Consider the following 276,909-nt stretch of genomic DNA (forward strand, 5'->3'; position numbering starts at 1 on the left):
CATGCTGGACTCAATAAAGAAAATGTGGTACATATACACCATAGAATACTATGCTGCCATAATCACGTCCTTTGCAGCAATATGGATACAACTAGAGGCCATTATTCTAAGGTAACTAAAGCAGGAACAGCAAACCAAATATCACATTTTCACTTATAAAAGGGAACTAAACATTTAATACACATGGACACAAAGATGGGAAAAATAGACACTGGGGACTGCTTGAGAAAGGAGGGTAAGAGTGGGGCATGAGTTGGAAGGCTATTAGGTACTATGCTCACTACCTTGGTAATGAGATTATTTATACATCAAGCCTTAGTGGCAGGCAATTTATCCATGTAAGAAACTTGCAAACATACCCCCTGAACCTAAAATAAAATTAGAAAAGAAAAATATAAATAAATAAAAATTTAAAAGTTAAAATAAATTGTTAAAAATTATTAAGCATTTACTATAAGGCACACATTAGAATAATCATTTGCAATGATATATGTATTTAATAGAAATGCAATCCCTTGAATTTAATACACTTTTTCTTTCTGAATTTTTTAAAGGTGATCAAAAAGCATAGGACTTAATACACATGCTAGAAATTTCCATTTTTACTGCTTAAAATTATAAAATTGATTATTTTACGCTATACTAAAAAGATTGTATTTTAAATGTAACCAATTTTCTTTAGTTTATTTAGTACAAAGTATGCTTAAATAAATATAATATGTAACAATTTTTAAGAATCAGCTTTTGTGGTATAGGAGGAGCCCTAATTTGTTACATTTGTCCATTGTTTCTGTATAAATACTCCCACTGTGGCTGATTTCAACTGACCAGCATGATACCGTAAACACATGATTGCAATGAAATATGCACAATTGCTCTTGGGAGCCATTGTCAGTTGGCTCTAGTGCCCCTCCAAGGGAACTCAGTAATCCAAGATATAGCGAAGTTAATTTTGAATATTTTAAATTTAAAATTTTTATTTATTATATTTTTCTTTTCTAATTTATACTAAGGCTTGATGGATAAATAATCTCATCACTAAGGTAGTGAGCATAGTACCTAATAGCCTTCCAACTCATGCCCCACTCTTACCCTCCTTTCTCAAGCAGTCACCAGTGTCTGTTGTTCCCATCTCCCTTACTAAAGAGTGAGTTCAGACCCTTCTTGCTCTCTGGCTTTTTCATGCTCTATTGGCCTTTCAGCTTTTGCCATGGGATAATGCACCAAGAAGACCCTTAGAAGATACAGAACTTCTTCAGCCTTGAACTTCTCAGCCTCCAGAACTTTAATTAATAAATTTCTTTTCTTTATAAATTACCTAGGGATTCCAGCTTTTTGGCTGCAGATCCTCGGAACTGTCAGTCTGTATAATTGCACTGGCAAACTCATTATTATCTGTCTATCTATTTATCTATCTATCTATCTATCTATCTATCTATCTATCTATCTATCTATATCCATTCATTCTATTGGCTATTGGCTCTGTTTTTTCACTGGAGAACCTAATAATAAAATGTTAGTAATATTTATTTTGTTTGAAGGACATTAATCTAAAAGATTAAAATGAAGATGAAATCCAAAGTCCTTACTATGAACTGCAAGGTCCTATACGATTCATCTCCTATCACTCCATTAGCTCTCTGACTTCATCTCTACTCCTTTTCCTCCTGTTGACTACATTCCAGTCACACTGGCTTCTTTGTTGTTCCTTGAACATGCCAGACACACTCCAGCTTCAGGACCTTTGCACTTTTACCAGATATTGACAGATCAGATATCTGATATTCCCCCAGATAACTACAGGAGAAACTCTCTTGACTGCTTCTTCAGGTAATTTTTCAAATGTCCTTTCTTTAGTAAGGCCCTTTCTGACCCATCTATTAATTATTCAAATAGACTAACTGAAAGCCAACTTATTTAAGTGTAATACCCCACCAACACTTTCTATCATTTTCACTGCTTTGGGTTTTTTCTACTTAGCAATTAGTTGTGTCTAATATATTAGAATCATATATATATATATCCTTTATAATATAGTCATACTTATATTCATATATATAATATATAATCATATATATCCTTTATAATATATGATATATAATCGTATATATATCCTTTAGTAGGTGAATGAATTAGTAAACTGTGGTAGATCTAGAAAATAAAATATCATGCAGTGCTCTAAAGAAATGAGCTAATAAATCATGAAAGAACATAGAAAAAACTTAAATGCATATTACTGAATGAAAGAAGACAATCTGAAAAGGTTACATACAGTATGATTCTAACTATATGACATTTGGTCAAGTCAAAACTATGGAGACAGTAAAAAAGTCTGCGGTTGTCAAGAATTAGAGGGAGGAGAGGAACACATAGGCAGAGCACAGAGAATATTTGGGGTAGTAAAAGTATTCTGTATGATGCTACAGTGGGGAAGACATGCCATTATACATTTTTCAAAACCCATAGACTCTACAACACTGTACAATACAGAGATTGAACCCTAATGTGAACTATAGACTCTGGGTGACCCTGTTGTGTCAATATAGGCTCACTGATTGTAACAAGTGTAGTGCTGTGGGGCAGAATGTTTATGCAGGGAGGTTGTGAGTGTGTAGGGGCAGTGAGTACATGGAAACTTTCTGTAATTTCTGTTTAATATTTCTGCAAACCTGAAACTGTTCTATTAAATATAATTTATTAATTATAGAGACCATTGAGAAACTGTCAACAGAGATATCATTCTAATTTCAAATATACTGTTACAAAGATTGTTCTCTATTTTTTCTTTTCATCCTATTTTCTATTCTAACAAATCAAAATTATTTCTAAGCCTCTGGTATAGTCTTTTAGTATATTGATAGTAACATTATAGGTAGAACCATTCAATTCTCTTCAAATTTTCCCATAATTTTTTCACAACTCATCTATGTGGTATATAGCTCAGTAATTTAAACAGAGTAAATATTTATTAAACTACTGATTGATTTTATAAGACACTATATACCTAACATATTCACTAAATTTATTGCTTGAAACTAAATTACAAGTTAATATCCAAGAGTATTCCATATCTTGTGGTGATCTTGCCTTAGGAAGTACACCTTTCAAATATTAAATTTAAAAATAAATGTTTATCATTATAATCATTTATCTAAAGAGTTCCTTATTGTTTTAAAACAAACTCTAAGGAGGGTATTTGTTTACATTTTCTAGGTCTCACTTGTAAAATTTAGTATCACCAACTCCAAATTTGCATTACATGATTTTTAAAGATACTGCTAGTTATAAAATGATATAATGATACAATAATGGAGCATATAATATTCATTTAATTTTAATTAAACAGTTGTGAAATAATGATGTAGTTTAAGGACACTGTACCAAAATTCAGAATTTGTAAATTCCAGAGTCAGTTCTTCCACTTACTAGATTTAAGGTTTTGAGGTACCACTTTCCTTTTCTTTGTTAAAGGTGCCTCCTGTGTGGGTTAAATTAGGTTATTTCTCAGATGTCTCCTAAGGTTAATACTTAATTAATTATTATAGTTTAAGAGTATCAACATTTCTAAATAGTCACCTGCAAACTGTCAAAATATCAACTGCCCAACACAATAATGTGTATTCACTAAGTTTATACAATCCCAAAGTTTTATACAAGGCTTTTTTCTTTTTCTTTTACACCTTTCCAGAATTTACAAAGTCAGCCTGCAACAATGTAAAAACAATACCACAAATGTTTAAAGTGCCTTATAGTTTGCTTCCTTGCTTTATTTGCCTTGCTATGGGTCTCATTTTTCAATCACAGATGAAACCTAAGCCTTCTATTCCTGTTTTACTATCATTATTTGCTAAATGTTACCTTTGAAGATTTTGCTGATTCATTTTGGAAACCCTGAGGAATTAAGAATTAGGGAAATAAAAATATGGTTTATATGAAGATGTTTTCTTTTGTTTTTAAGAACATTTGATCTTTAAAAATCTATAATAATTTTAAATCTATAAACAAAGAGAAATAACTCCTTGACAGTGAAATAAAATGTTTATAGAAAATTTTCTATGTCTAACATGAAATATAACTGAATGGACATAAACAGGGTCTCTTACTCATGTATTTCTTATCAAAAGCCTATAGTTGGCATCCTTATTGGACATAATGTTACTAGACAATAGACTAAAAAATAAAAGGATGTGGACTCTTGTCATAAATAAGACATCATCTAACTGGTTTATGGAGGCATTTTAAAAAGTTTAATAACAATGCTATGAAATCAAAGAAAAAATGAATATTAAGTGCTGAATGAGTATTGTAGATATTGTATAATTTTAGGCATTATGTGGAAAAAGAAACTTTTCAGACGTCTAGGCCTAGGTCCTTTAGAAAGGAAACCAGGAGGTTTAGATGAAATGACGACCTTTTATTTGGGAGGCACAGTCCCAGAAAATTAAGGATGATGAAAAAAATTAAAAAAAAGAACAAGGCATAGAAAGATGAAATGCTGTATACTGTGATATGAAGCATTACTGTACCAGCCCCTTCTTCAAGGCAACCCCTGAAGGGACACTGCAGGTAGCTCACAGGCAGATTCATGCAGCACAAGTAACATTGCTAAAAGGGTCATGAGGTGTATCCTCTTCAGAGGAGTATACAAGCAAGAGAAAAGTTGTGGGATGTATCTCCTATTTCCCAGTGGTCAAGGTACCTCAGAAAACAGCTCTCCTGAGGCTGCTCCACTCATAGGAGTGTATTTCATCCAAGTCTGCAAGAAAGGTTATGAGCCAACTGGGATGGCCTGCCAATCAAAAGAGAGGAAAAAGTATGTCAATAAAGAAAGAAGTTTAAGAATACAACAGGTTTGAAAGATCAGATAAAATTTATGGGCTTCAATTTGGGCTTTAAAAAGGGGTAGAATTTTAATGATTAAAGAGAAGAAAGAATGATCTTGGTAAGAAAAACACTGTAAGTAAAGTCAGAAAGAAAGAAATGTAGAGTGGACCCTTCAACAACACAGAGGTTAGGAGCATGGACTCCCCTCACAGTCAAAAAATCTGAGAATAAGTTTTGACTTCCCCAAAACTTAACTACTTATGGTCTGTTGTTTACCAGAAGCCTTATTTATACCATAAATAGTCTATTAACACATATGTTGTATATTGTATGCTGTTTTCTTACAATGAAGTAAGCTAGAGAAATGAAATTCTTTAAAGAAAACCATAAATAAGACAAAATGTATTTCCTCCTTATTAAGTGGAAGTGGATTGTCACTATTTTCAGTTGAGTGGGCTGAGAAGGAGGAGAAGGAGGGGTTGATCTTGCTGTCTCAGGGGTGGCAGAGGCATAAGGAATATCTGTATATAAGTTGACCTGCATAATATGAGCCTATGGTGTTTGTGAGTGAGCTGTACATGGTTGTAAAAAGACAGGCTAGAGTAGGCAGCTTTTGGATAAAAATATAATTAGGTGGAGGATTTGATAGAAATTTTGGACAGTACTGATTGTTAGAACAAAAACATTTGCTCTTGACTTAGGCCAGGGAGGCATTGCTAATTCCTAAGGAAGCTAGGCATGTGACAAATGTAGGATATTTGGAGTATCAATTTGACCTCAATTGGATGTGACCAGGTTGAGGAATGACAGCATGGTTGCAGAAGAATAATGAAATGTGATGTTTTTAACTACTGTTTATTAAATGTACTTATTGTGATAGTGTGTTAAGCACTTAATGATAACATTATATGTTTTCTCATTTAATCCTATACAATTTAATATGTGAGACAATTTTGTTATTATTCTTTCATAAAGGAAATGAAAATTAAACTTAAAAAATTACGTAACTTGCCCAAGGTCACACAGATAATACTGATCCCATCATTACAGGGGATCAGATAATACTAATCCCATCCTGAATTCAAATCTAGACCTACTATAAGGTTTATATTTTAACTCTGACATTAGTGATCTAAAATTTGTTTTATTGCACATCACTTCCATTTGATAAAATGCAAATATGTATTGCGTTAGGTTTAGATATGACATTTCCATAGTAATAGAATTTCACCATAGTTCCAAATGCTGAGATCAATGTAATTAACCCTCAAAATGAAACTTTCCTGTTCTAATGTGAGATAGTAGACTACCTACTCAGAACATTGTGAATCTGTTTCTGTCAGCATTAGCCCATTACCCACACCGAGCCTAGGAAGAGAAGACAAGGGGTGAATCTAAAGTTGAATTCTGACAAGCCCTTTATGGAATGCCTTGCCCAGTTTCCTACCTACTCCACAGTGGAGAGAAGTGTGGTATTCCTCTTCACCGAAGACAGAGTAAGATGCAGAGATTGATGTGTGTGCTCTGAAATTTCATTGAGGCAAATAAAGAGGTTGTTTCTACAGTGAGTGTTCCCTAGAGTGAGCTGCACTTCCACCTACAGAGGGCCAAATTTATGCTCTCATCTCCATGCATTATCTATGGACACCTGGATGAAAGCAAGCATCCTTGAATAGGATGCATAAACACATTTTCCTGACCTGAAGGAAGTGACCTCAGCAGAGACAGTGTGAAAGTGAACATTGAGTGCAATAGTGGGCTGGGGGGTTCTAAGTGGACAGCTGGCAAAGGCAGCACCACAGAGAGGACCTCAGCTGGAAGCCCAAAGCACAGGGTCTCTTGGGAACTCAGAGAAGGAGGAGGCTTTGGCCATCTGTCACCTCTGATTACATTTGGGCCACCCAGGACTTTTTCTGTCCTTCACTGCTGCTCCTTCACATTCTCCAAACCTGAAGGAGATGGAGTAGCACAAATAGGGTGGAATGAAGGAAAGAGAAGTTGAACCACAATCTGTTCACTGCACTGTCAGTATGCACATTTGAGGCAGCCCCAAGGTGAAGACTGAGAAATGCTTTAAATTAGAAGAACTCCAATATCAGACTGGAGTAGACCTGAAACTATCCAAACCTCTACAACTCATCAAGCTTGTATCCAAATTACTGAGGAGATAGTCGACTGCATATAGTGTTAGGAAATGAGCAGATGTGAAAAAGAATAAAGCTGCTTTCTGCTAGCACTCTGCAGACATAAGTGCTTTTATACAGTAACTAATATGTTTATTTGCTTAAGTTGCAGTTGCTTCTCTAGTGACTTTAATAGCTAAAAACATATTATAAAACAAATCATACACATCTTCAAAGGATAAAATTAAAATTAATAGAAGTTCTAACACTGTACTCCCAACTTTCAAAGTTAACTTCTTGTAATAATCACTGTATAAGACAATGAGTTTGAATTGGGTGGGTGAGTGCAATGAGAGAGAAAGACATGATTGTTCGACACACATGTATGGAAGAAGTGACAGCTGGTTAGAGAAAATAAATTTGATTAGCAAATGGCCAAATCTAGACTAGCAGTAGACTACCACAACATATTATGAGATCTAATCACATGATATTTGATACTTGAATAAATATTAAAAGAAAGCAACATATTTTTAAAAATACATAAAAGTGAATTTTTAGTAAAGTATGTTAATGGAAAGAAGACAAACATTTTACATTCTAGGGCAGATGTCGCCAATCCCCAGGCCACAGACCACTATCCATCCATGGCCTGTTAGGAACCGGGACACACAGAAGGAGGTGAGCCATGAGTGAGTGAGCAAAGCTTCATCTGTGTTTACAGCCACTCCCCATTGCTCGCATTACCACCTAAGCTACATCTTCTGTCAGATCAGTGGCGGCATTAGGTTCTCATAAGACTGTGGACACTATTGTGAACTGTGCATGTGAAGGATCTAGGTTGCACACTCCTTATGAGAATCTGCTGCCTGGTGACCTGAGGCAGAACTGAGGAAGTGATGCCAGTGCTGGGGAGCGCCTGCAAATAGAAGTTAACATTGGCAGAGAGGTTTGACTGCCCAGAGACCATAATAAATCAACTGCCATTAGACTCATACCAAAACCCTATCAGTGAGTGACAAGTGACAATTAAGCTGCCTCTGGTGCAGGCTTTAAGTCAGAATCCGACACTTATTTTAGTCAGCGTGTGGCCCACCCATTATTTTATTTACCATTTTCTCCTGCACCTCTTTACTGCACTGCGCACTTGTCTCAGACACAGCTTTGGTAAGCCCACAAGCTACCCATAGCTAAAATGAGTAAAAAATAAATGTCATTGGAGAGCTTCTTTGAAAAAGGGCAAAGACCCAATGAGGAGACAGCAGAAGACTGTAAGACTGCCAACAACAACAACAAAAAAGTTTCATGTAAAGGAAAATACCAAGAGTTCTACTTAAATTACAGGTTCATTGCAACAGGTGATTCACGTTCTCCAAGTTCACTTTGTATAATATATAGTGACAGGCTATCCAACAAAGCCATGAAAGCTTCAAAACTGCTTTGCCACAAGGAGACCAAGCACCCTGCACTTAAACACAAGCCTTTGGAGTTTTTCAGAAGAGAAAAAAACATGGACACAAAGAACAGAAGCAATTATTGAAGGACACTGCTTCATCCAATGTGTCTGCCCTGACAGCATCATTCTTAGCTGCATTGCTAAAGCTAATAAGTCCTCTACTATTGGTCAAGAGTTGATCCTGCTGCTGCTAAGAACATTTGTTGTGAACTTTTAAAAGAAGCTCCAGGCCGGGCGCGGTGGCTCACGCTTGTAATCCCAGCACTTTGGGAGGCCGAGGCGGGCGGATCACGAGGTCGGGAGATCGAGACCACGGTGAAACCCCGTCTCTACTAAAAATACAAAAAATTAGCCGGGCGTGGTGGCGGGCGCCTGTAGTCCCAGCTACTCAGAGAGGCTGAGGCAGGAGAATGGCGTGAACCCGGGAGGCGGAGCTTGCAGTGAGCCGAGATTGCGCCACTGCACTCCAGCCTGGGCGATAGAGCAAGACTCCGTCTCAAAAAAAAAAAAAAAAGAAGCTCCAGTTTAAAAGGTGGCATATGTTCATATGTTCCTCTTTTGGCTGGCACCATAACTAGACAAATTGATTAAATAGCAGAGGATACTGAGGCACAATTGTTAGAGAGGACTAAGTCACCATGGTACACCATCCAGGTTGGCAAGTCTACCAATGTTTACAAAAGGCAACAATGCTTGTTTTTGTGGGATACCTTTTTCAGAAGGATGTGCATGAGGATATATTATGTGCACTTTTATTGCCAACAAACACCACAGATGAAGAACTGTTCACGTCTTTGAATGATTACACATCAGGAAAACTGAATTGGTCATTTTGTATCGGTATATGCATGGATGGAGTAGTTGCCATGACTGGACGGCTTTCTGGTTTCACTACTCGGGTCAAAGAGGTCACTTCTGAATGTGAATCCACACACTGTGTCATCTATAGAGAAATGCTGGCTAACTGAAAAATGTCACCTGAACTTAACAACGTATGGCAAGATGTGATTTAAATTATCAACCACATTAAAGTACATGCCCTTAACTCATATCTGTTCACACGGTTCTGTGCAGAACACACACACCTATTATACACAGAAGGGAGACAGCTTTCTAAAGGTAGCTCACCAGCCAGAATTTTTCAGTTATGAAAGCCACTTCAGAGATTTCTTTTAGAAAAACAGTCAGCACTGGTAGCACATTTTAGTGACACAAAATAGGCTGCAAAATTTGCTTACTGATGTGACATATTCAACCTGCTCAAAAAACTCAATGTGCCACTTCAGGGGAGAATGACAACTGTGTTCAAGTTGGCAGATAAAGTGGCTGCATGCAAAGCCAAACTGGAATTATGTGGGCAATGAGTGAACATCGGGATTTCTGAAATGTCTCAAACTTTAGCAGAAATTTGGAAAGAGAATGAGCCAGGGTCGTCTTCTTTCTTCCATCTGGTGCGTGATCACCTATCTCAACTTTCAAAAGAATTTGAGCATTACTTTGCAAGCACAAAAGACCCCGGAACGGGAAGGAATGGATCCGCGACCCAGTTATGAATAAGCCAGGTGAATCAACTTTGACCCTGCTAGAAGAGAACCAATTGCTGGAGATCACAAATGATGGTGGCCTTAAAAGTATGTTTAAGACAACTTCAAATCTCTATACTCTCTGGATTAAAGTCAAGGTGGAATGTCCTGAGATTGCCACAAAATGCCTGAAAGGCCTGCTATCATTTCCAGCATCCTATCTTTGTGAAGAAGGGTTTTCAGCAGTGACAGCAACCAAAACGAAATTACAGAATAGACTAGACATAAACAACACACTTCGGGTGACACTATCTCCCATCACCCCCAGATGGGAACTTCTAGTTGTAGCAAAACAAGCTCAAGTCTCCCACTGATTCTATATTATGGTGAGTTGTACAATTTCATTATATATTACAATGTAATAATAATAAAGTGCACAATAAATGTAATGTGCTTGAAACATCCCAAAACCATTTCTCACCAACCTTCGCTCCTTGGAAAAATTCTCTTCTATGAAACCAGTCCCTGGTGCCGATAAGGTTGGGGACTGCTACTCTAGGCTATTTTATTTTCAGTTTTCAGTGATAATTTGTTAAATGCTAGAACCATAGGTAAAATGATGTGGTCTTTATACATACACCTTAATTCATCTGTGCCACATAATTAGTTTTTAGAGTTTCAATTAAAGGAATTGTTTTTATTATTTTATATAATTATTTGAAATATAGGAATTGTTATATTTTGTTTCATTGTGCTGTAGCTAACATGTATGAAAGTGCTATATCAACTTCTGCCATATCTCCTGTTTTCAATCTTTCATATTTTCTAGTAACTTCCCCTAAATGGTACTGAGAGGTGACAACGTGCTAGCAGCCCTGGCTCGCTCTCCGTGCCTGCTCGCCTCAGCATCCACTCAGGCCATGCTCGAGGAGCCCTGCAGCTCACCACTGTGCTGTGGGGGCCCCTCTCTGGGCTGGCTGAGGCCGGAGCCGGCTCCCTCTGCTTGCGGGGAGGTGTGGAGGGAGAGGCACGGGCGGAACCGGGGCTGCGCGCCAGGCTCACGGGCCAGCGTGAGTTCCAGGTGGGCGTGGCTCAGCGGGTCCCGCACTTGGAGCAGCCTGCTGGTGTCGCTGGCCCGGGGCAGTGAGGGGCTTAGTACTCGCCTGGGCAGGGCTTGGGACCTGAAGCCCGCCATGCCTGCCCCGGCCCCCTAAACTCCCCCAAACCACCCCTTTCCCCCACGGTGGGCTCCCACGCCGCCAGAGCCTCTCCAACATGCACCGCCTCCTGCTCCACGGTCCCTGGTCCCAGCGATGCCCAAGGGCTGAGGAGTGCGGGCCGGAGGCATGGGACTGGTGGGCAGCTCTGCCAGACGCCCTGGAGGGCGTGAGATCCATTAGGAGAAGCCAGCTGGGCTCCTAAGTCAGGTGGCGACTTGGAGAACTTTTATGTCTAGCTAAAGGTTTGTAAATGCACCAATCAGCACTTTGTGTCTAGCTCAAGGTTTGTAAATGCACCAATCAGCACCCTGTGACTAGCTCAAGGTTTGTAAACACACCAATCAGTGCTCTGTGTCTAGCTAATCTAGTGGGGACTTGGAGAACTTTTCTGTCTGGCTAAAGGATTGTAAATGCACCAATCAGCACTCTGTGTCTAGCTAAATGATTGTAAATGCACCAATCAGCACCCTGTGACTATCTCAAAGTTTGTAAACACACCAACAGTGCTCTGTGTCTAGCTAATCTAGTGGGGACTTGGAGAACTTTTCTGTCTGGCTAAAGGATTGTAAATGCACCAATCAGCACTCTGTGTCTAGCTAAATGATTGTAAATGCACCAATCAGCACTCTGTCAAAACGGACCAATCAGCTCTCTGTAAAATGGGCCAATCAGCTCTCTGTAAAATGGACCAATCGGCACGATGTGGGTGAGGTCAGGGGAATAAAAGCAACTCCCCAGCCCACAGCACCTGCTGGGGTCACCTTCCACACTGTAGAAGCTTCGTTGTTTTGCTCTTAGCAGTAAATTTTGTTGCTGCTCACTCTTTGGGTCCCTGCTGCCTTTATGAGTTGTAACACTCACTGTGAAGGTCTGTGGCTTTATTCTTGAACTCAGTGAGACCAAGAATCCACAAATTCCGGACACAATGCTATTATCACTAAACCATAATTTGTGTATTTTTTCAAGTTACACACATAGACACACATTCACAGCACTTCCTAGTTACTAAAATGTAATATAGTCTTACAGATGTTTTTTGTATGAATAAATGGATAAGTAAATGTATGAAGAAGGGAAGAAATAAATCTATTTATATTCAACTCTGTAATGAGCTAGTAACCATTTTAATTTGAATTACTTGACTTTCGTTCATGTCCTTCTCTGGTTCAATAAGAAAAGCTGAAGAAGATATGTAATTTCAACTGGTAGTCTCGTTTTTTTTTTGTTTGTTTGTTTTTTTTTTTTCCCGAGACGGAGTCTCTGTTACCCAGGCTGGAGTACAGTGGCGCAATCGCAGCTCACTGCAAGCTCTGTCTCCCAGGTTGAAGTGATTCTCCTGCCTCAGCCTCCCGAGTAGCTGGGACTACAGACATGCACCACTACACCCAGCTAATTTTTTGTATTTTTAATAGAGATGGGGTTTCACCATGTTAGCCAGGATGGTCTTGATCTCCTGACCTTGTGATCCCCATGCCTCGGCCTCCCAAAGTGTTGCTATTACAGGCGTGAGCCACTGTGCCCGGCCCTAAATGGTCGTTCTTTTTGTGGCTCTTTCCTCCATAACTTCTGACCCCAACAACTATCATCTTTTACCCCTTATATTCAATTCTGAGAAAAATAATTTTAAATACTAGTTCCATGTGCAAATATTCCTCTGCATCTCTCTTTCTGCCCTGGGAGCATTGTGTGAAAGTGGAGAATAGTGAGAATTTGATACAGTGATATTTTTTCAACCATTTTTTTTTTTTATTTTTACCCTGGACACATGACTATCTCTATGCTACAACTCTCTTTGTTTGAAGAATTCTCACAGTGCCATGCTCATTTCTTGTTGTTTCCAGATGTAGTATTACCTAGATTACTCTTCTTTCAGCTGCTGTGAGTGTGTGTGTATGAATGTGTGTGTTCATGGGGATTTCCCTGGGGAAGGCGTATGAACAAAGAAAAGAAGGATGGAAGGACACCTAGGAAGCGAAAGGAATATGTGCTGGTTTACAGTTTCCAGGTATACTGCACTATTCCCAAAATTTTGCAAATTAAATTTACTCTGTGATTATGTTTTCCCCAGTTTTCAAAGATATAGGATAAGCTTAATGACCATTGTTTACATTTCTTTTGTTAATGATAAAGGATAGTAATCATAACAACAGTGCGTGTTGCATGTTTCTTATGTGCAAGTCCTCTTCCACGTGCTCTGCAGGCATATTCAGTTCTCACAGGAAACCTCTGGAGGAACTGGTTTTATTATTTGCACCTTACAGAAAAGAAAATAGAGGCAAGGAGCATTAAGAATTGCCCAAGTCATTCAAGAAAGTAAGTAGTGAAGCCAACAAAGAAGCTACAAACTTTTACCCGTGGGACCATGATATTGATGTTCTTAATAGATTTTTCCAGCTACTCAAAAGTTTTTTCACTTAGTCAAAAAGAAGAGGTTCAGAAGAGAAAAGCTATCCAGTGGGAAGAAAGTTGTGTCCTCTTCCACCCTATAGAGCAATCTTTGAGGCATAAGAAAGAGCTCTTCATTGATGTCAAAATAGAACTCTTAGTACATAAAATTCTAAGTTTATGTTTTGAGACTATAAACGTGTAAAATATAGTGCCTATCCTGGATTTAATTTTGTAAACTTGGCTTTTACAAATCGCTTAAAATAAAATGACGAAGGCTTTTTAAGAAACACTGTCCTTGTTTGGTTGAAGTCTGCCACCATGTGGCCACTTTGGAAAATAACATTTTTAGAAGTGACTTCGTAAGAATTTAGATCTAGAAGGATATACAATATGCAAATATTGTATTGTATTATTTCATAATAGCCTAATTTAATCAATGTAGACAGCCTATTTGTGGTAACGGTATTATTACACAAAGCATTTCACATGAGTCATTTATTTTCATTTATTTTTACTACCAGCTTTTGAGGTAGAAATGTAAGATCTCTCAGCCTACAAGTACTATTTTTTAACCTTTCATGAAGTACTGACCTGAACAGGAATCTTTAGATTCTAGGTGGGATTCCAATGTCAACTAGCTGTATCTCTACAACATCATATGACTATGACATGGTACTGAGAGGTGACAGCATGCTGGCATTCCTCACAGCCCTCACTCGCTCTCCGCGCCTCCTCTGCCTGGGCTCCCACTTTGGCGGCACTTGAGGAGCCCTTCAGCCCACCGCTGCACTGTGAGAGCCCCTTTCTGGGCTGGCCAAGGCCGGAGCCGGCTCCCTCAGCTTGCAGGGAGGTGTGGAGAGAGAAGCGCGAGCGGGAACCGGGGCTGCGCGGGTCGCAGCTGGAGTTCCGGGTGGGGGTGGACTTGGCGGGCCCCGCACTCAGAGCAGCCTGCTGGCCAGCCCTGTCGGCCCGGGCAGTGAAGGGCTTAGCACCTGGGCCAGAGGCTGCGGAGGGTGTACTGGGTCTCCCAGCAGTGCCAGCCCACCGGCGCTGCACTCGATTTCTCGCTGGGCCTTAGCTGCCTAACTGCGGGGCAGGGCTTGGGACCTGCAGCCCGCCATACCTGAGCCTCCCACCCGCTCCGTGGGCTCCTGTGTGGCCCGAGCCTCCCCGATGAGCGCCACCCCCTGCTCCACAGCACCCAGTCCCATCGACCACCCAAGGGCTGAGGAGTGCGGGCACACGGTGAGGGACTGGCGGGCAGCTCCACCTGCAGCCCCCGTGCGGGATCCACTGGGTGAAGCCAGCTGGGCTCTTGAGTCTGGTGGGGACGTGGAGAACCTTTATGTCTAGCTCAGGGATTGTAAATACACCAATCAGCACCCTGTGTCTAGCTCAGGGTTTGTGAATGCACCAATTGACACTCTGTATCTAGCTAATCTGGTGGGGACGTGGAGAACTTTTGTGTCTAGCTCAGGGGTTGTAAACGCACCAATCAGCGCCCTGTCAAAACAGACCACTCAGCTCTACCAATCAGCAGGATGTGGGTGGGGCCAGATAAGAGAATAAAAGCAGGCTGCCGGAGCCAGCAGTGGCAACCTGTTAGGGTTCCCTTCCACACTGTGGAAGCTTTGTTCTTTAGCTCTTTGCAATAAATCTTGCTACTGCTCACTCTTTGGGTCCATGCTGCCTTTATGAGCTGTAACACTCACCGCGAAGGTCTGCAGCTTCACTCCTGAAGCCAGTGAGACCACAAACCCACCGGGAGGAACGAACAACTCCAGACGCACCGCCTTAAAACCTGTAACACTCACGTCGAAGGTCCGCAGCAGCTTCACTCCTGAGCCAGCGAGACCACGAACCCGCCAGAAGGAAGAAACTCCGAACACATCTGAACATCAGAAGAAATAAACTCCGGACACACTGCCTTTAAGAACTGTAACACTCACCGCGAGGGTCCGCGGCATCATTCTTGAAGTCAGTGAGACCAAGAACCCGCCAGTTCCGGACACAGTAAGTTTGGATTTTAAGCCCAGTTCAGTCTGCCGCTGCAACTGGACATATTAGTACGTAAACGCGTTTTCCTTGCTTGAAGTTTGTAAGCTATTTTAGTATATCAATTATATTTGTCAAACAACTAAAATCTAAGCTTAACTTTGCACTAAGTTGACATAAAATTAATAGTAGAACTAGTAATGGTATAGTATAGAATTAGTAGTGACAGGCAAATATTCTTGTGATAGTTAATTTTAGGTGTCAACTTGACTGGATTAGATAATTCCTGGAGGGAAGGTATTTCCAGAAGAAATTAGCATGTTAATCTGAGTGGATTAAGTGGCAAAGATCTGCTGTCAATGTGGGCAGACACTATTCAATCAGCTGGGGGCTTGGCTAGAACAAAACCAGAAAAGGCAATTAGGTCTGTCTTTCAAAGAGCTGAGATATAGTCTTCTTCTCCTGTCTTGGACATCAAAACTTTAGGTTCACCAGCCGGGGGATTCTAGGACTTACACCAATATCCACGCCCCCTGCCACCTCCAGATTCTCAGGCTTTCGGTCTTAAACAGAGAGCTCACCATCAGGTTCCTTGGTTCTGAGGCCTTCAGACTTGGACTGAGCCATGATACTAGCATCCCAGGGTCTCCATACCAGGGCTTGTCATGGGACTTCTCAATCCCCATAATTGCACGAGCTAATTCCTTTAATAAAATCCCCCTCATGTATCTATGTCTATACCTGTATCTATTAATACCTCTCTCTATATATGTATCCTATTGATTCTATCTCTTTGGAAAACCCTGGATTGATAGAATTAATATCTTATTAAGAATTGGTGCCTAAGGATTTCAAAATTGTTTTTTCCACATTATGTCAAATGAAACAAAACAAAACAAAAAATAACACCTTTGATATGGTTTGGCTCTGTGTCTCCACTGAAATATAATTTCCAATTGTAATTCTCACCTGTCAGGGGAGAGGTCTGGTGGGAGGTGATTGAATCATGGGGGTGGACATCCCCCTTGCTGGTCTCCTGATAGTGAGTGAGTTCTCACAGGATCTGGTGGTTTAAAAGTGTGTGGTAGTTTCCCTCTCTCTCTCTCTCTCTCCCTCTCTCGTCAATATGTAAGATGTGCCTTGCTTTCCCTTCCGCCATGTGTGTAAGTTTCCTGAGGCCTCTCCAGTCATGTGAACTGTGAATCAATTAGACCTCTTTGTAAATCTCCCAGTCTCAGGTAGTTCTTTATAGCAGTGTGAAAACTGACAAATACAATCTTCTATAAATTTATCAACAAATATGTAATGTATGCCTGTTTGTTTTATAAACTTCCTACTGTAAGGAGGTGAGAAATGATCCCTACGTACTAAAGTACCACTAATTTTATGAAATAGCAGTCTATAACAACACACTTTGATTAAACTTTATTACTATTAAGATTGATATTTTTGGCCAGGAGCAGTGGCTCACGCCTGTAATCCCAGCACTTTGGGAGGCTGAGGCGGTTGGATCACGAGGTCAGGAGATCCAGAACATCCTGGCTAACACGGTGAAACCCCGCCTCTACTCAAAATACAAAAAACTAGCCGGGTGTGGTGGTGGGCGTCTGTAGTCCCAGCTACTCGGGAGGCTGAGGTAGGAGAATGTCGTGAAACCAGGAGGCAGAGCTTGCAGTGAGCCGAGATCGCGCCACTGCACTCCAGCCTGGGCGACAGAGTGAGACTCCATCTCAAAAAAAAAAAAAAGGTTTATATTTTTGATCCCCATCAAGTTTTATAAGATGTGGTTGCCAATTTCTTTTTATTATTATTATTATTGTACTTTAAGTTTTAGGGTACATGTGCACAATGTGCAGGTTTGTTACATATGTATCCATGTGCCATGTTGGTGTGCCATACCCATTAACTCGGCATTTAGCATTAGGTGTATCTCCTAATGCTACCCCACCCCCTCCCCACAACAGTCCCCGGAGTGCGATGTTCCCCTTCCTGTGTCCATGTGTTCTCATTGTTCAATTCCCACCTATGAGTGAGAACATGCAGTGTTTGGTTTTTTGACCTTGCGATAGTTTACTGAGAATGATGATTTCCAGTTTCATCCATGTCCCTACAAAGGACATGAACTCATCATTTTTATGGCTGCATAGTATTCCATGGTGTATATGTGCCACATTTTCTTAATCCATTCTATCATTGTTGGACATTTGGGTTGGTTCCAAGTCTTTGCTATTGTGAATAGTGCTGCAATAGACATACGTGTGCATGTGTCTTTATAGCAGCATGATTTATAATCCTTTGGGAATATATACCCAGTAATGGGATGGCTGGGTCAAATGGTATTTCTAGTTCTAGATCCCTGTCAATAAATTAGGTATTGATGTAATCTCAGCTCACTGCAACCTCCGCCTGCTGGGTTCAAGTAATTCTCCTGCCTCAGCCTCCTGAGTAGCTGGGCTTACAAGCATCCACCACCACGCCCAGCTAATGTTTTATATTTTTAGTAGAGATGGGGTTTCACCATGTTGGCCAGGCTAGTCTCAAACTCCTGACCTCAGGTGTTTCATCCAACTTGGCCTCCCAAAGTGCTGGGATTATAGGCGTGAGCCACCACACCTGGCCATATTATTCACTTTTCATTGCAAAATCATTTCAATTGTCAGAGAATTTAGGTAAAGTATCAGTTAGGGGAAAGCAATTTAGTATTCTACATAATGCTTCTTCTTTTTCATAAAGTTATATAAGAAAGAAAGAATGAACAACCACCATCTTTCACTTCCCCTAAAAATTATAGGTAGAGGAAAGTCCAAAACTTTTAAAATAAGAGTCTAGAGATGTTTTGTGAAATCCTGTCCTAAAAACATTGCTGCAATAACTGTGGACTATATCTGCAAAGCAAAAACAAGGAAACTTTATTACATAATTTTCGCAAGTCAAAACAAAAGTAAATCACCAAATTTGAGCCTGCTCTTCTGATTTTATCTTTCTCTAATATTTTAAAAGTCTATGATATACAGCAATCCCCCCTTATGTGTGATTTTGCTTTCTGTGGCTTCAGTTACCCATGTTCAACTCTGGTTTGAAAATATTAAATAAAAAACTCCAGAAATAAACAATTCATCAGTTTTAAATTGCATGCTTTTCTGAGTAGTGTGATGGAATCTCACACTGTCCTGCTTCATCCCACTCTGTCCAGCCCAGGTCCGGAATCATCCCTTTGTCCAGCATATTCATACTACACTACCCACCTGTTAGTCATTTAGCAGCAATTTTTCACTATCATATATATATATATACACATGGTATACATAGGGTTGGATACTTTCCAAGGTTTCAGACATGCATCAGGAATCTTGGAACTTGCCTCTGTAGATAAGGGGGAAACTACTGTACCCTCAAAGGTTTAAGGTACAGCGCTACATGTGCTGTACTCAGGATTTAAGTCGACTTGGCACTAAAGAGATCCATTACTCGAACTTTTTAAAATTAAAAATATCTATTAATGTTGCATCTCTGCTTCTATTTAATATATACTGCAATCTTCTGTAACTATTTGCAGCCATCTTAGGAAAGAGATCTTGATAGCTGCTTAAAACTGCAGGTAAAGTAGGCTTTAGATAATTTAGGTGTAGAAAATACAACCAGTAATAATGTTCCTTGAATTTTTTCAGTTGACAAATGTTTGTTGAATATTTACTACCAGGTAGGTTTTTTTCTAAGAACACATAGAACTTCAGTGAGTCAAGGGTTCTTACACACATGAAGCTTACATTCTAGAGGATCAGACACTTTATGATCAAGTAAACAAATAACCAGCATAGCTTCAGGTAGTGACTAGTGCACTGAAGAAAATTAAGCAAAATACTCTAATAGTGAGTGACTGTTGGAAGGCAACATTAAATATAGAAATTGGACAAGAAATTTCTGAGAAGGGGACATCTAGCTGGGCTTATATAAGAAAGAATGAGCCATGCAAACACCTGCAAGAAGAGCATTGAACCAAAAAGAATTAGAAAGTGAGGAGGTCCCATAGGGAAATCTAATTTGAATTTTTTTAGAAGGCAGGGTAATGGAATCGAGTAAGTGATAATGACCGAGTTGGCTTAATGTAAAACATTTTTGTTTGCTTTAACAAAAAAAAATGGTGTTTTTTGTTTTTGTTCTGTTTTTGTTTGTTTGTTTGTTTTGTCTTTACTGGTCACTTGGTCAGTTGTTCTAAGAAATTTGGTGCTGAAAAACTGGACTGTAACTTATTAAGGATGATGTAGATCAGTAAATCTCAAAGTGCTTCTCAAAGTATTTCTGAAACTTGAATTTATATAGTATTATGTAAAAAATGAAGTTTCCAGTTCAGTAATTACCAATATTCAAGAGGTGGGTCCAGAATTTTCTTTTTTAAAAAATTTTGGGTCAGGGGGTACATGTGCAGGTTTGATACGTGGATATATTGCATAGTGCTGAGGTTTGGACTTTTATTGAACATAACATCCAAATAGTGTACATAGTACCCAATTGGTAGTTTTTCAACCCTTGCTTATCTCCCTCCCTCCCCTCTTTGGGAGTATCCAGTGTCTATTATTGACATTTTTATGTCTGTATGTAACCATTGTTTAGCTCCTCCATATAAATGAGAACATGAAGTATTTAAATTTCTGTTTCTGCATTAATTCACTTTGGATAATGCCCTCCAGGGGTACCCGTGCTGCTGCAAAGGGCATAATTTTATTCTTTTTGTGACTGCATAGTATTCCATGGTATATAAGTAGCATCTTTTCTTTATCCAGTCCACCATTGATGGACACCTATGTCGATTCCATGTCATTACTATTGTGAATAGTGCTGTGATAAACATATGAGTGCAGGTGTCTTTTTGGTAGAATGACTTATTTTCCTTAGTAATAATCATAGTAATGAGATGGATAGGTCAAATGGTAATTCTGTTTTTAGGTCTTTGGGGAATCTCCAAACTGCTTTCCTCAGGGGCTGAAGCAGTTTACATTCCCCCCAACAATGTATAAGTGTTCCTGTTTCTCCATATCCTTACAAACGTGTTATTTTTTCACTTTTTAATAATAGCCATTCTGACTGATATGAGATGGTATTTCACTGTTGTTTTAATTTGCGTTTCTGTAATGATTAGCGATATTGAGCATATTTTTATATGTTTGTTGGCTGAGTGTATGCCTTTTGAGAAGTGCCTATTTTTGTCATTTGCCTACATTTTAATTTTTTTTTTTTAATTTCAGTTCCTTATAGATTCTGGATAGTTGTCCTTTGTCAGATGCAGAGTTTTCAAATATTTTCTCCCATTCTGTAGGTTGTCTGTTTACTCTGTTGATAGTTTCTTTTGCTGTGCAAAAGCTCTTTAGTGTAATGAGATCCCACTTGTCTATTATTGTTCTTGTTGCCATTGCTTTTGAGGTCTGGAAGAAGGAAGAAAAATCTTCCAAACATTGGCCTAGGCAAATAACTTATGGCTAAGTTTTCTTCTAAGATTTTTGTCTTAAAAGGAAACTTATAACTAAGTTTCTTTCTATGATTTTTATTTTTCTTCTAAGATTATAACTAGGTTTTCTTCTAAGATTTTTATCATTTGAAGTCTTACATTTATGTCTTTGATCCATCTTGAGTTAATTTTTGTATATGGTGACAGGTAAGAGTTCAGTTTCATTCCTCTACAAATGGCTAGCCATCTATCCAAGCACTGTTTATTAAATAGGATGTCCTTTCCTCATTGTTTATTTTTGTTGACTTTGTCAAAGATCAGTTGGCTGTAGGTGTGGAGCATGGTTTCTGGGTTCTCCATTATGCTCCATTGATTATGTGTCTATTTTTATACCAGTACCCTGCTGTTTTGTTTCCTATAGCCTTATAGTATAGTTTGAAGTCAAATAATATTACCTCTAGCTTTGTTCTTTTTGCTCAGGGTTGCTTTGGCTATTTGGGCTCTTATGGTTCCATATGAATTTTTTAATAGTTTTTTTCTAATTCTGTGAAAAATGACATTGGTAATTTCATAAGGATTGTGTTGAATCTGGGAACAATGGACATTCTAATGACATTGATTCTTCCAATCCATGAGCATGGAATGTTTTGCCATTTGTGTTATCTATAATACTTTTCAGCAGTGTTTTATAGTTCTCCTTGAAGAGACCTTTCACTTCCTTGAAGAGACCTTTCACTTCCTTGATTAGATATATTCTTAGGTAGTTTATTATTTTTTTGTGTGGCTATTGTACATAGGATTACATTCTTGATTTTGTTCTCAGCTTGAACATTATTGATGTATAGAAAATGCTACTGATTTTTGTGCATTTGTTTCACATCTTGAAACTTTACTAAAGTCATATATTAGATTTAGGAGTGTGTTGGAGGAATCCTCATGGCTTTCCATGTATAGAAACACATAATCAACAAACAGAGATAATTTGACTTGCTCTTTCCTATTTGGACGCCTTTTGTTTCTTTCTCTTTGCTGATTGCTCTGGATAGGTCATCCATTATTATGTTGAATAGGAGTGTTGAAAGTGAACACCCTTCATATTTCACTTCTTAGGAGGAATTCTTCCAACTTCTGCCCATTTAGCACAATGTTGGCTGTGGGTTTGTCATAGATAGCTCTTATTATTTTGAAGTATGTTCTTTTAATGCCTATATGGTTGAAGGTTTTTAATCACGAAGGAATATTGGATTTGATTACATACTTTTCCTGTGTCTATTGAGATGATCATATGGTTTTTGTTTTTAATTTTGTTTACATGATGAATCACATTTATTGATATGCATATGTTGAACTAACCTTGCATCCCAAGAATAAAGACTGCTTGATTTTGGTGAATTATCTTTTCGATATGCTGCTGGATTTGCTTTGCTAGTATTTTATTGAGGATATTTTCATCTATGCTCATCAGATATATAGGCTTGTAGGTTTTTGTTGTTGTTGTTGTTGTTGTTGTTGTTGTGTCCTTGCCAGATTTGGGTATCAAAGTAATACTGGTTTGTAGAAAGAGTTAGGGAGGAATCCCTACTCCTTGATTTTTTGGAATAGTTTCAGTAGTATTGGTACCAGGTTTTCTTTGTAGGTCTGATAGAATTTGGCTGTGAAGCTCTCTGGTCCAGGGCTTTCTGTGATTGGTAACTTTTTTTATTACTGATTCAATTTTGTAACTTATTGTTGGTCTGTTCAGAGTTTCATTTTCTTTCTGGTTCAATCTTGGGAGGTTGTATGTTTCCAGAAATTTATTCATTTCCTCTAGATTTTCTAATTTGTTTGTATACAGATGTTCACAGTAGTCTCTGAGAATTTTTTATATTTCTGTGTGATCAGTTGTAATGTCACCTTCGTCATTTCTGATTGTGATTGTAACTTCTTTCTTTTTTCTTTGTGAATGCAGCTAATGGTCTATTGATCTTGTTTATCCTTTCAAAGAAACCAACTTTATGTTTCATTGATCCTTTGTTTTTTTTTTCCCAATTTCCTTTAGTTCTGCTCTAATTTTAGTTATTTCTTTTTTTCTGCTAGCTTTGAGTTTCATTTGTCTTGTTTTTGTAGTTTGTTATGTTGTTAGCTTGATATGTTTCTAACTTCTTGATGTAGGCTTTTAGCTCTATAAACTCTCCTCTTAACATTGATTTGGCCATATCCCAATATCCCAAAGGTTTTGGTATGTTGTGTTTTTATTTTCATTTGTTTCAAATTTTTTTGATTTCTGTGTTAATTTTGTTGTTTACCCAAAAGTCATTCAGGAGTGAGTTATTTAGCTTCCATGTATTTGTGTAGTTTTGAGAGTTCCTCTTGGTATTGACTTCTATTTTTATTCCACTCTTATATGACAAGATGATTCGTAAGATTTTTATTTTCTTGAATTTATTGAGACTTGCTTTATGACTGAACGTGTGGTCAGTCTTAGAGTATGTTCCATGTGCAGATGAGAAGAAAGTATTTTCTGTGGTCTTTGGGTGGAGTATTCTGTAGATGTCTATTATGTTCACTTGGTAAAATATCAAATTAAAGTCCAGAATTTCTTTTGAAGTTTTCTGCCTCTGTCTAATGTTGTCGGGGGGTGTTGAAGTCACCCACTATTATTGTATGGCTGTCTGTCTCATCTCTTAAGTCTAGTAGTAATTGTTTTATAAATCTGGGTACTCCAATGTTGGCTGCATGTGTATTTAGGATAATTAAATCTTATTGTTTAATTGAGCTATTTATGCTCAACTTTAATATTGATGTGTGAGGTTTTCATTCACTAATAGTGTTGTTATCTAGTTGCTTTGTAGTCTCAATTGTGTAGTTGCTCTATGAGATCTATGGGCTTTTTACCTATATCATGGGAGTGGGTTAGTCATCTCACAAGTGGGCTGCTGATAAAAGTATAAAGATTAGGCCTCTTTCTCTCTGTCTCAAGCACACATTTCCTCATCATGTGGTGTCATCTGCCATGTTATGATGCATCAAGAAGGCCCTCACCACAAATGTATACCCTCAACTTTGGACTTTCTAGCCTCTAGAACAACTAGCTAAATAAATCTCATTTCATAAATTACCCAGTCTATGGTATTCTATGATAGCAGTAGGAAACAGACTAAGACACTGGTATAAATGCAATTATGGTACAGATATTTTGGAATACAATTTGATAATTTAGTATACAAGCAAACACACTCTTCTAATACAATCCAGCAATCATACTCCCTGAGTTTATACAAAAGAGTTAAAACTTATCTCCACATAAAAACCTGTGCATGGTGTCTGTAACAGCTTTTTTTTCATAATTTCCAAAACTTGGAAGCAACCAATATGTCCTTCAGTAGGTGAATGGATAAGTAAACTGTGGTACATCCAGACAATGGAATATTATTCAATGCTAAAAAGAGATGATCTATTAAGCCATGAAAAGACAACCAGAAAATGGAACATCATTTAATTATAAAAATATATGAGATAATAAGCCATGAAAGAATGCAGAAAAAATTTAAAAACATGTTACTGAGTGACATACCCTGAAAACGTATATACTGTATGACTATGATTCCAACTGTTTGACATTCTAGGAAAAACGAAACTAGAGAGACAGTAAAAAGATTTGTGATTGTCAGGTGTTAAGGGGAAGGGGAGGATGAGTAGGCAGAACATAAAGGAATTTGGGGACAGTGAAACTATTCTTTATGATACTATAATGGTGGATGTATGTCAAAACCCATAGAATATATAACACCAAGAGTGAACCCTACTGTAACCTACACAGTTTGGTGGACAATGGTATGTCAATGTAGATTCATGGGTTGTAACCAATTTACCACTCTGGTGGAGGATATTAATAATGGAGGAGGCTATGCATGTGTGAGGGCAGGGAGTATATGTGAGATCTGTTTCTTTCTGATTTGCTGTGAACCTAAAACTGCTCTAAAAGGTTGTTTATTTAAAAAAAAAAAAAACCTCAAAAAACAACAGATGCTGGCAAAGTTAGGGAGAAATAGGAACACCTTTACACTGTTGGTGGAAATGTAAATTAGTTCAACCATTGTGGAAGACAGTGTGGTGATTAGTCAATGATCTAGAACCAGAAATACCATTTGCTCCAGCAATCCCATTACTGGGTGTATATGCAAAGGAATGTAAATCATTCTGTTATAAAGATACATGCACGTGTATGTTCATTGCAGCACTGTTCACAATAGCAAAGACATGGAATCAACCACAATGCTCATCAATGATAGACTCGATAAATAAAATGTGGTGCATATACACCGTGGAATACTATGCAGCCTTAAAAAGGAATGAGGTCATGTCCTTTGCAGGGACATGGTTGGAGCTGGAAGCTCTTATCCTCAATGAACTAACATAGGAGCAGAAAACCAAACACATCTTCTCATTTATAAGTGACAGCTGAACAATGAGAACGCATGGACAGAGGGAAGGGAACAACACACACTGGGGCTTGTTGGGAGGTGAGGCAGAGGGAGAGCATTAGGAAAATTAGCTAATGCATGCTTGGCTTAATACCTAGGTGATGTGTTGACAGATGTAGCAAACCACTGTGGCACACATTTCCCTGTGTAACAAACCTGCACATCTTGCACATGTACCCCAGAACATTAAAAAAAAAAAGTCAATGACTTGAAAAGCACATTAAAGAGTTAGATGAGTGGCCAGGCATGGTGGCTCATGCCTGTAATCCCAGCACTTTGGGAAGCCTAGGTGGGCAGATCATCTGAGGTCAGGAGTTTGAGACCAGCCTGGCCAACATAGTGAAACCCCAATCTCTAGTAAAAATAGAAAAAAAATTGCTGAGTGTGGTGGTGGGCGCCTATAAACCCAGCTACTTGGGAGGCTGAGGTAGGGGAATCGCTTGAACTCAGGAGGAGGAGCTTGCAGTGAGCGGAGATAGTGCCATTGCACTCCAGCCTGGGCAACAAGAGTGAAACTCTGTCTCACTAAATTTTAAAAATTAAAACAATACAACTGAATTCAAGTGCGAACATTTTTTGATATGAAAATAAAACATTTGTAATAGAAATTTGAGGAACAATTTCAATATTAACTATAAACTAGTTAGTTGATAGGAAATTATTAATATTTTTGGTCTGAAAATATATTTTGGTTATGTATGAGAATGCCCTACATAGACATTTAGGCATTTGCTCTTAATTCAAAGAATTAAAGTTTTAAGATGTTTCCAAGTTATTTGCAACTAAATCAGATAAATTATAACATATTCATAAATGGAAAGCAAATATTTTAAAATATCAAGAATTATTGAATGTCAGTAAGTGAGGAGTAAACAGATATTCATTGTGTGAAATTGTTTATAGTAAGAACTTGGAAAAAAACAAACAATAAGATGAAGCATTAATATGGAACAGTTATTTTTAGTGGTGGAATTTATTTTTACTTTTCAGCACTGTTCATTTTTATAATACTTTTAAATTAGCATTCAATCACTTTAAATTTAGTTTATCTTCATTCAACATATTAGTCATTCAACATTTTAGTACTTTTTCCCTTCTACCATAAATACACAATAAATAATTTGCTTTGAAAAGGTGATGAATCAGTGCTCTCATTTTTTCTCATGCAACTAAGATATGCTTCAGTGATACTAATTTGTAAATCAATATGACAGGAGACTACAGGTAGATCCTAAAATAATTATCCCCTTCAACATGGGTTTCTATTCTTTGGAATGTTAGCTAGATAATGACCCTAAAGACCTTCTAACAAAAATTATGCATTACTTACAGAGATGTTGCCAAAACCTGTTGTTAGAATTAAAAAACAAACATGGAAAAAAATGATTCTAATAATTGTCTGCATAGTTTGACTCTTCAGGCAGACCTTTGTCAGGTCAGCTTTAATTAGACCAGAATCCAGCAGGAAATTACATGATGCACCAGGTTTATCATTGCTTAAGTTGCTGTTGTCATCTTTATTTGAGGCTGTCTTCAGCCAGGCTTTCCCCATAACAAGCCAGCAACAAAAGCATCTTTTAAAATAACTTTTTAAACATTTTGAGGTTGTTTCAGATTTTCAGAAAAATTGTGACACTAGTTCAGATTGTTCAAATGCAGCCTACACCCAGCTTCTGATATTTTTAACATTTACATTACTATGATATATTTGTTGCAATTAATGAAACGATATTGATATATTATCATTAACTGAAGTCCATACTTTATTCAGATTTCCTAAGATTTAATCTAAAGTCCTTTTCTGTTCCAGGATCCCACACAGAATATCATGTTACATTTAGTCATCATCATGTTGCTTTATATTTCTTTGACTGTAACAGTTTATCAGAATTTTCTTATTTTTCATGAGCTTGGCAAAAGTACTGGTGAATTACTTTGCAGAATGTCGCTGGATTTGGAATTGTCTAATGTTGTTCCTATTATTAGAGTGGGGTTATGGGTTTTTTGGCAGAAGACCACCGAGGTCAGGTGTTATTTTATCACATCTTATCAAGAACAAATGCCATCGACATGAGTTTTTGGTTAACTCTTTTGGATTTTTCACATATTCATGTCAATTATAAAGAATGATGATTTCATTTTTTTCTTCCCAATCTGTATATCTTTTATTTCCTTTTCTTATGTTATTAAATAAGCTAGGACTTATGTAATATATTGAATATGAAGTAGGGAGAGAGGACCTTCTGGTTTTGCTCCTGATCTCAGAGACATATCCAGTTTCTTATACTTAAATATGATATAGTCTGTAGGCTTTTTATCTTTATTCTTTATCAAACTGAGGAAGTTCTTCTTCATTAGTTTGCTGGGACTTTTTATCATTAATGGGTGATGCATTCTGTCAATTACTTTATCTGCATCAATTGATAGGAATATATAATTTTCCTTCTTTATCCTGTTGATATGTTGGATTACATTGAGGGATTTTTTTTGTAGATCAAGCATTGCTAGTACTATTTTAGTAGGAATAAGTCTTACTTGGTAATGGTGTATAAATCACATTGTTGGATTTGATTTGATAATATTTTGTTGAGGATTTTTGTGTTTGAGTTTATTAAATATATTGGTTTGGAGCTTTTTCTGCCTTGCAATGTCTTTATCCAGTTTCATGGGTGCCTAACAACTCACAGTGTCAATTAAAATGCTAGTGTGAAATTAAATAACAAAGAGGTGCTCTCTGAATGAAAAATACATTTATTTGGGAGTAGAACATTTCAATGGAAATAACTTCTGCCGTAGTATACTATGTACACATTTAGGTAAGTAAATTGAAACCTTTCCCTTAATCAACAACTATAAAAAAGACTCATATCCCAATTATGTAAAATCGTCTATCACATGCGCCTTTACCATCAACATTTTTTATTCTTTATGGTTATTATTTTTATAATTTCAGCATTTATTTTAGATTCGGGGGTACATATGCAGGTTTGTTATCTTGGTGTGTTGCATGATGTTGAGGTTTAAGGTACAATTGATCCTGTCATCCAGGTAGTGAGCATAGTAACCAGTAGGCAGGTTTTCAATCCTTGCCTGCCCCTGCCCTCTGGTAGTCCTCAGTGTCTATTGTTGCCAACTTCATGTCTACGTGTATTGAATGTTTAGCTCCTACATGTAATTGACAGCATGTGGTATTTGGTTTTCTGTTTCTGTGTTAATTTTCTTAGAAAAATGACCTCCAACTGCATCCATGTTGTTGCAAAGGACATGATTTCATTTTTTGTCATGGGTAGTATTCCATGGTATATATGTACCGCATTTTCCTTATGCAGTCCACTCCTGATGGGCACTTTGGTTGATTCCATGTCTTTACTATTGTGAAAAGTGTTGTGATAAACATACAAGTATATGTGTCTTTTTGGTAGAATTATTTATTTTCCTTTGGATATATTCCCAGTAACGGGATTTCTGGCTCATTTTGCTTTAAGTTATTTGAGAAGTCTCCAAACTGCTTTCCACGATGGCTAAACTAATTTACATTTCCACCAACAGTATATAAGTGTTCCCTTTTCTCGGCAGCCTTGCCGGTATCTGATGTTTTTTGACTTTTTAATAGCCATTCTGACTGGTGTGAGATGGTATCTAGCAGTTTTTTTTGTTTTTTTTTTTGTTTTTTTCTTTGAGACAGAATCTGGCGCTGTTGCCCAGGCTGGAGCGCAGTAGTGCATTTCAGCTCACTGCAACCTCTGCTTCCTGGGTTCAAGTAATTCTTGTGCCTCAGCCTCCCAAGTGGCCGAGATTACAGATATGCACCACCATACCCGGCTAGTGTTTTGTATTTTTAGTAGAGACAGGGTTTCGCCATGTTGGCCTGGCTAGTCTCAAACTTCTGACCTCATGAGATCCACCTGCCTTGGCCTCCTAAAGTGCTGGGATTACAGGCATGAGCCACTGTGCCCAGCCTAGTATCTAGGAGTTTTGATTTGCATTTCTGTAATAATTCACAATGACAAGCGTGTCTTTCATTTGTGTTTTGCCACTTGTATGTCTTCTTTTGAAAAGTATATGTTCATGTATTTTGCCCACTTTTTAATAGGGTTATTTGATTTTTGTTTGTTGAATTGTGTAAGTTCCTTTCATATCCTAGATATTAGACCTTTGTCAGTTTATAGTTTACAAATATTTTCTCCTATTCTGTAGGTTATCTGTTTACTTAGTTGATAGTTTCCTTTGCTGTGCAGAAGCACAGAAGCAGACATGCTTGCAGTGGTATTTTTTTGTGAAAGGCTGCAGTGGCCTCTGTGCAAAGTTAAGATTTTTGCAGAGTCTTTTACAATACTTTTTGTTAATAGGCATATAAGCATAAGAATCTTCTCTTCGTAACCTTTCCTGGCTCTGTCAGGTTTTTAAAAATTCCATGTTGATTCTGAAAATTTTCACACTAGAAGACTCAAATAACTTAGAATAACTGTCATACTCACACTTAATGGTTTATTACAGTAAAAAGGATACAGATTAAAATCAGCAAAGGAAAAACAAGAATGGAGGAAGTCCAGGAGAAACAAGGTAGAAGCTTCCGTGTTTCCTCTCCCAATGAAGTCATGTAGAGAATACTTAATTCTCCCAACGATGATGTTTGATAACACATGAAATTTTGTCAACAAGGTAGTTCACTTGAGCCTTGATGTCCAGGGATTTTATTGGAAGGTGAGATATGTAGGCATGCAGCCCCTGTATGACTACTTAGTCTCCAGCCCCTGAGAGGCCAGTCTTATACAATGTGGCCCTGGACATCAGGCATATAAAAACAAACATTACCATAAATTATAATAGTAGAATAAACCATCTGCCCAAACTCATACAGCATAGCCCAGGACTTCTGCATCCAATCATACTCTTATCAGACAGGCTCAGAAATTATCTCCCAGTATCTGACAACAACCTGTCCTCCTGAAGGCAATCCTTTCTTTGGAATGTGCAAGGTTTGGGCAGTTCTGGCTTGCTGAGCTAACCCTTTACTGAACAGATATTAGGGTAATACTGTTCTCATTGAATATGTTAGTGTTCCTCTGCTTTTATCTTGTAAAAGATACTATGGAGAATTAATATCGTTTCTTTTTAAAATATTTCTTATAATTGACCAATAAAATTGTCTGGCTGTGGTGACTTCTTTTTTTGGAAGAATATCGATTATCAATTTTGTTTCTTTAACAGATATAGGCCTATTCAGATTATTATTTTCCTTTTATAAATTCTAGTACTTTGTGTCTTTCAGGGAGTTGTTCTATTTTATCTAAGTTGTTAAATGCATGGACATAGAGAAGCAAGGTATTATTTAATTATCCTTTAATGTCCACTGGATCAATATTAGTGAACTCTATTTTATTTCTGGTATTGGCAATTTGTGTTCTCCCTTTTTTACTTGTTTATTGTGATTTATCAGTTTTATCTTTTCCAAAATAACAGCTTTTGATTATGTTGATATTCTCTATTGCCTTTCTTTTTTCAATTTTGCTGATTACTGTGCTAAATTATATTATTTATTTCCTTCTACTTTCTTTAGTTATGAGTTGGTTCTCTTTAGTTTCTTAAAGTGGAAACTTAGGTTACCGGTTATAACTTTCTTATTTTCTTTTTTGTTGTTGTGCTCAACTTTTATTTTTTTAATTTTATTTATTTATTTTTTAATTTTTTATTATCATACTTTATGTTCTGGAGTACATGTGCAGAATGTGCAGTTTTGTTACATAGGTATACATGTGCCATGGTGGTTTGCTGCACCCATCAACCCATCACCTACATGATGTTAATGTTATAATATATTGTTTGTTATATAATGTTATATACATTATTCTCTAAGAAGTTATTTTACTGCATCCCACAAATTATGTTTAGCTAAATTTTTATTTCTTTCAAAATGCTTTGAGTTTCTTCTGAGACACTTCTTTTATCTATCTTTTATTTTAAAAGTATTGTTCAATTACCAAATATTTGAAGATTTTCCAGCTATCTTTCTGTTATTGATTTCTAGCTTAATTCCATTGTGGTCAGAAAACAAACTTTGTATAACTTATATTATTTTAAACATGTTAAGGTGTATTTAACAACCAAGAATAAGGTCTATTTTTTGTTCAAAGTGAGCTTGGGAAGAATGTTTTGCAACTGTTGTTGAATAGATTTTGTAAATATCAACTAGAGTAAGTTGAATGTGTTGTTCAAGCAAACTATCCTTAGTGTTATTATGCTTCTCAGATTTATCAATCAGTAAAAGAGGACTATTAAAGTCTCTAATTACAATAGTTTTAGCAACAGTTTGTCTATTGTTCCTTTCAATTTGTCAGTTTTTGTTTAGGATTGTTACATCTTCTTAAAGAATTAATCCCTTTATCATTATATAATGTCTCTCATAATTCTTCCTAATTTTCTTTGTTTTGAAGTCAGCTCCCTCTGAAATTAATGTAGCTGCTCTGTTTTAAAACAATTAGTATCAGCATTGTATACATTTCTCCAGTCTTTTAAACTTTCTGAGTATTTACTATTTTAAGGTTTTCTATTAAAAACACATAATTTTATGTGTTCTCTCTGTCTTTCAACTGGTGCATTTTGATGACACTTGCTTGGAGATTACTGATAAGTTGAATTAATATCTACTATATATAACTTTTAAATAATTCTTGCATGTTGTTTATTCTCTCATTTTTTTTCTGATTTCTCTTGATTTCCTTGGCCATTTTATATGATTTAGTTTTCCCTCCTCTATTAGCATATCAATTATACTACTTTTTAAAATGTTAGTGGGTTCCACAGTGTTTGTAATATAGATTTTAAACTCATGTAAGTCACTTTCAAGTAACTCATTACCACTTCCTGTGTAGTATAGATTTGTTTAATATTCTCAATTCCTTAATGCATCCTTTATGACATTTTCTTTACTCATTTCACATATCCTTATGCTATACTTATCCAATACACTATTACTATTATTACAGCTCTATATCACCATCCATTGAATAAATGAATATATATGTGTGTGTATATATATATGAATCTGAAAAGAAGCCTATATCCAATGTACCTCCAGTACAGAGAGCAAAAGAAAGCACTTAATTCTAAGAGCTCTTTAGTGGAATTAGGATTAGAATTTATCAAGCACAAAACTGGGTTATCAATGATAACAAAATATTGAAATTAAGCAAGATTGTCACAAACTTTAGCAAAATTATTAAAGACATAAAAATTGGCTTTAAATCTGTATAATGTATCATCTCAGTCAACCTTCTTAATAGCATCAATTTAGTGTCTTGAATTATGTAATTGTATGATAAATGTAATCATCAAAAAGCGATTAAAAACTAAGGACAGACTTATCATTTGCGAGAAGTAGTCTACCATGAGGCATTAACCATCATATCTATGAAGCAAAGATGAAGCATGGATTATCAAAGCAAAGATGGTTATTTTAAACCATATTGTTATTATAAAGAAAATCCTTAAAAAAGAAAAAACAAGTCCTAGACCTACTGGGGATAAGAGAGATGGTTTGGTCTATTCCCTTAAAATGTGTGATGTAAACCTGTTACTATCAATCTGCTGATTAAGTAGCAACAGAAACATTTTTATAAAATTAAATTCATTTTTTTTCTTTTTGAGTCAGAGTTTCTCTCTGTGGCCCAGGTTGGAATGCAGTGGCACGATCTCGGCTCACAACTTCTGCCTCCTGGGTTCAAGCGATTCTTCTGCCTCAGCCTCCGCAGTAGCTGGGACTACAGGCATGCGCCACTACGCCCAGCTAACTTTTTTGTATTTTTAGTAGAGACTGGGTTTTGCCATGTTGGCCAGGCTGGTCTCTAACGCTTGATGTCTAGTGATCTGCCAGCCTCGGACTCCTAAAGTGCTGGATGAGCCACGGCGATTCAAACGTAATGTATATATTCCCCAAAGAATCAGGTGATATAACAATAAGTACAGTAGTATTTAATGCCTATAGTAATGTTCAGTGACGTATTTGCTTTTACTAAGAGTATTAACATGACATTAGAATTTCCTGAAGTGAATTATTGAATTTAAGATGATAAAACCTTTATTAGCTGTGACTATCTATACAGGCTTATATTCAACTTTATATGATTTTGCTGTTTTCTTAGCACTTAATTTTATTAATATATTGTCCTGTTTGAATCTACTCCATGGGAATTTATTTAAACTTAGTTTAAAATAAATGCACTATTCATCCTTTCTTTTATATAACCATATTATCGCATTTAACTTTACCTATAAATATATATTTACTTTATATTATTTTTCTTGTTTTCCTCCAAAGTTTGTAGGAAATTACTATTTATCTCAAAATTCTATCTATCCAACTATTCAGTGTTGTTTTTACATGAATACAGTTATGTTTCCTTCCATAAAAATTGAAACTATATTTTCAAAATTTCCTCTCTCTCTCTCTCTATATATATATATGTTTATACACAATTAACAGCATTTAACTTTTATCTAGAACTTTTTCTAATTAAATTAAGATGTGTCTCATACACTGGCAGGCAGCAATCAACTCAGTTAACATGTGAGTTGATTTCTCTCATTTTACAAATGAAGAAAAATTCATTACAAATTTAATCATGGAATACTGAAATTACTTTCATGTAACCTTATAGAGAATAGGAAACAGGGTCAGGTTTAGATCCAAAGACTGTCAGATTCCAAAACTGATCTTTGTTTAATAGCATAAATTAAGAGTCTTAACTACAATAATATCCTATCTGTGATTTCTTATACTATTTTAGTTCAGCATTTTTTCATAAATATTGTCACTTTTTTTTTTCCTGAGATGGATTCTCACTCTGTTGCCCAAGCTGAAGTGCAGTGGCACAATCTCAGCTCACTGCAACCTCTGCCTTCCGGGTCCAAGCAATTCTCCTGCCTCAACCTCCTGAGTAGCTAGGATTACAGGCGGGTGCCACCACGCCTGGCTAGTTTTTTTTTATTTTTAGTAGAAATGGGATTTCACCATGTTGGCCAGGCTGGTCTTGAACTCCTGATCTCGTGATCCACCTGCCTTGGCCTTCCAAAGTACTGGGATGACAGGAGTGAGCCACCGTACCCAGCCATCACTTTTTGTTTGTTTATTCAGAAACATCTCCTTGTACAAACAGCATTTGAACTGAAAACTGTTCTATTTTTCTATGCTTTACTTTGTGTTTACTGTTTACCTGTACATTTCTGTGAGTTCATAAGCAAGGTGGAGAGGAAGGGGTTAATATGTTCTGCCTCTCAGGAATTACTACCCACAACCAAAATCATAGCTTAGTTTCTTCTCAAAACACATGTTTGCCATTTTTAATCACAGACTTGGTGATTAAGAATGGAATGAAAAAGAGACATGACTAAGGAGCAATTCAAATAAACAAAGAATTAAGATGCTGTGATATGTTTACAAAGACTAGAAACATTGCAATATTCCAACTAAGTAGTACAGATAATGCACTCTTTCTTTTAACAAGGGTTATGAGCACCATAAAATATCAAAAAATGTTTAAGTACTACAGAGATCCTCTGCTAGTTTTCCTTTGTCTTCCAGCATATGCTACGTTAAGGTTTTTCTTTATTTCAGTGTGTGTGTGTTCACTATTTCTGACTCAGATGCTTGTCTTTACTAAAGAGAATCTATCTTGTGTTCGAACAGTGTCATGTTAATCAAATCTTGATGAATTATACTTGTCATATAGGACTATTCACTTAGATCACTTTCTATTCAAAAGGAAAATATGCAATGTAATAGAGTCTGATACCAATCACAAAATTTCTCCTTTATTTGAAAGAGAAATGAAAATGGAATAACTGTCTTCACCTATGATTGTATCAGTCAAGATCCAGTTGCAGAAACTATAAGGCAATATAGTTGTTTCAAAAAGGACACTTACTACAGGTAATCAAGTGATTTCTAAATTATTGGAAATGCTATAGAAATAGTAATACCTCACCGTGGGCACTGTGACTTCTGCCATAGTCAGCAAGGTGAAAAAATTGGAGGCCTTCACTGGAATAATTAACTTCACTGACACACCAGAGTAACTGATCCAGGGATGAGGAATTTGCTGTAGCTGCAAATGGTGTGACTGTGGCTTCTCAACACGTGGACAGGCCACTGGCATACCAGGGTGGGCATGCATCCATGGCTCTGTCGGCCAGCAGAGAAACAGCTAACACAATAGGAAGTCAGCCTCCGCAGTATGTTTGTCTGAGAAGTTCTAAGCAGAGGAACATTACATGAAGAAACATGGATGAGAGAGTGTTTCGGAAAAACAAACAAACAAACACCTCTGAAATGCACATTAAAAGAGAGCTGTAAGATTTCAATGGAGGTTGAACGTCAAGGCACAGTGTTGAATATTTTTAAAGTTCTCATTTCTTGTACCATTCAAAATCCTCTTCTGAGCCCCCTGAAATCAACACCATTACATTTCAAATGCTGTTTCAGACTATGGAGTCTAAGTCATCTGTTATTGCTGTTTTTTTCTAATACGTTTTTTAAATTTTAGGCAACTTATAAGGTATGACATTGAGTAAACATTCATTGAATACTATCTGAGTGCCAAGAAACACGCTAGACACAGAAAAAAACAAAATTAATCGTTTATTTTCCTGGCTCCTGTGGTGTTATGTCAATTGTTACAAGGTAAGTACAAATTTAAAAGAAAGAGAGATGTTCACAAAGGAAACCTAATAGATTTAACAACAATGCAGCAATGACCAAAAAAAGAAAAATCTCTGAGACTTCAAATGATTAAAAGGGCAAAGACATGAATAATTTATGAGAAAAAGAAATACAAGTAGCTAATATAAAAAATATAGTAGAAATTCATGTTAAAAGAAGGCACCTCTTTTAGTTCCCTTAAATGGGTCAGGATTTAAGACATTTTACACTTAAATGTGTGTGTCTCTCCTTTTTGCTGAAAAAAGAACCCTGATATACTTCTGTTTCTATTATATATTGGTACATCATTTATGGAAAGCAGCTTAACACTGTGTAATAAGGGTGATTAAATGTTTACATTCTTTTTCAAATTTCTGTAATCTGACTAAATATTATACAAGTTATATCTTTTGTTCACCCCTCTATTCTCTATAATATTAAAGTACTGGACATACATTTACCTTTCAATACATTTTGTTGAATGATTGAATGACGATTATCAAAGCATTACCTATAATAGCAAAATAACCTAGAAAAATCCTGAATGTCAGCATCAAAGGAACAATTACTTTTTGGCTTATTTTTGGGGCAAAATGTTACATAGCCAATAAAAGAATATTTATGTCAAATTATTATAATGACAAGAGAATGCTCATTAAATACTAATACAAAATAGTCTTACAGTAGTCTATGCTTCATTATATCAAGTAAGTTTAAAATTAAAAATTAAAAAAGATAAAATGTTAGCTGTCAGTAAAGGTGATTACAGTTCCTAGATGCAGCTCTTCTGGTAGAACTCTCCTATTGATAATGAAAGTTGTAGTACAAATAGTACTGTATTTTCAAAATTTGTTTATACATTAAAAATCTGGTGAACCTTGACTATTCTCCTTAATACTCCTCTGGCATGATGAATATACATATTGCATATGAGTTAAAGCCATTTATTGTTCTTTTTCTCTTTATATTCTAGCATGAAATGCAATGTCAGGTTTATTTTATGTTTTGAATAGGATATACACAGTCTTTGATCACTACTCTTGTTAGTATATTTTAAGTTTGAGATAAGCAGGATACATATATCTAATAAAGATTTAAATATGACTAACTCGACATATATTTCAACAAAATGTTAGCTTGTCACAAAACAGTTATTGGACTGAGAAGTTTCTCCAAATTATGGTAGGTAATTACTAGTTTGTGGCAAATGCCACAATATTCAGAGACCTAGTCTCACATGTACTATTGCAATTTCCATTCCAGTGGGTTTGCTCACATACTCACATGTACTATATTATGAAGGACTTTAAAGCAAACCCTTCATTTTGTTTCTGCCATAAGTGTGATGTTAAAAAATATGATTCTAGTTTCCATCATGTAGTTTTAGGCTTATTTACATCCACACAGGTTTCACATAATCTTTGGAAATTAAATACTAGTCAGAAAAAATTATGTATATATGAATTATGAAAATTATGTATATATAATGAGTAATGGATAATGCAGGAAGAAAGCTAAGTATGAAATAATGAAATCCAGATAGTTTGTGTCAAAGGCTAGAAAGGATGAATATTTAGGAAAAGAAAAGCTTTTCTCACTACACTGTGTTGCCTTGAGGCAAATATTGCTTGCCTTTCTGCAGATTTCAGCAGCAGCAACTAAGACACCAGTGCCCTCATTAAATAGGTGCAAACTGGCCAGCTGCCCTTAGGCACTGAGTATTCTAGTCCTACTGTCCTCTAAAAAATCCCCAAGGCTGTATATTGCAATTTAGGGAGATTGTCTCCTTCTAATCATGCTTCACTTCCCAGTTTAAAATTCAAGGATACAAATGGGTGTGATTAACAGAAGTTCCTGGTAGGTTTTCCATATGAGGCTTGTTTCCTATGCTCTAAAACGGAGTCAGCCTATGATAATCTGTAGGACAAACTGGCCTTGCTTCTTGTTTTTATAAATAATGTTTTACTGGAACACTGCCATACCCAACCCATTATTTCTGTAGTATCTAAAGCTGCTGTTATAGTACAAGAGCAGGAATCACTAGTGTGACAGGGATTGTCTGGCTCTCAGCACCCAAAATATTTACTATCTTGTGTTTAGAGAAAAAGTTTATTAACCCCTGCTCTAAACTCAGAGACTAACTCCTGGCCTTTGGTCCCTCTTCAACACACATTACCAACAATGTGTAATGAGCTCATGAACCAAAATAACTAAACACATAAAGAAAGCCGTTCTTCAGAGAAAAACAAACTGGATAATACAGGCCATAAGAAGCTAAGCATTTTAACATATGAACAAGAATATACAATTAATAAGTGTGCTAAAGATAAACAAATGATTGCTATCACCAATACAAAATAAAATAAAAATTTCTTTTTGAATAAAGTAGAAATATTAGGCATGAAAAAGTATGAGTTGAAATAAAGAAAACAAAACATTGTTCACTGGTAGTGTACCTAAGGGATGACTTAGTAAGTTGGAGCATCAGATTCTGGAATTTTCCTGAAAGATAGCAAGAAAAGCTAAAGAGACATGGATGACAGATAACGATCAAATAAGATTTCCCAAAGGAGAGAAGAAAATTGAAGATAGGAAAATATTCGAAAAAATAATGAAGATAGCGTTCCTATTCTGGTGATATATCAGGATATTGTTTTACCACTAAAACAACTAAAATTACTGAATTTTAAAGTATTTTCTTAGGAGATCAAATAGCTGACATGATAGCAATTACCATATGATCTAGAGAAAATTGAGAACCCACATAAATGAACTCAATGATGAATTAGTTTCTGCCCTGAGAACATTTACCAAAGTTTACAAATCTGAGCTCTGACTATCAAGGTGTGGTAAGATGTGAAAGCTGAGAGAAAAAGGTCACCTATCTCTGGAGGTATGAAGTCTAATAGGAAATTTTTCTTATTAAAGCTGGAGCCCTCAAACCCCAAGTTCTCCAGTAAGAGTTAACTAGACATATATATATATATATATATACACATACACACACACACACACACACACACACTTTGTCACCCTGCCTTCTGCAAAAGACTGTAAATAAAGTTGCCTTGACACTGATTAGACAAGGGTTGTAGGAGTGGATAAATCTGAGAAGTTTAAGCTATAAAGCAGCTCTCAAAATCATATTACTAGGTAGGTACAGAAAAAACTAAAACAAAACAAAACCTTATGTTGCGAATTATCATATTTTATTGTTTTAATATTCACTTTTTTGAGTCTCATTTTAATATTTCACAAAGTAATATTTAATAGCTGGAAATGTGTACTGATTTGTTAAAGGCTGGAAAGCAGTTGTGACTTAATTACTATTGAATGTACATGAGCGTCGAAGAGGCGGTGTCAGTACGTTAACACACAAACACAGTCAATGATACAGCACTCTTCCTTTCAATAAATGCTGCACCCCTTTCAGATGGATTTTCAATATGAAGATGATCTAAGGGTGCCTTGCCCAGTTTATTTTTCTTATAGTTTCCTTTTCATACATACAGAAAATGACATATAACATCAACTTAGATGAGTGTAAAATAAATTTTTAAATAAAAATTCCAAGAAAAGAGTATTTTGTTATTTATTAAGCAGCATTACTTAGCAATTCATAAAATATTGTTGCTTTTTTATTGTTGGCATCTTTGCTTCAATGAAAACAGTAGTGGTTGCAGATGAGTAGTATCCCACATGCACCTAATAGAAACATAATCAGATTTTCTTTATAGGGGCACACCTACCTTAAGCCTCAAAGAACACCCACAAATAATTTTTCAATTAAAATAAGTAGCTTACATTCAAGCATAACTAATCACACAACAAAAAAATGTATGATCAGCTAAAATTAGTAATAACAATACAAAGCAGAAACAGACCATTAAATATTTCTGATATTGAAATTGTCAGACACAAATATAAAACAACAGTAAAACTATAACATTCTTGAAGAAGTAGAAGATAAGTTTGAATATAACTGCAAAGGGTAGTTATCTATGAAACAACATAGGATCACGTTTATGTATAAGAATTCATTCATTAAATTGAAAATCAAATGGATGAGTTTAAAAGCAGATCAAAACAGCAGAATAAAGAACTTGGGAACTGGAAGACAAGTCAGAAGTTAATCAGAAGTATGTACAGAGAAAACTTAAAAAAAATCAAAGTGACATTCGATACATGGAAGACTAATTTAGACAGAATTTTTTTGCCGTGTGCCATTCTTGTGCACATACATAAAAAGGAAATACAAAGGAAATAGCTTAGTTGGGTATTTTTAATACTACACATAGATAGTTCAATTCATATGAATTTTTTGGCTCAAATCATTACTATCCATATTTATTAGCACAGTTTTTTTTTACATGGTAATTTGGCTTTAACTGTGAATATAATTCTTCTTTCAGAAGAAATCTGACATTTGCCTCGGCCTCCCAAAGTGCTGGGATTACAGGCGTGAGCCACCGCTCCCAGCCCCAAACATAAATATTTAAAAGTGAATGTGTAATACTTTGTGGGACTAGGTTAATGTTGTATTTTGAGGAATATTTATAGCTTTTAAGATACTTACCAGGAAATAAGAAAATAAAATACTGAATTAAATATTTATCACAAGAAATTGGAAAATAGAGCTAGATCAAAGAAATAAAAGAGAGAAATAATGAAAACAGATGAAGAAGACAAAAATAACAAAAACATATGAAGATGACAAAAATCCGATCCACTTGTACTTACCAAACCAGTTTTAGAACCATTCCAAATCAAGGTTGAATTTACATCAGTAACCAAACTTCTGAAATTCAGCCAATCTACAAAAACTGCACTCTACATAAGTTAACCTATCTCTAACCCCTCCTACTTCTGAAAGTTTGCCATCTATTAACTCCATGCTTCCCCAAATCTAAATAAGATGAGTTCTCTGTTTTGCTCAGAAAGACAGTCCTACAAACACAGCTCCCTCTTGTTTAGCAAGCAGTCCATTCGGCTATTTGTTTCAGATACTGTGTAAAGTCTTTTTCCATTTACACTATATATCTGAAAGAGGTTTCTATTCCTTTCCATGTGGGGACAGTTGCAAGGATGTTCAGTTCAGACTTACTGTGATGACAAAGGTTTGGAGGAAAACTGGACGTCTATAACTGTGTAATGGATATTTTGAAATTAATGGTTATACGCATTAAAGTAAACTGCAAAAGTCAGAAACAACAGTTCAGATATACACATAGCGATATGTATAAATCTTAAAAATGTAGTGCTTGGTGAAAAGATAAGAAATAGGATGAGCTATATACACAATGTAATGCAATACAATTTATTTCAAAAATACAAGATAACTACATAATACACATTTTGTAAGAACACATAGAAACAAAAAGATACACATTTCACTCAGAATGTTTGCCTCTGGGGATGAGGTAATGAGAGTGAAGAACAATAAGGAAGTACAGTAGAGTACAGGAAGGTAAAGTGAGCAAAAGAGAGTCCAGTGTAAAATATAGTATAAGGTGAAAATTATGGGGGAAAGTGAGGGGAGAGAAGTGGAAGGGAGGACAGAAGAGTCTAGAGGAGGGAAGGGGAGAGAAGGGTGTAAAGAAGAAGGAATTGGAAGGAAAGAGAAAAAAAGGAGAGGGAGGAGGAAAGGAGAGGAAATGAGGGGAAGAAACGGAGGAAAAGGGAGAGGAAGAGATGGGAGTACAAGGGATGGAAAAGGAAGGGAAGGGAAGAGGAGAAGAAAGGAGAAGAGGGAAGGAAAGCAGGAAGTTGAGAGAATACCCTTTTCTGGAATAATGTTGCTAATGCCTTACGAATTGAGGAATATAATTAGCCTAGCCTTTGTCACCTGGAGTCTAAAACATAACAAAAACATAATTTCATACATTTAAATAATGATGGCAAATATGTATAGATCATAACAAATTGTTACAAAGCTATTTGTTTTAACATATGTTCTAAGGTTCAAATGAGGTATTCTCTGGTTTCTTTTATATTTGGACATAAAAATATGTCCCCCACAGTCTATTAACATCGGGGAATATCTTCCTCTTCGGAAACTTTACTAAAAGCTTTGACTAAACAACACTTTTCACACAAGGCTTTGGTAGAAAAGCACAGATAAACTTAACTTGTTTTTTTTTTTGAAAGGCAATTAATTAAAGAAGATATACAATGAGAAATGATTCTTACATGAACTGTTTAGTAATGTGTTCCATTATAATATCTACCTAGTAATGTATTCCATGGCTTTTTTGCATATTTCATGCATACAATGATCTCTATATGTCTTTACTTTCTTTCATTTACTTTTGGCGAGGGATCCATATTTTTTATCATGCATGATTTACTTTTTGGGAGGGCATCCACATTTTTTAACATGCATGATATTACAGGTTGAAATGCAAAGGAGAAAAATAACAACAAAATACCTTTGTCTTTTACTAAAACCATGCTCTATATCTTACCTTAAATTGTGTACCTATCTATACGTAGATTGTAAATTCATGTATAGGTTTTATCTATAAATGAATATGTTACTTTAAAGTAGTCATCATGGGCAAAGTTTCTACTTGTTAAAATAACCATACTATTGGCTAAATAATTTTCAATAATCCTCTTGAAATTGTCCAAAAATTTTTTATGTACTCTCTCTATATATATATTTTCTGTATTACTTTATTTTGCCATATCTTGTTTTGTAAAACTAAAATGTATACATATTGCACTGATTGAATACTTTCCATCTCACAGAATGAATGATTTTCACCTGTTTTCCAAATTAAATTCACTCATATATAATACAAATGTAATACTATTGACACTAAATCTGAAGATTATCCCACAGGCAAAAAAAAACAAGCAAACCAACAAAAGTCCATGATCTCCTACAACAAGTATCTGAATGATTTCTTTCTGTTTATTTCTCTATAAATACTTGAATAATAGTGCATTAGCAAACAAAATAAAACAAAACAGTAATATTCTCTTAAAATCACACAGTCATGATTTGTAAAAATTTGTAAAAATTTAGTTGCCACTTTAGTTAATCTACAAATATTTTTTGGCTAAATTATACCAAAAATAATGGTGTTAGGATTGTAACTTAAGAAAAATATGATTTTTGAAAAAAAGGCTTAAATGTCTCTAAAAAGTCTAGAGTCTAATGTTTTCAAGTCTTAAAATACATAAATGGTTAAATTTAACTTTTTTGTCTGTTTCCAATTAACTCATTACATTACAGTAGAGGAATATGTAGAAGTTAGCTTTTTAACTTAAACAGAGGAATTGGTGATAGCTTTAGAAATCATGTTTCCATAAATCAGCTTTGAGTTACAGGCTGCCTGCATCATCAAGACTTGAATTTGCTGTCTGTCCTACTACGCTTGATTTTTTTTTTATTTACTCTAAATAAGAAAGGCACTAGGAGATTCGTAAAGATCGTTTTCTTTGCTGCTATCCCTAGGCAAGAAGGAGGAATTAGCCTTGTAATCAGATCCTTTTAGTCTCTGCATTTAATTTTAAGTAAGAAACCAGACTAACGATGTAAGACTGACATAGAACAGCAGAGGGCAGTATTTACTCATGACTGAACCCTCTCTGAGCGCAGAAAAGTTTTACGATTGTGAGGGATCCTTGTGGCAGAAATGTATGACATATGCCCTGTATTTGCATTGTTTAGCTTGAATTCTTATTTTCTAAGTTGGTTCCCTTAAAGGGGAAAAATATCGATCTGATTCCTAGTAACGTTTTTCTTCTTTTAAAGAAACGATGCATGCCACCACAAAAATTAGCTGAAGTGAATAGTGGGTGAGTTGATCTGAGTGCATTAAGTGGCATGTGGGTATTTTTAAAAACTTAAGCTTAAATATTATTTTATTTATTTGTACTTTCTCGTATCTATTTCTCCCAGACTGAAAAGCAAAATAAAACTTTATTAGGATTCCTTTGGCTAAAAAATGTGGAGGTGGAACTACTCCATCAGGGATCAAAATTCCAAACTAACTTTGCAACAGGAAAACATCTTCCTCTTTTCAAAGGGCTGCCATTATTATTGTTGTTGAAACCCTAAGGTTTGGGCTACTGGCACCTGGAGTCCAGTTGGGAAAGAAAACAAAACAAACACTGAGTTCCCCTGGCCTTTCCTATAGGAGGAAGTCCAAAGTGCCCTTGGTACGGAGGCCTCCTACCCCCTAGTCACCTGGAAGGTGGGGGAGAGGGGCAAGTGAGTGAAGATTTAGAGTTTAGCTCGCCCTAGACAGCAGGGAGCCCACTGTGTAGAAAGAGGAGCAAAGGGGAGGATTTGATTTGGATTCTGGGGGATTACATTGTATGGCAGCTCTATCCCTTGCATAAAGAGAGAAGGGGCAGGAAATGGTTAAAGCAAATCTGCACTGTGCATTCCCAGACAGGCTTTGCTTAATCCTTCCTCCCCGCTTTAACAGACCCTCACCCTCCGCCTTTCTTTTATTTCTCTCGACCCCCTTACCCCTGAGTTATTACTAGCATAACAATCTAACGGTCTTCCCCCAGACTCTGCCACTAAAGTTATTTATCTGCAAACCTGACCCCACCCCCATCTATTCTGCGGCAGCCTTTTGCTCTTATTGCTCTGACGCCGGCCAAGATTTGGCCGAAAAGGAAAAAAAAGAAAAAAGAAAAAAAAAATCACCCCCCTTCTTAGCGCCTCCGCCTCGCTGTGCTCCCACACCAGACCGCCTACAGCCCTCCGGGAGGCTGAAGTGATTAGCATCCCGAGAAGCCAGTCGGAGGCCAGGCAAGGCGGAGGGCGCTCGCGGTAGGAGTGCCGGGCGGGGCTGCTTCAGCTCCGGCCCAATGGGGCTGGGGCGAGGGAGGGGCAGAAGGTGACAGGACTGGGAGGTAGGGGGAGTCCGGGCGAACTAAAGTGCGGGGATCAATGAGTGTGGAGCAAAGTTTCTGAGTGCTGCTCCAGCTCGCGGTCTTCCCTCCCCCTCTGTTTGTGTTTCGGCGACGCGCTGTGTGTGTGTGTGTGTGTGTGTGTGTGTGCATGCCTGTGCGGCGGGGAAGGGGCGGGGAGAGTGTGAGGGACCAGGCGGGAGGTGGAGAGGGGCTCGCGGAGCCTTAGCTCCACCGCGGTCCAACCTTCGGCCCCGGCCGGCGAGAGGGAGAGCGCTGACAGGCGCCGTCCGGAGCTGCGGAGGGCGTCACTACAGCCCAGCGCCGACTTCGCCGCTTCCACTGCCAACGGTGAAGGAGAGAGAGGCACCAACCACCCCCCGCCCCAAACAAAAAGCCTTGTGGATTACAAAGTGAAACTGACACGGGACAATAAAAGCAGAGATAGCGAGGGCAGGGGCGAGGCGCGCTAGAGTGGGCTTCTGACTGGGGCCGCCGGAGAACGACTCCCCTGGCATGGTGAGGGGAGGGCGACTCGGGGACCGCACGCTGTTTCTGCCCGACCCCTGCGAGGCCGAGAAGAAAGGGGAAACTGCGTTCGATTTGGATGTACAAATAATGGGTCGCCAGGCGCCCCGGCAGAGGTGAAAAATGCCGAGGAGCCCTGGCTGTTGTTTGTGCCGGACCACGGGCTTGAAGCCGCAACAGGGGCGGCGGCGGCGGCGGCGGCTGCAGGAGGGGAAGGGGCAGAGTTGAGCGCTCCCGGGTACCGGAGCCAGAGCGCGAACGCTAGAGCTTGGAACGCAGTTCCCGAACTGCCTGCGCGCAGACGCCGCCGCCTGGGCCTCAGCGGCCACTGCCGGAGCCCTGTTGGAGGGGCGTTGCAGCCTGGTTTTTGAGGAGTGGGGACTCCAGGAATTCAATCGCCTCCAGCTTTTGGGAAAGGAATTCGATTCTCCCGGTTCCCCACCACCCCTTCCCCGGTGCGCAGTTGTGCTTGGACATTTGTTCCTCCCTCTTCACGTTCTTCGCTGCGGGTAAGTTCTAAAGTTTCTGAAGACCGTTCTTTGCAATGATTCCTCATATACCTTAGATACAGGCAACTTCTCCCAACTCCCATCCACCCGGGTGAAAACGCTCAGACTATCTGGATTCAAAAACAAAGTAAGGGGGGCATATATAAGAGGCTTGAGAAACTTTTCTGGGAACTCAGCTCACAGGAGTGTCCCGCGGAATGCCCTACCGCTTTTCGCCACAGCATCTCTCTTGCACTCCGCGTCCAACTGGCTACCTAGAGCCTCTTGCTGATGCTACTTGCTTTTGCTGGACTGGAGGTTCTTTGAAATAGCAGAGGTCTCAGACCAAACCGTCAGCTGAATCTTTGCTGGTGCTCGTTAATCCCTGTAAATATCATTGCGTTTGCTTCACCCCTTCCTTCTCTTTATCACATCGTTTTAGGGAGCCAGGACCATGGACTTAGCACCAGACAGGGCTACTGGCCGCCCGTGGCTCCCGTTGCACACTCTATCAGTATCTCAGCTCCTTCGAGTGTTTTGGCTACTGTCATTGCTTCCGGGGCAGGCCTGGGTCTACGGGGCCGAGCAGCGCCAGGTGTTCCAAGTGCTGGAAGAGCAACCTCCAGGCACTCTGGTAGGCACCATCCAGACGCGCCCGGGCTTCACCTACAGGCTCAGCGAAAGCCACGCCCTGTTTGCCATAAACAGTAGCACCGGAGCCCTGTACACCACCTCCACCATCGACCGCGAGAGCCTGCCCAGCGACGTGATCAACCTGGTGGTCCTTTCCAGCGCTCCCACCTACCCCACCGAAGTGCGAGTGCTGGTGCGGGACCTCAATGACAACGCCCCCGTTTTCCCGGACCCCTCTATCGTGGTCACTTTCAAGGAAGACAGTAGCAGCGGACGCCAAGTCATCTTAGACACCGCCACCGACTCGGACATCGGCTCAAACGGTGTGGACCACCGCTCCTACCGCATCATCCGTGGCAATGAGGCGGGCCGCTTCCGTCTGGACATCACCCTGAACCCGAGCGGCGAGGGAGCGTTCCTGCATCTGGTGTCCAAGGGCGGGCTGGACCGTGAGGTCACGCCGCAGTACCAGCTCCTGGTTGAGGTGGAGGACAAGGGTGAGCCTAAGCGGCGGGGCTACCTTCAGGTAAACGTGACTGTGCAAGACATTAATGACAACCCCCCGGTTTTTGGCAGTTCTCACTACCAGGCGGGGGTGCCTGAGGACGCGGTTGTGGGCTCCAGTGTCCTCCAGGTGGCGGCGGCGGACGCGGACGAGGGCACCAACGCGGACATCCGCTATCGCCTGCAGGACGAGGGGACCCCCTTCCAAATGGACCCTGAGACGGGAATTATCACGGTGCGGGAGCCCCTGGACTTCGAAGCCCGGCGCCAGTACTCGCTTACGGTGCAGGCGATGGACAGAGGCGTGCCTTCCCTCACTGGGCGCGCCGAAGCGCTGATTCAGCTGCTGGACGTGAATGACAATGACCCGGTAGTGAAGTTCCGCTACTTCCCGGCCACCTCGCGCTACGCCTCGGTAGATGAGAACGCTCAGGTGGGCACCGTGGTGGCTCTGCTCACCGTGACGGACGCAGATTCTCCCGCGGCCAACGGGAACATCTCCGTGCAGATTCTCGGGGGCAATGAGCAGCGCCACTTTGAAGTGCAAAGCAGCAAAGTGCCGAACCTGAGCCTAATCAAGGTGGCCAGCGCCTTGGACCGCGAGCGCATCCCTTCCTACAACCTCACAGTTTCCGTCTCTGATAACTACGGGGCGCCCCCTGGCGCAGCAGTCCAGGCGCGCTCTTCTGTGGCAAGCCTGGTGATTTTTGTTAATGACATCAATGACCATCCTCCTGTCTTTTCACAGCAAGTGTACAGAGTGAACCTGAGCGAGGAGGCGCCTCCGGGAAGCTATGTGAGTGGGATATCTGCCACTGATGGCGACTCTGGTCTCAATGCTAATCTGCGTTACAGCATCGTCTCTGGCAATGGACTGGGATGGTTCCATATCAGTGAACATAGTGGCCTCGTGACCACTGGGTCCTCTGGGGGCCTGGACCGTGAACTTGCTTCCCAGATTGTTCTGAATATAAGTGCCCGGGACCAGGGAGTTCACCCCAAGGTGTCCTATGCCCAGCTTGTAGTAACTCTCCTAGATGTGAATGATGAAAAGCCACTATTTAGCCAGCCAGAAGGGTATGATGTGTCTGTGGTTGAGAATGCCCCAACAGGGACCGAACTGCTGATGCTCAGGGCAACTGACGGGGACCTGGGTGACAACGGAACGGTGCGCTTCTCCTTACAAGAGGCAGAGACTGACCGGAGGTCCTTCCGTCTGGATCCTGTGTCTGGGAGGTTGAGCACTATTTCCTCCTTGGACAGAGAAGAGCAAGCTTTCTACTCCCTGTTGGTTCTGGCCACAGATCTGGGCTCCCCTCCCCAGTCATCGATGGCTCGCATAAATGTGAGTCTTCTGGATATAAATGATAACAGCCCTGTGTTCTACCCGGTCCAATACTTTGCTCATATTAAGGAGAATGAGCCTGGAGGTAGCTACATCACCACTGTGTCTGCCACTGACCCAGACTTGGGTACCAATGGTACTGTCAAATATAGTATATCTGCTGGGGACAGGTCTCGGTTTCAGGTCAATGCTCAGAGTGGGGTTATTTCTACAAGAATGGCCCTAGACAGAGAAGAAAAAACAGCTTATCAGTTGCAAATAGTAGCTACTGATGGTGGCAATTTACAATCTCCCAACCAGGCAATAGTAACCATCACTGTATTGGACACTCAAGACAACCCACCTGTATTCAGTCAGGTTGCCTACAGCTTTGTGGTTTTTGAGAACGTGGTGCTGGGATATCATGTGGGTAGTGTGTCTGCATCCACCATGGATCTCAATTCCAACATCAGTTATCTCATTACTACTGGGGATCAGAAAGGTATGTTTGCTATCAACCAGGTCACTGGGCAGCTTACCACAGCCAATGTGATTGATAGAGAAGAGCAATCCTTTTATCAGCTGAAGGTAGTGGCCAGTGGGGGCACAGTGACTGGAGACACTATGGTTAACATAACAGTTAAGGATTTGAATGACAACTCCCCCCATTTCCTTCAGGCAATAGAGAGTGTAAATGTGGTGGAGAATTGGCAGGCAGGTCACAGCATTTTCCAGGCCAAAGCTGTGGACCCTGATGAAGGTGTCAATGGCATGGTACTCTATAGTCTGAAGCAAAACCCCAAGAACCTGTTTGCTATCAATGAAAAGAATGGCACTATTAGTCTGCTTGGGCCCCTGGATGTTCATGCTGGCTCCTACCAAATAGAGATCTTGGCATCTGATATGGGTGTCCCACAGCTCTCCTCTAGTGTCATCCTAACAGTTTATGTCCATGATGTAAATGACAATTCACCAGTGTTTGACCAACTCTCTTATGAAGTCACCCTTTCTGAGTCAGAACCTGTGAATTCTCGATTCTTTAAAGTACAAGCTTCTGATAAGGATTCAGGAGCAAATGGTGAAATTGCATACACCATTGCTGAAGGAAATACAGGGGATGCTTTTGGCATATTCCCAGATGGTCAATTGTATATAAAAAGTGAACTGGACCGTGAACTTCAAGACAGATATGTTTTAATGGTTGTTGCTTCTGACAGAGCAGTGGAACCCCTTAGTGCTACTGTGAATGTTACTGTAATTTTAGAAGATGTAAATGATAACAGACCTCTTTTTAACAGCACCAATTACACATTTTACTTCGAAGAAGAGCAGAGGGCTGGGTCGTTTGTGGGCAAAGTAAGTGCTGTAGATAAAGACTTTGGGCCAAATGGAGAAGTAAGGTATTCTTTTGAAATGGTGCAGCCAGATTTTGAGTTGCATGCTATCAGTGGGGAAATTACAAATACCCATCAGTTTGACAGGGAGTCTCTTATGAGGCGGAGAGGGACTGCTGTGTTTAGCTTTACAGTCATAGCAACAGATCAGGGGCTCCCTCAGCCTCTCAAGGATCAGGCCACTGTACATGTTTACATGAAGGATATAAATGATAATGCACCCAAATTTTTAAAAGACTTTTACCAAGCTACAATATCAGAGTCAGCAGCCAATCTGACACAAGTGTTAAGAGTATCTGCCTCAGATGTTGATGAAGGTAATAATGGACTTATTCACTATTCTATAATAAAAGGAAATGAAGAAAGACAGTTTGCTATAGACAGTACCTCTGGTCAGGTAGCACTAATTGGCAAATTAGACTATGAAGCAACACCTGCCTATTCCCTTGTAATTCAAGCAGTGGATTCAGGGACAATACCCCTCAATTCAACATGTACTTTAAATATTGATATTTTAGATGAAAATGACAATACCCCTTCTTTCCCTAAATCAACACTCTTTGTTGATGTTTTGGAAAACATGAGAATTGGTGAACTCGTGTCCTCTGTTACTGCAACTGATTCCGATTCAGGTGACAATGCTGATTTATATTACAGTATTACTGGGACTAACAACCACGGAACTTTTAGCATTAGCCCAAACACTGGGAGTATTTTTCTTGCCAAAAAATTGGACTTTGAAACACAGTCTTTGTATAAATTAAATATAACAGCAAAAGACCAAGGAAGACCTCCTCGTTCATCTACAATGTCAGTGGTTATTCATGTGAGGGACTTTAATGACAATCCTCCTAGCTTTCCTCCTGGAGATATTTTCAAGTCTATTGTTGAGAACATTCCCATTGGTACATCTGTCATTTCAGTGACTGCACATGACCCTGATGCAGACATTAATGGACAACTATCCTACACAATCATTCAACAGATGCCAAGAGGCAACCACTTTACCATAGATGAAGTCAAAGGGACTATATATACTAATGCTGAAATAGATCGGGAATTTGCTAATCTCTTTGAGTTAACTGTAAAAGCCAATGATCAAGCTGTGCCAATAGAAACTAGACGGTATGCTTTGAAGAACGTGACCATTTTGGTTACAGACCTCAATGACAATGTCCCAATGTTTATATCACAAAACGCCCTTGCTGCAGACCCATCAGCTGTGATTGGTTCTGTTCTGACAACAATTATGGCTGCTGACCCAGATGAAGGTGCTAATGGAGAAATAGAGTATGAGATCATCAATGGGGACACAGACACCTTCATTGTTGATCGTTATAGTGGAGACCTGAGAGTGGCTTCAGCGTTGGTGCCTTCACAGTTGATCTACAATCTCATAGTTTCAGCAACAGACCTTGGGCCTGAAAGGAGGAAATCAACCACTGAATTGACCATCATTCTTCAGGGCCTTGATGGACCTGTTTTTACTCAACCCAAATATATAACTATTCTGAAGGAAGGAGAACCCATTGGCACAAACGTGATATCAATAGAAGCAGCTAGCCCCAGAGGATCTGAGGCCCCAGTGGAGTATTATATTGTTTCAGTTCGTTGTGAAGAAAAAACTGTTGGACGCCTCTTTACTATTGGACGACATACTGGTATAATTCAGACTGCAGCCATTCTGGACCGGGAGCAAGGAGCATGTCTTTACCTGGTGGATGTTTATGCCATAGAAAAATCAACTGCTTTCCCCAGAACACAGAGAGCAGAGGTAATGATTTTGTAGTCATTTATTATTTGTTGATTTGCTTTTTAGAAAGATCATTCTCTTTATATGTACTCTCTATAATTGTTTATCTTTATTGTTTATTGTTAAATTTATGAACAGAAACACCTAAAAATGTTCTGTCAAAGGCTAACAGAGAGTTACATAAACTTTAGTTTTAATCTTGGTTGCAACTAAACAACAAACTTTCTTTTCACTTCATATTTTACTTTATAGCAATCAAATATAGGCTAAGGAGAAATCTTTAGCCATTTCAGAGTGGAAAAAATCCATATGTCTAAGCTAAATTGCTGAGGTAATATAAATACCACTCAGTAAGGAAGTCTACTAGAAGATGGGCACTTTCAGAATTAAGAAGACCTATTCCAAAATGAAGAGCTTTGGTGGGAATCAGCATTGTACCATAGCTCTTCAGGAAGAGTGGCCATGGAGGATGGGCTGACAGTGTACACCAGGGCAGTATTAACTTTCACATCCTCAGCAGTCTTGGCAGTTTCTTTATAGACAGTGACTAATTTTAATGTGCTGAGCCAAGTTTTGGAAGATTCCTGATTTCATCTGCCTTAACATTTTAGACACTGTCTTCTGACTTAGGATAATCCTTCCTTTTCCCTCTTAAACTAATGCATGCAATGTGCTGTGAATAATCAGAGACTAGGGATTGTTTCTTGACAATACTGAGTTCAATTCCATGGGATAGATACATGTTGTTCTGTATGTTGGTGAGTAAGAAATTAGTGTTTCATAGCATAAGCCAAAAGAATTTCAAGCTCAGCCTTCCCTGGAGTGTATTTTAGGCTACTGCCTCCTTGTATCGTTGATTTGCTTTTTAATTGAACTAGTTTCAATGTTATTTTGATAATCAACTAGAAATGATATAGCTATACTCCAGAAAACTCTTGTTTGCTGTTTCTAAGTTCATTCTTTCCCTCCCCAGGCCCCTCAAAGACATTCTAGTGTCACTCAGCCAAAAACACAAACATCAAATGTGGTTTGTGATACTTGGCAGTGACCCAGACACAACATGCAAGTGAATTGAGGCTCATGTGCTTGTTTTCTTGCTTCTTTTCTTTTCTGGGGGGAGGAGGTGGGGATTTTTTTTATTTTAAATGATAATTTATTATTATTATTATATATTTTTGTATCCTCTGTGATTTTTTTCATAATAGTTGGTTATGTCTATCTATGGATGGGGAAGAATATTTCTGGCTTAAAGGACCATATTAATTAGAGATATAATTCTAAGGGGAATTCAATTTTATCTTTACATACATAGCACTGAAAGGATTTCTAAGCCAAATATCCTCTTTTACATAATTATTTAAAAAATATTTTAATATAGGGCTTGTATGTTGAGCTATTTGGTGTAGCTCAGGCCATGATTTATATGTAATTGAATTTTGATTTGAAGTTATCCATCTTCTAAACCCACAATCCTGTCTCTAACTTTCTTCTGTGGAATTAATACTTACATGAAAATATTTGATTAGTTTGAAAACCAAAATATTGATTGAAGGCATGCAATTAAGTCATTCCAGACTTTAGATGAATTTGTTAAACTGTAAAACAGATTATGTTATTAGATGCTGTTTTTTGGTTCAGTGTAGTACATTTTATTAGAATACTATGGAGAATGAGAATAAATATTCAGTTTTATCATTAGATTTATTGTGTCTTTTTTATTTACCCATTAGCTATGCAAAGATTGGCTTAGCAAGAAAGTATTAAATAGTGCTGCCTCTGCAACAGGCAAGAAGATTAAAAATGTTTATAAGTAATTTTGTTATTAATAGGGGATGATCTGTTTATTACTTTTTATAAGTCAAATAACACCAATATGAAAAGTTATCATCTATATTTACTATATTCCATTCATTTAAAAATCTGGGGAGAATTCAATGTCATGATTTTTTTAATTAAAAAAATTCAACATATCTTCTGTGAACTTAAGTGCTGAAATTGTAAACCCAATTTGAGTTCTCAAGATCCAACCACTTTGAAAATGAAAAGCAAATGTGTTTCTCCAAAGAATATTGAAAGCAGTGGTTGTGAGCTAGAATTTCATATTACTATTGGTTGGATTTTTTAAGTGTATACAATAAAGTGCTTTTTTCCTTCTGCTCAAACAATTAATTTACTGTGATTCTGCAAAAATAAGTTATACATTTCCTCTTATTATCAAAGGTGATTTTTAAATTGTTTGTTTAATTGGACTTTGTCCAGTGCATTTTAAAAAATTATTCATGTACACTGATAAGAGTCTGGGTTGCTTACTCAGGTTTCTGGCAGAGTCATGCTGATCACATTCCATGGGCAGGCAGAGAGTCAGCGGGTAAAAGAGAAACAATTTCATCTGCATTCTTTTCCTAGCTCTGACATTTGGGGTAAGAGGCTAATGACTATGACTCTGATATTGTTCATTCCAAAGATTTGTCCAGTTATACACCTTTACTTATGCTACTTGTTATATCCAAAGATTTGGCATTGGTAGTAATGTCATTGAAAGACTGTGTTTGGGTTTCAGACACAAGATTAATTACCTTTTTATTTTGTCTCTTAATGTTCTCAGAAGAGCTTAGATAGTCTTGATTATGTTAGAATAGGTCATGTAAAGTTTGTGCCATTTTTCTAGCTTCACCAAAAAATAGATATATGTACTTCAGTAAGCATTTATCTTTTAATGTGTATTACATAGGAACATGCAACTTAGGAACTTGGTTGGACCTCATGATGGTCAGGGGCTTTGTTTTATTGGTCTTTGTTATTTCAGACCCTGGCATATTACCTGATGTATAGTAGGTGCTCCATACATGTTTGCTGAATGAGATGGTAGAAGACCTAAGATCAGAACATATGTCTTTATAACTTGGGAATAAATCACCAGAGAAAAGCTGAGGAAATGAAGGGAGTTAATAAATCTGATACTGCTCATTAATTGAACTCAGGTCAGAACATAATAATTATCTCTGCTCTACAAATGAATTGATAACTGTCAGGAAACTCAACAAGGAAAGAGGAATTTAGGTGGGTGTTCTGATATGGAGCTTAGTGTTTAAATGGAAGGAAGCAATCTTATACATTCAGGTAGTCACCAGGCCATAATTCTCAAACTTGCTACACTCAGGACCCCTTTATGCTCTTAAGAATTGTCAAGGACACCCCTGGAGACTTTGTATAAGCGTGTCTTATCTATTGATGTTTACCATTTTTAGCAGTAAAACTGAGGAAATTAAAAATATTTGTTAATTCATTTTAAAACTATATTTTAAACATACAACATTTTTATTTTATTTTTAAAAAGTTTATTTTTCTAACTAAAAATTAAAGAGTGGCATTATTTTATGTCTTTACAAATCTCTTTAATATCTAGCTCGATAGAATACAGCTGGATTCTCAAATCTTCTTGGGCAATATATTGCAATATGTTGTGTTTTTGGCTAAAATATACAAGCAGAATCCATCCTTACACAGATTTTTTGAGTGGGTTAATAGAGAAATTGTTTGCCTACTACACCAGAAGTCCACAGTGGCAGTTTCTTAAGACTTACTTGCAGTGTGGAATATGAAACCCTATCAGCAAACTTTTCATACTCTGTTACATAAAAATACATTTATCTTGCATTCGTAATGAATTTTTTTACCTATTCCTGATTTAGAAATATCAGGCATTGATCATTTCAAAATTATTGGTGTAAATGACAAGGAATTTATCATAAAAGTCTTTAATATATGACTCTCAACCTGTTGGTGATGGTTAGAAGTTTTCCAAATTTGAATTTTTACTCGAAAGCTCAAATTTTACTATTAGTAACATATATTGTTGTTTTCCTGGAAGTGTCAGGCTTCCTTTCTTCATGATAAAAAGAAAAGATTATGCATACTCAAATATTTAAAAAGTAACAGTTGTTCTTTCGAATAAAAATCGTATTCCACAAATCAAGTGGCTAGTTCAGCTTACAATTCAATTACACACGTGCATTTCTTTGAGAAAACCACAATACGTAGGTACAGAGTAATGGGTCTTTGTGCACATATTGCTTTGTGTCACACAGGATATTGAAAAGACATCAAAGTTGAGTCTAGATTTGATAAAATTAATACATTTTCTGTTTTCTCAAGAAAACTTATTTACTTTTTTAAATGAAATTGTTTTGTTTGTTTGTTTTACTGTGAGTATGTGGTGGTGAAGAACACAATTACTGCTAAAGTACTTTGGATCTACTGCTTTGATTTGTGCTAAAGTGCCACCAGTTTTACCCACCATTGCTTTTGCACCTCTAGCATAAATGCCAACAGAGTGAACAAAGGCAGAGGATGGTTTGCATTATCATGTAAACAGTTTTGATTTCCCAGGACTCCTTAAACAGGTCTCTGGTTTGCATGGAGGTCCACGCATACTCCACAGTGAGAGAACCATTGGTGTGGGTAGTGAGATTTTGGCAATTCAGTTAACAACCAGCAAAAAAAGAGCCACTTGAAATAATATATTAAAAGTATGTTTGGAATATTAGGTAAATGGACTATGATTCATTAATGATTACAAATGAGTTTTAGCAATCTGATAATAAATTAATTTATTTTCACAAGAAACTATTAAGATTTCCAAGAGAAATGATTGAGCCATTTGTGAGGTCAGTTTTGGATACAAACGTTAGAAATGATTTTCTTTCACAGGGTTTTGAATCACAGTAGTGCACCTTAGATTAAATGTCTGTATGTCTTGTGTATTGAACTTCACAAGCAGAATACAGGCAAGAGAGCTGGATATATAATAACTGTTATTATTATAAGATTTATTGAATATTGCTATGTTTAGACATAATGATAAGTGCATAGTGGTAAGTGCATTTTTAGGGATTTTATTTAACCCATACAATACTAAGATCATTTGCATTTTATAGCTATGGAAACTGAGTCTCAGATAAGTTAAATAAGTTGCTTAACTTCATATAGATAGAAAACCATATCCAGACTTGAATAACTTCACAATGCATCCTCATAACTACTCTTCTATCAAGCTGGATCAGTCTGTGGTTTTGGTTAAGAGAAAAGCTCTTTGCCCTGTAGCTATGATAATATATGTATGCTTTTTAATAACTTTGTTTTCACTCTCTGATTTGTTGTTTAAAAAGCATTTAAGGCCAGGCAAAGTGGCCTTAAGTGGGAGGCCTTAAACACCTTAAATGGGAGGCCAAGGCAGATGATTCCTTGAGGCCAGGATTTTGAGACCAGCCTGAGCAACATGGTAAAACCCCATCTCTACTAAAAATATAAAAATTTGCTGGGCATGGTGGCGCATGCCTGTAGTCCCAGCTACTTGGGAGGCTGAGATATGAGAACCACTCGAACCCTGGGAGCAGAGGCTGCAGTGAGCTGAGATCATGCCATTGTACTCCAGGCTGGGTGACAGAACTAGACTTTATCTCAAAAAAAAATTCATAAGTATTTTTATGTATTGTGTAAAATAAAGGGAAACAATTTTTGCCTACCACAGCTAAGGCCCTCAGCGGATCAGTTACATCCCTAGGCATCAGTTAGTGGTGGTAGCAAGGAGCCTAAATTGAATTAGGAAGACTTCCAAGGGTTTCTAGAGCAGGGAAGAAGATGAGAATTTGAGAGAAGGGAGCTGAAGGCAAATGGAGAGCAAAGGCAGATGAGGGGCCTCTTCTAACCTACAGCACTATTCACTTTGGAAACAGTCACTGCAGTTTAAGAAGGTGGAGAATTATTTTTGAATTTTTAGGTGATAAATCATCTTCTTTGGAATAATGATGGGGTTGGAGTGGATGGAGTGTGAAGATTATTTTAAATAGGAAAACATTGTACTGCTTCCTATGTGTTTGAAGTCAAGAGTGTTTCTTTAAAAAACAGCCTGGGATAAATTTTTTGATTTTGTTTCTTCCCTATTGGTATGTTTTTAAATGTATTGAACAAAATGCTGTGAATTAAAGGGCTTTATAAATTTTTAAGATGGGTACAAATGTGTATGACAAACAGGATTATTGATGGCTAATTATGTTCATGCTGCATATTTTATATATATCTTTGGGATGCTTGATTTACTCCTGCTGCTAGATTTCTATAGACATAATTCATCTTCCAGTGAATTTACTATTTATTACTTTTTTGTCTTTATTAAAACCCTAATGATTTTAATTCTTTTTTTTAATTCAATTTTGAGGAAACTGCTCTAGGAATAGTTTTGAAAAATAGTTATTTACTTAGAATTTTGTGGAATCAATTTTTCATTGCATTGTCTGCAGCTTGCACTTTGTCATCATTAGAGTGAAAAACTGCCTAAGAACCTCATTAGTTGTGAGGGACTGTTGCATTAGTGACTGTAGCGAACTGCATAGGCCCTGATGTGGGTTCTGTATTTCAAGAATTAATAAATCTAGGCCCAACTCTTTATAAAACCCATAAAAGTAGGTGGTATTCTGAATTAGGCACTCATGAGTGGAAATAGGAAAAGAATAACTGGCAGCTGATATGGGTCAAGATGAATATAAAGTGTCCAGTATAGAATATGGTAAATATTTTCTAATGATTTCAAGCTTTATGTAGTCTGTGACAAAAGTATCCATTTTAATAGTATGTTGACTGAGAAGGAGAGTATAGGGAATGCAGACAGGTGAAAATATTCTATTAAACAAACGTTCTGTATAAAATACACACATGTAATTATATATTAACACGTATGCCCCCATTGTACAAAGACTGTTGGCTTTTCTTTGCTCTTAATATCCTGAGACAAAATTGGACAATTAAGTCATGAAGAGGAAACAATCTAATTGGCAGATAATTTATATGTGGTAATTAAAAAGTGATTATAGGACCACAATCTTCTTCAGTTTCCTGACGTGTATGCATTTTTAAGAAACAATCAGTGAGTAAAAACCAAAGAATGTTAAGGCTTTGAAGAAGTGTTGAAAGACATTTAGAAACATGCTTTGCTACTGGCAGGTGGGAGCAAATGACATTTTTGGTGATTGTTACAGATTATTTGACATTTCTCTAAGGCTTTTTATCATTCATAGATTCTAACATATATAAAGCGCTTATGTTATTGTTAGACACTGGTAAACAGTCTTGCCAGGTGCTGTCTTGCCTTTGCAATGGTTCCGGAGGTAGATACAACATATCATCATTTGACAAATGAGAATACTGAGGCTTATGGAGGTTGCTTATGGAGTTGGTTTATGGTGGAAGCAGGATTTAAACCCAGCAGTCTGCCTCTGAAGTCTGTGCATTTAGTTCCAACACAGCACTAACTAATGCTACTTATAAGAATGATAATTTCTATACATTTGTAGACGTAATTCTCACCATGTAAAAAGTTGTTTTCATATTTCTGTACTTTTTCATGTTAATGATTGAAAAAATGTAAGATAAAATGAAATTTTGGTGATGAACCAGTAGTAGGATTACTTTAGGTCCCTATCAATCTTTGTTTAGGTCCCTATTAACCTTTATAATCTTTATTAACCTATAATCTGTTATTTCTTCATTTCGCTTTCTAAAACCCAAGGCAGGAATATATTTCCATTCTTTCAGTTGCTTATTTATTTTCTTCCCTTTTCAGCAAAACTTTTTGAAAGAGTTGCCTGTACCTGCATTTTTTCTTCTCATAATCTATTAAATCTACTCCCATCAGACTTGGCCCCTGCCACTCCAGTGAAATTGCTCTTACTGAGGCCACTATGATGGACACATTGCTAGATCCAATGGCCTTTCTCAATGCTCATTGTAGCTAATCTAAAGAATATTTGACCTAGTGGATTTTACTTCCGTTAAATGCTTTATTCAGTTGGCTTCCAAGTCATCATATTCTGTGACTTTTTACCCCTTTTTATTTCTTGGACCAATCACTTCTCAGCCTCCTTCGCAAGCATCTCACCATGTCCTCAAACTCTAAGTGTCGGAACATCCTTCAAACCAGTTCTTGTAGTTTTTTCTCGTTTTACTCTGTGCTCGTTCCCTTGAGGATCTCAATCTCATAGCATTAAATGACATATATACAGATGACTCCAAAATTTTATCTCCAGCCCATATGTCTTTTCTGAACCCTATATTCGTATAACCAATCACTTATTCATTGATTAGCTTCCTAATATTTTAAATTAACATTTTTAAATCTGAGCTGCTGATATTCTCCCCAATAAAAACATATTTCATCTGCACCCATCTTCTTTTCAGTTGATGGCAATTCCAACCTTCTGATTGCTCAGGTCAAAAATCTTAGAGTTATCTTTGACTCCTAACTTTCTTTCTCACCCTACATACAACCTTTCAGTTGATCTTGTTGGCTCTGTCTTCAAAATATTTCATTTCAATAAGATCATTTCATGATAATTTCTCATCATGTTCACTGTTACTAACTTGGTCTAAGACACCATCATTCTTCCCTTGGATTATTGAAGACAACTTCTTGTTGATTTCTGACAGTGTTCCTACTGTTCTCTTCTCTTACTTGGCTTTACCTATGCTGGCTTCTTTCTATTCTCGGAACTTGCTAGGCACACATTAGCCTTCAGGCTTTTGCCTTGGCTCTTCCTTCTGCATAGAACACCCCTTCTCCAGACATCAGCCTGGACAACAACCTCCCATACTTCAAGTATTTTTTTCTATCTCACATTGCAAATTAGGCTAAATATTCCTTTAATAACTTATTATCGCAACTATCCCCTCATGCTGCCTGATTTCCATTGCCTTGTGGCATTTCTTCATCTTCCTCTCCCATAAGGCTTACCAGCCTCCTTCACCAATTTCTACTTATCTCCTCACATGTTAAATGTTGGAATGCCCCTGGAACTAGTTGTTGAATTTTTTCTCTTTTTAATCCATTTCAGTGAGGAGCTCAACCAATCTCATTCCTTTATATAAAATATGAACACTATATATGTATAGGGGTGGGTGTGAGTGATATAATTTATTGATTTATAATGTTGATTATTGTTTGATCTGTCTTCTTCCCACTGGAATTAATTTCTACAAGGGCAGATATATTTATCTGCTATGTTCCCTAACATATCTCAAGAGTCTAGAACATTACTTGGAACAAACATAGTAGACACAATATAAGTTTCTGTTGAATGACTAAGTGAATGAATGAACGAACTGGCATCTCAGCCTTTGTCCTTGTCCCTTTCAGTTTAGTCTAGCAACCAGAGTGAGAGTGATCTTTTAGATCATTTCATTTGCCCCAAAACTTCCCATTTCACTTATAGGAAATGTCAAATTCTTACAATGACCCTGAAGATCCTAGTTTACTGCTCTTATTAGTTACTGTTTGGACCTCTTTTTTCCTGACTCCCCTTGCCTGAACTTGTTCAGCAACCATCAGAGCTCCAGGCCCCAGCCTCAGGCGCCCCTCCTTAGGGTCTCTGTGGCAGCTCTGGCCTGGACTGCTCCTTTCCTCACTTTCCCCACATCATTTCTGAGAGTCACCTTGCAAAGTCCTTCTTCCCTCCAATCTTCGTTTTTCTCTTTCCTTCCTTTTGTTTCTGTTTATTTCTTCTCATCACCCGACATAACACATATGTTACTTGTTTATTCTGTTTATGGTGTGCCTTCCCTTTAGAATATATGTTTCATGAGGGGAAAGGTTTTCATCTGTTTCTGCTATATGCACAGCACCTACAGTGTGGCTGGCTCTAGGCAGATGCTCAGTAAATCATTGATAAACTAAAGATTTACTGTTGATAATGCTGCAAATATGCTGCTTAAGCTCCAGGAGCTCAACCAGCGATGCATGCTGAAGTAAGGGAGTCATTTTTCATCTCTTAAGCCAAGACTTTAGAGCCTCTTCTGAAATTAGGGAAGTTAACTGATTGGAAAAGACTGATCTTCCTTGATAAAAAGACAGTGGCTACATGGCTTGATTGGCTAAGAGCCTGTAATCCAAACTTCAGAAACATTTATGGTGTCTGTGAAGGAAAGTGGGACCACTAATGCTATAGATGTTTTGGTAAAGTAGAACATTTTAGCAAATATATGTCACAGTGTATGCTACACCATCTCAAGTCTTCTCATTTCCTTCAAACTTACCTAATTTTGCTTTAGAGAGCAGATCTTAAGTTATTGTAAACCATGTTCTTCATCAGCAAAAAGATGAATACATGGAAACTTTGAAAACATTACTACTTTTAATATTGATAACTTTAATTACTGTCATTCCTTTTTTCTAATTTACCATCCTTGTTCAACATTTCACATCAATAATATCAGTAAACTTGATTTTAACACGCAGCAAAGAAAATACTGCTGAACAATCCCTCTTGCCTTAAGTTTAGTTGAAAGAATGCAGGCTTTTGATTTAATAGAAGCTTTATTCAGATGTTGTCACAGCTACTCTCAGAATCTTATTTTCCTCATTTGTAAAATGGTGATGATAGTGCCTACTTCATAGCTTCTTGTGAGAAAAGCAATGGCACTCAATAAAGCTTATTAGTGCTCTTCTTTTTCCCCAAAATATAGATCTGCACAGGACTATTAACATTTAAGAAAATGCCTTTCTATTTCTAAAGTATTTCAGAGTTCCATTTTTTTTTTTTTTCTTTCTCAATTTCCTCAACAAGTCTGTAAGGAAGTCAAGCATTTTTATGTTCACTTCAAGGAAAAGACACAAGGAATTTCATTATTTCTGTGTGGTCACAAATCTAGACTAGCACCCAGGTTTATATGACTTTGGTTAACATGCCTGACATTAAACAGTACTGCCCAGTCTGGTGTTAATGCTATTTTTTATCCACTATTTTATTGTTGTTGACATAATTTAGTAATAGTTATAACCCCTTAAGTGATTTATGAATTGTGAAACTTTTTGAAAAGCTTAGTTTCTCAGAAAACAAACAAGTTAGAATATTTGAATATTCAGTGTTTGTTTCATTTTCATTTGATTTGATTTCATTTGATTTGATTTCATTTCATTCAGTGTTTTGTTTCATTCAGAGAGAAGCCTTATCTCTGATTTAGATGAGGGATATTCATCTCTCAATTTTTAGTGATAGTAGTAAAATATTGACTATCATGGAATTGTGTGTGTTTATTTGTGAGCCTATTTAGAAATAGTTTTTTGTCCATGACTTAATGTAGTTTTCTTAATTGAGGTCAACTTGGCTTGTCCAGTCCAAAAAAGGGAAAACTATCTATCTTTCAAAACTACTCTTTAACAAAACATATAAATTCTGGTAACTTTTTAAGTGAAGGTTTTCTATTTAATGATTAAAACATTTTCCTGGACAGAAAAGTATTTTCTTACTTCATAAAATATTCAAAATAAGCAAATACACAAAGAAGATGGGCTTCCTTCTGCTCGGGGTAGTGTTTTATAGTATATACATTTTTGTTCTTTAGTTAAAACACTTACTCTTTTTTTTATTTATACGTTGGCTTCATTCTACAATAGATTTGAAGCAGTTTACAAAGGTATATATACAACAAAGAGATACAATAGTTAAATGAATCTCTAAGTAGTAAAAATAAGTGTTACTAAAAATAATCCTGAAATATATAAGATTAGCATACAGATATATGTAATTTAGGTAACTCATTGAGTTTATATTTAGCTTTCTAAAGGCCAAGTCAAGCAGAGAAGCAAGATCAGATATATAAGTCATGGTGCTCTTATACTAAACAACACACAGAGAGTAAACAAAGGAAATACAGATTTTCTAAACCCAAGGAACTTAATAGAATTCGTCCCACAGATGCTCAAAACAGACCTATTTTAAAGTGATGATTTTCTTAATGGCATCTTCACTAGTTCAATGGCAGATTTTCAACATCATTTTAATGTGACGTCTTTTCGTGTGGATTTGTGGCAAATTGTAAAAGTGCAGTTCTGGCAAATTATTTATTTATGGATCGAAAGAGAGTCTCCATTGATAAGTGCTTTTGTTTAGCTTTATTTCATGAAGTGGATTAATATTTTATAATCACAGCAAGAATATCCCTATTGGGGTTTTTCACATTAACGTATCTGTAGCACATCACAGGGAAAATCTAACTGCAGAGGTTTTCTGTAAATCTTTAGCTTAATCCTTAAGGAGACTTTATTTTAAGCTATGCTGCAGTGATTAAAATACTTAGCACAAATTTCTAGTAATCTGTGTCGTAGATTGTTTCCATTTTTCAAGAAATAGAAACAATCATCCTGTGAGATAACAAAACTTGCTATTGAAAACATTGATGCTATTTAAAAATGTCATATATTTTCAAATATTAAAAATATAAAAGAATAACTATCACATACACTCTAACTTTTCTTCTGGTAGAGTCACTAATATCCTAAGGCTAGGAAGGTGAGGAATCAATACCAAGTAAAGGTCAGAGCTCTAGGATGGGAATGGGAGTCTCAGGTTTTTAATTCTAGGACAGTCATTTGACACCTCATTTTCAAATGATAAAGTGAAACAATAGGGTTTATGTGGCCACTCATATAACACACTTCGTTGGCAGAGGAGTCCCAGATTAGAATTTCTTACTTACTGAGTATAGTCAACCTACACTCAGTGTTGACTCCAGTCCTTAAACACAGAGTGAGAAAAGGAGGCTACAGCTTCCTCATGATCTTCACGTCTCCATCAGCATCCTCCCAAAGACATCCCCCAAAAACATGGAATTTAAAGTAAAACAATGATTTTTTGTTATGCAAATGCAGCTTCAAGATGAAGCCTTTGGACCCCGATTCTTGCTCTTTCCCACATGCCCCCTCACCTCTTCCCATGCACCTGTCCCCATCCCAACCATATTGTTGTCCCTAAATCCCCTTTGCAAAGATCCTGGATCCACCAACAGCTATAACCTTTCTTTTTCATGACACTGCTTCTAAATCCTTTACACAATTCTGGGAAATTGCTTCCTATCAGGTGCTAATAGCATTTAACCTTTTAGGCATCTCCTGTCTTCAAATTAAAAAATAATAAAATGTATTCAATTCTATTGTCCTGTTAATTTCAATTTTTTTTAATAATTTTGAGATGTTTGACAGTTTCCGGAGATTTGCTTAAAACAAGACATGTATTTCATGTATTACTTTAATACCAATACCAATTGTGATTATGTCTATCTAATGGCAAATTTGAAACATAATTCAGAGTTATTAAATGTTACTTGAATTGATTATATTATATGGTCATAGAATTTTCCTCACCAGTAGCTGTATGGCAATCCTTTAATTGCACAAAATTTAACCCATAGTCTCTTTTTAAAGATAGTACTTTAAAATTTCCACTAAAAACATTAAAGTACTAATTCATGTATAGTATAGCTATGTGGAACAGAACAGCCTCTGTTGCAACGCCAGCTTAATATTTTATTACTTCACGTAATAAAATAGGGAACATATTTATCCACTGAGGTTGTAATTAGTTACAAGTAATGAATCTTTAGTGTTCTAATTCCAGAGCCTGGCAGATTTAGAACACCAGTTGACCCTGTCTTGCTGGAAAATGAAGAAAGTGGGAGTAGAATTTTCTCTGTAGGACAAGACGGCTTTGGATGGGAGGGACAATAGAAGCTTGCCAAAAACATGGGTCAAACTGAACACAGATGGCTGTAGCTGATAGTGGTGTCTATTATTGTATTTTCTTCTCAGCAGTTTTCTCTTTGTTTGTCAGTATTTTTATACTTACATGAAGAAATTTTGTTGCTCAGCAACCAAGAGAAAATATACTAATAGAATCCATTTTTGTTGGAAAAAAAATGGTGGTGGTAGATGTTGATGATGGGGTTGGGGTGGTGGTGTGATTGAGCAGTATTAACGTAGGAGTAGAGGTGATTTTCTCGGAGTGCTGTTTATTATATGTGTCTAAAATTAAATATATATCAGTAAATAAATTATCCATTTACTGCTTAGCTTGCCTCTGTCTTACATCTCCAATACTATTTGGGAAAAAATGGCCTAAGTAAATGTATTCCATTAGTTAATAATATAATTTATAATACACAGAGGAAACATTTGAAGAAATAAAACTATAATTTACATTTTTTTATAACTTCAGTGTTTCCTAAAGTCAATTTTTTAACCTTCATTAAAGGATTTCATGTGTATTTCATTTTTTTTTCTGGAGGAGTTCTATTTATTATTCTTAATATTGAGTACATCTGTGTTCTGCATGGTGAAATATTAAAATAAATATATATTTGAAAGTCAGAATAGTTTTGTTCAAATGCTGGCTTAACTTTTCATGCTGTGTGATTTTCAGGGAGAAGCCAAACTTCTCTGAACCACAGTACCTGTATCTGTTAAAAAAAGAGAATTCCAATCCCTTAATAAGTGTTGTGAGGAAAATGTGCAGTACACATAGCACTGCATATTTTGTTAAAGACTGTTTGATTTACTTTTGTTGATGCTACATTCAGTTATTTACTCCTTGTGTGGTCCAGAAGGCAATGATAAAAAAATGTAAACAACTCCTGGTCATGTAAATAGCTACTGTTCATACAAAAATTGTGATGACATTTTTAATGATACCACACAGAGGGAAATCAAAACCAATCTTACAAATTCTGTTTCTTGGTTTTAAGGAAATTATTAAGGGACTGCATTAAAAATACCTCTGTGGTAATTTTCTTCATTGTACTGTATCAGGTAGAAAAATAATTTTTATATGAATGACTAGTGAGCCGCAAGACATAACCAAGAACAGAAAGGTTATTAGCTAACAAAGGGAAGCAGATGTGATTTTTTAAACATTGATTTTTGCATATATTTATTTTAAGTAAATTACAGAATTTTTAAATTTTAATATAATGCAAAGCTAGAGTAGCATTTTCCAATTTATACACTATGTTTTGATAAGTGTCAGATACTGAAGTTATATTCTAAATATAATCCACCTGCCTAGGGAAACAAATAAAAATATAACCTTTGTTAAAAGATAGGGTAAGTGAATTGTTAATGACTATTCCAGAAGTGAGACTTCAGAACATAGTCTGGCTCTAAAAGACCTTTCTTTCATTCTAATATCATATTTGAAACACTTAGTAAAGATAAATTTTTAAATGTTCAATGTCTGATCATTGTAAACAATGTCATTTTGTGAGCTCTATTTCTGGAACTAGAAAAATTACTTTGAAAACTGCCCATTCTGGTTGTGTTGTTTTGAGTAAGTGGTCTTAGTTGTATTTTAATAGAGGAAATGAAACAAGGTACCACTCTTTTAATGTATTTATTCTGATGTTGAGGCAGTATGTTAGAACAAATTTAATTGTACTATGACTATGAAAACAAATAAAATTAGGCAGAACTAGAGTGATAGGCGGGAACTCATTGTTGATTTTCAACTTAAATGTCATATACTTATTAATATATGCATTACAAATATATCATTTAATTATCTCAACAATTCTAGAAGGTAAGTAATAGTATTTCCATTTTGTAGATGGAGTATCAAGGATCATGAAATTGTCAGTATATTGTTTTGTGGTAGAGCGCCATTTGAGTTCATTTGGTTCCAAGGCTTTAGTTCTTTCCAGTATACTTCACTGGTCTTTAATTGTTATAAATCATAGCCTGCTAATTTCATAGAAAGGAGATTAAAAGTAAAAGCCATAAATATAAATACAAAGTATTTGAATGCTGATCTGTATCATAACTAGATCTTTCTTTTTTGTTTGGATTATAGTGAATTTTTAAACTAGAAAATATAAGCAAACAGTGTTTTTTGAAGGATGTAATAACCACACTCCAAAGGACATCAGTGGATCAAATTAAATTAACCATTAATTAATCACATTAAAAGGAAAAGCATACTTAGGAAACACAGAAAATTTATTTTTTAAGGGTTGAACTTATAATTAACTGAATTAAATGAGATGTTAAACTAACTTTGAAAGGAACATTTCTATCACTGATATACCTAAACTTGCCTCCTAATTAAATACTTAAAAATAAATGAATCAACATTTGCTTTTAATAATGACCCTGAGAGAAGGAAAATATAGAATATTTAACTACAAGTTAATAACTAATAATTAATATAGATTTAGTAGTAGAAGAAAAGGTAAGATGGAGCCAATACTGTAACTACATTATATGTTAAAACACTTACATAAACACAGCCAGATATAATTATATGGAGGTTGCTTTAAGGATTACTGTTATTACATGTAAAATTTTCCTTACAAGAGTAGGTGAGCATAAAAAGACTATTGAATTCAAATCTAGGGGACTTGGGAATAAAAATAAAACTCTTTTAGAGAGTTTATGTAATACATGGGAAGAGTAAGGACTTTTGATTCAAACACACTTGGGTACAATCATGACTTGGGGAAGCTGTCTTCCCCAAGAGTATCACAGTATCAGTTGCCTCTTTTGTGAAATCTATTTCACAGAGCAGCTTTGAGAAATAAAACTTAAAAATGCACCCATGATACTCACCCAAAATAAGTATCCATTCACTTCTCTCTCATTTTCTTCATTTGCATAGATGCTGGTTTTGTCATTGATCAGACAAGACTGCCAGGATATAACATTGAGAACTATGTAAATGACACCTCATCTTTCTGTCCCTGCTCTTAGATGAAGATAAGTTTGAGAATTTTCTTGGGGTGTTTCAGTAGAGAATTAAACTTTCTTAGGATTTCTGGTTTTGTATGAAATACAAGATGGACATGGAAACAGAAGGGACATTAACCTTTTTCTCTGCCGTTTGCCTGGATGTATATATTTACATTGCTAAGATCTTGGTTCTGCACATTGTCATTTAGACAATAACTAAGGATTTCTGAATTAGAAGGGATTGTTCTTATTTTTTATTGTGGATAATTTGTTGGCCTTTGTACTACTTTCCCATCCTTAGCTATCATTCCAATATTTAATCTGCGAGATGCAGTGTTTCTTACTGGGGATTTAAATATGCATAGTTCAGGTCAGATACACATAGTTCAAATATGCATGGTTCAAAGGTAAGCAGTTACCTTTAACAGGATAGCTTTTATTTATAGCTTTTATCCATGCCCTCAAGAGACTAACAATCTAATAGGAAGACAAACATCACATAAACTATTATCAGAAAATCTAAAAGATTGCTGTGATGAAAAAGTTTCACCAACTGATTACAGTAACTGGTTTCTGTAATCTCAACACAATTGAGATTATTTATCCTGTCTGAGCTTTTGGTTTTTGTATTTCATAAGGCTTTGTCTGCATATTTTAAACCATTGGAAATGAAATATTTTTTTAATCTACATGCAGAAAAAATATCAGGCAAATTATACCCACCTTTATTCTTCTGTTTTTAAAATACTGAATATGAAATATTACATTCCTATGTAATTAAATAGTGTTTGATTTAAAGCATGTGCACCTTGGGCCTCATCCAAGGGATATTCTAGTGTACCTTGGTCTGAGGCTGCTTATCAGTCCTAATGTGCTTTCCCTTTCCTTCCTGTTTGAATACAGGTCCATTCTGTGCTGTTACCATCTCTATCCTTAAGAGCTTCCTTTGCCCTAAGATGCCCCGATGCATGTTTGTATTTGATGACATATTTTTACATCCTGGTCAGGAAATATAATTATTCATCTCTCTACAACATTATCAACATTATCACCTTTTTTTTTTTGAAACGGAGTCTCACCCTGTCTCCCAGGCTGGAGTACAGTGGCACGATCTTGGCTCACTATAACCTCTGCCTCCCGGGTTCAAGCGATTCTCCTGCCTCAGCCTCTCAAGTAGCTGGGATTACAGGCTCATGCCACCAGGCCTGGCTAATTTTTTTGTATTTTTAGTAGAGACGGGGTTTCACCGTGTTAACCAGGATGGTCTCGATCTTCAGACCTCGTGATCTGCCTGCCTCGGCCTCCCAAAGTGCTGGGATTATAGGAGTGAACCACCGTGCCCGGCCTCCAACATTATTTCTATGGTAATAGTTATTAAACAATAATAGCATCATTATTAATAATTATGGAACATTAACAGCAACTACCTCTAAAACAACTAAAACTAACATTTATTTAAAACAAATGGCTATTTATGCCATTTTATTCAACCCTCAAAATAATGCTGTGAAATAGTTATCATTGTTATTACCATTTCACTGATGAGAAAACTGAGGCTCAGGGAAGATTAATTAACTCCCTTTGGATTATACAATTAGGAAGACCTAGAGCCAAGATTTCAGCCTAAGCAAAATTCATCTTTAGCAATAGCACATCCTGACCTGGTCATATATAAGAATTTAATAGTAGTTTCTGATAAAGATATCAGTTTGGAAAATTTAAAAAAATAATTAATATTTTATTGTATATCTATAATTGTATAGTTAATTGTATAATTTTATATGTGTATATGACATAGACAGTTTAAAAATATTTAAGTCCTTTTTGAAATGAATCGTGAATAAAAATAGTTTGAATATAGAAGCAGGATTTTAATCAAATGAATATAGAAAATATTCTTTAAAATCACTGACAGAAAATACAAGAATTTCAGAAAACAAAACTTCAACATATTTTTTCAAGGGCTCTTATTCTTTCTATTTTGTGGATATTCAATATAAGCAAAATTTTAAATTCAAAAAATATTTAATTTTATATGTATATATATTTTAGTTTGATTAATTCTCAAAACTTAATGTACATGAGAATCTCTTAGGTGGATATGTATTTAAAATGCTGACTACTTTTCAGAAGATTTCATGAAAGTTCTTGAAACATATTTTAACAAGTCCCTCAAGGGATTCTGACGCAAATGTCTCGTAGAGCACATTGTAAGAAACAACTCTTTTTTTTTTTTTGAAACGGAGCCTCGCTCTGTCGCCCTGGATGGGGTGCAGTGGCGTGATCTCGGCTCACTACAAGCTCTGCCTCCCGGGTTCAGGCCATTCTCCTGCCTCAGCCTCTCCAGTAGCTGGGACTACGGGCGCCCGCCACCACGCCCGGCTAATTTTTTGTGTTTTCAGTAGAGACGGGGTTTCACCGTGTTAGCCAGGATGGTCACAATCTCTTTTTAATAGGTTAGGTCATATATAAGAATTTAATTACACATTTGCAAATTTAGAAGCTCTTCTCTAAAGTTTTCCAGTTTCACTAGTTCTTTGAAGTAGTAGTAGTGTAGCAGTTGCGGTGGCAATGGTAATGGCAGCAGCAGCAGTAGTAGTATTAGCAGTAACAGTATTTAGTAACAGCATAGTAACAGTAGTAATTGTAGGATAATCAACACATGGAACACTAAGGGATAGTTATCTTTTCTAATGTGGTTGCTACTCAAACACATTACAAAATTTTGGCATTAGTTGACAAGCTATTGCAAGCAATCATTGAGATAATAAACTATAACTTAAGTAAAAATGTACACTGTCCTGTTTATTAAGTTTGTGTAAATGTGTTATGTGTTGTTATGTAGCTTTAGAATACCTTCAGTGACTTTTCAGCAATTACCTTTAACAGAATAGTTTTTATTTATTTTTACATTTATTATACATTTAGAAAGAAGATGAGAGCAATAGTTTTTTATGAGTATAAGGCAAACTTCAACTGATTAAACCTTCGTAGGAAAAGCAATAGTTCTGAAAGATATGCAAGAAAAAAATGACAAATGCAAAAGAACTCTGTAGTGTTTCAAGAACAAAGAATGGCTCTATGAGCTATCCCTAGGAAAGCATATTTAAAATGAACTAAAATAAGGATCTTTTGCTTAGCACAGAATGTATAAGGTGTTTTTAAAAGAGGTGGCCTGAGGCAGTGGTTATATGGGAATTCATACAAATATTAGAGATTTGTTAGTTTTTACATTATACTTCTATTAACTGTAGAATTACTGTTAGTATAGAGACCCCAAGTGTTTCTTATTTCTGAAGTCTTCTTAGTAGTGAAATGATGAGGGGTATAGTAATGTCCATTTGTAATAAAAATGATTAATAAAAATAGAATTTTTTATTTTTTAACTTTTAGGATTCATCATATGCTGAATATCTTTTTAAAGTTCTGACTAGTGTATTGTGCAATGTCTTAATTCATGCGCGTTCTTCCTTATCTAAAAATCATTTACATTTACAAATAAGAATATTTTTACCTGCACCAATCAAGATACAATTAGTAGCTATAAATGTAACATTCTATATGTAACAGAATAAGAAAACAAGAGAAAAAAATTGTAATTTAGCATAATTGAAACATGTGCCTAGCCATCTGGAGCACTTCTGCGTAATATAAAGACATTTGACGTTTTAAATAAAGGATTTTGAATTAAACAAGAATTCTTTTGTGTCTTCCAAAGACATTGATTTATTGAGACTATGTGTGGCTTTTCATCATATACAAAAGATTAATGATTTCCTAAAAGTCCTTTCATTTCTTCATTTTATAAAATGTATACACACAGTTAAGAAAAATGAATCCTTGAGGTCCTGTGAAGAAAGGTGACAGGAAATGGTTCAAAGTATTTCATTTTAAATAACATCAAATGCTGTAAAATATAAATTTTCTCAAAGTAAAAAAATGAGCTTGGCATTATTGAATGTTGGGTGAATGATAAATGCGTAAGTTTATAATTATCCCAATACTATATATGTGATTTTTATCAAACATATTAAAGAGTACTATTAAATAATTTTAACTTTTGATCTATCAATTTCTAAAATTTCAGCATGGTGATTGGTGTTGATAAATTTAAAGCAGCAAACAGATCTTGTCTTATCAATAAGAAGTAGTTTAAAGATATTTTTGAAAGTAAAATTTTTATCAAGCTCAAATAATTTCAAAGCATAGTTCAAGAGATTAGAAAGCTTTTATGGTATAAAATATGAAATTGATACTGGTTTTGTTCAGAATCCCTTCATTGACTTTTCAGCACTTACCTTTAACAGGATAGTTTTATTTACATATTTTTACATTTATTATACATTTAGAAAGAAGATGAGAGCAATAGCTTTTTATTAGTATATGGCAAACTTAAACTGATTAAAGCTTCAGTTAAACTTTGCCTTATACACTCATATTTCATGTTAAAAATACAATTTAAATTTAGATATATTTACATTAGAACACTCAGCACATTATAAACTTAACTATTAACTTAAAAATTTTGTAGACGTCATCATATACATTTGAATTTTACTTTTTATTGCAATAACAATATGGTCAAGAACAATATGGTCAAAGAAACACAATTTTATATTACTTTATAGCTAAGAATATTAAAATGAGATATAAAAATTCAGGTGTAAAATTTTGGTTCATTCTTTTTCACTACTACTTTTATTTCTTCGTTATTACATTAAATCAGGTTTTTAGAGAAATATTCCATCTAATGTACAGTTCTTTTGAGTAAATATTCCAATGCAAATAAATCAATGCAATATAATTTTGAAATTATAAATTGGGTTATAATTAACTATATTGGCTAATACTAGTTTTATAAGTGTTTTAATAACTATATAGCAAAAGTTCTGCCCAATTTTAATGTAATTTAATTTAGAAGCTGTGTAAATTTTAAGTACTTAACATTTGCACTTTTAAAATCATATTAATATTCATATATTTTGGTTTCCAAAATAGTGGTTTTTATAAGGCCTCAATTTTTTTCCCATGAAAACTGAGGTATGCTATTGAATTCTCTGAATCTGCTCTTGTCCGTAAAGATAGCTTATTCTCCTTCAGACAGGGCAGATGATATTTCCAGAAGCAAGTCAGTGTATTAACCTGGTTACATTAAACCATATCTCTGCTATTTTAGAAACAATGATGAATTAAGCAGCTTCAGTTCTTGGGGCAGCATCCAGGGCTGGAATCCATAGCACCAAGTCCATGGGCTCCTCCCACTTCACCTCCTGTGCATGTTACCAGCCATTTAATCTGTTTTGGCCCCTAAATCAGTCAAGAATTTCCATATGATTTACAACTCCATTTGGTAAGAAGAAAAAAAAAATGAAGAAACTTAAATTTCATCTCTTAATATAGCTTTAATAGCACTTAATAATTTTATCTTAGAATTTTGAACATATTTTTAAAACTCTGAGTTCGAGTATTGACTACCTACTATGTGAAGAACTTTACTGCTCAAGAATATAAGTTAAAAATACATATTGACCCAGCTCTGAGAGAAAATTTGAGAAGCCACACTACAGAATAAAAGAAATACAGTAGAAATTGTGGAAGAGGATACAAAGTAAATTAGTTAAGGATATTATTAGGTAGGTTGATTTGAAAGGGCTTTCTGAAAAAAAGTTTGATCTTAGATTTACATGAATTGCTAAATATAAATAAAAAGAGATAAAGCATGAGATATTTCCAAAAGCACATTTAATCCAGGCCTGTGCAAAAGGAGGGTGAAGAACAGTAATGAATTGGTCTCCGGATCATGTTGTGTTCTAATAGATGATTTGATAAAGACTTGGTATGTGATGTGAGTTAGAGGAATTGAGCAGGAGGAGTGTGTTAGGAGAGACAGACTTTATTGCTAGGTTAAGTAATTTACATTTTTGAAGTTGTGGGAACACCTCATAACTCAATTACTAGAATGCAAAAAGTTGCTGATGAATGTTGAGCAATGATGTAAGTTTTCCAAAGCATATCCAAGAGAGATTGCATGTGGATTTCGAATAAGATTATCTCCTTTATACATCTATTCTTTTAATGTATTCTACTATATTATACTCTTGATTCCCCTTTTCTGTAGTGTATGGATTTCCCAACTACCTTGAAAAATTGAGAAGCAAATTTATTAGGTGAATTATTCCAATTTCATAGTAATTAAACAGCACGAACATAGTTAGTCTAGGAGGCCTGGTGTTATTTTAATTCACTTTTCCTTGTGAGTTTACTCATGTGGAGATTATCTATTACAGCCAGAGGTTTTAACGACCAGAAAATTCTTCAGCATACCTTAAACACCAATTCCCCAATCGGAATACTTAATCACCACTCTTGCTTCTTTGGATGCTGAAAAGAAGTTTGATCTTAGATTACATGAATTGCTAAATATAAATAAAAAGAGAGAAAACGAGATATTTTCAAAACCAAATAGTATCTGTGTTGCCAATCTGCATTATTCTGCTTTCCTATGTGGAAGATTCCTTATCATCATTCACTGTTTTGGTCAAGAACACCCTGATGAAAAAAATCTTTGATTGCCTTCCAGGTAGAGTTAGTCTCTTCTAAATTCCACCATTTCTATTCACACCATAATTGTAATGCTTACCCCATTGATAAATTACTTGCATTTCTAACTGTCCCCCCTACCCCCCACCACCATGACTATGATCTCTTTGTGCCTGGTGTATTTCTCACTCATCCCTGGGTCCTCCATGTCTTACAGTGGTGCCTGGCACGTGGCAATAATCAATAAATGCCAAGAGAATGAATACATTGAATTTGTGAATGGATGAGTTTTGCTTTCTTTGGTACTGTAGTGATTGTCATTTGCAGATTATTTCTGTTTTTACCTAATTTAGAAGGTCCATGTGTAATTTGGTCATGGTTTGAACTGCTAGTAAAAACAAAGGTCATCCTTTATTTAAATTCCCATAGTAGCTGCTGCTTCCATTTACACATTGTAGATGGTCAACAATTGTTTAAAATTTGTGAGCGGATGAATATCCAGGTGCTTCCTGGAGGAAAAGTGAATGGAGCAGATCATCCTCCAACTTAATCACTGCAGTGTAATTTTTCATATGGAAATAGAACACCAAAAATATTCTCTGCAAAGGAAAAATATTGGACAATTAAGGTGCTAAGATTGCCTTTTTTGTGTTTTTGATTTGGGGACTCTGTTTGAAATGACACTAGTGTGCTTCAGGTTTCTTTCCTTGTTAACTTTTGCTGAAGGCCAAAGAGGAATGATTAAGGACTTCTAAAGAAGTATTGGAAAAAAAAACAAAAACACAAAAAGTGGTGACAAAAATACATATTATTTTCCTTTAATTTTTTTCTGCAATTTTGTTGATGTTGTTATTACTACCATTTAAATATAGTTAATATTAATGATTACTTTTAGTAGCATTTAAGGATTTTCATCTTTCAAATTACTACTCTGGCATGCATTATTTATGCACTTTGAATTGCTTTGCATGTTGAAATTTTCTTTTGGCCTCTAATTCAATTAGAATGCCCTTAGAGTTTTGAAGGTTGCAGTTTATATAACTTACCTTATTAGCTATAAATGGAATACAGATTTACCCTTAAAATGATCTAGTTTTCTACATTTTAATCACATATGTACATATAGTGCTATAAATGTTAACCAGGTAGATTTTTCCCAGCTGCCTAGCCAAAGAGCACTGTATTCAGTGTCACAGTTCAGTTCAGCTGTTGTTATCTGTATGAGATCAATCTTTTGGAGAAGGCAGTGAAGGTTTTCTTATTTAATTTGCTTTCAATAAGTTCTCCCCCTCTTTTTTTTATATAATTTTAAGTACTGCTCTTAGTGGGTCGTTAGACTTTGAGAATTACTCACTTTGTTAGCCCAAACACTAAAACCTTGTGTCTTTTAACTCTGATTAGTGACACTTTAATAAAGTCATTTGAAGTTCAGTGGACTGAATTTTCCAACTTTTCTGATGTTTCTATGGTCACGGTAGAGCAACCTGTATTGAAGCTTGTACACAATCTTTTAAATGCAAATCTTGGAAAGCTGTGTGTAATTTTGTATATCTGACTTCAACAGGGACTGCAAAATGTGAGGGATTAAAAATAAAAGCGGTAGCAGTGTTTTCCTTCTTTTTGTTTTTCAAGTTGGGGTACAGTAAGCTTTGGGAAATAGAGAAGTTGTCACTTGACTAAACTTGATTCTTTGAGAAAAAAAAACTTGCAGATTAAAACTTTTATGGCTATACTTTTTTTTTTTGACAAACCAGTGAGCACAAAACCTCATTTTCTTCCACATGATTAGACAATAAGGGTAATGCAAACTATTGAATCATAAATTTCTTAGAGATAGAGCCTTGAATTTTTTTTTGAAAAAGTAAAGAAAAAGTATATCCAATGGCTATAATTAAATCATGCACGGTGAACCCACTTTGGAGGAATTAATGCATTTTGTATTGCATTGTGACTTGAGTGAACATTTACAACACGTGAGAATGGAAAGGATGAAAAATTATGGTTGTTTTTGGTTCACAAGAATTCAAGGAGGCAGGTCATTGAGTTAATTTTCATGGGAAGACTGACTCTGGCCTGCTCACATATTCAGAGGCCAAACAACCTGGTATTGACAGCCTCAATTTGGGAGGGGAACATGCAGCAGCATTGTGCCATGGTTTGTTGAGGAAAAACAAGGGAAGATTTAAAACAAAGCTGTGAATAGGAACAGTAGCCCTTGTGTCTTGAAGCTGACTGACTTTTCCTCTTTAGAGCTTCGTGAAAGTGTTACCCTCTCCTTTAAATAAGGGCTATACTGTGGTAAGAGAAATATTTAAGATATAATTCAGTGACTCCAGGAGTGGAAGCATTTACACTTCTTGAAAGAAATCAGGTGGGAGCTATTAATTGCAAATACCATATGAAAGCATCAGCCTAAGAGGTAGGCTCAGTGCTAGGCAAGGCATATATAAGAATACTAATACTAATAGGCATTTTTTCCAAACCATAGATATATATTACCAATCATATGTTATAAATTATATATTATCATAATATATAATATATGGCATATATTATGTCTATGTATTTCAATCATATAACTTATTTACATATTTTATATACAGAAACATACACATGTAGATAAAAAGACCAATCAATTAATGGTACTAACAAAAGAAAGAAGATAAGAAAAATCTGTATAGTCACATTTACAGATATTTTTAGAAGTAAAAATAAATGTCAACAGTACATCCAGTGGAAAAATAGTTTTCTAGAACTGCCCTTCTTTTTCCAGTACCTCTTCAGTTTATTGACCTTTGAAGATATGGCTGCTAACACTTAACCAAAAACATTTGTTTAAAAAAGAAAAATTAATTTGTACTTTTGAATATATATTTGATATATAATTTGAATATTATATTTAAAATATAAAGCATAAATATAAATCACAAATAAAAATTACTAATAAATTATAATTTGTAAGTATGCTCACTGTGTTATATTTCCATTTGGATTTGAATCAATTTATCAGACTACAATAGAAATTACATTTATTTTTAAAATTAATACAGATTACATAAAATAGTAACATGATTTCAGTACATACTTACTAAAATTTTAAGAAGACCCAAAACTTTATAACAGGACCTCTGAGTTATATGTCTGAAAATTAATTGACTTTTGGATTTGAATGTATTACTAATTCACTTAGCCAGTTTTATTGGATTTATCAGTTGTTAAGAGTTAGCAGTTTATCATAATAATCATATTGATACTTAATACCCTCTGCATCTATTATTTGGGATGTCTGGAGTTGAAAAACTCCAGACACAATTTAAATGAACTAGAAAAAATCATGAGGTTTAGGATCAGAAGGCCCAGAGTTCAAATTTCACATCACTCAATCCCTGAACTAGCTCATGATGCTGTAAAGATTGCACAATATTTCTGAACCTCGATTTCTTTATCCATAAAACAATGACGTTAATATTTACTTTGTTTAGTTATTGTGTGTCCTAATTAGTTAATGTACCAAAACACCTAACATTGTAGTTTCTATACCAAGCATATTTAAGGAAATAATGTTTATCACATAAATTGGAACATATTCTTTTATATATAAAATGCCCAATTAATATACAACTTTAGAGTTCAGAGAACACATCAAAATAGTAGGGTGCCCACATCTGCAATATGAAGAACAATGAAGTTTTTTATGTAGGGTGTACACTTCAGAAAGTTGAAGTATCCTTTCTGATCTCATGTGTCCTGCTCATCCGTGTATCCCCAGCGCTGATCCTGATGCCTGATACCTAGAGAGCAATCAATAATTAACGCTATACTGAGGAAGTGAACCAACACCCAGGATTAGAGTGGAGAAAACTAATTTTTCTCCACTCTAGGTACGACCACTTAAGGTAGTACACTAGAGTAGTTCTTCTTTTTGTAATATGAATACACAAATTAATGATCCTGGAAAATATGTTCAGATTAAGTAAATATTCAAACTTGGAGCAATTATCCAAGACAGCCATATAAGGCTGTCTGCATGGATGATAGCCATAATAATGTTGATGATTCTATGTTTCCTTGTGATCGAAGCCGACATCTTTTTCCTAAAAGGATGTGCTGAGTTTATTATGAAATTAAATTTAGGATAATTTATATTTTAGTGATCACATCTTAGAGAAAACTGCAGGAATATTTTATGATGCTAAGGTTGGAGAAATCTAAGTGTTTTCTATAGTTAATTTCCTGAAAATAGAAGTTAGTTTTCAAAAGTCCAAACAAATCAGGAAGATTAGAAACTAAAATAAATTGTCATATAAGGAATAATGAATCTATGCATTGGGAATGTTGTAGTTAGTTTTGGTTACTACGATTAGGAAAGATTCTGAAAAAGGATTAAATTATCCAGAGGGGTTTAGAAGAGTATACTAAAAATATGAAAATTAGGACTCTTAAGTCTATGGAAGAAAATATAAAAGACATTTTTGTTGAAGTTTATTAAAAGATGTAAATTATTACTGAAACTGCATTTGTTTTGAATTTTCCAGTATATTAAAACAATGGCTAACACTTGTAGTTGAGAGAAATGTATTTAGGAAAAGTAATACATTATTCAGCATTCTATTATCTATAGTATATTGACACATGTGTTATGGGCTGAAATTACACCAGTATCACATGAGGGTAAATGGGTTGAAAGTGTAAGTTTAAAAGAGTTTCAAATGAGTTTGTGAATGGATATCATACCCTTCCACAAATGACAGAGATGGAATATTAAATCAGAGTTGGTAGTTTTTGCTTTTGTATACGGTGTTTCTCATTCACCCTAAATGGTCCTATCTATAACAAGCTTTGGAAAAGCACCATGCACCTGAAATTCTTGCATTCTAACGTTCATACCTAGAGAGATTTGTGGTGACATAAGCAGCCAAACAGCACAAGTGAAATTTTATATGAAGTATATGACATGCGTGATTCAATATATATGCCCACTTTTAAATATACCAATAGTATATTTGTACTATAATAATGAATTCATTTCACATATTGTCATTTTACTTGACATTTGTATCATCACATAAACTAGATTCCTGTTATATAAAGATGCACAAAGGCTCATTTCAGAAATAAAAACAAATAACTGTTATTATTTTTTACCAAGGTGAAGGACAATAAAAACTGATTAAAATCCTGCAAAAACAATTCAAATTGCTTCAATTGGGCCCTAAACTCAATGCGCAATCTTGACACATATATTGAATTTATAGTTACTTACTACATTATATTTATTTTGTAACTGTGGTCAGTTTTTTATGTATGGATCTATTAATTTCAATGAAATTTGGATCCAGAAAATTTCTGTACAATGGAGTTTGGTTATTTGGCACTTCATAAAAATGTACCTTTCACATAATGAATGAATAATTGATATTATGATTTCTCTTGTGTAGGACAGTTCTTGCAGGAATACAAAGAAATGGTGAATTTTGATTTAAAGTGCAGCAATTCATGCACTTTAGAGACAGTTGGATGCCGAAGTAACTTGGTTGGTGTTTATTTCTAGTTACAGTCAGTGTTTTCTTTCTTTCTGCCAATGAGATGAGGTATTTGAAGGCTTTTTTTCTTCTTAGGCCATATCGATTCAAAGAAAATGAGAAACCGTAGATTTTTGGGTTGGCATTACAATGTGCTGTCACTTCATCTTTCCAAGTATAAAAATCAAAACTTTATCCTACTTCACTTAATCTTTTCAAAGCTGTGTTCCTTAATGCTGATTTTTTTAAATCAATTTCAATGACTTCGTTTCTTGTATACAGCAGAAAGAATCCAGTTTGGTCTTTGTAAGGAGTGAAAGACTAGGAAGGAAGTATGTGTTGTATAGTCAGTGCTTCAGAGTTGGTAGGTTTTGCTTTTGTTTACTGAGTTTCTCATTCAGTCCGAATGTTCCTATCTATAACAAGCTTTGGAGAAGCACCTTTGTCCCCAGGGCTGGCCTCCAGGAAGGCTTGGATCCTTACAAGTTTGGAAAAATGGGTACTGGCGGTCATCCATAGGGAAACAGAGCAAGTTTACAGAGCTCCTGCTGATTTCCTTGAAAGTACTCCCTCCTCATTCTCTACAGTAAGCCATTGAATGTTACTAGGGATGGACACTAAGCAGAAAGATTTCTGAGTATCTATTCATCTTCCCCAGTCAGACAGTCCTTTAAATTTAAAGAAGAATGCCTGACCCTTAAGGCAGGGAGGTTCATCATATTTCCCATTCTGACAGTTTGGAATGAAAGGACACATAAATTATTATTATTATTATTGAATTAGAGGTATGGGTATGATTACTGAGGTTTCTCAGCAGAAGGTTTCTGATTCCATGCTTTGCATCATTAGACAGCCAACAGAAGCTGCACTTAGTGGCCGCGTGATGTGATTGATTGGTTAGATTGGAATAAAACATTTTTTTGTTTTTTAAATCCAATATTACTTTATTTTTATTTAATTAACTTACATTCAAATGCAATCGATCATATGATTTTCTAATTTTAGGATTAAAAAATATATGAAGATAAGTTTGGTGCCACCAATTTGAAACTAAATGTACAGATAAAATAATAGAACAATTACTGACACAGGCCATCACTGATACAGTAACTACTTTAGAATGCATCATAAATTTCATTTTCATGTGGATTAGGTAAATTTGCTTTTAGTTACAGAATTATTAGTTATAAATCAACTAGCAAAACAGAATTTCAAATTTTTGAGAAACCATGAACCATGTGATGCATGTTATTTTGTTATCTTCTGCTGTCTCTTAAGAAATTATTTTTTTCTAGTCACATTATTTGTATCAGCCTGTCTGCAAAACAGAGTCTGTGCATTTCTCTCTGTCTTCAGAATAAATTAAGTTCCGTTGTATGGCCAGAGTTCTTGTTCATACCATAAGCTTTTTAGCTGTTTCATGATAGCTTAGTTTTGTTAATATATAGAACCAAACTCCCATATGAAGTGAGGAAATAAATGTGTAATGAGTAAGAAGGCAGAATTTTGTTTTGATTTTTCAAAACTTGTTATTGAAAGTCAGAAATGTTTGTACACATTTCCTCCTGCTTATGACCAGTGATGAAACTTTTAAGAACTCTTCCTACCAGAAATATTCATCCTAAGAAGGATGAATTCTTCAGAATTTTCCCATTTATTACTAAATTCTAGACACTTCCAACTCAGAATAAACTTGGTTTTGAGGAATACCAAGTAGGCATAGGATTTAAGGCAGAAATTCAACTAATTCCAGAAAGGTTGATGCTACCTGTTGAAGCATTTTATAGTGGAATTTCAATAAACAGTAGATATATTATGCCCTTTGATTTATTGTAGTATAACTTTTATTTTCCCCAACAAATAGTTTTTTTAAAAAGGGATTTAGGTTGTTTCAAGTATATACTAATTAAATTGTCATGATTTGTCTAGCTTATAGAATACTATTTATGAAGACTATCATACATTGAAGTTCTGTGCTTAAATAGAATATAGCTCTAAGTAATTACATGAGTGGTAATTAAAATATTCTAGAAACATTTTTTGGTCACCTGGTGCTGTGATTTTCAAACTAGAGCTGAAAAAAACCTCAAGGGCCAAGGAAAACTTTGTCACTAGTACTTCTCACCCTCTTCACCATTTCAATCAATGAAGCTCCAAGTGTAACAGTTTTAAATGATTTCTTCCATGTAACATTAGTTATTTTTAATATAATAATTTATTGTTCTCAAAAAAATGTTTACACAGAATAGGTAATCACTAAATGTTTTGTCTGAAAATGCACTAGCATGCAGGCCACCAACATATTTGGGAAACACATCTCCTGTGCTTGATTGTTCCTCTTTTAAGTAAAAACTTCTTTTTCCGTTGTTACTTTTTAAGCCTATCGATCAGTATTTTCTGCACTTCATTTGTGTACATCACAATGAGGACATTTAAAAAATGGGGTTCCCTAATTTCAAAGAGAAGTTCTTCAGATTGCTTCCCCATATGTGCAATACGTTCCTGAGAGCTGCCAGTCTTCTTTGTAAGGCTAACACGCATACATTGCCCTTTTCTGAAATGAAACTAGGGCTTTCTTTGCTTCTTCAGCATATTGCAGCCTTGGCTTTAAAAGAAAAAATGCCAGAGTCAACTGTATAAGCCATAAGACTACACTGAATTCTACTGGATGCAGTGACGTATTAAAAAAAATGATTTATTTCCGTATTGCTGTTTCCTCAGCAGAATGCCTTGGACATAATAGGACCTTGATGAATGTTTTTAATTCCTGCTTAGCCCTCTTCTGTATGGAAATCTTAAAAATATTATTTCACTCTAATTTGAAGATATTGTCAAATCTTTGTGAAATTTTAGCAGATTGTACATTTTAGAAAGATGCAAAGGAAACATTGTTAATACTAATAAAGATTTTATATGACCCAAATCAGATCTTATTTTTCAAGAAATACTCAGTTCTATAGAAAGTTTGGCTTTCAGTCAGAATGACTTCTTCATTCAATCAGTTTTATAATAATTTGAAAATGAAAACCAGCCAGCATTTGGTGATGATAGTTTACAGAAGTTTCACTAAAACATTACTTCATCACAAACAAAGAAACTATTCATTGCCTGTTAGGCATCATCTCAACATCTGTCCATTATTGGCTTCTCCATTTTTATATTGTTTTAGAATATGAAATAAATAATTTTTTATTATTTTCTCTTTAGTTTAAAATTGTAATGTGCCCCAAATTGGTATTGGCTCAGAAATGAGATAAATATGTTTTAAAGTAAGTCCTTTTCATAATATGTTTAGTATTCTTTGTCAATCTTTTAGCTGGCTTAGAGCTTGATATCATCTTTAAAAACAGAAATTAATACTTGTCATTAGAGTAAAACAGTGCTGTAGCAGAGCTCATGGTTACATTGATAAACTATACATACATATATGTATTATATATTTATTTTAATTAGAAACTATCAGTGCTGGTATCGTTATAAGGGAGATCTGTGGTTTCTATAATATGACTTATATGTATACATATTTACTTTATTAAAAGTGAACATTTCTTACATTTTAATCGTTAGAGTAAAATATTTAGTGACTAAAAAATTCCAAATGAAGGCTAAGTAAAATATGTTTTGGTTGAATTGTGAAGTTTGAGAATTTGCAAAGCCATAATTATAGAATCAACCCAAAGGTCCCAGAAATTTTCAATAATCTATCATCCTTATTTAAAATTATTATACTATTAAAAATTGTGTTTTAATTGCATGAGTAGATAGATGTTTATGCTGTTATTCAGCAAATCTTTCAAAAGTGAATGTAATTCATAGAATAAAAAAATGCTGGAAATACGCTTTCTTAAAGGAAATAGCAGTTGAAGTCTATGTATCAAAGACAAAGGTGGGAAATTGTATTGCATTTTATAATATCTTGGAAAAATTCTATAAACTGCTATTACTAAGATTATTTTATAAGATTTTACCCCAGATTTTCATAGGTAATAAATGGGCAAATAACTTACCATTTTCCCTAATCAGCTCACTGGTGTTAAATTAATATAAAGTTTTAATATAAGGGATTTTTATTAATAAAGTCTTTTGGTAGCACTCAACATGTAGTTTATTTGCTTTTGGATATGTTTTTGATTCAAATATAGAAAAGAATAACTTTGGTGTTATATATGGACATAGTCAACTTAGAAAATTATATACATTGAATCTTTTTATTGTGCTTACTCAAAAATGAATTGGTTTCATTTCTTTGCTGATGGAATATTTAACAAATTCTCACCGTGATGTACAGTTATAGTGTATACCAGGTAAGAAAGGAGAGTCCCGGGCCAATTTAAACAATGATAGAGTTTGCTTTTCTGAATTCCAAGAAGCTAGTCCAGGGAAAGAAATGAAACCACAGTGTAGAGGGTCAAATGGTGAAGCTGAGAAATTAGTGTCAAGCCTCAGTTCAACAGGAAAATGTGTGTGGAAATGGAAGAATGAAGGTAATATTGGTAGATGGGAGAATAGTAAACAAGCCTTTCAGAGTTTAATGAAAAAAAAACTTGTTAGAACAGTTAGGTAAGAAGGAAAATAAATCTAAAGTTTAGTTTTTAACTTGATCAGAGTCCTGGATCAAACAGTGGACCTCAAAGGAACTGTTCAAAGCAGTACTCCTAGTATGGTTTCTGAGACTTTCTGAATTTTAAGATTCAGAAATATGGGAGGAAGTCATACTAGCTTAGCTTCAACTGCACATTTATATTATGACAGTTTTTCCCGTTATCCACATATTTTTTAAATTTAGACATGAATATAAAGAAATTTAGTATAGCCTCTACTTATTAAAATGTTAGTACTTTACTTTTTCCAAATAATTCCCTGCATATCATCAAAAATTTATATTTTTAGCCAATTTAATTTTAGAGAACCTTCATATGAGGTATTAACACCAGATAGAAAATTAAAGGAATTTTAAAATATATATTTCTTTCCAAGAAAATGATTTATACATTCATGTAATAATTTGTATTACCCTGAAACATATTTACATCTCTAAAGTGAAATTAGTTTCTAAGGTGGATATGAGAGTTGGCTAGTTATAACAGAAAATTTGGATATCCTCCACATATTTTAATGTAACAAAAATACAAATTCTTTTGATCCATCTCATTACAGAATGTGTTCCAGATATAATTCCAAATGCATGTAGGTAAATGGAAAGAAAAATTAGATCCTGGAGTTGTACTGATTTGATGGAAATAATATTACAAACTTGGTTTGAGTCTCAGCTCTTTTTACTAGCTTTGTGCCCTTGGTCAAGTTACTTGATTTTTGTTAACTTACGCTTTCTTATCTGTGAATGAGGAAACACCTATGTTTGGGGTTTTGTAAAGATTAGAGAATGTAATTTATGCATGGCACACATGCCTTTTATAATACAGGTAAAATATTTCACGTCTTCATCTCATTTGTTTCTGGTGATGTAGAGGTGGTAGGTCAATCTTTTTTTTTTTTTTCTCCAATAATCAGTGGACTCAATTGAATTGGAGAAGGGGTTGCTTGGTGGAAGAGAAAAAATATATGGCGATGATGATGATGATGATGACAAAGTTGATTTTCAATTTTTTAACAGATTATCTTTCTACAGGGCCAGAAGCCATATTGTCTCTTCCTTCCCCAGATATTCTTACATTAGAGGATTTTTGCTATCATAGTTGCACCCCTTGATTGACATAGCAATATCCTATAAGTAGCAGCCCTGCTGTTTGGAGCATGTTTTGTTTTCTGTCGGCAGTGTATCACAAGTATTTTCCTCAGTGGCCTAAAAAGGCCCTGAGTGGAAGGCTGATAAAAGCAACCTCGTCTGCATGCATCACTTTGAATGATTTCAAAGAGGAAAGAAGCAGCTGTGACAGTGTTCACATGAAACACTCAGGGTGGTCTTATCTTTGTAGTCTAACAATAATAGTACACCCTGGCTGCATTCCTCTGCTTGAGAAGAGCAAAGTTGCCTAAGAGCCATACATTTGTATTCCTTGACATGTCTTAAAGTTGGAGGTATGATAAAGCTAATGACATCTTTACATCCCTGGGTAATTTGTCTTGAAAGTAAATGTGGAGAAATGCTCTTTATAGATTTATTGCATATGTGGTCAATATTTATTTTATGCAGGTATATGAACTAATAAGTAACAGATTGTTATTTACAAAGGAAATTTGAAGTTTTATTTATTTGACTAGCTAAAGAAATATAAAAAGAAGTTTTCTACATATGCAGATCATTACAGAAATAATATTCTTCTCTAAATTTGTAGATATAGGGTGATTTTTTTTTTTTGCCATTTATAGGTTACAAGCCATGTTTAGGTATTTCAAAGTGCCCCATATATGAGTTATTTTTAAAAAGTGACAATATTACAGGTGACAAGACTAATATAAGTAGAATATAGTTGAATTACAGAATATGTTATAATAGTCTGTACAATGCACATCCAATGAACATCATATAGACAGATACTAATATCAATATATCTACATATAATTGATATATATTATATATTATAATAAATATAATGAGATATGATAATATAACAGATAATATAATAGAAATCATAGGTATCTGTGTATCAATAGATACAGACTATAAGTCAATGGTGGGATATTGCACACTGCATTAAATCTCCAGTAGTTCTTTGTTGAACATTCATGAATCTAAAAATGTAAAAATTAAGTCCCCTGAGGGTGTAACTGTGTCTTTGCATGCCTTCTATTTTAATATCTCAGTATAGCTCCCCCAACACTTCCCATTATGTGCTTTTATACAAAGCAACCAGTAATAATGCTGAACGAATAAAAGTGAACATAGCATATAATGTATTCCATATGTATAAAACGATATTCACATGAATGAAATTGATCCATCAGTGTGTTCAACTGTGAGTCTGTGTTTCTGAGCACCTGTAAACAAAAAGATGCATGGAAACCTTTTAGGGAGTTATGAGAAATAATAGAGTAAAATGATAAATACATTTTTACTGAATAAATATACCTGAATGAGTTAGTCCAGTTTTTTCATGAATTTAAGCAAATGTACAGTATCTTGATTGATAATACAATTTGTCATTTTCTCACTTAAATTGATACAGATTCTTGCAGAGCAAAAAGATCTAAAGATAAGATTTGGGATAGATTTATACCTTAACCCAGGTAATAAGTAGATTATTCTGTTCCTTTAATAGTAACAAAACAAAGGAATCAAATGGAATTTTAACTGAAATGATTTTACTAATATGGTCATTAGCATTAAGTAAATGAGATACATTTGCCATTTCAGCTGTATTTGTTAACATTAGATTTTCATACAAAGACAAGAGATGTTATTTTAACTGCTCATTCTTATGGATTTTACTGCTTTCACTAAAGAGAAACAAAATATTTTATCTCCTCATTGCAATTTAGGCTTAGAGAGTAACAACTAAGCATATACATTGTTGAACACTGCTGGCATGTGCTCTGTGGATATGTTTGAATCAAGGGCCTTTACGAAGGGCTCAGACCTTCCTCCTAGGGGGTTGTCATTTACCATGGATGCTCTCGTTTGTTGTGGTAAACAGCCTCAGAAAACGTCTTGACATTGTCAATTCCAACAGATTAATGAAGTAAGTGGGCCATACATCCCTTCCCTTTACATATGAAAGGAAAAGCTAACTACTTCATAGAGCTGTAAGATTGTTTCCTTTTGCCCCTCGGTATTAGTTTCCTTTGTAGTCAGTTGAGTATGGTTCTTTTAAGTAAGCCAGACCAGAATTCTTTTAAGTAAGCCAGGTTGGGCGGGGGAACTCCAGTGTGATTATAAGTGAGTATATAGGAAAAAAAGAAATGAAATTAGCCTTTTTTTCCTTAGAAATCTTGTGTTTAATTTTATGTTTCAATGTTTTAAATAACTGAAACCTTACCATGGACAAATTTACCTGTTATGTTAGGAGAAATGAGTTTCATTTACCATCTTCATCAGCGATCCCCAACCTTTTTGGCACCAGGGACAGGTTTCATGGAAGAAAATTTTTCCATGGACCCGGGTGGGGGGATAGTTTCAGGATGATTCAAGTGCATTACATTTATTGTGCACTTTATTTCTATTATTATTATATTGTAATATCTAATGAAATAGTATACAACTCATCATAATGTAGAATTAGTGGGAGCCCTGAGCTTGTTTCCCTGCAACTGGATGTTCCTATCTGGGTATAAAGGGATACAGTGACAGATCATCACCATTGGATTCTCATAAGGAGCGTGCAACTTAAATCCCTCACATGCGCACTTCACAATAGGGTTTGTGCTCCTATAAGAATCTAATGCTGTGGCTGATCTGACAGGAGGCAGAGCTCAGGTGGTAAAGTGAGTGATGGGAAGATGGGAAACGGCCATAGAGATGAAGCTTCATTCCCTCGCTCACTGCTCACCACTCACCTCCTGCTGTGTGGCCCAGTTCATATCAGGCAGGTTTCCTATCAGGTAATGGTCTGTGGCCCAGGGGTTGGGGACCCCTTATCTACATCCACGTTTTCTATGTTCGTGAAGATTTGGTGTGGGGTTATGGGTTTGAGGAGCTAAAAATTATAGCTAGTAGAAGGAAAGGCAGCTAGAAGTGGAAAGTAAAACCACTTACATTGTACTTTTATTAGGACCTATATTGTAGGTATTATAGATCATACAAACAAGTTTGTTATACAAAACATGATTACCTTATCATTGTTTTATTTAGTAAGTATTTAGTTGTGCATGAGTAATCATTGCCATTATTGATTTGCCCATATTAAATTTATGATCAGACTTAGTGGACAAATTTTCAACAAATAATAGAAGCAGCAGCATAAATATCTGTATAGAATTAGCCAGGTTCTACTCGGGCACATCATCACATAGTAGCACATTTAATGCCCCCAATTATTCTACGACGTAGATACTACTAGTTTCCCCATTTTCCTAATAAGAAAAGTGAGTTGTAGTCAGGTGGAGATAATTAACCCCACGTCTTAAGGCCAAATGCAAAAAATCTTCTTACTCTGGAATTAGGTGGTTAAGTATCTTGATTTTAATGGATGTTGTTGTTTTCCTAATAATTGAGTTATTTGTATTAAAATGCTAAACTGGCAATATATGCAGAAGGCCAATTTACCTCCAAATATATTGAGTTCATACATATTCATTAAGTGGGATATTTTGGAGAATATACTGCTTATACATTCAAATGCAAATAATTTAATTCGCTGTGACTTACAATACTGTTACTCAATAAATGGACTAAAGGCAGCGTAAGATTTATCAGTCTTAAAAATGTAACTAGGAGATCATTATTTATAATCCTATTATCTTCTAATTATCCTTTTAAATCAAAAACATACTTTCATGTTGGTATGAGTATCATAAACAAAAGAAAAGAGAAACTTCAAAAAGAAAACTGAACTAGTGGAGAGTAACTTAATTTCAGAAGAAAATTGTACTTTCATATAAATTCATATTGAAAGGTAACTATGTGATACCAGCATTCAGGGAACAAATGTCCTTATGTTTTTGCCTGTGTTTGTGGGGAGGGAGGTTGTTTCATTTTGTCTTTATTTCTTGCCTGTTTAAATTTCTTTTACTCACAGGCTGCAGCCCGGAACCCTGGGAGGGAGAAGTAGTTCCAAAGATTACAGTGCTTAATCTTAACTCTGAAAACACTACTTATTGACTCTCCACTGGATTCCACTCACCCAAATTCCCTCGATGGATTTTCCCTCAGGATGAAACAACCTAAATTCAAGTGTCCTAAACTGTCTTCCTCTTCCTCCTGCCATTGCCTTTCCTTGTTTCTCTAGTCTAATCCAGCTTATCTTTTGTTCTTTTCTATTAATCAGGTCTCTGACATTCTGAAAGCTCTCTTGCCCCTTAGCAATATTTCCTCCTTTACGCATTGCTAACACCAGCACTTCCACTACTCTAGGAATTTACACCTCTTTCTCTCTTTCCTCAATGGCTAAGAGATCTGGAGTCATCGTGTCTGGGTTCATATTCCACTTTCCCCATTTACTGGCTTCGTGACCTTACCAAGTCAGTTAACTTCATTAAATTTTCATTTCTTCATTTTCAAAACATTTTCATCACGTTTCCCACACAGGCCTGTAAGGAGGACACAATTATGTCATGAATATAAAGTTCTTAGCAGGGAGTTTGGCACATAGATCACAGATTAGCTGTTCTTATTATTGCTCCCTCGGTAGAGTCCCACTGTGAAGTCATTATTTCTCACATAACTCACTAATTCAGGAACTATTTAATCAAACCTATTATGTCCAAGGACCTGAGTAAACAGTTACTGTTCTCAAGGAACTCACTGTCTAGAAGAAGAAGACTGACCAGCAAAGTGATAATTACAATAAACCTATACTATTTGTATTGAACAATAATACATATGCACTTAATTGTAGTCATCCCTCTGACTATACTCACAAAACTTAACATGTCTTTAGGGGAGGAGGATAGATTGCAGATCTACTATTAGAGACATAGCCATCTTTACTTCATTAAAAGTTTAGTTTACTAGAATAAGCAAATGTTTAAAATATGGTCTTGCTTAATTTCACAAATTCTGGGATAAATATTTAAGGATTTGAGTGCACTGATGTGTATTGTTTCAAATACTTTTTATTAAATTTAGTGTCAAATTGCTAGCTACTGTATGGCTAAATATTACATTTTTCCCCCCGTGGGGCAAAGTTCAACTCAATTAGCTCCAATGAATATGTATTAGATCTCAGTTCTCTCCTGTGACAAGCGTTGGAGGGAATTCAAAAATAATAAAAATATATCTCTGTTCTTTGGGATTTCAGTCTATTATTAACTAAGCATCTGGAGCAGTTACACCTATGAAACAGTTTGGTATGGCATGACAGTGAAAGCAGTAACAAGGTACAAGGGGAATAAAAAGAATGAGATCCATCAAATTGTTAATCTGGAAGGCACAGGGAGTGAGATGGCATGTGATCAGTCAAAGGTTAGTGATGGGGTAGAGGCCCATATGCTCATGAGAGGTTTGGGAAATATAAAGTCATTGTCTTTGTTTGAAAGAATGGTGTGCAGGTGGTAAATACTGAGAGGTGATCTGACAAATGTTCATTCAAACTCTGCAACCTTGATTGAGACTGTGCTAGATGATATAAAAATACATATGCCCTAACAGGGAGGATAGGCAACCAAACAATTAATTTTAAAATTGTGATTTTACAAACTGTGGGTTATTATATGCTACAGAAGCCACACAGAGAAAGAGTTTCAGAAAATAGAATAGAGGAGATGTGGGAAGGCAAGATTGTCCTTATAGAAAAGTGGTCATTTTATTACCTGCAACCGTTCTGACCTGCTTGTCGTTCTATGTCTTCCTACGTCAGTCATGAGCTCTATTTGTTCTCATGTGCAAATCCCAGCCTCCCTAGGATGTACTCCAGTTACCCATGAAGCACGGAGATTCCCATGAGCAATGGGACAAAATGACTATTGGATTTCTATCTCAACTGCTTGTGTAGAATGTTGCCTTGTTTATTTTGAGTTCCAGATTCTATTATTTTCCTTACTAACCATGGGGAGATTCTGGATCAGACTTCTCATTGAAAGACCTTTGAAATTTGCTTATACTCAATTGCCATTTCAGTCCCCTCTCTCACTAGATGTTCTTGACTGCTGTACCACTCTTCAGATTCATGATGTGCTGATAATACAATGTTTCCTTCCATTTACCCTTATATTGTCATGGTTCTTGACTCAAAGTGTATGTGTGTGTTTACACATACACATTTTTTTTCCTTTCTCAACTTTTTAGGGATATGCAGACTATATATTTCTTTTCAAGAGGGCAAGACTGTAAATAGATTGAGGGCAAGCATCATGTTCTGTCTAGTGTAAGAGAACATTCTGAGAACCTAGCTGGCCATCAGGTATACATTGAAAGATACTAGTTGAAATTATAGGTGGAGATGTCATGATGACATGAGTACGTAATATTTTCAGAAGTTTGGTGGTATGATATTAGAAGAAAAATGATTCTTCTCTTCTGATACAGGGAAAAAGATTCCCAAAATCTGCAAGTGAAAAATTGTTTAGAGGAATCATTCAGTTTAGGATCTGGTCTGGAGGTAATACAGATTTACATTTACTCTTTGGCCTTTTTTACATGGTTGAATACCATATGAATTTTAAATATTAGTAAAATATCCAAAATTACTTTTGATAGAGGAAAATGTATTGCACTATATATTCTTCTTTGAATAGAGAACTTTGTCAAGTAAGAGAATAAAAAATACAGGAGAATTTCTATTAAACATACAGTATTCAAAAGCTATGTGAGGGAATCCAGCTAGTATAATTATGTCAAAAGGGAAGATAGCTGGTCTGCAGGTAATGAGTTACCTCAACTGATTGGTCATGGCCGATTACAGACAGATCTCCTTATTTTACTTCCCCATCCTCCGACTACTGCACTTGACTAGTCAAAAAATAAAACAAACACCAAAACCAAACTAAAGGGAAGATAATCTTTTCCTAGCTTGGCATTAGTTGGATGGTTTATATAAATGTTGTGAAACTTTTAGAACTCATTTGAAAAAAAAAATTTAGTAAAGCAAAAAGAAGTTCTTCTAATAGTTAAAAAATTGAAAAGACTGAAATTATCAAATCAGTTTTCACAACAATAAAAATTGTATACAAGGCAAACTATGTACATATATGTGGGTGCCCTTAGGTATAATTGCATAATTTCAAAGACATGCAATTTGTAAGTGTTGGTCATGTTCTCACCTGTAATAAAGCAATATGTTAATGACATTGTGTGCTTATATATATTTATATATAATTTCTTAGTTTGAGAGAAGCAAATAGAAGTAATATATGTAGCTACTTTTTAATATTTGTATTCAGCTATAATTCCTTCTGATGTGCTCCTCGTTTTAGAGTGATGTACTGGGAATGGAATCCTAAAATTAAACTTAATTTTAGATTAAATCATACCATGTTACTTAGTTTAATTTTTTTATTTTTTCAATTCTATATCAATATAGCTTTTTTTTAATTTATGTATTTTTTTTGAGAAAGAATCTTGCTCTGTTGCCAGCCTGGAGTGCAGTGGCATGATCTCGGTCACTAAAACCTCCACCTCCTGGGTTCAAGCGATTCCCCTGCCTCAGCCTCCCAAATAGCTGGGACAACAGGCACATGCCACCACTCCTGGCTAATTTTTTGTATTTTAGTAGAGGCGAGGTTTCACTATGTTGGCCAGGATGGGCTTGATCTCCTGACCTCGTGATCCTTCCGCCTTGGCCTCTCAAAGTACTGGGATTGCAGGTGTGAGTCACTGTGCCTGGCCTATAGCTTATTTTTTTAAAACTAGATTTGATTTTGGAATTGCAACGATTATGGATTATTATATTCACTACTTATTATCTCATCACTGTTTAGTTTGCAGAAAGGCTTACTTAATATTTCATTTATATGTTCCCCTATTGATAGTTCCTGGAAAACTTTTAATGCTGGCCATTAATTTAATTTAACATATATTTCTTTAGCGTCTACTGTGCATCACAATCATTCTATATTTCAAGGATGCAAAAGTGAACAGAAACAGTTGTCCATTGTTGATGGACTGATGGATGTTCTTGAAACTTGCTTATTTTTTGCTTACTTTTGTGGATGTTCCTATTCCTTCTCTCTCTTTCTCTCTCTCTCTTTCCCTCTTCTCTCCACCCCATGTGTGCCCTCACTCTAGCTTCCACTCTTCCATCCTCCCTCTTGCTACAAATTAAACGTAATTTTTTTCAAATACCTTTTCTTAGACTTTTTTCTCTCTATTGTGATTCTTGTAGCAATCTTATAGCATCATCTGTCACATTTATGTTGATCTCTCTTTACTTCTGTCTGTTATTCAGCATCACAGTCTGTTTATGTGCTGGAAATTTCTACCTGGAAATTTAGCCCTCCGTGAATTTCAACTTCACCCTATTAAGAAAGCCAGTTATTAATAAGGTATTTTAATAAATTATTATAAGCATATGATAAGGAGAAAAAATAGGGGACTTTCAGAATATATTAGAAGGGAACCCAAACTAGACTGTGGATCACCAGAGGAGTTACTACAGGAGTCTCTGTGGAAGTGATATTTAAACTGCGATACGAAGAATCACTTGAATTAACTAGGCAAGCTTCAGTGGTCAGGAGTCAGTGTTCTGAGCAGAAAGAGTAGCATGCATAAATGCCGTGAACTGGAAAAGCATACAACTCTGTATAACTGAAGGAAGTGAGGTTTCTTGAGGTGGTGCATGGAGTGCTGAAAGGAAAGTGAGAAGAGACCCTGGAAGGGCAGCCTGGGTGTGAGAGTGAAGAGCACCCAAAGTAAGACTAAAAGTTTGGTATTTCTCATACCGACATGATAAGCCATCGAGAGTTTTTATCAAATTATTGATTTTGTCTTAATTGGGTTTCATAAAATGATTTCTGGCTACATGAAAAGAAAACAGTTAGAGGATGGGGGCATTGCAAATTTAGAAGTTGAGCAAGGAGAACTTGGGGCCCTGGACTAACAGTTGATAGTAGAGTTGGAGGTACATGCATTGAGTGGAGATGTGTTGAAGATGTGGTCCTGGTATTTCTTGATGACGAATTAAATGCAGATGTGGAGGATGATGGAAGAACCAAGGATGATGGCTCGGTTTCTGCCTTGAGCAGCTAAGTGGATGATTAGTTAGGGAACACCAGATGAGGAGTCATAAGAAGAAGAAAATAAATTAGTTCAGGGCCTGTTAAATGTGAGGTCACTCTGAGATACCAATGGAAATATCCAGCAGGCAGATGGATATGTGACCTGGAGCACAACAGAGTAGTCTAGATTAAAATTTGCATTTGGAGTGTAGTATTCATGAGCTTGGATATGTTGTCCAAAAGAAAGTGGACTCTCTTCTCATCATTCAAGCTGAAAACCTCAACTTTATTCCTTGACTCCTCTTTCTCTTTTTTTCTTGCTTTCTATATGTAAATAAATGGTCAAGTCTTATCAGTTTTACCCTCTATTGTCTTTCCTATTCATACCACCATTTCTGTTTCCAATAGTCTAATTCGGTTCTTGTTATTTCTGACGAGAGAGGTATTATTTACTTGAGGATAGCAAGACTGGTTGCCAGGAGATTCATAGACTATTGCAGTAAGCTGGAGAGTTATGACTGTTGTTTACACAAGATTATTAGCTGTAGGAAAAGAGGAAATTATGTTTGAAAAATAAAGTATATGATAAAGTAATAGAAAATGCATATTTGACTAAAACTAGTATGGGAAACATTAGAAATGCCTTGAATATAACTAAATTAGAATTTTCCCCCTTTATAGATTTAACTTTTATTTTAAGTTCAGGGGTAAATGTACAGGTTCGTTATATAGGTCAGAGTTCCCAACCCCAGGGCCACTGACCAGTATGGGTCTGTGGTCTGTTAGGAACTGGGACGCACAGCAGGAGGTGAGTGGCAGGCTAGCGAGCATTACCATCTGAGCTCTGCCTTCTGTCAGATAAGTCCCTGCTTTGGATTCTCGTGGGAGCATGAACCCTATTGTGAAGTGAGCATGTGAGAGATCTAGATTGCATGCTCCTTATGAGACCTGCCCCACCCTGCTCTGTGGAACAATTGTCTTCCACAAAACTGGTCCCTGGTGCCAAAAAGGTTGGGGACTGCTGATATAGGTAAACTTCTGTCATGGGGGTTTGTTGTACAGATTATTTCATCACCCAGGTATTAATTAAGTCTAGTACCCATTAGTTATTTTTCCTGATGCTCTCCCTCCTCCCATCCTCTGCCCTCTAATAGACCCCAGTATGTGTTGTTCCCTTCTATGTGTTTATATGTTCTCATCGTTTAGCTCCCGCTTATTAGTAAGAACATGGAATATTTGGTTTTCTGTTCCCAGGTTAGTAGGGTAAGGAAATGGTCTCCAGCTCCATCCATGTTCCTGCAAAGGACATGATCTTGTTCTTTTAATGGCTGCGTAGTATTCCATGGTGTGTATGTACCATATATATTTTTTAATCTAGTCTACCATTGATGGGTATTTGTGTTGATTCCACATCTTTGCCATTGTGAATAGTGTTGCAATGAACATAACGTGTGTCTTTACAATAGAATGATGTGTATTCCTTTGGGTATATACCCAGTAATGGGATTGCTAGGTTGAATGGTATTTCTGTTTTAGGTCTTGGAGGAATTGCCACACTGTCTTTTCACAATGGTTGAACTAATTTACAGTCCCACCTACAGTGTACACATGTTATTTTTTCTCTACAAGCTTGCCAGCATCTGTTATTTTTTTGACTTTTTAGGAATAGCCATTCTGCTTGTATGAGATGGTATCTCATTGTGGTTTTGACTTGCATTTCTCTAATGATCAGTGATATTGAGCTTTTTGTCATATGCTTGTTGGCCATATGTATGTCTTTTTTTTGAGAAGTGTCTGTTCATGTCCTTTGCCCACTTTTTAATGGTGTTTGCTATTTTTATGTGTAAATGTGTTTAAGTTCCTTGTAGATGCTGGATATTAGATCTTTGTCAGATGCATAGTTTGCAAATCTTTTTTTGCATTCTGTAGGATGTTTGTTCACTCTGTTGATAGTTTCTTTTGCCATACAGAAGCTTTTCTTTAGTTTAGTTAGAATATAAATAAACCAGAAGTTTCCCCTTTAATTTTAACATCGCAAATATGCATCAAATGATATCAATTTATTTTACCACATTGCTCCACAAAGTCTCATCTACCAATTATAATTCTTCCAGGTAAAATTTGCTGGAAGCAATTATTGGTAGAGCTGGAAATAGCATTTGCCAGACATTTTTCTACACACTGTACATATATTAAACCATTTAATATTTATAAACATTCTATGAAACATCACATTTTACAGGTGAGGAAATGAAGAACACAAAGGTTATAGAGAGTATTTTTCAAGGTCATGCAATTTGTAACTGTCAGCAATAGGCTTGAACCCAAGTATTCTGGTTCCAGAATCTACACACTAATCCAGGAAAGTAAAGGACTGCATGTGTTTTAAGCACCTATTAACGTGCCAAGAACTGTGGAATATATGAAAAATACATAGGAGTCATTATGTAAATACACATAGTTTAAATATCAGATTGGGGGAAAAATAACATACTCTGTAACTAGTTTTTTCAACCATATATCATAGAAAGGTAAGTTATTCAGTTGTTCAAAGTCAGTCAATTTCCATGAGAGATGGTTAAAATGAAAAACGTTCCTTGTAGGGGAAATTTAGGGTGACCATTGCCATTTTTAATCAGATATCTCAGAAATTCACCTTTCCTTGACTAGCATGTAAGAAACTACTGCAAAATAGTATATGCGAACATTGGCTTTGGTAACTTTTGCCAACTAACTTACCATAGTTTTAATCAGGGAAAATGGTGAGTTCATGTGTGGAAGTTCTACTCTGACTCAGGTAGGTAGAGATTATGAACAAAAAGGGAAAAGGCAATTTCCTACCTGATGGTGTGGAACTCTCTAAATCTGCCAGTCCAGTTTCTTTCCCCCTTCCGTTTAAGGTTTTATAAGACTTTCTAAATAGGCAATTTAGTGTTTGTTACTAGTTTGGAAATTATTTTTCTGGAGCCATATGAAGTGCTAAGTATTTATAGACAAAAATGTTGGCAAAGAATATAGAGGTTCTTGAAATGGCCTTTCACTGTGGCAGAAGAACTTGAATACCTTCAAGTGCAAATCCAGATTTGTAGAGAGTAGTGTGGGTTTATGGAAAGAAAGCATATGATTGAAAAAGTCATTTTTTCCAGTATGACTTAGTGATTATTAAATAGCTGTGTTTTTAATCTGACTCACTGGAGGGAAGCTCCATAGTATTAGTGGTAAACAGTTTATGCAGTTAGGTAGAATATGAAAAAGACAAAGAAAAGCAAACTAAAAAGACGTTTTAGAGTAGAGTGGGAATTGAGCCAATGCGCCTGACTGGTAAAGTCTTTGGAGGGAAGCCAGGAAGTCTGTGATATTTCTCTAGTTAGGATATATATATAATCATATTGGATAAAAAATGTTAACCCTTTCTATCAAATTTGAGACTTTCCTGATTCTGAAACTCAAAATGGAATGCAAATTAAGATTTTTAAAAAGTATGATTAAAAAAAATACCGCATACACACATGACATCTGGCAATGCCTTAGATCTCTCTAAAATGTCAAGATAGGAAAATATCCAAAACCTTTTTTTTTTTTTTTGAGAGAGAGAGAGAGAGAAAGAGAAAGTTGGCTTCTAGCCATATGCCTACCGAGGAATTCTTATGAGAATTTCTGGAAACTGTACTTTTTAAGGCAATCATGTTCTCCATGCTTTCGTGGCCTCAGATGTTACTTGAATGAATTTAAAGTTTCATCTATTTGTGCTTTGTTGCTGTACACCCTTTTAGACTTCAGTGGTCAAGTTTCACTTTGGAGAACTGACAAAAGAAAAATATTGTGTTTGGCACTACACAATCTTAGAATACTTTAAGAATGAATATGCCAAGGGAGAGTCATATTATATAGCTTGAATTGTATTTTTCATGCATGATATGTGCATCACCTTATGTCAGACAAATCTCTATCAGCCTTTTGCTTTTCCATTAAAATAAATACCCATCAGATACTTGATATACATATTCTGTGGTTGGAGGGCATAAGTGAGATGCAGTTTCAGGTAAATAACATAAAATCAGCAGACCTCTAATCTGAATTGAATGTGTTAAATCTTATCAACATAGAGTTTTAAGGAAGAGGGAACAACTGTCTTCAATGAGAAATGGCGCGTGCATTAATACCAGTTACTCAGGAGGCTGAGGCAGGAGAATGGGTTTAACCCAGGAGATGGAGGTTGCAGTGAGCTGAGATTGCCTCATTGCACTCCATCCTGCCTGGGTGATACAGTGAGACTCCACCTCACAAAACAAGCAAACAAACAAATAAAAAAACAAAAGAAATGGCCAAGAAGAAAAATACCTAGCTTTCCTGTAACAATTTGGGAGATTACCATCATCTGTATTCATTCATTCATTCTGTTGTTTAATGAAAATTGCTAAAGTCTGGCCTTGCCATTGAGGTTTTTAAAAATTCTGGTAAAATATGCATAACATATAATTTGCCATTTTAGTCATTTTTAAGTGTATAATTCTGGGTCATTGAGTAATTTCAAATTGCTCTGCAACTGTAGCCGTCATCTATCTTCGGAATGTTTTTGTTTCCCAAACTGAAACTCTCTGCCCATTAAACACTAACTTTCCATTTCCTCCAATCGGCAAGCTCCAGGCCACCACTGTTCTGCTTTCTGTTCCCATGAAGTTGACTACTTTTGGTAACTTATATAAATGGAATCATACGTATTTGTTTTTCTGTGTCTGGCTTATTTTGCTCAGCATAATGTCCTCCAGGTAGATCCAAGTTGTAGTAAATGTAAGAATTTCCTTTTTTTTTTTAAAGACCGAATAGTATTCCATTGTATGTATATACTACATTTTGTTTATCAAAAATGGACACTTGGGTTCCTTTCTCCTTTTTCCATTGGGTGTATTGGGTTTTAATATTACATGTTTGTTATAAAGGCAGATATAGGGTGATAGAATTCATACTAGATTTGGAAATAATCAGACTAGGCTTTGTTCTGCCACAACTAGGTAAAAATGTTATTTCTTTCTGACTTTTCATAAAATCAGGATGGAAATATATTTCATATCATTGTTATAGCTAATAGCTATTAAGCACTTGTATGTTTCATACTGTGTTAAGGGTTTTTATATATTCTCATTGTATTCCAACAGGAGCCCTACGAAGTAGAGACAGTTCCAAATTTCCAGAATGAATGTGAGATTGTGATACATATGACAAACTGCTTATTAAACTGTACAGCACCTAACAACATGAGGGATTATGCCTACCTCCCTGCACAGTGCATGGCATACACAAGGACTCATGAGATGCTGTTGAGGAATAAAAGCAGCTCTACTTTACAGCCATAGGAAGCACACACATATTCAGCCATTTGAAAACAGTATGTCTTGATGAAAGAGGATTGCAGTTGGATTAATATGAACAGCCATTAAAAAATAAATGAAAACCAAACCTCTAAATCACATATACAGACAATATTCGCAATACTGGTAATATTCAAACTGTGTAAGGTAAACCTGATTACTCAGCAGAATTAAAGTTTCAATGGCGGTATGGGGGGGGCAGTGTCATCTCTCTGACAAAATTTTTCAAATTTTCAAAATTTTCAAATTTTGAAAATTTCAAATTGACAAAAATTTTCAAAAAATTTCAAAATTTTATAGAAATCATCACAGTTCCCTTTATTAATCAGAATTTAAATGTTAGGCCGGGCCAGGTGGCTCATGCCTGTAATCCCAGCACTTTGGGAGGCCGAGGCGGGCAGATCACCTGAGGTCAGGAGTTCGAAACCAGCCTGGCCAACATGGTGAAACCTTGTCTCTACTAAAACTACAAAAAAATTAGCCGGGAGTGGTGGTGCATGCCTGTAATCCCAGCTACTTGGGAGACTGAGGCAGGCAAATCGCTTAAATCTGGGAGGCAGAGGTTGTAGTGAGCTGAGATCACGCCATTGCATTTCAGCCTGGGCAATGAGAGCTAAACTCCATCTCAAAAAAAAAAAAAATGAAGAAATTTAAATGTCTACTGATAGGCATTATTTTATAGGGACTTAAAAAATTTCTACATATCAAATATGTAACATAAATATTGGATCACATGGATATATATTAATTCTGCAAATAATTATACAAATAATATTAAATATACAAATATTTAGTTATACAAATAATATACTATGTATGCCTTTTTAGAGAATTTCTTCCAAAAAGCAACAGTGGATAAGTTGGAGAGAGCCATGAAATTCCCCAGGAGAGTGGCTGTGAAGGGTGGCCTGGGATTGAGACATAGGGTATCTTCCCAGAGTCTATCCAGCTGAGAAACTGGCATGATTTCATGCCGTCTGCTATAAGTAATAATATAGAAATAGTTGACCTCACAGTTAATTTATTAAGCAAATAGTGGAGAAGACGCTAGTAATTTCTAGACCTTGTCTCAGGGGCTGTGAATATAGGAGGGGATAAGATAAAAAGTGGCTCTTTCACTGGAGTACCAATTGTGGGGAGAGATTGAAAATACTAAATAATATCTTAATATATAAATATATGTAAGAAATATATAAACTGGATAATTACAGATAGAGTTTTTATGAATAAAACTGAACAAAGTGATGTAATGGAGAATGATAGCGGTATATGGGGCATATTCTTTAGATGGGGTAATTTAGGGAATGTCTTCCTGTGACAGGGGCATCATAAACAACAATTGTTCAGCTGCTCTACTCCATCAGAGTGGGAATCACATACTCATTGTTGGCTAGCATGTCTGCAGTGCCTAGGACAGAACCTGGCACTTGGTAGGCATTTAATGAATATTTTTCGAATAAAAGAAGAACGAAATGGGTGACAGTAAATAAGTCTTTTAAAAATGTTGAATCAAGGCTGGGAATGGTGGCTCATACCTGTAATCCCAACACTTTGGGAGGCAGAGGTGGGAGGATCGCATGTGCTTAGGAGTTCAAAACCATCCTGGGCAATATAGTGAGACCTCGTCTCCACCAAAAAAAAGAAAAAAGAAAAAAACAAAAAGGAAAATTATCCAGGTGTGGTGGTACACACCTGCAGTTCCAGCTAATCAGGAGGCTGAGGTGGGAGGATTGCTTGAGCCCAGAAGATTCAGAATGCAGTGAGTTATGCTTATGCCACTGCCCTCCAGCCTGGATGACACAGAGTGAGACCCTGTTTCAAAAAAAAAAAAAAAAAAAAAAACACAGATGGATCAACAAAAGTGATATCAATAGTAATGACACTAATAACAAAAAAATAGTGAAATCATGCCTTGCAAGTATAAATCACTTTAAAAGATTATTTTAATAGAAAACATGCTAATCTTTAGAACTACGTGAGGTAGTGTGATAGGAACTAGTAACTACATTTGATGAATTTGAGGTACTTAGAATGGGGAAGCTGGCTTAAAAAAAAGGGAGGGTCTTCTCAGACAGTTCTCTTTTTACATACATGGCACAATGATTCATGATTTGTTATGTTGTGAATGTTGAATGTGGAATATTTATAGGAATGCAAACCACATTTCCTTTACTCAATAGTATTGAACTGATTTAAAAGTATTTTGATATATGCTTCTATCCTTACAATGGTCCAGTGAGAAACAAAATATAATATTCATCATTGTAGACATGGAAATAGAAGTTAAGTTGTCTTGATCAATATCATATGCAATAGCAAGTGGAAAACCCATGTTTTTAATTTAGAATTTAATACTAATAGTCTATGGTCTCATGGATGTTTTATGTAGTCTAATGTTTTTAAAAAACTCTAAGCCCGACAACTTTGCTATTTAAAATATTCAAAATAAAAATAGCTTTGCCATTTTTTAAATAAAACATTACCTTTTATTATAACAAAATTCAGAAAATACACAAAATAACAAAACAGGAATGACCACCAGTAATCATTTAACATGAATCATTGAACTCCTTTCTTTCTATAAAGTTACAAAGTTGAAATATGTTTTAAAATTTATGTAAAAGTTAGATGATAATTTGATTTAAATCTATTACTTAAATTTATTTTAGTCAAGTAATAATAATTCAGTGGATCATTCAAATCAGAATTGCCATGATGCAGGTTTCACATACATGAAACAAGTTAATATGAGGAATATTCTTTCCTATACTTTCCTTTTTATGTTGTTTTTATCTTAATTACTCTAACAGAGACAAATGTCATCTAAAGAGATTATATCTAAAGGAAATGTAGAGGTCTGAATATAGGAAGGATTGTTTTAAAAAGTTTGATATTTATTATTAGGTGCCTAATAAATGCTCCTTCTAGTTGATGAAGCTTTATTTCTAAAACTATAATCAATGTTTATGTGTGTTTATTGAATATTTGTGTTCTGTTGGTAACAAATGAAATTTAAGTGTACTATTAAGCAATACTAATACTAGTATCAGTTCTATTTTGACAGACACTGTGCTGGCCACTATTCCATGTGCCTCACACACTTTTATCTCATTTAAATTTCATAAAAACCCTATGACTGAGGTACTTTTATTATCTAGAGATTACTTGATTGAAGAAACAGGGGCACAGGGAGGCAAAACAATTTTCAGGGGTCATACAGGTGAACATGAAAAAGCCAGAAGTAACACCCATCAATAGGGCTACAGCATTCATGCCTTCCTTTAAAAATTAATTGAGGGCAAGAAACCGTTGTTTAATATGTAATTTCAAACATCTAGATGAAGAAAATATATATGTTAGAAAATAATAAGGACTATGTATATATGATTTCAGACTATTTCCTATTTAAATAAATTAGGATAAATGACATATTTGTTATAGGGTGAAATGTTAGGGAAAATCTCAGTTCTAGTCACAGATCTCTACTAACTTTGAAATCAGAGATACCAATTTAACTCTTTGGCTTGGGATTTTTTATTCAAAGGCATCAGATGAAATGAGCTCAATAGTCTGCCAGTTCTAAAGTTCTTTGTTACCTTCTGTGTTATCACTTGGTGGTCTGTGAATCTTACAGAGATTGATGGCTTCAGTCTTCTCCAAATGTTTCTCCTACATGCCTCGTTGTAAAGGGAAACTGAGTGTAAGGAAAGAATGTGAACCCATAATCACATTTGGATATCTTTGAAGTTGCGACACTCCAGAAATTTGGTGACAAGCAAATGCCCCTATTTTTAAAATGATGAAGCATCAGTGTGTTAGTGTAAGTTGATAAGCTTGGAAATATTCCATAAGAGATTATTATAAATATTCTTTGGAAAAAACTCAGAAAGAGAGGTGTTATCAGTAAGAAGCCATCTTGGCTTCAATACAAATAAATTATTTGGATAGGATTCACTTCCTTATTCTACAGACATTAATTGCAAAACGACCCTTACTTATTTTTAAAGAAATTTGAAAAATATAATTCACATGCCGCAAAGTTTTCCCTTTAAAGGGTATAATGCAGTGGTTCTACGTATATTCACAGAGCTGTTCAGATTGTCCCTTATTGAATCATTTTGCTTATTCAAGAGCATCTAACCCAGTGAAGTATGCAGTGATAGTATTGCATCAATATTTGCTGAATTCTCCACTTAATGAATACAAGGATATAGCAAAAGAGACCAATAATTCTAGCTACACTCAGATGAAATAATTGTAAAATCCAGAATAATTAAGTATTCAGATATATTCAGATAAATATTCCAGAAGGATACAAGTAAATGATTAAAAGAACACATTTATTTCTAGTATTAGCTGTCATATTGACACATAGAAAAAAAATGTAGGCTTGTTAGCATCAAGTAAGTTGCCAAATATGATATTGCCCCTTATATAACTTGAATAACTTTATGTGTTAAATTTGTAGGCACATCTTGGCATCTTCAGAGCAAGATGAATTAACACTCTGGAGTTTTTATTTTATTTATTTAAAAAATAGATTATCACTTGAGAAAAGACAGCATCATAACATTTCGTGACAAAGTGTGAAATTTTCCTATAGGCCTTAGTGATTTGGCAACCATAAAACCAAAGAAAAGAGAGTTTAATCATTATTTTAGGTTCCCTCATGGTGACTCTAAATTGTAAGTAAGAATAGCAAGAACGTTTTCACTGGCAACCTTCTTTATCTTAAAATTTAATGTCATAACACGTTTGGTAAAGCAGCTAAATTATTTCTCATGTATATGTTTGGCTGAGGCAGTTAATACAAAGTAAAAGACAGAAAGTCATGAAGCTTTTATTTTCTATCCTGTTTCACTTGTGTCTCCAGTGAGCATTGGCTTGGAATGCTTATCGTCATGTCACTGACATTCTTGCCCAGGCCTTGGCAAACTACTTGGATACCCTGGTGAGAGAGGTTTCTGGGACTTTGGCCTGGAAATAGGTATTTTGTAAATTATATCCAGTGATTCTAATTTGTAACTAGTTAGACATCACTGCACTAGGAGTAAACTTTCAGCTCCCTGGCCTAGTTCAGTAATTTTCTTTATCACAAACACGTCTTTCATAACTTGGCTCAAAAGGCATTCATGACTTTTGATGTCATCCATAAATGCATTTTAGGGAACTGATTTCTGCTTTTAACCAATTACAAGATTTTATTAACAATCCATTTACTGTTTGACAAGTATTAGTCAGCTTTTATTTTATGTCATTACTGAGATTTGAAGTCACCTGCACTACGTTTAAACAAAACCTATTCTTATGATTACAATATATTTACCTGACGTTATGCAAAACTGCATTTTTTTTGCATTTGGGAACACCATTTTATATATGAAGTTGTTGAGGCTTATAAAAGGTCACAAGTAACTGACTAATAGCATCAAGACTAGAACCCATGTAGTGTTGGCATCTGTTTAGGAACCTGTGTCAGATCCCACACTTGTAATGGAGAGCTTAATTTCAGAGCGATATTTAGCTATTGCTATGAATTTAAATTGCTTTGAGTGTGCATTTAATTTGAAAATTTGTATTGGTTTGTTATTTGTGTAAGAATTATACACCTACAAAGATTTTACCAAGTTTATATTTTTACATTTTAAAGTAGTGTTTTAAAACAAATTAAATTGACACTTGGTGATGCAAGATTTTATTTTTCCTTTTAGAAAAGGTCTTTACAATATTTAAATTTAAATCAAACAGTTCTCACTGAAATAATTAGGGGTAAAATGGACCTCTGTTGATGTATTTGAAAAAACTATTTGAACAATGAGAACACTTGGACACAGGATGGGAAACATCACACACCTGGGCCTGTCGTGGGGTGGGGGGGCGGGTAGGGATGGCATTAGGAGAAATACCTAATGTAAATGACGAGTTAACGGGTGCAGCAAACCAGCATGGCACATGTATACATATGTAACAAACCTGCACGTTGTGCACGTGAATCCTAGATCTTAAAGTATAATTAAAAATAAATAAATAAATAGGCCTGGCATGGTGGCTCATGCCTGCAATCCCAGCACTTTGGGAGGCTGAGGTATGCGGATCACCTGAGGTTGGGAGTTCGAAACCAGACTGACCAACATGGAGAAACCCCGTCTATACTAAAAATACAAAATTAGCAGGGTGTGGTGGCGCATGCCTGCAATGGACTGAGGCAGGAGAATCACTTGAACCCGGGAGGTGGAGGTTGCGGTGAGCCGAGATCATGCCATCGCACTCCAGCCTGGGCAACAAGAGCGAAACTCTATCTCAAAAATAAATAAATAAATAACACTAAAATAACAAAATAGAAAAAATTGATTGGATGCCACGATTAAATATAGATTTGTTTTTGCATTTGTAGGCAGTCAGAGCAAAATGGGAACATAGTAAATTTTCTCTTATCGTAAGGGGAGAAAAATCCGGCTCCTGAGGTGGTTGTTATTTTCTTTGTGTTTTTCTCCTTCTAAATTCTAAAAGAAAGTGTCATGTGGGGTTTCATATAAATGACACAGATGTCATAGCCCTTTTTTTCAATATTTTTATGGTAATTACAGGCACAAATTACCAATGACTATTTGTTATAGAACTTTTTGATCAAAAACTTACTTCATATTTATAAATATGTGTATGCACACACATGTTTTGGGTTAAAAACAGTTTTTTTTCTCTAGAGGATTTTCAATGAGAAAAAAACCCTTTACTATTTACTTTTATATTTCATATGTAGCTACAAAGTTGCTTAAATAAAATGAGCATTCTTTATCAAAAAAAAAAAGAAAAATCCATTCACTGAAACTTTGGGGATACTCATCTTCATGTACAGTTTCCAACTCTGATTAGACCACTGCTCCTCCCTATATTTATGATTTGCTTGCTTTATAATCAATATTATTTCTGAAACTAGACCCCAAACAAGTCAGGTTTGGTTTTGCTAAGATTTGCTTAAATATAAACCTTTAGAAAATCTTAAGTATATTATTTTATGACTCTTAACTGAGTACATACTTGAGTGGTTATTCTGCTGTTGGATTTATTATGAAGAATCATGCACATTTTAATAGGCAAGTCATTAATGCAACCAAACCTTTAAGTTTTGGAGTTTTATAGGTAAAATATGTTTTTCTAGAGGTCTGTTTCTAAAGTTAAAAGCTGTTCTAATAAATAATAAACAGATTCAAAAATCTTGGCAAACTCTCACAAACCAAAGCAAAATTAGGACATTTTGGTTGATTTTAATATTACTTTAGCAAATAAAAAATAAGTTAGATGTTGTAAAAAATATTTTTAAATGTGGAGGTAATTTAGTTCCGTTATCACACATTCTGTCCAATATACACTTGAGTGTAAATTATATGTTGTTATTTACTTTAATAACAGTTTGCTCAAGCAGAAAACCTGAAAAAACTATTGCACGTGTGCCCAGGGTTGTATTGCTTATTCACACCTGCAAAATAAGGCACAATTACCTTTCTATTTAGACAATTAAAAACTTCGATAACATAAGCATAGTTATTGCCAGATAAGAAATATGCCAATCCTGCTCCAGATTAACAGATGTATTATTGATTCTATGTATGTACCAAGTTAGACATATAAACCAATGGGTTTAGGAATGGTTAGTCTTTTAAAATCTAAACTGTTTTTAGCAAAATGTCATTGTAAAAGCCCAATATAAAGAATAGCTTTAAGAATTCATTAAAATGTAAGGTATATGAAAGCAGAGTACGTGGTTGGTTTTGTTCATTGCTATATATTTATCACCTACAACAGACACATAGTAACTCCTATATAAATATTTATGGGATAAGTTAATGAAGCATAATTATGGAGGCATAGTTATTTTTCAGAAAAGTAACTATACATCACATATCAACCACTGTTTATATAAAAATCAGATGTAATTTCATATGATTTGGTGAGCTAAGTATGGTCAAGAAGCATGTGTTCATATCACAGATAATCATAAAACTAATTTGAAAATTATAGAAAATCTCAAATTATACCCCAAAATGGACAATTATTACTTGTACTGTATTTTCTCTTAGTAAGATAATATTTGTTTTGTTATAGAATATTTGTTGTCATTCCTACTCATCAATGTTAGTACAATTTCTCAAATAGATATAAGCATAACTTCTAAATTTAACAATCAAAATATGGTCTAATAAACTAAGATGAATTCCATACTCAGTATTTGTAACATAGAATATTTTCTCAATTGCTACTATGAAAATTAAAAAGAAAAAGAAAATTTTAAATGTAGGAAGTGCACTGAACTGAGAAGATTATTTTCCTAAAGGGAAATTCCATTGGCTATCAAGTAACTGGGAACTCTGTCCTTTATTGTAAAACATTTATGAAAATTGCTTGACTTGCAACTTCATTGGTTGCCTTCGAGAGTTTATTCTATAAAAAAAAGGTGCATCATGTGAATAAGAAATGTATCTACACAATGCTCAACAGAAAACCCTTGATTAAATGAAGTATAGTAAATGGTTATTGGTCCATTCCAATTTCCTTTAATTTGCAGTTGCTTGGAAGCATAAAGCTTCTTAATGTCTTTGTTTTGACAAAGAATTCACTTAAAAATGAGAACAAATTTAATTTCTTAATATAATTTAAAAACATGTTAAAGCAAATTAAAAAATTAACATGTGGAACAATCTTTTAAAAACTTTTTCTTTTTAAAGTAGGAAGTACACTGAACTGAGAGGATTATTTTCCTAAAGGGAAATTCCATTGGCTATTGAGTAACTGGGAACTCTGTCGTTTATTGTAACACATTTATAAAAATATGAAAATTGCTTGACTTGCAACTTCATTGGTTGTCTTGGAGAGTTTATAAAAAAGTTATTAAGTTAGAACCTTAATAAAAGACATTGATTTTTTTTTTTTTTTTTTTCGAGATGAAGTCTTGCTCTGTCAACCAGGCTGGAGTGCAGTGGTGCAATCTCGGCTCACTGTAACCTTGGCCTCCTGGCTTCAAGCAATTCTTTTGCCTCAGACTACCCAGTAGCTGGGATTACAGGCTCACGCCACCATGTCCAGCTAATTTTTGTATTTTTAGTAGAGACATGGTTTTACCATGTTGGCCGGGCTGGTCTTGAACTCCTGACCTCAGGTGATCTACCCACCTCAGCCTCCCAAAGTGCTGGGATTACAGGTGTGAGCCACTGTGCCTGGCCAGACATTGATATTTAACCGTTCTCTTAATCAAATTTTGAACTTATTTCATACCTTGTATATTCTAATATATATATACACACACATTGCTAGCTTGTGTGCCCACGTGTTTATGGAGTTCACTCTTTTGTTTTGAGACGGAGTTTTGCTCTTGTTGCCCAGGCTGGAGTGCAGTGGCACAATCTGGGCTCACCGCAACCTCCACCTCCGGAGTACAAGCAATTCTCCTGCCTCAGCCTCCTGAGTAGCTGGGATTGCAGGCATATGCCACCACACCCGGCTGATTTTGTATTTTTAGTAGAGACAGGGTTTCTCCATGTTGGTCAGGATGGTCTCGAACTCCCAACATCAGGTGATCCACCTGCCTCGGCCTCCCAAAGTGCTGGGATTACAGGCGTGTAATTACTTTACCCAGATCAAACACGCCTGGTGTTTACTCTTAGGGAATTTAGGTGAATGCAGATAGTTACCTATTAAAAAGATATAAATTGAAAGAGATAAACTTTGGCTATTGTGAACATGGTTAAATCAATCGAGCAGCAATATTAACCTACGAAGGGCAAGTCACTTTTGTCACAATAAAAAGGCTATGTTGAGGTTCTTACAGAAAATACTTTTAAAAATAGGGACCTACACAATGTAATGTACAGGTGTTTTGGCAGTTTAAGGGAAATGTAATGTAAAAATTTGCGTAATGCTTTTACATATATAATCCATACAATATTAAAAACCATCAATAAAAACATGTTGAAAGTCCTTAATCTCTCTTTAGTATTAGTTTAAAAGTTAACAGAGACTATTAAAATTGTAATTTATTCCCTTATTAAAAACTATTATCTGATTTACTGAAAAAACATTCACAGGTTTTGAATATCTAAAGACAACCACTAGAGGAAAGCAATAGATTTCCTGTAACATTTATTAATGTAAGCAGACCGCGAGAATTCTATTAATCTAGACAGGAGAACTGTAATGTTTCTGTTGTCTTCTTTATTAAATTTGACAAATTTGAAGTGCTTGCAATTCTGCACTAACAGGATTTCATAAATACCCTATGCTGACACATTTTAATTTTTGTGTATTTACTGGGTATTCTTAAAATGCAATCATTTATTATATTTCAGGGCAGGAAAACCTAATTAGTAGTAAACGATTATATAAAACATTTGCTTTTTTAATAAACGTGGCTTTATATTACCTTATTTAGATATCATGAATTCATATTAGTACTGACTTCTGATTACCTATTACAGAAACATTCCAATTTCAATAAAACTAATGTTAGTAGTCAAATAGTTTCTCTAAGCAACTGAAATAAATTTGCAAGTGATGGACTATGCATTCTTAGTATTAACTGCAGTCATATAAGGCCATCAGTAACATGATATTAAGAGAAAACCAATAAATTTACCCAGTTATCAGTCTCTTGGTATGTGAGTAGAAGAGACAAAAAGAAAAAACTAATAATACAGTTGTCACATATTATTGACCATTTTCTGCCCTTCTATGCTTTTCTAAGCCCATAGGCTATGGTTATATTGCTATGATCAGTTTGGGTAGCTACTTGAATTTTTGATCTTTAAATGCAGGTATACATCTGAGACATTTCAGATTTAGTTCTAGACAACTGCGATAAAGTGAATATCACAATAAAGCAAGTCATACACTTTTTCTTTAGTTTTTCATTGCATATATTATTATGTTTATGCTATACTGTAGTCTGTTAAGTGTACAATAACATTACATTTTTAAAAAACAATGCATATACCTTAATTTAAAAATACTTTATTGCTAATACATGCTAACAGTTACCTGAGCCTTCAGCAAGTTGTCCTCTTCTTGCTGGTGGAGGATGCTACCTTAGTGTTGATGGCTGCTGACTGATCAGGGTGGTGATTGCTGAAGGCTGTGGTGGCTGTGGCAATTTTGTGAAATAAGACAACAATGAAGTTTGTTGCTTTGATTGAATCTGACTGTCATGAAAGATTTCTCTGTAGCATTCAATGCTGTTTGATAGCATTTTACACATAGTAGAATGTCATTCAAAACTAGAGTCAATCCTCTCAAACCCTGCCACTCTTTTATCAGCTAAGTCGATTTATTATTCTAAATATTTGTTGTCATTTCAACAGTATTTACAACATCTTCACCAGGAATAGGTTCCATCTCAAGAAACCACTTTCTTTGCTCATCCATAAGAAGCAAATCTTCATCTGTTCTAGTTTTATCTTGTGACTGTGGAAATTCAGTCACATCTTTTGGGTCTACTTCTAATTCTAGTTTTCTTGCTATGTCTACCACATCCGTGGTTACTTTCAGCACTGAAGTTTTGAACCCCTCAGTCATCCTTAAGGGTGACACCAAACTCCTGTTGATGTTGATATTTTTACCTCCTCCCATGAATCACAAATGTCTTTAATGACATCTAGAATGGTGAGTTCTTTCCAAGTTTTCAATTACTTTACCCAGATTCATCAGAGAAATCACTATCTATGGCAGCTGTAGCCTTACAAGATGTATTTCTTCAGTCATAAGACTTGAAAGTTTAGATTACTCCTTGATCCATTGGCTGCAGAATGGATGCTGTGTTACCAGGCATGTAAACATTAATCTCTTTGTACATCTTTTTCAGAGCTCTTGGATGACCAGGTAGATTGTCAATGAGCAGTAATATTTCGAAAAGAATCTTTTTTTTTTTTTTTTTTGAGATGGAGTCTTTCTCTTTCGCCCAGGCTGGAGAGCAGTGGCGCAATCTCGGCTCACTGCAAGCTCCGCCTCCCGGGTTCAGGCCATTCTAATGCCTCAGCCTCTCCGAGTAGCTGGGACTACAGGCGCCCGCCACCACGCCCGGCTAATTTTTTGTATTTTTTTTTAGTAGAGACGGGGTTTCACCGTGGTCTCGATCTCCTGACCTTGTGATCCACCCGCCTCGGCCTCCCAAAGTGCTGGGATTACAAGCGTGAGCCACCGCGCCCGGCCGAAAAGAATCGTTTTTACTGAGTAGTAATTGTCAACAGCGGGCTTAAGATATTCAGCAAATCATGCTGTAAACATTTGCTGTCATCCAGACTTTGTTGTTCCATTGGTAGGGAGCAGGTAGAGTAGACATAGCATACTTCTGAGGGGCTTCAGGATTTTCAGAATGGTAAAAGATCAGTGGCTTCAGCTCGAAGTCACCAACTGTACTAGTCCCTGACAAGAAACTCAGCCTGTCCTTTGAAGCTTCGAAGCCAGGCATTGATTTCTCCTCTATAGCTATGAATGTTTCATGTGGCATCTACCAGTAGAAGGCTGTTCATCTACGCAGAAAATCTGTTTTTTAATGAAGCCACCTTTATCAATTATCTTTGCTAGATCTTCTGGATAACTTCTTGCAGCTTGTACATCAGCATTTGCTGCGTCACCTTGTGCCTTTATGTTATGGAGATGCCTTCTTCCCTTAAACCTTATGAACCAAGCCCTGCTAGCTTCCAACTTTTCTTCTGTAGCTTCCTCAACTCTCTCGGCCTTCAAAGAATTGCAGAGTTAGGGTCTTGCTCGGTATTAGGCTTTGCTTTAAGGGAATGTTGTGGTTAATTTTCTTCGTGTCAGCAATAAGGCTGTTTTGTTTTCTTATCTTTTGTGTGTTCTCTGGAGCAGCACTTTTAATTTCCTTCAGTATCATTTCCTTTGCATTTACAACTTGGCTAGCTATTTGGCACAAGAGACCTAGCTTTTGATTTACCTTGGCTTTCAACTGATCTACTTCACTAAGCTTAATTATTTATAGCTTTTGATTTAAAATAAGAGATGTGCAGCTACTCCTTTCACATGAACACTTAGAGGCCATTGGAGGGTTATTTCAATATTGTGCTTCAGGCCTTGTTTCCATATTGCTGTTCTCAGGAATAGGGAGGCCCTAGGAGAAAGTGAGAAATGGAAGAATGGCTGGCCAGTAGAGGACTCTGAACACATACAGTATTTATCCATCCAGTTCACTGTCTTATATGGGTGCAGCTGGTAATTCTCTCAAGAAAATAATAACCTCAGTAATCACTGATCATAGATCACCTTAATTATGAAAAAGTTTGATGTATTGTGAGAATTACCAAAATGTGACACAGAGACACAAAGGGAGCACATGCTACTGGAAAAATGATGCTGATAGAAACTTGCTCAATGCAGGGATGTCACAAACCTCTAATTTGTAACAATATGCAAATATCTGTGAAGCATGATAAAGGCATGTGCAATGAAACATGGTTTTCCAGTACGTGATGTTAAACCATATCATGAAATTCTAGACTCTGAGATTTACAAGGGACTGAAAGCTCAATCAGTTCAGCTTCTCATTTCCACTCTTAAGAGGTACCTTTTTAAATAAAAAAGCCTATTATGATCATGAAAATAAATCCATGGAAATCCTTTTTATTAAGCAAAATGTGATAAAATTATTGGAATAACCAGAATGAAAAAGTCTATCATTGTCACTGACCTATCAGACTGACATATTTCATTGAGCATAAGAGGGATACTATAAACTGTACTAATATGACTTTATTTCTTTTTACTGCGAATATGATTCCATTGTGTGAATATATCACATTTTGTGGATTCATGCATCAGCTGATGGACATTTGGGTTGTTTTCACCTTTTGATTATTATAAATAATGCTGCTCTGAACATTTGTGTACAAGTTTTTGTGCAAACATGTTTCATTTCTCTATGGTAGGATTCCTATGACTGGAATTACAAGTCATGTGATAGCTATATTTAACATATTGAGGAACTGCCAAAGTATTTTCCAAAGTGGTTGCACCATCTTATATTCTTACCAACAACATATGAGTGTTTTGATTTTTTTATATACTCACCAACACTTGTTATTTTCTGTTGTTTTTAATATAGCCATTTTTATGTGTGACATATTTTATTGTATTTTTAATTTTCATATCTCAATTGACTAATGAATTTAACATCTTTTTATGTGTTTTTAAACTATTCTCACATTTTCTTTGGAGGATTGTATATTCAAATTCTTTTCCCATTTTAAATTGGGTTATTTATTTTTATTATTGACTTGTACTAGTTCTTTATATATTTTGGATATAAGTCCCTTTCAGATATATGATTTGCAAATGTTTTCTCCCATTCTGTGAGGTTTTCTTTCACTTAATAATGTCGTTCAAAGCAAAAAAGGTTTAAATTGTGATGAAGTCTAACTTTCCAGTCTTTTATCACTTGTGCTTTTCCTTTAGACTCTCTGTAATTTTTTACTTACAGCAACATGTAGTGTAATTTTGGTTTAGGTGACTGTGCTTCTACTAGACAGTAAATGTGAACACCTGGGTATTTTGTATCCTAAGCAACAAGCAAAGGGCCTGAGCTCTAGTAAGATATCAATGAATGTTTGTTGGATTCATTAATGGATTTTTTGATACTCCTTTTCAATAAGTAAATTTAACACTACTCAGTAACAAAATAATTTTTACTAAGGAATGACAATATTTGATCTTTGAATTACTAATTTTAGAAACGTATATATATATATATATATATTTTTTTTTTTTTTGAGATGGAGTTTTGTTCTTGATGCCCAGGCTGGAGTGCAATGGCATGATCTTCGCTCACTGCACCCTCTGCTTCCCTGGTTCAAGCGATTCTTCTGCCTCAGCCTCCTGAATAGCTGGAACTACAGGCTCCCGCCACCATACCTGGCTAATTTTTTGTATATTTAGTAGAGATGGGGTTTCACCATGTTGGCCAGGCTGGTCTCAAATTCCTGACCTCAGGTGATCTACCTGCCTCGGCCTCCCAAAGTGCTGGGATTACAGGCATGAGCCACTGTGCCGTGCCAATTTTAGAAACTTCTTGGTCATCCTCACACAAAATTCAGATATTGATTCCTTAAATTAAATTTTAGTGTGCATATTTAAAAGCATGTTTCAATGATAATATTAAGTAGTTAGTTGCCTTATTTTATCTTGGAAAAAGCAGAATGAGTGACGAAGTGCCATCTGTTTTATTTTTCCAGGTTTTTTCGTAGACCATACCTTTATTTGAAAACTAAAATCAAAGTATCCTTTGATGTCATAGGACACTTTGAAATTATAGATAATCATAGTTATATAGTCATAAGTTGAGGAAGAGTGAGAGAGTATTAGAAAAAAATCATCAAACCATATTATTTCATGGAGATGGTTAGTTGTAGTCAGTATTTATAATTGATGGCTTTTTCCATTACTCTGGAGTCTAATTTCAAATCTTTCATAAGTGTACAGATGTTTTATCTGATGTTGCACATTATTTTCTTTCTGTATTTCTATAGTAGTTCAGACTTCTTAAAAGTCAATTTTAAAAAAATATGTTCAGCTTTTCGTCCAGCTTTTTGTCATACTCTTATTCCACTAAAAATGTTGGTACTTTGGTTTTGACAATGAAAAATAGAAAACAAATAGCCTTTTATGCTGAAACATTAAAGAAAATTTATTTTGTCATTTATTTCTTTATTTTTCATATTAAAAAATTTTTCCTCCTGTTAATTAGTTTTAACTCTGATGATCATCAGGGGATAATTCTTAGGACTTTCATTACTCAATGTAATTGTAATAGTTGGTGGTTCGCCTACTTCTTAATTTGCGTGTGTGTGTAACAAAAAAATCTACTAGTGCAATGAACAAACTGGTTTTTACATCATTGAATAAACATACATTAAATGCCTTCTGTACCCTAGGCGTTATATTAGAAACTGATCTAAATCTTTCACTGTTTGAACCTTAGAAAAGAAGCAGGCTTTCTGAGCTTTGTTTTGTTTTGTTTTGTTTTGATTTTTTTGAGGCATATTCTCACTCTGTTGCCCAGGCTTGAGTGCAGTGGCACCATCTTGGCTCACTGCAACCTCCGCCTCCAGGGTTCAAGTGATTCTCCTGCCTCAGCCTCCTGAGTAGCTGGGATTACAGGCACATGCCGGCTAATTTTTGTATTTTTAGTAGAGACGGGGTTTCATCATGTTGGCCTGGCTGGTCTCAAACTCCTGACCTCAAGTAATCCACCTGCCTTGGCATCCCAAAGTGCTGGGATTATAGGTGTGAGCCACTGCACCCGGCCCTGAGTTTAGAAAAATAGGATTTCTAAATAGAATTAAAGAACAATGCACTTCCAAAAAATTTATTTTGATAAGTTGAATTTCTTTAGAACATATACTTTACAATTTATATCACATAAAATGTTATTCATTACTGTTTATTAGTGAGCTAAAGCTGTTTCATATAAATTAAATTTGTTATTGTTTTGAAGTAAAAACACAAGACTCTAGAAAGAGACTTTAATTTTATAGTTTAAGATAGTTGTTTAAAAGACATAAGGACATATAAATATTACAGACCAGCGGTCCCCAAACTTTTTGGTACCAGGGACCAGTTTGGTGAAAGACATTTTTCCACATACTGGGTGGGAGGGTGGTTTTGGGATGAAAGTGTTCCACCTCAGGCCATCAGGCATTAGATTCTCATAAAGAGCGTGCAACCTAGATCCTTCGCATGCACAGTTCACAATAGGGTCCACCCTTCTTTGAGAATCTAATGCCGCAGCTGATCTGACAGGACGCAGAGCTCAGGCAGTAATGCTCACTTGCCTGCCCCTCACCTCCTGCTGTGGGCCGGGTTCCTAACAGGCCACAAACCAGTACCGATCTGTGCCCAGGGGTTGGAGACCCCTCTTATAGACTAATAACCAACTGAAATAGAATAGCATAGCTATGAGTCAAAAGTTTGTGTCTTTTGCATCAAATAATAGAAATGTCTGCAAAGGTGAAGACTACCATGCAAATGTGAAATGAGGAAGAGGGATTATTTTGACATTGCAGTCATTCCATAAAAGAACTATAGCCAAGTCTCGTTGGGTTCTAGAAAACTACTAAAGATGGCGACCATGTTATCATGGGGGCTGCATTGTTTCTTATTGTACTTGTGCCATTATTTTGTTCTTGCAGTGTTCTTTGTGTTTTTGTTTGTTTAAATTTTCTATTCTTAAAAAAAACACAATCTGATGAACTCTCCCCAATCTATGATTCGTTCCTCTTGGATCATGTATTCCCACCACTCCTCTAACCTTTGGATTGTTGGAGGGGGAGGAAGAACTTGATATGTCTTATTTTGAGTTGCTCCTGACAGATAGCAGTATGGCGTGGTAAGTGAGAATATGTAGCTATATAGGGTAAGAAAAGGTATTAATAGATTCAGAGAAATGAAACTCCCAGTACAAGCCATACCACAGATCAATATACATTAGCTTTTTACTCTCTTTCATGCTGCTCATGTTAGACCAGTAATTATTTAGAACATGAAAACAAAGTAAAATAACCAGTTAATTAACTCATTGTTTTAGCTTTTGTATCTGTTAGCTACTGCCAGAATAATGTTGCATAATAAAGAGCCACAAAAATCTCAAAGGCCTACAAAACTTCACGTTTATCCTCACACATTGCTGGATAACTGCAATTGGGCTTCTCTAGGCTAGACTCAACTAGGAAGCTTGGCTTCAGTCTAAAAACCTTTCAGCTGAGATTCCTCCACTCGTATCTGTAGTCTTTCTGGTAGTAGTGGGCTAGCAGAAACATATTGTTCTAGTGACCATGGCAGGGGTAAAAAAGAAGAAGTGTATTTTAAGCCACTTCTTGTGCTGTTTTTATAAATAGCCCATTGTCCAATCCAAATATTATGAAAGAGCCCAAAAAAGGCAAGGAGAGAAATCTCACCTTTAGTGGGAGAGACTGCAAAGTTGTTTATGGGGAGGGGTATTGGGACCAATAATTTAGTCTACCATAGCTTGTACCTTTAATAGAAATCAAACCACTTCTTTATTTTTCAGTAGTTTGAATAGAAGCCTTCTTTATTTCATAGTATCCAGTATACATTAGGCAAAAAAAGAGAAGAAAAAATTTAGTGGCATTTTTTGTTTGTTTGTTTTATACTAAAATTTCCCGTTGATATGTGTCTACCACATTCAGATTAACATCTATTGAAAAATATACTACAGGATGCTTTTGCAGGGTTTGTTTTGAAGAATAGTATAAAAATTTCCATAAGTTTCTTATGCAACCACACATATTTTAACTTGATCTTTTATTCTGCATTTACTTTTGAACATCCTTAAGAATTTGTTAAAATGCAGAAATTATGCAGTATTGATTTCAGGAAAAATTGAAGTGGTTACACATGGTTGCCTTTGCCTTAAAATAAATCCTTATTTGGTTCTAACTTGAATAATATTGAAAGCACAACAAAACTAGCTTTTTATTATGTCACCACACATTTAGTGAGTTATGGAAAGCATTTTGTTTTAAGAATGGAGTTAACTATGTGTTATCCACGCTTCTAGCCATTCTTGTCACTCATGGCTACTCTCCAAGCCTGCCTGTTATTCATACATATTTCTTCTTAGTAAGAAATGCATCAAAATCCCAGGAACGTGTGTTGCTGACTGTTAGAAGAGTTTTAGTGGTGAGAGATTAATGTAATTGCTTTTGTTTGAGAAATATAATTGGTCACAGTTATATACATGTAGCTTATATGAGAAGTACATTCAGTTTTACAACTCATTATGATTAATTTTACTTTCCTTAAAAAATGAAACTAAAGAGAATCTAAAATGTGTATGCTTCCTTCATTCCTAATATTCCAGAATACTTAGATATTTTTATGTGAAGTAAATGCTCAGATATCTAAATAGATATATTATTTAAATTTAAGGTATAAACTTTTACATGACAAAATGCTTAATAGCCTATAATCTTAAAAACAGAAGTATTCCAATTCCCATGTTGTATGTTACTTCATCAAATATTACCATTATATCATGTTTCTTGTACTAAAGTGTTTCCTGTGAAACAATGTAATAAAATAGCCTTTAGTATGCATGATAATATTTAAATACTCATTTTCTAGTAAAATATAATGCTTATTCATTTTTTTCTTCTAGTTCTAAAGAAAAAAATGCACCAAATGCATACACTTACTTTATGATAATTTCTGAAACTGAAGTAGAGTTTGGGCCTGCAACAGACTTGTGTTTTCTAGTAGTTATGTTTCATTCATGCAGATGGTAGTGGTCCTATCAGTTTTCCTTAATAAGTCCCACATAGCCCTGGCCAGTCTTTCATAGAATGAGATAGTAGGTCTTTCCTCCAAAGTTTGATTTCTCCCATTTTTTTCACATTTCAATTTCAAACTTTCAGTAATACCATCAAGATGAGATAGTAAACTATTATTAGAGTTACCACAAGTTTGAACAAGATTGATTATACATCACAGACAAATAAATACTTAAAACCTTGTTCATAGAGATCAGGCCTTGCATACCTACATAGTCCAAACATTACATTCCTGACATTTAAAACATTTAAATGCAAACCGTTCTTTGTTAGGGCGTTCTCATAACTGAAATATGAGTCACTTGCAAACCATAATAGATTTTGGCTCTGCTACATGATGAAGTGTTCTGGATGTCGTGAAACATTTCACCCAGACTTATGGCAGTAGAATTCCCAGTGGTCACCCAAAATAGGGAAAAAAATGAAGACCAAACTTAAAGGAAATATGCAGACTCTGGCACCATCCTTTCGTGGCAATACAGCTCTTTATTGTTGTTAAGAAATGGAAGTATTTAGAGCCTAAACCCATAAACTGTAGTACAATTAGGCGTTGAATTTTTGTTGTTGTTGTTCCTAATTACTAAATTTAACTCTATACTTGATTCTCATGTTTAAGGTCAGGTCACAGAGTGCTTCTTTACACATCACCCTGATGCAGTCATACTGAGTTGTGCCCCAGCACTGAGCCGCCTCTCACTGCATTGTGGGCAAACTCATGTTCCACACTCAACGCTCATCTCAGGCAGGAAAGGTGGAGTTTTCCTTTTCAGGGCCAAAGGAAGCGACAGCTGAGGCGTGATGGTTGTACTGATACTGGTGTGGGTTTCAATTTGGTTAATTTGCTTTCAATTTCAACTCCTCACTTGAGATTCCATACAGAAAAGTAAATGGTAGGCTTCCAGCATCTTGTTTCACTCTGGTGAATAAAAATTGTTTTGAATGTAAGATTAGACTTTTTCCTTGCTTAATTTCAGTAGTACCTACACAACATAAACTGAGGCATCATTTAGCAAAATGTTATTGAGATGACATTATAATGACCTATTAAGGGCAATACACATTTGAATGAGCTCAGTTATTCTTACAGGTTTACATGTGCCTTTCGTGGTGTTTAGTGTAGCAGCTTTTGAAGCAGAGATGGGCACTGTGTAGGACCTTTTATTCCAGTCTCCTAAGTGGGAGATATTCTGAACAAAACATATTAAAGATATTTTTTCTGAAGTTTTTAAAATTTTAAGTCATGATTCACTTTTCAAAAGAAGACATTTATGTGGCCAACAGACATATGAAAAAAAGCTCAACATCACTGATAATCAGAGAAATGCAAATCAAAACCACATTGAGATACCATCTCATGCCAGTCAGAATGGCGATTATTAAAAAGTCAGGAAACAATAGATGCTGGTGAGGCTGTGAAGAAATAAGATCACTTTGACACTGTTGGGGGTAATGTAAATAACTTCGACCATTGTAGAAGACAATGGCAATTCCTCAAGGATCTAGAACCAGAAGTACCATTTGACCCAGCAATCCCATTACTGGGTATATACCCAAAGGAGTATAAATCATTCTACTATAAAGACACATGCACATGTATGTTTATTGCAGCTCTATTTACAATAGCAAAGAAATGGATCCAACCCAAATGCCCATCAATGATAGACTAGACAAAGAAAATGTGGTACATACACACCATGGAATACTATGCAGCCATAAAAAGGAATGAGATCATGTCCTTTGCAGGGAAATGGATGAAGCTGGAAGCCGTCATCCTCAGCAAACTAACACAGGAACAGAAAACCATATACTGCATGTTCTCACTCATAAGTGGGAGTTGAACAATGAGAACACATGGACACAGAGAAGGGAACAACACACACCAAGTCTTGTTGGGGGCAGTGGGAGGCGAGGGGAGGGAAGTTAGAGGTTGAGTCAATCAGTGCAGCAAACCACCATGGCACATGTATACCTATGCAACAAACCTACACATTCTGCACATGTATCCTGTTTTTCTTTTTTAGAAGAAATGTTTTGTTTTAAAAGAAAAAATAGTCATTATAATGAGTAGTTATTGAATTATCATAAAATATCATTTCATAACATAAAAATTATATATGATAGCATGTTCCCACACAAAAACTAGGAAATCAGTAGGATTGAATTGCTTTAAAATATCATTGTAATAATGGATAACTTTGATTAATACATCTTTATATGCCAGTAGAGTGCCTATGTTATTATTACATTTGCTGAATATGGGACTTTAATAAAAATATAAAAATGACCTGGATTTGCTTAAAAACAGAAATATCTGTAGAGGAGAATTTACATGCTAGACATGGATAAGTTGTCAGAATGAGCAGGACACATTATTGCTCTTGGAATCTCAGAATATAGAAGTCTCTAATTTAAGTAATATAAATGATCTTCAGTATCCTGAAGATATTTGCAATTACCTATTTTGGTAATATATAAACTTAAATCAGAGCTACAAAATACTATTATTGAAATAAATATTTCTGACAAAACTGTTAATTGTATTTAAAAGCAATCTTGATGGCATTATCTTAATATCTTTAGAGATAACACTTGTGAACTCTAAACATTATTTTTAGTGCAAAGTTTGTCATAATTTATGTAGTTTAAGTGACAATATTACATGAGACAATTAATTTTGGAGTGTCAGTTCCACAAATCCAAAAAGTCAATAAAGTAAATAATTATTTTTGCCACTAAAAAAAACAAAAAATTAAGCACTATTTGCCTTGATGCGTCAGGTCTTACCATTTTATAGTTTGTATACTTTGTGTCTACCCTGCCAACTATTTAAATGTAAGCCATTCTGAAAATGGGTATTTATATGTTGCATCTTTTAATAAAAAGAAACAGCTTTTCATATACATTTTAATAGTAATCACTTTCACTGATATTTACAGAGAATTTAACTATAGTTTCTTTAGTTGTAATACATACCTATTGTCTTTCTGCTGAATGTCTAATAGTTTTCCAGTGGCATTGATAAGACAAACTCTCACAGATTATTTTATCTTTATATAAATATAAAAGAACCTAAAAATAGGAAAAAAGTGAATAAAATGGTTTTTAAAGTAGCCCATCAAATATTATTTTCATCAGAAATTATTTTCTTGTTGACATACAATGCGTATTTTATATGAAAGATCATTCTCTCTGTGCAAAGATCAGAGGCATTTTGTCTTAGGCACATCATTCAGCTTGCTCCACTGCCCTGGCTCTCTCCACAACTCCGGAAAAATCAGTGCCCTCCAGTAGGAGGCTTAACGTTGTTTTTCTTAGATAAATCACTTGACATTTCAGTTCCTTAATTTTGACTCTCTGTAAAATAACGGAAATGGACTTGATGATATTTAAGATTCCTACAAAAAGTATTAATATGTTGACTTGCAAATGAATGGATTTCTGAACTTTCAGTGTACTACAAATCCTACAGTCTCCCAAAAGAAAACAAAAGATTGTTTTTCTTCTTTATCTGAGAACCATTTTATGTAGATTGCAGGAAGGTTGTGAATTAAAATATGTTTAGATTTTTTCATCCCGTTCATTAAGAACCATTTGATTTAAGCTGCAGAGAGGATATGCATTTAAGAATATGTTTAGAATTGTGGTTGAGGTGGCAACCACCATGCAATTATCAGTTTATTAACTGGGGAATTAGCTCATAATGGACTTTGCTATTTTAGTCGTTTCCTTTAACTTGAATATAATCTTCTACTTTCTTAATATCAATTTAAATCAGGGAAATAGCATGTTTTATCATTAGATCCACAAATATATAATGATTTGATATTAGCTATTGTTAGGTAATGATTGTTCTTTAGTTATGTAGTTGTATGCTGAAACATTTAAAAAATTAACCCCCATGTATAATAACATTCTTGATGCACAGCAAAATAAAATGATAGACTGCATATTATAAAAAAAGAGAAAAGCATTGTATTATTTTATGCACTATTCCCACAGAAATATTTTTTAGTTTTAAAATATCCATTTGACTCTTCAGCAAGCTGAATACCAGGGATTTTATTCCTTCAGCATAAAGTAATTTGGTAACAATATTTAAAGGCATATTTCTAACTTAAATTTTACTTTTATAAAATTACCAAAAGACAGACCATTTGTGAACTAGTTGGTTATTAGCTCCTTTAATCTCAGTCATGTGTTTGTCTCTAAATAAAATTATTTCATTTACCAGAGTTTCACTGCTCAGGGCTCAGGTGACTCAGTCAAGAAAGTCATTCTCGTGAAGCTACCTAAATGGTAACAACGGTAGTGGCAGTGGGTGATACCTTGCCTCAACCATTAGCTGCAGCTGAGGTATTTATTGTAAGTCAAGCACAGATCTACCAACTACATTTCTTCTAATTGTAGCAGGTGAAACCACACACATTTTTAAAGGACCAAATATCTAAGCACAAAGGTCAACATTTGGTAGGCATGCAGAAAACATGAAAGTGCCTTATCTTAACAGGGTCATGAGTCTTTCATCTTTAAAGGTCAGTTTTTACAAACTTTCAGAATTGATACCTTAAGTTGTTCTGAACTTCAATTACAAAAGCTATTGCCAGATTTTGTTTTGTTTTTATTCAAAATGTAGCCACTCATGAAGAGAAACTTCTGAGTTTGAAATGTGATTTGTGTTTTTGCAAAATGTTTATTTGAATGAAATTTTACCTCCAGTCTAAACAAATGTAAAGATAAATGGAAAACACTAAGAGGGGCAATGCTGATACTGAAAGCTTAACTATGTGGTAGTATTGGGTTTGTCCTTTAATTTTTACAACATATGCTTTTTTAGTTTAGAAATAATATTGTAGACTTAAGATCTCGGAATTTTAAGCTAAACCACTAATAACCACTGTCTTCATTGTTTAAAGTGATCTAAATTGTATAGAAATAAAAGGGTTTTAAGAATTATAAAAATGTAGTTATTGTTTCCTGCTTTTTTCTCTAAACTTCTAATGTTCAATTCTTGTGTTTTATATAACATTTTAAAATAAATCACACCAAACCTTAGTCTAAAGAAGGTATAGTAATGGTTGGTGTCAGATCTGAGAGTGAACCAAGCACATGTTAGGATTTAGGATCATCAAGATAAATAGTAACACCAATGGCAACAAGTAAGCAATTTAAAGACAAACTTCTGGAATCAAGATGTCAACAGTGTATTTTCCCAGGGATGACTGCTTCTGTTTGTAAATATTGCTATTAAAGTACATCACCTATTTTCTACAAGGGATGGTGACATGTCTTATTTTCTTTTATATATTTTGGTGACTAACACATACTTGTTATTTGGCAGATTCTAAAATATTCTATGAATAAATGTTAGATTTAGTGACCATATCACATGTAAATGGGTTCAGAATCTTGCAATTCTTGGTAGATAGAACCATGGCACTAAGGATTTGGGTAAGTGAAGAAATGGCAGGATAACACTTATCTGTGCTAATGAGTTCAGATCTTCTCTCCTAGATAATGAAAACCCCAGGCTACTGAGAGAACTTTGCCAAGCCATGCTGAAAGCTTTTCAGTTATATCTGAGGAACTGTGGAGTAGAGAAAAGGGAATGGGCAATTAAGGAAAAATATCTAGATTTTCAAGAAATGGAATATGAAGTTATTCACTTTTCTTTTTTATTCTTTTTTGAGACAGAGCCTCACTCTGTCGCTGAGGCTGGAGTGCAGTGGCACCATCTCGGCTCACTGCAACCTCTGCCTCCTGGGTTCCAGAGATTCTCCTGTCTCAGCCTCCTGAGTAGCTGGGATTACAGGTGCACGCCACCATGCCCAGCTAATTTTTGTATTTTCAGTAGTGACAGGGTTTTGCCATGTTGGCCAGGCTGGTCTTGAAGGCAGGCTCTTCCTGACCTCAGGTGATTCCCCTGCCTAGGCCTCCCAAAGTGTTGGGCTTACAGGTGTGAGCCACCGCGCCTGGCCGTTATTCACTTTCAGAATGGCAAGATGACACTGATTTTGGGAAAGAGGATAGCCTGATTTATTAAATAAATGACCTATGGAATTCTTACTAAAAATACAAACTTTGCATATATCAGAATATAATGATGATGAAATGGTCTAGGTCTGTATATACAACTGGTCTATATAGATTCATTCAAAAAGGTGTAGTTTTGAACTCAATAATATTTAACTAAATTTACTATCTCTACTAAAGCAAAAAGAAAGACTTTTCCGTGTCTGAAATGACCAAAATCTCACAGAGCATACAGGATCAAAGACTTCTAGAGCACTATGTAGTGATCCCCTAGTTTAGTTTTTTTAAAAAATTTTGACAGAAAGAGATTGATTAATAGTTAGTTCTTATGTAAGTGATCCAGATTCCGGATGTGAATGAAATGCACATTTATGAAAATATATTTGTATAGCTGTAGCATATATTTTAAAAACATGATTCATTATGTTTTTTGAACACACACGCATGAGAGTGTGTAAGTTTTCTTTACTGACTGATTACCTCTGTGACACTAGGTAGTTCCTTACCACTGGACTTTCATTAACTCATCTATCCAATGGGAGATAAAGTTCTTAGGTCAAAAGGCCCTGCTGAGGTTTTTATATGTATATATGTGTGTGTAGGTGTGTATGTATGTACACACACATATAATCTAAAACAATGTCAGGCATGTTTATTAGTTATTTTTTTAAAACTATTAAAATATAGAATTGGCTTGCTAAATTCATGGACCTCCCAGTTACACTGAGACATCTTTTAGGTATACTCAACTTGTTTCTAGTGTGTGACTCTGTTCCCTGATGTGCCTTTGATGGTCATATTTAATTGGTGTCAATCTAGTCCTTCCTTATGCTCAGTTTAATATTCTTCCCTGCACATACACACTTACATGCACACATTTACACACACCCACACATACTTACATAAACACACGTACATTTTTCACAAAGACATTTACAAAATCATACATGCACACGCATGCATGCGAGCACGTGCTTGCACACACACACACACACACACACACACACGCCCCTAGCATGCACAAGGGTGGCTTGTTGCTTTCCCAATAAAGTCATAAGATTACAGATGAAAGACAATTTAGAATTTTTTAAAATTCTATGAATCTAAAAGTTCAGAGTTGAATTATGATGCATTCAGTTACCTTTTGTCTTTTTTTTTGTTTTAAGCACTGTGCATATATATACAAAAAATTTACGTGTATGAAGTGAAGATATTTAGTAATTTCTGAAGAACATTAATTACATATTTGTATGTGTGTGTATATATATATAATATGTATGTGTGTGTGTGTATTTCAAAGCTCCTCCCACATGAAAACTCAGTGTACATTCAGTATGTGCCAGTTGAACCTGTATGTGGGACTAGAATTCTGATTTTTAAAATACCTTTTCTCAAAGCCTTTCTCTGGCTCTAAGAAGCTTCCAGATCTGTCCTAACAGCTTGAAAACCAAGATCTTGATTTTTATAGAATACTTCACTCTGTGCCAGAAACTGTGTTAAGCATTTTCTTTACCTATATAATCAGGATTTAGTCTTCACAAAATACTCTAGGACACATATTATTATACTGATTTTAAAAGGATGGACTGAGGCTAAGAGAAGTTAAGTGCCCGAGTTCATCTAGCTAATAAGTGTCAGACAGGAATTTGAAGTCTGGTCTCTCTAATTCTAAAACCGATGATATTTACAACCCTGCAAGGAAGTTGGAAATGCATCTTCCAGGCTGCAGTTGTAGTTATTGTGGGCATTTCCTTAAAGGAAATGGTGTCGAGAATGGTTGCTGCTAGCCAAAATCAGAAGTGTCAGATTTTTAACTGCTGAGACTTGCCTGTCTTCACCATTCTCTGGACTCATTTGAGCCATTTGTTTTATGATCCATTCTACTAAAAGGTAGAACTAGAGGTATAACAATTATTTAGTACTTAATTTTATATATTGTTTTCTGGGGTTTTCTATTTTTATCAATTGCTCATTTATTTATTTGTCTAGCTCTCGTATATTTCCCATTCATTCCTTTTCAGAGAATGATGACAGTCCTACTTACTGCCTCTCCCCTTCCCACAGCTTTCATTCTTCCTGGGAAAGGAGAAATCAGAATTATTTTGCTCTCCCCACTTCCTTCAGATTCATCCTCATCACTCATCACTGATGGAGTTTTTACAGCATAACTATAAAAGATGACATTTTATCCTATGACAAACATGCCCTGGTTATATCCTAGCTAAATGGATGGGTGGGTTTTTCTCCATGACTTAATTTTGTAATCCAACTGGGAAGATTTCAGTTTTATTAGCAGCTGTCTTTCCCCTTTTCTTACCAGAACTTGAGCTACTAGCACCTAACTCAAAAGAGAAAATACAGAGTTTGAAGTTATTATTTTATACTTCCCAAATCCTTTCTTCTAAACATTTTTTCTTAGGTGAGGAAACAAACAAATAACTCTGGCTAAGATCTTTTAAACAAAGCTGTTAATATTTGCAACCTATATCCACATGACATCTGAAAGAAATGATGGCTTAGCTTTAGTCACAAATAGAGAGTGCTGATACGAGTGGAAATAGAAAGAAAAGATGTATTTTTCTTCCCATTAAAGGTTGAGCATGGACTTTAAAGGGGGAAATTCTGAGTGATTCTTAAAACAACATGTGAACTTCTTTATTTCCCCCAGACATTAGTTGCCAATATGTAAACATTTCAGCAAGAAATTTTACACCACCTCCTCTGTGTGTCAGGCAGCATTTAATGGTTGTATGACAGACAGTGTTGAGCCTTGGCAGTTCCATAGTGAGGTGCAAATCTGGGGATTAAAATGACAGTTAATCAGTGGACCTTTTCTAGTATAAACTCCATGGCCACTATTTAAAATCAGTTACTTATCAACAAGGCAGATGATTTTTATTTCGACTTTATGTTTTCCTATAAAGATTTCACAACTTTTCCCTAGGGGTAGTTTCTGTTGTTTGGATGTTAGATGCAAAGGTTCCAATTCATTTTGGCAGTCTTGATTGGGTGGATTCCTGGTAGTCATTTTAATTGGTATCTTGCAGACACGTGGAGTCATTCACCCATTGTTTCCTTTTTCTTTGTAGGTAGAAATAACACTTCAGGATATCAATGACAATCCACCAGTATTTCCAACGGACATGCTGGATCTCACTGTAGAGGAGAACATTGGAGATGGCTCTAAGATTATGCAGCTGACAGCCATGGATGCTGATGAGGTAGCTCAAGCATGTCTCCAAATTTGTGAAACTTAGTAGTGCAGTGATTTATCAAATTTCTAGGATATGTTGACTACTTTTATTACCCAATAATTAAGGTTAAGCATGTGTGCTCCTTTCCAAAGAACATTAATTCTTGAAATGTAACATAAAAATGTTAAAAAAAGAGATTACTATCAAGAGGTAATTTTCCTCTGATCAGCAATCCACAACTCATTTGCTGCTTGCACTTTAGGTTACTTAGCCAAATTATTTTTTTCTTTAATAATAAAAATATCTAAAGACGTATCTCTATTTTATGCCATTATTATTCCCCTTTGCTATCTTATAGCAGCTAAGGATTGATTTTTATTTTATTTGTAATTGTTAAAAGAAAATAATTTAAAACTACAGAATTTGAAGGTTTAGATTACTATTTTCTATATATATTAAGTTCAGCTATGTAATTATTATGTTTCAAATGGCATGGAAACAAATAATTTGTGATTTATATTTTTTCTAATGAAAAAAACTCCATAGCTTATTTTCTCCTTACTGGGTAAGGAGTTTAAGTAATGTTCTGGAGTTTAAGAAAGAGGAATAACTTTCCAGACACCAGTATCTCCTTATCTCTTTCCCCTTAAGCCAAGCCGAACACAGAACAGAGAATTTAATTTTCTTCCTCTCATCTAAACTCAGAAATATTAGAAACTTGATTCCTGGCATATGAATAAGTGCTTTATAAATGTATTTCTGTAACCTTAAGAATGTAAATAAATAAATAATAAAATAATTTTAACTGCCGGTACAGAAATGTAATGACTTAGTCATTTATAAATTTTGCTAAAATCTAACTATTACAAATGAACAAAATAAAGCGTAGACATTTAGGTAATTGCAATTTGCTATTAGAAAAGATATGATGTTTTATGTTTAGTACATTCTACTCAATTTTACAATGTGAAGTTCACACATTTCAAATTTAGCTAGCTTTAAAAGAGTTATCTGACTTAATATTTCTATTGTTGATAGATATGTGATATCATTAGCCATAATTCAGTAAATATTTCATTTTCTTAAAGTTTATCATTGATAATATACATTTTGACTTATCAATTCATAAAATTTCATTAACTCCCATTTGAAAGTAGCAGCAATAACAAAAAAAAAACTAATGTAATTGGCATAGGACACTTGACATCAAATAATTGAAATTGTAATGACTATTTCGTTGGTTATACTCTCTCTAAGAATAGAGCAAATAAAACTCATTTATTGGAAGTGATTTATTCTAATCACTTTAAAAGAATGAAGTAATAATCATGTTAATTATAATAGATATTCTAATGGGATGGCTATTTACTCCATGGAATATTGTAATTAGAGTGGGATTATTTAATAGGAATTACAGGAATCACAGGTAGAATTGTATTTGGCAATTTAGTTGTTTTAATCATCATACTGCTCTCTTAAGAAATGTTTATTTCAGAGATTTCAACACTCAACCCTTTTAATACTATTCTCTTGACACTGTTATAATTTTATTTCCCTCCCAATATTTTCTCTTTAAGAATATTTCATATAAGTATTAGTATAAATGCAATACTGCCAGCATTCTTATTTTTCTCCATCTGACTTCCGTGTGTGTGTTGGTGTATGTGTGCACACACTTGCATTGCCTCCAAGTTCATCTTTTAAGCTATGTTTACATTTATGATGAGACTAGAGGAAGCCTAAGAAAGTCCTTATACATCTAGGTATTTAGACCAACGCTTGTTTTTGTGAATTTTTATTTTATTTCTACTGAGCTTTGTTTTTTTAAGTTTAAAAAAAATGTAAGTAACCATGCAGGTGTTATCACTTAGACATGCTAGTTGAGAAAAATACAGAATGTAAAGTGATGATAGCTAGGATATATAAGAAGTACTTTTGAGATGAGACAGAGTGGGGAATTAGGGCCAGAAAAGTATAAGGCTGTAACGCTGGAATAAACAAGAGAATTGGAGGGAAGGCTGTTAGCAATTCAAGGGTAGAGAGGGATGCTGACAATATGTATGAGGTGTGACTGTGCCTGAAGGCATAAAAATCACCACATTCTTGTAACTAGATTTGTTTGTGTGTGAGTGTAGAAAGGCAAAGAGAATGGAAGGGAGTAACTAGGTGTACCTACAACATTAAAGGAAAGGGGGGCATTTCAGTAAAACTACAACCGTTGTTTTTTAAAGAAAAAGCTCACAAAGTTGTTTATCTTCTTAAATGCATTTTTCTCTTAAACAACTTAATAACGTTTTAATAACTGCTGACTGGCTATAACTCTTGACAGGAGGAACTCACATGTCTTTGGTTTCATGTTAAGTAGAATGGCTGCCTATGGCATTTAGAATTTTGGGCTGTTTTCTTTTTGTTGTTGTTTTTAGTTGCTTATAATAAATATTAATGCTTTTAGATAAACCTTTGTTTTATTTTCTACTTTATTCTCAGCTCCTTACCTCTTAGCCAAATTTTGGGAAAAATATTTTTAAAATTTTCTCTCTTTTCAAATCCTGGCTCTGTTTTCTTTCTTCATCTAGTTTGAGTAAGACTCAAGATTATGTAGGTCATCAGCCAATTGTGTAGATTTTTAAAAATTATTTATATACTTTTCATTAATTACTTTACCTAACATATAAGTGTTAGTATGCTATAGGAACTCTTGTAGGGCACTGTAGAACAAAGCCTGTGTAAAGGAATTACAATTTTATAAAACAAAATGTACATGTTGAACTTAATTTACATATCATTTGAAATGTGTTGGATCAAGATTTACATGTTTCAGAAGCACATGACTCTGTTTGTCTCTTGTTCCCTTTTATAAACAGAATTATACTAGTAATGGGCCAGGATACTCAAACTTTGCTTCGTGGTACCATACATGTTTTTGAAAATACTATTTAAGGTTCTAATATGCATTTGAAATTTATAGCTATTTACTTTTAGAATTCCTTCCATGTGCTTTTGTCTCTGTGGTTCATCAGGAGAGCAGAATATTTTTAACCAGCATTATTTCCACTGCAGTGCAGCTGAAACATGATATTTGTTTCTTGTTTTGTTGCTGTTATGGCATATTCTGAATATTAAGTAAATAGACTTTTCAGAAGACCTAATTAAATCATTACTCGTGGCCAGATATTTTCAGACATTCACTAATATTATGAATTCACCACATCAGCTGATTTTGAATATGAAAAAGATTTTTTTTATCAACACAGCCTGATGTGTTTACCTCTTTTCAGAAAAATTATTACAACTTTAGGAATATTATTATTTATTACAGCCCATTTGTAGACAGGGCATTTCTAAATATCAAACCATTTTTGTAATAGCATTAAATAGGTTTTTGTTTCTTTTCTTTACCTGAATTTCCAAGTACTTACTATTTTCATGGGTCAGAATTGAATGTAGCTACTTCCATACCTCACCCACTTTACTAAAATAATGGAATTCCTAGTGAAACAGAACAAATGTACAGAGTGTGGTCAGATTAGAAGTCTCACATGCTTATTGAATGTTTTTGTTAAACCATAAAATTACAATAAATATGTTAGATATTCAATGTACACCTGAATATACAAGGTAAATGTGGGTAATGTCTTAGACTCAGCTGTTCCATTATTAAATTTAAACGTGCTTTGAGGCATTCGTTTTACTAAATGTTAAGACTGGCCTGAAGAATGTAGTACAAACTAACACTAAATATAGCGGGAATATTTTTGCTTTAGACTGTTAGAAATCATCTCCTTATATGTTTGACCATGAAGGAAAAAATGTATGTAAGTTATGATGGAAAAGATGTATGGAAACTGTGGATGCCGTAATCCCCCACTATGTCAGCTTTACATGCCTATACACTCCAAACTTACCTTCTTCCTAATATTCTCCTTGAGAGCTCTGTGTCTTTATATTTTAATAAATACACTCTTAGAGGTTAATTACAATAAATGGTTTATTTGTTTTAGGTAAGTATATTAAATTAAAGAGTAATTTTTGAAGTCAACATTTCTAGCACTACTTATACCTAGTGTCAAGGTCAATAATAATGTGTAATAGGAAATTCGATACTGTATTTTCCCATGGATATATAGAAACTCTAGTTACATTTTGATTTAAATTATTCATTTGCAGAAGTCTAAGTCATCAAATACATTTAAGCCATCATGTTTCTCTTATAAGAAAATAGTAAGAATAAGAATAAAATGACAACTATCATTTTCCTGTGCTTACTATTTGTCAAGGGTTGTTCTAGGTTTTTAAAATATATATTCACTAAATTAACCTCCAAAACAATCCTTTTTGGCAGGTAATATTATCATCCCAGTGTACAGATGAGGAAACATGGGCTTGGAGAGGTTAAGTATGTGGTCCAATGCCACATGACTAACACATGGAGCACAAATTCAACCCCAAAAGTATGGCCCCAGACCATCATATCTCAATCAGCACAGGGTATATTAAACTCAGTATTTTGATTATAATATACAGAATTAAGAAATATCCCTCTTCTTTCTTCCTCTGCCGATCCTTGCTTCTCTTCTTTCTTCTCATTCCTTCACCATCCTTATTCAGTCCTTATATGAGTGTTCCTATCTCTTATCTATTCTAATTTAATTTCTGAACAACTCTTGTGGCTTCAACTGACACCCACATAAAATGACCTTCAGATATTTATCTTAAACCTCATTCCCAAATCTCTAATTGCCAGATAACCATTTCTATGAAGCTATTCTTTAGTCCCTAAATACACCGCAAATAAAATTTCACTTCCTATTTATCCTGCATCAAAGCAGGTCCTATTCTTGAAATTTCCTCAGTAAGAGTACTCTCTTAATTCCCAGCCGAAGTAACTTGAAATTTAAAAAGACTTTTTTTTTCTTTTTTGCTTTTACTTTGCACATGGGGTTGTTAAAAAAGTGAGAATATATATGGAAATGTTGAGCAAATGAGAGAGCTATTAGTATTATTTCTATTTTCAATAATCTGTCAAATTTCACTAATTTGTCCCATGTATTATAATAGTAAAATTTGTCCCGTGTATTGATTCAGAGTAAGTTCTGGAGCAAGACGGCCAGGATTCCAATCCCTTAATTTCTTTTAAAATGGGAATTCTAATAGTACTTACCTTGCTAGTTTGCCTTTAACAAATTAATTAGTGCCCTGGAATTGATGTGCTCAAGGTGGCGTTCAGCAGCTAGCAAACACTATGTATATTCTGTTTTTCTCTCTGCCATCTCTCCAGTTCAGAATTTTGAGGGTCACAGCTCAAAGACCTGAGAGTACATAGGAAATCACCCCCATTTTCATTTTACAGAACAGTTTCACCAACTTGGGGGAAATGAAGCCTCAGTCTCTTGGGCCCCAACTATATTCACACTCTGCCTTCTCTGGCCTCTCCCTTCACTAGTCTATACTGCAATGTCAATATCCTTAAAATATTGCTTCCAATTAAAACAATATTGGGGTTCCTTGGCTGTAGAATTGAGGCAAAGTTGTGTTATATTTGAGGTTCTCAAAAAATATACGGATACTCTAACATTTTAGCTTGACTTTCTTCTTTTGTTCTATATTAAAATTGTCCACTCTAACACACTGTTCAACAGTAAGTAAGCCAAGTCCATGAATAGTGAACAACTGTAAAATATTGTATTCATTTGATACGCTTTTATTTTTATTTTATTGTGATAAGAACATTAATGTGAGATCCGCCCTTTTGAAAGATTTCTAAATGTACAATACAGTATTGTTAACTATAGGCACAATGTTGTACCGTAGATCTAGAATTTATTCCTCTTGCATAAGTGAAGATGTATACCCATGGCTTATAAGCTCCTGATTTCTCCCTACTGTCTGCCCTGGAAAACCACCATTCTACTCCCTGCTTCTATGTGTTTGACCATTTTGGATACTTCATATATATACCTATCAAGCAGTATTTGTCCTTCTGTGACTATCTAGTATAACATCCTTAAGGCTCATCCATGTAGTCACATATGGCAGGATTTCCTTTTGTTTTTGAGCCGAATAATATTCCTTTGTATGTATATACAGGTTGAATATTTCTTATCCGAAATACTTGGGACCAGAAGTGTCTCAAATTCCTTTTTTTTTTTTAATTTTGGAAGTTGCATTATACATGCTGATTTAGCATCCCTAATCTGAAATGTCAAAATCTGAAATGTTCCAATAAGCATTTCCTTTGAACATCGTATTGGAAATGTTTGGATTTTGGGGCATTTGGATTTTGGATTTGTTTTGATTAGGGATGCTAAACCTATATCACCTTTTTTTATCTATTCATTTGTTAATGGCTATTTAGTTTGTTTCCAAATCATGACCATTGTGAAAAAAGGATTGCTGGATCATAAGGTGATTCTATTTGTTATTTTTTTTGAGGACCTCCATACTGTTTTCCACACCAGCTGCATCATTTTGCATTCCCACCAATAGTGTACAAGGGTTCCAATTTCTCCACTTCTTCACCAACACTTATTTTGGTTTATTTGTTATGATAGCCATGCCAACAGGTATGAGGTGATTTCTCATTGTGGCTTTGATTTGCATTTCCCTGATGATTAGTAACACTGAGTATTTTTTATATACTTATTGGCCTTTTTTTTTGAGACAAGAATCTTGCTCTGTTACCTAGGCTAGAGTACAGTGGTGCGATCTTGGCTCACTGCAAGCTCTGCCTCCCGAGTTCATGCCCTTCTCCTGCATCAGCCTCCTGAGTAGCTGGGACTAGAGGCGCCTGCCACCACGCCCAGCTAATTTTTTGAATTTTTTTTTAGTAGAGATGGGGTTTCACCATGTTGGCCAGGATGTTCTCGATCTCCTGACCTTGTGATCCGCCCACCTTGGCCTCCCAAAATGCTGGGATTACAGGCGTGAGCCACCACGCCTGCCACTTGTTGGCCATTTTTATGTATTCTTTTAAACATCTATATAAGACCTTAACCAATTTTTTATTGGATTACCAAACTTACAGCTATTATGTTGTAGGACTTATTTATATATTTTGAAAATTAATCTTCTATCAGATATAGAGTTCGCAAATATTTTCTCACATCCAATAGATTGCCTTTTCATTTTCTTCACTGTTTACTGTAGAGAAACTTTAGTTTGATATACTTTCACTTGTCTGCTTTTGCTTATGTTGCTTGTTTTGGGAGTCATATACATGAAATAATTGCCCAGGCTGTCTTTTAGGAATTTTCTTCTAGGAGTTCTATAGTTTCAGGTCTTAATTTTAAGTCTTTAATCCATTTTAAATTGATATTTGTGTATAATGTATATTTGCATTCTTTTGCATATGGATATCCAGTTTTCCCAACACCACTTGTTGAAGTGACTATCCTTTCCCCATTATATATCCTTGGCACTCTTATGGAATATCAATTGACTATCATGCATGGATTTATTTATAGGCTTTCTGGTCTGTTCAGTTTGTCTATATGTGTGTCTTTATGCCAGCACCATACTTTATTCATTACTGTAACTTTGTAGTATATTTTAAAATCACAAAGTACAATACCTCTAACTTTGTTTATCTTTCTCAAGATTGTTTTGGCTATTTAGGCTCCTTTGTGATTTCATATGAATTTTGGAATTGCTTTACCTCTTTCTATAAAAAATGCTGTTAGGATTTTGATATAAATTGTATTGAATTTGTAAATTGCATAGATAACATGAACATTTTAACAATATTAAGTCTTCCAATGCATGAACTTGGGATGTCTTTCCATTTGTTTGTATCTTTGTTGATTTCTTCCAGCAATGTTTTGTAATTTGGGACATACAAAGCTTTTACCGCCTTGGTTAAGTTTATCTCTCATTACCTGTTTAAGTCTTATAATATCATATGAACTTAAAGCCCAAAAGCCTTCCTTTGTCAAATATGTGTTCAAAAGAAAATATAAGGAGCAATGCTTTTCTACTCCCAATAGCTCAGATGCTTGGTCTCTTTTTTTTAGGGTGCAAATGCTCTTGTCACATACACTATCATTAGTGGAGCTGATGATAGTTTTCGCATTGACCCAGAATCCGGAGATCTGATAGCAACCAGGCGGTTGGACAGGGAACGCCGTTCCAAATATTCGTTGCTAGTTCGTGCTGATGATGGTCTTCAGTCCTCGGATATGAGAATTAATATCACTGTCAGTGATGTGAATGACCATACACCCAAGTTTTCCAGACCCGTGTACTCTTTTGACATTCCTGAGGACACAATCCCTGGTAGGTGATGGGTCTCTTATGTGTATTTTGCAAGAATCGCTTTTGAACCAAAATTACATACTATGTTTTGGCTGCTCTTAATCAATGATCAGTTTTTAATCATATACTACTAGTTATAAAATCTATATGCTGGATTGTTGGATTTTTTTCATTAATGATCTTTGGTAAAATTCTCAAGCAAATGGCTAAATTTTTTAGGATGAATGAGGTTAGCCATTTATATGTCTGAAAGTATTTGTGACATGGGTTATTAATTTTCTGTCAACCACACTTTTGGTACTCTTTCTGCTTTAAAAATGTCTAATGTGATTTTGGGGCTATGTATAAAAAGAAAGGCAAAAAAAAATACATGAAAAACTGTGAATATTGATTCTAGCGCTCACTAGCTGTGTGACCAACAGCAAGTTAATTCATTTCTCTTAGTTTCAACTCTATCCTGTAAATGGAAACAGCAATTCCTGTTAGAGTTAAGGTAAAGGATAATTTAGAAAGTACATTGAGTTTGCTAACACAGGGCTTGGGTATTAGCAAATGCCCATTAAGTGTTATGAGAAACTGAATCTTTAATTATAATCTTGCTTCTTTGAACATATTATATTGTGATTTTTTTAGTCTGAGTACTCAATATCCATGTTTCTGGTGTGTGTGTGTATGCTTCATTCCCATTATTGGAAATTTTTATGTAAAATTAAAATTTTATTCTGAATTACATTTGGAATGATTATTCATGATAAACCATACATTTTAGAAACTCCATTTGGCAAAGGAGTTAAACATCTACAGGGGACGCCTTCTACCTGCAGTTTTTTTCTTCACTCCTCAAGATACCTTGTGCAAGTCCTTTATGGAAATCCCATCACACTTATTTCTTGACTTAGTTATTGCAATGACCACATAAGTTCTAGAGTAGTATCACCAGGGCATAAGTCTATATATTTTTTGGAATCCTCAGTTCCTGACACTAGCAATATGCTACCTTAAATGTTGGTTGAATTCATCAATATATTTATGGATAGGTACTGCTAGATGGAAACACAACATCAGATGTATTATTAATTCCTCAGGAAATTTATGCTGAAACCTGAGGTCCACTGGATATCTGATATGTCACATACTGTATTCAAATAGGGAAATGGTAATATCGAAATCTGCAGAATGTTATGTTCACTGTATTTTCATAGCAGTTCTCAGTTAAGATATTTTACTGTACAAATACATTTTTTGGTCTCTTTCTATATATTCTCTTAGTAATACTTCTTGCTTCCTTGATTTTATACTATTGCTTTATTCTTTTGATAGGTTCTTTGGTAGCAGCCATTTTAGCCACGGATGATGACTCTGGTGTGAATGGAGAAATTACATATATTGTGAATGAAGATGATGAAGATGGCATCTTTTTCCTGAATCCCATTACTGGGGTCTTTAATTTGACTCGATTATTAGATTATGAAGTACAGCAGTATTATATCCTCACTGTTCGAGCAGAAGACGGTGGGGGACAGTTTACTACCATCAGAGTTTATTTCAATATTCTAGATGTAAATGACAATCCACCTATTTTCAGCTTGAATTCATACAGCACATCTTTAATGGAGAATCTACCTGTAGAATCTACTGTTCTTGTGTTTAATGTTACTGATGCAGATGACGGTATGTATTTTATTTAATATGATTTTTAAAACATCTATAAACTGTCATCAGATTTATATTACATTTATTTATTGTGTTGAGCTGTCACAGAAATGCATTTTGTGAATATAGGTCCGAAGTTGAGGAATAGAATTATAATTGAACTATAGAGGATTTTAAAAATTGAGTACTTTATTGGTTAAATTCTTATTTATAACAGAAAACATACCTTATATTGTTTTATAAACCTTATCTTATTTTTCCCCCTAAATGTGGGGTCATGTTTCAATTTAGCAATGTAGAAGTCATAAGACCACTTTTTTTGAATAATTTTATTAGATAAATAAAAATATTAAATTTACATATGTTATTTTAACTTGAAAAGGATAGAATTTCAAAGCAAAATGAAACCAAAGACTTAAATAAAAATGCTCATGAATGCAAAAACTAAGTTTCATATTTTTGACTGACAAATAGCTAATAATTTTTTTTTTTTTTTTTTTTTGAGACAGAGTTTCACTCTTGTTGCCCAGGCTGGAGTGCAATGATGCAATCTCGGCTCACTGCAACCTCCACCTCCCAGGTTCAAGCAATTCTCCTGCCTCAGCCTCCCGAGTAGCTAGGATTACAGGCATGCACCACCACGCCCAGCTAATTTTGCATTTTTAGTAGAGACAGGGTTTCTCCATGTTGGTCAGGCTAATCTCGAACTCCTGACCTCAGGTGACCCGCCTGCCTTGGCCTCCCAAAGTACTGGGATTGCAGGCATGAGCCACTGCACCCAGCCCAGCTAATAATATTTTAACTAGGTTTCATTTTAGCTCGAACAGTCTCAGATCTGTTTAATTTATGTTAAATGATCAAGTTAAAATTTTGCATTAAATTTATACTTTACATGTGTTTGATTTGTATTTATTGCAAAAGCAATTGGCAAACTTTATTTTAATAGCTGATTCTTTTGGCCTTTCTTCTAACACCTGTTTTGTAAGTACACATATCATATAATATAGCATTAGAGAAAACATTGTATGGATTATCAATCTTAACTGAATTGTCTGGAAAATTAGTACGTGTTTTTCCCTTACGTGGGATGCAACTAAATTGTCTCACCAATATATAAAACAAGGGACAGTACTTTGAAGAGGAAATAGGTCTCTAGTGACAGGCATATCTATCTCAATTTAGAATTTCCTTATTCTTATGACTTGGATGATTTGTGAAATCTCAGAATACTATTTTAACATTCTATTCTATACTTAGTTTCCTTTTCATAGTGTCTATAAATGGCACTTGGAACGATATGACAAGCAAAAAGCACAGTATTTTATATATGTTTCAATAAGAAAAATGGGAAATACTTTCTTTAGAATTCATTGAGTAAGAGCATTTTGATGTTTCCTCCTCTAATTTAAGTGCAGTTAAAATTGGGCACAAAGATATATCTAAAATAGATACAGCCGTAATGCTAGTACTACTACTATTACTACTACTATTGCTAGTAACAATACTTTAATGTTAACGATGTTAATAATAATCTCAAGAACTGACATCTGTCAAGTGTTTTGTGTGTACCCAGTCCTGGCCTAAGAACATTGCACGCTCTATTTCATGTACCTGATCCCAGGTCTGTGGATTGGCTCCAATTAGATATCTGTATATAATTGAGGTTAATCCCTATTTTGGAGATTGATTGCTCTGCTATAACTTTTAGTTAGTTTACCTATTCCGTAGATAAGAATATTTTCAAAGCTAATCATATATTCTTATTTGTCCTGTGCTGTGCTCAACTTTTCTACAGTGAAGAATTTTCCACCATGTTTCTTTGTGATTTATTAGTTATGTATTAGAGAGAGCCCATTGTTTCATAGAATTGTATGTTTCCTGGAATAAGTTTTATTTACCATCATAACTTAAAATATAGGGAAACTGAGAAGATACCAAAAAATTAAAAAGAAAAAAAAAGAACTTTGTTTGTCAAAAACCTGCTGGAATATTCCATGCACATGTAAGCACAGAAATACATTGACCATTGACTCTAAGTAAGTTTTTGTGATATTTTTCCTTTAATTGTATTGAGTAAAAGTTTCAAGCTATATTTATTCATTGTTTTAGTTTTGAATATGTTTATCAGTGTAATTTCCTGCACCTTGACATAAAATATACGACACAATTCCTATTCTTTCTGAATTTCAAGGACAGTGATAAGGCTGTACAAGGGTAAGCTTGTTTGTAAAAATTTCCAGCTCAGTTACACAAAAGGGTCTCAAGTATTTCACAGACAATATTAGTCAGACATTTTTAAAGAATAACAAATTAACAAATAAATCTCAATCTCTGATCAGAAGGTTCCAATGAGGTAATATTGTCATCTTTTTAGGTGAAGGAATTTTATATGAAAATAAATGTCACAATCTGTTATCTGTCTATGGATTCTGTCAGAGTTTAAAATTTAGCTTAAATGATGATTTCATAAAAATAAATCAGATGTTTTACTGTTTTCACAAGAAGGGTAATACCTCTGTTAGTATCAAGACTACTATGCATACGGTATTACATTAAGGAAAACTATTTAAATAGGAGCATCACGGAAATATTCTGGCTTTGATGGTTATTTTATTATCCTATAAATTATTTACACTTTAAATATTGAGAAGTCATATTAAAATATTTTGCTAATAATACAATTGGAATTTTTGCTGAATAAATGTAGCTATATAATATTGGTGTACAATACAGACCATTGAGTTTCATATATTCCAGTGACCTGATGACCTTGTCGAAACTGCTTTATAAAGATGGATGTTATTCAAAACACTTCTATGTGTTGCAGCTATGTGAAAAGTTGACAAATATTAGTTCTTTATAGAAATTAGAAGATAGCATTTATAGATTGTGAGTAAATATACATATTTTATAGCATGAAACTATACACCTATACTTTTAAAATATATTTTACTATTTATATATATTTTTATATATTTATAATATGTATTTTATGTGCTGTGCTTCTTAGAATGAAATTATTCATGAGACTGAAATACTATCTATAGATATGTACATATCTATATATAGGGTGTGTGTATGTGTATATATATATATGACAAAACCATAAAACCATATGTATGCAATAAAACTGCCAGGAAGAATCATGTAACTAAATGACGTGGAGAACATTGAACACAAATGGTTCACAGTGGGCTGTTTGAAGTTTAAAGATCTGGTGGGCCATTAAAGCCCACTAAATTTAAATTGCAACACTTATGGATAAGCTTAGAATTCGAAACAATGTAAAAATAATAATTTTAAAATAATGTGTTTACTGTCTCATGGTTCAGATATTTGTTGCAAAAATAGAAAAAAATGGTCTGAGCTTAGTATTTTTCAGTATACTTCAAATATTCAGGGAGAAATTTGAGTTTTGCTATGTCTGCATGTATTTTTTAGATGTAGTGTATATGGCCAAAGTCACTTTTTAGACTTTTCAGAAAAGAAAAGTTATTTTCTTTACAGTAAAGTAAATGCAGACGGATTCCATGACCTGTAATTGCAGCAATTAATTTTCAGTTCCTGAGATGAGAGCTACTTCTTGTATAATATGGCAATATTTTATGTAAAAATAGTTATATTTTTTATTTGTTTCATCAACAATAATAATCTTCAGTTTATTTTTAATGTTGTTACTTAATATATTTGTCATTATGTATTTGAATATAAAAGCAAATTTTTCTTTTATTATACTTTTAGTTAGCTTAAAATTTATTACTTCCCTTACCCATTCATCTACCAAACTTTTTGCCTTTATAAAAGAGGCTGTTCTGCTGTTTACAACAACGCTATGAAATTCTGGGATCATGTTCTCTTTTTGCCTCTGCAATTTAGATGTTTACTCAAAGAAGTAGCATACATGATGGACTAAGGATGATCAGATACTTGATTTAACTGCTCCCATTCCTGTTGATTTATGTAGAAATGTTAGGCCATGTAAAATGTCAGTATTTTTAACGTATTTTGATCTTAGATATGAAAGATTTTGTATGCTTCTCTAGAATTAAATTTTATATCTTTGCTTGTTGGTATTTATTTTCATTCATGTGTTTTCATAACTGCATTTCTCTATAATAGTCATGTCCCCAAAAGAATGGGGATTCAATATTTACTGATGAACTTTTTCACAGGAAATGCAGAAAATCTTCTTAAAAAGTAATTAAACGTAACTATATATGTAGACATTAATAGAAACACACGTATACACATAATTAAAAATAAATTGTACGTGTATATATAAAATACTCAAATATATATGTTATAATGTTTGAGTAAATATATATACACACACAATATAATGTATATACATATATTTATGTTGTAATGAAAGTCCTAAAAGCTTTATATATATATGTGAAGATAGTGGAAATTTTTATCCTCTAAAGCCTGTGGAATTTTAAGACAAGGGGTTGAAATAGGCTGTTAACCTTGTTCTAGTCAGATTCTACAATTCTGTTCCTTTCCTGTGGGTGAATTGACCTCTGACACCTATTAGCTTTATTTATTCATATTTTTCCTGATCTTCAGACTCCTAAGTATTCTGAACTTTATAACCTCTTCCTTGTTCACTTGTGAGTAGTCTTAAATAAACTATAAATATTAAAAGTCACAACTCATAATGAGGGGGAAAAATAAACTACCCTTTCAACAATTTACTCAATCATTGTTTATCCTAGAAATTTTTGTTAATAAATCATTGTCTGAAAGTTATATTCATAAATATTTTTCCCATGTTTCAAATTAGGCAAAGGATATTAGAGACAGTAAAGTCACAGAATAAGAGTAAGTGTGGCGTTTTTAAAAACATTGAGTTCTACATGGTAGAAAAAAATCTCATACTCAAGTTAAATTTGACTTCTTAAAGAACTTGATGAAGTTCAAAAAAAGGCAAAAGTTAACTGAAGTATTCATCGAATAGTGAGAAATAATTTTTTTTAAGAAAAGAGTAAAAGGGTGATTAAATTGTTCTAGACGACTTTTGCCAAAAGTAAACATCACTTCTCATAGATAGAATTCAGAAACCTGGATAGTTGAAATTAATGTTAGAAATATAGAAGCTAATTGTAGGTAATTCAGGGTAGTCAGTAGATATTTGCTAGTCCCAGAGTATACATCTTTATTAAAGATAGATTACCTGGATGTACAGTATGTTTTTATCATAATATCCTGTAATTTTTCCAATGTCATTAGAATAAGATATAAAAATGCACATGTTGTTATAGGCCAGAGAAGAAAACACCACTCTGAGGCAGAAACTGACTTCTTTCTGTTTTCACTGCTTGTTATTTACCTTTAGTTACTAAAACAGTAAGATGATGTATATGCTCCACATCATTTTTGTTATAAGAATCTCTGCAATCATTTTCTGAAGTGAGGATTTAGAAACAATTTTTAAACTAAAAATGACACATAATCCTAAGAAAAATCAACAGTATCTAAATACAGTCCAATAATAGCATGAGCATTTATATTTGGAAAGTTTTATGTATAATTTTACTGCTAACAATTTCTTTAAAAATACTTTTTAGAAACTTTAAATATGTTTAATAAAATCTGAAAGAGAAATATTGTCTCAAAGGTCATTACTTAGCTAGACAATAGGAATTAATAAGTATTTATTGATTTTGACACGAAATATAAAAGTACACTTACAGCATTCATGACTAATGCCATACATCAGAACATTTTATTACCCTTTCTTGAAAATTGGTGTCAGCCTCCCCAAATTACTAAAGTCACAAATGTTTGGCTAATAGTATAGCGTGTGGCACTGTTAGTGTTGGACCATCAGGAATTATGTGATAGAAACAAGGAAACATATAGAAAAATATCTGCTCTCTGGACTATTTTTCTCCTCTTTACTTTTGTAATTTAACATTTCAACACCCTAGTAAATAGCAATCAGTATATAGATCATTTGTTCACAGGATTTCCTAAAGTGTGTTTGGATGCACGGCATATCAAACTTGCCAAATTACTTGCCAAAAGTTTTGCTATGGCTTGTTCTGCAATCAGCATATGTTTAAGAAAATTTTTTCTTCCCTTTAATTTCAGGCGTCAACTCTCAATTGACTTATAGCATTGCTTCAGGTGATAGCCTTGGGCAGTTTACTGTTGACAAGAATGGTATACTCAAAGTCCTAAAAGCTTTGGATCGGGAAAGTCAGTCCTTCTACAACTTGGTTGTTCAAGTGCATGACCTGCCACAGATTCCAGCCTCCAGATTCACAAGCACTGCTCAAGTCTCCATTATTTTGTTGGATGTAAATGATAACCCACCGACATTTCTTTCCCCTAAATTGACATACATTCCAGAAAATACACCTATTGATACTGTTGTTTTCAAAGCTCAAGCAACTGACCCAGATAGTGGCCCAAACAGCTATATTGAGTACACTCTGCTGAACCCTTTGGGAAACAAGTTCAGTATTGGGACCATTGATGGTGAAGTGAGGCTCACTGGAGAACTGGACAGAGAAGACGTTTCTAATTATACTCTAACAGTGGTGGCTACAGACAAAGGTCAACCGTCTCTCTCTTCATCTACAGAGGTTGTAGTTATGGTACTTGACATCAATGATAACAACCCCATCTTTGCACAAGCTTTGTATAATGTGGAGATTAATGAAAACACACTTACTGGAACAGATATAATACAAGTGTTCGCAGCAGACGGAGATGAAGGCACAAATGGACAGGTTCGCTATGGCATTGTTAATGGTAATACCAATCAGGAATTTCGGATAGACTCTGTCACAGGTGCCATCACTGTTGCTAAACCTTTGGATAGAGAAAAGACCCCTACCTACCATTTAACTGTTCAGGCAACCGATCGAGGCAGCACACCCAGAACTGATACCTCCACGGTCAGCATTGTTCTACTGGATATTAATGACTTTGTTCCTATATTTGAGCTGTCTCCTTATTCTGTAAATGTCCCTGAGAATTTAGGGACACTACCCAGAACAATTCTTCAGGTCAGTATATTTAAATAAAGCAAGTGTTGTCTTAATTATATGACATCTATTTGAAAACCTCCGCTCTTCTACAGCATTTACGCTTCCCCTATTCTCTCCTCATTCTCATCCATAAATGCTCAATTGCAGATACAGCAAATTTTGAAAAGGAAAATTTATAAATATCATACCTAAGAACCTCTTAATTTCCTCATCGATGAAACTATTGTATTTTACTAGCTTTCTTTTGTGTATACTCATGTTGCACACATTTATGTATTTGTGTTTTTGAATTTTGTTCCATAAGGATAATATCTGCACATACTAAAAAACTAAAATGATGGAAATGTTGGAAAAATTTGTTACAAATATTGTTCTACTCTTTTCCTTCATATATTTAACTACCTAGGTGAAACTGCTCTTAAAAATTTTTATGAAGCCTTCCAAAAATGCTGTGCATTAGCTTTACACATATATTTACACAAATAGACTCAGGTGATACATACTATAGTGTGCCATTTTTATTTTTTACTTGAAAATCTAAAAATATATCTTTGGAATCTCTTAACATAGTTTTACCTCGTTTTTTTAATGGAGGCATTTTATTTCATGAGATGCATTATTTGCTTTACTCACATCGTGATATGTACTGTTCTACAGGTGGTGGCAAGAGATGATGATCAAGGATCTAACAGCAAACTCTCATATGTTCTGTTTGGTGGTAATGAAGACAATGCTTTTACTCTCTCAGCCAGTGGAGAACTTGGAGTAACACAGAGTCTGGATCGGGAAACAAAAGAGCACTTTGTCTTAATGATTACAGCTACAGATTCAGGTAAGTCCATTACATCCTTGTTCATTTGTAAATAATTTCTCGGCCAGGTGCGATGGCTCATGCCTGTATTTTGGGAGGCCGAGGCGGACGGATTACTTGAGGCCAGGAGTTCAAGACCAGCCTGACCAACATGGCGAAACCCCATCACTACTAAAAATACAAACATTAGCTGGACATGGTGGTGCGTGCCTGTAATCCCAGCTACTCAGAAGGCTGAGGCAGGAGAATCGCTTGAACCCAGGAGGCGGAGGTTGCAGTGAGCCGAGATCACACCACTGTTCTCCAGCCTGGGCAACAAGAACGAAACTCATCTCAAAATAAACAAATAAATTAAATAATAATAATTTCTTCATAATATGAGTATGAAGTATTTTCTGTTTGCCATTAAATGAAATACTTGTTCACTTTTACTAATGCTTGAAATTCTGATTGCCTCTATATTATTGATGGCACATCATTCACTTTATGACATTTATATATAAGTGGCAAGGGGTTAAGGTCATCGCCACCTAAGCCCTATTCCCATAAAACAGAATGAATTGTTGCCCTATAAGCCGATTGAGTACCTCTGGATGTGACCTTACACTCTACTTCGTGAGCTAGGGGCATTTAAAGTACTTATCTTTGGAAACATGTAGATGGTTCCAACCACTTCTTCTCTTCGATAGACATGGGTGAGTGAGTCTGTTAGGAGGAGCTTTCACTAGAAGGTGGGTCAGTATTCAGTGAAGCATTGGTCTAAATGTGCAGGCTGCTCAGAACCAAGTCCCGGTTCCAGAGAGCCAAACTATAAGTTCCTGATGCCATCAGCCTTGAAAATCAGGGTCAGGGGGAAACCGGGACTTGGAATTATTAGTATAAAGATAAATAACGTAAGTCTAACCCTAATTTCTATTAAATAAGAAATATGCAGATCAGATGTGTGAAGGTTCTGCCCAATAGAATTATGGAGGATCCTAAGTTATGGAGGGTGAGCAATCAGATTACCAGTAACATTATGATATGTGGAAGCCTGTCACTCAAAGCTTTAAAAATGATGCTGAAGACCATGATGGGAGGCACAAATGAGTTTCAGTGACATTAGTATCCTAAGTCATGGTGTTTTGACAGCTCTAAAAATGAAAGCATTAATTAAACCTTGTTTCAAAGCACAGCTCTCTATGGGCACTGTTTTTTGAATTGCTCTGAAATAGACTGGCATTTCTGAGGCCACTGGTGGATAAATACTCAATTAGATGTCTGAAGTTCACTTTTATGAGTGATACAGAAAACAGAAGTTGTGAGGAAAGTTGAACTGGGTGATCTTGAAATTAATTCCATTGGATACTCTTGATATGAATAACCACTTTTTCAGGAGAATGTGAGTTTTAGACATCCGATTTTAGAATCTACAGTTTAATCTTATTTTCCAAGAATGAGATCTCTGACAGAGGACTCAAATTACATATTCACTGTTTTCATTCGAACGTCAAACTTGTAGATAACATGAGAAATTTCAGAAAAATATGGCAGCTATTAGATCCCAGATGCGATGTTTTTCTCAAATCTGTAGTGTTCTAAGAGCCTGGAAAATATCAAAGTGTTTCAAAAAAAAGTTTGAGAGTTTAATTCTTTATCTCACAAATCACCTTTCCTTTGCATTTTTTTTTGAATTATTACCTTAGCCCAGAGATAGGTCAACTTCATCAATATGGCACAGATTGCAGTGGCAGTTTTTAATCATGCAAACCACTAAATGTTTCAGTGTGGGAGGGAGAAAACATTACCATTTAAAGTATCATCGTATTTTTATTTACTGACTGCATGGTTACAGAGTAGCACATTTGGAAACTCTAACTACTCCTGTCTACTAATCCAATAAGCTACAACCACACTATCATATGTGCGTGGTGCTAAAAGTTACATTACTATATTACAAAACCTGAAGAGAGTGTAATAATTATATCTCATTTTTCCTGTAGATAATTAAATTGCTAAACAGACTACAATTCCATTACTGATGATATGTTGCTTAGCCATAACAGAAAGTATGGATATTTGGCCTTCATTATGCATTACTTATAGTTGTTTCTTCTAGAAATATTTACTGTACCAAGTAGAAACTCATAGGAGGCTAACACATCCATCTGGTATAGTAATGCAGGTACTACTACATGGTTTAAAGGAGAATTTGCTCAAAAGCAGTTATGTCCTTCATATGAGTTAGGCGTTCAACTCCTAAGTAGCCTTTCTTACAAGAGTTTGCCTTACCATTTTCTCATATGTGCAATAAATAAAATAATGTTTTAAATGGAGCAAGTAGCAGGAAATTATCAGGGAAACTAGAAGAGTATACTTTAAAAAATGAATTCAGATAATTAATTTAGAAATGGAAGTATATCCTGTAGTTAAATACATAGACTTTATAGACAAACCCCAGTTCACATCCTACCTCTGAAATTCCCAGCTATATGACCTTCGACAACTTTCCTATTCCTTCATGTTTGTATCTATGATTGGAAATACTAATATCTATAAGAAAGTTTATTGATCAAATAGATAAAAAGAATTACTTATTTTAGCTATTAATGTCAGTCAGCATATTTGCTAGACATTTCAAGCTTAGTAAGGCCAAAGTAACACTTTTGACTCCTGTTCACCTCCTTACCTTAAACAAATTGCTCCGTAGACCATTTCACAATTGCTGAAGGCAAACCTTGTTATTATTCTTCATTCCTCTTCCTCTGTACACCATATCCAACAAATTCATTAACAAGAAGACTCAGCTTCAAAAATGTCCAAAAGTGTCCTGAATTTATCCACTCTTCTTTACCTCCAAAACTACCTCCTTAGTATAAGTTGGGGTAGTATGACAGCTTGCTAACTGCCTATCTTTTCTCCTTCATGGTGCATTATCCAACAGGCAACCCATGAACATTTAAATCTATAAATTAGATCATCGTACCCTATCTCTTGCATAGAGACCCTGCAATGATTTCTAAGAATAAAATGTAAATGTCTTTCCATTGACTACATGGGATTAAATAATCTCATCTCTGTCCATTTATCTGAACCCCTCCACCACCAACAGCTGCCACCTTTATTTTGAGCCAGAGTCATGCACTGGCCCCAGCTCACCCTTTGTCTCCTCTCAGTTCTGCATTTAGTGTCATCACATTATTAGATTGTAATTGGCCAACATGGAAGTATTTACACCATGGAAATCAGTAAATGCTTTGAATGTAGTTGGCCTGTTTCTTGAAAGCAGTTGCTAAACATTTACTGAATACTGCCAATGCCAGCCAATCAATCAGGCTTCCTTAAAAATGCCAACCTTTCTGCCATGTTGGTCTTTTGCACTTGTAGTTCTCTCTGCCTGGAATTTTCTACTCTACAGCCAGCTGTTTGGTTTGGTTTGGCGGGGGAGAAGGGCATTCATGTCATGGTTATTTTGTCATTATTTTAGATAAAATGTCAACTTCTCAGAGAGGACTTGTCTGACCAGCAATGTTATGTTTGCCCTTTCCCTCTCCCCAGTATCACTCTATCAACTTACCTCTTTGTGATTTCTTAACACAAATTCGTATCTAAAATTGTATTCTTCTACATAAAATATATGAGTATATAGAGTTTGTTTACCTTATCCTTCTCTATCGGATTTCCAGAGAAAGAAAACTTCCTAAGTCTTATTCAAAATGGGATTCTCAGAAACACTTAGAAAAGGACCTGCAACATAATAGGTGCTTAATAAATATTTGTTGAATGAGTAAGTTATATGTGTTGAATAATGATAGTTATCATTTGAAAGACAACCTATTATTTTAATATGCAACTGTTACTTATATTTATTTAACATACTCATATTTAGTTTATTGTTATATATTCATTGTTTGCAGATTTTTTTAAAGAAACTTCCAAAAGAAAAAAGTGCAAATCATTTTTAACTCATGGCTGAAATTCCTTTGCTACATTGGCTGTGGTCATTCAAATTGACCTCTCTTTTCAAAAGCAGCACTAGTGTTTAAGGCTTTGTGGTGTTTAGTGTGATGTGACAAATTGCAGTCATATGTAAGGACCCAGTGAAGCATTTTATGGCTTTAATTCAGTTTCAAGTGCTTAAAATACTGCTTGAGCTATATTCTCATGACTTTCCCCTGAACCTTCTGGCTCTGATTCAATTCTGTTATCTATTAGACATTTCTAGACAGGTCTTATTGCTACTCTGTGCTTTACTATCCACCTTTTCTTACTCTGGTTCATAAGATTTAATTCAAAACCTGCATGAGCAGAAACTACATGCTTCTGAATAGTTTTTGTTTGTTTGTTTGTTTTGGAGAGGGAGTCTCACTCTGTTGCCCAGGCTGGTGTGTAGTGGCATGATCTTGGCTCACTGCAACCTTCGCCTCCCGAGTTCAAACAATTCTCCTGCCTCAGCCTCCCAAGTAACTGGGACTACAGGCACATGCCTGGCTAATTTTTTTTTTGTATTTTAGTAGAGACGGGGTTTCGCCGTGTTGCCCAGGATGGTCTCGAACTCCTGAGCACAGACAATCCACCCACCTCGCCCTCCCAAAGTACTAGGCTTGAGCCACTGCGCCTGGCCTGAATAGTTTCACCATTCGACCATTCTTTTATACCTGGGCTTCCCAAAGCAAACAATTGTGAATCTTCCATATCTCCCAAATATCTAAGCACCTTCTAAGCACATGTGGCCATTGGTTTCACATAGCTTAAATATAAGAGCCCATCATTTCACAACAACTTAATATGAAAAATTTGCTTGTTTTAAATTATATTATGGAAATTTTGGTGTTCACATAAATTATTCCAACAGATATATATTTATGCAAGTAATTTGTCCAGACCTTTTAGAATTTTTTTAACTCAAGATGAGATTATGCCCTCTAAAATAACTTTAAATGCTGTGAGGCATTAATATCTGCCACCACTCTTTCAGGGAACTGAATTAATGTGCGAGAAAGCAGTAAAACAAACTGATATGACAGTTTGGGGATGCTACAGTTATACTCAGTGTATATTTTGGAGGAGTTTTTAAAGAAAGCTACATATGAAAAAATTCTAAGTTAGAGAAATCTGACATTAAGTGATGATTTTTTTTTCGGCCAGGAGGTTTCTTGAAGATGAATCAGTCCACTTCCTTTATTTTCCAGATAAGAAAATTGAAGGCTGGGATAGATAAGTAGTGTGCTAGAACTTGTAGACCCAGGTAGTAGCAAAGTCAAGTATAATATTTAGAATTTCTGCCTTTCAACTAAATTCTTGCTCATCCATATCATATTTATTAAATTTTTTTAAGGAAATCAGGATATTCCTTAAAATATATTGCTGACTCTCTCCATGAAATAAACTTATAAATATGCAATTTAAACAATATTTTCTTTTTATACTTTATTCCTTTCACTTTAGTAAATGAAACACTCAACTGCTATTTTTCTTTCCCCAAATAAATACATGTTTGAAAACATTTTTAAATGAAGCCAAATTAAGTGGAATCAGTAATGTCAATATTGGTATTTGGAAAATAAGCTTAAATTTAGACATTGTTTAAATTTAATTGTTAAATAGATATAAAGAATTTGTTAGGCTTTATGCCTAGAAGATGATAATATTGGTAATTATCACTGCCAATTATCATTTTGCATTAATTAAAATAAAACTATAATGCTAATTTAATGCACTTTATAAATGAGTTCTGATTACAGTTAGTGATATGGTTTGCCTGTGTCTCCACCAAATCACATCTTGAATTGTGGTTCCCATAATCCCCATGTGTCATGGGAGGGACCTGGTGGAAAGTTATTGAATCATGGGGGCAGTTACCTCCATGCCGTTCTCCTGATAGTGAGTGAGTTCTTATGAGTTCTAATGGTTTTATAAGGGGATTTTCCGCCTTTGCTCAGCACTTGTCTCTCCTGCCACCATGTGAAGAAAGACGTGATTTCTTCCCCCTCCACTGTGATTGTAAGTTTCTTGAGGCCTTCCCAGCCATGCTGAACTGTGGGTCAATTAAATCTCTTTCCTTTATAAATTACCCAGTCTTGGGTATGTCTTTATTAGCTGCATGAGAGCAGACTAATACAGGTTACTGATATCATAGAGAGTGGGGCACTGCTGTAAAAATACCAAAGTGACTTTGGAACCAGGTAACTGGCAGAGATTGGAACAGTTTGGAGGGTTCAGAATAAGAGAGAAAAATGTTGGAAAGTTTGGAACTTCCTACAGACTTTTTGAATGGCTTTGACCAAAATGCTGAGGTGGTATGGAAAATGAAGTCCAGGCTGAGGTGGTCACAGATGGAGGTGAGGAACTTCTTGGAAACTGGAGCAAAGGTCACTCTTGCTATGCAAAGAGACTGGCAACATTTTGCCCCTGCCCTAGAGATCTGTGGAACTTTGAAGTTGAAAGAGATGATTTAATGTATCTGGCAGAAGAAATTTCTAAATGACAAAGGATTTAAGATGAAGCAGAGCATAAAAGTTTGGAAAATTTGCAGCCTGACATTGCAATATAAAAGAAAAACCCATTTTCTGGGAAGACATTCAAGCCCACTGCAGAAATTTGCATAAGTAACGAGGAGCTGAATGACATTCACCAAGACAGTGGGGAAAATGTCTCCAAGGCATGTCAGGGACCTTCTCGACAGCCTCTCCCATCACAGGCCTGGAAGTCCAGGAGGAAATAATGGTTTCCTTGGGTGGGCCCAGGGCACCCCTGCTGTGTATAACCTAGGGATATGGTACCCCGCATCCCAGTCATTCTAGCCATGGCTAAAAGGGGCCAAGGTTAAGCTCAGGCTGTTGCTTCAGAGGGTACAAACCCCAGGCCTTGGAAGTTTCCACATGGTGTTGAGCCTGCAGGTGCACAGAGGTCAAGAAGTGAGGTTTGGGAACCTCTGCCTAAATTTCAGAGGATGAAAATAAGCTTAAATTTAGACATTGTTTAAATTTAATTGTTAAATAAAGAAGATATATGCCTGCTGGGGCATTGCCTCATGGAGCTGTGAGAAGAAGGCCAGCATCCTCCAGACCCTAGAATGGTAGCTCCACTAACAGCTTGCAGCTGTGCACGTGGCAAAGCTGCAGGCACTCACCACCAGCCTGTGAAGGCAGCTGGGAGTGAAGGCACCATGGGAGCCCACGCCTTGCATCAGCGTGCCCTGGATGTGAGATGTGGAGTCAAAGGAGATCAATTTGGAACTTTAAGCTTTAACTGCCCTGCTGGATTTTGGACTTTTGGGGGCCTGTAGCCCCTTCATTTTGGCCAATTTCTCCCATTTGGAATGGGTGTATTTATCTAATGCCTGTACCCTATTATGTCTATGAAGTAACTACTTTGCTTTTGATTTTATTTTACAGGCTTATAGGTGGAAGGGATATACCTTTTCTCAGATGAGACTTTGGACTTAGACTTTTGAGTTAATGCTGAAATAAGTTAAAATTTTGGGAGACTGTTGGGAAGGCATGATTGTGTTTTGAAATGTGAGGACATGAGATTTGAGAGGGGCCAGGGACAGAATGATATGATTTGGCTGTGTGCCCACCCAAATCTCATCTTGAATTGTAGTTCCCTTAATTCCCACGTGTCCTGAGAGGGACCTAGTGGGTGGTAATTAAATCATGGGGGCAGTTACCTCCATGCTGTTCTCCTAATAGTGAGTGAGTTCTCAGGAGATGTGATGGTTTTATAAGGGCTTCACCCCACTTCGTTCTGCACATCTCATTTTTCTCTCTTCTGCTGCCTTGTGAATAAGGACATGTTTGCTTCTGATTCTGCCATGATTATAAGTTTCTTGAGGCCTCCCCAGCTCTGGGTTAATTGTGAGTCAATTAAGCCTCTTTCCTTTATAAATTGCCCAGTCCTGGTTATGCCCTTATAGCAGTGTGAGAAGGGATTAACACAGTCAGTGAGACTGTTACACTTCTATGGGCTTATTGATATTTGAGAAGTCTCTTAATATTGCTTTTTCACAAAATGTTTATAGAGCACTCTACTCCAGATATTCTTCTAGGTCCTGAAGATATGCTGATGAAGAGGTCCCTGGCTTTATAAGCTTACATTACGATCACAAAAATAGACAGTAAAAAATGAACAATATAGTATATAGATTGGGAGTGTTATGAAACATGAGGCAGTTAAATAAAGCAGATTAACTGGCTAGAGAGTGTTAAGTAGTTACATATTTTACCCATTTTGAAAGTTGAATCTTTGGACTTGATGGTAGAATTGGAAGTATAGGAAGCTACAAAAAGGCACGAATCAGGCATGAGTCCTAGAATATTGGGATGAGCAATTTGGAGATGGGGGAAAATAAAGATTTTAGGACAAATTACCAAGACTTAGTTTTTGGACATACTACATTTGAAATATTATAACTAATTGAGATGTCACGTAGAAAGTTAAATATAAAAGTTTAGTTCTCAGGGAAGACATTCAAGTAGAGATACATCTCAGAAAGTCATAAACATTAGATGATATTCATTGTATGCACACTTAGTGCTTGTAAGTTCCAGAATATGTACTATATTATCTCATTTAATCTCACAGTAGCCCTGAAAGTTAGGCACTAGTATTTCAATTTTATGGATTTATAAAACAACCAACAAAAATTTGTGTTATAAAAGCGAAACAACTTGTACTGCCCATTCAGCTGTTTGTCAGTGACTACAGGATTTGAGGCCAAGTCACTTAACAGGGGATGATTTCTTAACAATTATTTACCAATTCTCAAATGTCAGCCTGTCTACCATATTCTGTTTTATATAGACTATGTTTACACGAATTTCTTCTCTTTGGATTAAATTTTATTTTTATGTTAAAGAGAACATTGGTTTAGGAAGCAGAAAATCTTGTGGTTCTCTGTAAGTGAAATAGCTGGTAAAGTCATAATATTCATGAATTAGAAACCACAGCATTATTCCCCTCAATAAATAAAAAAAATGTATCCAAGGGTTTTATTAAGTATAAAGTACAAAGCAAATCTTAGATATTATACTGTGAACATACAATACATACGATATGCTCATACCTGCATAGACAATGCAGTCAGTTGGGCTGTATGTTTGCATTGAATTTGGGGGTAGGAGATTAATCTGTGCACAAATTAAATATGTTATCCTTTATCCTTTATAGATAATTCACAGTCTGTTATACTAAAGGGATATAGAGATTCTGTCTCTAGATTTGGCACAAAAGTTTAGTTATGAAGTATTTGTGTGTCAGCATAAATAGTAGGTCTTCAGGGAACAGTTCAGTTATTACCATTTCTAATTAAGGGCATTTATCATCCAACTGAAAGGGAATAAATTTCATTCTTACGCAGGGATTGAAAATTGCTTTTTAATGGAGGGAAGCATGCTGTTTTTGCAAAGTTAATGCTAAAAGCTAAAAGGACTGATCATCATGCTTTATTTTATTGCTGAGCACCTGATAACATTTTGAATTGTTGTCTGTCACATTATTTAGTAGAAGCTGGTCGTTGCATTATAAATGGCTCTGTAATCAAAAGAGAGGTCAGAATTGTGTAATATGACATTTTACATCTGAAGATAATTGTTTTTTAGATATTCCAGAAAGATCACATTTTGTCAATATTATTTGTGGGAATGTATGATAGAAAAGTTTGCCTTGTCTGTTATGATGAACATTTTTAATAATGAAAATTGCTTGAAAACTTTTAAGGCCCCAATAATTCTGTAAATCAAACCGTGCTAGAGTTGCCCTCAATTACCAGACATGAAATACATTTGACTTAATTTTATTTTTGAGTCTAGGGCAGCTTTTGTTTTTTCCATTGGCATATTTGTCATAGATGGGAATCTTGTTTCCAAAGTTGATAATTGGTTATTGTTTTAATTCCTCTTGTTTGTAGCAAACTTTATATGAAGATTGTTAGTGATCTAAGTATTATTCTAAATCATTTATTTAAATAGCATTCTTTTGAATCAGCTACTCTTTAGTCAGAAAAAAAATATTTCTACATAGAATTTTATTTGTGTTTTCTTAAGATAAAACTCCAAAAACATTTAATTTCCAAAATTCTATTGAATAAGAGCTAAAGTTGCCATTAGGTTCCATAGAACTGAAATTTGATAAAACGGTTTCAATCTATTATTCATTTACTCCGTGTAAACTATAAATCTGAGTATACAAAGTAAATTAAACTTTGAAATGGCAATAAACTATGATTAATATTTATGATAAAATTTATATAAACTGAATGATAAAGATTATATAAAATCAAAACCAACATGATTTCATTATGAGGATTTCATTATTTTCAAAAAAGTTTTCTAATTTTATCTTTTTAAAACAATCTTTTTTTAAAGCTCATTTTGATAAGTATTCTTAAATATATAATTCGGTATTTTCACTCAGAAGGCAGGCAGAGGTATGTTGAGGTTAAAATTAGGTGGTAGCCTCTAGTGTTTCAGAGTTTCAATAACTGTGTTGAGATTTTTGGGTTTGTTTAATGTCCTCCAAATAGTAATTCCTCGTAATGTGCTTTTTGTAGGCATAAAATATTTGGTTATTATTATTTTTTATTTATTTTTTAATTGTGATAAGATGTACTTATCATTACATTTCTCATTTTAACGATTTTTTAAGTACGTGGTTTAGTGATTAAGTATATTCACTTTGTTGTGCAATTTTTCAGTGACATTGTCATAACTTTACTAAGTTGATTATTTTAGTTTTACTTCATGCCTTTATTTAGTATGTAATTTATCTTAAGGAAATATAGTGTTTTTGATAGATTCCTATGCAAAAATAATAAAAAAATTAAGTGTGTATATATCTAATTTATATAAGCATATATAGAACTAATTAGCAGCAATACATTATTTTATAAAATATAATTTTTAAAATACAGAGGTGTTGATAATATTTAAAATGTTACATACTTTTTGTTTTGTGTATTTGTTTGTATTCAAATTTAAATCTAACCACATAATCTTCAAGGTTAATATAGGATGACTGAATTTCAATACATTTTTTAGTGGATGGCTTACTTACTGTGAGAAAAATGAGTTTACTTCATGGGAAAAAAAGAAGCTAATACTTTATTACAAAAAACACACCCCTAGTCAGGGGACCCATTCACCAAATATTTGATGTCAAGAAAGAAAATGGCTTTGTTGCAAAGCAACAGAATTAAGTTAAGCAGAATTCTATTTCGGCTGAATAGCTTTTTATGTTTCAGAGAAGTATTTTTAATTTATAGTTGCTAACATAAAAAATATAATCTTCCTGACATTTGAACTTCAATCATTTAAACTCATTCATTACACTTATTATCGTGTGTATTCTAATAGAGCAGTGACCTGAAACTTTTTTCTTTTTTCAAATCTTATTTTAAGTTTTAGGCTGGGTGCAGTGGCTCACACCTTTAATCCCAGCACTTTTGGAGGCTGAGGCAGGAGATCACTTGAGGTCAAGAGTTCGAGACTAGCCTGACCAACAAGATGAAACCCTGTCTCTATTAAAAATACAAAAATTAGCCAGGTGTGGTGGCACGTGCCTGTAATCCCAGCTACTTGGAAGGCTGAGCCAGGAGAATCGCTTGAACCTGGGAGGCGGAGGTTGCAGTGAGCCGAGATCACACCACTGCACTTCAGCCTGGGCAACAAGAGCGAAACTCCATCTCAAAAAAAAAAAGTCTTATTTTAAATTTTCTTGAACTTCATTTGATATATTTGAGCTGACTAAGCTACCAGTCTTAAAGGCAATGCTAATTATTAGTTTAATAGTTTTTCATACTTAAGAGTATAAAATATGACTCACACAAGGCCCAGGTTTAACTGTGGTATCATGAATAATTGGAAGATTAATCTGTGTACAGTCTCTCTCCCCCTGTCTCTCTCCTCATGAGTGTGTGCATGTGCACAATTTGGTTTGTGTAAACTTTCAGATATGTCATTCAGAATTTGGGTTTTCTTTTTTGGCTATTTTCTATAAAAAATGAAGATTTTTATCACTATATCCATGTTTATCTCATATTTATGTTTATATGAATACATATATGCATACATATGTACACACATGACATACGACTTTACAAATTTAAATTTGAAATTATTTTCATCTGACTACTAATTGTAATTAGGCTTTTGACTTTTAACTGGAGTTCCGACTTCTAATTCAAATATCCACTGCATCTTCCTAACCTCTACAATTACAAGTTTCTGAGACCTTGACTTTTAATTTTATTTGTATATTTTACCCCTTTCATTGGCTCACTGTCCTCTTTCAGGAGCCCGTGTCATTATATCCTGCCTCTTTGTGATTGCATCTGGTTTTCATAAATCAATCCCAGGTGGAATTGAACAATTTTGCCCTATTACGCCACTACCTATATAATTCATCATTATCAGATCTATTTGAGCTAAATATTGGCCCTAGTATTCTTCTGACTCTTCTCATGGGATTCATGTTTAATTGGGACCTTCTGTTTCTAAGTAGTACACTATCTGCAAAACTTTGACCTTTGTCTGTAGTCTTGTTCTCTGACCCCAGCCTTAGGCTAAGTCCCAAACTATAAGACTATAGTCCTAGATTGTATATTTCTAGCAGTGTTCAATTATGTGAACTTTCATCCATGTAGACCAGGTTTTCATATAGAAAATGGGAGAAAGAGTTAATACAGACAGAGCACAAGACCTGATGGTATGCATTATGGGTTAATATAAAAATTAATTAAACATAATTATTCCTGTTTTCAATTAACTTAAAACTTAATAGGACGTGACTGGAGTACGTTGATAATTATAATAATATAAAGCAAAACATCTGTAATAAGAGTGGCAGAGTTTTATCTGAGCTTAATTAACTTAGAAAAGATACTTTTTTAAGAATTCAAAACTGGCTCTCTGTCTATTCTGGCTAAATGGAAATGGATTAAGTTCTTTGGGTCTTAGGTTGTTTAAGAAAATCAAACAAGAATACCTACTTTATTGAATCTGTGCATTAAATGAGCAATACATGTATAAAATATGTATAGATCTGGTATCAAATGTGTTCAATGAAATATGTATAACACATGCATGCATATATATGCACCTATATTTCAATTTACATATAAATATATGAGCAAGGTTTACAGATAATGACTCTGATTTCAGTTTTTGACACACTAATGTTGAGGTTCTTCAGTAACTTTCAAGAGCAGACCAATAAATAGGCAGTTGGATCTGACAGCCCGGAGGCAGCAGAAAGCTTTGGACGGAAGATAAAGTAATAGTAGACATTATGCAGCACTTCAAATAGAATGTATCCACTACATGGTGGGAAACAGTAATACTCCAGAGAACCTCTCCACACAGTTAAAAGGAAGGGTTACATCATACACCGGGGCCTGTCCTGGGGTGGGATGAGGGGAGAGGGAAAGCATTAGGAGACATACCTAATGTAAATGATGAGTTAATGGGTGCAGCACACCAACATGTCACATGTATACATATGTAACAAACCTGCACGTTGTGCACATGTACCCTAGAACTTAAAGTATAAAAAAAAAAAAGCAAACACACAGACACAGAAAAGCAACAACAAAAACACAGTGTCTTCATTCAATTAGCACATGAAAGAAATGCCAAGATCTGTGTTCACCAAGGACTAGGGAGTTTGTGTCACTCATCTGGCACACATGGAGTGAAAATAAGATTCACTTGAAATTAAGGGACATTCCATTTTTCTCCCTTGATTTCATTTTTCTGCGTAAAGCTGATTTGGAGGTTATGCTACCAGTCAACAAGCAGGAGGTTGTAGTAGGATGGAGGGTTGGTAAGCCCCATTCACAAGAATAATAGTCAAACATATTGGAGGCACGATTCAAATTTCAGGTTAGTTAAATCTCAGTAAAAGACTTAGAAATGTAGAACAAAATTTCTGTAAGGTTTCCTATGAAAAAAATTTTTAAAACTAACAAGACTTGTGTGCACATTTCCTGGGACAACAAGAAAGTTGAGACAGTTGCAGAAATTGTACTTCACTTTTCTTGAGGTGGGAAAAAAAAATAAGAAGAGAACTCCAAGTGCTTATGAAGTGGGTTGTGGCTGATAATAAGGGGAGAAAAGGAGTACTCTGGAGAAAGTTCTTGGCTTGAAAACAGACTCGTGTAGATGTAGAATCACCTATGGGGCTGATCGCGGCTTAAGGATCGTCTGCCAGTCTTGAGAATCATTTACCAATCTCGAGGATCAACAAATGATCCTCAAGCCAGAATTGTCTGTTGTCACTTGAGTGCTTTGAAAATCATCTGGAAAAATAAGTTGATATTCTTTGGTTATGAACACAGTGAGATTGAACTTGCTGTAAGTTTTCTTTGATAAACCAGGCTCGTTTTTTACTCCCCCCAGCACTTGCTTTCTAACTCAGAAAATGTATCTACAGTAATACATGGCTTACAGACAAAGAAAGAAATCACAGATTCTTGTCCAAATTAGTCAGTCATAATTTAATGTGGTTTTCCATATGTGTATCACCAGACACTTTAGAATACCAAATATTAATATAAAGACTTTGACTGGCAGTTACTTATTTTCTAATTGTGAATTATAGCACAATGTGTATATAAGAAATATTCAGATCTTTCTTGAAATCTCACTGTGAGTCTTAAAACATCACATTTAAAAATGTCCAATTTACTACGTCTTCCATAAAGCTGTGAATTTTTAGAGAGCGAAATGTCTCATGTATTTTTACCACAAGTGAATCATTGAGATGGATTATGATTCAAAATATTTTCTTGAATAATATGAGACTGAATTGAAAGGTTTGGGGAGGGGGCAGAATCCTGAGAGCTGTAATACAGAAAACTATATAATAAAAAATAGACTTTTTATATGTCAATTTCTGTGAGTTTTTTGGTCTCTAAAACAAGTACAAGAAGAACAATGGGTAACATGGAATATAATTTATGTGCTAGGTAGTGTCCTAAGCACATTACATTCTTCTCAATACCCCTTTGGGGTAGAGTCTATTATTATTCTCATTTTATGGATGAAGATTGATTTTTAGTGAGTAGAGTGAAATATCAGTAAAAGAGATTAAAGAACCCTGCATCTCCTCCCATCCTTTGCCTCCCTGGAACCTTGATTAATGTATCCCCTCTTTCAGTTTCTTTCTCTCTTCCATGACACCCCCTTTTGCTCACATAAATGCACACATATTCCCTAGGTAATTTTTTTTAATGCAACTGGTGGGAACTCTACTAACATTATTCAGAGCATTAACTTCCATTTCATAAAATTGTATATAGTGAAACACACATTCAAGAAATTTAAGCCAAACATTGGTACTCAGCAATACACTCCAAACTATTTATTTTAGCCTTAATATATTGCTCTTGAGAAATTTAAAATCTATGCCAAGATTATTGTGCTCAAATGTCCCACAAACTTAAGCTGGCCAATAGTGAAAGTCCCTCCCTGTTGGGCTTTTTCTCCACCTCCTGCCTGGCATGCTTCTAGGCTCAGCGACAGCACTGCTTGTCCAGACCCCCAAAGCAGCACAGGAAGCAGCACTGTTCCCCCTACTGGCAGTACCTTCCAGCTTCTTGTCAGTGGTAAAGACTCTAGGGCTGCTTTACATGAGTCACAACTCAGTGACATTCCTCACTAGGTCTGTGGCCTTGAAAAAGCTACTTAAACTTTCTAAACTTGAGCTTACTCATATACCAAATGGAGATGACAGCAGTGCTGATTTATGGGGATTAGATAAGACAGTTTATGTAAACTTCTTAAACCAGTGCGTGCATATCTAAGGACTAAACAATATTTACTGTTATTGATATTTCTTTTAATATGTTGCATGGAATTTTTACAGTCTTATTTGATGTGTTTCTCCATCGTATCCTACATTCATATCATTTTGTTGTGTGTTTGAAATATTTGTTGCATAATTTTACCATTGCTTACAGTAAGCAAGTACTAAAAAGGCATTTACATTTTTTTTTAGTTTATAGTTCATTATGCATATTACCAATAGATTGAGGGCTATTTTTCCCTTTAGTGTAAAATCAAATACTAATAGGTAAGATTTGTGCAGTCATAAACTTTATGTTAAATTTTTAGATATTTCTTAGACGTCAAATTTTTTTGACTATTTGTATGTTAATTTAAATGAAATAATATAAAATATGATATATATATATGGCAACAATGATCAGTGTGCAGTCTAAATTTATTTGCATCATTTTCTGGGAGGTATCATGCTTCTTTATTGTGTTCTGCTCAACTGGGTATACACATTATTTCATCTAACCTAGAATTCACAAAAATAACAGATCTCCAAAACCATTTCATTCCATAATTTCCCCATCTGTTGATTTTGGTTCCTATACACACATCTGAGCATAAAAGCTCATTGGTACTAGGCCATGAGTAATTACAATCTAAGAACATAGAAAAATGATTAAATAGTGGTAAAGGAAATACCAGCAAATCACATGACTATTAGAAAATAATATTGTAAGGTTGTGAATCTCAATACCATTCTATGATAATGAGGGCATTCCATAAACATTTTACAAACAAATGAATGAATGGCTTTATTTACAGAATATTGAGTGGTAAAGTTAAGTAGAATTTAAATGTTATATTAAGGGAAATAACTTTATTGAAGGTAAAGTAGTATCTTAAGCAGAAAAGGAGAGTATCTGGGGCTTTATTTTATTTTACATAAATGCAGTTAAATGGATCTTCATTGTTTCTATTTAGAAGAGTTTGAGTTTGAAAAACGGTTTTGAAAACACAACCAACAGCAGATAATTTGTCTTTCAGTTATGGGGACAACCCACAGAATTCCAACCCATATGGCATCTAGCCTTCACCACAAAATTAGTCTAGTACAGATAGTGTGGCCCAAGTGTTTGGCAAATGTTGGGTTTTCACCATATATTGATAACAGCTGGAACAGGAAATAAAAATGAATCATTTCACATTACATTGAATTTTAAATAGAAGCAGCACAAATGATTCTGAGTTAGCTCATCATTATAAAGTTATTCTAGCACGTGGAAGATAACACTTTTGAGATATAACTTGAAGCTTTTTTTTTCTCCCACAGACTGGTGTTGATTAGTATGAGAAAGGGATTTAAATACCTCAGAGACTCTGGAATTTGTGATAGTAACAATGATAGTCACAGCTGGGAGTCCAGTTTTTAACGTTGCCTTGTTAGTTGGCCAGCACTTCCATGCCTGTGGGTATTCTTCAAATCTGGTTTTGCGCTATTTTAATGCAATTTCAGAGAAATTACCGGCAGTGCCTCTTTTGTGGCATTCAAATGATATTGTTGTGTTCTACATTGTCGAATCAGCACCTTTAAAATAGAATAAGAGCATGACATATACTTTTCGTGCAGAGTTACTAGGAAAGAGTTGAAATTCTAGTTCACAAATGAAAATATTTTTCTTGTAACAAAATTAAAAATCACTCAATCACTTATGTGTTCAGAAATTTTACTTTGATGTTTCCTAAATTCTCTTTAGTAATTCTGTCTACAGCTAATTTTTGTTAAATTTGTTATTTTTTGTTTATAAACATTGAGACTTGATTTTCTTTTCTTTTTAGGATCCCCTGCCTTGACTGGAACTGGAACAATCAACGTCATAGTAGATGATGTCAATGACAATGTCCCCACATTTGCCAGTAAAGCCTATTTCACAACAATTCCTGAGGATGCACCAACTGGAACAGATGTTTTATTGGTAAATGCCTCAGATGCTGATGCTTCAACGAATGCAGTTATAAGGTCAGTACATTTTCCTTTGTAAAGTTTGGCTGTTTTCTCATTAAACATTAGTTTTTGAACTACATGAATATAATGTTTAATTTAAATGAACGTCATATTAACACATGTCCTATTCTTGTTATCTATTGCTGATAGCCAACAATTCATAAAATGAGGATTCAAACAGTAAACATTTTACTTATTACTCTAAGATTTTATTTAATTTTTATTTTATTATATTTTTATCATATCTCATGGTTTTGTGGTTTGGGACTACACTGGGTGCTTCTGTCTCAGGAGGTTGACTGGTGGCAGTTCACAGTATTTACATGGTGACTGGATGATCTGGAGGGCCCAAGATGACTTTGCATGCCTGCTGCCTTGGCAGGATTGGTTGGAAGGTTTAGGATCACCTAGGCCCCCTGTGTCCTCAAGTAGTCTCAGAACTTCCTGATGTGGTTCCTTAGCAAAGTAGTTGGACTTTTATTTGGTGGTTCTCAATTCCAAGAGCCACAAGTGAAAGCTCCCAGACCTCTCAAAGGTCAGACCCAGATGTGCCATAGCAGCACTTCTATAATACTCTGTTGGCCAAAGCAGTGATGACCAGCCCAGATTCACTGTGAGGAGAAACATGCATCACTCATTGATTGGAGAAATGTCAAAGAATTTTTATTCCACTACTTGCCCCAGTAAGAATATCTGTGTATTCTTCATTTAGTAAATGTATTTTACTTTGCTTAAATCCTCTTAAAATTGAGAACACAAATATGATAACTTGTTCAGAGAGGATGTGAAAGAAATTGAGTTGCAACATTTTATTGACCTAGCTTGTCCCCTTCTTCCATATCTATTCTAAACTACAAGAAATGAAGATTTCCAAATGTTCTAGAGAAAAACTCACACACATATATATTTTATACCCCTCCTCCACTTTCTATAGGCTGGTATTAGGTAAATTAGAGTTGGTTAGATGGCTATGAAAGTAATAGAGCAGAAGATAAAATTTGAGACATTAAGAATTATCAGCTATGAGTACCAGATATACGGATATGGTAATGAGTTGATTCATGTCTTATTTTGTTGTTTGTTACCAATTTTCTTTTAACAAAATCATTTTGGAAAACTGGCTTTCAACACACAAATTTTAAGAAACACATTCAGACCACAATACTTGGTCTCTCTAAGAAATGACCTTTAAGCTGAAAGGACTGAGCTGTGGGATGGAATTAAGATGGTTGTTTTATCTAAGAAGGTCAGCATGTCTGGACCAGAGTGAGAAAGGAGTCAGAGAGGTAGGCAGGGGCTAAATCATGCAGGCCATATACAGGCCATATATGTCATGATACAGAATTGGGGTTTTCCAATTTACCTTTAGGTGAGAAACTACTGGGGAGTTTTAAACAGAAGAGACACATAAACTGGTCTACATTTGGATAGAATCTGATGAGAGAGGATTTATGGAGAGAAACCAGTGCACCATTTAGGCACTAATTAATATAGTTATCCAAGTCGACTAACTTTGTACTTATATGGAGAAATGAAAGTTGAGCAAATAGATTTGGGGCATGCCTTTGAAATTGGATGTGAGACAGGAAGGGGAACATCACACACCGGGGCCTGTCATGGGGTGGGGGCAGGGGGGAGGGATAGCGTTAGGAGATATACCTAATGTAAATGATGAGTTAATGGGTGCAGCACATCAACATGGCATATGTATACATATGTAACAAACCTGCACGTCGTGCACATGTACCCTAGAAATTAAAGTATAATAATAAAAAAAAACAAAGAAATTGGAAATGAGATCAAATGAAAGAGAGAAATCAGAATCATCTAAGTTTTCCACTCAAACACCAAGGCAGATCATGATATGATATAATTTACTGAAATGGGTAACATTGAAGGAGGAACAGTTTTGTGAGAAATCAGAAGTATTTTATTTGAATACAGTTTCAAATGACTGTTACTCACTCATTTAGAGATACCAGTTAGGAAGCTGGAGATATGAGTGTGGAGCTTACGGTTGGGGTTAGGGCTGGATATACACATTTGAGAGTCATCAGTGTTTAGAGGACATTTAAAACCAATAAACTGAATGAGACCACTTTTGCGGAGTGTATTAGTCTGTTCTCATGCTGCTAATAAAGACATACCCGAGACTGGGTAATTTATAAAGAAAAAGAAGTTTAATGGACATACAGTTCCACATTGGCTGGGGAAGCCTCACAATCCTGGCAGAAGGTGAGGAAGAGCAAAATCACATCTTACATGGCAACAGGCAAGAGAGCTTGTACAGGAGAACTCCCATTTATAAAACCATCAGTTCTTTTGAGACTTATTCACTACCACAAGAACAGTACGACTGAAACTGCCCCCATGATTCAATTATCTCCACCTGACCCTGCCCTTGACACATGGGGATTATTTTTATTTATTTATTTATGTATTTTTTTTGAGATGGAGTCTTGCTTTGTCGCCCAGGCTGGAGTGCAGTGGCGCAATCTCAGCTCACTGCAGCCTCTGCTTCCCAGGTTCCAGCAATTATCCTCCCTCAGCCTCCTGGGTAGCTGGGATTACAGGTGCACGCCACCACACTCGGCTAATTTTTGTATTTTTAGTAGAGACGGGGTTTCACCATGTTGGCCACACTGGTCTCGAACTCCTGATCTCAGGTCATCTGCCCGCTTCTGCCTTCCGAAGTGCTGGGATTACAGGCATGAGCCACCATGCCTCGCCAACACATGGGGATTATTACAATTCAAGGTGAGATTTGAGTGAGGACACAGCCAAACCATATCAGAGAGAGTATAGCAAGATAAGGAAAGAGGTACTAGAACAAGTCACTGGGAATTCTCCAACACTTAAAAGGTAGGTTTAGGAGGAAAGGTCTCCAAGGAGACTAGGAGTTAAGGTAGGAGTTAAGAAGGTCTGAAGTTAAGGAGGCCTGGCTAGAGACAACAGAGGAAATCCAGGACAGAATGGATTATTTGCATGCATTGCAAAAGGATGGAAAGCTACATACAAATTTCTTTCAGTGGACCAAGACTTACTTTCAAGAGAAGAGCTGAGTTCTCAGAGTCCTGTAAAGTCAAATCATAGAGGACTGAGAAATTTCTGTCCAGGGTCATAACTTGTTTGAGTCATTGTACTTAGCACCTACCAGAGAGAAGCAGGTACAACTGAACTTCTTCCAGGTTATGAGCTTCAAAAGGCCACTAAATACCCTTTCTTTTACTTGTCTTATACCAAAGCATAGAAATAATAAAAATCATATCATAAGATTCAATCCAAAGTCTTTAGCTTAACGTTAAGAGTTGAACCTTGGGAATTAAGTTGTGTGCAATTGAATCCTGACTCTACTATTACTATTGCCTGAGTATGGGCAAATTAACATTTCTGGACCCGGTTTTCAGTGGATTAGGCAGAGTAATAATGAAACTGACTTTAAAGAGGGTAAGTAAAATAATTTAAGTGAGCTGGTTAGAATAGTGCCAGGAACAAAAAACAATGCTCAATAAATGTCAACCCATATTGTTCTAATCATGCAAAGCACTTAGCCCTCTACCTGTCTATCATTTGTTGGTGCTAAATAAGTTTCTGATAATGATTTTGGAAGAGATGCCTTATCTATTGTAATGTTATAATCTAATAATTCTTTATCTGCCATGCAGATGTTCTGTATGCTGTTTCTTAGACAGCATACAGAATATTACTAATCAGATATAGGGAAATTCTCTTGTGTGAGATGTATAAATTCCTGAATATGAAGTTGAATGTTTACAAACCTGATCCTGTCTTCCACTGAATCATTCATTTATTCCTAGAAAAAAGTAAATGCTGTGATGACATGCTGTGTTTTTCTAGTGTATGTTAAAGATTCATTGCAAAATGCTATCCTATGCTTGTGAATTATGCTTGTAAATTTGGTCTAGAAAAATTGTATTCATACTCTCAAACTGTTTTATAAAGCTGTACTGGTAGGTCTGATGGGATTGTTTTGGTTTGATAGTATGTATTTTGGTTATTTGATTGGTTGATTAAATTTTCTTCTTTTAATATGAGAATTAACATTACACTTTTACATACATTGAAATCCAAAAACCCCATCAGTGAAAATCTTAAAATGACTCTACAGACTATCATATATTCAGTTAAAATGAAAATTGAAGCTATTTTTATCTTGTGAATAAAAAATGTTTGATTCACTTGAAAATTAACTCAGGGCAAACAATTATTGCAGCTTAAATAAAAAATATTTTCACAGACAAAGTAAATAGTTATTATAACCTCAACTTTATTTACTCTGGTTTGATAAAATCTTATTGGAATATAATGTATTTTATGGTTGGTGATAATAACTCCTTGCTATTCATGGTATCCTGAAGAAAATCTATTCTTTCTTCAGATTAAAAGAGCTATTGGTTTAATTATTTATCTCCCATTTAAATTTTACATGGTTTCGGTTATTTACTGAACTACTGATGGGATCTCCAGGAGCATAAATTTTGTGTGTCTTATAAGTTAATTTTTTTCCAATGATCTAGCATGATTTTGCATATAGCATCCAGCCGACAGATGTTTCTTTTTTACTTCTACCTATTTGATCAAACTTTGTATTTCTACAAATGGTGTACTTACTTTAAGTTATACATTTTACTTCACCTTTAGTATTTTCCCTTATAGAAAATCAGCCTATTATTAAGTCTTAGTCTTTCTCTATCCAGATTATGTCTTTGCCTTCCACTTATCTATTCCAGAGCTTAGCTTTTACAGATATGTATCCCCTTTTCTCCCAACTGGACCAAATCTCTATTCAAGCCTCACTTCTAATTCTTCTGTATCACAACCCTGGAGACAGTCACAAACTCTACTGACAAAGTCAACATTCTAAGGAAGATTTCTTTTCTTTTTTTTTTTTTTTTTTTTTTGAGATGGAATCTCGCTCTGTCACCCAGGCTGGCATGCCGTGGCGTGATCTCAGCTCACTGCAACCTCCACCTTCCAGGTTCACGCCATTCTCCTGCCTCAGCCTCCTGAGTAGCTGGGACTACAGGCACCCACCACCATGCCCAGCTAATTTTTTTTTTTTTTTGTATTTTTAGTAGAGATGGGGTTTCAACATGTTAGCCAGGATGGTCTCGATCTTCTGACCTCGTGATCTGCCTGCCTTGGCCTCCTAAAGTGCTGGGATTACAGGCATGAGCCACCGCGCCCCAGCCAGGAAAATTTCTTAATATGTGCTATTAATCTCTTCCCATTCAATTTCCTCCAACTCTTTAATTCAAAAGTTACTCATTTTTCTCGTGTGTGTTCAAGTTCTCTCTCTTCCTTGAACCATGTAGATATCTATATAAATGCTCATTTACATAAGTTAGCATATCTACAGAAATGCTCAGAATTTCTGTTGAATTCTGGTTCTTTTATTTGCCTACCATGGCCTAGGAAAGTCATTTTAGTGCCTCAAAGGCTTAGTTTCTGCATCAATAAAAATGAACATAAAAATTTATATTTTACAGTTTGTGAGACAAACATTTACTAACCACCTACTATGTATCAAACAGTATGTATGGAATCAGTTAATATCCATAAATGTCTCTGGCATAATTATTAGGACATAGAAGTCACTAAATTAATTCAAGGTTTTTTTTTCTTTTTATTCTTCTCATATCATCTTTTTTACTCCTAATATATTCTTTCTTTTACAATATCTGGTACATAACAGTGGTTGTCACTTAAAGAAATGCATTGAATGAACAATTTTAATATTCTCTGGAATGGCTGCTTTTACTCATTCTATTTTTACTATAACATTCTTGAAAGCTTCACAACCTGTTTTTTCTGACCATGTATTCCTGAAAATCTTTAGTCTGATTTTTTTTCCTTCATTGCTTTACTAAAAAAAGGCCCTGTCAGAAGACTACTGAAATTTTTCAAGTTCAGTGACTTTTCTAAGTCCTTATTCTCCTTTACTTTTTGCAGTGTTCACACTACAGGCCAGGCTATCTTTTCTTTTTGGCATTTTTTCCTCCTCAATGTCTATATAAATATTATTTCTTATCATCCTGCATCTCTGATCACACACAGTTTGTTTTCTGTTTCTCTTTTCTCTCTGTAGAAAGTAATTTGAATACTTCTCACTGCATTATTTTCTTAGTACTTTTGCGTGTGTGTGTGTGTGAGAGAGAGAGGGAGAGAGAGAGAGAGAGAGAGAGAGAAAGAGAGAGAGATTTATTCCATTGCTGTAAGCATCAATTCTGTGAACAAAACCTCCAAATCTGTGCTATCAACTCTGATTCCACTCCAAAACTTTGCACCCACATTTATAATTCGCTGATAGGCATATTACACTGGAGGTTCTGTTGGCATCATAAACACAGTGTACCTAAAATTCCTTACTTTTCCTGTTTCTCATTTTGGTTTTCTGCTTTGTTTTAATAATATTGTCTTGGTTTGTTTTTTACCACACCTTGAGGCTAAGGGTCATCCCCTCTCTTATACTCAATCAGTAGACAAATTCTCATGTTTCTTCTTTTCTAATTCATCTGGCACCCATTCTTTTTAGTGCATCCCTTCTGCCAAGATCCTAGTTCAGTCCATAATTACATCATGCCTGTACTATTATAATAAAAATTAACTCACTTCCACAACTCTAGTTTCTAATCCTTCCAATCTATGTAGTACACTGTCCTGTAAAATTATGAAGCCCTGACTATGCACCAAAAACTTTATTAAACTCTCAGGAGTTTGGAACCCTAGGGCCCATAAGAAGTACAATTTAATGGAAGAGATAATTTTGTAATTTCTTAAGTATAGTACCGTATAACAAGTATAGTTTAAGCACAGAATAGGTGGAAAGAATAGTATGGTCAATGATACTTCAATGATACTAAGTAGAAGTAGTTTATGGAGAAATAAAGGAATGAAAGATATTCTAGGCAAAGACAGTATCAGGGACTAAGGCAAAGAGCTATGCAAAAGCATGACATTAGAGAAAGAAAGTATTTCCATATGGTTGGTATGGGTTAGGAATGGACTTTGTATACCATATAAAAAATTCAAAATTTCTTTCTGCATCTAAGGAGAGAAACAATGGAAATGTTTTAAGCAGCAAGCACAAAAACATGACTAGTTTATATTTCATAATTATTTCTCTCTCAGCATTATAGGAAATAATTTGTACAAAGCAAAGGTGGAGTCAGTGAATTAAAGGGCAATGGCAGAAGTATGCATCAACATGAGCATCTCTTGGCTCTGCTTTAACAATTATACTTCCTTCCTAGAATCTTTCAATTCCAGTTTGCCTATGGTATAACCCCCAGTCTTCAAATTCTAGTCACCCCATAAATGGCCCCAGCTAATTCTGCAGAACTCTGCAACATATGGCCAAAAGTTCAGCATTACTGGATCATTTTCTGCTCATGGGACAAGGATCTGTGCCTTCCCAAGCCTTATAGGTTTGTTCAATTTATTCTATATCTTTGACCAGGGCTTGGCAAACTGCTACCTGCAGGCCAAATTGGGCCTAGTGCCTGTTTTTGTAAATAAAAGTATTATTGGAACACAGCCATGCCCATTCATGTACCTATTGTCTATGGCTGCTCTTGCCATGTAATGGTAAGCTGAGTGTTGCAACAGAGAATATATGACCTGTAAAGCTAGATATATTTACAGTCTGGCCCATTATATAAAAGGTTTGCTGACCACTAGCCTAGGCCTTCTTTCTTTTCTGACTTTTTGAACACTATTGAAAGATGGGTAGCCCCTTTACAACTTATGTTAAATTTACCCTTCTCTGAGGAGGCTTTATTTTAATCATTCCAGTCAAGGGTGTTCTGTCTTCTGAATACCTACAGTGACACCTCTTTACTGTTTCATAGCATTTTACTGTTTTGTAATTACCTTTTTTTTTTATATCTTTCTGTTATAAAGGATATAAACTTGAAACCAGGATTTTTTTTAACCTACTTAACCATGTCTCTGTTTTGGATTTTTAGTCCCTTTATCCATTTAACTATCTAAATATAGGTTGAGCATCCCTCATCTGAAAGTCCAAAATCTAAAATGCACCAAAATCCTAAACTTTTTGAGCATCAGCGTGATGCCACAGGTGGGAAATTCCACACCTGATACCTTTGCTTTCTGATGTTTCAATGGTCACAAACCTTGTTTCAAGCAATTATCAAAATATTAGATAAAATTATCTCTGTCTATGTATATGAGGTATATGAAACATAAATGAATTTTGTGTTCAGACTTCAGACCCATCCCCTAGATCTCTCATTATGTATATGCAAATATTCTAAGATCCAGAGAAATCCAAAACACACCTGGTTCCAAGAATTTTGGATAATGGATACTCAACCTATATATAGACAGATTTGGATAGATTGTATGTAATATACTATTACGTTATACATATATATTATATAGGTCCTATTATGTTGGTAAACTTAGACTTTTGAAGGCTCACCATTTATCAATTACAATGCCAAGTGCTCTTTATACAAAATATTTTTAATACTCAAAACTATCAAATAAAAAGAGTAAAATATGATCTCCACTTTACAGATAAAGAAAGAAGGCTTAAAAATGTTAAGAAATTTTTGTGTATTTAAATGCTATTAATGGGGTTTAAATTTATGTCCAAGTGAACTATGTTCTAAAGTCCAGCCTCTTAACTGTTACTAAATGATCGTATTCTCCCAGCAGACAGTATAATGCCTATAACCGTAGTAGATCTCAGGAAGAGGCAAAGAAGTTTTAAAAAATCAAATGGGGATATTTTAAGTTTACAAAAGCAATAGTTGATTTAGGGTTCAGATCACAGTGGTCTCTGTTTATGCAAATAATTTGGAATAGTAATGTATTCTCAAATTAGAAAATAATTTAACATATTTATTGATTTTCATTGAACTAAATGTGAACAAATTCTGTATTGACACAACTTGAGCAAGAGTCCATGTTGGCCTTAGCAATCGGTATATTTTCCGTCTTCACTACATTCCCTCAGTTGAGTTTTACTTTCCTTCTATGGTGGTATAATGGGAAAAGTGTATGTTGAAGTCATAAAGACAGAAATTCAAACTCTAGATCTGCTATTTATAGATTGTATGTTTCTTTGTGCAACTACTTTACTCTCTGTTAGATTCAGATTCATTATCCCTAAACAGTCAAAACTAAAACTAAACTGTAAGGATTGTTTTTGGATTTAGATAACAGCATATATAAATTGCCCAGTAGTGTGCTTGATATGCACTAAGAAATCAGTAAGTTCCTGGAAATATTTAAATAACAGCATAAACGTTTAACTGTTAAGAAGATACCACAAGACACAATCTAATAAAGTTTTTAACTTTACAACAATTAATGCAGGCCAGAGAAGCAAGAGAGGTCATCAGGAGGGATGAGAATAGAACTAAGCCTCAAGTAAGAGATGTGGCAAAAATCTAGACATATTATCTTAACTGTCAATCTAGGTACAGAGCTTATTGTGTTTCTTCTATTTTTAAAAAACCTAGAAGTATAAATTTGCATCCAACTGGTGTTATAGAACATCTCATATTTAAAATATACTTTTATATGCTTTAGAATCTAGTGAAGTCTAGAAAAAATTAATTAGATATTAATGACAATTTGCTCATTCATTTTAAAAAATACTAAATATATTACCTACTTTAAAATAGACAATCATATGGGCAATAACATGTGCAATAGCATAAAATAAAAAAATCAAAATTTATAACATGGGTTTCTTTGTCTGTTTTCTGCTGCTATAGCTACAGACTGGGTAATTTATAAAGAATAGAAGTTTATTTGGCTCACAGTTCTGGAGGCTGGGAAGTCTAAGGGCATGGGGCCTGCATTTGGTGAGTGCTTCCTGTGTGTTATTTCATGGCAGAAGGGCAGAAGGCATCACATGGTGAGCAATCATGTGAGACAGAGAGAGGAAATCAGGCTGAACTCATTCTTTTATCAGAAGCTCACTCCCTCAATAACTAACTCCCACTTCCGTGATAATGGCATTAATCCACTCATAATGATGGAACCCTGATGGTCTAATCACCTCTTAAAGGCCCTACTTCTCAACATTGTTACAACGCTGTTACAATGACTAATTTCAAGGAACATTTAAATCATAGCAAGTCTTTCTGAATGGATCATTTAGTGAAACTGGACTAAAGGCCACACCATTTGCCTATCAACACATTATGCTTAATAATACACCATGGTCTTGACATATACAAAACATCCAGATGAAAATTTACGTTTTTTATTAATCTCATTTTATTTTTATTTGTGAATATTTATAGGAATAAATATTTGATTGAACCTTGATCCTTGCCATTATAAAACTAAAAAAGTTTATGGCAGTATAGCTTACTTTTTCTTCCTATTAAATTATTTGATTATTTCTACATCCACTGACAGCAACAAGGTTCCAAAAATAAAACTACACAATTCTTAAATCTGGTTTTCTACACTTTGTAAAATGGTAAGGTATTTTGATTATTTTGTGAGTCCTGAATTTTAAAGTTTTAAGAATTCATGTATAAAACTTGATATTTATATTTTGATAAAGAGAATAGATATTATCTACTGTAAAGGGCAATAATTATACCTAATAGTCACTTCTGGCCCAATAACTATAATTAATGCTATTTTCACACATGCCTGATTCTGTCGTGTGATTTGCCAAACGTATTAAAAATCTGAGTGATGCAAAGTACTTTATCAATACTGAAGCCATTTCTCAACCAAACTACTTCTCTATTCTTTCCCTGTTTTGCTATCATTTTATAAGACTTCTAATAGTTTTAAATATAAGATCTTCAACAGTTGATTATTTCACTAAAGCAGGATAAAAAGTTCTGAAATATTTGTTTTAAGCTGTGAGCATAATAGGAGAATGGACATACTACTGGCTGCAATATAGTTTTTTCCCCTGCAGTTTATATTAGATATATGCTGTTGCTATGTTTATATAGACACAAAGCAAACTGTAGAAACATGCAGCGAACTCCAACAAGGGTATCTCTTTGTTGGTATAAAAGAAGAAAACTTTTAAAGGTACCTATTTCCATGCTATCTTTCAACTTTAAAAATTATGGACCATAACCGATTTCTGAACCTTCAAGCTTAGCTACTTCTTTCCTGGCTGATCTCTGGGACCCCACCTCATACACAAAATCTGGAGTATATGCAGACAACTGTATTCTTCAGAAAGAAGAGAGAAGCTTTTCTCAGTGGAAACTCCTGCCCGTTAACCTATCTGGTTAGCATCAAAACATCCATGAAGATGTCATACCTCTGCTGACAAGAAAGCAACAAAACCATATGAGGAATGACAAAGACAGAATTAATCACTAGAAAGGTCTTTGTATAAATAATCAGTCCTTGAATTGTTCTGAGAAGCAGATACATGTCAAATACAGGTTTTGTCTTAAAAGAATACAATTTTCAACTGATCTTCTCTGGTTTATTATGGTATACAACAGAAAAATAATTTTTAGTTTCATTTAAAAGATATTCATTTGTAATCCTGGCCACTAACCACAATATTAGAGCAAGTCCCTTGATTTATGCTTTTAGGCTCATTTATTTAAAGCCTTAGGGGTTTGTTTGGTGGCCTTGCACAACTTAAGAGTCCTAAAAACCTTGTGAAGACTTCCTTGACATCACTGGACATCTCACGATAAAGACTGTCAATGTGATGTTCACAGAAAAATTGAAATATTTATTACCTAGATCTAGTTGTATTCTTTCCAACATTGTTGTATGATCTTTCTTGTAATGTTTTCTTGCATTTCTACCTGAGTTTTTTAATTATAGTAAATAGAAGTTACGATATTAAAACTATTTGACATATCCCTATTTCTGCTTTCTGCTTTAGTTATAGGATCATCGGTGGAAACTCTCAGTTCACGATCAACCCATCGACAGGACAAATCATCACCAGCGCATTGTTAGATAGGGAAACAAAAGATAATTATACTTTGGTAGTGGTCTGCAGTGATGCGGGATCCCCAGAGCCTCTTTCCAGTTCCACCAGTGTGCTTGTCACTGTGACTGATGTCAATGACAATCCACCAAGATTTCAGCATCACCCGTATGTCACTCACATCCCATCTCCTACTCTTCCAGGTAATCAACCAAATTCTGAGGCCACATGGATATAAGGAAACTATGTATCAGACATTTCTATAAAAATATTTATGATATTTTACATACATATTTCTGATATAGCCTAATTTTGCAAATCCTCTGAAATTCAGGTTGTTTTGTCTAGTGGAAATGAAAAAATGCTTGAAACTTGAAAATTAACCCTTTCTTGCTAGACTAATTGTGTATAATGTTTTATTATTGTTATGTATTATTATTTCTTAATATTACTTGAATATTATAAATAATTAACATATATATTACATCGTCGTTAACGATGTTTATGGTCTGAGGTCTAATTTTGTGTAAGTTTGCTAAGAGGAGGGGCATTGTCTCTATTTTGCATGCCATACCCTATTACCTGATACGTGATCTGGGAGATAATAGGCATTCAAGTATGTTTGTAAGTGGAAAATGAATATTTTACTTCAGTTTTTCATAGATATGTTTTCAAAAAGTTTAATAAATGGATAATTCTTGTTAATATTTATTTTATTCCAGGTTTTACAAATGGAAATTATTCTGTTAGTAAGTTTATGGATCCATTTATGAATCATTTTCATATTGACAATGTGCATTTATCTTTCTGTATCTCTTTAAATTTAGTTTGACATTTGCTAAGAAAGGCATACTCTCTTAACTGCACAAATCTGCCATTTTTAATTTTTAAAATGAGTTTTCAAAGAGGAAAATATAGAAATATAGCTCATTATTTATTTAATCTTCCTTGCTTGGAAATATTTTTAATTAGAAGAAAAACAACAGATCGAGTGAACAGATCCTCCTTTCAGTGATCTTTCATCTTCTATTAATCTGAGAATGATACCAACCTAAAATATAAGATTCATAAATGTATGTGCCAACTTTCTATCAAAAGGAAATGTCAATATCAAAATGATAAATACCTGCTAAAGGTCTTCAGATGAAATGATGTTGGCAGGCATGGTTCTAATTACATCCAATGTGTGGTGGTGCAAGATAAAATTTCCTATGTAAAATGAGGTATGCTTAAGCATCTTTTCCTCATTGGACTTATAATCGCTGGCCTTTTTAAAATTAAGGATATTTTACTTTTGTTACCGTTTCTTCTGTAGGGGTGAGAGTGCAGGTTTGGAAATGGTTTTTGAATGAGTAGATTGAAAATATGTCCTTTTGGCAGCTTTTCTGCATATTTTTACTACAATCTGTTTCATTGGCACTAAGTCTAAGCACTAACTTTTGGAGTCCAAATTGAGTCCATTATCCCTCAATTCTTATTTCTTACTACTTTACAATTATTTTAATTGGCTTATGTATATATCTGTGCATGTACATACACACACATATACACATACACATATGCACTTTTTCTTCATCTGATAGTAGTTCACGTATAAAGGAATTTTGTCATAAAACAGTGGGGACAAGGAATCAATGGTAATGAACGTGATTTTTGTTGACAAGATTACATATAAAGTGATTGGAAGATATTTTAAGACATACTAGAGCAACGGTATCATTGCATTGGGTAGAGGCATAGCGCTTTGCAGAGCTCGCATATTATTTTTCTTGGAATGTTGTTTTATGTGCAGATTTTTCTCCTAGAAACTATGATTTTTGAACGATTAGCAAGTTCTTTTCCTTAGGCTTCTCTCAAAGGCATACTGAAAAGTATTAAATCCAACAGACTGTATAAATTTTAGTTAGAAAATGGCAGGTTAGTCTCTGAAGACAACCATAAAGCAGATTTGACTTGTGAACTTCAGAGAAAATATAGGAGATATTGTTCTCCCCAGTAATCATGAGAAAATAAGGTCACATCAAGCAGCAATAGTGTGTCTTATATGCGCTTATCTGCTACCAAATATTTTATTTAAATTCCACATGATTATAACTGCACGCCTTCTCTTTTATAGGTTCCTTTGTCTTTGCGGTTACAGTCACAGATGCTGATATTGGACCAAATTCTGAACTGCATTATTCTCTTTCGGGTAGAAATTCTGAAAAATTTCACATCGACCCACTGAGGGGAGCCATTATGGCCGCCGGACCACTAAACGGAGCTTCAGAAGTGACATTTTCTGTGCATGTAAAAGATGGTGGCTCATTTCCAAAGACAGATTCTACAACAGTGACTGTTAGATTCGTGAATAAGGCCGATTTCCCTAAAGTCAGAGCCAAAGAACAAACATTCATGTTTCCTGAAAACCAACCAGTCAGCTCTCTTGTCACCACCATCACAGGATCCTCTTTGAGAGGAGAACCTATGTCATATTATATTGCAAGTGGGAATCTTGGCAATACTTTCCAGATTGATCAGTTAACAGGGCAGGTGTCTATTAGTCAACCTCTGGATTTTGAAAAGATACAAAAATATGTTGTATGGATAGAGGCCAGAGACGGTGGTTTCCCTCCTTTCTCCTCTTATGAGAAACTTGATATAACAGTATTAGATGTCAATGATAATGCCCCAATTTTTAAGGAAGACCCATTTATATCTGAAATATTGGAAAACCTTTCCCCTAGAAAAATACTTACTGTTTCGGCAATGGACAAGGACAGTGGACCCAATGGACAGTTAGATTATGAAATTGTTAATGGCAACATGGAAAATAGTTTCAGTATCAATCACGCTACTGGTGAAATTAGAAGCGTTAGACCTTTGGACAGGGAAAAAGTATCTCATTATGTCCTAACCATAAAATCGTCAGACAAAGGGTCCCCGTCTCAGAGTACTTCAGTAAAAGTCATGATTAACATTTTAGATGAAAATGATAATGCCCCTAGGTTTTCTCAGATATTTAGTGCCCATGTTCCTGAAAATTCCCCCTTAGGATACACAGTTACCCGTGTCACAACTTCTGATGAAGACATTGGGATTAATGCAATTAGCAGATATTCTATAATGGACACAAGTCTTCCATTTACAATTAATCCCAGCACAGGGGATATTGTCATAAGCAGACCTTTAAATAGGGAAGATACAGACCGTTACAGAATTCGAGTTTCTGCACATGATTCTGGGTGGACTGTAAGTACAGATGTCACAATATTTGTGACAGACGTCAATGACAATGCTCCAAGATTTAGCAGACCTTCCTATTATTTAGATTGCCCTGAACTTACTGAGATTGGCTCCAAAGTAACTCAGGTATTTGCAGCAGATCCTGATGAGGGATCAAATGGACAAGTATTTTATTTCATAAAATCTCAATCAGAATATTTCAGGATTAATGCCACCACCGGAGAGATTTTCAATAAACAGATCTTAAAATACCAAAATGTCACTGGCTTCAGTAATGTGAATATCAACAGGCATAGTTTTATAGTGACATCTTCAGATCGAGGTAAACCTTCCTTAATTAGCGAGACAACAGTTACCATCAACATGGTGGACAGTAATGACAATGCACCTCAATTTCTTAAAAGTAAATATTTCACTCCAGTCACCAAAAATGTTAAGGTTGGTACGAAGTTAATCAAAGTTACAGCAATAGATGACAAAGATTTTGGGCTGAATTCAGAAGTGGAGTATTTCATTTCTAATGATAACCATTTAGGAAAATTTAAGTTGGACAATGATACGGGGTGGATTTCAGTAGCATCGTCCCTGATTTCTGACTTGAACCAAAACTTTTTTATCACAGTCACTGCAAAGGATAAGGGAAACCCTCCACTTTCTTCCCAAGCAACTGTTCACATAACTGTCACTGAGGAAAACTACCATACGCCTGAATTCTCTCAAAGCCACATGAGTGCAACCATCCCTGAGAGCCACAGCGTTGGGTCCATTGTCAGAACTGTTTCTGCGAGAGATAGAGATGCAGCGATGAATGGCTTGATTAAGTACAGCATTTCTTCAGGAAATGAAGAAGGCATTTTTGCAATCAATTCTTCTACAGGTATATTAACACTAGCCAAAGCTCTTGATTATGAGCTATGCCAGAAACATGAAATGATGATTAGTGCTATAGATGGAGGATGGGTTGCAAGAACTGGTTACTGCAGTGTGACCGTAAATGTGATTGATGTGAATGATAATTCTCCAGTATTCCTCTCTGATGACTATTTCCCTACTGTTTTGGAAAATGCCCCAAGTGGAACAACAGTTATCCACCTAAATGCAACAGATGCTGACTCTGGAACAAATGCTGTGATTGCGTATACTGTACAGTCATCTGACAGTGACCTCTTTGTCATTGACCCTAACACAGGAGTCATAACCACTCAAGGCTTCTTGGATTTTGAAACCAAGCAGAGCTACCATCTTACTGTGAAAGCCTTCAATGTCCCCGATGAGGAAAGGTGCAGCTTTGCCACTGTTAATGTACAGTTAAAAGGGACAAATGAATATGTGCCCCGTTTTGTTTCCAAACTTTACTATTTTGAAATCTCAGAAGCAGCTCCTAAAGGTACTATTGTTGGAGAAGTGTTTGCGAGCGACCGTGATTTGGGCACTGATGGGGAGGTACACTATTTGATTTTTGGTAATAGTCGAAAGAAGGGTTTCCAGATCAATGAGAAGACTGGACAGATTTATGTTTCTGGAATTCTTGATCGAGAAAAAGAAGAAAGGGTGTCTTTGAAGGTATTGGCCAAGAACTTTGGCAGCATTAGAGGTGCAGATATAGATGAGGTCACTGTAAATGTCACGGTGCTTGATGCAAATGACCCACCCGTTTTTACTCTAAACATCTACAGTGTGCAGATCAGTGAAGGGGTCCCAATAGGAACTCATGTGACCTTTGTCAGTGCCTTTGACTCAGACTCCATCCCCAGCTGGAGCAGGTTTTCTTACTTCATCGGATCAGGGAATGAAAATGGTGCCTTTTCTATTAATCCACAGACAGGACAGATCACCGTTACTGCAGAATTAGATCGAGAAACCCTTCCCATCTATAATCTCTCAGTTTTGGCTGTTGATTCAGGGACCCCCTCAGCTACAGGTAGTGCCTCTTTATTAGTCACCTTGGAAGATATAAATGATAACGGGCCCATGCTGACTGTCAGTGAAGGAGAAGTCATGGAAAACAAACGGCCAGGCACTTTGGTGATGACCCTTCAGTCCACTGACCCTGATCTACCTCCAAATCAAGGTCCCTTTACTTATTACTTGCTGAGCACAGGTCCTGCCACCAGTTATTTCAGTCTGAGCACTGCTGGAGTTCTGAGCACAACCAGAGAGATTGACAGAGAGCAGATTGCAGACTTCTATCTGTCTGTGGTTACCAAGGATTCTGGTGTTCCTCAAATGTCTTCCACAGGAACTGTGCATATCACAGTTATAGACCAAAATGACAACCCTTCGCAGTCTCGGACGGTGGAGATATTTGTTAATTATTATGGCAACTTGTTTCCCGGTGGGATTTTAGGCTCTGTGAAGCCACAGGATCCAGATGTGTTAGACAGCTTCCACTGCTCCCTTACTTCAGGAGTTACCAGCCTCTTCAGTATTCCAGGGGGTACGTGTGATCTGAATTCCCAGCCAAGGTCCATAGATGGCACGTTTGATCTGACTGTCCTTAGCAATGATGGAGTTCACAGCACAGTCACGAGCAACATCCGAGTTTTCTTTGCTGGATTTTCCAATGCCACAGTGGATAACAGCATCTTACTTCGTCTCGGCGTACCAACAGTAAAGGACTTCTTGACCAACCACTACCTTCATTTTTTACGCATTGCCAGCTCACAGCTGACAGGCTTAGGTACTGCTGTGCAACTGTACAGTACATATGAAGAGAACAATAGAACGTTTCTTTTGGCAGCTGTGAAACGAAATCATAATCAGTATGTGAATCCCAGTGGCGTAGCCACCTTCTTTGAAAGCATCAAAGAGATCCTTCTCCGGCAGAGTGGAGTAAAGGTGGAATCTGTGGATCATGACTCCTGTGTGCATGGCCCATGTCAGAATGGAGGGAGCTGTCTAAGAAGATTGGCTGTGAGCTCCCTATTAAAAAGCCATGAGAGTCTTCCAGTCATCATCGTGGCAAATGAACCTCTGCAGCCTTTCTTATGCAAGTGTCTGCCGGGATATGCAGGTAGCTGGTGTGAAATAGATATAGATGAATGTCTTCCATCACCTTGCCACAATGGTGGAACCTGTCACAATTTAGTGGGAGGATTTTCCTGCAGCTGCCCAGATGGCTTCACCGGTAGGGCCTGTGAGAGAGATATCAATGAGTGCCTGCAGAGTCCTTGCAAGAATGCTGCCATCTGCCAGAATTTTCCAGGAAGCTTCAACTGTGTTTGCAAAACTGGATACACAGGTATGACAGTGTTTGTACTTTTCTCACTAAGACTTTAGCCATGTCAAGTATATTGAAAGGAAATAATTTTATCATTTTCCAATGATTTTCATATAAATGAACATAATAGTAACAAATGTTTTTAAACATTTACTGTTGGTCAAATACTGTTCTAAGCACTTTTTATGTATTTACTTTGTTTACTTTTTACAAGAAAACTTATGAGGTAGGAATATTTTCCAGTTTCTATAGGCAAGGAAGTTGAAGTAGAGAGTAAGTAATTAGGTTTTCTCAGGTGATTCAATTACTTTGCTGTAATGTCACCACTATTCAAGTCTACACAGTTAAATCCAGAACTTAAGCCCTTAATCTTGTAGCGTCTCTTACAAGAGCAAAAAAGAGAATAATATCTTCTTAAAAGAGTATTCTAGATATTAAAGGATAAAATATATACAAAACATAAGATTTGGACCATTTTATGTGATAAATAATTGTTAACAATGATTGTTGTTGATTCTTTATCATCATCCTTTTTGTGACCTTTTAAAATCATAGTCGTCATTATTATTGAAATGTGATCCACATCGTGAGAAGAGCAAGAATCATATTTTCAGATTTAGATTAAAATGGTGTCTTACTGGGCCAGGCAAGGTGGCTCACGCCTGTAATCCCAGCATTTTGGAAGGCCAAGGCGGGCAGATCATGAGGTCCAGAGATCGAGACCATCCTGGGCAACATGTGAAACCCCATCTCTACTAAAAATACAAAAATTAACTGGGCATGGTGTTGTGCGCCTGTAGTCCCAGTTACTCAGGAGGCTGAGGCAGAAGAATCACTTAAATTCGGGAGGCAGAGGTTGCAGTGGGCCGAGATCGCACCACTGCACTCCAGCCTGGCAACAGAGCAAGACTCTGTCTTAAAAAAAAAAAAAAAAAAAAAAGTTGTGTTATTTCTAATGGTTGGGTAGAAAGCACAATAGGCTTATTTCTCAAGAAAGCTAGAACACAACTGAGCCACAGCTTATCTTGACAGACTAGAAAGCAGCATTAAACAGCAGAAAAAATTTTGAACTGGTCTTTGGCACCCTAGTGGGATACGATGTCCGTATATACGTATACATGTCTGTATCATTATTATCTATCAACCTATCTATTAGTAGATCAGTGGTTGATCTTCCTTCAAATGTGAATAAATGTTATGTTATTGATAAGTTTGAGGAGAGCAAAATTCTATCTTATAACTTGCACACTATACGTTTGTAAAGCATGCATATTACATTGAGTTGCTCTGCAGTATTTATAAACATAATTTACAGGACTAGTAGTATAGGTAGAATCAAGATAGACTGCTTTAGTTTTGTAGATGTATTACAGAATAATATTTTAAGCAAATGCATTTGTATGTTATATTTTTAAAAGTGTCCATTATGTGTATACTGATGGTTTTATATTTGGAGAATTGAATCACTTGAGGAAAATATAGAGCAAGTTTGAAAATGTTGAAACAGAACATGCAGTCTTTGCCTTCTAATGAAATAACTTTGAAATGTGAATGAAGAAAAAGTGGCAGAAAGCATGTGTAATAGAAAAAGTAATAGATTTCATAGAATCTGATTTAGCTATAGCTTTTGAGAAGTCACCTAACCTTAGCTGATTCTTCATTTCTCTGTCTGTAAAACGGGAGTAATCATAATTACTTTTAGGGTTTTTGTAATGAGTAAATATAATGTTTGTAAAACACCTCATACAGGCCAGGTACAGTGGCTCATGCCTGTAATCCCAGGACTTTGGGAGGCGGAGGTGGGTGGATCACCTGAGGTCAGGAGTTCAAGACCAGCCTAACATGGTGAAACCCATCTCTACTAAAAATACATGAATTAGCTGGGCATGGTGGCCGGTGCCTGTAATCTTAGCTTCTCAGGAGACTGAGGCAGGGGAATTGCTGGAACCCGGGAGATGGAGGTTGCAGTGAGCTGAGGTCGCGCCGTTGCACTCCAGCCCAGGCCGACAACAGCGAGACTCCATTTCTAAACAAACAAAACGCACCTGGTACACTGTGCAGTATTCAGTAATTGCAGTCTAATTAGTAGTAGTAATAATAGTATTAGTATAGTGGTAGTAATAGAGGAGTACCACAGAATTTTTAAAAAGACATAAAACCTGTGTAGCAGAAGTTAACTGTGAGTCTTATGAGAGTTATATCCTAAGATCATGAATAATAGAGCTATATACGTGCGAGGTCAGGATTTCTAGAACCCTTCCCTCACTCTTTCTTACCTATCCCCAAAATTACTTTATCGGCTGGGAATTCAACAATAAGAGTTTTTATGTTCTACATTAGTATAATGCATTTATTCACACTTAGGTTTAGCGTGAGTTTACATTTAGTCCTAGAATGAAGAAAGTGCAAATTTATTAGGTATTGATAAGAAACATGGAAAGTACTACTGGGGTGAACAAAGGCACCATTTGCTGATTTTAGCATAAATGATGAGTACGTTACTTCTGTCTGGCTTGTTTATTTCTTTGTTTCATTTCATTTAAATATACATTGCATACTTTTCTAAACGTGATAGCTGAAACTCTTAAAAATGCGTTTCTTTACATCATAAAATATTAATAACATTTATCAAGTAGTTATGTAAAGCACTTTTTAAAGCTCCTTGCATTATAGACATTATTACATTTAGTTCGTACAACTCCGTAAGATGGATATTACGATGATTATTCCAATTTTGAAGACCAAAAAATTAAGTCTTTGAGTCATTAAAAGAGACTAGACAACTTGCCTCCAGCCATGGCACAGAAAGTGTTCTAACTAGTTTTTTACTAGAAATTTGGCTCTGGAGCCTCTGCTCTTTCTATACATGTCACACTCATCACACTTTGATTTGCGCTTGCTATAGAGTGTTATGGTGAGTTCTGTGGTGATATTATTTAAGAATGTTTTGTCCATTATTCTGTTAATACTTAATCCTCACAGAAAGCCTATAAGACAGTGTATTGTCTGAGACTGATCGGAAATTGGAACTACTCTCAGACTTTGAGGCAGGAAAATATTTGCTACAAGGAAACAGCTTACAAAACCTTCAGTCTGGCTAAGAATACAGGTCAGGAACATTCACCAATGGGCACAGCAATAAAGACATGGCAGGCATTGCAAGACACCGCTGCTCATCCTCTTGCCCACCTGCAGTGCTGCACCAAGTGATCTGAGGAGAATGGTTCCTGCTTTGCTTTTACCATTCAGATATCATCACAGTCTTTTTTGCTGGCAGAATATAAACCTGAATGCCACTGGAAGGGAGTCTGGAAAAGGTAGTTTTCAGACTTCCAGCCCTTGCAATATGGAAAGGTAGGAACGATACTGAATGTCAGCAGATGATATGTGGCTTAGGAAGATGTTATTATTCTTCCTGTTTTACACTGTAGGAAATTGAGCCTACAGTCTGGTGACTCCAGGGCCAGAGCTGCCAAAGTTTATATCATAACTCTTTCTAGGGAAGGTTGTTTGAAGTTATACATTAACGTTACTTACTTCTCAGAGTTCACGTCAGTCTCCATTTGCATAGTAGGAGATAATCCAACTGATTGGGAATGATATAAACAAACATAAAATTGAATGATTAAGATGAATCTTACATTTTTTAAATCAAGTTTCAAATTCTGTATGAAAAAATCATCCAGTAAAACTGGCAGATAATTAATGTCTGACAGTTTTATTTCCTTTTTGTATTTTGTAGGAAACAATATGAAAAAAACATAGTGAGTGGCAAATGTTAATCCATGCTTTAAATTAGAAATGTTTTGCTTAAATTTCTGTAGTTTGTTAATTTTTTTTGTAGAGGTAATCTCTGAAGGATCGTTCTGAGTTATTCTTTTTACCTAGTCTCTGCCAGATAGCCTGACTCAGGAAGACAGCGCTAATATACCAAAACATCTTAACATCTAACCTAGTCAGAGCTAATAAACCATAAGACAACATTTACACATAACTATATGTGTGCCTCATAGAACGATTTTTTAAAAAAAAAATAGCTAGATTTTACTTCAGTTAATTAAATTCTAGTGCCTTAGTAAAGCTTCACTTCTTCAAGGTCTGTATATAATTTTTGGCCATCAGAATTATTTTAAATTACTGTATTTTTTCATACTCTACTTTTGTGGACTTTCACCTGCATTTTATCAATAAGTTTCAAAGTCTGTGGAGTTACAAGCTGGAGCTGCACAGTTTTCTGAACTTTCTGCTTAAAATGATCCTCAGCCACTACCCATACCCAGTTTCTCTCATACACCCACACACACACACACACACACACACCCCACTGCGTATTTTATGTGGATTTAGAAATTGTGTTAAGGATTAGAAATGTAAGTGGCTTATGAGTTGATGCAAACTAAGAGACTTTATCTCTAGAATCCCCTAGAGTGTGATTAAATGTTAGCTGAGTGGAGATTTTATGTAGAGAACAACTTATAAGGATGCAAGTATGAAAATGAAAATCATGGAACAAAAAATATGAAGGGATATAGTTATTATCATACTGTCACCAGTTTATTTCTGAAATATTCTTAAAGTTTATTTTCAAGTCTGTAACCATGCACATAAGTATAAAACAACTATATTTTTTAATGAATGAGTGATTTAGAGGGAATGAATTTGTTTGTATAACATGTATTTCTTATTTCTTTTCCTTAGTTACTGGAAAAAGAACCAAAAGAAAATTGAAAAAAAGTAACATTCAGTTATAATCACTTCATATGTTTCATTATTAAGAAAATTTTCTTATAATTTTTATATTAATATCACCATATGGAGCTTTGATTAACTGTAACATAAATTATTAGAAAAGATGGATAAAGTTTATTATAGTATAGGCCATGTGAAAAATTAATTTCTAAATTTTCACAAAATGTAATGATACCCAAAATTACATCAGTTGTCATTATGCCTCAGTGAATAAAAACCATTATTCCTGCCTCAGAAGTCTAGGGATTCCTAGAGGAAAACTTTAGCCTAATAACCACACATGTAGTATTTATTTTCCTGTACAAATGAAAATGTCTTGCACTTAATAGAACACTAATTAGAAAGCACAGTAATAGTAACCGCCTCAGCATTTGTCTCCTGCTTCCAGGTTTTTGCTGTTTGCATCACATTCCTTGCATTAAATCCTTCATGGGAATGGATGGTGTTATAAAATGCAGCATTTTGATAGAGCTTATTTATAAGCCTGTCTATCTTATAACATAATTAGTTCATAGTCTCTTTAACCTTTTCCATTCACTTTCACACATCTGGATGCATTTTAGGTGTAGTATTTGGAATAATACCGGGGGTTTGTTACCTGATGGAGAAGTTTTCCTGTGTTCTCAATTAAGTTCCGATATTTCAGGAAAGATGAGGTTTGTTCATTCATCACTTTTATGTCATTTGACAGTATAAACAGTAAAATTTTTTCAGCCATACCAAGTATACAGAATATGCATAGTAATTTTACTATATATACAGAATATGCATAGTAATTTTACTGAGAAACTTGCCAAACATTTGCTTTCATAAAGTTGGAAAGAGTAACTAAGAGTGATTCTTTTAAAATTACTACAGTCATGTATTAGTGTTGTTGATGATCATGTGACTGGAAAACCATATAATATAAAAAGAAATTTAGTAAATACATATGAAATGAAATTTTCTTTGAGATAAAGAAGAGTGGCTTATGTAAGAGAGAATAAAGAGTGCAATTATTTTTATTTAATTTGATTCCTGAAGCAGAATTAGTCAGTTTACATTAGGTAATACACTAACTTACAAAAGCATTAATAACTTATGTTTCTAAGAAGTAGCTTAAATGCTTATTTCTGTAGAAAATAAGCATATATTCATAAGCTTATGAACATTATGTGTGTAATCATATGTAATAATTTGTAGTCTCACTGAGGTTGTATTTGTGCTTGTTTTACAAGACAAAGGTAAAAACTTTTTTTGGTTATTGCTTTTCTTACTGGCAGCCCTTGTTAAAACATGGTATTTTTGCTTTTGTTTCAATGTAAAAAAGCCATAAGGCTATTGAACAGGATACTTAGACTATCTTCATAGCTCCTTAACAATAATGGGAAACATTTGCATACTGTGCAAAAGACAGCTACTTTTTGCTAAAATAATTTGGAAAATGTATAAGATAAATGCCTAGAATGAATAGCATATATTTATTATAGAATTTCTTCATTAATAACATAATCAATTTAGACCTAAAATGGATTTTTAGAGTTGCATGTATTCTCCCATCTCCTCTGTGTAGAAATACAGGAGATTTAAAAATAATATTTATGGTAGTTTAATATGTATATATAATCTAAGATATTAAATTGAAGGCTACATGTATCATAGGGTATGAAAAATTATCATATCTTCATGGGGTGGTCCAATTTAACAGTTGAGAATAAATTTAGCTCTATTTCACATAATCCAACATTAAAACGTGCTATTGGACAAGTGAAACTTGAATATACATTCTTGTTGAAAAGACTATAGGTGATTACAATAGATTCAGTTTATGTTCAACACGTCATCACATCTTCTGCCCTTGAACATGAAAATAGACACAAAATTTCTCCTGTAAGTTTAGGAAAGTCTGTGGATACCATGGATTCCTATCGTGCATTTATTTTCACCTTAAGCTATTCCCACTTTCCGTGTGCTAAGAATTTACACTTCTTCAAGCACATCTCCTTCTAGTTGTGATAAATAGTGTATGGCAACACAATTAATTGATGGATGTCAAAGCAACGAGATCAATTTATTCTTCTAAACAGCTGCTATGGCAGTAAACATATCTTAATAGAAGGAGGCCTCTTGAGTTCAAGAGGCATAAATGCCTGTCTTTGTGCAAGTCCTATCAGCATACTTCCAAGCCTGAAGGCGTTTGGCAAGTATTGTTAATTGACTTGCAGCATTAATTAAGTTAATGATCCAAGATTTTGTTTCACAGTGCTTCAACACATCAGATTATTGTACCAAGAGCATGTTAGAGTAATTCAAACTACTGCATTCTCTGATACTCATTATGCTATTAACACTACAATTTAAGTAGATAGACTTACACAAAACAATTCAGAATTTTGTTGATTTCTAATTGGGTAAAAAAGCATAAACTTTCCAAACCTGAGAAATATGCATTTAGAAGCTTTCTTTTGATTCTAAGTAAAATCATGGCATCCTTCACTCACACAAAAGACATAGGTGTTTTAAATAATAATTTAAATTTAAATATGTTTTCCTACTATGTCTTTGAATTCAAGTATCTAGTATGGCAACCTCTGAGTTCATGAATTGTAAAAAATTTTTACTCTTTAAATGGAGAACTCAAACTAAATTTTTAAATAGTAAATAATTTACATACTCTACCACCAAAAAATAAGACTATTTTTTCCAAACTCAACAACAAATTCCTTTATTTAACCCCTAACAAAGCCATTTTATTCATTTTTTTAACTTATATTTTAGGTTCTGGGTACATGTGAAGGTTTGGTACATGGGTAAACTCATGTCACAGGGTTCGTTGTACAGATTATTTCATCAACTAGGAATTAAGCCCAATACCAAATAGTTATCTTTCTGCTCCTCTCCCTTCTCCCACCCTCCACCCTCGAGTAGACCCCAGTGTCGGTTGTTTCCTTCTCTGTGTCCATGTGTTCTCATCATTTAGCTCCCACTTATAAGTGAGAACAGGTGGTATTTGGTTTTCTGTTCCTATGTTAGTTTGCTAAGGATAATAGCCTCCAGCTCCATCCATGTTCCCACAAAAGACATAATCTTGTTCTTTTTTATGACTGCATAGTATGCCATGATGTGTATGTACCACATTTTCTTTATCCAATCTGTCATTTATCAGCATTTAGGTTAATTCCATGTCTTTGCTATTGTGAATAGTGCTGCATTGCACATTCATTTGTATGTGTCTGTATGGTAAAATGATTTATATTTCTCTGGGTATATACCCAGTAATGGGATTGCTGGGTCAAATAGTAGTTCTGCTTTTAGCTCTTGAGGAATAGCCATTATTAATTATTTGTAATTATCCACTAAGACAAAGTAAAAAGGAAACAACTTTATTTTTAAACTGAAATAATGAATGCAAGGTTGAATTTGTTTTTTCTTAACAATTTCTATTTCTATTTGTGTATACTTGAAGAATCAGATTCTATTGAGAATTTAAGTTTTATAGGAAATTCGTTCTCAAAACTAGTATTTTATTGGTTTGTAACATCTTCTGCCACTTTGTAATCACTGTATGTTTTAATAAATGAATAAGTCTTATTTATGTTAGGATATATTTCCACTCCTCACTCTGGAGTAACTGCAATAGCCTGTATTTTATATTTAAATTAAACTCAGATGTCTATGTTAAAATATTTTATACACGGTTAAATAAGATAATTGATTCATATAAATTATACACAAAAAGAACAACACGTAAATTTCATTTGTTGCTATTTAAATCAAGATTTACAAAGGTAGTATTTGTAAATGAAATTCAAAAAAGATATAGTAGCTTTATAGGAACAATGACTTGGGATTTATACTCATATATTTTTCTCAGAGAGCACATATGTCCAGTTATTTGAGTAAGTATACATGGCAGTACCCTCTGTATTTGTTACTTCTTATTTGTTCCTCATTTCCAGTCTTTAAGAAGTGAAGGTGGCAATTTTGTAACCCACTAACATGTTTTCATGATAACAAGGCTATATTGAACACACTTATAAATACATATATAAGTCTGTGTATTTTATACATGTTACTTTTAACACAACTCTAAAATAATTTTTTGGATAAAGAAAGGAATGAAAGAAAGTAAAACTGTACCTAGTCAAAAAGCACAAGTGAAAATTATGTATGCTTTTACAGTGAAAACCAAATGGAAAGAGTAGAATATTACTTTCTTGATGACAGCTAATCAAAAATATGGCCAGTAGATCTTATGTATTTGCAACTGGGAAATACTGTGCTATAAGAAAAAAAAAATCTACATCACTAAAATGGCCTGTCACATAATCAGTTGAAAAACAAAATAGGAAAGAGTTCTATGAAACCACAACTCTCTGGTGAGAAATCAAGCACCATTTGAAGTTTTCCTGCCTATTTCTCAAATTTAGTACACCGCTACAATACTTAAAACCTGATTTCTGTGCCCATAAATTTGTAACTTGTTTTTTTTCATGCCCTTGGCTTAACAATAGAAAGGTATTCTGAAATTGTTAGCTCAATGTTTTGCCTTATAAGGAGGTTCCCAATTTATTTATAAGGGAAAAAATGTTGTGTTTATGATTCTATGATGTACAGAAATGGGCTTAGTTAGCATCATGAGATCTGACTCACACTTATAATTTCAGACCAGAATAAGTGTGGCTCCTTAATCAAGCCACAAAAACAGAACCAAGTTAAACAAAAGTTTGACTGTGTTTTAAGCAGAGTTAGTATGATGAAATGAAGTATCTATGCTCAGCAGTAGGTCTTGTTGTGCATATACAATGTGTATCATTTCCTGAGCTATCTAATAAATGCATTAGTGAAATCGGGCTGGGAAGTAGAAAGTAGCTTCCAGAAACAAATGCTATTTACAATCCTACTCTCAATGAAAAGAAATTAACTAAGAATTCTGTAACATCTCACTGCATTATGAAATTTGAAAATTAGATCCTAACAAATATATCAAATAATTACAATACTTTAAAGTTATAGAACAGTGGTATTAGAACATGTTTAAGTTTAGGTAAAAATAAGTAAAAACAACAAAAACAAGTGGGACTTATACCCCAAGTTTTATACACCACGTGATCAATTACCATAGTTTTCTGAAACCTGGATATGGGAGCAGAAGCCCCAAATTGGTCTGTGTCATAGTTTTACAGTTTCACAGACAATATATTAGCCTCCAAGAGGCTTTTCTTCTTCACTTTTGAAATGTAAATATTTCCTTTGTATGGATTAATACTCCTACTGAAATGGAAACACAGTCTGAAGACACTTGTTTGCTTTCTTCACTGCCATATCCCCCTCCATTATCATGTCTGGCCCATAATAAGCACTCAGTCAACATTAGTTGATTCAATTTAACAAGATCATGTATGAGAAAAGTCTTTATAAACTGAAAAATATGCTGTTTAGGTATTATCGCTTCAGACAAAAGACAAAGTATACATAATCTGTAGTCAAGAATAAATTTTCATAAGCATTTGAAAATATGATGGGTTTTCTTATTTCTTTTTTTTTTTTTTTTTTTTTTATACTTTAGGGTTTTAGGGTACATGTGCACAATGTGCAGGTTTGTTACATATGTATCCATGTGCCATGTTGATTTCCTGCACCCATTAACTCGTCATTTAGCATTAGGTGTATCTCCTAATGCTGTCCCTCCCCCCTCCCCCCACCCCACAACAGTCCCCGGAGTGTGATGTTCCCCTTCCTGTGTCCATGAGTTCTCATTGTTCAATTCCCACCTATGAGTGAGAACATGCGGTGTTTGGTTTTTTGTCCTTGCGATAGTTTACTGAGAATGATGTTTTCCAGTTTCATCCATGTCCCTACAAAGGACACGAACTCATCATTTTTGATGGCTGCATAGTATTCCATGGTGTATATGTGCCACATTTTCTTAATCCAGTCTATCGTTGTTGGACATTTGGGTTGGTTCCAACTCTTTGCTATTGTGAATAGTGCTGCAATAAACATACGTGTGGATGTGTCTTTATAGCAGCATGATTTATAGTCCTTTGGGTATATACCCAGTAATGGGATGGCTGGGTCAAATGGTATTTCTAGTTCGAGATCCCTGAGGAATCGCCACACTGACTTCCACAATGGTTGAACTAGTTTACAGTCCCACCAACAGTGTAAAAGTGTTCCTATTTCTCCACATCCTCTCCAGCACCTATTGTTTCCTGATTTTTTAATGATGGCCATTCTAACTGGTGTGAGATGGTATCTCACTGTGGTTTTGATTTGCATTTCTCTGATGGCCAGTGATGATGAGCATTTCTTCATGTGTTTTTTGGCTGCATAAATGTCTTCTTTTGAGAAGTGTCTGTTCATGTCCTCTGCCCACTTTTTGATGGGGTTGTTTGTTTTTTTCTTGTAAATTTGTTTGAGTTCATTGTAGATTCTGGATATTAGCCCTTTGTCAGATGAGTAGGTTGCAAAAATTTTCTCCCATTCTGTAGGTTGCCTGTTCACTCTGATGATAGTTTCTTTTGCTGTGCAGAAGCTCTTTAGTTTAATGAGATCCCATTTGTCGATTTTTGCTTTTGTTGCCATTGCTTTTGGTGTTTTAGACATGAAGTCCTTGCCCACGCCTATGTCCTGAATGGTATTGCCTAGGTTTTCTTGTAGGATTTTAATGGTTTTAGGTCTAACATATAAGTCTTTAATCCATCTTGAATTAATTTTTGTATAAGGTGTAAGGAAGGGATCCAGTTTCAGCTTTCTACATATGGCTAGCCAGTTTTCCCAGCACCATTTATTAAATAGGGAATCCTTTCCCCATTTCTTGTTTTTGTCAGGTTTGTCAAAGATCAGATAGTTGTAGCTATGCGGCGTCATTTCTGAGGGCTCTGTTCTGTTCCATTGATCTATGTCTCTGTTGTGGTACCAGTACCATGCTGTTTTGGTTACTATAGCCTTGTAGTATAGTTTAAAGTCAGGTAGCGTGATGCCTCCAGCTTTGTTCTTTTGGCTTAGGATTGACTTGGTGATGCGGGAATTCAATATTTTTCCAATCTGTGAAAAATCATTGGTACTTGATGGGGATGGATTAACTATAAAGTTTCACGATATTGATTCTTCCAACCCATGAGCATGGAATGTTCTTCCATTTGTTTGTATCCTCTTTTATTTCATTGAGCAGTGGTTTGTAGTTCTCCTTGAAGAGGTCCTTCACATCCCTTGTAAGTTGGATTCCTAGGTATTTTATTCTCTTTGAAGCAATTGTGAATGGGAGTTCACTCATGATTTGGCTCTCTGTTTGTCTGTTATTGGTGTACAAGAATGCTTGTGATTTTTGTACATTAATTTTGTATCCTGAGACTTTGCTGAAGTTGCTAATCAGCTTAAGGAGATTTTGGGCTGAGACAATGGGGTTTTCTAGATATACAATCATGTCATCTGCAAACAGTGACAATTTGACTTCCTCTTTTCCTAGTTGAATACCCTTTATTTCCTTCTCCTGCCTGATTGCTCTGGCCAGAACTTCCAGGACTATGTTGAATAGGAGCGGTGAGAGAGGGCATCCCTGTCTTGTGCCAGTTTTCAGAGGGAATGCTTCCAGTTTTTGCCCATTCAGTATGATATTGGCTGTGGGTTTGTCATAGATAGCTCTTATTATCTTGAGATACGTCCCATCAATACCTAATTTATTGAGAGTTTTTAGCATGAAGGGTTGTTGAATTTTGTCAAAGGCCTTTTCTGCATCTATTGAGATAATCATGTGGTTTTTGTCTTTGGTTCTGTTTATATGCTGGATTACATTTATTGATTTGCGTATGTTAGACCAGCCTTGCATCCCAGGGATGAAGCCCACTTGATCATGGTGGATAAGCTTTTTGATGTGCTGCTGGATTCGGTTTGCCAGTATTTTATTGAGGATTTTTGCATCAATGTTCATCAAGGATATTGGTCTGAAATTCTCTGTTTTGGTTATGTCTCTGCCAGGTTTTGGTATCAGAACGATGCTGGCTTCATAAAATGTGTTAGGGAGGATTCCCTCTTTTTCTATCGATTGGAATAGTTTCAGAAGGAATGGTACCAGTTCCTCCTTGTACCTCTGGTAGAATTCAGCTGTGAATCCGTCAGGTCCTGGACTCTTTTTGGTTGGTAAGCTATTGATTATTGCCACAATTTCAGAACCTGTTATTGGTCTATTCAGAGATTCAACTTCTTCCTGGTTTAGTCTTGGGAGGGTGTATTTGTCAAGGAATTTATCCATTTCTTCTAGATTTTCTAGTTTATTTGCATAGAGGTGTTTGTAGTATTCTCTGATGGTAGATTGTATTTCTGTGGGATCGGTGGTGATATCCCCTTTTTCGTTTTTTATTGCATCTATTTGATTCTTCTCTCTTTTCTTCTTTATTAGTCTTGCTAGCGGTCCATCAATTTTGTTGATGTTTTCAAAAAACCAGCTCCTGGATTCATTAATTTTTTGAAGGGTTTTTTGTGTCTCTATTTCCTTCAGTTCTGCTCTGATTTTAGTTATTTCTAGCCTTCTGCTAGCTTTTGAATGTGTTTGCTCTTGCTTTTCTAGTTCTTTTAATTGTGATGTTAGGGTGTCAATTTTGGATCTTTCCTGCTTTCTCTTGTGGGCATTTAGTGCTATAAATTTCCCTCTACACACTGCTTTGAATGTGTCCCAGAGATTCTGGTATGTTGTATCTTTGTTCTCGTTGGTTTCAAAGAACATCTTTATTTCTGCCTTCATTTCATTATGTACCCAATAGTCATTCAGGAGCAGGTTGTTCAGTTTCCATGTAGTTGAGCGGTTTTGAGTGAATTTCTTAATCCTGAGTTCTAGTTTGATTGCACTGTGGTCTGAGAGACAGTTTGTTATAATTTCTGTTCTTTTACATTTGCTGAGGAGAGCTTTACTTCCAACTATGTGGTCAATTTTGGAATAGGTGTGGTGTGGTGCTGAAAAAAATGTATATTCTGTTGACTTGGGGTGGAGAGTTCTGTAGATGTCTATTAGGTCCACTTTATGTAGAGCTGAGTTCAATTCCTGGATATCCTTGTTAACTTTCTGTCTCGTTGATCTGTCTAATGTTGACAGTGGGGTGTTAAAATCTCCCATTATTATTGTGTGGGAGTTTAAGTCCCTTTGTAGGTCACTGAGGACTTGCTTTATGAATCTGGGTGCTCCTGTGTTGGGTGCATATATATTTAGGATAGTTAGCTCTTCTTGTTGAATTGATCCCTTTACCATTATGTAATGGCCTTCTTTGTCTCTTTTGATCTTTGTTGGTTTAAAGTCTATTTTATCAGAGACTAGGATTGCAACCCCTGCCTTTTTTTGTTTTCCAGTTGCTTGATAGATCTTCCTCCATCCCTTTATTTTGAGTCTATGTGTGTCTCTGCATGTGAGATGGGTTTCCTGAATACAGCACACTGATGTGTCCTGACTCCTTATCCAGTTTGCCAGTCTGTGTCTTTTGATTGGAGCATTTAGCCCATTTACATTTAAAGTTAATATTGTTATGTGTGAATCTGATCCTGTCATTATGATGTTAGTTGGTTATTTTGCTCGTTAGTTGCTATTGTTTCTTCCTAGCCTCGATGGTCTTTAAAATTTGGCATGTTTTTGCAGTGGCTGGTACCGGTTGTTCCTTTCCATGTTTAGTGCTTCCTTCAGGAGCTCTTTTAGGGCAGGCCTGGTGGTGACAAAATCACTCAGCGTTTGCTTGTCTGTAAAGTATTTTATTTCTCCTTCGCTTATGAAGCTTAGTTTGGCGGGATAGCAAATTCTGGGTTGAAAATTCTTTTCTTTAAGAATGTTGAATATCGGCCCCCACTCTCTTCTGGCTTGTAGAGTTTCTGCTGAGAGATCAGCTGTTAGTCTGATGGGCTTCCCTTTGTGGGTAACCCGACCTTTCTCTCTGGCTGCCCTTAACATTTTTTCCTTCATTTCAACTTTGGTGAATCTGACAATTATGTGTCTTGGAGTTGCCCTTCTCGAGGAGTATCTTTGTGGTTTTCTTATTCTGCTTTACAACAGATATGTGTAATTTAAGTGATATTTCTTAGTAGTAGAAAGAGTGTAGTTTGATAAATAAGATAAATTATTATCTTTGAAATACCTAAGTCAAGAAAATTTCTGCAGTGAAAAGAATACTGTAAGCTTCAACTTTCTATCTATAAAATATAAAAGAAGGGACATTGACAAAGAAAATAAATTCAGTGAAAGCATTTAAATATGTTTATCATGTCATTTCTCTGCAAACAGTATTTTCTTCCAAGATGATTATGTAAATTATTTCCTAAATATTATAATGCACATTTTACAATAGGACAACTAAACAAGATTTTAAATTCTAAAATATTATTCTAATTTCCTTATGTCAAGTAAAATGTTTTTATATTTCTTTTCTCCTTGATATGCCTTAGGAAAGATTTTTACATATGGTAATGCTGTAACGGTGTTAATATATTTATGTATGAGATTTAAAAAAAACTGAATTTGATATATTTTAGGGAAAATGTGTGAATCTTCAGTCAATTACTGTGAATGCAACCCCTGCTTTAATGGTGGTTCCTGCCAAAGTGGTGTGGATTCTTATTATTGTCATTGTCCATTTGGTGAGTAAAACTTATTTGTTGATATGAAATATAAGTCTATTTTTGCACACAGTTTAGCAATTTTGTTTTATTATGAGTATGACAGACCAAAAAACTATTGTTTTACATGGAAGGTTTAATTAAAATAAAATCTTAAATGTTTAACATTTGTAAAAGTTATGGAAATCCCATTGAATACATTGAATTGATCATTACTAGAAAAAGAGTCAACTCAAGATAATTGAATTAATATTGTTTCCGTAGGACATTTCCCCCCAAAGATTTATGGATATCTTCTTTTTAGCTGAGAAGTTATGAAATAAAAAAATTCTGTAAGCACTCTTTCACATCACTCTCTATTTCAAATCTTTAAGAGTAGTCAAAGTAAGGTTTTTTGTTTGTTTCACCTTTGTGAATTTTGCTTTGTTTTTTATTTTTGTTTTTTACATTAGTTTTTAATTTTGTTTTTTACATTAATTGAGCCACTTTTATTAGAAGGACTTAGTAACTATACAAGAAGTTTTCATAATAGGCTTTTTGTAGCTGATACTACCTGACTAATAAAATTTCAGACTAATCTGTCTTTTGGGCAAGAAAAATTGTTAAAAAGAATTTTTTGTGTACATACATATTTATTCACCCTAGTGGAATAAACTAAAATATTCCTTCCAGGTCTTATCCAACTGTTACCCATTACTGTGCCAGCCAAAAACCATGAGATTCAGAGGAAGCATTTGTATTAGCTTGGCTTGTTTCATAAGTTTGTGATTATTCCATTTTTTTAAAGGCTGCTTTACACCACAACATAGAATCCATCTCCAAATGACTCTGTCTCTTTTCTTTTTTTTCCCCCTTTGTATATTTATTTATTTATTTTTTTAATTATACTTTAAGTTTTAGGGTACATGTGCACAACGTGCAGGTTTGTTACATATGTATCCATGTGCCATGTTGGTTTGCTGCACCCATCAACTCGTCATTTACATTAGGTATTTCTCCTAATGCTGTCCCTCCCCCCTCCCCCCACCCCACAACAGGCCCCGGGGTGTGATGTTCCCCTTCCTGTGTCCATGAGTTCTCATTGTTCAGTTCCCACCTATGAGTGAGAACATGTGGTGTTTGGTTTTTTGTCCTTGTGATAGTTTGCTGAGAATGATGGTTTCCAGCTTCATCCATGTATCTTTTCTTAAGCAAGAAAGAGCAAGGATATTTTTCTAGTCTTCCTTTGGGCATATAACTGTGCTATATGGACCTGAAAAGTAAAGCTCAACCTATCGTAGATAATAGAACTTAAAAGACATATGCAGTTCCTAATAACCCGTATAATTTACTAGGTTTTTTTAATTTCCAAACAACTTCATGACTATCTGTTTTTATTAAGCACATCAATAGAATGATAAAGACAAACAAAATAGAAAAATATCTAATTTTGAGGAATGTATTTTACCAATGGTTTTGAGGCCCAGAAATTGAGTGATTTGCCCAAAGTCAAAAATGAAGTTGAAACAAAACTACCCCAAGACAATGTAGCACTAGAACACAAATTTTTATTTTCAGTCCAGTATGACATCACAGAACCCCTTTTTATACAATTTCTTTGAAATTCTAACAATTTCCGTGAAGTAACAAAAGGTATATCAAGGTCAAAGTAACCACAACTTGAGATCTCCAAAAACTTTTTCTTTCTTTCAATGGTGTCTCATCATTTTAAATGGTGCTGCTTTCTACAGATAACCACAGTCAAATTTCATGGTTTAACTTAACATTTTGAGATAAAAGATAAAGGGATTACAGTGTAAACTAGAAATGATTTTCAAGTGACTGAACAGAAATGTTCATGTTTTTAGGGATTCCTTTACATTACAGTTGCAAATTTGAGGATTTAAGAAAATTGAAACAATAAAAACAAGTGCTGCTGCAGTGTAGTGGTACAACTGTCATTGCCTATTAAGTGGAACTATTTGAGGGGCCAAATGTACCTTCTTGTCACTCTGCTAGACATCACCAGGGGAAGAGGAATAGCACAATGTAAATTAAAATAGACACAAATCACACATAGCCAGCAGTGCAAATTTCTCCCCCTATTCCTTCCAGGGGCAAAGACAAAAAACATTATCTAAACTTAGACATTGTCAGTTGACAACATAAGCACTTGGAAAAGAAAACAAAAATCACTGAAACACTACTATGTAATTTGAAATTAAAGAGATAGAATTAAAAACAAAAATGATTTTTGTTCTCAAATGGAATGTGGATGAAACGTACAAATAACAAAGTCAGACGGAATGCCTCAAATAAACAGCCAGAGGTAGGTAGTTACACTTGCATCCTTTAAGCAAAACTTCATCATTTTAAAGCTAGAAAAAAGTTTTTTGCACTATTTAGCTTCTCATCAATAAAAGATTGGCTATTTGGATTTCAAAAAAATTTTTTGATCCTTAGATTTTTAAATTTAAATTACATCTTAGGAAAAACATAGTGCTTCAGACATTACAAAGGCGACATGTATAATTATAACCTCTTAGAATTAAGATGCAACCTTTCTGTGAAAACAGTACCAAAACCTTTTAAGAATAAATTTTTTTAATTCCATAAAAAAATATTTTCATGTTTGAAAATACAGTACAATTTGAATTAAAATGTAAGTATCTATATACTTTCTACATCTATTTACACTCAAATATTCAGCACATTGTTATAGATGTAGTAAAGTTTATTCAGAAGAGACCTAAGTGAACATATGACGCAAATTTTTTCAGTAGTATTTTTATTTTGTTTATATGCTTCATTTTACCTTTTACTTTAACTTCACTTACTCTTTCTGCATAGATAACATATTTATATACAAATTAATGCATATAAATTATAAATATTAAATGTAGATGCCACAGAAATGTATAAAATACGAATACAAATTCTACAGGATAGATATAATAAATATATAATGTATAAGACATATCATATATATCAATAAATATCATTTCTATAATTCCTTTGCCTTTTCTTCAACTTCAGTTAAAGATTAAAAATTAAAAATTATGTATAATTTGGTTTTTTTGTTTTTTTTGAGACGGAGTCTCACTCTGTCGCCCAGGCTGGAGTGCAGTGGCACGTTCTTGGCTCACTGCAAGCTCCGCCTCCTGGGTTCACGCCATTCTCCTGCCTCAGCCTCCCGAGTAGCTGGGACTGCAGGCGCCCGCCACCACGCCCAGTTAATTTTTTTTTGTATTTTTAGTAGAGACGGGGTTTCACCGTATTAGCCAGGATGGTGTCAATCTCCTGACCTCGTGATCCGCCTGCCTCGGCCTCCCAAAGTGCTGGGATTGCAGGTGTGAGCCATCATGCCTGGCCAAAATTATGTATAATTTCTACTCATTTATAATAAATATTATTTCAACCTGGACAGAAAAGGAAAAGATAAATAACACAAACTTTTATAGCAGCTTCTAGGCTGTTTTAATTTTAAAAATGTTCTGACATAAAATGTGGTAGTCAAACAGCTAGACAATCAGTAGATCTGGCCTCAAATTTTGGCTGTTTCTCTTGGTTCTGTGACCTTAGGCAAGTTTTAAATACTCTATAAAATAATGGCATTGGTTCCTTCTAGCTGAACAATTCCCTCACTCTAAATTGTATGCATTTATGGGACATATAAAGCCAAAATTAAGAAATGAAGCCTTTGGAAGTTAGTAAGAATCATGAGGTATTGGCGTGGGTTAATTTTCCAATCATTTGCCACAGTCTACTAATATTTGTGGGAAAAGAATTTTGGCATAGCATTTTAGCATCAATAAAACTCATTTTTCAAGTCTGAAAAAGAACCAGCACAAACAAATGGGAATGCTGACTTTCAGAAAAACAGACAGCTATTTTAAAGTAGCCTGCTATAAATCATACCCACAGAAGGTATAAAACAAGAAAGAGATAAAAACTTAAAGACAGTTATTTCCTTTCCTAAACCAATGATTCCACTTGTCAGATTTTGTGGCCCTTGAAAATAACATGAATATAGGTACTGATTTTTAAAAAATCAAAACAAATGCATTTACATCTTCAATTGAGTTGAAATAGTTTTTAAGAACTATATATTATGAAGGAAGTATGTTGGCTGAAAATTGTAGCATAATACAACTTTTAAAAGATCAACAAATTTGGGCCGCTTGCGGTGGCTCATGCCTGTAATCCCAGCACTTTGGGAGGCTGAGGTGGGCGGAGCACCTGAGGTCAGGAGTTCAAGACCAGCCTGACCAACAAGGTGAAATCTCGTCTCTATTAAAAATACAAAATTAGCCAGGCGTGGTTCCCAGCACCTATAATCCTAGCTTCTCGGGAGGCTGAGGCAGGAGAATCGCTTGAACCCAGTAGGCAGAGGTTGCAGTGAGCAGGCACTCTAGTCTGGGCAACAACAGCAAAACTCTGTCCCAAAATAATAAAAAATAAAAATAAAAATAAACGAATTTTGAAACGTTTCTGGGAAGGAAATCTCTTCAGACATACTCCATTCCACTAAGCCTTTCATTCTGAGAAACAAAACGTACTTAGATATGTTCCCTAATTAGACAATGAAAAATAATTACATCAGTTAATCATTTCTGCCATGTTTTAAAGATCATTCATTCATAAAGATCATTAACTATTTCAATTTTAGTTTAGATGAAATTTTTTGGAAAGTAACAAAAAAGTTGTTAAAAGATATCTAATTTTATAATTCAAAAATATTTTAATCAAAATATATAATAAAATTTCCCTGAAATTTTATGCCAGCTTGTCAATTTTCCCTCCAACAGGTGTCTTTGGAAAACACTGTGAGTTGAACAGTTATGGATTTGAGGAGTTATCATACATGGAATTTCCAAGCTTGGACCCCAATAACAACTATATTTATGTCAAATTTGCCACTATTAAAAGTCATGCCTTATTGCTTTACAACTATGACAACCAGACAGGCGACCGGGCTGAGTTTTTGGCCCTTGAAATTGCCGAAGAAAGACTAAGATTCTCTTATAATTTAGGCAGTGGTACATATAAGCTTACTACCATGAAGAAGGTATCAGATGGACATTTTCACACTGTGATTGCCCGGAGAGCAGGAATGGTAAGATATTTCATTTTATTGTTGTTGTATATCCAACTGGATCTTCAAATAAAGTATGAATTGGGGTGCAAATCATGTTAAATTAGGTTTATTCAATAAATGAACACTTTAGTTATGAAAAACTTAGGCATAATATTTTTCTTTTGCTCATGACAACTCTGTTCAAAAACAATAAAAAGGAGAACAATTGAGAAAATAGCCTAGTGCGTGAAAAAATTTCATTGATATTTTTGTATGTTTTTAAGGCCATGTCCGGACTATACTTAAAATAACTACCTTTCTTTCCTAAGTATTTCTGCCTTGACTGAAGAAACGATTTAGCAACAGAGGAGACTTTTCTACAAAATCTACATAACATAACTTAATCAAAACACTTTATTGTTTAAAAATGGTAACAATAGTCTTAGCTAGTCATAGTCTTTTTGCTGGTGAAGGGTCTTGCCTTGATATTCGTGGCTCCTGACTGAGCCAGGTAGTAGTGGCTGAAGATTCACGGTGGGGGCTGTGGAAATTTTTTAAAATAAAACGACAGGAAACTTTGTCACATTGATTAACTCCTTTTTCATGAAAGATTTCTCTGTAGCATTTGAGGCTATTTGATTGATACCATTTTACCCACAGATGAAATTGTTTCAAACTTGAAGTCAAGCCTCTCTCAAACCTTGATGCTAATTTGTTAATTAAGCCGTGGAATATTCTAAATCCTCTGTTGTCATTTCAACAATGTTTACAGCATCTTTACCTGGAGTAAGTTCTATCTTAATAAACCGCTTCCTTTGTTTATCCCTAAGAAGCAGCTTCTCATCCTTTCATGTTTGTTTTGCAAGATTGTAGCAGCTCAATCACATCTTGAGGCTTCACTTCAAATTCTAGTTCTCCCGCTGTGTCTACCACATTGGCAATTACTTCCTCCACTGAAGTCTGGAAGCCCCCAAACTCATCCATGAGAGTCAAAAATCAACTTCCTCTGAACTCCTTTTAATATTTGATATTTTGACCTCCTTCCATTAATCATGAATGTTCTTCATGGCATCTAGAATGGTGACTCCTTTTCCAGAAGGTTTTTAATTTACTTTGCCCAGACCTATCAGAGGAATCATCGTCTGTGGCAGCTATAGCCTTATGAAATGTATTTTTTAAATAATAGGACTTGAAAGTCGAAGTGACTCTTTGATCCATGGGCTGTAGTCTGGATGCTGTGTTAGCAAGCATGAAAACAACATTAATCTCCTTATACATCATCCTCAGAGCTTTTGGGTGACCAGGTGCATTGTCAGTGAGCAGTAATATTTTGAAAGGACTCTTTTTTTCCGAGTAGTAGATCTCAACAGTGGGCTAAAAAATATTCAATAAACCATGCTGTAAACAGATGTGCTGTCATCCAGGCATTTCTGTTTACTGATAGAGAACAGGTGCAGTAGATTTAGCATAATTCTTAAAAACCCTAGGATTTTTAGAATGGAAAAGGAGCACTGGTTTCAATTTCAAGACACCAGCTATATTCACCCCTGACGAAAGAGTCAGCCTATCCTTTGAAGTTTATTTATTTATTTTTTGAGACGGAGTATCCCTCTGTCGCCCAGACTGGAGTGCAGTGGCGCTATCTCGGCTCACTGCAAGCTCCGCCTCCCGGGGTCACGCCATTCTCCTGCCTCAGCCTCTCCGAGTAGCTGGGACTACAGGCACCTGCCACCTCACCCAGCTAATTTTCTGTATTTTTAGTAGAGATGGGGTTTCACCGTGTTAGCCAGGATGGTCTCAATCTCCTGACCTCATGATCCGCCCACCTCACCTCTCAAAGTGCTGGGATTACAGGCGTGAGCCACCGCGCCCGGCCCCTTTGAAGCTTTTAACCCAGGCATTCACTTCTTTTCTCTAGCTATGAAAATCCTAGATGACATCTTCTAATAAAAGGCTGTTTTTTTACATCGAAAGTCTGTTCTTTAGTGTAACCACCTTCATCAATGACCTTAGCTAGATCTTCTGGATAACTTGCTGCAGCTTCTATATCACCATTCACTGCTTTGCTTTGTACTTTTACGTTACGGAGATGACTTCTTTCCTTAAACCTCATGAGGCAACCTCTGCTACATTCCAACTTTTCTTCTGTAGTTTCCTCACCTCTCTCAGCCTTCATGCAATGGAAGAGAGTTAGTGCCTTTTTCTAGATTAGATGTTGGCTTACGGGAATGTTGCAACAGGTTTGATCTTCTATCCAGACTATCCAGACTGCTAAAACTTTCTCCATATCAGCAATAAGGTTATCTTGCTTTCTTATCATTTGTATATTCACTGGAGTAGCACTTTTAATTTCCTTCAAGAACTTTTACTTTGCATTTACAGCTCGGCTAACTATTTGGCACAAGAAGCCTATTTGGCCTATCTTGGCTCTCAACATGCCTTCCTTGCTAAGCTTATTCATTTTTACATTTTGATATAAAGTGAGAGAAATGTAACTCTTCCTTTCACTTGAGCACTTAGAGGCCATTGTAGGGTTATTCGTTGGCATAATTTCAGTAGTGTTTTATCTCAAGGTACAAGGAAGCCTGAGGATAGGTAGAGAGACCAGAGACAGATAATTGCTGGAGCAGCCAGAACATAAATAACATTTATCAATTAAGCTTGCCATCGTATATGGTACGGTTCATGTTGCCACAAAATAATTATAATAGTAACATCCAAGGACACTTCACTCATCACAGATCACCATACCACATAAAATAATAATGAAATATTTGAAATATTGTGAGAATTATTAAAATGTGACAGTCACAAAGTAAGCACATGCTGTTGGAAAAATGGTGCTGATAGACATGCTGGATACAGGATTACCAGAAACCTTCAATTGGTAAAAAAACAAAATATCTGCAAAGTGCAATGAAGTGAAGAGCAATAAAATGAGGCATGCATGTATTTATATTGATTTTATTATGTGGCTTTCATGTTACAAGAATGGCATATCTATTTAGGACTTGTGTTTATTAAATAAATACTTTATAAGTGAAAATGCATCACATCTTTTCTTTATTAATGTTTGAAAATATTTGACATAGTGTAATAGAATGGAATGGCTTATTTATTTTTTATTCTTTATTTATCTTCACAACTATCTATCCGTATTTCCCCCATCTCTAATGGCTATCAAGGATTTTTTTAATAAGAAAATGCTAACAAATCTGTCTTAAAGTATTTTTGCACTTTAACTTTGAGCCTTTAAAAGTGTAGTTACTGGTGGCCAGGCGCAGTGGCTCACGCTTGTAATCCCAGCACTTTGGAAGGCCGAGGCTGGCAGATCACGAGGTCAGGAGATCGAGACCATCATGGCTAACACAGTGAAACCCCGTCTCTACTAAAAATACAAAAAAAAAAAAAAAAAAATTAGCCCGGCATAGCGGTGTGAGCCTGTAGTCCCAGCTGCTGGAGATGCTCAGGCAGGAGAATGGCATGAACCTGGGAGGCGGAGCTTGCAGTGAGCCGTGATCTCAGCACTGCACTCCAGCCTGGGTGACAGAGCAAGACTCTGTCTCAAAAAAAAAAAAAAAAAAAAAAAAGTGTAGTTACTGGCAAGATTTATAATTCACCCTAGATAAAGGAATTGTGTGAAATATTAAATTATCTATTAAAAAGAAAGCCTAGCCAAAACAACAAAATAAGTGCCCTTAAATCATTTTAAATGAAAAAACTTGGTATCTAAATGATTATAATTTTATTTCTGACTTCATGGCAATCTTTAAAATATATGGTAACTTATATAGTCCTTAGACTGATCATATGAATCATACATTTGTGTAACTACCGATAAACTTTTGCCACTAAATGTATGGAATATGTTATATTGCTGAATGCATATAAGCAATATTCAGAAGTAATATTTAAAATGTTTTTAACCAAGCTTTTGCTAGTTTTTTTCCCTCTGACACATAGTTAATTTTAAAGGCTAAAATTTGTGCAATCTATAATTACCAATTCATAAGGGCATAAGACAGAAACTACCTCATAATGTTAATTATTTTTGACCAATACACATAACAGGCAATCTATTATCAAAGAACAAAATCTGTCATTTGATCTCAGGAATATTTTATAAATCCATGTTTATTTTGAATTGGCATCAGATACAATGACATTTCTCTCCTCCACTCTAATTTACTACAACATTAAAGGAAATTTGAGCAAGTTTTAAAATACAGAAGTATTTTTAATTATGAGGGGGAAAAAGAATAATGATTAGCTTTAAATATAACCAAGTGATTGTGTCAATATGGTCAAGGGTAGCTGCTCAGACATGTCATTCACAGATATCGCCACATCCATCAAACTGCATTCAGGGTCCTACCAGGTTATTAAATGTATGTTACTTGAAATATTGGTGAGAAAACAACAAAAGTATTGTATGGTTTTTATCAATCATTTTAGTTATAGATGGTTTTCCATTTCCTTTTGAACTTAGTGTTAATATTTTCCAGTTGGAACATTTTTCTAATATATTTAATTTATATAGTGTTTAGTTAATAAAATTACCCCCAACATTCCGAAAATGATATCAAGACATAATGTTATTTTAATTCTAATGTGCCCACATTTCCATATTATTGTAAAGGTTAATATAAATCATAATTAAAATTTTATTTCTGTGAATTAGATGCTTAAACAGGTGTTGGTCACCCTGAATTATCACCAACACAACCCACATATAACCTTTTGAAGTATATATATATTTACTTGATCTTGGTCTGAATGAAGTTTAAATTATGAGTAGTGCCTAAAAATCCACCTGACTTTAATGAACATTAGTAGAGGTATAACAAACAAATCTTGGATAAAATATATTTTCTGATTAGTAATAGGTCATTGCACTGATTTTTGCTTGAGATTTTAAAAATCAGCATAATATCAAACTGGTATGCTCAGAAGAAGACCTCTGGAAGAATATAGATTTAATCAATTCTAGTATTCCTGATGATTGATGTAACCAGAAATATTGGGCCTTAAAGAATTAGAAAAACATTTAGAGATTGATATATAGAGAGATTGCGCTCACATTAGCCACAATAATATCCTAAAACTGATGAGTAATAGTCGACATCACCTCACCCCCATTCTCCACACATATGTAAGATAGCCATATTTCTGATATGTTGTCAAGTATACTATAATGTAAAATAAACGATTTTACCTGATGACCTCCAAGGTCACATTAAACTTCATGAGCATTTGATTCTATCAAACAAGGACATGGGAGCAAGAGGTGAGTGGAGAAGGATGCAGTTCATTGTATTATTGTGACCATAGTCATCAATTTTTAATAATACCAAATGTGAAAAAAAACTCTGTCATTACTTGAGTCATAGGAAAAATGTCTTCCTGTTTCAGAAAGCATCCAAAATAAGGCCCCTACTGGATTCTGAATTTGTCATTTTCTACATTTCAAAATAATTTTGGTTGGAAACTGGCAAAATCATTAACCTCTAAGCTTTAAATCATTGCATAGTTGGGATTAAACATTTTAATTTATGGTGGTAAAGCTATAAAAATTCAACAGTAAAAGAGAATTTAACTCTGAAGATTAAATTGCATAACCTTACTATTAAAATAAAACATCTCCTCCATTATTCTTTCTTTGAGTTGTATCAGCAAGCTTTTAGATGTATATGAAATATTAACAATGACTAAAATATAATTATGTTATCCAAGGTTATTTTTCTAGTTGAGACATTTATAAATATCCATGTGGTACTTTCTAGTTTGTGATACTTTTAGGGATCTCTACAAGGATACTTGCATAATATATGTAGAGAGATGTGTTCAATCAAATAGTCACCTAAGCAGCAGAAGTTGAATTATAAAAACCTAATACTGCTTTTGAGATTGGGTGTCACCCCATTTTACAGATAACTGGAAATAATCATAACTATCAAAAGAGTTAACTAAATGGGGCATGAAAGTCTTGCCAGAGAATTGGAAGTATAAATTTTCCCTACAAATGTTAGTATTTATTATAATTTACTTGAAAAAAATGGCAAAAAAAATCCATGTTGCTCACAAGAGTTTACTGTATACGGCTTATACTAATTAACTCTTAGAAACATTTAAGAATATGTTAGCCAGTAATATTTGATAAACAATTAATAAATTGATTATACATTCACCTCAGTCTTTGTTTTTAAAATGTGAGATACTTCAGGTAAATTTTTATAAGTCTCCCATTTAAATATATATTTTATGGATACTGCCTAAAAATCATAAGCAATATTGATAAAAGTGGGATATTAAGGAAATTAATTAATCATTTTCATTCCTGATGAAAGTGGCCTGATTTTTTAATACAGAAAATTTGATATCCAAAACTTTACATTTAAGTTTGGCATGTTATTAGTCAACTTGCTTAACTTCCTGCACTGTTTTCTACATTTGCTTTGCTCTTATTAAACTGAAATGATAAGCATCCTGATAAATGGATAGTTGCATTGTATTTATATTTGTCTTCTACATCTGTAACAAATTTGGATTAACCCTGTCTGTGGCATTCGTAAAGTTAGAATAACGCTTTATTGTCTGCATTGGGAGAAACCTTTAAACCTCCTGCCCATTCAGATAATGAATTATTGCTACTGCTGTGATTTACTGGCACTACACTCCATCCTTCTTACAATTTCAGCAACTAAAATGTGCAAAGTTTGTCATTTGTCAAATTTTAATGAAATTTGGGGAACAAAGGAGTTGCATCACAATAGCATTGGAGATTACACAATAATATGGATATACAACTTTGGTCTTAGACTGCACTGCAGCCATCCTCAGTTGCTGGTACTCATTATACAGGACTCTGACTTCTATGGTTATCATGTTCTTAGGCCTTTTAACCATAAATTTATGACTTTGTTTATCAATCAAAAGGAGTATTCATATGTTCTACTAACAGAAGGCTTTTGTCTCAAGGGAATACGCATCCCTTAGAATGCAAAAATGACTACTTAGTCATTATTTAAATACTATTGGGGATTTTTTACTGTAAAGTGATCTACAGTAATACATCCTGATTATACAGAAATATGCTGTAATGTTATTTATAAATAATTATTCTTAACAAAAATGAGAAGAGCACTTACTTGATTTGTTTAACAAATTTCAAACTTTAATCCAAACATTTAAATTTTCATAGATTGCTATAATAGTACTTATGCTGTATTTTCATAATCTTTTTGTGACTATAGCTGAAATCATATCAGAATAAGACTTTTGAAAATCAAAAATTAAGTGTCTTTTCTTTTGTTAGCATAGCTTGACAGTACAATAAACACATTTCTTAAGATTGTAATCTACAGGAAGATGTTTCAGACCTGTTATGTATTATTCTAAAAAAGATTAACAGCATTTTTATCTTTTTTCACCTATAAAACAGGGGAGCAGGAGAGGATTTTTAAAGGTACCCTTTTACCTCTTATAGGTATAGATAGTTATAATTTTAGTTTGAGATATCAAAGAAACATGTGCCCATGATTCAATATTATAATTATGTGATTTATACATTAAATCAAGATGTTATCACAGTTTCCAAGTCATGTTCACATAGAAACAAGTCATGGGTAGTGTTGGCTGGAAAGGCTAACAGGGACAGTATTAGCCCTATCAACAACAAAGTTGAATGTTTCTTTCTCTTGCTTCGTAGGCAGCCTCCTTAACTGTGGACTCCTGTTCTGAGAACCAAGAGCCAGGATATTGTACTGTCAGTAATGTGGCAGTTTCAGATGACTGGTAAGGAATATGATTAGTTTAATTTTTATTATTACTTAACATTTTTTAAAATAAATTTTATACCTAAAAATAATTATAGGATGCTAAGTAGTACATAAAGCTTAAGATATTTTATTTCCCTCTCCAAATTTTCTTAATATAAAATAGTCAATAATTACTGTGCAAAATATGTTAAAATGTGTGAAATGAAGTGGTAGAAATAAGGATAAAATTGGAGAAAAGGAAATTAAATATAGCCAGTAGTCTTTGGAAAGATTCATGAAATAATTGCATATGACCTTCATTCTGAAAAAAATGTAGGATAAAGACCCCAGTTCTTTCAAATGCATTTCTAAAAGTTTATGTGAAAATTATTAACAGATATTTTTCCATAGCACTTAAAGCTGAGCACAGCAGTAATCTACCAGAAAATAAGTGATTTTAATAGAAAAAATGACAAACAGAGAAAAAAAGTAGTCACGCATCATGATGCATCATTCATTGCCTCAATCGACTTATTGGCATCCCTTGCATTGATCAACTTACTGATATTCTTTATCATCTCTTCAGTGAAGGAGCAATGTAATCTAACATAAATATTAGAGTTGCCACTAATTCTACAGCATTTTGTTTTCCCTCTGAGAGTATGCCCCTTCTTACTGACTCAGTATTGTGATAATATACATCTATCTTGACTAATTGAAAATATAATTTCCATAACTCGGAAGTCTAACAACTCTGTGTGTTTATAGGACGTACTTCTACATATTTTCCATTGAAATTTATCACACTATAATGTAAAAAAAAAGCTATATTCACTCTTTTTCGAACTAAACATTATACTAAAAATGTAATCTTTTGAGACTAATATTTATATCTTCCATTTTTTATTTAGGACTCTTGATGTTCAGCCAAATAGAGTCACAGTTGGAGGTATCAGATTGCTAGAACCAATCCTTCAGAGGAGAGGACACGTGGAAAGCCATGATTTTGTTGGGTGTATAATGGAGTTTGCAGTCAATGGAAGGCCTCTGGAACCCAGCCAAGCTTTGGCAGCACAAGGCATCCTAGATCAGTATGGCAATTTTATTTCTTACTGTTTTAAAGAAAAAATGCAAAAAAAGTATGCTTCAGTGAGCATCAAAAGATGAAATTATTATGCTCAAATCTCTAAAAATACCAAATGATTTACATTGTTTTGAATTTTAAATATTATACCTTTGAAATTTTGGCATAAAGTATGATATTTAATTAGAAAATTATTATGTTTCTAGAGTCTTATACATATATATGTATGCATGTGTGCATGTATATGTTTTATCCTCTTATAGAGAGTTGTGAAGATTAAATTGTTAAGTTGGTAAATTATATAAAAAAGGGTTCCAGCATATAGAGATATATAGATGTTAGCCATCATGGGCACATAGAACTTTATTTCACATTAAATAGTTTTACTTATAGACATACATATTCCTAAAAACTTTTTTTCTTGAATCTTCTTTAGTGTGAGGCAGACTATGTTTTCTAGGAAAACTTCTAGTTTGAGTAGTTTCTCCAAATATAGTTGTAACTTGAGCTTCAAATAATGGAGTGCTTGAAATTAAACAAGTTAATAAAAGTTTATATCGAGTTTTAGCAAACTTCTCCTCATCTTTTATGTGCGTTATCGTTTTCATTATGATTTATTTTAGATGCCCTAGGCTGGAAGGCGCTTGTACTCGCAGCCCATGCCAACATGGTGGCACATGTATGGATTACTGGTCATGGCAGCAGTGTCATTGCAAAGAGGGACTCACTGGGAAATACTGTGAGAAATGTATGTAAGATCTTCCATCTTCCCCTGGAAATTATGATAACTATGAAAAGTAAAATATATGCACCCAAGTATGTAACCAAATTAAAAATTATGCTTTCATTCTAAATATTAAAATATTAAATGGACAATAATTGGTAAAATACAGTGACATTTTAAAAATTATTTTTGTAACCTGAAGAAGAATAATATCCTTTTAAAGAATTGTTTACTAACTAAATCTCTAGCTTCCACTTTAAGGTATTTTATTCACTTATTTTTGTTTCTTGCATCTGTTAGAATGCTAGGCAATCTAAAAGATCAAAGGTTATAGTTAGGCTTTTTTTTTTCATATTATCTCCCTTTAGGGGATATTTTTCTGGTGAATTTTTGTGCATAAAAAGGTATACACACTATATCACTCAACACTGAGTTCAAAACATCATACAGAGGCATCATAATATGTTAAAATTAATGTTGATACTTTCATTTTAATGTACAAGTAGTAGAATTAGTTTTGAATATTACTTTTTAAAATCCTTTCATCATTGTCTTCTAAGCCTAATGTTATTATTTAGACATTAATGATGTTCACATCATCATTAGAAAATAGTGCTGTCTAATTTCGAGCTGCATCTTTCACTAATTAACCCTAATGGCTCCTCTTTTGTAAAAGTTCTTCATTTTCAAACAAGTAGTTATTACTTAACTCCATTGCAGGTATCTGACTACATTTAAGGAGTCATTTGATTCAATTATATTATGAAAACAAATAGAAATGCATAATAAAATTGAGGATATAATGTAATCTAAAAGGTCTTAGCAGAAAGTATAATTGTGTGTAATTATATTAGATATAATGAAAACATAGAAAATATATATTGTCACGTGATTTTCAGTGTAATAAATATTTAATAAGGAGCCTAATTATATCTGAAATATGAGTCATTGGCTAGATAAATACCAGAGACACTTTTTCTTAAATCATGATATAACTCACATACTATAAAATGTATCCTTTTAAAGTGTATCTTTCAGGGCTGAAATTCGTTTGAGCTCATTCTCTTAATATTCTTTCTTTAGCTATATTATTTGTTTCTATAACTTAAGCTTCAATATTTCTAGAATGTGGATTTTTTTCAGATTATGATAAACTATAATATACATACTGATTATACATGATGATAAATTATATGTGATGATTAGTGAAAATAAAGTTAGTTACAGATGTAAATACTTGATTGAACACTTCTTTGTCCTAATTTATAGCATACTAGAGACTAAAGATTACAAATTATTTTAACCATGCAAACATATATTTTGGAAACACAGTGAAAATGATTACAAACAAATTTTTCAAGTACATATTACCAACAAGTGGCTGACTTTAGATATTCATAATTTATATAATGTGGCAAATAGTTTAGTAAAATATTTCCCAAATGGTTAATGACTGTCGTAGTGTATTTTACATTTCATGGTTCTGAAATGTGTTTAAACATGTGAAATCAACTTATATAATGATTCATAAATGGAAATTATTTTTTAAGAGTAGAGTTGGGGGACATTAATTCCCAAAACAACATTTTCATTGTCCTTTTTATATTTTTGTCACTATAGAAAACGCTTGAAGAAATGCCAAATGAATGCATTCATTTTCCCTTTTTTCCTTTGACTTCCAGCTGTTACTCCTGACACTGCCTTATCATTAGAAGGCAAAGGGCGCTTGGACTACCACATGAGTCAGAATGAGAAGCGGGAATATTTGTTAAGGCAAAGCTTACGAGTTGCCATGTTGGAGCCTTTTGGTGTGAACAGTCTGGAAGTAAAATTTAGGACCAGAAGCGAGAATGGCATTTTAATCCATATCCAAGAAAGCAGCAATTACACTACTGTGAAGGTGAGATAAAAGCTAATGGTGACTTCATTTGATTAGACCGCCTGCCGTGTAGTGGTTTAAATCACTTTCCCCATAATTTCTGTCCTTTTCTTTACAACCCATTAGAGTTCCGACTAATGCTGGGCACTATTCCAATGTCATCTATCTTAACTATTCCCCAGGCATTGGCCAGAGTAACAAAGATCTGAATGGTTTGGTTTCTACCCACTTTTGTGTTGCTTTAGAGTAGAGAACCCTGCCAGGTAGGCCAGCACACAAAGAATTAGTTGCAATCTATTTTTCTGGTAAGAATTTATATCTCTTCATTTCTTACTTTTAGACAAAGCAAACCAAAAATACAATGTTTCTTTGAAATACAAAAATATTTTTCTCCAACAATTATTTCGAATACTGACATGTATATGTCAACTGACAGGATTAGAATAAGGAAAAACATTTTGAAATAAGGAAAAACATTTTGAAATTATATGATTTCTGGAGCATATATGCAATTCTCTATGTATATAAACTCTGTGAAGTAAAGTATGTTTTGAATTTATTATAATTTTACTTAACCTTTCCAAATAATTTTTAAATAATCTTAAAAATTATACTTCATGAGAACAATGGATTGATTTATCATTAGGCTTTTACATAATTTGTTTTTTCTTATACGTAAATAAGATACTAAACTTATATACAGATGAATAATTTCATTAGATATCCATTTTTGCATCGGCCCTTAGCTTTCTGAAGTTTTAAATCTATATTCTGCTTTCTTTCCCACAAATAAGTGATCTCCTAGACCAACAGTTTCTTTAGTTTAGTTATATTTACTGCCTTCCATTAATATTACTTTATATCATTTTACTGATAATTTTTTATATAAATTTTAGTAAATTCTTAAGATAACAAATCCAGATTTCCTGAATTATTTTCCTCTATTAGTCAATATTTAATAATTACTTGAGGGATAGTTCACAAAGAAAAAGAGCAATATGTTCAGAAAAATTATTAGGTTTAATTCACATATAATACTAAAAATAAAAATAGATGTTCACTTCTACACTTTAGCCTCTTTCATCCTCAAAATTTTTCTCTGTGCAAGCCAACCATGATTACGTTGCTTATAAATATATTTAATAAGTAGCACGAAAACCAATATTTCTTACCTTCTCAAATGATAATTCCTCTAGTCCAGTCATTTCCAACTAGGAAAGGTTTTACCCCCAAGGGACATTTGGCAATATCTGGAGACATTTTCAATTGTCACAGTTAGGAGTTGGGAGAGTACTTCTGGCGTCTAGCGGTAGAGGTCCGGAATGCTGCTAAACAGCGGCACTTCACAGCAAAGAGTTATCTGGCCCCAAATATCATTAGTGCCAAATGGCAGACACTCTACCCTTTTCCCCTACAAGAGAACATCTTCAGGTTTTAACTTTACCTCTATTGAAACAAAGGGCCCAGTTCCAGAGTTAATAAAACAACTGTAAAAGAGAACACATAAGCCATTTTATTACATTATTATTTGGTACTTATAATTTTCATTGAAAATGGTATTAGAAGTAAACAAAGTAAAGAAGCAAAAAAAGAAATAGGTCCTCATCTTCTATAAGAAACATATTTTATATGGTTTGAGAGGCTTTGACATTGAGGTCTGTGTGTTATCTGTTAAGCTGCTTCCAAGTCTTCGTGCCATTTAAATGACATATGAAATATTTCTGTAGTAACGTACACTTTAAGCCAAGGAATTCAGTCAAAATACAATGTGGTTGAAAAAAATCAGAGACACATTTTTTTCTTCATTAAGGAAAAAGCTGAATGTCAGGATCCATTTTTGTCACCATAAATTCTTCTATTTCCAACAGGACAGCAGCATACAACTCCATATTTTGTTAGCTTGGTAGCAATAACTTAATTTTTTTTTTCCTGAAAGGAAAGTAAGTGCAAATTAATAAAAAAAATGAATAATACAGACCAAAATGCATTGTTTTGTATGAAAATTTTGGAAAGAAGCTTTTCAAAGATTAAGGGGCTTGGCAGGTAAAGAGAATAGGTAAGAAAAAATAACAACAGTGAATTAAGAAGTAGTAAACTGAAAGAAAGTGGCTGTTGTAAGCAGGCAAATTATTTGGATGATAGGAATATCAAGTGCTTATACGGACTAGGAAGCCAGTTAGGATGGACTTTTAATTATCAAGTAGCTTATTGGTCACCAAGATGCCAGGGTTTCTTTTTCTTTTTTCTTTTTTTGACTCCTTTTCTGACCCTTTCTTTAACAACTCTTTCTTATGGTTTGCATTCTCTGTCTTCCTGCCTCTCATTCTCTTTTCTATCATTCTTTCTCTCTCTCTCTCTCCACACACACACACACACACACACGCAGACAGAAGATGAGGATATTTTATGAAAAATGAGGAAGGGTGTTGGGTAAATTGGATTCCATGTGGCTAGAAGAGAGAGAGGGTGTCAGTGTCAGGTGTGGGCAGCAATAATGATGAGAGGAGAGAGAAAAATATGTAGAATCGATTGGGTCTATTCAGAAAAAGAAAAAATTAAGAAGAGAAAGTTTCAGAGAGAAAGGCAAAAGGAAAGCATACTTGTGTAAAACTTTGTAGGCCAATATTTAACTCATTTCACAAATCTCTCTTCATTCATGGCATACCCTATAGCTCCATATTTGATGTTCTGTAGTAATAGTAATGTGATGGACTTTATTTCTACTGTAAATCAGTTCTTTTGTTTTGTGTTTGTCTGTTTTTTTAAGTGGGCAACATAGGTGATACAGAATAATTGGAATAAGGAATTCAAAGCTCTATAGATTCAAATTAAATAAATGAACAAATAAATGCAGTCATGAGTTGCATAATGACAGGAATACATTTCGATAAATGCATTGTTAGGTGATTTCATTCTTGTGCAAACATCATAGAGTGAACTTACTCAAACCTAGATGCTACAACCTACTATACACCTAGGCTATATGGAATAGTCTATTGCTCCTGTGCTACAAACCTGTATGGCATGTTTACTTTACTAAATACTGTAGGCAATTGTGACACAGTGGAAAGTATTTGCGTATATGATCATATCCAAAAATAAAAAAGGTACAGTAAAAAGGCTGCATAGAAGATTTTTTGGGGGGATGGGGGACAGCCTGGGCAACAGGGTCTTGCTCTGTTGCCCAGGCTGGAGTACAGTGGCATGATCTCAGCTCACTGCAGCCTCCGCCTCCTGGGCTCAATTTATCCTCCCACCTCAGCCTCCCAAGTAGATGGGACTACAGGTGTGCATCACCATGCCCGGCTAATTTTTGTAGTTTTTTGTAGGGATGAGGTTTCACATGTTGCCTAAATTGTACTTACTGTGACTGAAGCTTGTAGGACTGAAAGTTGCTCTGAGTCAGTGAGTCACTAAGCAAGTGGTGGGTCAATATGAAGGCCTAAGACATTATTATACACTTCTGCAGACTTTATAAACACTGTATACTTAGGTTACATTAAATTTATCAAAAATATTTTCTTCAATAATAAATTAACATTAGCTTACTGTAACTCTTTTAGTTTATAAGCTTAAAATTTTTAACTTTTTTCTCTTTTGTAATCATAATTAAAACACAAATACATTGTACAACTGTACAAAAATATTTTTTCCTTATACCCTTATTCCATAAGCTTTTTTTCTATTTTAAAAGTTTTTTATTTCATTTTATTTTCACTTTTAAACTTTTGCATTAGTAACTAAGAAACAAAAAAACACATTAGCCTCGGCCTACACAGGGTCCAGTATCATCAATATCACTGTCTTCCACCTCCACATCTTGTCCCAGTGGAAGGTCTTCAGGGACAGTAACACACATGGAACTGTCATCTCCTATGATAACAATGCCTTCTTCTGGAATCCCACCTAAAGGACCTGGATGAGGCTGGTTTACAGCTATTTTTTTATATCATTAGAGGCAGTACTGTCTAAAATAATGATTAAAAAAAACTTGGTGTAGTAAATACATAAACCACTAATATAGTCATTTATTATAATTATCAAGTATTATGTATTATGCATAATTGCATGTGATATACTTTTATACAGCTGGCAGCTCAGTAGGCTTGCTTACACCTGTATCCCCGCAATGAGTAATTAGTTGTGCTATGACATTACAATGGCTACTGGGTCACTAGGTGATAATAATTTTTCAGCTCCTGTTTATTAATAAATAAAACCAAGCAAAAATTAGCATGATGTTTTAAAAGTGAATAATTATATAAGTGTTAAGTACAGTACTGCCAGAGAGAAGGAAAACATTAAAAATGTTATAATGGGAACTTATATTCTTATCCACCCCAATTTGTGGTATATTCCAAGTGCTCTTTCATCAAAAATTTATTGAATAGAAGGATGACATGATGAAATCAATTGGGAGGAAAGAGCTGGGAGGAGCCTTTTCCTATCTTTTTTTTTTCATAAAGTACTCTAGCTATAACCAAAGAAAGTTGCTGTTTTTACTGTGTGTCATGAGATGCTGCCCATTTGATGAAATGTTATTGTCATTTAGCTAGAATTTTCTGTTTTTTTTTTTTTTTTAGTTTGGTACTGAAATATATTATTATCTGGAAAAATTGCTTTAATAAAATATTACTATATGAATAACATACGTAAATGTGTTAGACATCTTTTCGGTAAAGTACAAATGAACTGATTTTTAGTTTTACCAGATGTATTTGTTGCATGCAGAAATAGCATTTGATCTGAGTGACAAAATAAACTGATCCATCTTTTCATTCCCGTTATTTGAGGAACAGTGCCACTGCATCCCCCTGCCAACACACCAGCTCTGTCTGGCAGTGGTAACGGGATTATGCTCCCTGAACCAAATGTTCATCTTGCCTCATAAATTATCTCATTTTCTAAAATGGTCTACTCAGGATACTGGAAACTCGGTAGCTGGAAACTGGAGTGGGAGCACCCTGTTACCCAATGTTCTCCTGGACAAAATAAAATAAACCAAATATCCTTTAGATAAATTGTAAAACACAGCCAAAGTGAAGGCTTGCCCAGACACCTCATTAAAGAATTCACTCTTTGTTCATCATAGTTTTTGATCTCAATAAATGGTATAAACAATAGGCATCATTTTTTCCTAAAATTTGTGTGTAAAAGATGAGAGGTAAAACCATTATTTTCATCTTTATTTTTAAACTATGCTTCCTTTTTAGCTGAGCATTTCTCTTTCTTTTTACAAGTGGTTTTCACAGTTTTTTAGTGCTATGGGCCTTTTACTAAACGAACCAGCATAACACACTCCAATGGCAGGTTGTCATTGGAATACAAGTAATTTAAAAAGGTATAATTTAATTATCTTAAGTGGGCATTCGCCCCTTTATTATTTCAATTGTGTTCTGGAAAATAATTCCTCATGTTTTGAGAAATTAGGTATACATATAAGAATACGTTGAAAACCATTGAAACTTAAATGTAAAAGTATATGTTGCCTAAAATTGTAGAGACAAAGTGTGTAAGTATATTCTAATACAACCAGATTCTTCAGCTATTCTATCTGCTATAGACTGGTCAAAAATTCAAGTTTAGTTTTATTCATGATTTTTATTTAAGCATACCATATTTTAATTGCATACTATTTTTAATATGTTTTCCAGATTAAGAATGGCAAAGTACATTTTACATCCGATGCAGGAATCGCTGGGAAAGTGGAGAGAAATATTCCTGAAGTATATGTTGCAGACGGCCACTGGCACACTTTTCTAATTGGGAAAAATCAAACAGCCACAGTATTGTCTGTCGACAGAATATATAACAGAGATATTATTCACCCTACTCAGGACTTCGGTGGCCTTGATGTGCTTACTATATCGCTTGGAGGAATTCCACCCAATCAAGCACATCGAGATGCCCAAACAGGTAAATGCCTTTGTTAAGTACACAAGGGAAGTCAAATTGTTCTTCAAAAAGTAATTGCTTTTTCTTGTGGCAAGACTACACATTTAGCGTGAATCTCATACACAGTACAATTTCATTCAATAAAATTTATGTTTAAAAAAGTAGTTTGATGTCTGATAATATCAATTATAAATATCCTAAGAATGTCATAACTATCTTCAGAAATTTTGCAATAAACTATTAGCCACCACTTTCTCGAGCAACTTGCATCTTTCTTACCAAGGTTGTAATTCAGTCCATAGTGTTCTGATGCTTTGCTTATCCACCAAGCATTTCGTATACATTTGTTCATTTATTTATTCATTCACAGCCACTCTCTTCATAGACCATTAATGGAGACAAACATTAATCAAATTCTTACACAAGTAACTGCATTATTCTAATGTGTGATAAATAATACAAATGAAGAATGTAGAATTCTAAAATATAGTGTAAAAAGAGAAAGGAAGGGGAATTTTGCTGTGGAATTGACATGTATACATAAATCTGAATGATGAGGAGGAGGATGAAAGTGTATGAAAGGTTAATTTATGTTGATAGGAATTTTTTTAAAGAAATAGTTTAAGTCAAAGTTATAGAACACAGCACATTGGAGGCTAACATCATAGGCAAATGATGAAGTTGGAAAATGAAGCAACTTCCTGACCATGTTGCAGTTTAGGTCTTATTTACAGAGCAATGGGAAGTAATTAAAAACTTTAATCACAGTAGGATCAAGTTAGATATGCAGTAATAGTACAGATCATTCAGGCTACAACATGGAGAATGAATTGGAGAAGGACACGAGTGGATCTACAGAAATGAGTTGGGATCTGGGCAAGATGTCTTGTGAGCTCCTACTAGTGTGGTGGCTGAGGAGTTAGAAAGAAATGGATAGGCAAGAAGTATTCCAGGAACTAAAATCAACTAAACTGTTAGTAATTATGGTAAAATTCAAGGAGGTTTCTACTTCTCAACTCAAAGAAGGGTAGGTCAGCAAGAGAGGGAACTGCAGAACCCTCCAAAAGCAGCATATGTCTGAGAAATATTAGATTTGGTTTGGGACATTTTGGGTTTGAAGCATCTTTGAGAAACTCCTTTGGATGGATGGGCTGGAAATCAGAAATAGACTTTAGCTGGAAATATATATTTAAGAGTGGTCAGTGTCAAGCAGGTAACTGAAGTACTGGACATGGGTGTGATCGTCTAACATGAGGGCGTAGAGTGAAAAGAAAGCCTGGTACCTCCTCTTGATTAACCGTAAGAGTTAATGGTTATGTAAAGGAGAATAAATCAGAAAAGGAGACTAAGTAATAGGGAGAAAATCAGGAGTATAGGAACAAAAAGAAAAGATGTCACAAAAGCGCATAGAAAAAAATATATCAAGAATGAGAATGTCACTATGGTAGAATGACGCATTAAATAAGAGGAAAAAATGCATGTGAGATTAATAGATTTAAGGCATAAAAGTTAAAGTCCAGGTCGTAAGTCCTTTTTATATGTTTATTATAGAATGTTGTGAGAAAACAAGCCAATGGAAATTATGCTTTTTTGGTAGTGTCAAAATAGGTCGTTGGGCCCTGAGATAGGAATATCAGCACTGTTAGCATACTCAAGTGTAATGAAGTGTTTCTTAACTTTGCATTTTATCTTTATAATTCCCCTAAGGAGACACTTAGTATAGTCTAAACTTTGCCATCCCCAAGTCATAAAATGTTAACACCAGAGGTATGTTTTTATCTGCCTTTTAGAGGCCCACAAACCATTGTAATAGCTAAGATTTTTTTCTTTTGCTCCCCGAGAACCTATGTTCCACACCTTTGGTGCATTATCACCTTCAATGGGAATGCATGATTTAGTAGTTGAAGCCATTGGCCTATTTCATGTTCTTTACAAGTTTAAAAATGTATTTTATTTGTATATATGCAATTTTTGGTATATGGGATGTAAAAAGGAAGGAAATTGATAAATAAATAAATGAGTAAGAAAAAGAAAATTCAGCCTGCCCAAGTCATTCATCAATCTTCAGAATGAGTGGGATTCAAGCAATCTGACCCATGTTTGGTCATGGTAATCTTATGTACCTTGCTAAGTTATGTTATAAGATGCACAGCTTAATTACCTTTCAGCTGGATGATGATTCTGAGACTGAGGTTTCTGTATTCATATGAGGTGATTGTGGAGCTTCTCTTTACAAGATCCCAGCAGTGTAGTATAAGCTCTTTTTTTTTTTTTTTTTTTTTTTTTTGTAAAAAGCCTTACTCCTTCTTCTTCTCCCAGCAGGTTTTGATGGCTGCATTGCTTCTATGTGGTATGGTGGAGAAAGTCTTCCTTTCAGCGGGAAGCATAGCTTGGCCTCCATCTCAAAAACAGATCCCTCAGTGAAGATTGGCTGCCGTGGCCCAAACATTTGTGCCAGCAACCCCTGCTGGGGTGATTTGCTGTGCATTAATCAGTGGTATGCCTACAGGTGTGTCCCTCCTGGGGACTGTGCCTCCCACCCATGCCAGAATGGTGGCAGCTGTGAGCCAGGCCTGCACTCCGGCTTCACCTGTAGCTGCCCAGACTCGCACACGGGAAGGACCTGTGAGATGGTGGTGGCCTGTCTTGGCATCCTCTGTCCTCAGGGGAAGGTGTGCAAAGCTGGAAGTCCTGCGGGGCATGTCTGTGTTCTGAGTCAGGGCCCTGAAGAGATCTCTCTGCCTTTGTGGGCTGTGCCTGCCATCGTGGGCAGCTGTGCAACCGTCTTGGCCCTCCTGGTCCTGAGCCTGATCCTGTGTAACCAGTGCAGGGGGAAGAAGGCCAAAAGTCCCAAAGAGGAGAAGAAACCGAAGGAGAAGAAGAAAAAGGGAAGTGAGAATGTTGCTTTTGATGACCCCGACAATATCCCTCCCTACGGGGATGACATGACTGTGAGGAAGCAGCCTGAAGGGAACCCAAAACCAGATATCATTGAAAGGGAAAACCCCTACCTTATCTATGATGAAACTGATATTCCTCACAACTCAGAAACCATCCCCAGCGCCCCTCTGGCATCTCCAGAGCAGGAGATAGAGCACTATGACATTGATAACGCCAGCAGCATTGCCCCTTCGGATGCAGACATCATCCAACACTACAAGCAGTTCCGCAGCCACACACCAAAATTTTCAATCCAGAGGCACAGTCCCCTAGGCTTTGCAAGGCAATCCCCTATGCCCTTAGGAGCAAGCAGTTTGACTTACCAGCCTTCATATGGTCAAGGTTTGAGAACCAGCTCCCTAAGCCACTCAGCGTGCCCAACTCCCAACCCTCTGTCTCGACACAGTCCAGCCCCTTTCTCCAAATCTTCTACGTTCTATAGAAACAGCCCAGCAAGGGAATTGCATCTTCCTATAAGGGATGGTAATACTTTGGAAATGCATGGTGACACCTGCCAACCTGGCATTTTCAACTATGCCACAAGGCTGGGAAGGAGAAGCAAGAGTCCTCAGGCCATGGCATCACATGGTTCTAGACCAGGGAGTCGCCTAAAGCAGCCAATTGGGCAGATTCCTCTGGAATCTTCTCCTCCAGTCGGACTCTCTATTGAAGAAGTGGAGAGGCTCAACACACCTCGCCCTAGAAACCCAAGTATCTGCAGTGCAGACCATGGGAGGTCTTCTTCAGAGGAGGACTGCAGAAGGCCACTGTCTAGAACAAGGAATCCAGCTGATGGCATTCCAGCTCCAGAATCCTCTTCTGATAGTGATTCCCATGAATCTTTCACTTGCTCAGAAATGGAATATGACAGGGAGAAGCCAATGGTATATACTTCCAGGATGCCCAAATTATCTCAAGTCAATGAATCTGATGCAGATGATGAAGATAATTATGGAGCCAGACTGAAGCCTCGAAGGTACCACGGCCGCAGGGCCGAGGGAGGACCTGTGGGCACCCAGGCAGCAGCACCAGGCACTGCTGACAACACACTGCCCATAAAGCTAGGGCAGCAAGCAGGGACTTTCAACTGGGACAACCTTTTGAACTGGGGCCCTGGCTTTGGCCATTATGTAGATGTTTTTAAAGATTTGGCATCTCTTCCAGAAAAAGCAGCAGCAAATGAAGAAGGCAAAGCTGGGACAACTAAGCCAGTCCCCAAAGATGGGGAAGCAGAACAGTATGTGTGAAGTTTACGTACTGGCACTATAAAAATATAAAAACAAGAAATACTCAAACCATTGTAAAGTTGCTGACTAGGTTGGGTCACATTTGAAAAACGGGCCAGTATGGACTAGTGGTGGAGGGAAAACTTTAAAAATAATAACCACAATGCTGCTGAAACCGACTCACAACAACTCTTAATTTAAACGTGTGGTTGAATTTATTTCCCTGCATGCATTGTGTTTTGTAATTAGTTATGTGGCATGCAGCATTTGGAAAATTTTTCTTATTTACCAGTGTTTGATTTGTGATTTTTAAAAATTGATATCTTTTACCATTGCAGAAAAGAACTTGTGCTTTCCCAGTGGCGTATGTGTATTGTTTCCATTGTATTATTATAATTATATTTTGCATTGCAAGATTCTTGATGTTAAACCAATCCTTGTAAAGTGTAAAAAGGAACCCTCCTATCGTGGAATGAAAGATTAAGTATGTTAACACTTTTCAGAATGATAGTTTCCGTATTTGATGTTGCTCAGAAATGTCTGAGTATTTGAGTCAGTTTTACATGACAGTGGGTACTGAAATTAAGTCATTTTGTTCAGCACTTTAATGCTTTCTTATAGAATTGTCTTAAAACTTCTGGATCCTTGAGCAAATGATTATAGTCTCCTGACTTTCATGAGGCTTCCATTAGGAACAGAATGATTGCATGTTGTCCCCAGAACACTGCCACCTTGCTATGCGAATGATGTTCTCAGCAGCACTTCTAAGAAACACTCTTAAAAGTTATTTATTGAAAAATTTTCCTATGCTTTTAATATTTTAAAGAATGACCTAAGGAAAGCTTATGATTGGACTTATTTTCCAACCAGATAACTTTACTCTAAGTACCCAGTTTTTATAATTTATATGAAATCAGATTTCAACACTTTCTGTCATTTTGTAGATCATTTTTTTAATACCGTGTAAAAACTTTTTTTACACCTAAGCTGTGTTTTTGATACTGATATTTTCCTATGCTGAATAGTTTTCTTACTTTCAGGGAAGGTAAGAAAATACTTTTTTTATATTTGTTACTTATGTAACATTCATATTTTTCACATTTTGATATTTGTAACATACTGTATGCTTTCTACTTGTAAATGTCAACAATAGAATTAAAATATTTATTTAAAATATTTTGTATTCATAGTGTAATATTAATTTTTATCTTTCTATACTCTTTGTATGCCCAATTAAGAATAGTCTCTACTTGTCAATAAGGTATGGCTACTAGAACTGTATATGAGCAGCATCATTTTCTTTTAAAAAATGTGAATATGGGTCGTTGCCAGAACAGATATTTTAAATTCACTTCAGTGCATTCCTACCTGTCAAAGTTCTTGGGCTTCCCTGGAGTATAATGAGTCTAGACTAAGTTGATCTTAGGGGACTAACTTTGTTAGGAAGCTGGTTTAAGCATTCTGGCAAGAAATGTTTGGAAATTCCCAGTAGAATGTGTTCACTGAAGACCAGCTTTAGATCAGTCTTATAGCTATGGAAGCAGTGATGAATTAGAGCTAATTATGGAAAAATGTCTGGGACTAATCTTCTCCAAGGACCCAGCCCAAAACTCTCTAAGTCCAAGGGTGGGTAGAAAGAATGATAGTGAAAGCTCCACTCTACATATGTGTCTTCATTGATTACTCTGCTGCATAATTCTAAAGAAACTATACATGCTGTCTTAGCCAAGACAAACCTCTGTTTTCAGGAGTCATAGTTACATCTTAAATAACAGGACTTTAAAAAATTACCTCACAATCTCAGAACATTTGTAATTAAATATCTGCCCCAAACCTAATATTCATTGAGAATACTCTCCTTTAATACTGACTCTACCATACTGAATAGGAATTTTAACGATACGTAAATTAACACCCACAGATTGAGGCGTATGCCAGAATTATTTTGTCATTTAATAATGCTGACATTATTTTTTTGTTTCAGATTAGGAAATATAATGTGGATTTAATCTAAATCATGATATTCCTTTAGGTTTAAACACTGAATGTAAGATAATGATCTGATTTTCTCTTTTTTTGTCACCTGTGATGAGCCAACATGTTTTAGTATTTCTCTATGAATTTCATAAATTTCTTCTCCAAATACGGAAACATGTTCATTGCTTTGTGTAACTCAAAACAGAATACATTTTTAAAAAAAACTCTGAAGCATCTCAATGTCCTCAAGAATATAAACTCTATAATTTAGAACAGAGCTAAATGTAAGATGATAAACATGATTATAGTTAAGAATAAAGGGGAAGGAACTTGGTGCCAAGATTTTGTATTCTTATTCTTTAAGAATTCTTTGTGAGATAGAGAATTACTAATCCCTTGACTAATCAATCCCAGTTTAGGAACATGATAGGATTCTCATAGAACAATTTCTAGTCTTTGGTTCTTCTTGGAAATCCCTTCTACTGAAGCAAAGCCAATATTTATATCAAAATAAATCAGAAATCTGTGAAATGAAGGCCTCACTTTAAAATGGACAGTAATACTTAATTTATTGAAATATTGAAGTGACATATGGTGTACTATGAGGAGGCGGATTATAGGCAAATTAACAGATTAACAATCCCCACAAATGAATGGTTGGTAGTGACTTCCATGTTCACACATAAAATTATGACCTGAGAATTTTAATCCATCCCCTGTGGAGTTTTATTGGATTTCCTGGAATACAGTTAGTCTACTCTGTAGAAGCCAGAGCAACTCCTTCTTGGATGCTCATCTTCCATGTTGACTTCTGATTAACCCCAGTTCTGGGAATGCCTCTAATATTTCCAGTTTATCTATAGTTCCTTGTGTAAGAGCTTGTACTAACTGCAAATCCTGACCTTACGCAAATTCACATAGCAGTCTTGCATTGTGGGTCAACTTCAATTGTCCTACACCTTTCTTTCCTATGATATATAATGCCTGGGCTGGGGGTTAATGGTGCAGAGAGCCACCATTTTTTCTCTCCACTGCCTGAGGCACAAGCATGGCTTCTGTTCATAAATCCCCATTGAATGATTCTTTCTGAGCAACTGGATATGTCAGCTTCTTTCTTCAACCTCTCAGATTTTGACGGTAGAGTTGCATAGACTGACTCACTGCAGAACAGACTCCTTTAGGCTCTTCTGCATCTGTGTTGTGGGGAAAATATTGCTTTATTTCTGGTGCATATTGAAAATACCATTGCAGTTATGCTGTCATAACTGCATGTGATCACCCAGCCACAAGTTCTGTGAATATGATGTGGCAGCATGACACAGGACTTTGCTTACTCAGTTCTAAGGAGTACATTTTTGTTGCTTTCAATGTTATCTCTAGAAATTTCTAAATTACTTGATTTTATCGATAGCTTAAGATAAATTAAAATCACTTTAAGAAAATGGAAGCTGCTCTGCCGGTGGATAGCCTTTTTATTTCTTATCAAATAAAATTGCTTTCACTTTACTGTAAAAAGGAAAAAGACAAATGAAAAGAAAATGGAGCAGCAGAAGGTCCTGGAGCACAACTCCCCATTGCATGTTGCTAACAAAATACTTACTAGTATCAAGGCTGATGAGAAATAGAACTGGCTTACACTATTGAAAGTCATGTCCCTTATAGATATTTATAAGGGAAATATAATAGTGACTTTATTACTTCAGGCATTCCATCTCAGAACAAATCACTATTGTCAAGCAAATGCATTTTTATTTTACTAAAATTTAATATTATGGTAAAATACAACTGAGAAAAGTGAAAATATTTTTAAATTGTGAATAAATAATACAGCAATGCAATTATTCTTTTTCTATTTTATGTCATAGATTCCATTTTAAAGAACTAACATTTCAAGATGACTGAACTTATCTTCACTTAGGAAAATAAACCTAGAAATAAAATACACTTTACACATTATTAGTCCATTCAGTGTGAAGTAAAATATTAAAGACTATGATGAATCTAGTATATGTCCCTTAAATATTTAAAATTAAATGCCATATTATTAATAATTTACATGTCTATTACTACTGAGCCAACCAGCAGTTTTATGGGTTTGTCAGTCCAAGTGTTATAGGTCAGTGTTACACATGAATTCTATATTTTTATTTGTTCTTAATGAGGGAAAAGGCAGTAGGATCTAATAAATTTGGGTGCATACAATTTTGGTACCTACAAATACATACCAAGGATTGAATCCTAACAAAACCTATGCATCTCTGATAATCATTGCAAATAAATATATTCTGACCTAAAGACCATGAAGTAGAATAATCTTTTTTTTTTTTTTTGAGACGGAGTCTCCCTCTGTCGCCCAGGCTGGAGTGCAGTGGCGCGATCTCGGCTCACTGCAAGCTCCGTCTCCTGGGTTCACGCCATTCTCCTGCCTCAGTCTCCGGAGTAGCTGGGACTACAGGCGCCCGTCACCACGCCCAGCTAATGTGTTTTTTTTTGTTTTTTGTATTTTTAGTAGAGACAGGGTTTCACCGTGTTAGCCAGGATGGTCTTGATCTCCTGATCTCGTGATCCACGCACCTCAGCATCCCAAAGTGCTGGGATTACAGGCGTGAGCCACCGTGCCTGGCCATGAAGTAGAATAATCTTTAACAGAGAAATATATTAATATACAAAAAAATTTAGTGTCCTGGGTTAAATTTGATCACAGACATAATTAATGCCCTTTACATGTCAAGTACTCCTCTAGGTCATGGAATAAAGTAGTGAAAAACAGGCATAACACTTGCATTAGTAGAACTTACATTCTAGTAGGGGAGATAAATAAATATAATACTAATTATGTAGTGTAAGGAGGCAAGTGCTATCAAGCCAACTAAAAGAGGCTAAGGGTAAAATGTGTATGCTAGTTTGAATCAGAAAATCAGAAAGATCTTTCTGGGGAGGAAACATTTGAGCAGAGAGCTGAATGAGGCAGGGAGTGAGCCTTGGACATATGTGTGACACTTCTGCAGGCAGAGAGAGTGACATGGGGAAGCCCAGATTCGAACAGGTCATGTTAGAGGAGCAGCAAGAGAATCAATTAGGCTACATAATTATCAACACATTAGCAAAGACTGAACCACAAAAAGCTTAAGGATAAATGTATGTAAAGAATATTTCAAAAAGAATATTTCAAAACTGATCTAGAAACAGAATTACTGTTGAAGTAACTCTCCCAATGCAAAGTAAATCCTGAGAAGGTGGACATGCATTCACTTTGCCCTGATGGCTAAGATCCATGTATAATCAAGGCAACTAAGGGTTGCCCATATAGCTGTTAATGAGGTTATTTTTGTTGTTGTTGTTTATAATGAGTATAGTTACCTAAATCTTTGCATCACCAATACACTTTTCAAAGTATGCCAGAATTTCAATAAGTATCCAAGTGAAGTGTGCTGAAATAGAATTAATATATAAATACATATTTTTGGCACTGACCATGAAAAGGCTTGGGTAAGTCTTTTTATTAACTGTATAATGTGTATATGTTGAACCCATAGTTGTATCATGATTCACACAATACTGAAAATGTGTAATTGACATCTATATATAATATAAAAACTGTTTATACTTATGAAAGGAATATGTTGAATTAATGACAGATTCGTCAAATCCTCATATAGTGTATGATATATTCAAAATAGACATATTTGTGAGAGACTCTCCATATCTGTTGAAATGGAAAGACCCATGGAATGTTTTAAAACACACTGCCTAAAGGCAGATGTTTTTCAGGTGATCCATTTGAATACTTCTAACTTTATTAGTTTATGAATCAGTTTGCCAAACTCCCAAATCAGTTTGCAAACTACAAAATACAGTCATCATGGTATTCTGGCAAAAAGTTGGGATTTTAATCTGTGTACCATTCTAGCCCAAAGAAAATTACCTACAGTGTACAAAGTTCTTTGGCAAGGTCACTGAGTTCCTCATTTCAAATTGAAAACATATTTCATGTGGTACAAATGTTGATTAAAATAAGATTCTGTTTTGCCAGCGCAGTCTTCTCACTCAAACCATCGTTCCTCTACTCTATTTGCACAGTTCTGGGCCAGAATGTTGCTGAAAACAGTTGTTGATCCTTGATTTTTAAGTAAAAAATTAAAACATTCTAAGAAAATATCTCTTTAGAGAAATGGTATGATTGAGACAAAGAGCAGCACAACCTATGCCAAACGTGTAAATTCTTTTATAGCTATGAATCTGAGAAAATAGAAAGATACCATATACTGAATCCGCAGTAATGCTATGCAGAATGTCAGATGACTCTTTATGGAAAACTGATGAATTTGAGAAATGGCTTTGTACAAAAAAAAAGTGAAAAGAGAATTGTCCTCTTGGCAGAATCATCATCAAGAAACTTCAATTGACAGTCATACACTATTTAACAGAGAACCATGTCTTAAAAAAACCCACATAAAAAACCTGGGTTATCTAACCCAGGCAAAAAGCCTACTGTAGCACATGATGCAAAGACTGATACGTAGATCTTGGGAGTGAACCTAAATAAGATTTTTTTTTTCTTTTAAGCTTTATAGACAGTGAGCATTGGAGTGTTCTAAGAAAGAGGATGGTTTTGGTTTTCATTATTATAGGACAGAATTGGCTGATATATTGTCATTTGAAATTATCTTATGCAGCTTCAGATCAAGGACACAAAAAGCCCAAGAAATGCTCAATAGATTTTAAAGCAGCAAAGACAATTATTTATAATTCATAGTTTTCTATTCTAATTAGAGTACAATTCCTGGCTATTCAACATTTAATAGTCACTTTTAAACAGATATTTGTCAAACATTGCCTTAGAAAAAACACCTTATAAGTTAGCCTGTAAGTCTTGGCATTGCATCCACTTTTTAAATTTGCTCAACACCAGAGCTACTGTGTGCCAAGCACCATAGAGATTTAGATAAGTGAGAGATGACTCTTGCCTTCAAGAAGTTTGCAGTTTTTGGTGACTGGACTTTCCCTTTTCCAAAGTACTTTAAGATTTGCATAGCTCTGTTTTCAGAGAATTATTTAAATATGTCTAAGGTACTCATATGAATGTGTGCTCCACATGCAGACTTCTGAACAACCAATTACTTCCCATGCTTTGGTAATCTACTAAATTTTCAAAAGAAACAAAATAATAGGTTTAGTGTGATTTAAAGAACATTTTGGGCAATTTACTAGTATTTTTCAGCAGTTCCTGCATTGTATAATTATGTAAGACAATTAAAATTCTTATATTTAAAGCTATTACCATGAACTAACTTCTATCAGGTTTGTTCTACCATGTACTACTTACTTTGAACCTGGTTCAGCTGGTTTTGGAAATATACTTTTTCACAAAATTGGTGTCATCTCTAGTAAAAAGTATGTGAGGTTATCCAGATTGATCATGTTCTGCTGAGTTTGCAGTAAATAGAGCTGAAGCTTAGTTTGGGTAAAATTACTGAATAATTACTTCTGACAGTTGTCTAGCTATCCTCAGAGTTCCTTTGCCTTCCAATTCCAATGCTGTTAATTTTCCACTTTAATTTCCTAGCCCTCATTCAAATGCTTATAGGACTCATTTGTGACTATATTTTGTGGAAAGGAGACACTCAAAACTGTGAAGGAAAAAAAACACAACAAAATGACACATTTTTCTGAAATTTTTGTTTTTCTAACCATTTTTTTCTGATTATTCTGCTGAAACTGAATAAAATATATCTATGTCCCCTAGTTTTGTTGTAAATTTCATCTATAGTATTCAACATAATTTCATATTACATCTTAAGACTTTCATTTAAGCAAATTACACAACTCCTAAAAGGTGCTGCATTGAGGCCAGGTGCAGTGGCTCATGCCTGTAATCCCAGCACTTTGGGAGGCCGAGGCAGGCGGATCACCTGAGGTCAGGAGTTTGAGACCAGCCTGGCTAACATGGTGAAACCCTGTTTGTACTAAAAATACAAAAATTGGACAGGCATGGTGGCACACACCTGTAATCCCAGCTGCTCAGGAGGCTGAGGCAGGAGAATCCCTTGAACCCAGGAGGCGGCAGTTGCAGTGAGCCAAGATCACGCCATTGTGCTCCAGCTTGGGCAACAAGAGCAAAACTCCTTCTCAAAAACAAATAGAAGGTGCTGCATTGAGCAGTTGACAAAAATACTTTATGGACTCCATAATTATCATGAGATAATTGGAAATAGAATCCTATGTTATCATAATATACATATTATTATTAATGTCTAAACCAAATTAAATACACATTTAGATATTAAATTCTGCTAAATACAGTTTAGAATATCAACTCATTGTTACAGTTTTTGATAGTATTAATCAGATAGCTTTATTTTATGGTAATACCATCCTTAAATTTTGTTTAGTAAGTAGCAAATTCTAATAACAAAGTCAAAAACTGTAATAGTTTTATTAATAACACTGTATAACAAAGACAATACACAAAATAGTGAATGGGGTATCCATGGCTGCCTGAAGAAAGGAAACATTTTGCCTGTAATATCAAACATGGAGGAATTTTTGAAAATACTAAAAATTTTGGCTTTCACAACATGTCCTAGTAAAGTTGTTCAACTTTTGGAATAATTGAGACTTGAGGGGAAATTTCAGAGACCAGTACCAAAAAAAAATGAATTTCAAATTTTATTAAGCTAAGATGACCTCTTTAACATTCCCTTAAGATTGTTTTTTAGAATATCCGTATTCAAACAAGATTAGCTAATAAAAGAAAGTAAAGTTAACAGTATATCTAACAGTTTAGATTCATATCCTATGACGGCAACTCTTTGATATCACATATAGACAAATATACACATATAGACAAATATACACATATAAACAAAGCATATGATGACATTGTCTTTTAAATCGAAGCTTCTTGAGTATTTTTGACAATTTGATGGTATTGAAAGTTGTAAAAATATTCTAATATTCTTAAAACAAAGACAAAATGAATTTGCATTTAGTATACTAAGTGTTGTCTTAGTTCTAAAAGGATGCATTGTGATTCTGGGATTTGGCACAAGGGAAGAAAAAAGGAGGAAGTTACTGGATGGTTAAAGAAGTCCCCTCTGCAGAGGAAATATTGAAGCTGAGATTTAGAAGAGAGTCGACCAGGTAGAGAGCTGGGAAAGAGCATCTTTCACAAAGGGAAGGGAATGACCAAAGCCACCACAGTGGGAAGAGTCACTATCTTCCAGAAACGAAAAGGGGCCAGGGGGTTTGAACATGGTGAGCAAATGGGAAAGCAGGTCAAAATTGGGACAGCTGTCTAACCCTCGCTGTCATCCATTCTCTACCCACATTGAATGCAATGAAATCGTGTCATGATAAACACAGTTTCATTCCCTATAGTTTCATAATTAAATCGTCATAGACTACAAGAGAATCTCCCTTTCATTTTTATTCTTAGACTCCAATAAATTTGTTACCTTTATATTCAAAAACCTAATTGAATCAGAGTAGGCGAGGACTAAAAGTAGCGTTTGAATCACACACACAACGTTCAAATGTGATGAGGCATGTGGATCTTATTCTTAACTATGATGAGTGTTCTTTACAAAACAGACCATTGAATCTCAACTACACTTTTAGTTGCTTCAAATCACATTTAACAAAAATCTATGCAGATATAAGGTTTGTTAAGAGAGACTTGTGGCATTATACTTACAAAATATGTAACAGGCATAAATCAAGGTTATTTATGTATATCTGTTTTGAAGAATGAGCACTAGGAACTCTTACTGCAAGCATCTTTCTTTGACACACCCAGTGAATATTCATGAAGCATTTAATTTGTGTAATCTACAACACTATGAAATTCCTCATCTAAATAAGAAATTAGTATCTAACACTCGGTTCCTATTATAACATTTTATAGATGTGTGAAGTTAAAATATATCTATGAAATTATATTTTATTGTCAATTGGCATTTGTAATTTAATTTGTTTCAAAAATTGAAATACATTATCTCTTAGCAATTGCAATAGACATATCAACATGGTAGCTAAAATCTGGGCAAATAACTCATACAATTCACTTTAAGCTGTTTCTTTGATATGCAATTCTTAGCCATTACTCTTTGAGCCTGTCGTACTACTGTCATTATTATCATTATTTGTGACCCTGCCTTTTGCATTCCGCATCATTACACATGCTTTGGTTCAAAGTGGAGAACTAATGTCTTCCTGCTTCAAGCGAGAGGCTGTCTTGTCAGCTCTTTATATTTCTCTGCAGTCTAAAGCTAAGCCAATGTTTGATGCTTGCCCTCACTGCTGGCAGCTAACCTGTTTCTTCCCCTCTTATGACAGCTGTCTAACCCTCCCTGTCATCCATTCTCTACCCACATTGAATGCAATGAAATCGTGTCATGATAAACACAGTTTCATTCCCTATAGTTTCATAATTAAATCGTCATAGACTACAAGAGAATCTCCCTTTCATTTTTATTCTTAGACTCCAATAAATTTGTTACCTTTATATTCAAAAACCTAATTGAATCAGAGTAGGCGAGGACTAAAAGCATAAGGAATAATAATCACTAATCTTCGCTATTTTTCCTTGTTTGTGTTGCAAATATTGTATGTTGGCTGGTGTTAGGCATGGTGAAATATATGAAAATGATATTAATATAAAACAATGTCCAAGTCTTAGAGGCAACCTATAGGTTTATAGATAAGATAAACTGCCATCAAAAACCAAAGTAGCAATATTCAGCAGTAAGATTTTATTTTTTGAAAGTAAATATTATTCTTCCCAATTCTAGTTATAAATACTGAGAATCAAAGAGTCAGTGACTTCCACGAGGCTGGTAAGGGCCAAGGGCAGAATTTAAACTGGTTTGTACTAGATTTCAAAGCTTATTCTTTTTCAATTACTACCTAACACTTGTATATCTCTTCTTCAGCTTTCAAAGAGTTGTCAGGTGAGTTATCTAATTTGAACATTATATTACATCTGTGAGGTTGATTACAAAAAATAATTAACACATTTTAGAGAAAGGAAAACATAAATTAAAAGAGTCTTACTCAAAGTCACAAAGTAACAGTGAATAGCTGGTGAAGTTCTTAATGCTTCCCTTTAAATATACTCACTCACCCCACATGCAGTGTTCTTTCTGCTATATCACAATAAAATGTGAAAAAGATGGAATGCCAAGGTGATATATTTGATGTTAAACTGCAGGCATTTAAGGAATATTGAGCCAGGAATGATCATACACAAAACAACGGAATGTTAATCAGGCAATAGTGCATGTTATTAAAAATTAGGAACCAATATTAAAGAAGCTATAAAGAAAATATGACATTGTATTAGTTCGTTATTATGAGGCTAATAAAGACATACCTGAGACTTGGTAATTTATAAAGGAAAGACTTTAATGGACTTACAGTTCCACATGGCTATGGAGGCCCCAAAATCATGGCGGAAGGCGACGGAAGGGCAAAGGGACATTCTGGTAGGCAGAAGAGAGCATGTGCAGGAGAACTCCCCTTTATAAAACCATCAGATCTCGTGAGACTTATTCAGTATCACGAGAACAACACAGGAAAGACACGCCCTCATGATTCAATTACCTCCCGCTTGGTCCCTTCCACAACGCGTGGGAATTATGGGAGCTACAATTCCAGATGAGAATTGGATGGGAACATAGCCAAACCATATCAGACATCAGAAAGCAGTGTATAGAGAAAATACTCAGACCATGCTAAGCGTCTTATGTACATTATTCTACTTAACTCAATTAGTTGGTTTTGTTTAAGTCTCAGAACCATAAGAAGTAATAATTTTACTCTATGATTTGCATATGAAGAAGTTTAGGGTCTTGTTCAAAGTCATATAACAAATGAAGAGTAAAACTGAAATTTAAACTCTGGTCTCTGAGTTCAGTCAACTTTTCTAATAAGTACATCAATAACTTTAAAGCTGTCATGGTTTTCTATTGCTTACTAGGTCCTTTAACTTTTGCCTACAGTGTATACCATGTTATATCTTTGCTGTGTCTTCACACAACACGTCTTCTATATCTGGTTCTTATCCTCCACTTCTCTTTACTTAGAGTGTGGATTCTGAATCAATGTGCTTATGTCATTACATTCTATTTGCTATTCCTTCATGAGCATAACGATGATGATAATATCAACCTCATAGGGCGGTATGAAGAATTAAATGGACTGATTTACATGAAGTTCTTAAAACATAATGTGCCTTCCACATAATCAGCTCTACTAGCAATAAGGAGGATGAAGCTGATCATTTTTCTTGAGACATTTAGTAAGCACCTGTAATGATTTTAATCCTGAGGCCAAGGATTCTATTTTCAGACTAGTAGAATGTGATTTGGCCTCTAGTCAAATGAATTGGAAAGATACCAAACTAATCCCTTAATACCCTTGGTATAACAGTATAAGAACTTTACTCCAGAGAAGAGGCAAATGAATTTGAAAGACCTTTCTGATATCATATGAGTGTCAAAGGCAGTTCATATATAAGGTTCTAAATGGACAAGCTCAGGAATTTATAGAGTATAATATGAGTACCTGAGACATATTATTCACTGGACTTGAGGTAATGAATTCAAATTTTCAAGTATTTCTAATTGAAAGTATATGCTTTTCAGAAAGGCATTGCATTTGCATTGTTTTACCTTTTTAAAGCTAAGATTTCTCTGTATTGATTATTTTCCCTTGCCATTTGCAGCTAGAAAAGTTGCACTTCAGGCAGAAATGACAAGGCAGTTCTGTTAACACAGTGATTTCTAGGGCAGTCAATTTATTATCTTTATCATGTGCTAGGTTTATAAATCATCATATGGTCTCTGGGAGAATGATTGCTCCTGTGAAAGGGAATAATGTGCATATATTATTATTGCTTATCTATTTTCATTGTGAATAATAGAATGCTTAAAAAGAAGTCAGTTTATTACACAGCATAGCTTATTTAAAGAGCTGTATTGTTATAAAATCCTAAACTTTCTTGTGCCCAATATCTGATACTCTAAAAAGTCATCATTTATACTAACATCAGTAGAAGCTGAAATTTTTTTGATACAAAGAAGCATTTATCTTCTGTTAATTCTTATAATGATAGTAAAATATTATACTACAATTCTCCTTTCTCCCTTCATTATTTGATTGCATATGGAATTATTGTGTTTATTTCTTTTATTCTTATTTCCTACTGAGCATAGTTTAGTCCTTTGACATTTCAAAATAATTATAACTACACCTGAAAAACCCACTGACAGGAAAGAAAAAAGAGAACACTTGGTTCAAATGACATTTGAAACACAATATCTAAAACACATTAACAAAAAATGTCAGAGCTTCTACTGCTGAAGCTTCTCTGTTTTTTGTGTGTGTGTGTGTGTGTGTGTCTGTGTGTGTTCTGTGTGGGTGTGTGTTGTGTGTGTGTTCTGTGTGTGTGTGTTCTGTGTGGGTGTGTTTTGTGTGGGGGGAGTGTTGTGTGTGTGTGTGTGTGTGTTCTATGTGTGGACTCCGGAGGCTGAAGGTGTGCTCTCTTGGCTAGGGTTAGAGTAAGCTCTCACCTTGAATTTCTGTCTTATTCTCATCTTCCTTTAAAAAGTTCTTTGCCACTACAGTAAGTTGTTCAGTTTTCTGAATTACTGTGCCTTCAATCCTCCCAAAGATTGAGGGGCACAGTTATATAGAATACATGAAAGCACATATGTAACCAGTAAAGCAAAATACAAATAGATTTAAGATTAAGTCACAGGTGCCTTATTTTCAGCACTCAATTCTTGCATGTGTAGATTCTTTCTTCCAAATCTGTCTGAAGGCTATTTAAATTATTTCTTAGTTGAAAAGACAATAATTAAGACATCAAATTAGAATTTGCTTCAAAGTAATACATTATATTTTCCTAGTTTGGATTTCTGGTCCCAAAATGCAAAAGGAAGAATATATTTTGAAGTGTAATCACTGTATTTTTCTCTCTCTCTTTTTGGCTAGGGACTATGGATCATTAGGGTCTAGTATCCTCAAACAAGAAATAAAGCAGATAGAGATAGGATAAGATACAGAGACAAAGATTTATTCAAGTATTAAACGTTGTTGCAAATGACATATCAGTTAAAACACACATACATTTTACTCTTTTTCTTCTGAGTTTAAAGACTCAAAAACATTTCCTTCAGGCACTGGGAATGAGCTTCTGGAGCCATGTCCTAACTTTAGCAATAGCCAGTTGCCAGCCCCAGTTCTCTATTTTGGAGCTTTGTTCCTAGTCTTCATTGTGTTGAGTGACAAATTTGCAGGCTCTATGGATGACTTCATAGTTGGAGCAATGTCTTTTTGTGCTAACACTGCTTTGGTATTTAGTAAACAGTGAGATGCTCTTAAAATATTGCCAATGATTCTAAAGGAGTCCATCCTAGAATTAAAACATGGGTTTAATACAAACATTTCTTATTACTACCTATTTATGTGCAATATTGGGTCAACTATACCATTTCCCCATTTCTAAAACTTTTCATTCATTTATTCAAAATTAAATATACTTATTTATGTAATTTATCCATGTATTTATCAATGTGACTGAGTAAAAAATATCAGAATAGGAAGTGAACTGAGCTCATTACACTCTTCTAAATGTAGTCATGCAAGTATTAGACCAGAGCTGCAAGCAGAGTAATAGTCTAACAAAAATATCTATTCTTACACTCAATCTTACGGAAATTATTAGAATGATAATGTAGTTTCTTATGACTTTAAGCCAGATTAAGGGGCATAAATATATGACAGTATTTTTTCATAACCTACTGTAATATTTTATAATTTTTTGCCGTATTTACTCAAAATTTTTCTGAGCTTCTTATGTACTTTGTTTCAAGACTGGGGGAAAAGTTTTATAAATTGGTTTTAGAAAAATGTTTATGGAATTGACCACATTATAATACCAATTTTTGATGTACATTCTTGCACGAACTATTCCTGAAGGGAAATGTTACTTCTCATCTCACTGACATCAAGTTTGGCCATGTATGGAAGTAATATGTGACACTTCTGAGCAAATATTTTCAGAGCATCCTCTAGATCCTCCATCATTACTTTCTCTCTGCCATCAGAACCACTTTAATAGAGGTTTCCCCCTTCCAATGGGGTATTGCAATGATGAGGATGTGGAATAGAGCTGCAATGGGCTTGAACATGAGTGACAAAGGAATCTTCCTTGTTTAAGCCATTGAGATCTTGGAATGATTTGTTACTATAGCATGCTTATTGTAACCTGACTGATATAAATAAGCTAATAAAACAAAGATTTAATTAGCTCTGAATTTCAAGTTTAATACTATAAGATGGTGTTAGAACTATATCAAAATGGAAATGCTTTGTGGTATCAAAATTTTAGAATAATCCTTTATACTCTTTTATTAATTACTTCAGATTATTTCACTAAAATATCTTGGCATATAAATTATATAAATATATTGAGATAGAAACTAGTAATTCTGCTTTTATCTCCCAATAGATGAGAGCAAGTGAGAATTAATTTATTTGCTTTTTTCAGTGGTACAATTAGCCATCTGTTGATTGGCTTATTAACACTCCCATTGAATCCATGAGTTTTTGTTAGGTTTCCTTTGGCAACAATTAAGAAGCACCAGTGTGTAGATTCCCCTTCTTCCTGTAATATAAATTTAATTTATTCTCTATCATTAAAAATGTATTACAGAGGAACATATTAAAATATTCAACAGAGGATAATTAGCTTTCTATGTTGTATATGCAGTAATAATGCTTGATACTACTTCTAAATTTAGTAAGTAAACTCAGGCTAGAGCATCACAAACTGGTTGTCTGAAGGTAACAATTAATTCAGACAAACCAAGTGACTGATGGTCCCTTATAGACTTGAGTTTTCTCCTGTTTCTCATATTGCTCAGTTTTATAACAATAACAGAAGCAAAATTACAGAATTTTCTTTTGGTGTGATATAAATTTCCCCAGTGACTCTCACTGAAAGGCAGAGCAATCAGCAATGCACCAGATAATCTGATAGCAAGTATAAATTTGCTATATTTATATAACTATATATTTATATAAATTTATATTAATATAAATAAATAAAGTATAATTTAAGTTAGCTAATTTATTGTGTTAGTTAAAAAGTCAAGGATATTAAGTTATCAAAACTAAAAGACTCAGAACAAAACTTCTCCAAAAGAGTTACTTCATGATTAATCATTCTCTAAACAGATTTTTTAAAAGTGTACTTCTTGGGGTAAAAGACAATTTAATCCTGATGTCAGCTGATCTTTTGATTCTCCTACTTTAATGGCTAATTAATCACCTATTTTATTTCCAAGGCACAGATATAATTTGAGTCTGTTTAAATTTTACAGGTTGGGAGCAAACTAGATAGTTTAAAAATGCATACATATACATTTGGTATAATCGTTGCAGGCTTCGAATTCTGCATTCTTCAACTAACCTGGAATTGTTGTACAGAAATGTAATCTTTTCTGCCTCTAAAAATTGACAAAGGGCAAGAGTTTCTAAGGAGGAAGAAAAGAAAGTTGAAGAAAACCTGACATTTTGCACAACACTGATTGATAACAGAAAAAAAAAAAAAAAAATTTAGAACAGAACTGAAAACCCATTAAGTGTTCTGGGTCCTAGGGGATACCCATTGCTAGCCTGCTCAGCAGAAGTTTTTCCATTACAATTTTTTGTAGATGAGTACTTTTCTTTAATAGTAAAATAGGTCTTTGTTTTCCTGTGACTCTCATTAAGCTATTCAAAGAAAACATGTATTCATTTTCCTTTATCATTACCCTCCTTAGTTTGAAAAGTCTGGATTTAAGTTTTTTCGGTTGCTTATTTATTTTTGATTTATCTTAATTTTCCCTTATGAAGAAATCAATATAAGTCCCCCATGATTTCTTGATAGAATATATCTAAAGACATAGCATTTTGTTTTTAGGTGGGAAGTTTCAGTAAAATTGTTTTGTTTGCAAAACTACATCAAGTAAAAAGAGGTTCTGGAATTTTACATTTCATAGCAGTTTTCTTAAATAATCTAGAGAAAATGATTCCTAACTTTTACTTCATTAATAAGAATTAGTCTCACTTTAAGAAATACAAAAGATTTTACAGCTAGACAAAAACAGATTTTTTTAAAAAAAATTCAAGTCAATATAAAAGCAATCCTTTCAAGAAATGAAATAATTTCATACATTATTGTGAAAAAAAAAACTTACACATTTAAACCAGGCATATGTATCACTCATTAAACAAAATAATGTAACTTCACTATATTTATACATTGCTGAAATATATTTAAATATTGAAATATTTTCTTTGAGCAAATATAACCCACATTTTAAAAATAACCAAATGAATCTATAAAATCATAGTTTAAAAAGTAACAACAAATGAAAATTAGAAGTCAAGTTATTTTTTAAGAAAAAAGCAATATCCTAAAGCTTGGCTCTTCCTAATGTATTGCACAGAAAAACATCGCATGCATTTTTATATGGTGCTCATATTTGGATATGTTAACATGTGATCTGCAAAATAAGACAAGCTCAAATTTATTACCTTCTGATAGTACCTGCAAGCAACGTTGCTATGAACAATTTTGAATAAAAAAGTAATAAGACAGGCAGTAATATTGTTTGCTGAAACTAATTGAACAATAGGAAGTGATTGGATCAGATGTAATTAATCTAATTGAGTGTTGTAGAATTAAGTATAAGAGAAGACCCTTGGCACAAGTTGGTCAGTTGGTCAAAAAATGACACACTAAGATCAATTTGTAACACTTCCAAAAAATATTAAATAATTCCCCCTTGTAATATTGTGTTAGTCTGTTCTCACACTGCTATGAAAAAATCCCAAAGATTGGGTAACTTATAAAGAAAAGAGATTTAACTGACTGACACTTCTGCATGGCTGCGAAGGCCTCAGGAAACTTACAATCATGGCAGAAGGGGAATCAAACATGTTCTTCTCCACATGGCAGCAGGAGAGAGAAGTGTTGAGCAAAGGGGGAAAAGCCCCTTATAAAACAATCAGATCACGTGAGAACTCATTCATTATCAAGAGAGCAGCATGAGGGTAACCACCCCATGGTTCAGTTACCTCCCACCTGGTCCCTCCCATGGCATGTGGGGATTATGGGAACTATAATTCAAGATGAGATTTGGATAGGGACACAGCCAAACCGTATCAAATATTTTTCCTCATCAAATGTATACCTGGTAGTATAATAATCACTCAGTCCCCTGAGAGTTCAGCAGTTGGTGATAACATAGTTAGTGGTATGGGTGGGTTGGTCATGTTTGAAGTAATCCATGACTTAATTAGCACTTACTAACAAAGGTGAATAATTTATATCCTTTTGTGTTCATCACTTCCTTTCTATATTCCTTCAGTAAAGGGCATTCTGTGTAAAAACAGAGAAAAGAGATAAAGCTGAAAAAGCCTGCAAGAATCATACACTGTAGGTAGTTCCTAGTTTCTTGTTTATACATTAACAATCCTAAGTAAAACAAGAAGAGTCACACTCCTAAACCATTCCCCATGTAAATACATTCATCTTCCAATTCTAATCTGATCATTCATTTATTCAACAAATATTTATTCAGTGCCTCATTTATCCAGAAGACCAGGGTGAAGAAGACATAGAGACTCTACTTCACACATCTTAGAGTGTGGAGACACGGCAAATATCTGAGTTATGCAGGAGTTTTGTGTATGCCAGCAAATGAAAGCAGTGTGTCTATCTACATTTCCTATTGCTGCTTTAACTGCTTACAATGAACTTAGGAGCTTAAAATGACAAAACTTTATTATTTTACATTTCCGCAAGTCGTAAGTCCAAAATCTGTTTTACTGAGCTAAAATCAAGGTATCAGCAGGCCTGCATTCCTTCTGAAGGCTCTAGGGGCGAATCCATCTCCCTGCCTTTTCCAGCTTCTAGAAACCACCTGTAATCCTGGGCTCAAGGTGCCTTACTCCATCTTCAGAGTAAGTAGAGATCAAACCTTCTCTGTGATCTCTGCTTCCATGTTTACATCTCTCTCTGACTCTAATCCTCCTCCATCTCTCTCATAAGGCTGCAGGTTTTTATATTAGATCCAACTGGATAATCCAGAATAATTTCCTATCTCAAGATCCTTAATCACATCTGCAAAATCCCTTTCACATGTAAGGTATTACACTCACAGGTCCCTGGGATTTGGATACAGACATCTTTGGGGACTATTATTCAGACTACTGTAATGGCCAGTGATCTGTGATTGAAGAGTGAACAGTGGCAGAGCCTCATGAGTGAGGCAGACATCAGTTCTAGCTTGTTCAGGCTCTTGTATTAAGAATCAGATTTTTACTAATGCAATGAAGAATCCTGGAAATGTTTGTTTGTTTGTTCTGCTTAAATTTAAGAAAGAGATTTACAGCACCTAATTTTTGATATAATTTATTGTTTTATTAACAATAGATTAGAGTGAAGCAAACTGAAGAAAAAGGCTATTTTGTTTTCTAGATTTTAATATATTCATTTGGGAATGAAAGTGTTTGGAAAGTGAAATAGGCAATTATTAAACTGGTGTTTGAGAGACAAAATATTTTACTAAGTATGCTGTAAAAAGGAGCATTGACTTTTTGCCTCTATACTAACTGTGAAGTTTGGAAAATTAAGGTCATAGTGCACATTAGATTTTTCTTGAGTTTAAAGTTCATGATAAACTTTAAAATTATAGGTTGCTGCAGACAGTTAATTAAAAAAATAGTTCCAACATTATATAACTAATACAAATTACTCTAAGACACAATAGTCACAGCAGTGGTTCTCTGCCATAATTTGAATTGCCTCTTGAATTTGAATATGATTGTCTCAATTCCTTTATTTAGCTAAATTCTCATAAAATTTTGAAATGCCCTTCTAACTCTTCTGCACTTGGTTTTATGATGAAAAATAATCATCACATAAGTTACAGGTTGACAATCCTAAATATCTAGGTCATACCTTTTCTTCATGTAATTGATTTGGAAAACATTTTGCCTAAAATTCTGGGATACAGTAAATCCCTGAGATGATTATCAATGGTTGTCAACGTCCTAAATCCAGCTACTGAGAAAGAGCACCACTAGGTAGTAGCAATATTTAGTGAAAGATCTTATGCTGCAAACTCAGTGTTATTCCTACCATTTCAGAGAGCAATGCTCTCCACAGCTGTAATGATTCTCTCACCTTTTAGCCCGCTGCCAGGTGATTTCTCACAGGAGAAGTTATGTTCACTTCTAGGGCATGGGTTCAGCTCTGATCTATGTTGACTAATTTGAACCATCTGAAGGCTGATTGTTGACCTCTGCTTAAAAGAAAATAAAAACTCAGTGGTTTCAAAACAATTTTACACAACTGAAACTGAGGAAACTGGAAAAAAAAGGCAAGGCATGTACTACCATAAAACTGTGGATGGTATCATGAATGCCACACACCTGCCTTCTAAAAATTCTTACCAGACTCTTATGGCTTGCAGTGTCTGATTAAATTCCTTAAGGGGCACAGCAATGGAAGTTCCTTTGCCTATCTTGATGTACCTGAAGTAGCATTAATGTACTTAATGCAGATGACATAGTTAGATTGGGTATTCAGTCCTAGATGAATGTTCACCCACATTAAAAATCTATGTTTGAAATAAACACATTCTTAAAAATAATGCTTAGATATAATGATGCTTCAAAACAATCATAATGTTGGAAGTGTGCTGTGCCTTTCTGGCCACAGTCAACTTTTGTTTGCATTCCAAGTTACCCTCACTGCATTGAATACTTAGACAGGAAAAGGGTGGGGCATGAGCAGAGGCATTTTCAAGTGTGTCAGGACAATTTTCCTTTGGTCGGCTTTTAAGAAAATCAAAACAATTAATAAGGAGACCCTGGAACAGTTTGACATTTTGAAACTTTCATGAATGTTAAGCCCCATGATGCAATTTCTTTTTTCTATCTCTCAACAAAATTTAAGGATCTCTTACAGAAAGAGAGTGCTTAAGAATATGCAGCTTCTCTGGGTAATCAGTCCTTACCTAGTGATTAAATAGTCTGGCTCCAAACCACCCAGCTCATTGTTTTTTTACCCACAGTGTGAAAGAAAAATCATCTTTGTGCCAACCCCACATCATAAAAAACCCTAACAATGTGTTGAGTGTGACTTAAGAGCCCATAATGTATTTTTCATGAAGGTAAGGAAAATCCATTAAGGAGATTAATTTGTGTTTGGAGAGCCTACCCCTCCACAGCCAAAAATATTTGTTCTGTTAACTGCAGTTTGCTGATACACTATGATAGTGCTGCAGCTGAGTAAAGACATTGCTATCTATACCACTATATTTTCTGCAGATGGATTGTTTGTGAATTATTAAATAGCTATTTCTTGAAGAAAACTGTAGGTTATAAAACTTTCTTTTTTCCTTTTGGTAATTATTATAGTTAATGGTTTTTAAAAGGCTAATTGAGGCCTAATGATTTCTTCAATAACATTTATGTTATGGAAACCTCCTCTTTCATACCCAGGTAATGTTCTTTTGCTACTATTCAGAAAGAACTTTCTAGGAAAAAGAAATATACTGTCTATAATGCATTTTATAATTGGTTACCAACATTGTGCATTTAGCCATTTGATAACCTTGAAGAGAGGGACTTAAATGACTTGAGTTAAATTCTATAGTTAAACTTTTTGAAATAATAAGATAGACCTTTTATGTTATAAATAAATAACTTGAGTCACACAAACTCATTATGGTGAGATGTGATCCAAGGAAGGAAGAAGATTGTATAGTTTTATTCTTACACCACCTCCCAATGATTCAAATCACCAGTGGTTCTCAGCTTTGCTCATGGCTATTACCTGAAGCCCTTAAAGAATACAGATGCTTAGGTTCTGTCCTCTTAGTTTCTGATTTCACTGGTCTGGGATAAAGCCTGATGATTAAGAGTTTTCAAAGTTCTCCAGGTAATTCCAGTATTCAACCAAAGTTGAGAACCATTACACTGGAAGAAGAATAAAAGATTATGTGGAATTTATTTTCTAGTAATGGACAGAGGGAATACAAAAAAAGCAAAGTCAGTTGTTTCTTTTTTCAACTATTTCTATCAACCAGCCTGGTTTCATAATTTTCTTCTTAAGGCTCTTCTAACTATGGATTATTAAGGAGGAATATTTTTGTTAACCAGGAATAGAAAGCATATGAGACCTGAGACTCTTAATTTTATAGCTGCTTTGTACCCCAGATCTCTGAGAAGGAATAAGGACTATTACAAACTTTTTGACCAAGATGTTTACTGTACAATGACACACACCTGGTAATGAAATCTAACCTAAGCTCCCCTCTTCAGGCTATATTCTGATGCAGGGATTTTTCTCCCACAGGAAGGGTGACCTTTAATTCATGCCAAGGTGGCACAGAAGATAGTGATAGACCTGCATGAAAGGAAAGACTCATGTTGTAGATTCAGTTATTAGGTTAGCCAAGAGAAGGTGCAGTTTCATCAACTTATATGCAGGAATACCTCAGAGATATTGTAGGTTCAGTTCCAGCGTACCACAATAAAACAAGTAACAGAAACTTTTTGACCCTCCAGTGCATATAAAAGTTATGTGTACACTATATTTTAGCCTATTGTGCAAAAGCATTATGTCTAAGAAAACATAATTCACATGTTAGTTGAAAAATACTTTATTGCTATAAGATGCTAATGATCATCTGAGCCTTCAATGAATCATAATCTTTTTGCCAGTGAAAGATCTTGCCTCCATGTAGATGGCTGCTGACTAATCAGAGTGATGACTCCTGAAGTTGGAGGGGCTGTGAAAAAATTTAAAAATAAGACAATGAAGTTTCTCACATCAATTGACTTTTCCTTTCATGGAAGATTTCTCTGTAGCGTTTGATGCTGTTTGATAGCTAGCATTTTATGCACAGTAGAAATTCTTTCAAAACTGGAATCAATCCTCTGAAACCTTGCTACTTTTTTTCAACAAAATTGATATAATACTCTAAATCCTTTGTCAGCATTTCAAAAATGTTCACACCATCTTCAGCGGGAGTAGATTTTATTTCAATAAACCAACTTCTTTGCTCATCCATAAGAAGCAATTCTTTATCTGTTCAAGTTTTATAATGAAATTACAGCAACCCAATATCATCAGGTTCCACTTCTAATTCTAGTTCTCTTGCTATTTCCACCGCATCTGCAGTTACTTCCTCCACTGAAGTCTTGAGCTCCTCAAAATAATCCATCAGGGTTGGAATAAACTTCTTCCAAACGCCTTTTAATATTGATATTTTGCCCTCCTCTAATGAATCATAAATGTTTTTCATAGAATCTAGAATGGTCAATCCTTTCCAGAAGATTTTTAATTTACTTTGTCCACATTCATCAGAGGTATCATTATCTATGGAATTTAGAGCTTTACAAAGTGTGCTTCTTAAATAAAAAAACTTGAATGTCAAAATTACTCATTGATCCGTGGGCTGCAGAATAGATGTTGTGTTACCAGGCATGGAAACAATGTTAGTCTTCTTGTACAACATTTTCAGAACTCTTGAGTGTCTAGGCACATTGCCTATAATAATATTTTGAAAGGAATCTTTTTCTTCTGGCAGTAGGTCTCAACAGTGGGCTTAAAATAATCAGTAAACCACACTATAAACAATTGTGCTTTCATACAGTCTTTGTTATTGCATTTATAGAGCACAGGCACAGTCAATTTGGCATAATTCTTGAAGGCACTAGAGTTTTGACAGGCACAGTCAATTTGGCATAATTCTTGAAGGCACTAGAGTTTTTGAAATGATAAATGAGCATTGGCTTCAACTTCAAGTCACCAGCTGCATTAGCCCTAACAAGAGAGTCAGCCTGTCCTTTGAAGCATTGAACCCAGACATTGATTTCTCCTTTCTAGCTATGGAAGTCCTAGATGGCTTCCTCTTCCAAGTCAGTTTTTTCTATGTTAAAAATCTGTTGTTTAGCATAGCTACATTTAACAATTACCTTATCTAGATGTTCTAAATAACTTATAGAAGCTATGGCTTCTATAACAGCACTTTCTTCTTCACCTTGCACTTTTATATTAAGATGGCTTTTTCTTAAACCTCATAAACCAAACTCTACTAGCTTTAAACTTTTATTTTGACATTTCTTACCTCTCTCAACGTTCACAGAATTGAAGAAAATTGGGGCCTTGCACTAGATTAGGCTTTGGTTTAAGAGAACGTTATGCCCAATTTGGTCTTTTACCCAAATCGCTAAAACTTTCTCCATCAGCAATAAGGCTGTGTTGCTTTCTTATCACTTGTGTGTTCACTGGAGTAGTACTTTTACTTTTCTTTGGGAATGTTACTTTTGTATTCAGAACTTGGCTAACTGGCACAAGAGGTCTAGTTTTCGCCTATTATGGCTTTTGACATGCCTTCCTCACTAAACTTAATATTTTCTAGCTTTTTATTTAAAGAGAGATACGCGACTCTTCCTTTCATTTGAACACTTACAGGTCATTGCAGAGTTATTAATTGGCCTAATTTCAATAGTGTTGTGTCACAGGGAATAAGGAGGCCTGGAGAGAGAGAGAGAGATGGGGAATGGTCAGCCCAGCGTAGTCAGAACACACACAACATTCATCAATTAAGTTTGCCATCTTATTTGGGTGTGGTTCATGGTGACAGTTACCATATTAACATATTAATTAAAAGAGTTGCCATATTAACATCAAAGACCACTGATCGCAGATCACCATGACAGATATAATAATAAGAGTTTGAGATATTGTGAGTGTATTAGTCTTTTTCAAACTGCTGTAAAGAACTACCTGAGACTGGGTAATTTATGAAGAACAGAGGTTTAATTGACTCACAGTTCTGCAGGCTTAACAGGAAGCATGACTGGGAGGCCTCAGGAAACTTACAATCACGGGAGAAGGTGAAGGGGAAGAAAGTACTTCTTATCATGGCAGCAAGAGAGAGAGTAAGCGAGGGTGGAAGTGCCACACTTTTAAACCATGAGATCTCCTGAGAACTCACTATCACAAGAACAGCATAGGGAAAATCTGGCCCCATGATCCAATCGCCTCTCACTAGGTCCCTCTCCTGACATGTGAGGATTACAATTAGACATGAGATTTAGGTGGGGACACAGGGCTGAACCATATCACTGAGAATTACTAAAGTGTGACACAGGGACACAAAATGAGCACATGCTATTGGAAAAATAGTGCAGATATACTTGCTAGACACAGGGTTGCCACAAACCTTCAATTTGTAAAAAGTGCAGTATCTGCAAAGCATAATAAAGCAAAGTGCAATAAAATGAGACTTGCCTGTAGTTTGGACTCCGAAGGAAAGATGCAACCCAAGCAAATAGCAGATGCAGCAAATTTAGTGTAGCCTTGGGCATCTGCATATAGTCATCACATCCATTCTGCAGCCATTCTTGACTGAACTCTGGAGGCCAGAAATAGGAATGCAGCAACAGCAAGAAAAAAATAAAAGAAGTTTAAGAAAGCACCCAGTGTTTTCTGACACAGCACAGGCTGAGATGTGATCTCACTAAATGGGATAGCTTTGTAATAATTATCATTTTATATATGAGGAATAAATTCCATGTTTAAGACACAGGTGTTTGAAGTGGCTACGTTTTTATTGGGTAAACTCATAAAGAAGAAATGTGATGCTACAGAGTCTTAATGGAAAGGATTACATTAGATATGTAGAATTCTTTAAGATTTATGGAAACACACACACATGCACTCTACAAAAACACACAATGTGTACTCAAACTCATACAAGTGTGTGTTTATTTTATTAGTATTTCTGGATGTTCCAACCATCTCATGTTTGTAATGTGGAAAAGTGAAGGAGATAATGCAACAAAATTATTAAGAACATGGAGTTTGGTGTCAGATTAAATAAAATTTTAATGTGTGTAACTTTGAGAAATTTACATAACTTTTTGCATTCTAGTATTCCTATTAAGTAAGTAGGATGAGAATATCAAGGGTGCCTACAATATATGGTAGTTGTAAGGGCTAAATGAGATAATCCATGTGAGCAGCTGAGCTCAGAGTTTGGCACATAGTAAGTGCTTAATAAGAATTGGTTATGATACTTTTTATTAATCAGTCCTCAATCTAAGTTTTAAAAAGAATAATAACCCATTAACATTAATTCATTGCCAACATATTACAAAATACTCCAGAAGTGTCTGCATTACAAAGTAGCCTTCTCCACCAAGGGAGTGCTTCCTTTTCAATGTTTTGCAGTTAAATAAAATCATAAGGTTTGAGAGAGATGGTTTTTTTAAAATATTGGCAGGGGGCATGGAATTTTTAAAAAAATAATAATAATTCTTATCGTCCTTTCAATCATCTGAGCCTCTCCAATAACTGCCAAAACACTTCTTTGTTACCATAGAGACCCATAGCGATTATTCATATATTAAATAACAAAAGTTGTTCAACAAGAATAGAATTGAGGATAAGGCACTCCTGTTTAAATTCCTGAGTTAGATTTAGTTTTGCCAGAACATAGGCCTGAAGATTTGAACATATGGAGTCTTCTGCAAGTTTAATCAGAAAGCAAATTTTGGTCCTTGAAATACATTATAACCAGTATATTGCATAAATGGGACTCATCGGGTATAATTAGAAATTATATTTTCTTCTTTAATGATTGCCCCAGCATAGCCACTCTCTATTAGATAGTTCTTACTTACATTGGTGCATACAATCAAGAGATTTTTCTGGATGCTCTCAGATAATAAAATACTCTTTAGTGGTGTTAATCTCCCAGACAGTCTCAATTCATAATGTTCTTTTATTATGTTAATGTGTTTAGTACTATAAAGTAGTAAAAATTCTATACTCCTTTTAAAGGAAAATCTCCTGGTCTCTTACTGGCTTTCTGTGTGTATTTGTGGTGGATGAGTTTCCAGTATGCACAGTAAACCCACTCTAAAGAATTCCTCCAAATTCCAACATTCCTACCTCCTCAATTTTATCATCTAAACAGGTGAAAGGGTTAAGAGCCAAGACCCCAAAAGTGTTAACCCCTACCCTTGGCACACACCGCATAGGTGTTTTATTGAACTTTATTTTAAAATTAGGGAGAAACTGGGGTTTAATGTTTTGGAAACTTAGTTGAAATGCTTTGTTCTTTAATATTCTGTCGTATAGACTAATAAACTGTGCAGTATATTTTCTTATATTAGACAGGACAAGGGCCAGATATTTTAAGGCAGTTTTTTCTAGTTCTCCTGTTTAGTTTGGCTATACTAACTTTTGTTTGCATGTTTTCTAATTAGTAAATTATCATTTAATTCCATGCAGCCATTCTTTAAGACAGTAATGTGAGATGTTACCAGAAAAAAATTAATACAGCTTCTCTAAATTACTGAGTGCTGTAGATATTGTATTTCTTCTACTTTCCCTTCCTTCCTTTTTTTCTTTCTCTCCTTCTTCAACAAAAATAATAAGAACAACTATTAACTTAAAACTTCCTCTTCCTCAGGCAAAGTATTGAAGTGTATATATTAACCCTTGAAATTTGACTTAAACATAATATTCAGCAACACTAAATATCCCACTATAATATATGTCCAGAGAGTGAAGTCCAAGAAGCAAACATTGTAAGTTTCTGCCAATGCTTCAGAAAATTAATTCCTCTAAGCACAATTATTTATCAGTTTCTATTTTCTGATAAAACTCTGGACTACTTTTGCAAAGTTGCCATGGGTAATTCTTATTATTTTGAGAAGAGTGGAAAGGCATTTTGTTCATGTAAGAATCTGGGAAATTTTTTGTCCAAAGGAAAATATTCCATTCTTTCTTTACAAACTTCAACAGCAACACCTCCCACCTGTCAGAGCTATATATTCACCAACAAGAGAGTTTAATCATTTTCCCAAGCTTGTATGGTAGGCTCAGGCCCCTCCTCATGCAGCGTACAATGTGGAGGAAAGTACATATGCATGAGGAAGAGACTCATTAACTCTATGGCAAGTCTGTGGTTCAAAGTACCTATTTTGTGGAGGATCAAAAAGGTTATGTAACTCTCATTTTAATCAACATTTCCAAAATTAGACTTGTTTTCTTTTAAAAGGGACAGGGGGAATAAAAGCAGAGATTATTCCTGTTAATAGTGTCAAATACACTTACAGGCAGACATTTGAAAATAAAAAATCTTATGTGCAGATTTTCAAGACCTTAAAGCTTTTCAAATAAATGTATGCACCATTAGCATTCACTCAGCTATACAGGCTTTGATCTTCCTTTAAAAGAAGTGAGGGGAAAAAAGAAGGGAGTAAAATAAAGAAGTGAGAAGTGAAGCTGTCAGCAATTTGAATGCTGCCAATTATTACATTGCTTATAAAGAGCTAATTAAACTCAACTGCTTCCAAGAAGAATCATTTTTACTCTTTTTTGTGATCTTGTTTTATTTGCACTGTAAAGAAACTTGATTATTGATAAGACCCATGTTGCAAGCTGAAATGTTAATGTCTTTCTACAATAATGGTACCATTCCTTTAGTACACTCCAGTTCAGGCTATCTGGTATTTCTGGGTTAAGAATTCGAGTCTAATGACATAAGCCTTAAGCTCAGTTTCAACAGTTTGCAAATAAAATGTAGAGTTACTGAATTTATATCTGCTTCTCCAGTTCTCTCTCGGTATTCTTAGCAGGACATAAATATAACCCATTCATTAATATTTCCAGCAAATGAATAATTTTCCAGCAATAGACTCAAGACCTGTGAGTCATTCTAAATAAATTCTTTCCTCTACCTTATCTCCCCACTTTAATGGTCAAGCCGTGTTTATAACTTCGTACTATCACTGAAATGGTTTCCTTTCTTCCTGTTTCTACTGGCTCTCTTTTTGTTCAGGCCCTCATTTCTTCTTGGAAATTAATGAAATTTACCCTCAATTGCTGGTTTTGATTTCCACATTGAAGAATCTCCTCAACGATTCTTTTATTACCAGAAGTGAAATAATCTTGCTTTTAAAACATTTAATAATTATAAGAAATAAAGTACAGAAAAATTTGCAAATCAAAATTGTGCAGATTTTGTACAGATGAATTCTTTCACAAAATGAACATCTGTGGAACTGCGACTACCCAGGTCAAGAAGTCAACACTGACAGATCACAGAATTTCCCTTCATGCCAACATAGATAGAACACAAAATTTCCCTTCATGCCACCAATTCCATAAACCCAGTGCCTATCCAAATATCTTGTTCACTTCTATGGGATCATCTTTTTCTTACTTATAAGAGTTCCTTATATATCATGATAAGCTATTTGTTTGTCACAAGTGTGACAAATGCCATATCCCTCTCCTTAGCTTGTCTGATTATCCTCTTTATACTCTTTTAATGAACAGAAATGTAAAATTTTGAGTGTATGACTTTTTAATGATCGCCATTCTAACTGGTGTGAGATGGTATCTCATTGTGGTTTTGATTTGCATTTCTCTGATGGCCAGTGATGATGAGCATTTTTTCATGTGTTTTTTGGCTGCATAAATGTCTTCTTTTGAGAAGTGTCTGTTCATATCCTTTGCCCACTTGTTGATGGGGTTGTTTGTTTTTTTCTTGTAAATTTGTTTGAGTTCTTTGTAGATTCTGGATATTAGCCCTTTGTCAGATGAGTAGGTTGCAAAAATTTTCTCCCATTCTGTAGGTTGCCTGTTCACTCTGATGGTAGTTTCTTTTGCTGTGAAGAAGCTGTTTAGTTTAATTAGATCCCATTTGTCAATTTTGGCTTTTGTTGCCATTGCTTTTGGTGTTTCAGACATGAAGTCCTTGCCCATGCCTATGTCCTGAATGGTATTGCCTAGGTTTTCTTATAGGATTTTTATGGTTTTAGGTCTAACATTTAAGTCTTTAATCCATCTTGAATTAATTTTTGTACAAGGTGTAAGGAAGGGGTCCAGTTTCAGCTTTCTACATATGGCTAGCCAGTTTTCCCAGCACCATGTGTTAAATAGGGAATCCTTTCCCCATTTCTTGTTTTTGTCAGGTTTGTCAAAGATCAGATAGTTGTAGATGTGTGGCATTATTTCTGAGGGCTCTGCTCTGTTCCATTGGTCTATAACTCTGTTTTGGTACCAGTACCATGCTGTTTTGGTTACTGTAGCCTTGTAGTATAGCTTGAAGTCAGGTAGCATGATGCCTCCAGCTTTGTTCTCTTGGCTTAGGATTGACTTGGCGATGCAGGCTCTTTTTTGGTTCCATAGGAACTTTAGTTTTTTTCCAATTCTGTGAAGAAAGTCATTGGTAGCTTGATGGGGATGGCATTGAATCTATAAATTTTCTTGGGCAGTATGGCCATTTTCATGATATTGATTCTTCCTATCCGTGAGCATGGAATGTTCTTCCATTTGCTTGTATCCTCTTTTATTTCGTTGAGCAGTGGTTTGTAGTTCTCCTTGAAGAGGTCTTTCACATCCCTTGTAAGTTGGATTCCTAGGTATTTTATTCTCTTTGAAGCAATTGTGAATGGGAGTTCACTCATGATTTGGCTCCCTGTTTGTCTGTTATTGGTGTATAAGAATGCTTGTGATTTTTGTACATTGATTTTGTATCCAGAGACTAAGTGCAGTGTGGTGCTGAGAAGAATATATATTCTGTTGATTTGGGGTGGAGAGTTCTGTAGATGTGTATTAGGTCTGCTTGGTGCAGAGCTGAGTTCAATTCCTGGATATCCTTGTTAACTTTCTGTCCCACTGATCTGTCTAATGTTGACAGTGGGGTGTTAAAGTCTCCCATTATTATTGTGTGGGAGTCTGAGTCTCTTTGTAGGTCTCTAAGGACTTGCTTTATGAATCTGGGTGCTCCTGTATTGGGTGCATATATATTTAGGATAGTTAGCTCTTCTTGTTGAGTTGATCGCTTTACCATTATGTAATGGCCTTCTTTTTCTCTTTTGATCTTTGTTGGTTTAAGACTAGGATTGTGACCCCTGCCTTTTTTTGTTTTCCATTTGCTTGGTAGATCTTCCTCCATCCCTTTATTTTGAGCCTATGAGTGTCTCTGCACATGAGGTGGGTTTCCTGAATACAGCACACTGATGGGTCTTGACTCTTTATCCAATTTGCCAGTCTGTGTCTTTTAATTGGAGCATTTAGCCCATTTATATTTAAGGTTAATATTATTATATGTGAATTTGATCCTGTCATTATGAAGTTTGCTGGTTATTTTGCTTGTTAGTTGATGCAGTTTCTTCCTAGCCTTGATGGTCTTTACAATTTGGCATGTTTTTGTGGTGGCTGGTACCAGTTGTTCCTTTCCATGTTTAGTGCTTCCTTCAGGAGCTCTTTTAGGGCAGGCCTGGTGGTGACAAAATCTCTCAGCATTTGCTTGTCTATAAAGGATTTTATTTCTCCTCCACTTATGAAGCTAAAGTCAGGAAACAACAGGTGCTGGAGAGGATGTGGAGAAATAGGAACACTTTTACACTGTTGGTGGGACTGTAAATTAGTTCAACCATTGTGGAAGTCAGTGTGGTGATTTCTCAGAGATCTAGAACTAGAAATACCATTTTACCCAGCCATCCCATTACTGGGTATCTACTCAAAGGATTATAAATCATGCTGCTATAAAGACACATGCACATGTATGTTTACTGCAGCACTCTTCACAATAACAAAGACTTGGAACCAACCCAAATGTCCAACAATGATAGACTGGATGAAAAAAGTGTGGCACATATACACCATGGAATACTATGCAGCCATAAAAAAGGATGAGTTCATGTCCTTTGTAGAGACATGGCTGAAGCTGGAAACCATCATTCTTAGCAAACTATCGCATGGACAAAAAAACAAACACCGCATGTTTTCACTCATATGTGCGAATTGAACAATGAGAACACTTGGACACAGGAAGGGGAACATCACACCCCAGGCCCTGTTGTGGGGTGGGGGAAGGGGGGAAGGATAGCATTAGGAGATATACCTAATGTAATTGACAAGTTAGTGGGTGCAGCACACCAACATGGCCCATGTATACATATGCAACAAACCTGCACATTGTGCACATGTGCTAAAATTTAAAGTATAAAAAAAAAATAACTAAAATGGACAAGTTTTATTAGTGTGCCAGGCACTCATTTAAGCACCGTAACTCAGTATTTCTCAAAATGTATATCTGGAATGGGTACTTTCCCATTTTGAAGATGTAGAAACTGAAGGAAAGTGGTCAGATCATATTGTAATAACGTGTTGGAATGTATATTCTCACTCATGCAGTCAAGTTCTGTTGCAGGAAGTCAGGGACCCTGAATGGAGGGACCAGCTGAAGCCATGGCAGAAGAACGTGGATTGTGAAGATTTCATGGACATTTATTAGTTCCCCAAATTAATACTTTTATAATTTCTTATGCCTGTCTTTACTGCAATCTCTGAACATAAATTGTGAAGATTTCATGGACACTTATCACTTCCCCAATCAATACCCTTGTGATTTCATATGTCTGTCTCTACTTTAATCTCTTAATCCCGTCAGCTTCGTAAGCTGAGGAGGATGTATGTCACCTCAGGACCCCGTGATGATTGCTGCATTAACTGCACAAATTGTAGAGCATGTGTGTTTGAACAGTATGAAATCCGAGCACCTTGAAAAAAAGAACAGGATAGCAGCAATGTTCAGGGAACAAGAGACATAACCTTAAACTCTGACCGCCAATGAGCCGGGCAGAACAGAGCCATATTTCTCTTCTTTCGAAAGCAAATGGGAGAAATATCGCTGAATTCTTTTCTCAGCAAGGAACATCCCTGAGAAAGAGAATGCATCCCTGTGGGTAGGCCTCTGAAATGGCCACTTCAGGGGTGGCTGTCTTTTATGGTCGCAGCTGTAGGGATGAAATAAGCTCCAGTCTCCTGTAGCGTTCCCAGGCTTATTAGGATGAGGAAATTCCCGCCTAATAAATTTTAGTCAGACCAGTTGTCTGCTCTCAAACCCTATCTCCTGATAAGATGTTATCAATGACAATGCCTGCCCGAAACTTCATTAGCAATTTTAATTTTGCCCTGGTCCTGTGGTCCTGTGATCTTGCCCTGCCTCAATTTACCTTGTGATATCTTATTACCTTGTGAAGCATGTACTCTCTGTGACACACACCCTATTCGTACACTCTCTCCCCTTTTGAAAATCGCTAATAAAAACTTGCTGGTTTTACGGCTCAGGGGGCATCATCGAACCTGCTGACATGTGATGTCTCCCCCAGACACTCAGCTTTAAAATTTCAAAAAAAAAAAAAATTTTTTTTTGAGTGCAATTTATCAGTTGGTTTCTTTATGTTAGGTTGGTGCAAAAGTAATTGCAGTTTTTGCCATTAAAAGTAATTGCAAAAATTGCATAGAAACTGCATCCTGCATCCTGTTTTAAACATTCTCCCCTACTCTAATAGCATGAAGACATTCTTCTATAGTATATTCCAGAAACTATATTATTATTTCTATTACAATTAGATCCATAATTTACCTAGACTGATTTTTATGTTCAAGTTTCTTCTACATAAATTTCCAATTGTCCCAGCATCATTTATTGAAAAGATGATCTTTTCCCCACTGCTGTGCAGTGCCGAATTCATTTTGCATCCTGTCTTTACATTTCTGCATCTGTGCCTGGGCACTCTATTTGTATCTATATTGTTGGATTCTTTTTTTAAAAAATACTTTAAGTTCTAGGGTGCATGTGCACAACGTGCAAGTTTGATACATAGGTATACATGTGCCATGTTGGTTTGCTGCACCCGTTGACTCTGTCTTCCACAATGGTTGAACTAATTTATACTCCCACCAACAGTGTAAAAGCATTCCTATTTCTCCACATCCTCTCCAGGATCTGTTGTTTCCTGACTTTTTAATGATTGCCATCCTAACTGGCGTGAGACGGTATCTCATTGTGGTTTTGATTAGCATTTCTCTGATGACCTGTGATGATGAGCATTTTCTCATGTGTTTGTTGGCTGCATAGATGTCTTCTTTTGAGAAGTGTCTGTTCATATCCTTTGCCCACTTTTTGATGGGGTTGTTTTTTTCTTGTAAATTTGTTTGAGTTCTTTATTGATTCTGGATATTAGCCCTCTGTCAGATGGGTAGATTGCAAAAATTTTCTCCCATTGTGTAGGTTGCCTGTTCACTCTGATGGTAGTTTCTTTTGCCATGCAGAAGCTCTTTAGTTTAATTAGATTTGTCTATTTTGGCTTTTGTTGCCATTGCCTTTAGTGTTTTAGTCATGAAGTCCTTGCCCATGCCTATGTCCTTAATGGTATTGCCTAGGTTTTCTTCTAGGGTTTTTATGGTCTTAGGTCTAACATTTAAGTCTTTAATCCATCTTGAATTAATTTTTGTATAAGTCGTAAGGAAGGGATCCAGTTTTTCAGCTTTCTGCATATGGCTAGCCAGTTTTCCTAGCACCATTTATTACATAGAGAATCCTTTCTTATATCATAGTAAATGACTTAATGCTTAATGTAACTTCATAATAGCTTTTAAAATTAATTAGAATAAGTCTTTACAATTTGTTTTTCTTTTCAAATTTTTTTGGTTATATACTAACTTTAGATCAACTTATCAAGTTTTGATTGGGATTGCATTGGTTATATAACCATTAGGGAAAGAATCTCCTTTGCACTAGTCTTTTAAAACATGAAGATGTTTTAAATCCACTTATTTAGGTTTTAAACATTTCTACGAATAACTTTTTATTCCTTTGCATAGAGGTCATAAAGTTCTTCCACATCTTTCATAATATTAAGTTACAGTTGTTTGAAATATTTTAAAACTATTGTTGCTATATATATAGGTTGAGAGCCATTTAATTATTCAAATGTTTATGTTTAGAAATAAAACAGACACTTTATATTAAACTCTGGCCACATTTTACAAATAACATCTTAATTCCAGTAATGTATTTGTAAGGGGCATGCTTGTAAAATCTTCCAATAATGATATATTTACTTATGTATTTCAATTATATAATTTTTATTTCTTTTTCTTGCTATGCTGTGCTGGCAATAACATCTGTTACATTTGTAAAAAGCAGGGAGTTATAGTAGTAGCCATCCATTTTTTTTCCTGAGCTCAAAGGAAAAGTTTTCACCATTAAATACCATGCTCGTAGAATGCTATAGACACACTTTGTCATAAGGGAGCTCCTGTGTAATATTTGTCTTGTAATATTTTTTTCTTTAGCATGAGCAGTTGTTGAATTTATCAAATCCTTTTTCTGTATCTTCTGTTGATTGTGTGTTTTTTTGTTATGTTAATGCAGCACATTTCATCAATTGACATTTCAAATACTAAAATAAACTTGTAATTCTGTAATGAACCCAAAATAGTAAAAACGAAAACAAAAAACACAGTATCGGTATGGACAGGAGGCAGAAGGTGGGGTCCCCTGGTGAGGGCTCCACCCTCAAGCCTGGAGCTGTGGCTGTAAATGAGAACAGGCATTCCTGTTTTTCTGCCCAAATGTTGCCTTTTCCAAGACCACTCTGGCCTGCCCTACTCACTATGCTGTGCGCATAAGAACCTCAAACCCCAGGCTCCAAGAGCAGAATCACCGCAGAGTGGCGTGGCAGAGAAGGAGAGAAGAGTAGGATTTGAAAGTGGAAGAAGCAGCTGGACCGTGGGAGAGGAGTTGGGCCATTTCCCAACTCCAGGGAAAGATTATCTGCCCACTCCAGCTTTCCAGCATCTCATCCCACCGAGAACCACTTCCACACTCAATAAAATCTCTGCATTCACCGTCCTTTAAGTCCCTGTGACCTGATTCTCCCTGGATGTCAGACAAGAACCTAGGTACCAAGAGGGCAGGGTGTATGCCACCCTGACTCTCCACTGAGCTGGTTAACACTTAAGCTATCTGCCGACCACAACTGCATTGTTTGTAACACATGCCCTCTGGGGCTCCAGAGGTTGCGGACAACCGTTAGACGCTGCTGCTGGCTGGTACAGGGGTCATTCCTGCTGGAGCCTAAAGGCACTCAGTCGGGCTCCTTCACCCGCCCACTCCTTGGGTGCGCCTGCTGCCACAAAAGGTTTGAGCTCCATGTCTGATCAAAACCAGTCACCCCCTCCCCCCACGAGGGGGTCAGAGAACTCTCCTGTCTCAGCATCATTTTTCAATGTTTATTGTATTTGATTCAATATATATTTTTAAATGTTTGCATCTAATTAATGAATAGGTTGATGTGTAAACATTATTTTTTATAATATCTTTCAGGTTTTGCTGTCAAGAGCTAGCTTTATAAAAGTGACTTGAGAGCGTTCTCTCTTTTTTTATTTACTCCTACAGTCTGTGGGAAAATCTATTATTTCTTTTTAAATATTTCAGGTGCAATTGTTGGTCAAATAACCTAAGCATAGGGTTTTCTTTGTGAAAATATATTACTAATGCTTTTATTTCAATGGAGCTGTTCATATTTTCATTTTTAATTGGTCAATATTGGTTGTCAGTATGGATTTTGATTTCAGAATCATTCAGTTTCATCTAAATTTGGAAATTAACCTGCATAAGATTAACCATACTATTATCATATTATTTATTATATATAATACATACATCAGTGATATAATAATATAATATTTGCTATTATATTATGTTATTTTATTATCTGGTTGATTTTTAGTATTCTCTCCTACTTAATACTGATATTGCTTAATTATGACTTTTTCTTTTATTCTTCTAATAGTTTTACCAATATTTTATTGTCTTTAAAAATCTTTTCATCAAATCATTTTTGCTTCTGTTAATCCTTTTGTCCCATGACTGTTTTCTATTTCACCATGTTCTGTTCTCGTTTTCATTATCTTTTTTCTTTTACTTTTATTTTGGATTGGCATTGCTGTTTATTTGCTTTGTTCTAAATTTCTAATTGAATTTTAGTGTTTCTTCTTTCCCAATACATATGGCTAAGGACATAATTGCCTTTAAGTGTGCCAAAAAATGTTAATATGTAGCATATAAGCACTAATAATCATTTGTCTATGAATAGTTTCCAATAATGACTGCGATTTCTTCTCTGGCCTCTGAGTTATCTAGAAATATATTGTCTCATTTAAGAACATATGATTTTCTGTAGTTGCTTTTGTATATTGATCTTGTTTTATTATATTATGGTCAGATTAAATCTTCTATATTATTTTAAGTTTTTGAAGTTTAATGAAACAAACTTTAGGCCTAAAACATGGTTATTATTTTGTTTATGTTCTGTGTGTTTGAAAATAATGCACTTATTGCAGTTTGGGAAATTAGAGTTCTTTCCATATCCATTAATTTAAGTTTGCACTCATGTTGTTCAAATTGACACAGTAATGGAGGAAGCTAGAAGAAAAAAAGAATAGTCAGGAGTTATAAGCTGGGCATGGTGGCTCACACCTATAATCCCAGCACTTCAGAAGGCTGAGGTGGGAGGATAGTTTGACCCCAAGAATTCAAGACCAGCCTGGGCAACATAGCAAGACCCTATCTCAAAATAAATAAATAAATAAATATAACAAAAAAGAAAAAGGAATTGTTGCAATCACTCATGGAGAGGTGAGGTTAGCCTGAACTAGCCTGTTACTGGAGGATGGTGTGGGAAATGATTGTTGTATTCTAGTAGACTTTTCTACTTTAAACTTAAATCCCCCAAACCAGGCTCCTCATATTGTATCCCACCCCGCTACCTACCCCTGTAATAACTTCTTTTTTTTTTTTTTTTTTTTTTGAGACGGAGTCTCGCTCTGTCGCCCAGGCTGGAGTGCAGTGGCACAATCTCGGCTCACTGCAAGCTCCGCCTCCCAGGTTCATGCCATTCTCCTGCCTCAGCCTCTCCGAGTAGCTGGGACTACAGGCGCCCGCCACCACGCCCGGCTAATTTTTTTTGTATTTTTAGTAGAGACGGGGTTTCACCGTGGTCTCCATCTCCTGACCTCGTGATCCGCCCGCCTCGACCTCCCAAAGTGCTGGGATTACAAGTGTGAGCCACCGCGCCCGGCCATAACTTCTTTAATGATCTTCCTCATCTCAGTAACTAGAACTCCATTCCTTCCATTGTTTAGTTCAAATATCTTGAAATAATCCCTGACTGCTCTCTTTCTTTAACACATGAGATCACACTGTCAGTGAATCACATTATTATACCTTAAAATGTATCTTCCTGTCCACCTCTTTATGACCTCCTGTGTCTAATACTCCATTATTTTTTGCCTACATTATTATACTAACATCCTTAGAAATCTCCCTTCTCCAGTCCTTCTCTCATAAACCTTTTGTCAATAAAATAGGCAGAAAAAGAGAGCCTGTTTACATACAGTGGATTGTATCAGTCCTGTGTTCAAAACTCTACATCAGCCCCCTACCTCTCTGGGAAGTGAAGATGAATCCTGCTGATGGGCTCCAAGGCTGTTACCTGTTCATCTCTTGTACTTTGTCTTCTCCTTCTCTCAAGTTCATCACCCTCACATTCTATTTTTCTTTGGCTATTTCAAGCACACGACCACCTCCAACTTTGGTATTTCTTTCTCCTCTGCTTGTAATATTCTGTCCTAAGAAATCTATGTGATTGGATTGTGTACATCTTTCAGATTCTTATTCTAAGTTTTCTCCATGAAGTTCTACCTGGCAAGTCAATCTAAAGCGCCACACCTCTGCGCATACTCTACTTTATCACTTCTCTGCTTTTCTTCTAAGTATTCATCACTACCGTTGTCTAACAGTATACATTTTGCTTATTTATGTTGTTTATTGTGTGTCTCCTCTATTAGAATCTAGATTTCATAAGGCCAAGGATTTTTTTGCTTTAGAAATGTCACTGCTGTCTCCCCAGAAACTATAAGAGTATCTGAAATATTATAGATACTTAATATTTATTAAAACAATCAAAATATAATTTTAATGGATCAAATTTCTTAGAATAATTCCAGGCAGTAGTTGAAAAAAAGTGTCAATAAATCCAAACTGTGGCTGAAAAAAATTACCTTTCATATTAAAATAAATGTTCTTTTTTGTTTCTAGGTGGGGAAGAGAAATTAAAAATTTGTAAAGAAAAAAAGTGTATGTTTGTGTCTGGTGTATGAAGGACAAAATAATTGCTCACTTAAGAAAGTCCTTATTGAACATTTACATGTCCTATGTCTTTTGCTGAGAAATGTTAGATATAGAAATCAACAAGCAATGCTTCTGCACACAAGGAATTCAGAATTTGTATTTTGAATTTTGTATTTTGTATTTTGAACTTGGCATTTAATGCATGCCAAGAAGGGAGCTATTTCAGTTACTACACAATCCCATTTTATATTCTCAACCATGTCATGTGCTATGTTAAAACATAGGCTTGAAGTGCAACCACATCATTTTGCTAGTCTTGTAAATTTGGGATATTATCTTCCTAGACTACATTTTTCTCGTTTGTATAATCAAACCAAGTTGCTGTGGATATTCAATGAATTAGTACATGTAAACTATTTAGCATGGTGGTTGTAATATAGCAAATTATGTATTTTAATTATATTAATAATTATTTTACATCTATTCTTAACAAGTTAATATTGTTATTAACTGTCTTACAAACTTAGCAACTTCTGAAGACAACTATTATATGAATACATAATTATAAAATGCTATTATTGAAAACACAAAATTATGGAGTTTTGGAAATGACGTATGGAAACACTTATACCCTGCTAGCAGGAACGTTAATTGTTATAACACTTTAGGAGAAATTAGGCCATAGTCATCAAGAGGCTTAAAACTGTAGAAGATGCGTGTGCAGGTCAGATAAAGTCTAAGAACAGATGATTTGTTCAGAAAAGAAATTCAAAATAAATTTAGTAGCTGAAACTAAGACTAGTTTGAGGAATAGTTTTCATATGAAACTAAAAGCTATGGACTTGAACTTCTAGATAACAGAGAGTTGTTAGGAATTTTTAAGGATTTAATCTCTTAGGACTATGTAATTTGTATTGGAAGAAGAGGGCACTTCAGGAAAGTAGAGCCTATTAAGAATTTTAGCAATTGCACAAGTGTCTGCTGACACGGCCTTGAACTAGTGATTATGACAATTTTTAAAAAGTAAACATTTTTAGAATTATTACAAAAGAATTGACAAAAAAATCAAGAATGATTAGATTATATGCAAAAACAAAACGCAAAGATGTTTAATATTTTGAGCACAGAGTTACTGAAATCTTGAGACATTTTTAATTACAAGGGATTAGAAAGGTCAGTGTCTTTTTAATTAAGGGCATATAATCATAAGCCTAACAATAACAAAAACTCATAGATCTTGCAGAAAATTTTGTTAAATTTCCATGTAAATTTAAAAAGTAAAAAATAAAATGATTAATGCTATCTAGAATAGACAGATGAATCAAAGCCATTAATTTAATTTTGAGAAACTAAATTATTAAATTCACTAAATTAATTCAGAAATGGCTTCTCTTGACATAAAGAAGTTATCATTCTTTTTGAATAATATAAATATTCATGTTTTTCAATATTATATGCATGTAAAAATTTTATAATGTTCAAAATATTTTGAAATTTTAATTGTTATTTATTACTGGTAGCAAGTAATTAAACATAAAATAAACATTTGTTTGGCACACTGGTGATTCCTTATTACAAACAAGAACATTTAACAAAGCTTATTCTTGTAAGTTTCTTTGCTTTAATTTTTTAGTTTAATCAAATACAGATGACTTGTCCAAGACTAAAATATTTATCTTTTAATCTTTGGTGTTTGTTAAAAATTAAACTTAACTACTTATCAGTTTGATGTTCTTCTTTCACAGTATGCATTTGAATAATAAACTGTTATAACATAATAGGGACAGACAGACGTTTACACCTAAACTGAATGATATAAAATTTTCATGGTCATCTTTTTCACTTTTCAAAAGTCTACTTTGGCATTTTTCCCACTTCCATATACTTCATTAGTACCACAAGCATTGTCCAACATGACAGTTATTTGATTTAACCAATTCAAAGGCATCCTACTGAGTAAGAAATCAAGGCCTTGCTGATTCAAGATTATACTGTGGAAAACTATTTCAAACTATATTATCTCTCAGTATATAATTAAGGACACTTGCATTTTAAAATTTGATAAAATCTGACAATTTTTTTTAACTGAAATGTCCAAGTAGGTAAAGATTTATACATTATGATTTAAATGCTATCCCCTAACAATTTTCTTAGGAAACAAATGAACATTCTCTGTATATAATGACTATGTTTTATGCAACTTGAATTTTGTTTCAGGAAAAGACATCCTAGATAATTTATCAAACTGATACCCTGAAATGGCATCAATATTTAATAACTATTAATCATTAAATTAGGTTTTATTTCTTGGTTTTTTGTTTGTTTCGCTTGAGATACTGGGCTTGGAGCCACAGTTCTACACAATTTTAGGAAGAATATGTGAAAGTTGAGATATTTTCAAAGCAGCAACTACATGCATATTATCCTTTTTTTTGAAACCAGAGAAGATGTTAGAAGTGATCTACATATAAAAGTGCCATCTTCCTATATAAGCAACATTTTTTTAAAATATAGAATGTCATAAAAATACCCTTTACTTTTCTATATCTTGGCACCCAGTACATGATGTATAATTTCGTCTTTGAATTTATTACATGTATTATCCGGTTTCCTCTAAGATTTCATTCAAGTCATTGTCCATAGGCTTGATCAGTAGAAAGGAGATTTGAGAGTATTCTTCAAGGAGCAACAAGTCTCCTTTTAGGGTCTGGTACAGTTTGGAAACCGCTCTTCCAAATAGTAAACGTATTTCTACACTCTAATAGACTCAGAAATATACAGAGAAAGACAAAGAGGTAGCAGCACCAAGAATTATCAGGCATAGTATCTCTAGATAATAATAAAAACCTGCCTGGCATTTTTAGTGCGAAGTTGCAATGTAATGCAATTTGTATTGAAACTGTAACACGAAGAATAAATTTTTCTGACCTATATGAACCAAGGCTATTGTAATTAAAAATTTTAACAGAATATGACCAAGAAAATGAGAGAATTAGGAACAAAGGTAGACAGAGAAAATAATTTTACCCATAATATGTCTTAGGAATGTACCAGTTCTCTTAGAGCTGAGAGATATAGTAATTGTATGTACATATTTATAGAAAATTAAAATTTAACATCCCTTTATGATGAAAACTCTCAATAAACTGGGTTTAAAAAGAGCATACCTCAATCAACAAAGACCACATATGACAAACCTACAGCTAATATCATACTGAATGAGGAAAAATTGAAAGCTTTTTCCCTAAGGTCTGAAACAAGACAAGGATGCCCATTTTCACCTCTTTTTACTTTCATTTTAGAGTACAAGAAAACCCAGAGAAAGTAGTTAGGCGAGAGACTGAAATAAAAGACATACAAATTGAAAAGAAAGAAGTCAAATTGTGCTTGTTTGCAAATGACATGGTCTTATATTTAGAAAATCTCCTACCAGAAACTTTTAGAACTGATCAATAACTTCAAGAACATTGCAGGATACAAAATCAACACACGAAAATCAGTATCAATTCTATATGCCAATCTGTAAAAGAATTCAAGAAAGCAATTTCATTTACAATAGCTACAAAAAATCCCTAGGAATAAATTTAAGCAAAGAAGTGAAAGATATCTAAAATGAAAATTATAAAACACTGATGACAGAAATTGAAGAAGGCACAAAAAATTAAAAGACATCTCATATTTATAGACTAAAAAAATTAATGGTGTTAAAATGTTTATATTATCCAAAGTGATGTACAGATTCAATGCAATCCCTATCAAAATGCCAGTGAAGTTCTTTACAGAAACAGAAAAATAATTCCTAAAATTCATATGTAATGACAGAAGACCTAGGACAGCCAAAGCAATCTGGAGCAAAAACAAAACACAAACAAACAAACAAAAAAGCACCAAAACTGACTGCATCACACCACCTTACTTCAAACTATACTGCAAAGCTATAGTAACCAAAAGAACATGATACTGAGATAAAAACAGACAAATAGACCGATGGAACAGAATAAGAAATTCAGAAATAAATCTACACATTTAAGCCAAGCCATTTTGAGAAAGTCACCAAGAACATACATTGAGGATAGTGCTGGGAAACTGGATATCCATAAACAGAAGAATAAAACCAATGAAACTGTGTACCAAGAAGGGGGCCACCACTAAGAACCAAATCCGCTAATACCTTTATCATGGACTTCCCTGTTGCGGGAAGTCAGGGACCCCAAACGGAGGGACCGGCTGAAGCCATGGTAGAAGAATATGGATTGTGAAGATTTCATGGACATTTATTAGTTCCCCAAATTAATACTTTTATAATTTCTTATGCCTGTCTTTACTGCAATCTCTAAACATAAATTGTAAAGATTTTATAGACACTTATCACTTCCCCAATCAATATGCTTGTGATTTTCTATACCTGTCTTTACTTTAATCTCTTAATCCTGTCAGCTGAGGAGGATGTATATAACCTCAGGACCTTGTAATAATTGCATTAACTGCACAAATTGTACTGCATGTGTGTTTAAACAATATGAAATCTGGGCACCTTGAAAAAAGAACAAGATAACAGCAATGTTTAGGAAACAAGAGAGAGAACCTTAAACTCTGACTGGCGGTGAGCCAGGCAGAACAGAGCCATATTTCTCTTCTTTCAAAAGCAAATAGGAAAAATATCGCTGAATTTTTTCTCAGCATGGAACATCCCTGAGAAAGAGAATGTGCACCTGCGGGTAGGTCTCTGAAATGGCCCCCCTGGGCGTAGCCTGTCTCTTATGGTTGAGGCTGCAGAGATTAAATAAACTCTAGTCTCCCATAGTGCTCCCAGGCTTATTAGGAAGAGGAAATTCCCACCTAATAAATTTTGGTCAGACCGGTTGATCTCAAAACCCTGTCTCCTGATAAGATGTTACCAATGACAATGGTGCCCAAAACTTCATTAGCAATTTTAATTTTGCCTCGGTCCTGTGGTCCTGTGATCTCGCCCTGCCTCCACTTGCCTTGTGATATTCTATTACCCTGTTAAGTACTTGCTGTCTGTCACCCACACCTATTTGCACACTCCCTCCCCTTTTGAAAATCCCTAATAAAAACTTGCTGGTTTTTGTGGCTTGTGGGGCATCACGGATCCTAACAACATGTGATGTCTTCCCCGGAGGCCCAGCTTTAAAATTTCTCTCTTTTGTACTCTGTCCCTTTATTTCTCAAGCTGGCTGATGCTTAGGAAAAATAGAAAAGAACCTATGTGATTATCAGGGCAGGTCCCCCAATACTTCCCAACCTCTACAATTATGAGAAATAAATATTTGTTGTTTAAGTCTCTGTCTATGGGATTCTTTACAGCAACCCAAGCTAATTAAGGGAGCACCCTAAGGTAATAAAGAGATTAAGCAAGTTTGGTCTCTCCTTTGAAGTTATCCTAACAGCACTGTGATGTCCCCATATATATGCTACCTACAAATGGCTTTAAAAGAGAAACAATATTTCAAATTAGTTTGTTTCTTTCATGAAAACTTTTAGTACATAAATGGAATTACAAACTGAACTGGCAAATATTACTCTATTGTTAAATATAAATATATTTCCTCATGCTTGAAATTTCCTTTCTCTGTGTTCCACATAAAATTGTGCTGACAATCTCAAAGTATATGAAATAGGAGATATAATTAGCTCTAAAGAAGTGAAATGTATTCAGCCTGAAGTAATGACAAGATAGAGATAATTGTCTGCTAAGAACTAGTGTTAATATCTTAATGTTTTTTAATCTCACAACTGATAGTAGTAGGGCTTAAAAAATCCATATTAAAATAATAATTTATAAATTGTTTGGTATTATTTTAAATGTTTTGGGACATTGATAAAATAATTTTTTTGGATAATTTAAGAGAATTTATTTTAAGGTAAGTTTCTCAATTGATACATTTATCTATTTGACTTGTATCTACTTACAGCAATAAAAGACAACTTTTTTTCAATGTTGTTGCATATAGAGAAGCATCAAAGCATTATTTTATGTGGGGAAATAAGTTATAAAGCACAGTATCTAAAATTATTTATTCATTCATTCATTCATTCATTCATTTTTTTGAAATAAAGTCTCGCTTTGTCACCCAGGCTGGAGTGTGGTGGTAAGACCACGGCTCACTGCAACCTCTGCCTCTCAGGCTCAAGGGCTCCTTCCAACTCCTCAGCCTCCTGAGTAGCTGGGACTACAGGCACGCACCACCACGTCTGGCTAATTTTTCTATTTTTTTGTAGAGACGGGGTTTCGACATGTTGCCTAGGCTGGTCTCAAACTCCTGGACTCAAGCCATCCACCCACCTCTGCCTCCCAAAGTGCTAGGATTACAGGCATGAGCCCCAACACCTGGCCTAGAATTTTACTTTTTTTAATTTAACTTTTTAATATTAAGGAATTTAAATAAATAATGTAGCTAATTAATATATTTTTTTAATTTTTAATTTTTGTGGATACATAGTAGGTATATGTATTTATGGGTTACATGAGACATTTTGATACAGGCATACATGTGTAATAATCACATCAGGGAAAATGAGGCATCCACTACCTCAAGCATTTATGCTTTGTGTTACAAACAATCCAATTATACTCATTTATTTTTAAAATGTATAATTATATTATTTTTAATATAGTCACACTTGTACTATCAAATACTTATTCATTCTTTTTAACTATTTTTTCTAACCATTAGTCATCCCTACCCTCTACCCTCCCTCCACTACCCTTTCCAGCCTCTGGTAACCATCCTTCTACTCTCTATCTCCATGAGTTCAATGTTTTAATTTTTAGCTCCCAGAAATAAGTGAGAACATGCAAAGTTTGTCTTTCTGTGCCTGGCTTATTTCACTTAACATAATGACCTACAGTTTCATCCACATTGTTGAAAATGACAGGGTGTCATTCTTTTTTGTGGCTTAATAGTACTCCATTGTGTATAAATACCACATTTTATTTATCTATTCTTCTTTTGATGGATACGTAGGTCACTTCCAAATATTAGCTATTGTGAATTGTGCTGCAACAAACATGAGAGTACGGATATCTTTTCAATATAGTGATTTTCATCGTTTTGCCTACATACTTAGGAGTGGGATTGCTGGATTGTGTGGTAGCTCTATTTTCAGTTTTTTGAGGAGCCCCCAAACCGTCCTCCACAGTTGTTGTACTAATTTGCATTCCCACCAATAGTGTACAAGGATTCCCTTTTATTCACATCCTCGTCAGCATTTGTTATTGCCTGACTTTTGGTTATCAGCCATTTTAACTGGAATGAGATGACTACTTACTATAGTTTTGATGTGCATTTCTCTGATTATCATTGATGTTGGGAACTTTTTCATATACCTGTTTGTCATTTGTATGTCTTCTTTGGAGAAATATCTATTCGGATCTTTTGCTCATTTTTAAATTGAGCTATTAAATTTTTCCTATAGAGTTGTTTAAGCTCCTTATATATTCTGGTTATTAATCCCTTGTCAGATGGATAGTTTGAAAATATTTTCTCCCATGCCGTGGGTTGCCTCTTCACTTTGTTGATTGTATTCTTTGCTGTATAGAAGCTTTTTAACTTGATGTGATTCCATTTGTCCATTTTTGCTTTGGCTGTTTGTTCTATGGGATATTATTCAAGATATCTTTGCCCATTCCAATGTCCTGAAGAGTTTCCCTAGTGTTTCCTTTTGTAGTTTCATAGTTTGAAGCCATAAGTTTAAGTCCTTAATTCATTTTGATATTTGATTTTTGTATATGGTGAGAGATATGGGTTAGTTTCATTCTTCTGCATATGGATATCCAGTTTTCCCAGCACAATTTACTGAAGAGACTGCCCTTTTCTCAATGTATGGTCTTGGCAACTTTGTCAAAACTGAGTTCACTGTAGAGGTATTGGTTTATCTCTGGGTTCGCTATTCTGTTTCACTGATCTATGTGTCTGTTTTTATGTCAGTACCATACCATTTTGGTTACTATAGCTCTGTAGTACAATTTAAAGTCTAGTAACGTGATTCCTCTAATTTTGTTCTTTTTGCTTAGTATAGTTTTGGCTATTCTGAAAATAAAATGGTGAAAAAAGATATTCCAAGCCAATGGAAATGAAAAAACAGCAGGCGTAGCTGTACTCATTCCAGACAAAACAGATTTCAAGACAAAGGCTGTAAGAAGAGAGATTAAGTCTGATGTTTCTTTGTTGATTTTCTGTCTGGAAGATTTGTCCAATGATGAAAGTAGTGTTAAAATCTTCAGCTATTATTGTATTTGGGTGTATCTTTCTCTTTTTTTCTAATAATATTTGCTTTATATATCTGGATGCTCCAGTGTGGAGTGTATATATATTTATAATTGTTACATTATCTTGCTGAATTTACCCCTTTATCATTTCTCCTCATGATAAATACATTAACTCTATCCTCAGACCTTTAAAGCTTTCTCCCAATACAGCATTAACTCAGATTCCTGAATCTTGTAATTCAAATTAGATGTAGGTGTTATGATGCTCCTTAGATATCATTTTTGAGCATGATCTCTCTCATCCTATAAATGTGTGAAATAAATTGATAAGTTGCCTGCTGATTCCTGCTCCAGGGAAAACAAAAGATAACACAAAACAATATACAACGATAAGACAGAGGCAGTATAACCACAATAGCCATTCCCATTCAAAAAGGAAATTCATAGGCATGTAACAGTCACTATTTCATAGAAACTTTGAAACTCAGTCTGGAAGACGTCACCAATTTCATGAGTAAAGCTGAGTCCTGCTTCCTGGAAATGTGTGCTCTGACTTTTAGCTCTAGTTCATGGGTTTTGTCCTTTGAATCATTGTTTTGGCCCATGTTTGTGACTACATGGGCCTCCTATGGTTGTTTAGAAGACTAGGTGGCTGTAAGGTCTTTTTATTTTGTTCTCTCTGTGGTCCTTTTTTTCTAAGTTATTGTTGTCTGTGAGTGACATAGTTATAAAAATTTTACAGGTTTCATTAATATTGTTAGGTTATTTGATTGGATAGGCTCTTCTCTTGTAAAAAAAAATGTGTGAGTCTTCTGTAAAATAATGTCTTTAAGATTCTTACAAGTGCTTGATTTTAAAAGAGATTAACAAAGTAATGTCTTAAAACCTGTTGGCTTTTGACTAGTTGAAAGGTTATGTGTGGCAGCATTTTCACTTTTATATCTAAAATCTTGTCAAAGACTATGGGAAGGATGGACTAAGCTTGGACTATTGACTGTAGCAACAATGCATGGCATCCAAGCATAGTTAGGTTACCCAGCCTCTTCACATGGTAGATGAGGGCTCCTGGAGAAAGTTAGCAGAGACAGATATTGATGCTGACAGTCTGTTCTGTTAAGGCCTTATCCTGGACACTGGCAGAGGGTGACTTCATCATATTGGCAAAGTAATCATCCAGCCTCCTCCTATTAAATAGAAGGATATTATAAAGGAATCACTGCTCCTATTTAATCCATCACATGCATTTTGGGGAGAATTAGGTCACAGTAGTATATCATGAGACGAAACCAGAATCTCAAGTAGAGATTACAATGAAGCAATCTTTAATGTTATGACAAACAGCCTGAACTTTCATTCTAAAAGCAAATGGGAGGCATCAGAGATATCTTACTGAAAAATTATAAATGCTGATGTAATTAAGAAATTTAGGAATGAAAGAAAAGAGAAATGGAGTAGAATTTTTATGGAAAGAAAATTTCCAACTTGGTTCCATTCTCCCCATCACTTTCAGGTACACCAATCAGATGTAGATTTGGTCTTTTCACATAGTCCCATATTTCTTGGAGGATTTGTTCATTTCTTTTTATTCTTTTTTCTCTAAACTTTGCTTCTCACTTCATTTCATTCATTTCATCTTCCATCACTGATACCCTTTCTTCCAGTTGATCGCATCGGCTACTGAGGCTTCTGTATTCTTCACGTAGTTCTCGAAACTTGGCTTTCAGCTCCATCAGCTCCTTTAAGCCCTTCACTGCAATGGTTATCTTAGTTATACATTCATCTATTTTTTTTTTCAAAGTTTTTAACTTCTTTTCCATTGGTTTGAATTTCCTCCTGTAGCTCGGAGTAGTTTGATCGTCTGAAGCCTTCTTCTCTCAACTCGTCAAAGTCATTCTCTGTCCAGCTTTGTTCCACTGCTGGTGAGGAACTGCATTCCTTTGGAGGAGGAGAGGTGCTCTGCTTTTTAGAGTTTCCAGTTTTTCTGCTCTGTTTTTTCCCCATCTTTGTGGTTTTATCTACTTTTGGTCTTTGATGATGGTGATGTACAGATGGGTTTTTGGTGTGGGAGTCCTTTCTGTTTGTTAGTTTTCCTTCTACCAGACAGGACCCTCAGCTGCAGGTCTGTTGGAGTTTGCTAGAGGTCCACTCCGGACCCTGTTCCGCTGGGTGTCAGCAGGGGTGGCTGCAGAACAGCGGATTTTCGTGAACCGCAAATTCAGCTGTCTGATCGTTCTTCTGGAAGTTTTGTCTCAGAGGAGTACCTGGCCGAGTCAGGTGTCAGTCTGTCCCTACTTGGGGGTGCCTCCCAGTTATGCTGCTTGGGGGTCAAGGACCCACTTTAGGAGGCAGTCTGCCCTTTCTCAGATCTCCAGCTGCATGCTGGGAGAACCACGACTCTCTTCAACTTCCCCAATCTAGCAAGGCAGGCCAACATTCAGATTCAAGAAATACAGAGAATGCCACAAAGATACTCCTCGAGAAGAGCAACTCCAAGACACATAATTGTCAGATTCACCAAAGTTGAAATGAAGGAAAAAATATTAAGGACAGCCAGAGAGAAAGGTCGGGTTACTCACATAGGGAAGCCAATCAGACTAACAGCTGATCTCTCAGCATAAACTCTACAAGCCAGAAGAGAGTGGCTTTCTTAAAAAAAAGAATTTTCAACCCAGAATTTCATATCCAGCCAAACTAAGCTTCATAAATGAAGGAGAAATAAAATACTTTACAGACAAGCAAATGCTGAGAGATTTTGTCACCACCAGGCCTGCCCTAAAAGAGCTCCTGAAGGAAGCACTAAACATGGAAAGGAACAACCAGTACCAGCCACTGCAAAAACATGCCAAATTGTAAAGACCATCGAGGCTAGGAAGAAACTGCATCAACTAACGAGCAAAATAACCAGCTAACATCATAATGACACAATCAAATTCACACATAACAATATTAACTTTAAATGTAAATGGGCTAAATGCTCCAATTAAAAGACACAGACTGGCAAATTGGATAAGGAGTCAAGACCCATCAGTGTGCTGTATTCAGGAAATCCATCTCACTTGTAGAGACAACATAGACTCAAAATAAAGGGATGGAGGAAGATCTACCAAGCAAATGGAAAACAAAAAAAGGCAGGGGGTGCAATCCTAGTCTCTGATAAAATAGACCTTAAACCAACAAAGATCAAAAGAGACAAAGAAGGCCATTACATAATGGTAAAGGGATCAATTCAACAAGAAGAGCTAACTATCCTAAATATATATGCACCCAATACAGGAGCACCCAGATTCATAAAGCAAGTCCTGAGTGACCTACAAAGAGGCTTAGACTCCCACACAATAATAATGAGAGATTTTAATAACCCACTGTCAACATTAGACTGATCAACGAGACAGAAAGTTAAAAAGGATACCCAGGAATTGAACTCAGCTCTGCACCAAGCAGACCTAATAGACATCTACAGAACTCTCCACCCCAAGTCAACAGAATATACATTTTTTTCAGCACCACACCACACCTATTCCAAAATTAACCACATAGTTGGAAGTAAAGCTCTCCTCAGCAAATGTAAAACAACACAAATTATAACAAACTGTCTCTCAGACCACAGTGCCATTAAACTAGAACTCAGGATTAAGAAACTCACTCAAAACCACTCAACTACATGGAAACAGAACAACCTGCTACTGAATGACTACTGGGTACATAATAAAATGAAGGCAGAAATGGAGATGTTCTTTGAAACCAACGAGAACAAAGACACAACATACCAGAATCTCTGGGACACATTCAAAGCAGTGTGTAGAGGGAAATTTATAGCACTAAATGCCCACAAGAGAAAGCAGGAAAGATCCAAAATTGACACCCTAACATCACAATTAAAAGAACTAGAAAAGCAAGAGCAAACACATTCAAAAGCTAGCAGAAGGCAAGAAATCACTAAAATCAGAACAGAACTGAAGGAAATAGAGACACAAAAAACCCTTCAAAAAATCAATGAATCCAGGAGCTGGTTTTTTGAGAAGATCAACAAAATTGATAGACCGCTAGCAAGAGTAATAAAGAAGAAAAGAGAGAAGAATCAAATAGATGCAATAAAAAATGATAAAGGGGATATCAGCACCGATCCCACAGAAATACAAACTACCATCAGAGAATACTACAAACACCTCTATGCAAATAAACTAGAAAATCTAGAAGAAATGGATACATTCCTCGACCAATATACCCTCCCAAGACTAAACCAGGAAGAAGTTGAATCTCTGAATAGACCAATAACAGGCTCTGAAATTGTGGCAATAATCAATAGCTTACCAACCAAAAAAGTCCAGGACCAGATGGATTCACAGCTGAATTCTACCAGAAGTAGAAGGAGGAAATGGTACCATTCCTTCGGAAACTATTCCAATCAATAGAAAAAGAGGGAATCCTCCCTAACACATTTTATGAGGCCAGCATCATCCTGATACCAAAGCCTGGCAGAGACACAACAAAAAAAGAGAGTTTCAGACCAATATCCCTGATGAATATTGATGCAAAAATCCTCAATAAAATACTGGGAAACCGAATCCAGCAGCACATCAAAAAGCTTATCCACCATGGTCAAGTTGGCTTCATCCCTGGGATGCAAGGCTGGTTGAACATACACGAATCGATAAATGTAATCCAGCATATAAACAGAACCAAAGACAAAAACCACATGATTATCTCAATAAATGCAGAAAAGGCCTTTGACAAAATTCAACAACCTTCATGCTAAAAACTCTCAATAAATTAGGTATTGATGGGACATCTCTCAAAATAATAAGAGCTATCTATGACAAACCCACAGCCAATGTCATCCTGAATGTGCAAAAACTGGAAGCATTCCCTTTGAAAACTGGCACAAGACAGGGGTGCCCTCTCTCACCACTCCTATTCAACATAGTGTTGGAAGTTCTAGCCAGGGCAATCAGGCAGGAGAAGGAAATAAAGGGTATTCAATTAGGAAAAGAGGAAGTCAAA

General features: G+C 35.2%; 1 protein-coding gene across 3 annotated transcripts; it reads left to right on the forward strand.

Moving 5' to 3' along the window:
- Positions 1-45,025: 45,025 nt before the first annotated feature.
- Positions 45,026-225,786, forward strand: FAT4 (FAT atypical cadherin 4). Of its 3 annotated transcripts, none has more exons than XM_058436731.1 (18): positions 45,026-46,042; positions 46,464-51,650; positions 128,775-128,906; positions 136,889-137,150; positions 138,450-138,800; positions 144,879-145,801; positions 146,441-146,615; positions 164,186-164,366; positions 176,236-176,486; positions 178,400-182,749; positions 197,966-198,070; positions 202,837-203,144; positions 210,814-210,899; positions 211,774-211,953; positions 212,570-212,694; positions 214,353-214,570; positions 220,204-220,465; positions 222,764-225,786. In XM_058436731.1, the coding sequence occupies exons 2-18, from the start codon at positions 46,476-46,478 to the stop codon at positions 224,629-224,631; spliced, it is 14,952 nt and encodes a 4,983-aa protein (XP_058292714.1). In that variant the 5' UTR covers positions 45,026-46,042; positions 46,464-46,475; the 3' UTR covers positions 224,632-225,786. The 3 variants fall into 3 exon arrangements, with proteins under 3 accessions (XP_058292714.1, XP_058292715.1, XP_058292716.1); XM_058436732.1 differs by having other exon boundaries at positions 222,767-225,786; XM_058436733.1 differs by having other exon boundaries at positions 176,242-176,486.
- The last annotated feature ends 51,123 nt before the right edge of the window (positions 225,787-276,909 follow it).

Source organism: Hylobates moloch, unplaced genomic scaffold (genome assembly GCF_009828535.3).
Source record: "Hylobates moloch isolate HMO894 unplaced genomic scaffold, HMol_V3 SCAFFOLD_3, whole genome shotgun sequence".
Taxonomy (NCBI): Eukaryota; Metazoa; Chordata; class Mammalia; order Primates; family Hylobatidae; genus Hylobates; species Hylobates moloch.

Bases quoted from the DNA above. Each gene is read 5' to 3' on its own strand.
- FAT4 (XM_058436731.1), top strand. From the start codon at position 46,476: ATGGACTTAGCACCAGACAGGGCTACTGGCCGCCCGTGGCTCCCGTTG. The intron at 164,367-176,235 runs GTCAGTACATTT...TTTCTGCTTTAG, and splicing joins TCAACGAATGCAGTTATAAG to TTATAGGATCATCGGTGGAA. The intron at 212,695-214,352 runs GTATGTAAGATC...TTTGACTTCCAG, and splicing joins TGGGAAATACTGTGAGAAAT to CTGTTACTCCTGACACTGCC.